Source organism: Antechinus flavipes, chromosome 3 (assembly GCF_016432865.1).
Source record: "Antechinus flavipes isolate AdamAnt ecotype Samford, QLD, Australia chromosome 3, AdamAnt_v2, whole genome shotgun sequence".
In the NCBI taxonomy this organism is placed as follows: domain Eukaryota; kingdom Metazoa; phylum Chordata; class Mammalia; order Dasyuromorphia; family Dasyuridae; genus Antechinus; species Antechinus flavipes.
The window spans coordinates 12,872,410-13,116,479 of record NC_067400.1 but is presented as its reverse complement, the minus strand read 5'-3'; the positions used below and the strand labels follow the sequence as shown (position 1 = coordinate 13,116,479).

At 38.2% G+C, this 244,070-nt stretch overlaps 2 protein-coding genes across 2 annotated transcripts; one reads left to right on the top strand and one right to left on the bottom strand.

Annotated features, from left to right (window-relative positions):
* Positions 1-11,005: 11,005 nt before the first annotated feature.
* On the top strand, positions 11,006-54,940 carry DHX36 (DEAH-box helicase 36). The gene is made up of 25 exons (XM_051991800.1): positions 11,006-11,345; positions 15,690-15,814; positions 16,590-16,842; positions 22,567-22,605; positions 25,402-25,572; positions 28,887-28,966; positions 30,089-30,163; positions 30,323-30,489; positions 32,331-32,412; positions 33,566-33,706; positions 34,555-34,657; positions 39,269-39,356; positions 41,616-41,671; positions 43,359-43,423; positions 43,954-44,097; positions 47,404-47,521; positions 48,032-48,130; positions 48,664-48,837; positions 48,973-49,059; positions 49,649-49,732; positions 50,918-51,017; positions 51,100-51,190; positions 52,796-52,916; positions 53,684-53,836; positions 54,249-54,940. Exons 1-25 carry the CDS (start codon positions 11,094-11,096, stop codon positions 54,432-54,434), a joined length of 3,054 nt encoding a protein of 1,017 aa, XP_051847760.1. The 5' UTR covers positions 11,006-11,093; the 3' UTR covers positions 54,435-54,940.
* A 4,647-nt stretch (positions 54,941-59,587) lies between these two features.
* Positions 59,588-193,784, bottom strand: ARHGEF26 (Rho guanine nucleotide exchange factor 26). The gene is made up of 15 exons (XM_051991799.1): positions 193,690-193,784; positions 192,084-193,316; positions 188,536-188,575; positions 183,333-183,478; positions 165,123-165,179; positions 162,334-162,494; positions 112,415-112,567; positions 107,868-107,997; positions 103,149-103,223; positions 98,148-98,237; positions 94,064-94,218; positions 68,448-68,657; positions 61,128-61,195; positions 60,725-60,829; positions 59,588-59,881 (listed from the first exon to the last, which is right to left on the bottom strand). The coding sequence occupies exons 2-15, from the start codon at positions 193,254-193,256 to the stop codon at positions 59,739-59,741; spliced, it is 2,706 nt and encodes a 901-aa protein (XP_051847759.1). The 5' UTR covers positions 193,257-193,316; positions 193,690-193,784; the 3' UTR covers positions 59,588-59,738.
* Positions 193,785-244,070: the final 50,286 nt, after the last annotated feature.

Below are 244,070 nucleotides of genomic sequence, written 5' to 3'. Positions count from 1 at the left end.
TTCACTTTTCTGGGAGTCCAAGTTATTCAATCAGGCAAGGTTAGTCACAAATGCTTTTTAAAAAGAAATCACAAACCTTTTATTAGACAATTATTTGTTCTTCTGAAAAAGGAGTAACCATTCAATTTTTGTTTTCCTTGGAAAAAAGGTATATTTATACATATATGTTCACTTAAGAACAAGGTCATCTCTGAAATCAGTCTAGAAGCCATTGTCCCAAAATGAAAAGAAAAAGAATTACTGAAGAAATTGGTAAGCAATAAATCAAACCAAACCAAACAAACAAAAAAACATGAAAGATCACAATAAAATAAATGTATTTTATGTACTAAGAAAACAGTGATTATATCCACAAGAAGAATCAAAGACAACAAAAAGATATCTGCAAGTGAAATTACATTTAGGGGGGAAAATCTTATGGATAGTATGCTTACCAAGAGAAAGCAAGACAGATTTGGTGGATTTTAAATCCCCAAGGGAGAGTTTAAAAAAAGAACATAAGACTCAAGAGTTATGAACATATAATGAGAAAATCCTAAAAAAAAAAAAAAAGTGGGTAGATTCCTTGAGGGGAAAAAAATTGTCCAAATGGAAGAGAGAATTTCATTGGGAAATTTTCTTGGGGGCAAGGGAATGGTGGTGTGGAACACATACCTAAACAAAAAATTTAAACAGCATAACTTCAAGATTTAAAATCCCTATAAGTGAAAGGAACATACTTGATGTGATGAGGCAATCTAATAATTATTCAGTCTCTCTTTGCAAAAACATGAAGAGACAAAGAGTTTGGGTATCCTACTTCCAGAAATCAGATGAGACTATCTTCCACGCTTATTGACAACAGAGGCTAAGTAAAACTCAGCAGAATTCTTGAGACACTGACTGAGGGAAATTTCATATTTAACTCACTCCAAAATAAAGTAGTCCAATTTCCACACACCAACAACAAAGAACAGTTCCTAGAAAATTGTCGATGTGAATATGCATAGATTTCTTTTCTTTTAATCAATGGTGAAAAGCAGGTCTCAGTTGTAGGTATGATTATGCCTACAGAATCATATGTTTTGGATTTACAAAAGTCTTTAGAAGTCATCTAGCTCAATCTCCTAAATTTATTGGTAATGTAACTGAAGTGATTTGTTGAAGTTCACATAAGTATTATATAGCAGTTCCAGAATCCTAAGCAAGAGAAAATGTTTCCAATTTTAATTTCTACTGCTCCAATAATTTTTCTAGTAGATTAGAATTTTTCTGTATCATCATAATATTATTCTCTTTAAAAACTCCTTGGTTCAAAGTAAATCATTCTACTTCTCTCTTGCTCATTATTTCATAGAATCATAAATCTTAGGCCTGACAGTAGACTGTCTTGAGAGGAAGACAGTAGAACTCACTGGGAAAGGGGATTCCATGATCTTTCCCTCGAGCTATTCCTAGCAGTGTGGAGTCATAAAGTGACTTCAGGATACAGGGTTTGAATCCTGGCACCAGCACTTAATAGCTACCTAGCCTCTAGCAGCTCTCAACTTTTCTCAACCTTTTGTTTCTTTATCTACAAAATGGGCTAAATACTTCTAATTCCTATCACAAAAGTATTGATAGGAAAGCATTTTGCAAATCTTAAAGTACTCCATAAATTCAACATATAAGTCATTGTTATTTTCTTTCTTTCTTTCTTTAATTTCAGCTGTGTAGGAACTCCCACAAGGAAACTTCAGCAACATAACTTGAACTCTCTGCTTTGAGTTTTAGTCTCAGAGAGTTCCTTCCTATCCTTTGCTTATTCAGAAATATTCTAATTATTAGATACCCACTAACACGAATAAAATATTTGTATGTAATTATCTATTTTAATCTTTTTCTTCTAGAGAAATAATAATTCTTTCAGAATTATAGAATTCTTAAAATAGTCATTTAAAGCATCAATTCTTTTTTTTTAATGGCTTTTTATTTACAAATTATATGTATGGGTAATTTTATAACATTGACAATTGCCAAACTTTTTGTTCCAATTTTCCCCCTCCTTCTCCCCACCCCCTCCCCTAGATGGCAGGATGACCAGTAGATGTTAAATATATTAAAGTATAAATTAGATACACAATAAGTATACATGACCAAACCGTTATTTTGTTGTACAAAAAGAATCGGATTCTGAAATATTGTACAATTAGCTTGTGAAGGAAATCCAAAATGCTGGCAGGCAAAAATATAGGGATTGGGAATTCAATGTAATGGTTCTTAGTCATCTCCCAGAGTTCTTTCTCTGGGTGTGGCTGGTTTGATTCATTACTGCTCCATTGGAACTGATTTGGTTCATCTCATTGCTGAGGATGGCCAGATCCATTAGAATTGATCATCATATAGTATTGTTGTTGAAGTATATAATGATCTCTTGGCCCTTAAAGCATCAATTCTTAAAGTATGGTCCTTAGACTTCGAGTGGTTCCTGAAAGTCATAACCTTAAGGATACCCTGAAAGAGTTTCAGAAAGAAAGCAAGAAAGGTTTTTTTCCATGATGATACTAAGATGTTTTCATCTCTAATACAGTAAAAATATTGATAGATATAAACTACATAAATAAAACTTTGGGACAGGGCTTGCTTTTATTAAATTATGTCTGTCATGTTTGACTCTTCATGACCCTATTTGCAGTTTTCTTGGCAAAGATACTGGAGGGATTTGTCATTTCCTTCTCCTCATTTTACTTACTCATTTCACAGATGAGGAAACTGAGGCAAACAGAATTAAGTGACTTGCTTAGGATCACACAACTCACAAGTGTCCAAAGCTTGATGTCAATTATCAGACTCATCATAGTCTTTACCTGTTTCCAGGCCCAGCACTCTATACATTGCACTATTTTAAAGAGTATAAAAAGGTCCTGAGATTTAAAAACAAAGTTTAAGAACTGTCTATCTAGTTTGACATGCTCATTTTGGAGGGGAATAAACTGAGGCTCAGAGCAATTGATGTCCAAACTTAAACAATGAATGAGTGGAAGAACTTAACATTGAAACACAAGATCTTTCTTCCACACCGTCTCTTTTCATAAGGCATTTATATTCTAACAGTTTTACTTAATTTTCAGGGATTCTATATATTTTGTCCACTTAGTTTTGTCAGAACAAAATGCAAGCCATTCTATGCAGTTAGCTTCCTAGTCATGTAGCCATCTTGCCATCTGCCCTATTCCTCACCACCTGGTCTAATGGACAAGTTCCCTTTGTACTACATGTACCTGAAAACAGTAGCTGTCCTTGGTCTGAAAACAGGTCTTAGGTAAAAATCTCAGTTTCATACCCATATCTCCTCTTCTGTTCCACTCTATTTCTCCACTTATTAATAGACTTTAGACACATTCCCCTATCTATCAATTAATCAGCAAACATTGATAAAGCACCTACTATGTACCTGCTAAGTGCTGGGGATGCAAAGAGGGTCTTGCCTCTTTTCTCTCAGGATATTTTTGTCTTTCACTCCTCACTATTCTAGTATATTATGGGTTCTGTTGAGATGTATGGGCAGACTAGGGAGGGCTAGCATCTCTACTGTGAGGGCTGCCTATCCACCTTTGGTACTCACCTATCACCCAACTCTCACTTGTGATTCCAAGAAGCTGTAGCATGTACAGTGGCCACACCCTGGTGAAATCATTTTAGCAGATGCGCTAACTTAGATTGAGAAAAACCAACAGGTTTCAAAACTGTCAGTGAGTTAGAATCATGTTTACTCCAAATGTGTGAAGACTATCCCTGAAGGAATGGGCAGATGAGAACAACTTGCTCTAATGTCCAGAGAGACAGCTGAAGCAGGTGCTGTGGAGTACTTGGGCTACCTACTGAATCTTGGGCCAGTTTTCCTGACTTCTTCATGCCATTGGACTTCTATGACCGGAAGAGAGAATGTGGCTGATAACTGTTGGAATCCTAGTGTTAACTCATAACTCTAGGGAGATGTTAGAATCCTAGTGTTAACTCAATGTAATTGATACAATGCTTGTTTTTACACCTTTACTTATTGGAATTCACAAGTATGGGAGATTCATAAAGTTAACCGTGTAACTTTGTGAATTCACACCTCCCTTGAAGCTCTTAGGGCCAGAGAGTACTCTGGGAAGAAACCCATAATCCCTATCTCTCATATCCCACAATTCTTCTCTCTCTCATATATAAGAAACAGACAGAGGCTCTCAAACAGAATTCAGCTGAATTACACGGGGAGTGGAACTGAATTTAGATTGAGAGTCAGGTGAATTCAGCCAGACGCCCTCTCTGAGTGAGGAGTTTTACTTCAGAATATTGATTGGGGTCAGAGAGGAGCACTCTAGGAGACTGAGAGCCAGAAGCCCTCTCTCAGAGGCAAGACAGATTCAACTTGGTGCTGGCTCTGGAGGCTGAAGAAAGCAGAGGCAGAAACAAAGGACAAAGCTGCAAGAGCTCTTAGAACCAAGGAGAGAGAGAAGCCTCTAAGCTAACCCGGCTATATTGGAGGCAATAAAAGATCTGAACTTTTATCACCTGGCTGCGTTTTGAGGTGATTATTACTTTCAATTGCAACTAAGGCTGCCTCCAGAAAACCTCCCCCGAGAAACCTACCTTCTCCCAGAGAAAATATATTATTTTAAAGAAGAACAAGAACTCCAACAGATAACTTTGTACAACTCTGCTTCACTAAAATCCAATTCATGTACAACTAAAGACATCACCCTATGATATCATTGATCCTTTAAAAAGGAAGGTCAAATAAATGAATCCTGATACAGTCCATACACATAGTCTCAGATCCTAGGGACCCCTGGGAAAATGTTCATATTTATCACACAGATAAAACAGTTAGATAAACCAAAGCCTTAACTCTGAAGGTACCTGCCCCTTCATAGTCTCACCTGGCTATTCTCTCTAGTCTTTATCATCCCAATTAGCAATGTTCCACAAATGCTTTCTTCACTGGTAAGTTGCAGCTACTGTTAGCAGGTCAGATTCAATTTGATTTTCAGCTGTCCTTTGCATCTCCAACTTTGCCCATGGTGGAGCTCCATGGCTGGTGCCCTCTGCCTCCACTCCTCCTCATTCTTCATTCTATATGGATTACATTCTCCCACCTTAAAGACATAGTCTTTCAAGAAGCTTAGAATTGTTTCTTAATTTTTTTTTACTCCCTCACCTTTCACGATGCATAATGTTCACAGAATAAGACATCATTCAACTACCTTGTATTGCTGACATTTAAACTATTTCATGTCATTTTAAAGACTTAATTTTAAGTCTTTTAAATTTTTTTTCTAATTTTAAAGACTTACATTTTAATGAGAGTCCAGAATGATAAGAATCATAAAGAAGTGTACTATAACAATGATGGGGTTTTCTCAATGTTCCATTGGCTAGAAAGCTCCTTTTGAACTTGAGTTTTGAACATACTGAGTGATGTGGCTGAGAGCAAGTCACAATTTCCCAGTGCTCTACATAGTTCTCTAAGATCATGAGGGGAAGAGAAAAGGTCCACCTCCATTGGTCAAGGAAGTTTCCTTATGTGGGAATTCCCAATATCACTGAAATCTGAAGTTCAATTCCTCTCTTGTCAACTAAGGATAATAAGCAACCATGTCAAAGAATGTTCTAATGGAAGTTTAGTATACCTAACTCAGTATCATGTTTGCAGCTTGTCTCTACCATTAGATTGGGAGTCTCTCTAGATCATGGATTGCTTTTTGCCATTCTTTGTATCCTTGGTTCCTAGAGGAGAGCCTTCTGTGTAGGAGATGCCTAATAAATGCCTGTTGATTGAGAGACAAATTGAAGTTAACAACTTAGGAGACGTGTTTTATTCATTTAACTGCTTGATTTCCCTCTACAAATTTCCCATAATTCTTTTGACCCTTGTAAACTAGGTGATTGTATGCTGGCTCTTTACTCCCTTCTCCCATTGTTAATCATTTGAAAGCAGGGCTTTTGTGGTGTCTACCTTTGTACTTTTAAGTAGTCTGGCCCCAGTAGTCTGGGTTTTTCTGTCTCTATTACTTACTAGTTCAGAGATCCTGAATAAGTTATTTTGATCTTTGGGATTCAGGCTCCTTATTTGTAAAATGGTAAGATGAAATGGATCTTAGAGGTCAGTGCTACACAAACAGATCATTTTCTAGATCAGCAAACTGAATCACAGAGCACTTATGTGACTTACTGTGATAACAAAAACAACAACATGATAATAATAATAATGATAACTAACATTTTATTTAGTGCTTTAAGATTTGCAAAGTACTTTTGACCTTCACAATAACCCTGGGAGATAAGCACTATTATTAATTTCATTTTATGAATGGTTAAGTCACTTAACCTATTTCTGCCTCAATTTTCTCAATTGTAAAATGGAAAAAAATAATAGCATATACTTTGTGATTATAAGCAAGATTATATTTGGAAAGATCTTTACAACCCCTAAAGCACTATATACATATATATGTATATATATATGTATTTATATATATATATATATATATATGCTAGCTATTTTTATTATATGACTTTCTCAGAATCTCACATTGCCAGTAAGTATTGGCAGCAAAATTTGAACTCAAGCTTTTCTGACTCCAATTCTAAACCATCTCAGCTTAGTCTTGCAACTAGAAATGATTCTCCAGAAAACAATATGCTTGGCAGATCTAAGTAAGTTGAGTGGGTTGCAACTTCTGTTGAACATAATTATTATCAAGGGCTGTGAATGTCTGTGCTTCAGTTGTGAAATCCTCAAAGATGAGGGTGTACATTCCTAATGATGTATGAAGCTTTGGTTTAGAGTGGAAAGTCAGTTATGCAGGCACAAGAGCAAAAGTTCTGGAATAATTTGGGAAGTTAAAGCATAAAGCTAAATCAATTCAATTTTAACCAAAAATCATCTTCCCAGAAAATCTGAGTATAATCTTTAGAGAGAAAATGGATATATAACGAAATAAAAGACTTTCAGTCTTGCTTGATGAAAAGACCAGAGCCAAATAGAAGATTTGACATTAAAGGAGACTCAAGAGAAGCATAAAAAGGTAAACATGAAAGAATAAAACAAGCGATTCAATGGAGTTCTTAAGTTGTTTATATTCCTGAATGGGAAGATGATAAATGAAACTCCATAGAACTTCATCATGATTAGATACTTAGAAAGAAGGCATGGATGTGGAGAGGATATGCTGGAATGATCTCCAAAACAATAATAATAATAATATAGGGAGAGAAAAGAAGGATGCACTGAGGAAAGTTTTTTTTTTTAACATAAAGTTGATGTACAAGAAAATGTTTTTAAAATGGAGGGGAAACAGGAGGAAAAGGCTATTCTTGAACCTCACTCTCATTGGAATTGGCTCAAAGAACAAAAAATATACTCCAATGAGTATGGAAATCTATCTTACTCAATAGATTATCCCCCTGTTATCCAATAGGGGAAAAGGATGATAGATAAAGTGTAGGAGAAAATGTTAAGAGGAATGGCAGACTGGGGGAAGCAGTGATTGGAAGCATAAGAGAGCAGAATAAAGAGAGAAAAAGAAGGATAAAAGAGGAAAATGGGATGGAGGGGAATGTGTGGTTGGTGATTCTAATTGAGAATGTGAATGGGATGAATGAACCCAAAGAAAGGAAGTGGCTAGCAGAGAGGATTGGACACCAGAATCCAACAATATGTTGTATACAAAAACACATTTGGGACAGAAAAGATGGAGTTGAAGTGAAAGGCTGGAATAGAGTCTATTAAGCTTCAGATGAAGCAAAGAAGGCAGGGGTGGTAATCATGATTTCAGAAAGGCAAAAGCAAAATTAGTGATAATTGAAAGAGATAATCAAGAAAATAACATTTTGATAGGAGTTCCTATAGACAATAAAGTATCATTTTTAAAAAAAGTTTCTCTGATAAGAAAGGCCTCATTTCTCAAATATATAAGGAAGTAAGTCAAATTTATAAACATAAAAACCATTTTCCAGTTGATAAATGATCAAACGCAATTTCCAGAAGAAATCAAAACTATTTATAGTTTAATGAAAAGATGTTCTGAATCACTATTTGTTTAGAGAAAAGTAAAGTAAAATAACTCTGAGGTATCACCTCATACTTATCAGAAAACCAGAAATGACAAATACTGAAGAGAATGAAGGAAAAGAGGTACATTAATAAATTGTTGGTAGAGTAGTGACTTTGACTAACCATTCTGGAGAACAATTTCTGTCTCTACCCTAAGGGCTACAAAACTGTATATATTTTTTAATCCAGCAATAGCCTCACTAGGTCTTTTCCATAGATGAGGAGAATTGCAAAGAAGGGAGCGAATCTGGAATTCAAATTTTTTAAATAATATTTAATATAAATAACATTAAAAAAGTTTATTGATTTTGTTTATGGATTGATATCAATATTGTGTATTTTCTTTTCTGTAGTCTTCTCCATCCCTTATTTGGTCATGAATTTTTCCCTTATTCATAGTTCTACTAGATTATTTGTTTCCTATTCCTTTAATTTACTTACCATGTATCTATTTACATCTGTCATGCATGCATTAAAAAAAAACAAACTATCCTAGCAAGTGATATGAAGATGTCAGCCTGTATCTAATTTCTATCAGAATGATGTACAGTTTTCGAAGAGATTTTTGTCTGATTATTGAGCCCTTAGACCAGTAGCAGGGCTCTTTGGATTTTTTAAAAACCTGATTACTAGGTTCATTTGTGTCTGTACATTATATCCCTAATATGTTCTATTTGTATTCCTTTTTTTAAACCAGTACCAAGATGTTTTGATAATTACTACTTTTTAATTTAAGATTTGCTATTTCTAGGCTCTTTTCATTCCCTTCTCCTCCATTATTTCTTTTAAAATTCATTCCGTTTTGTTCCTCTAGATGAATTTCATTGTTGTTTTCCTAGCTCTCTAAAGTAATTCTTTGATCTTTTGATTGGTATGGCATAGAAAAAATAAAATACTTTTGATAGTGCTGTCTTTATTTTTTATTCATTTGGGATATCTAGGAATATTATTTCTTCAAATATTTAAGCGTATCTTCATTTCTATTAAGAGTATTTTATAGTTATATTCCTATACATAGGAACATATGTGTAACTTGACAGGTAAACTCCCAAGCATTTTCATAAATTCTGTATATATTTTAAATGGAATTTTTATTTCCATTAAAATGGAATTTTTAATAATTTATTTAACAATGGATTTTGTTTCCAATAGAAATGCTAATCATTTCTGTGGATTTCTCAAAAACATCACAAACTCAAACTATCCAAAACTGAACTTAATATCTTTCCCTGGAAACTCATGTTTCCTCCTTAAATCCTCCCCCCCTTTTTTCCCCCTTTCTGTTGTTGCTGTTCCCTCCTATTGGGCTCTTGATGACCCACTTTGGGGTTTTCTTGGCAGAGATACTGAAGTGGTTCGCCCTTTCCTTCTCCAGCTCATTTTACACAGGAGGAAACAGAGGCAAACGGGGTTTGCCCAGGGTCACACAGCTGGTGTTCAGATCTTCCTGATGCCAGTGCTGGAGCGCTTTTCACTCCTGATTCTAGGAGTGTCGCCATTTTTTCCAGGCACCATTTTCAGAACCTAGAAATTAATCTGAATTTCCCCTTTTTCCCATTCCTAATTTCTATTAGTGGCCAAGTGTCTGTCATCCACTTCCCCTTCCCAGTCTCTTCCATCTGTCTCTATTCTCTCTCTTCACGGAGCCAGAATAATTCAAGCCCTCTCCTGCCCGAGCTTATCTAGGTCCCCCCAGCTTCTTCTGCCTTCCCTGCTAAGGTTAGCCTGGGTCTCATCCGTCCACATCTCCCATGTGGCCAGGAACCTCGGGGCTGTCTCCCTCATTAGACTCCAGTTCTTTGAGAGTAGGGTTGTCTTTGTATCCTCGCGCTTAGCTGAGTGCCTGGTACACAGTAAACTCTGGACTAACACGTGTTGGCTCATTAACTGACTTCCTAATTGTGCAGAATGGGTTTTAGAACATTAAAAAAAATGAATATAAATGGAGAACCAGCTCTCTGTTCTCTTTGGCGGTCAAGTAAGGTTTTTAGCTTTCTGCATTGCAGTCCCTGGGAATATCCAGTTTGTTTGTTTATTTATTTATTTATTACTGTTTAGAATTCCTGTTCCTTCTAATTAGGATTACATTACAATTGTCACATCTTGTTTTAGTTTTTGTTTATTTTTTTTTCCTCTAGGAGGCAAAAGCATTTGATGAACAATATAACTAATTCGTGGACTTCTAAGGGATTTTCTGTGTAGTGAGATATAGTTCTCAGCAATGAGCCAGTTCAGCACCATGCTCAGCGGTCGCTCGATGTCCCACTGTAGGGTCCTTCTTTTGGGAGAGGGGGAGGTACATTGGGTGCAGAGTCCAGTAGACAACCAAACTTGAAGACATCCTTTAATCATATTGCAATTAAAGGAAGACATTTAATTACTTTGTAGAATTGTAGAATTTGGATCTGCCCTTGGCACTTTTGGGGTTCTTCCTCTGAAAAGAGAGAAAGGACTGATGGAGGGCTCACAGGGTGACGTCACTTGATTGAGAGTCCTTTTAAAATAAACTCAATTTCACCCTGGACCCTACGGACCCTCCTTTAGAGAATGATTGAATTTGGAGATTAGAAAAGAAACATCTTTATTTCCACATAAATGTGTTTTGTTTTATGCACTTTGAGAAAAGGTGCATAGTCCTGTCCAACTTAATGCCCAAGAGGTCAGGGTACAAAAAATATATATTCAAGGCTCTCTCCGACACATTAAGTAGATTCGAACTCCCGATGTAGCATAGTTTGCAAGCGGAGAGCCTGGGCGTAGGGTGCGCGCGCAGCCCGCGCTGCGTTCCCGCCCCGCCCACGCTTACGCCCCTGGGCAGGCGCCGAAGGGCTCGCCCTAAGCCCCGCCTCCTCCCTTCCTCGTCGCCGCTGTTGCGTCACCGGAGACCGCTTCTTGTGACGCGACGTCGGCGCTCGCCTCGCGCTGGGCGCCGGAAGCGGAACGGAAGTGCACGCGAGACCTGCTTCCGGGCGCCGGCGCCATTTGTAGCCGTTGCCGGTCCCTGCCTGAGGGGCTTTTCTCTGTCTATACAATGAGCTACGAGCACCGCCAGAACTGGGGCCGCGATGGTGGCGGGCCCCGCGGCTCGAGCAACGGCGGGTACGGAGGAAACCGCGGCGGGGGCGGAAGCCGGGGCGGTGGCGGAGGCAGCGGCGGCGGAGGAGGCGGCGGCGGCGGCGGAGGAGGCCGGGGCCGGCATCCCGGACACCTGAAGGGCCGCGAAATAGGCCTTTGGTACGCAAGGAAGCAGGGCCAGAAGAGCAAGGACGCCGAGCGCCAGGAGGTGAGAGTCCCGGCCTCGTCCGGCCTGCTCCCGACGGCGTCTCCGCGGAGGGTCCTGCACTTTGGGACCTAGCCCATTGTCGAAGCACCCTTTCCCTTCCTTCAACTTTTCTCCGGACTGTCAGCCCCACGTAGGGGAAAGGGCACTGCACTTGGGACCCAGCCAGTGTAAAAACATCCCTCACACTCCACGGCACCTTCTTGGTAGTTCCTGTTGTAGAAACGCCCTCTTTTCCTGGTCAGCCTAGCCCTTCTCTTTACCATCCCCGGGGGGAGGGGCGGAAGGTTTCTACATTTGTGGCCAGGCCAGTGTGGAGCTCCCTTTACCTCCATCCAGACCATTTCTCCCCCCAGTTTTCATGCAGGCCCCAGTGTAGAAGCACCCCCAGTTTTCGCTCTGGAGAAGGGAGGTGTAGCCATGGAAGTAACTGGGGCACCGGGGGTTCCTCCTCCGCTTGTCCTATCATTCTTCTTCCCCCTCCCCTCGGACTAGGGAGAGTCCAGCCTTAGGGCTGAATTCACAGCTCCCTCTGGGCAGATCCCCCCTGCTGGCAGGGCCTGGTCATCTTAGCCTCTTGTCTCCCTGGTCCCTCTTCCAAGTTTAGACCTGGCGTTGGCCAGGATGGTAGAGGCCCCAAGGGAGATTGTCACCCAAGTCCTCCTCGCTGTCCCCTTGCGAGCCTCCCGACGCTGAGCACTCTCTGCCATCCTTCTCGGGGCGGCACCCTTGGGCACCTACATCCCCATCACTGATGGGCAGGCCTTGCAGAGGGTCCGGGTCGGGGCCTGTTTTTTGGAGAAGCCTGAAGCCCCCTGGATGCGGCTGAGCTCCCAAGTGCAGTCATGCCCCCCAGGGTCTGCCCTTCTGTGCCTGAGCACAGCGTGGGGTGTGCCTCCTGCAGGAGGTGGGACGGGATTTGTGTGTGCCAGGGAGCCGGACCTGAGGTGCCCAGAGGGGAACAATAGGGAGAGACTTTCAGTGCCATCCAAAGGTGTGTGTGTGTGACCTGAGCATTAATAAAGATGTTATTGATTAGCACAGTGATCTGGTTAAATCTGCCCCTTGGCAGTTGAGTGAGGGGAGACTGGATTGGATTGGGAAGAAGGTCAATCGTGGGTGCTTAGTATTTGAGAACAGTTCATAGAAAAGGAGAGGTTTTCTTGACACACAGTTGGAACTTAATACATGCTGATGAATTGACTGGTAGACTTTTTGTGGGTGGAGAAGTTCCTGAAGATCAAGGATAATAACATTAATAAAGCATTAGAAGTTGGAAAGCTTCAAAGATTTAGTCAGTTTTTATTATTAAAAGATTCTGCCTCTTCTCCCCAGTCTCCTTTGCTGGATCCTGTATAGCATTCTCTCATTGTGCCCGTAAGTTTTGAACTGGGCACTCTTCTCTGTACTCTTGCTCATCCTTTCCAATGGCACGAACTCATGGGCTGAATCCTCTTGATGCTCATGACTCCCAGATCTGTGTTTCTAGCTCTCTCACACTGAGATCCAGTCCTTCCAGAGCTCCCCATATTAGTGCTGGATTCAGGAAGTAGCCTTCTGCCACTTAGAACTGGAACCCAAGCGATTCACCAGCCTGCAGGGATGCCAGTTGTTCATCACCTTGCCTGCTTGCATGGTTTTTATGATGAAGTGATTTGGTATTATCTGCATAGGACCTTTTGTGATCCTAATATAGGACATGTTCAAGAAGTAGGAAGTAAGCAAGCAAAATGTCTGAGCAGACAGACAGATGGCACCAAGTCCATGCACTCCATCGTAGACATTGTATTCTTCTTGGGACAGCTCCTCAAGATAGTTTATTCTTATTTCATTAGAAAACTTGGTTCATGAATTTTCCAACCCAAAATAGATTAAAAACAGAAAATTAGGAAGTGCTTATTATACATGTGTATATATTTGTGTGTGACAGTTCTCAGGAGTAGTAATAAGAACAGCTGATAACAAGGTATGTCCCAGAGATCTGGGACCATTTAGTGTGGAGATAAGCAATTCTTAGCATCTCCATACAGCTTGAGAGCCTCATTGACATTTTGTTGTGATTAAAATTCATAATTACGAATCTGGTAATCAAAAAGACTGATCTATGGAATGTATTTAAGGAGTATTGTAAATCCAAATTGATGAAATTTCTTATAAAGTTGTGCTTAAAGCATCGTCTATTCAAAATGATTCATTCTCTCAAATAGATTAGGATTTTACTTTGTTGTGATTCATTTGTGTTACCTCAGTTGAACCTTAAGATGACTATAAAAGAATTATCAGCTAAAAAGCTTCTAGAATTCACCCACATTATCAGTGCAGTCTTCCCTGGAATATTTTCATTATGCAATTAATCTGACAGCCTAAGAATGTTAATTTTTCATGAGAATTAGTGGCTGGAAGGGATGTTGCAAACATGAAAAAGAAACCTAAGCCTTCAAAAACTTGAGCGAAGCCCCATTGCACGTCTTTCATTTAAGACAATAGGAAAAACTCCTAGTTACATAGGACTTGGAAGAGTTATAAAGTACTTGGCTCTTAACAGTTCTGGGGAGTATCATCATCACCATTTTGTAAATGAGGAAATAGCCTCTAAAAGGTTATGACTTGGCCACACTCAAAAATCTAGGTGTCCTGATTATAGTTGTACTGTTCTCAGAGTTTCAAGATGGGCAGGTCTGACCAGCCTATTCTTGTTCAGATTAGATATTGGAAGTTGCCCCTCTCCTTTCTTGCTGTGGAACAGTGATTCATGTGCGGTCTTGCCTCAAGGCTGACCGAAGTTGACCCTGCATGAGCAGACCTGGTCAAAGTCGATAGACCAGGAAGCTGCCTCAAGGGTAGTGCGGTTTGAGCCTTGCCTCCTTCTGAACCAATCACAGTAACAAAAACACAGTACCTCTTGAGCAAGAGGTAGAAGTGAAGTAGAGAGAGAGACCCTGCTAGATATTGATCCCTTCACATCGTCTTATCCAAACAATACACAAAACCAGTATTTACAATAACATACTTGACAAATAGTTTTCTGGCCTTTGTTCAGCAGGGAAAACCTCCCATCTCTGTAGACATCTAGCCTCTTGGCCTCATTGTCAGGAAATTTTTCCTGGCATTAAGGCAACATTGGCTTCTTTACAAATTCTGTGTTTTGCTTTTGGTTCTACCCTCATGGATCTATTCCATTTAAGTGAAAGCTCTTTAAATACTGGAAGATACCTATCATGTCCCTCTTTAAGTCTCTCAGGTTATAAAATGCCCAGTTACTTCAATTGATAACTCATGACATAGATTGAAAGCCCTTCATCTTCCTGTTGTATTCCTGGATATCTTGCTTATCAATATCAAATATGGCATCCTGAGATTTACAAGTTACTATGAGAGATCAGAGGAGAGAGTACTTTAAGCAAAAAGCAAGTGGATGTGAGGATCAGGGAATGCTTCCAAGAGGGACAAGGGATGCTGAACTGTTCTTTTGTTTCTAGAAGCAACAGTGTAACTTTTGTCTGCCTTTTCATACTGATTTTTTGCCTGTTGTCCTCACTCTATCTACATTATCATGAGTCAGTAATGCATTGTTGGTGGAATTGTGAACTGATGTAACCATTCTCGAAAGCAATTTGAAACTATGCCCAAAGGGCTGTCAAACCGCATACCCTTTGATCCTCCTGTGTCTGGATCCTACTTGCCAGATATTTTGATGTTTCTCAATCATCAGACATTTCTGCACTCTTGCACTCTATTCTGCCTTTCTTGATATTCTTCCTGAAGCTATTTCTTCCCCCTGCCCCTACCCCCAACTCCTACTTTTCCAGTTGTTTAGATATGCCACCTGTAGAGTTTCCAGTAGTACCAGATACAATTCCTTAACCGAAATTTTCTTTTCTCTGATACTCTATGACTGGATTGTTGGACTTTTCCAAGTTAGTTGAAAGGAAGTGAACTTTGCTATTCACTGACAATAAAGGTTTTTCCTTCAGTGAACCTTGGGAGAAAAGTGGTCTTTTAATTAATATTTTTGATGCTAGCCTGGGGAAATGATACTTCTCATTTTTGGACTTGGGTAAGGTCTCCTTATGCTTAGGAAAGGAGGAGAGATTTAATAAGATTTTTCTTTGTTTTTAATAGGCAAAATAAAGTAAATCTTATAAATTGACTTAATTATTGAGATTTGTGAAAATGTAAGATGGAAAAAAATAGTAGAAGGTGGGGAAAAGGGCTTTGGGGAGGGAGTGTATTATTTGTTTCAATTCATAACTATAATTGAAGAAAAAAAAGTATTGTCAGCGGTTGAAATTTGTTCATTTTGCATAAAAGTTGGTGACAAACTTTTTTTTTCCCCCGATAACAAAGAGAGCTGTAGTGCGTATGGATGAACGTCGAGAAGAACAAATTGTACAGCTGTTGAATTCTGTCCAAACTAAGAATGATAAAGATTCTCAGCCGCAGATATCCTGGTTTTCTCCTGAGGATCATGGGTAAAAAAATTATTCTTTTGAAAAATGGGTAGAAAACAACAGGTCTTTAGTAGCAGTGGCCTGACAAGAATTGCAGTTTAAAAGTGCTAGTTTTTATTATCACACATTATGGTTCAGCGAAGATAAATACTCCTTTTTCTTTCAAAGACCAGTACTTAACAGTGGTTAATCATTTTTCTTGCATAGGTCAGGGACTCTTATAGCATGTGAGAACTTTTCTTAATTTTTTAACAAATGATCTATATGTTTTGGGGTTTTTTAAGTATCTTTTTTATTTCAGAATTTTTCTGATGGAGTGTTCTTTGAACATTCCTAAGGACTTTTTAGACATACTCAGAGCATATAATCACCATATATACATATGAGAAAGAGAGTGTGAGTATGTAATGTAATAATTTGGCTTTGTTAATTATCTTTTCACAGTCCACAGAGAATATAGATTCATAATTCCATTACACTTTTCCATTCTTGCAACTTTTGGCCTGTATTCTACAATAAATACTCCAGAAAGGGCAACTTAAAAATATGCACTTTAATTTTAAGGAGGGCATTGCTATTCTTTGTGGATTGGATAGAGAGGGGGCAAAGAGCTATCAGTCTTCCTGACCAAGAATAAGTCATTTGATGTTCAAAATCCCCCTTGCTTTTGCATTTGATGTTGCAAAAATGCATGTCTCAATTGCGTTTTTAAAAAAGTTATAGTTTTTATTTGTTATTTTTTTTTCTCCCAAAGCTTAAATTGATTCATTGAACTATGCAATTTACCTTAAAACAGATATGGCACTGAAATTCCTGTCCAGAACAAACCACCTTCAGAAAAGAAATTTTTGGAAAAAGAAAAGAAACCTTTGGACCAAGAAAAGAAGTTTGTAGACCGAGGCAAGAAATTGACTGAAAGGGGAAAATCATTTGTAGATAGAGATTCTGAATATCTCTTGCAAGAGAATGAGCCAGATGTGGATTTAGACCAGCTACTTAAGGAAGATCTGAAAAGAAAGAAGTCTGATCCCCGCTATATTGAAATGCAGGTAATGGAAAATGTGACCTTTTTGTGTTTTTTAACCTTAAGTTTCCTTTTGTATAATATAGTCTTGACTCTCTTCTCCCTCCCTCCCTCTCTCCCTACCTACCTATCTACCTACCAGAACACTTTGTGATTAAGTTTGGCAGCAAGATATTTTGTAAAGAACTTGGAAACATTTTGAATGAGTGTCTTTATCTTAATGGATCTCCCAAGGCCTTTATCTCTCTGGGGGAGTTGAGATTTAGGGATAAGAATTCTTCCTCAAGTCTGTGCCACTAGGTAGGCAGGTGATATAGATGTGATAAAATGTTAAGGTGATATTTAATAACTCCCACACACAGTACACTTCGTTACTTGCACAGTAAAAGACAGGCTAGAATTTAGTGGCACTAGCAGTGATGGGTCAAAGGATTCAAATGTTAATAGTGAGCATTGGTTTTCTGGGAAGAATAATCTGTTAAGAAGAATCTGAAGAGCTCAGGAAGAAGATAGGAAAGAAATGGGTACAGCAAAGCTCTGGGGGGGAAATGGAAGCCAGGAGCTCCTTTGCCCGTCGAGCTGGAGCAAGTCAGGGCTTTGCTAAGAGCAGTTGACTTTTTTCCATAGACATCTTTTGGGGGGGGGGGGGGGGGGAGGAGAGGGAAGAACCCTATTGAGGCTGCTGAATCAGAGGGTAGAAGAGTGGTGAATCTTGAGCCCCAAACAGGAAAATCCATTGGTTTTTCCAGGAATATATAGGATTCTGGGTGAAAGAATTTAGCTGAGGAATTGGGTATGGGAACAGATTTGGCCTCAATCAGTGCTAGGAGAGGTCATGACAAAGACCAGGAGATAGTCAGTACCTAGATACCTTTAGAACAGGCAGACCAAATCAGTGGGGTTCTGTACATCGGGCTGGAGGCCTTAAGGTGGTAGAATTAGAGTTAGAAAGGACCTTGATCGTCCTCTCCTCCAACCCTTTATTTTACCAGTTAGGGAATTGATTCAGAGAGAGAGGTGAAGTAATTTGTCCCAGTTGGCAGATTGTGGTTTCTGTTTTACCTCAGTTCTGACTCCAAGTCTAGAATTCTTTAAAGTGACCAGAAGTAATCAAGGCCTCTTGTCTTGGAGACTAAGATTCATAGTTAAGGACTGAAAGGACTATGGGTAAAAGGCACAGAATCTCAGTCCTGGAGGAAGTACACAAGATAGGACCTTGGGCATGAAGGAGTCTAGACAACCAAAATAACAGCAAGACGTCAATCTTAGGGAAATAAGAAGAAAACTCATTTCCTAAAACCAGGATAGAAAGTCTTTCTTTTTTTAAGCTTTTTATTTTCAAAACATATGCACAGATAATTTTTCACCATTGACCTTTGCATAGCCTTATGTTTCAGATTTTTTTCCTTCTTCCCTCCACTCCCTCCTCTAGATGGCAAGCAATCCAATATATATTTTACATGTTAAAATATATGTAAAATCTAATATGTATAAATATGATTCTCATTTAACTTGGTGCTGAAGCAGCAAGCATAAGTTGAAAAGATAAGTTAGGGGCAACCAGGAGCACCAACCCTGAAGTCAAGAGGACCTGAGTTCAAATGTGGCCTCTGACACTTAACACTTCCTAGCTGTGGCAATTCAATTGCCTCAGCAAAAAGGAAAAAAAGAAAGAAAAGAAAAACCAAGCTAGAATTTAGTGGCATTGGCAATAATGGGTCAGAGGATCAAGACATAGAAACGAGCCCTGGGTTTGGAGAAAAGAGTGGAAGGGTTATTTCTAAGCTGGAGAATGAGAGATAATGGTGAGAAAACCAAAAAAAGAGATACTTAGTGGTTAGAGGAGAAATTTCCCCCATTTAGCTCGTATAGTGGTGGTAGAAAGTCTTTCTGTCATCAATGGATCCAGCTGGGAGAGCCTTCTAGAACAGCTCCTCCCCAGGAAAAGAGGCTTCAGCTTGCAAACCATCTACATCATTATTTCTTATTGAGGATACTCACGTGTAGCTGCTAGAGCTCAAATCAAAAGAGGTATTTGCGTAGGCTGGAAAAAGCTATTGGCCCTCAGTCATTTGAATCACACATGCATTTAATGTTAGATTTTAATATCACAGAATCAGAATTGAAAGGAGTTTCAGAAATTTAACTCAATCAGCCAATTAGCTAAGCTATAATTATTACCACAGTCTATTTAGCCAGTGAAGGAAGGATTTTTCTGATTTCTGACTCCATCTACTTTGGAATAGCTCTAATTGTTGTACAAGTTTTTCTTTCTTTAGTTTTGCCCGCAAAACAAGTCCTGGCCCTTCTTGTCCTTGGTAACAGCTATTATGTTACCTTTAAGTCTTTGATCATCCAGATGCATCTGCCTCCTTTTTCCATTGTAAAGCATGATGTGATCTCTCATCATTTTGATTAACCTGCCTTGAACATTGCCACTTATTAGTGACCTAATGTTTTGGCACTGAGAATGGACCATCCTTCTCCCACCATGGTCAGAAAAGGAGGACTAGAATCTGCTTATTCCTGGAATGAAGGCTCAGATCTCATTAGCTCTCCGTGTTATGTCAGTCAGCATTTAATGAACACCTATTATGTGTCTGGCACTGGAGATAGAAAGGATCTAGATCATATATTTCCAGATAAGACCCAGCTTTCCTTGTATTTGCCAGTCTGGAAGTTGTCAAAAAAAAAAAAAAAAGGAAGAAAGAAAAGAAAAAAAGAAAAGAAAACAGGTGAGCTATTTGTGATTTAGCTGGCTCTTGTCATTACTCCTCTCTTTAAATATTCACCAACTCTTTAATAATATATTTTAGAATTTTGCCAGTAACAGAAAACTGGCTCCCTGCCTTAAGATGAGCAGATTTGTTGGCTCCATACTTCCTCTTCTCCCCTCTTTTTTGGAAAACAGATGGCATTGTTCCATATAATCTTCTTGCACCTCTGCTGCTTTCCAGTTTTCAGAGTATTTTCCAGAAACCATGGTCAGTTGTTCAGCTGGCATCTCCCTGGTTTTTCAGTCCCCTTGAAGATACTTCATTTGGACCATTTGATTTAAGATCATCAAGCATTTCCAGAAACTCAGCTGCTATAGTCTTCCTTATTGGTAGCTTGTTATTTCTTCTCCAAAAATCATTCTGTTTGGCAGAGAGAATAAGCACAAACTCCGTTTTTCTCTCTGTAGTCTGTTACCATTATGCCTTATTTACTCCCTTCCTTTCTTTGGTCCTCCTCCAGTAAGTTAAAAAGAAACAAAACTCGTTTTTATCATTTGTTTCCTTCAAAGCCCTATTTTATTTGTAACTCAAGAATTCTTTCATTGTTCTTAAAGGATAATGCCATGTTTTCATATGTTTTGTAAATACTGAAGCTGGCTTTTTTGTGGGTTCTTGGTTTTTGTGTTCAGCTTCTTTCTTTTTTCATCAAAATTGGTTTTTTTGATCACAAAGTTTTTGAGAATTTCCTATTCTTCCTGAACTGATTTCAATATATTCTGTAGCATTTTGTTTATAGGTTCTCATCTGTCTTTTCTTCTGAACCCTTTGTAATTTCTTTTCACAAAATCTGAGGTGTATGTCAGACTAGTCTTAGTTTCCTTTTCCTTCCTTATCAAAAATTCCTGGATGGAGTGTGCATTCTTCCCCAAGACTACTGCATTTATTTTCTCCTCCAGTAGAGGTTTCATCTTGTTCTTGAGAATTGGATCCAATATGGAATTTCTATTGTTGATTCCTCTACTTCTTGAAGGATGAAATTATCAAATAAGTCATCATGGGCTTCTCTACATTTGGCAGAGAGTTTCAGAAGAGCCGTTTAAAAGGAGGTCCTTAGCTCTTTTGTGTCATTCCTAAGTCCTGTGTAATACATTTAGATCAGGGGTCCTCAAACTACGGCCTGCGGGACAGATGCAGCAGCTGAGAATGATTATCCCCCTCACCCAGGGCTATGAAGTTTCTTTATTTAAAGGCCCACAAAACAAAGTTTTTGTTTTTACTATAGTCCGGCTCTCCAACAGTCTGAGGGACAGTGAACTGGCCCCCTATTTTAAAAGTTTGAGGACCCCTGATTTAGATGATAATATTCTTCACATCCTTCATTGTGCCATATTCTTCCTTTCGGGCTGTCATGTTTCTTTACACATGTTTTATGTATAGATGATTCTCTACTCACCAATTTTCCTAATCTGTTTCTTTGGAGAAAAGTGTCTCTGCAAAGTCATCATTCAGTCACTGCTTTTATCCTCCCAAATCTCTTTGATTCCCAGGAGGTTGAATTTGTATGATTACGTGAGGCTCTCTAGTTTATCTTGTTTGTTACCCACGCTTGTGCATTTCTGTGTAGATCTATGAGACCGGAAAAGCTGTCATTGAGGGATTGGTAGTTATTTACTTTTTTCTTAGATATTATATTTTATGAATGGCTAAGTGTATTAGATATATGATTATTTCTACATTGCAGATATTCCCTATGGTACCCACTTTATATGCAATGTAAATGTAAATAGCCATCCCTCTCCTTTTTTACTTTAGCATTCTTGAATCAATTCTCACAGAATGGTTAGAAATTTCATTCTTTTAAGCCATGACTTAGATGTTCAAAGAACCATTTTCAGATATTTTGTCTAATTGCAGGCATTGGTGGTAAAAAACCACACAACCTAAGCCGTGTCATCCAAGGGCTGCCAAGGGAAGATGACTGTTGGACTATTCTGAAGCTGTCCCAGTTTATGGGAAACAACATGAGATTGTTTCTTGTTTTTTCCTATTAATAAAAGTAACAAAGTGTCATCAGAGCACAAAATGTTAGAGAGAGAAAAAGACCCTTAGAAATCATCTAGTTTAGCTTGTTCATTTTACAGATGAGGAAACTGAGGCCCAGAAAGGTATAGGATTTGCCCAAAGGCTCATAATTAATAAGTGCTAGAGTGGGGCCTACAACTCAATGTTCTAATTAGATACAATCTTCATGTATATGTATGCAGATTTGAAGATACACACAGATACCCCTATATGTAGCTGTATTTAAATAGTTATAGCTGTGTATATATGCATTTATACAAATATATGTACACGCACACACTTATATTAGCTACATAGTTAGAATTTTAAAAACTAGCTTGAGAACTGTGTGTGTGTGTGTGTGTTTGTATACACATGTAAATGCTTTTGAAAAATCTAACCATAGTGGTACTGATTATATGCCACTGTAGAGTGAGGGTTTGAGTCATAAATCATGTCCTAAAGTACATCTCAGAATTAGAACTTGATTATAGAATTATTGAGGATAATGGGTGACAGTTGGAGAGTAAATCAATAGAAAATGTTAAACCTAGATTTTTAGTTGGGGAGGGCATAAGAGCTCTTTTCATCCCACTGCCTCATTTAACAGGTGAAGAAATAGGTTCAAAGAGTTTAAAGGGCTTGGCCCAGGACACAAAGGCAGATTTGAGGTTCATGCCTATCAAACTGATTCAGATTCTGGGGTCTTTCCTTTGCACTGCAGTTAATTTAGGATGAAATAAAAACTATGGAGGGTGGATATGGTATTGAAAATACCTGGCCTCATCTTTGCCATACTGGCATGTACTAATGGTGACTATTCCTTGTTTAAATGAGTGCTTTTTTCATTAGGCACTACTATGTGAGACTTGGCCACTTATACAAAAGTTCTGCCATTTAAATTTTCTTTTATATTTAGGTTGCTCTGGTTGTCTTTTTAAAACTACATGTGTTTTATGTTTTCATTTCAGCATTTCCGGGAGAAGCTGCCCTCATATGGAATGCAAAAGGTAAATTATTTACTATACATTTAATTTGCAAAGTCTTTTTAAAAAATTGATAGCGATCCACAAGAATTGATAAAAGATTATGGAGCTTTTGTTAATAAGATTTCTAGGGATCTAGAATTCTTTTTCAGTAAATAAATTTATTTGTTAAAGTAATGTAAGTCCAAATACAGCTATTTAATTTGCTTTGAGTTCTATGTACATTCTTGTTTTATCCTAGATAATGAGATTTAACTACTGACTTTGTTATAAAATAGCAAAATATTCAATTCTAAATGGGCAATTATATTAGAGCCCGATAATTAACTTTTAACTATAATTATTTTGAGAGGGATTCCAAATCAGTAATGTGGAATCTTTCTCTCTGTCTCTCTCTGCTACTCAGCCTCCCTCTCCAAACCCTCCCTTCCCCTCTCTCTCTCTTTTTCTTTCTTTCTCTCTCTCTTCCTCTCTCCCCATCCCCCTTCCTCCCTCTCTCCTTCCCTTCCTCTCTCTCTCTCTCTCTTTCTCTCCTTCTCTCCCTCTTTCTCTCTCCCTTCCTCCCCACAATGTGAACTGCACTTATATTAAAATACAAATAAGAACATTTGTTTTTGTTTAGTATTGTATACAAAAGGGTTTGCCAGTGTCAAGTTGATAGATTTTGTGATAGCAATTCCAATCAACAAGGTAGATAAATTGGTTTTCAGCATTACGTGAGGCACTAGATTGATTTTAAATAAAGAATATAAACTTTAATTTGAAGACAGATAACATGAATGCTGAATAAAGGTATGGCTCAGAATCCATTAAAGGTTTAGCTAATGGGTCATTTAGCACTTGAAAACAAGCATTGGAAACACAGTGTTATCTGGAAAAAATTTATCAAAACATTTTCTCTTTCACATAAATAGTAGTTTTAGAAAAACAGAACACTCATCTCTCTAACATTGACTTTTTTCCTAAACAAATGTTTTGAAATACTGAAAACTGGTTGTCACTGAACAGAATTCCAGGGCCAGGAAGTCAGATAATGTTGAGAGGACAGCCAGTACCCAGATCCTACCCATGTGCAACAGCTCTGGGAGTAGAATGAACAGGATGTCAAAGGAATTATCAGGCAGGAACTATGCAGGTGGCAGCAACAACTTTTAGGAAATGTCCTGGGGTTTGGAGATGTTCTTCCAGACCCCAGGAAATAGCAGGAAGCTTCTCTCTCTGGCATTTTCCCCGATCCTTTGTGCCTCCATGTGTGCATTTGTGATTGTGTACATGCTCTCTTTTTTCCTTTGTCACAAACATACATGTAAAGAAAATAATCAGAGCAGCTGAGTGGTACAGTGAATAGAATGATAGATTAGACCAGAGTTCAAATTTGGCCTCAGATACTTTCTTGATGTGTGATTTTGGGCAAGCTACTTAACCCTGTTTGCCTCTGTTTCCTTACCTGTAAAATGGGCTAGAGAAGGAAATGGCAAAACCAATCCAGTGTCTTTGGTATGAAAACCCCAAATGGGACCACCAAGAGTTAGACATAACTGAGCAACAACACAGTAAAGAAAATGGTCACAGGTTATGAAAAGCACGAACCTTGCATGGTTAATGTGAGACTCTAATGAGATAATGCCTTGAAAGTGCTCAGTAGCAAGTGTGTAGCATATAACAGGTGCTTTATGAATGCTGGCTCTCCTTTGTAAAAGTGTGAGAGCAAAAGGGAGAAAGAGAGAGAGATAAACACATACACACACACACACGTACTCTGTCTTTCACACATTTATTTTAGGGAAACAAACACATTGATTCAGGTTTTCTAAATATCCTTCCTTTTTTTGGTTATTAATAAGACTATCATTTCTCCAAATCTTGGATTCCAATCTGTGTTCTGTTGTCTCCCCAGGGACAAATAGGAGCCTAAATGAATGATTCTTCTTACTTTACTTCTCCTGTAATGACTGTTATTCCATAATTATTGAATCTAGTCTTAAGGCTTTTTAACAAACTAATTTTCACAAATACTCTGAAAGCTATACTTTTATTTGACATTTGAACAGTTGATTATTAAGAGTGTGAAAAATTTGATGTATAAACAGTAAATTGTTTCAGGATCTTCTCTAGCCAATTTTTTACAGCAATTATTAAAGTTTATTAAGTAAATTTCCTATGTCAATTGTTCTAAGCATTTTTGAAAAACTTATTCTCTGAGGAAATTTTTCTAAATAAGAAGCCACTGAATATTCTTAAGCTTTCCTGGAGACGACCACTCTTATTGTACTTCACTATAATTCATTGATCTCCTGGAGAGGTAAGAAGGAGGGCTGCTTTCTCCTATATTGAAGTCCCCACGTTTTTTCATCTTTTGATGCTGAGTTTATGTTGTCTGGGTTTTCTGGATTTTCATTCATTTGCAGCCATCACTTCTTACCTCTGCCAGCCTGCCTGGCTTCTGCTAGCAAGCTTCCTTTTTAATTGATGACTTCTAATCTGTCATGTCTTGGGAGCCGAGTTCTCCATTGTGGGCATAGAGCAGGTGCTTCCAAAATGCTTTTTCACTGAGTGACCGAATGAAAGCTAGAGAAACTCTTATGACTTAGGACTCTCATACATGTGACTGCTCTGACCTTGCATCCTGTGTTGGGCTGGAGGAGACAGGAGAAGTTATCTTTGACAGAAGGGAAGCAGTTTTCCATATTTCTGTGCTAATGGTTCAACTAAAATTACATTAGCTTCAAATGATGATGGCATTTTAATTGCTGGATTGTGCTCTCTCTAAGAATGGAGGTCTTTACTGTTTTCTCTTTTTCCTACCTCTGTTTCAAATAGGAATTGGTAAATTTGATAAATAACAATCAGGTTACTGTCATAAGTGGTGAGACTGGTTGTGGGAAAACCACCCAAGTTACCCAGTTCATCCTAGATGACTATATCGAAAGAGGAAAAGGATCCGCCTGCCGGATAGTGTGTACACAGCCCAGAAGAATCAGTGCAATTTCGGTAAGTGATGTCCCATTTTAAAATATCTTACAGCAAGATACTTCTGTTCTTCTTGTGAAAAGGACTCCAAAAACACTTAGCTGAATGTGAGGTTAAGAAGATACCATGTGGTATAACGGGCAGAAAGCCACTTTCAGTCAAAATGCCTTGGGTGTAAGTCTTGGCTGATGCTTCTTAGTGATTAAGGCAGATCCTGAGATCAGAATGTGTGGAACAGACACTAATCTGTCGGGGCTAGCGATGAAGTCACAAACCTGGATCCTCTAATTACTCCCCAAACCCCCAAGAATGTGAACTTCATCCTCAGATTTTGCTGCCATAAAAACTAAGAGAGCAAGCATTTGGTGATAAAAACCACAAAAGAATCACTCTGCTTTAATATTTTGGAACAAAAGATAAATCTTTTTGTTTGTAAATAAGTAGCAGATAATTATTTATTAAATTTATGTGCCTGTTACAGTACATTTTGTGAAATTCAGCATAAACTACAAACAGCCCCTGCTTTTTGCTAGTGCTCCATTCAGTTGAAATTGTTTGTGTACTTGATAGTTGACTCACAAGCACCCCAATTAGTTGTAATGAAGAGTGATGTTGAGCAGCATGGTTTAGAATCCAAATTTTACATTTGGATGTATGCTCAGCAACTATCTGACCCAGTGCGTACCTAAAAAATTTTTCCTCCAACTACTGCACAAAGGGCTTTGCTTCTCTTCTAGGGCAGCTCATTCATTTTCTTTAGACATTGAGCCACATTTCCTCTTTGCAAATTCTGCCCATATCTAAACCATGATCCACATAGTGCTTTTGAAAAGGGGTCCTTACTAAAAACTTAACAAGAAATCTCTTTAAAAAAAAATTCTTTTTTTAAAAGACATTTCCAAGAGTTTTTTTAAAGAGAATGCAATCATTAATATTATTACTTCAATGGTTTATATATCTTATTATTATCCTCTTAGTTTTAGGCCAAATCACTTATAATTGGGCTGTATGTATATATATTTTATGTACCATAAATACGTTTGATACTATATTGGGACCTACTTTATAACTATAAGCTAAAAGGAGACCATATATTAGTGTGTATATGTACATAGAAGTTTTTTTTTTTTTAAGAGTTTTAGGATATTTTTCTTTCCTTTAGTTCATAGTTATGTATTTTTGCTTTAATGATATTTACCTAACTAATTATAGACTTGTAGTATTTTATTGTTGTTGAAAACAGTCTTAGAGACCATCTTATCCGCCTAATGTTCAGATTACAGAGCTAGAATCTAGAGATGTCAGGTGACATGTGAGGTCATACAACAAATGAAGAGCAGAGCCCAGATTGCCACCTGCCCTCTGCCTCCAAACCTGTCTGCTCTATTTGACTTTGGGACATTCTGCTCTAAGGTGTGTTTGTAGCAAAAATCAGAAATGCTATACTACAAGGCTAGAAGCAAAGTGATCATTTCCCCTCTTTAATAGATAATTAGATTTATGCAGATTAAAATAACAAAAAAACAAAATCTTGCATTTTCCATCCTCTTCCTTCCATAAAGTAATGAAAAAGTATTGTGGCCCCAGTGACTCAGGCCTTTTTGAGATTATCATGTTGAGCAGATCAGTGATGTGTGAAGTAGCAAAAGGAGAGGGAGGGAGGTTAATTACCCATGTATGTCCTGGGTTCCCTTCAAAGTGACTTTAAGTTTTAAACCCTGACTACTTCTATATTCTTGGGATATGACACATGCTTCATTTTGCTACTGATACTAATGTCAGGAGCAATCAAGTCTTTCTGTCAAATGATGAATAATTATATCACTTGGCCGTCTGCTAATTTCACCTTTTCACTCACCTGAGAATGGGAAAACAAATTGAGAATCCAAGTATCAGTATTTTGTCGTATCCAACTTGCGTATCTGGTGCCCATGAGAAGAGAGGGGCTGTTAGAGATTTGCCCACAAATAAGAGCAATAAAAATGTACATTTTAAAGTAAGAAGAGACAGAAAAGCTATAAAAGGAAAAGAACTCCAAAACCACAGCAATGTGGGTCCACTTTGCCAAGGAACATATATTCCTGCCTATCTCAGTAGATCCTGGCAGAATCTCCCAACTGTGTTACTGTTCTTGATTATGACCAATAGTCATCAAGAAATAGTTCATTTTTGGCTAGGGTACTTAATTTCAGACAGTGTGACTATATATAATCATTTTTGATAAGTTTTTTTGAAAATTGTTAAAAAGTCAGGCTTGACAACCATAAAAGGTAAGTCCTCGGCTAGCCTGACAGTGTGCCTTTCTAGAACAGCTCATGGCAGCCAAGGTTTTATTTAGCTTCTCTCGGCTGTTGTCCAACAGAGAACGAATCGGGGAAATGTCTGCTTGCCTGACCTATGGCTGACTGTCATGTTAGTCCTGGAGAGCAGAGGACCTTTCTTGGCTGGACAGCTCACTCTGTAGGCAACGTCCTGCTCCTCTTTGTCTCCAGAGAGAGTCAAGCAGACAGTCTCCAAGTCTCCTTTGAAAATAGACCTTCTTATTGGGGCAGCTTAGGGATCCCTCCGTGGGATATCATGTCTTTACAGCCATAAAACAAAAGCTATAAGATTACAAAGGAAACAAGTTATATTGAAATAAAAATATCACAATATTCTTTTAAAAACTTCAGATCCTGGATTCAGAACCTCTGTCTTACAGGATTTTCTGTTCTTATTTCCTTCACACACACCCATTTTATACACATATGTATATACATATGCGTGTATATAATTTTAAAAGTAGACCACCATTCACTACAAAAACTTATAATTTTTTAAACAAATTGCAGCATATCTATTGAAATTTGGGTTTCATTCTTCATCAAATCCATGAAGCTATCATGATGACTTGATGTGCGCAAGAACCCTTTCTCTAGGTAAATATGTTTTTAACCCTGATATTTGTTAATAGCGTTAGATTGGGGTTTCTTATCAACCCTATATTTTGTGGTTGTCCATGGAATACCTCGGAAAATTAGTGTGGGTTTGTAGACCAAGGGATGAAATTTTTTTCCAGATTTAAGAAATGAATTCATAGGCAAGTTTAGATTTTTCATAAAAATTAGCTTTTTGGCCTGTGATATTTGTATCCCCTAATGCCCATTGTCATCAGCTACGTTGATTGAAATGGGAAGTGTTCATGATAGCTTTGGGAAATTTTTGAGACTTGTTTTTAAAAATTCAGATTTATCTAGAAGTCTGACTCAATATGACTTTTCTGCCAAGTCCCAAATTGTCATTGACATCCTTCTAGAGGTCACTGTCTGTCACCAACATTTGTGTTTGGATTTAAGGTTGCAGAGAGAGTGGCCGCAGAGAGAGCCGAACCATGTGGCAGCGGCCATAGTACCGGGTACCAGATCCGCCTCCAGAGGTAAAGGGGCTTTCTTGTTTGATTTCCAGGGAAAGACCACTCGTGATCCCAGACATAGAGAGTATGCAGACTCTAAGAAGCTCCTTCACTCCAGTGGGGTGATGGGGAGGGGGAAAGGAGGAGGAGAAGGCTAGCTATGATACTGACCCCTACTGACACATAAACCTCAGGAAGCTCCAGGGCTTTTTCAAGCACACTCCTGAGCAGCCATTCTGTATTTTGTGCCTTGTCTAGCTCATGTTTTCATGCCAGCCTCTGCTTTCCAGGAGTAGCCCTTGCCCTTCTAGGAAGTAGTGTTGGATCCAAATAGCTTGTTTTCCCAGAAAGTGAAGACCACCACTCTTTTCATCTTGCTACACTGTCCCAAATGTAGAGAAAGCCCAGATTACCTTGTGTCAAACTCTGAAAATACTTGATATTTCAAGATTGGTCTCAGGTGACATGAAGAGTTTCACGTGTCACCATCCAGCCACTTAGCCCAGTAGCGTTTGTGTAATATGAGAGGGATCCTTTGTTATTGACATTCTATAGTTAATAAGCTAGACACCAAGGAAAGCCTTTTAAGTGTTGCTTCATGTTTCTTGGAAGTAATGTTAACCTTAATATGGTTGTGTTCACTTTGGTTATTAGAGAAGGAATAAGAGAAATTTTTAACTTCTGAAAGAAAAGGATTGTTTTGGTTTTGAACAATGTATGTAGCCAAAATGAACAAAAATAGTTCAGGTATTTGATGGATGTGGATGTAACCCTAAATAATACATGTATCTCCTTGAAAGAAATCAAAGAAATGTGTATTTGACAAAAATTGTGTTTAAAGATTTAGTTTTATGTATAGGACTGCTTGCCATCTGGGGGAGGGGGTGGAGGGAGGAAGGGAAAAAGTTGGAACAGGAGTGCAAGGGATAATGTTGTAAAAAAAATTACCCAGGCATTTGTTCTGTCAATAAAAAGTTATAATTATGAAAAAAAAATTAATTAAAAAAAAGATTTAGTTTTGCCATGGAAATATTCTGGCATTTATGTTCTGTTGCTTAGCCATCATGTACCTAGTACATGTACCTAGTACAGGTTGGAAGAGACAATTTGCAATGTCTAATGCGTCCCCCTTTCTCTCATTGCCAGCCGGTTGCCAAGGAAACAAGGCTCCATTTTGTACTGTACAACAGGAATCATTCTTCAGTGGCTCCAGTCAGATCCGTAAGTATGTTTCTCTTAAGACTGAGAAGTAACTGTTGTTTCTCAAAGACTTAATTATTGAATTGGGTAGTACTAATTATTGCACTTAATTTCCAGTGCCTATGTTGTTATAAAATGTTCTGTGGAAGATGAGTTATACACTTTGCGCTTCTGTTTTAGGCAATTATCCAGTGTTAGTCACATTGTACTTGATGAAATCCATGAAAGGAATCTGCAGTCAGATGTTTTAATGACTGTTATTAAAGATCTCCTAAACTTTCGACCTGACCTGAAAGTAATTCTGATGAGTGCAACTTTGAATGCTGAGAAGTTTTCGGAATATTTTGGTGGGTGTGATATTTCCAATTTATTTCTGTGGAAAGGGTTTAAAATGTTTAAAGGCTTATTTTCAATACTGCAATTTTTAGTTTTTTACTAACAGAGTTTGATTAAATGTTTTATTTTGCATAGACACAGCAGCAACATTGTGATTTTTTTCTTTTAAGTGGGGTTACTTCCAAAAGTGCTGGTTTTTCAAGGTTTAATTTTATTACGAGGTCTATAAGGTAGAAAGAAAAACATTTTCTCATTTAAACAACCTAGAAAACAAAGTTTTATAATTTGTTATTAATAATTAATAAAAGGATATTTAGAAACTCCTAGCGGAACCTTAGGGGAGGGGGGAGCCTGAAAAGGTTTTATATCATTGAACCCATGTCTGAATTTGAATTTTTTTAAATATGCTATCATCACCTTATCATGAAAGGGTTTTTCTAATATCCCGATGGAATAGAAATCTCCCATCCATCCTTTCTTCAATGCTTTCTCCCTTTAGATAGTTATACATGTGTATCATGTCAGTTCTGTCTCTTAGTACTTTGGGAAAGAAACTCACATAGGCATGGCAGATGCCATGATAGTTGTTCAGGAGGATCCATAGTAAAACTGGGGCAGATGTCCTCAAATTTAGAAGAGCTTATTCCAGAACATTCTGAAATGTGCTTCTGCCATGGTGAGGGCTCTCCTGCAACTCTGGGACATGTGCTCATGTGCCCAAGAGCATCATGGAGGAAAGCCTTGCTGGGCTACCCCTGCTGAAGGCCCCAGCTCAGAAGGGGTGCCTCTGCTTTAGGCTCCAGCCCTAGTTGGGGGGGGGGGGGGGAGGGTTCTCCCTGTGTCTCCTACAGCACAGTGCTGGGCACAGAGGCAGTGACCTCTTTGGGAGTGACCAAACGGTGATGGATTGTGTCATCCTAGCTTTGCTCTGTAGGTGGTGAAAAATGGGCCTCCCTCTGCCCAGGCCACAGGAGGTTCCCTAAGTGGATTCAGAAACACACCCACACCTGAGAACACTGGGTTCATTGATTCTCCCATTGCTGGTTCTTTTGTGTCACTGGCCAGGTTTGGGCTGCTCAGGAGCAAAGGGCATCTTGTGGGTAGAATTTTTCACCAAAGCATTGAACCTAATGTCTCTTGTGTCTTGTCATGGAAGATAATAGGGTTCAATGCTCTCAGGGGAGATGGGATTGGAAACACCTGGAAGCTTGTGAGGGAAAATCTTTGTTAGTTGTTGTTGTCCCAGTATTTTGTCTTACATGAAGAGATATAGGTTAAGATGACCTTAGTAGCAGTAAAGCAGTGTTTCAGCTCAGTTGCCAGGAGGTCAAATTCTTTACCTTCTGATACTTCCGAGTATTTCCTTCTGGAAGTAGGAAAGTGACAGCAAGATCATTGGGGGGAAATGTCTTCTGAAAGGCAGCTAAGTGGTACCACAGTGCACAGATCCCTGGGCCTGGAGTCCGAAAGAATGAGTTCAAATCCAGCCACAATCACTCAATAGCGGTGTGACCGCGGGCTAGTTCAGTTCACCTGTGTTTGCCTCAGTCCGCACTGTAGATTTCATTGTAAAATTCTGATAACAGAAGCAGCTCCTTCTCAGGACTGTTGTGAGGAAGGATCCAATGTGGGCTCTTGGTAGAACATGTATCCCAGTGCCTGGCACCCAGTAAGCACTATAGGAAGTGATAGTTATCAATAAAATATGATTGTTGCTCTTTTTCATTCTATCAGATGTGCCTTTGGAACATGAAAAAAGAATGAAGATCCTTTCATCTGTTTTTGTACCCCATTTATAATGTTTTTTTTTTTAATTCAGCATGTATTTTGTCATTTTTTTTTCCTTTAATAGATCATAGTCCAATGATTCACATACCTGGTTTCACATTCCCTGTTGCTGAATATCTTTTAGAAGATGTGATTGAAAAGATAAGGTGAGTAGATTTCAAGAAGGAGACCAAAGTAGTAGCAGATTTACTGCTTTTAGTTAAAAACTAAAACACTCCTTAAATATTCTGTGTTGTAAGTAAAGGTGGCAGGAGACGTGTGAGGGATGTTATTTGAAAAGATAAATAGGTGACAGATGAAAGAATTGTGTCTTGGAGTCTCCTGCCTGCCAAAAAAGAGAATATTCTTCCATTCTCTGCCCTCTCTACTTACTAAAATAAGTGACTTTACTAAACAGTTGTCAAGGCTGGGGAGTGAAGTTGGGAAAGAAGGAGTCTTAATATGATTCTAAAGGAAACAACAGCAGATGTTTTGTAAAAGATTCTCTCAATGCTCTGGTGCTGTGTGGGGAGAGGGGGGGAGTTGTTGAGTTTTTATTACCATCTATCTATACTAAGCATTTCATCTGGGAGAGATTCTAGCTTTAAATGGGATACTCTTTCATTATTATGAAAGCTACTTTCATGCTCTTCAGGGAACTTGTAAGAATGTGTCTAATGAGCATATCAGATGTTTGTATGTAAAATTAGCATTTGGGGAGCTTAGAAATGATAGCTTGTTTTTATTTTCTACTTAGACATTCAATAAAAATTATAATAATGTAATTTCAGTAGCCCTGTATAATTATGTATCTTTTTGTATCCTGTATATGAACCTTGAATATGAAACTTGAAATAAACCTCAGATTTTTATATTACTACTTTAAATTCACCATGGCAAAGCTCTGGTTTTGTCATTGTGGATAGCAGCTTTGCTGATGTTGGCCACTTGCTTGTCCACTGGCTCCTCATTTGGGCTGGCTTTTTGATGTACCATAGCGTCACAGATTGAGACCTAGAAAAAGGACATGAGACCATTGAGTCCAGCCCTCTCCTTTAAAAAATGAGGAAAGTAAGACCAAAGAAGTTAAATTAGCTTATAATTTAAGTCCCTGGAGTATGGGGTTTGAACCAAAGTAGATGACTGTTTTCTACACCAAACTAAGTGAGGCCTGTAGAACCAGACAGAGTTTGGCCTCCTTCAGCAAAGACTTCATGACCCAGGATCACTTGTGGGCCACTATTAGGCATTAAGGATGAAGCAATGCAAAAAGGAAAATTTTAAAATCTTACTATTTAAAATTTCTTGTTTATCTTTTAGGTATACACCAGAAAATACAGATCGCAAACCCCAGTTTAAAAGGGGTTTTATGCAAGGTCATGTAAATAGACCAGAAAAAGAAGAGAAAGAAGCAATTTATAAAGAACGCTGGCCAGACTATGTAAGGCAGCTGCGAGGAAGGTGAGTTTTACTCGTTGGTCATTTTACCGTGTCCCAGAGGAAGGATGGGTGTTTTCTGGTCCCCATTTCTGAGCAGGGACAGCAGTCCTGTTGTGTCTCAGCTGGTTCATAAATAGATTTGGCCATCTGGATCATCAGTCCTTGCAGGCTATGAAACTGTAGCCTTGACTGGTGGCTTAAGGGAAATGGAGGATTTGGGGCCTATGCATAATGTATGTAGAGATGGAACTACTCCCAGACATTTTGGTTGGTGGGGCTACATTGGTCTGCTTTGTTTCAGTTTCCCACAAAACCCAGAAATCCTAAGGAAGCCTTTAGGCTAGTAGTACATGAGGCAGAGACTTGGGAAGACCAGAAGGGGCCGCTTAACCCAAGGGAGAAATCAAACCTCCATAGGCCATTCTCCTAGGCCTTTCTGCTGATTTCTAGGGAAACTTGGCCAGCCTCTCCCTCTCCCTCTCCTTCTTCCTCTCCCTATTATATCCTTGAGGGGCTCCCTGCACAGTTTTCACATTCTCCTTATCTTAGTGGGGAAGAAGAGACCTTCAGGAGTCCTTTTTAGGACTTGGCTGGGCTTTCTCACAAGAAGCAAAGATGTATGAAGCCATGATTTGAACTGAATGCCTTTGATCCAGTTTTCATGACATCACGTCATGTTCCCTCAAAACCTACTTGTGTTTCCCAAACACTGTTGTACATGTAATGTACTAAGGTCCATGCTGGTGGAGTGGGAAAGTTATTCTGGTGATAAATTTTGTTTTTATGACAGTGACCCTTCAAATGTCATTGTAGTAGGAGTTTCTTTTGTGTGTTTCAAACAATTTAACATTCTTTTGAACACTAAACAGGTATTCAGCAAATACCATAGATGTTTTAGAAATGATGGATGATGATAAAGTTGATCTGAATTTAGTTGCTGCACTTATCCGACACATTGTTTTGGAAGAAGAGGTAAGTTTATTCTTTTGTAGCCTGATTCCAGCTTTGTTGCTTATTGATAAAGTTCTTGTGAAAATCCTCTTGGATTTGAAGTATTTCTAAAATGTACATCTAACTATGGAAAGAAGTAATTTTTAATCCAAGCATGTTTCCGTAAAAATGGAAAATATCAATAATATAAACTTTGGAAATTGAAGACTTGTTCAAATAAATGAAAAGTGTCTTTAGAAATCTAGAATATGAATGATTTTAAGTATACAATTAGAGCTGAGCTTTTCAAAGTTTTTACTATGTATGCCCAGACACATGGCTCCAAAATATGACAGATATCTACTTTAATGAAGAGATAAACAACCTTTTACTCAGCATATCATCATTATTTTAAATGTTACTAATACATTTTGTTTTGACATTTGTTTTCCAATGAGTTATTCTCTTAGTAGCTTCCTATTAAAATTAAAAAAAAAAAACATTTGTAATAGTGATTGTGACCAAACTTTTTACACTTTTATTAGTTTGCCATCTAGTTTAACCTGGTTCTCATGTTGTGTCTGAATCGTATCTTTGTCATGTTTTCAATTATTGTAGCACTGTGAAGTTTATTCTTTTGATTTTGCTTTCTTCTCTCTAAAGTTTCTAAAATGTTTCTTTTACTCACATATTGTTTCAATATTCCAAGAGATTTATATAGATATAACATCTATTCAGTACATACTGTATGCTGGGTATTGTATTAATTGCTGAAAATAGACACAAATAAAAAAAGACTATCTGTCCTCCACGAGTTTTCATTCTGATGGAGGAAGGCACCATGGACAAGGACACTATAGAGTTCCCAGGAGAGTTAGGGAAGGGGAAGTAGAGACTATTGTATGTGATTCTGGTGTAACTGAGAGGCTGTAGCAGTATGGGTAAGATCTGCTGCTGGCAGAGTGATGGATGTCAGATAACCTCTGCACCATGATGTCAGAAAATACAAGACTAAGTGAGTGAAGGTGATCTGTACATTACATGCTTTTGTGATTGTGGTCCAGGAAACTTGAATTTTTTAAGTAGTTTAAGAATTTTTCCTTTCTAATCTTATTTGAATGGCTCTTGTTTGGCAGACTCTGCAGAAATTGGTAACTTCAGGCTGGTTCCTTGCAAATTTAAAATGTGATAAATTTCTTGTGAGATTTTACGAGTGAATGGTTGAAGAAACATTTCTTAAATTCCTGTATTATATGGAACATTGAAGTTACAAATACTGTTGTGACATGGGAGCCATCTGACAGTGTCTGCTTGGAGATCCAACCCAGACCTGCAGAATGGATCTCCTCGTGTGAGAGGATAATGTAAGGAGACTGAAAGGCAGTTGCTGTTCTCTGACCTCTGACTGAGAGACCATTGCATTATCTGATCTCTCTCCTCTTTCCCTGCCTCCAATTTATCTCATTCCCAGTCCGCAACACCTGTGTCAGCTCCTTCAGATGCTATGATTCATAGCTGTGAAGGGTCTCGGAAAATTGACCTGCCCCTTAAAAAATAAAAAAGCAAAGACTAGTCTACTCTCAAGGGCTTTAATTTAATAGGAAGAAACTGTATGCAGAAACTGTAGAAAGGAAAGTAGTGATCAAGCAGGAGTACTTTGGTCTCGACAGTTAGTTAGGGTGGAATTGGCTTTAAGCCCTTTCCAGGACAAATGGGCAGAGTACTGCTCTGACCATGACTCTTGGTTTGAGGGCATTGGGGAGAGAGAGATAGAAAAAAAGTCACTTTGGATAAGGAAGAGGCAAGGACGGCAAAGTTCAGAGTTGAGCTCTCCTCCTGAAGCTGTCTTCTCGGAATGAGAGAAATGCTCCTAGCAGAACCTTGGCCTATCTGCTGTCATCTGTCTGAGAACCTTTTTTATAGAGGAACCTTTTTGCTAGTGCTGATAATGCTTAGAGATTATTTAGTGCAAACCATTTGTTTGATGAATAAGAAATTTCTAGGTTAACAAAAACCTCTTTGCGGGGAAGAGTTCTGTGATCAGTCAGATCCATGATTTTAGGGTTCCGTATATGCCCTTTGTTATTTACAATACAGCCACATCACTCTTGGGGTGATGAGCTTTTCCACATCTAACCAGGCTGACTTTTATAGAATAGACTCCTATCTGTCCTGTTGGCGCTTTCCTGCTTTTAGGCAGAATCTGTCAGGCCTAACAGTACCTTGGCCTAGCCTTTGAGAATCATGGAGCAGTTTTTCATCTCAACTTCTGAGTTGGATTTCAGGGGATGCCTTATTGGTGATGGTACTGCTGCTACCAAAGAGCCATCTGAAATATGCTGAAGATCCTTCTAATACATACACCACGCCTTTTTTTTTTTTTAATAACTTAATAAGTATACCAAAAATGGGAATATTACATGAGAATGTTTTGCCTGGATTAATATTGGTTTTTATAAATACTTATAAAGTAAATATTTTTAAAGTGACCTGGAAAGGGTATGTCATTCTATATGCTTAAATATTAAAATAATTATAAGGTACTTTGAAACGTAGAAACACTTATAAAATCGGTTAGTTTTTATAAATACTGATAAGGTACCTACTTTGTATATGTTGTTCATTGATTTTCATTATATAATGCTTATGATCTAGGGGATTGAACTGATTGTACAATAAGGAAAATGGGTTGGTCTTTTGATTTTTTTTCTTTTTAAAGAAATTCCTAGGGGCAGCTTAGTGGTGCAGTGGATAGAGTACCAGCCCTGAAATCAGGAGGACCTGAGATCAAATCTGGCCTCATACACTTAACACTTCCTAGCTGTGTGACCTTGGGCAGGTTACTTAACTCCAATTGTTTCAGCAAAAAAAAAGAAAAAGAAATTCTTGGTAGCTCATTTTGTTATCCAAGTATCCTGTTCACTGACAATACAAGCAGACAAAAGAGGGGGAGGAGAAGGAAGAGTAGAATGGGGGGAAGGGAAGAAAACATTTATGTATAAAAAGTAGAATTTTACATGAATCTAAATGTGTATGTGTGTGGATGTAGAGTATATATATATATATATATATATATATATATATATATATATATATAATATACACACTACATAGCTTGATCTTTTAAATGATAAAATTCAGTGTTACTTCTAGAGCTATCTTTTGCTTGTCTGCGTTTCCCTCTGAACTAGATGTGTTTAAGATGCTTCAATGAATCTCTTTGATTTCTCTCTTTTTTTTCCTCCCTAGTTGCTCATAAAGCTCTTTTCCCCTAAATTTGTGGGCAGGGAGAAAAGTTTGGTTAATTGGAGTTTGCAGCTAATCATGTTATTATATTCAGGTGCCAAGATTATAGAGCATTAGCTATCAAGACTGTGCTTTAATTAATTAGTTTGTTTTGTGTGTGAAAGGGATGCATTATGGGAAAGGGGAATAAGTAAATTAGAAGAACTGGTGATGGGGGCACGAGACCATGTGATGTGCTTCTAGGAAGTACAAGCTTCATCTGCAGGAATGAATTGATTTATGGGCAGCTGAACATTGTAACTTTTTTAAGTCATTTCTTACCGACTTAAATTTCTCCAATTGTAAAATACAAATACTTTTTTCTTCCTTAAAGAAATGTTTTAAAACTAGTTGTGATAATGTACATGAGGTTTTTTCCTCATTAGTATTTCTTTTCTCATACACATAAAGATAGTTTCAATACTCAAGTTAACACTCGTTAATATTTTGTGCATCTTAAAAGATGTAGAGAACTTTCATTAGCAGCCCTGTTTTTGCAGTTTCACTCTAACTTTTCTATTATAACTATCCTTTTGAAATTCATATTTCTTGAAATAATACTTGTGTTATGTTTAAGAGAGAAAGTTAATTACCAGAAAGTCATAGTTGCAGAGAATTTTTTAACTTGCTTGATTTCAGGTGTTAAGAAATGTAAAAATTCTGTCTCATTAGAAAGAACTTTTAGACAAAGTAAATTAGGAAAATCATGCTTCATCACTCCCTGATGTGTTAGTCTACATTAAGAGCTGATCTAAAGGAAGATCTTAGCACGGTCCAGGAAAGAGAGAAGGAAACATGATATAGTCAATTGAGAGTAAAGAAAGCTCAGGAAGAAATGATGCCAAAGTTTGAAGAGTTGTTTGGATTCAGTCCAAGGGAAAATATAATTGCCAAAGTTCCTCTTGTGTGTAAAGCTCCCAGAGACTTGGGAGGTAGCGGGAAAGGGACAAGTGGGGGAGAAAATCACCTTCCTCAGTAAAAATGCACCTTAGATCACTTGGAACTCAGAAGAGCTTTCCCTGATTTCAGTAGGAGGAGAGTTCAAGAAGTATCCAGCCCCTTTTCTTTGTGAGACTGGAAGGTGGTGACTTGTTAGTAAAAAACAAAGAAATTTCAACTGATCTCTTCACAGAGTCAGGAAACATTAAGCTCTGGGCCTACCTAGAAACTTGGTGCTGTTTAAATGTTAGATTGTACATTCCAATAAAGCAAATATTTGTTAGATATGCTACACTTATTGTAATATGTAATATTACATCCTTATCCTTATCTTTAAAGGCCTTATATTGCCATGAGAACATGTAGTAATCTAAGTTTGGTGTTTGTATTTTTGTCCCTTTTGTAATCAATTTGACCTTTTGTCTGCAGGATGGTGCGATCTTGGTATTCCTCCCAGGCTGGGACAACATCAGCACTTTGCATGACCTTTTGATGTCACAGGTCATGTTTAAATCAGGTATTATATTTTTGTTGTATTAGAGCTTGCAGACAATAGTATGTGAGTAGCATATTGACATCACCCACTTAACTGGAAATTTCACACTTCTGGGAAAAGAACGGGATGGAAGAATTGTCCTTTGTGCTAGAAAAGCAGTGAATGTGTTAGATATCTTTCTGAGAGACAGACAATGAGTGATGTCTTTGAGGCTTTTATAGGCTTGATATAGGGAAACTATAGATGGTGGCTTATACTCCAAAGTCAGAATTGTATGGGTCTATGTTTTTTTAAGAATTATGAGATCATTTTGCTTTTAAGTAGCCACTTAAAGAATATTCTTGAAACATTTTTTAGACCTATGAAAAAAGCTGAAAGTGACTTATTAGGTCGTTTTTTTTTTTTAAATACGGTACTTTCTATGGCTCAAATCTTAGGGAAAACTTACAGGAAAAGCACCAGAACTATTGTTTTAGCCTTTTTATTTCCCCTCAAAAATCTCTGTAAATCTTTTCTTCTGTTTTTAAAGAATTTGGAGAACATCCTTGATAATTTGCTTAGTGGTTTATCATCATCATAAAGGTCTGGGAGGCCCAGGAATGTGGCTTCCTCTTCAGAGAGTGTCCTTGAAAACATTTTCATAAATGCTCTCTTTGTACTCTTTGCTTTCTTTCTGCCACTTGTTCTAGATGTCACTGTATATGTGATTACAAAAAGACTTGAACAGTGTAACAGGTTAATCTTTCTGCAGATAGATTACAAGATTTCAAACAGATAAGAGTGTCCTTGGAAACATTTTCATAAATACTCTCTTTGTACCTTTTGCTTTCCTTCTGTCACTTGTTCTAGACGTCACTGTGTATGTGATTGCATAAAGACCTGAACAGTGTAACAGGTTGGCCTTTCTAGATAGATTCAGGATTTCAGACAGACAGAAGGGGCCACATTTTTTCTTAAATAAAATCGTTTTCATTCCCATTGGCATCTTTCAAACTTTTCAGCAGGATTTCAGTCATTCTTTTTTGGTAACATTCAGGGATGACATCAGCATCTACGCTTTGCCATGCAGTCATTGTCTCAGAGTTGTGGGAGACCTTGGAGAGGCTATGGTTGACTCTGGCAAGTCCAAGTTCCATTTTGGTGCTTTTGCCCTCTTTGATGGGGGAGATGCTATCCTTTTGTGTCCTTGAGCTAGGTTTGCTAATGGCATTTTGGCAACTTCCTGCAAGTGTTCTCTGTCTTTTCCTCTTGGAGGCTTTTTCGTTCACTTGTATATTCACAGTGAAGTCAAATACTTCAAGGTCTTTGATTTGTGGGTACTGAATAGTAAAAGTGGTTTTGCTCTACATAAGAGGCTTTTGTATACCTAAAAGGGCCATCTCATATGATGGTGACAATATCTTTTGCTGTTTACATCACAAATATTGGCTGGAGACATCCACAGTTAAATAACCCACAAAATTTTACAAGCTTGGTAGAAGAAAGGTTAAGATTGACATGAGCTGTCTTTTAAATTGAGAGTGACTTTTTCTCATGTACTAATAATCAGAGAGACAGCAAAGCAGGCTGCTTTGTATTTTAGCCTGGAGAGGTGCCCATCTGTCAGACCATATTATTCTGTAGTTTATGTAGAGTTTCTTATATTTTTAATAATATAAAATTGAGTTAAACTTTAAAAGATACTTTCCTGTGTAGCTTTCTGTAATAGGATTTGATCAGTACTACCTGTTTCCAAGAGTTTTTGTAGGAGATGACTTAACAAAGGATGTGAATATATTCGTATATTCTAATTTGGTCAACATATAATTAAAACAGTAGATATATTCAGAGGCCTGAGAATTGTTCTTTCAAATAAGAAAATTCAGACCTTCAAATACTATATAAATATCAGTTATTTTTGTTATTTAGAATTACATTTAGGTTATTAAAGTGTGGATTCTTCATTCTTTTAGTTTTTTGTCATATAGAAAAAAATATTTAATGTATCCTTGTACTTCTTATATGGATGTGATTTTTGTACAGCAAATTGAGTCTTAAAAAATTGGATATTCCAATCTTGGCATAAATTTTTTTATCTTAATATTTTCTTGATGACACTCATTCTTTATGATGGTTTGAGACAGTGGAAATGTTATTTACAATGTTATATTCCACAAATCCAGAATGTAGTCATGCACTTGTGTCTGAACCTTTTGAAAAGGGTCACTGCTTCTGATATGTCAGATCGAACTTCTGTGTGATCATTTTTCCTAATGTATATTTTTACTCTTTAATTTTCAGATAGGTTCATTATAATACCTTTGCACTCATTGATGCCTACTGTTAACCAGACACAGGTATGTTGTCAGATTTCTTTATTGTCTGCCCTTTACACCTTTAGTACTTCTTGGATCATATAGAGTTTGAAACACAATATGGAGTCAGACGATCTGACAAATGTGAATCTTTGTGAACTGGTCGTGGTGTCACACATTTTAGGTATAACCGAATAATCTTCGTCTATTGCTGAGACTAGATTTAAGGGATTTTCTAATAAAAAACAAGTGTCAAATCACAGTTACTATTACAGGTTTGAATTCCTTAGATTTAAGAAAATCAAAAGTAAATTTAATCTGCCTGGAATTATAAGGATATATGGCATCTCAGTGTGTGAAATCATGATTTTAAAATAGTAAATTTGGTAATTAAGCATTATTGACTTAGAGGTAAGAAATTTTCAGTCTCCTGATTTATCACTGATATATGTTTGAAGAGTGTCTAATTGGGCACAGCATGATACAAGTCCCTTACTTGCAGGGAATATAGTGCTTCTAAAAACAGTATATTCTTGTCTTGATTCGATAGTTACATATTTGTCTATAAGGCTAAGATAAAAGAATGAGGAGAGAGCAGCCTGGTTAGTGTACCTTTACTACATTTAACTTTGCTGAGAAATAGCAAAGATTTCTCTCCTTAGGCTCAGACCCATTTCCTGACAGCTTCTACTCTTGTGTCTTATAGGTATAATCGGTACTAGGGCTGGTAGGAGGGATCTCATTTGAGAAAGTGGAATATTTTGTGGGCAGGATCCTTGGAGTTTTGCCAGATGTAATCTGCTCATCAGGTAGATGGGACTTGATTCCCATTTTACAATAAAAGTTGACATTTACTTTATAGACAGCTTGTTATGTTTGCCTTTGCTTGTATCCTCAGGATTTAGTCCAGTGCCTGGCACGGAGTAAGCATTTAATTAATGCTTGTTAATTGAAAATATATATATATCTTCTTTCCTTGGGGAGGCAGGCTAGCATGGTGGAAAGAACACTTTAACTGGCATTTTAGTCACTGGTTCATGGAATTTTGAACTAGGAAAGACCTTAGAGATCATCTAGTACAGCTCCCATTGGGAAAGAGGAAAACTGAGGCCTAAAAAAAAAAAAAAAAATAGAAAGACATCTCTAAAAGTCCCACTGCTATCACCCAACAAAGCTGAACCTTGAACTCACAACCATATTGGGAGAATCATGAAAACTAGTATATATGGTTGAGGGAGCATTTGAACTCAACCTCAAAGAAAGGTAAATAATCTGAATGAAATGAAAGGACACTTCAAAACTCCTGGCAAATCCATGGATTTAGGAGATGTTTTATCATGTTCAGGGATATACTTCCTTAGGCATTAAATGTGAAAGAAAAGATCGTATCATTTGTTTAATTTTGTTTGTGATATGAAGAAACCATGTTGGATGATAGAAAGTACACTGGACTTGAAATCTGGAGACCTGTGTCCTTCATTGATGGCCCAACTAACAGACCCATTCCTAATCTAAAAGTCTGTGGCTATTGCAGCACTATTGAGAAATTGTAGAATCATTAAAAAATATACCTCTTCAATCATCACTTTAAAGAAGACATCTAAAAATATTGAATATAAACACAATACAAAAGTTTTTGGCTCTTATGAGAGTAAAAAGTAGTTTGATTGCAAGAATACTGTTTTTAAATAAATATTTCTTAGAACTTTTGATGAATGTATTCTTACAGGTATTTAAAAGGACCCCGCCTGGTGTTCGGAAAATAGTCATTGCTACGAATATTGCAGAAACAAGGTAAAGTTGTTCCAAATATTTTCTTGTATAAATTGTGAACCACCTTAAACTTTTTTGCTTCATTATTGTATGAATAATACAATTTTATGAAATTTATGATTTTCACACATTTTATGAAAATTTAGATGTGATTTCCAGTGGGCTTTTTAAAGAAAAAAATAACCTCATAACTTTTTCTCTAAAAGAGCTAGGGGTCTGACCTGTCCCCTTTATCTAGTATGGGATAATATGTCTAGCCCTCACTTGGAGGTGCTAGTACTATTAAAATGACTGAAATAGTCTTCATATCAACTGTGACAATGTGGGGGATCTCACAGATATCTGCAACCAAAGATGGTGATAGATCAGCTAAAAAGTTTGATGGTCAGCAAGTGTGAATGAAAATAGTGCTGACTTGTGCCTATCTGAGGAAATTAAGCAGCTGTAAATGAGTTTGGTCCAGTGTCATGAAGAAATAATTTCTTTGTGTTTTGCAATTTTTGAATAAATCATTGATTTATTTTAGTGTTTTCCACTTTCATCTCCAATAGTATCACCATAGATGATGTCGTTCATGTGATTGATGGTGGAAAAATAAAAGAAACCCATTTTGACACCCAGAATAACATCAGTACAATGGCAGCAGAGTGGGTTAGTAAGGCAAATGCCAAGCAGAGGAAAGGACGTGCTGGGAGGTAAGACAGGCTGTAATCACAAACCCTTTTACTGTCATTTTAGCATTTTGTTTGCAGGATCCTTTGCCTGCTTATTGACATTCAATAAATTATTTGAATTCTTGATTTTGGGTGATGATCTTTCAATTCCATGTAACTTGTCAAAGCTTTTTTCATGGGAAAATTGTTTTAACTAATTCTTTGAAATTATTCCTTTGTTTAAATTTGTTGGTCATTTCCCAGTTTTGATGAGATTTTCCATTGCAATTCTTCCTATGCTAATAATTTATTTTGAAAGATCTGTGATTTCAGCTATATAGATTCCCTGTCTTCTACTGATGTTGGTTATAATTCCTTCGTGATTTCTCAACATATTTAATTCTCATCTAAATTTTCCTCTCGTTCTCTAGTAGAATAACTACCTATGCTGTTAAAAAGCTTTTTCTGTTATTTCTAGTACCAAAAAGTCCCCTTGAGCCTCTCATCTGTTATTTTTTATTCTTGTTACATGACTAACTAGCTCATTTCTTTTCTAATCATCTATGTTCTTGATAATATCCTTTACATTTCTAGTACAAGGATCATAGTCTTTCCCTATTTAGTGCTTTTTGGGATTGTTTGTATTTTAAATTCTTCTGAGAAGGTGATGATGCAGGATTTGTAGCCAGATGATGACATCTGCAAAGTATTGTCACCAAATTATAACATACTTAAATGGGTATCCTTTGAAATTCATGTGTATCTTTTGGATAAGATAAAGAATGAAGTGGGCTAGAATTAAATAGAGAAATTGGCTGATGTTAATTTGATTAATTTTACAGTAGGTGATCAGACTTCAACCTGCATGATACCTCAAAAGCTCATCTTTGAAACTCAGTGCTCTTCTAATAATGCTCTGTGTCTAACTAATTAACTTAATTCCCTGAAAATGATATTATTTAATTGTTTTGTTTAGGTATTCATATAATTCCATCTTTTTAGGGAACTTATAAACTTGGCTTTCACCTTCTATTATTAGTTGCTAGGATCATCCATGAGGATACAGTGAGTTTACATCTTTCCTCCTTAATAGTATGTTGCTCACTTAGATGCAAAATGAAAAAAAAAATCATTATCTGATACTTTTAAAGATGGGAAGGTGATAACTTTCAGCGCTCAGTTCACTAGAAGGTAGGGAGACTTGATTCTTGTGGGGTGAGGCAAGAGTCTGAATACCTCTGTGGAAAACCTAACACTATTAAAAATAGTTTTGAAAGACTGCTAATAATGGGTCTGGGGATCTAGGGGACTCCATGGATAGAGAACTGGATCTAAAGTCAGGAAGATGAGTCTTTCTGATTCATATCCACCCTCAGATACTCACTAGCTCTGTGATCCTGGGTAAGTCTCTTAACCCTTTTTAACCTCAGTTTTCTCATCGATCATATGAACTAGAGAAGGAAATGGCAAAGCACTCTTGTATATTTGCTACAAAAATCCCAAATAGGGTCATGTAGAGTTGGACATGTTTGAAAAACTACTCTACAAAAATAATGGGCCTATAGTAACTTTAGATATAGATGGCATATCATTGTCTTGAGTTAAATTAACAAATCATGAAAACCTAGTGTTTAGTGGTGATTCGGGGTATAAATATTACTCTTAAGTGGCATTTTTGTGAGTGATATTGTTCTGACATAACCAGAGCCTATTTTACACCCTTCAAATAGAGTTTATAAACATTAATATTTCGTAGCTATACAAAGGAATTGGATTATATTGCCTGATAGCCACAACAGATACCCTGTCACTTTAAAGTTTGCCCTAGATTGTCAACACTCCAAGACTAGTCTGGAGAAGAAATAGATAAGATTATAATATTTCATTTGTACAGAAAATCAGCCCCCACATCCCCTCCAGCCCTGTGTCACAGTGGGAACAAGAATTCAGAGAAATGCCTAAACTCCATCCTAATCTAATTTAGAAACACATGCAGAAATCAGCATGGTGTGCCATCAGCACAAACCAGGACAGAGAACTTCATAGCCCGAGGGCTCTTCTTGCTAAGTTTAGTTCTGGTTCTGGCTCTAAAATGGGTACATCTTTTTTCTTCAAGGATTGTTTCAAGGTTTTTTCTTTCTTCTATATAGTCTTCACTGACATCACCATTAAAATCGTGCTCTTCATTTTTAGCTTTTTCTGGAAAACAAATTCTTTCTGTTCCTTTTAGTAAACTTTGAACTTTCTGTTCTCCTCACAGTGGATTATAAGCTCCTTAAGAATAGGCACTTTTCTTTCCTTAGTCCCAACACAGGACTTTATAAATAATAATAAACCCTTAATAAAGCTTAATGGAATCAAATCAGGTTAATTTTAATTCAATTGAATAATTTCAATTGCATGGCAATTTGTCATTTTGATTATGGGTATTTAAGATTACAGAATGTTCCATTTTTCCCCCAAAAGAGCTGATTTTATATACATGTGTGTTAACTAGAAGTCATAGGCTGTTTATGTTGAAGCGTGGTTTTATCACCTCAGGAATCCTGCATTTGAATGAGAAATCACTTATCTTTCAAAATTTCAAAACAAGAACCAATCAATAACAGAATGGGAGAGATTGGTTAAAGTTTCAAGACCTTGTGGTTCTGTGCTGTAATCTTATTCTGTCTTCAGAAACTCATAGCTATTTTGGTAGATAATGGCAATCCAATCACCTGAGAATTCTAGAAGCTAGAAAGTAGATGGGACCTCACAGGACAGCATGGCCAGCCAGGAACCCCCCACCTCTGCCAGAGACCTTCTAGCAGAGCTGATCTCACGTTAGAAATCAAAGAAAGTTCTTCACTGCTTTAGGATTGGATAGTACATAAGTCTTGCATAAACCATCAATGCATTGATTTTCAAAAGGCTTATTTTAAGTCTGTAAGTGTGTGAGATGTGTTTGTGAGTATATGAATGTGTGTGTGTGTGTATTCTGCCTTGAAATAGTTGGTTTTGATTTAATATTGGTATATTGCATTATAGGTCAGTTAATAAGATATTCATTCTGTCTCAGATTTTGTGCGTGCATGTGTGTGTGTATATATATATATATATATATATACGTGTGTGTGTGTGTACGTATGGATGGGAGGTAGAGAGGACAGAGCCCTTTTAAACAATGGTAGTAGAGACATGGAACATGGAGGTGAGCTAGAATTGGGGAAGGGCCCTTTGTGATCCTGGGAAACTAATGTGGTCAGGAGAATGGCATCTGCTATCTCCAAAGAACTCTCTCTACTTATTGCCCATTTCTAAGAAAATATTGTTCTATGTTTTTTTTTTTTTTTCAAATCTCTTTTTTAGAGTTCAACCAGGTCACTGCTATCATCTGTATAATGGTCTTCGAGCCAGCCTTCTGGACGACTATCAGTTACCAGAAATTTTGAGAACACCATTAGAAGAACTGTGTTTACAAATAAAGGTAAAAGTCTTATATGGAATGGTTTGTTTTCTTAAAGGGTAATAATTTTTGTTCTGAAATTAAAAAGAAAGTCATTTACTTATGCTATTTCTAAATATATGTGAAACAAAAAATACCACTGTATGCCTGCCTCTTAATAAAAAACAATTTCTTAGACATATCATTACAGGTTGGAGAAGCCAGTCATAAATGTTTACTAATCCAGTTTTAATAAAGTAAATCTTACATTTCTTCCTGAGTATTTATTAATTCATATTTTCAATATCTTTTTTTTGAGTACTTACATGTCCTTATACCATATTTAGTCATTGTAAATTATTTTATTTAAACATAGATAGTAGTACTTGTATTTGCTCATAACCATTTCTTCATGAAATAATAATTATGTTTCCAGTTAATTTTCCAAGATTTATGAGGGCTTAAAAATCTAGCTTAATTTTTAGCATTTTCTCATACTTAATGTTTAATATTTTACCTATTAATAATGTAATAATTTGTTCTTTTCTCTAGATTTTAAGGTTAGGCGGAATTGCTTATTTCCTAAGCAGGTTAATGGACCCACCATCTCATGATGCCGTTTTACTGTCTATAAATCATCTAATGGAATTGGTAAATTTGATACTTAAACAGCATTTTCTTGCTTTAATTTCTGTCATATAATAGAAACATTTGATTCATTTGGTAATCATAACTTAAATATCAATTATTAGGCAGTGATATGTTAAAAACTACTTAAAGTTGGGGTTTTTTCCTATATTTTGCATCTCATTTATGCATGAAAATTACAGACTTATCCTTATTAAATTATTTTTAAATTTTGTTCAACGGTTTATAACTTTTCATATATTTAATTCTTATATAAATTTATAAAAATAAGTCACCTAATTTGGGTGAGAATCCAAATTGTGGACTTGGTGGTATTTGGGCGTGGCTTTAATAAATTTGTATTGACCCTCCAAAATAGGATTTATCACCTCAAATGAGGAGATTAAAGCTCTTTTGGTCCAATGCATTTGGAGGAAAAAATCAGGAATAATTGGTTACCTCTAGATATATGTGTATATTTGAATGCCAAATAGTTTAATGTGTAATGACTGCTTTAAAGTTTGTTTTTGCTTTTTTTTTTCCTCCCCTCCAAACAGAATGCTTTGGATAAGCAAGAAGAATTGACCCCTCTTGGAGTCCATTTAGCACGATTGCCAGTTGAGCCACATATTGGGAAAATGATTCTCTTTGGAGCCCTTTTTTGCTGCTTAGACCCAGTCCTTACCATTGCAGCTAGTCTTAGCTTCAAAGATCCCTTTGTCATTCCACTGGTAAGAACTTTCATCCAGAATGTGTGATCACCTTCTCTGACGCATGACTTCTATGGCTGGAGAAGAGGGCTTTCCATCAGCCCTTGGGCAGCTGAGCTGTGAAAGCAGGTTCCATCTCCTTCTCTGTGGTTTTAGGGCAAAGAAAAAGTGGCCGATGCCAGGAGGAAGGAATTGTCAAAGAATACGAAAAGTGACCACTTGACAGTTGTGAATGCTTTCGAGGTAAACTCTGTGGAAAAAGTCACTTGTGCCCTCATGTTACAAAAGCCCCTGTTCTTAAGTTACCAAAATCTTACTGTGATTAAGAGTGGCAAAGAGATAAGGGGAGGTGCTGAATCTTGTGCCCAAGCCCTGTGTTTAAATCCCACCTCTGTCTATTGACCTTTCGAAAGCCATTGAACCTCTCAACCCTTGGTTTCTTTACTTATGAAATGAACACTTGGACCAGGTCACTTTTATTTCTAAATTTTTGGCCTGTAATCCTGTTACTTGAGGAATATTATGAATCTTTCCCAGAATTGAAGCTTGTTGGAACACCTCTACTATTTGAAACTGGTGTGTGCCAATTACCAATCACTTATTAACTTTATTCTCTTAATAGTTTCTGTAAAAGAATGGCCCTCATTTATTGAAGTATGATACATGTTGAATGATCTTTATCTAAAGATAGATGACTTTGTGGTTTTATATTGTTCACAGCAGTGCCTTAGACTGTCTCTGAGTAGAAATTAAACAGTTGTACCTCTTTGAAATTACACAATGCCCTGGATCCTTCTTCCCCCACCCCCTTTTTTTTCCCTCTTCTTCTCAGGGATGGGAAGAGGCGAGGAGACGTGGTTTCCGGTTTGAAAAGGATTATTGCTGGGAGTATTTTCTCTCTTCAAACACACTGCAGGTATTGAGGCCTATTTCAGCTTCTAGCCTTGATGTCCACTGTCCCGAGAACCCAAGTATGTGCTTGCCTGGAACTTACATCAGTTTTCTAACTTGCCATTTAACATGCAGCACTTGGAATCATCATGGAATGGAGTCCTACAGGTCTCCTTTTGTGAATGAACAAATCTTTTCTAATGCCCTTAACTTCTTGGTTTTATAAATTGATGTTTTAATAAAGTAGGGGTTTCTAAAGCCTTCAACTTTCAGAGTAGCAAGATTTTAATATTATACAGAGCACAGTATAGGGAGAATACACTCCAGATTGGGTAGGTTTTACCCTCAAAGTGAGTTTCTAAGTTAGTTACTAAGAATTGAGAAATGATATAATGTAAATAATTGTATTCAGGTGGTTGTTATAGGCCATAGTCACTCTCTCCTGAATTCCCCTTAGACCCTGTGCTTTTGCCCATGTTGCTTCCAACCCAGAATCCCATCTTCCCTCATATCACTGCTCCCTGCTTCTCTGAATCCTCCCATCTGGAAGGGATTCTTCCCTCTTCTGCCATTGAAACACTTTATGTGGTTTCTCTAGAGAGGGGCTTGATGTGTATAATGAAGGATAGGGTCTAGATTGTGTTGAAATTTGTCTATGTCTCTCTTGGTGCCCAACATGTTAATAATTGTTTACATCAGTGAGTTGATGGTACTGTAGTAAGTTTACTATCATAGAAGAACTTCCATTTATGGCAGTATTTTTGTAAGAAATTTTGTGTAGCATTCCAGTTTAATAGGAAGGGACCCAGTGCTTCCCTCCTGCTTAGTGTGTTCCTGGAAAAAATCCTTAGTTTTAAGCTTCACGTTGTAGTTTGTAACTTGGGCCAGGATTCTAGCGAGGCTGGGCTCACTACCTCATATTGCTTTTGAGATGATTCAAAGGTGGGTTTGGGAACATTCTGTTGTCTGTAACTTCAAGGAAATGGGAATAGAAATCTCAATAACCACAGCTGGGAAAGAAAAGCCTATTTCTGTGGCCACTGGGCCATCTGGTTTAGCCTTTCTTGTGCATCAGACTCAGCAAAGATTTATTTAACACATACTATGTGCCAGGCCCTATTCAAATCTCAGCCAGCACTGCTTTTAATTGATTACTCATGTGCTTGAAAGTAACTCTGCTCCTTCCATTTCTTGCTGCCACACCTCCCAGATGCTGCACAACATGAAGGGACAGTTTGCCGAGCACCTTCTTGCTGCTGGATTTGTGAGCAGCAAGAACCCAAAAGATCCCAAATCAAATATTAATTCGGGTAAGTATGAAGTCAAAACCTATAATAGCTTAGCAATATTTTCATCTATATCCCATTTATCTGTATTGTTTGTTTATTATAGATAATGAAAAGATAATCAAAGCGGTTATCTGCGCTGGCTTATATCCCAAAGTTGCTAAAATACGGCCAAGTTTTAGTAAAAAAAGGAAAATGTAAGTATTTTAAGATTAAGGCCTTTTAATCCTCTTTTGCTCTCCCCCTCCAATCCCCCCCCCCAAAAAAAAAAAAAAAAAAAAGCTTTATATTATGCAATGGGTCGCTTTTTGCTACCACTTGTTTTTCTGACAATGCCTTATCCCAACTATCTAATACTGTCACCCAATTCACAGAGAATACAATTTATCTTCTTTAATTTTTTTGTGGACAGACCGTCTACATCCTAATTTGTTCATAGCATATTTCAGGTTCTCTTTTGGCAGCTTTTTTGAGTATTTCCTTTTCTTGCTATCTTGGAGTCCACTCAAGGGCTTCTTTAGAAAAAGAAAAAGGGAAAAAAAAAAAAAAAAGAATTCCCTCCTCCATTTCTTGGAATTTTCCAGAGGGCAAGCTCATTAGAGTATATATTAATGCACCTCAGTAATAATAGGGGGCATTCTGCTAACTCCTGAGTAAAGATTTCATTGTCTTTCCATGTTTGGATTGAAATGTTATTATAAGTTCCTAGAACATCAGAGAAGCATGTATATGGGTATGACTACAAAGATTTCCTGTTGCATCTATAAATGATCTGTTGATTAGCCATATTTTTCTTCTTTAGTATGGAAGTTAACTTAGTTCTATAAGTATAGCTCATTAATATGAATTGAAAAAATAATTTTTGTAAATCAGTTTTGGAGGCAAAGCAAAAATGGATCCCAAAAGGAGGAAAAGAAAATGTAATAATTGAATTGGTTCAAAGGTTTTCCTATTCAGTAGTTATAGACAGGCACGTATTAAAGTTTTACGTTTCCTACAAATAATTAAAAGGAGATTAGTGAATTTCGAAAGAATTTGTTAATCCATCTAAAATTATTTCCTGTAAAAGTTGGAGGAAAAGAAAATGGAGTAACATTAAATTGATTCAAAGTTTTTCCTATTCAATAGTTGTAGACAGAGGCATATATTAAAGCTTTACATTTCCTAAAAATAATTAAGAGGAGATTGAGAGAATTTTGTGAGAATTTGTGAATCCATCTAAAATTATTTCCTGTAAAAATTGTGAGAGCTGACTACCCTTTGGAATATTGTTTAAAAAGAATTTCTTCATTGATTTCTATTAGAAATTTTCTGTCATAAATAATATTGAATATTATAGAAATTTATTCTTTTACTATTATTGTTCAGGAGGAATAAAGCAAACTTTTAGTTTGAATTCAAGCTTGGCTTTGTGGTGTGTTTTAATAGGCATTTATTTTAAATACCATTTAATTTTCCAATAAATTACAGGGACTTCAGTTAGCTTTAAAAAAGTAATAAGTGATTTGAGTAATTCTGGTTGCAAGTGGAGAAGTCGCTAGCAATATTGAAAGTTATCAGTTACTTTGGTGATTTCCAGAAAGTTGATCTGTTGTACCTGTTACTCATATAGATAAGTGCTCATTTTGTACCAGGATATATGGATATGGGAAAATGCAGATAGTTATAATGAAGTCTTTAAAAAGCTCTTTGGGCTTTCCCTAAGTTAAAAGGTAGGAAAGGCAGAAAGTCCCCATTAAAGGCACTTTTTTTGACAAGTTCGATCTAATTCCAAACTCCTCCCTCCCACCCCTTTTTTTAAGGGTGAAAGTTTGCACCAAAACTGATGGAACAGTTAACATTCATCCTAAATCTGTAAATGTTGAAGAGTCAGAGTTCCATTATAACTGGCTGATCTACCACCTGAAGATGAGAACAAGCAGCGTAAGTAAACTTGGAGGTTGTTCTAGACCCGCCTGTCCATGATGTGCTACATTTTATTATTATATGTTAGACTTAGGATCTCTTTAAAATTTCCAAACAAATGTGATGTGAAGTAAATAACTGTTTTTTCCTTGGAAAACCTCTTTCCTAATCATGTGTACGTCAGCCCTAATCTGCTTTTACCCTTTCGAATTAACCACAGTACTGATTTGGTTTCCGTAGCTGAACTTCTGGCAGGGCGATCTTTTTACAGATGCTAATAAGGGCTCAAGCTGTACAGTAATTATGGGAAACTCTTCCTAAGCGCCAACCCAACAGAACCTTTTGTCGATATACAATCAATGTGCATTTTAAATGTCAGTTTGAACTGATGGCATTTTTAAAGGCAGTGCTCTAAACTCTTTACTGAGCAATACTGTGGATTTTTCCCATGTGTTCCAGAACTCAAATTAACAACAAATACTTATTAAGAATTTAAATGTAAGGTACTTTTTTTTTTTTTTTATGTTCAGTGTTCATGTAGATAAGGATTCCCCCCACAAAAAAATACAAAGTGAATTTGTTTTCTTATTTGTTACATTCTTAATACCTAAATTATTTTCGACTTGGGTTAAAACAGTGACTGTAACATTGATGGAGAGGTAATAGTCCAAATGCTTTTCAGCTTTCTGGCACCTGATTATCCGTGAGAACAAAAACCTAGCAGAGCTGGTTGTTTTCTTGTCGGAAGGACTAAACAGTAAGTTTATTTTCTGATCTTATTGCAGATATATTTATATGACTGCACAGAGGTATCTCCCTACTGTCTCTTATTCTTTGGAGGTGATATTTCCATTCAGAAGGATAAAGATCAAGATACTATTGCTGTAGATGAATGGATTGTCTTCCAGTCTCCAGCAAGAATCGCCCATCTTGTTAAGGTAACTGGATCAATTCATGTTTTCTGCATGAATTTCAAAATAAGATTTTTTTCATAAACAATTCACAGTTGTGATTTTGTTCTGTTTCATCCTAGAAAATGCTGAATATTTCTTCTTGTATGTCATAAGATGGAATGTCAGTGATTGAGTGATAATATTTTCTGCTTTTATTTTTTCCGTGAGTTGTTAGAGCCAAATTATAAATTAAAGCTAATGCTAGCATTTGTGTCTTCATGATGCCTTCTTAATCATTAATTTTCCTCCTGTAACACTATATTTGGATACAATATTTAGATATTCAGTTTCTAAGATTCTTTTAACAGTATTCTTTCAGAAGGAAATTGCTTTTTGAATTCAAGTTTGAAGGTGCCTTCTGCCACTTCAGTGAGCTTTTATGATTTTTCAATCTTAGGAATTAAGAAAAGAACTTGACGCCCTTTTGCAAGAAAAGATTGAGAACCCTCATCCCGTGGATTGGAAAGAGACTCAGTCCCGAGATTGTGCTGTGCTGTCTGCTATCCTAGACTTGATCAAAACTCAGGAAAATGGGACACCCAGGAACTTTTCCCCACGATTCCAGGATGGATACTACAGTTGACAACTTTTTTGGGGCAGTCCAAAAGACCTTTTAACCATCTTTTCTCACTCTTAGTTTGATTTTTGACTAAGTGGTGAATATTGGGGCCTGACTAATTCCCATGCATCCTGTATGTAGATAGTGGTGATGACCTAGAGTGCATGACTTCTAATGTTAGCTGTAGCTTTTATAAATATCCCACGGAATGCAGTACGTTCTCTGATCACATCAATGTATGTGTGTTAGTTGTGTCTCAACTTCACTGGCATTCTCCTTAAAGGAAGACAGAGATCGTGTACTGCTGAAAAACGACATTTATATTCCCTGTACTGCCCGGCGCAAGGGCTCTTGTTAACCCTAAATGTGTATTGTGATCATAGAGCCAGTAGGATTCCAGTGGTTAGTCAGAAGCAAGGTCAGTGAACATTTGAACAGTGCTGCCTCTTTTTTACACAGCTTCCAACGGAAGGAATCGAATTCAAGTGTATTAGCACAGTATTTAATAAAGTGTACAGTGGCGTAAAGAAGATCTGTAGTGGTCCTTACTTGGCTGGGTTTTCACATTTTCCCCCCCTCACTTTAACTCCTGCTCCAAGGGGTCAAAGTATTCCCAAATCTTGCTTGTCTTTGCTTCCTTTGTGAGATTCATTGAATTCTTTACTCCTGGCTAAGTTCATACAGAACTAAGACTAAGTTTCTGCCAAGCAGATGTCTGTCTAAATTTTCACCCACTACAGGAATTCAGTTAAGGTAAGATCTTTTAACTAAGACAGTATTTGGCTGACTATTGATATTTAAGCCAAGAATTGCAGATATGAAAGAGAATTTCTTCTGATGTGGTTCTTTTAAGGTACAGTGAGTTTTATTCTATTGTTATTACCTACTTGGCCTTGGTGGAACAAGGCGAATCCCTTTGGAACCATCTTTATTTGCCCTGTCCTTCTGCCCCACCTAATCCACATCACAACATCTCTTTACAAAATTGCCTATATCTCTTCATTCCTTGGTCATGTGTAATATTTATAGCTAAATAGGATATAGAACTTTGATCTGAAAGGAAGAAACTGAATCTAAGAAGAGATTAACTGGAACAAAGCCTGTAGCTGTTAAGGACAGAGGGAGGATTCGATTCTGGGCCCTGGATCCAAAGTTCATCTTTCTATGCCTGAGCATTTGACTTCTAAATGTATCTAATGAGGATTAAAAAAAAAAAAAAAAAAAACTGCATTTACATTAAGCATTATAAAAGCAGAACTTAGAAATGATTTTGTTCCAAAAAACAAAAGCTAAACATTGAGAGAAACCTTTGGGAGACACCATAGCTTGATAGCTGGCAGTAAACCTGTAGATCTGCTGTAGATCATTCTGAGCTGTAGCCCACCAGCAAAGGAGTCTTCCCCCCAAGCAGAGGGGTAATGCCCAGCTGTAACTGGTCTGCTGGTGTGGCCTCTGCCAGAGGGGATGGGGGGGGGGGGGGGGGGGTTCCGTGTCCCTAGGTGTCTGCCTAGGTCCGTATCTTATGTCCATCTTACCACAAGTTCCCTTTGATGTAAACAGTGGAGAGGGCCCATGGGAGAAGAGTACTTTTCTTAAGCATTCATCCTTTTGGAGTTTGCCCAGTTGGAATTATGAAAATCTGTCCCCTTAACAATGGAGAGTGCTAGGCTGCCAAATAATTTGTTGGACTTTCTGAAATTTTATGTTTGTTTGGGTTAAAACATCTGCAGGAATTTGAGCTTGACTCGGTGCTTATCAATGTGACCATTTTCCCCTAAGTTGGCCACCGTGAAGAAACAAAAATTGGTTTCTGTAAGAGGATAGCACCAAGCCACTGCTTGGAAGTGTTGCATGGAGTACTGGTCGCCAACATGGTGGGAAGGAAAGGGACAGACAAGGACCTCTGGAGGACAGTGACCCTGTTGTGGGGGCTCCAGCCTGGGCCAAGATTGACCCGTCAACTTGGATCTGCTTGGACTCTAAGGATTTGGGTCTGGAGAATACTGAGGGGGGGAGGGGAATAAAGGCAGCCCTTTAAAGACTTAGAGGTCAGCTGTGTGGGGAAGAGCTAGGCCTCTGGTGAGTCAGTAGTTTTTGAAGTAATGGATACAACTCGAAGATGTGTTTATTTTTTAAATAGCATTTTTCTGATATGTTTCCCTTCCTCTCTCCCTATCCTCTCAGAGACAGATGGTCAGCCATGGTGGTACACAACTTTTATATCCTTCAGCTGGTGAGACTGAGGCTGCTGAATCTCCTAAGGTCAGAAGTTTTGAGCTATGGGGCACTAAGCCAATGAGGTCCACATGAAGCTGTTATTCCTCATTTTACACACGAGGAAGCTGTTAAGTAATAATGGTACCATGTATATAGTGCTTTAAGGTTTGCCAAGCACTGTTCATATGTTAATGCATTTGATCTGCCCTGTCTGCCCTATAACCTCATTCTTACAGGGACTGTTCTTCCAGTCTTTACAGATAAGGAAACCAAGGTATTAAAAAAAAAAAAAATGACAGTGGTTGAGGCAAGGTTCGAGCTAGGGTCCTGCTTGTGTGTGCATTGAACCACTTACCTGCCTTATTCAGACATTTGGGGACAATTTAGAGTTAAAGTCATTTACATTTACAAAGCAAGGTTCCAGGTAGAAGTGGATTAAGTTAATTTAAGTTTTAAGTCAATTAAATTAAATTTAGTCAAACGTATAAAGAAATGGCACTAAAAGTGCCTAAGGTCATTCACATTTGTAAAGCTCCAACAGACTGGCTGATGCACATGTGGAGAGTACATGGTCCAGTGAGAAGGTGCCAAGGGTTTGGATTCAGATTCTGCCTCTGGTGCTTCTGGGACCTCTCTAGGTCATCAAAGCTGGGCATGCTCATACTCATTAAGGGGGCCCCTGGCAATTTGAGAGGCAATGGAATTACGTCTCGATCCTCCTCAGTTCTCCACATTTAGTGATGCTACTCGGTTACCCTTTTATTCAGCCCCATTTCCAGTCTAGTTATGCTAAATCAGTTGTTCTCAGTATACTGTTAGACCAGGGCATATTAGGCCAGGTTGAATTTCTGTCTGAGCATCAGATTTGGAATCATGAAGAAGAGAGTTCAAATCCTGCCTCAGGTACGTCCTAGTTGTACTTGGAGGAGGAAGATGCTCAGATAATGCCATAGTAAACTCACTCTAGTTACTACATAAATTGTGCAGAATTCTACATAAATTATGTTAATAGTAAAGTGGTTCCCTCCATCCTAATATCCCATCTCTGCTGGTGTATTGAATTCTGCAAATTGGCCCATATGACAGTGCTGAGCTTGGAGCCAGGAGGCTTTGGATTCCAATCCTGCTTCAGACATTTATTAGTCCCGGGATCCTGGTCACGCTGCTCTCTAAAAACAGCAGTAATAACTAGTATTTCCATGTGGTGCCATAAGTTTTGCCAAGCACTTTCTACATATTAGCTATTTTTATCTTCACGGCAGTCATGGCAGGGAGTGCTATTATTTATATTTTACATAAGAGAAAAGCAAGATAGAAGTTGACTTACCCAGAATCACACCAGTATCAAAGGATGGAGTTGATCTTTTAATGCAGTCCTTTATCCATAGCACCACCTATAAAAGAGACTTTTTTTGTACAGCTCAGTGATAAATCAGAGGATGCACATTGCAAAATTTAGCAAGGGTTGAAAGAAATGCAATGGGATTATAGAAATAAAAACTACCGTATACATCAAATTAGATAATAAATTTACTCGTGTGTGTACACACATACACACACATACACACACATGCAAAGAACAAGAAAAAAAGTGAAATTGAATTGTCGGCATGATACTTTTCTCTAAGTCTGTATCTCTTTCCAGTGTAGGGGTTCTTTGAGGGCAGGAACATCTTCGCAGAGTGTAAGCTTATTGAGGACAGGGAAGGTCATGTATGTCTCCCCACTCAGAGTGGAAGCTCTTTGATGTAGACAGGGCTGTTTATGGTTTTACTTTTTTTTGGTCTCCCTAGAGCTTAGCCATAGTAAGTGCTTAATAGATGCTTGTTGATTAATTAAATGTTGGGAAATTGCAAAAAACAAACTTAACCCCAAAGCAGAGAGGTGAAAATATACTTCCTTTACTGATGTGAGGGCCTGTGGGCATGGAATTCTGCAAATATCAGACCCCCCATCCGTGCACATCTTTTTAATCTTTGTTATAAGGGATTGTTCTCTGGGATGGAGGAGAGAGGAGAAATATTAGAATATGTAGGTTTAAATAAAATTTATTTTTATATTTTTTATTTTAATTTAATTTATATTTTATACTTATTTTTTAGCAAAAAGACTTGCTAAAGTAAGAAAATGGTAGCTAATAAAAGCATTGACTTATTGTGGACTTCCATAACATTTGAATTAATTCCTAGAACCCCAAAGGCCACTTTGTGGTATCGAAAGACTATTTGCCAAGATGACCCAGGACCGCCAATTAACTAGTGCCATTCTGGTAAAGAGGTAGGTATAACTGGCTCCTGCTTCTCAGAAAATGCTAGCATGTCCTTACCCAAGATCCTCTTGTTGGCTAGACCATGTGATTGATATATCTTGCATTAGCCGACTTGTTACAGCCTCACCTTGGCTCAGTTCCTACATAATATATAATATTGATCTCACCATCCAAATGAGATAATAAGTATGTAGTGTTTGGCACATAGTAGGTGTTGTATAAAGAATGCTTATTATTATAACGATTCCCTTTCAAGCTCACTTTCAGAGGGGGTCTCACTACCAGATGCATCCTTGTCTCAGCTATAGGTGGACTGGAAACCTGAAGGTGCCTCCTTGCACCTTGAAACATAGATCTAGAAAGATCTATGAGGAGGGAGACTCCCTTTTCCTCAGACCCCAATTCTGAACTGAGATCAACAGAACAAGGCTAAAGTTGGCCAACTATCCTTTATGAATGATCAGTGGCCAAAGAGCCCTCCCTTCATCCTGTGGATAGCTGGCCAGAACCACTTCTGATGTGTCATCCTGATTCTCCTAAAACCAGGTTTCTCAAAGTGAAGAGATGCCATCCTGAGCATTCTGCCCACATACCAGACCCTGAAATGACACCAAAGGCCAAATCTGCTTTTGTGAACTAGATGGATTTGAGGGACAGTGTGCCTCTTAAGAAAGACCAGGAGATATACAGGTTTGAAGAAAAGTGATTTTTATTTTCATTTAACAAAATAGGCTGTGTTAAAAAATACAAATAAAATAATAAAACTAGCAAAAACCAGCCAGCCCACCATTAACATTTAGTGCAAATCCTGCCATCCCCAAAAAAGGGAGCCATCGGGGGAGCTAGACGTTAGTCTCGAGTCCAAGTAACCGACCCATTCTCTCCACATTCTTGTCTATGGTCGCCCGGCAGGTTATCTCCTTGGCACACTCCATAGGAAACCAGCCCCTTTCACCATCCCGCAGACGCTCACCTTCATACCAACCTGTGAGGAAAATTCGACAGTCAAGCTGTCAGGAGAGGGCCAGATCTGGCCTCCGACACTCCCTTAACCTGGTTTGCCTCAGTTTTCTTGTCTGTAAAAATGAGCTGGAGAAGGAATAGGCTATCAAGAAAACCTCAAATGAAGTCAAGAAAGTCAAATGGATGGAAATGACTAGACATACGCTCAGTACTTGTGTCCACTCTTCTCCATTTTGGATACTTGATTTATTGATGATCATAGATTTGGAGCTGAAAGTGATCTAGTACAAAAGCTTTTTACAGATCAGGAAACTGAGGCACAAAGGTTTCTACTGACTGCTCAGGGTCAGAGCCGTAGGAATGGCAGAGCTCAAGTATCACAGGCCTGGAGCCTGAGGGAGCTGGCCCCAGATCCCAAGGACCAGGTGGCAGAACCCCTTCAACCCAGTGTTAACCCTCCACTCAGCATGTGAACGCACTGCATGGTGCTCCTGACTAAAAATCAGTGTTTTCAGGGACAAAGATGCAGTTCGCTGGATTCATCAGCAAATCCCGTCCTGGACAAACCCATAAGAGTCCGGTCATTTAAAAGGTACAGTGCCGGGGTCCCCTAACTGGGTCAGCATGGCGGCTTCTCAGGGACAGATTTTCCCGGCTTTGGGGATTAATCAACCTTTGGTTAGAGCAGATCGCCCCCCCCCCCTTCACCCCAAGGTGGGCAAGAAGCACTCAGTAGACTGGCCATGGAGGACAGAGAGGCCTGTGGCCAACACCAGGAACCCCAGCTTGGGGTCTGAGACTCACTATTCTGTCCTGGCATGGGGTGCCCCTGAGGTTTGGGGCACATGGCAGTGGTCAGACTCACCGTCGCTGACCTTCTGGTACACCAGGACCACGTCGGACACCTGGAGAGAGAGCTCGTCGGGCTGCTTGGCCGTGAAGGTGCGTGTGATTTCCACTTGGGTCAGCGCTAAAGAGAAGAGGGGAGGCTCTCAGTGACCCCGGGGGAGGGAGACTTTGAATGAAAAGCAAATCTGCCCCGTCTGCTTGAGCTGGGAGAGGAGGATGGTGAGGGTCGAAGCCTGGCTAGGCCTGAACATGGCGCCCCATAGGGAACAAGCCAATTAGCCACGAGGGCACTGAGACGTGGTCTGGCCCCACGTGGATGGGAAGCTGGAAAGGCCACCCAAGGGATGGGGAGGAAGGACAGAGGGTGCTTCAGTGCTTCTCCAGCAGGGTCCACCAGGGGGCAGTGCTCTGCTACTTACTGGTCCTGTCCAAGCTCTGGTGCTCGCTGCTCTGCCCCAAGGCCGTTATCCAGCGCGCCCGCTCGCTCCTAGAAAGAAAAGCCGCCAGTCTCAGGAGAGCCGCCCGCCAGTCTAGACCCGGCTCGCTTCTGATGCCGCCTCTCAGAGCCCAGGACTCAGACTCTGGGAGATGCAATTTTGAATCCTGCCCTTGGGCAGGCCCCTTCCACCCTAGACCTCCACCTACTCCTGTGTAAAATGTGGGTGACGAGAGCACCCCGGCCCAGGGCTGGTGTAAAGTTCAAATCCCATGAATTGCACAAAGCATCAGACCCAACTCTTCGTAACCCGGTCCCTTCTTCCCTTCTTAGCCTTCATCTGCTGTTGAGGACACCTCTGAGCCTCCTGTCCTCCAGACCTCTCACCTTCTTATTGGCCAGTGTTGTCAGGGATTCCCTTCCTCCCTGCCTCCACCTCAGAGAAGCCTTGATTTTGAATTCCAGTCTTAGCTTCTGCAGAAGCCTTCCCACACCCTCTGCCTGCCCCTTGTACCTCCCCCCTGCCCTTCCCTCTGAGACCACCTTCCACTTAGACTGGGTGAGGTGACTGGGCACAGACTGGGCATCTCGCCAGTTGGACCTTTAAGACCTTGCTTTGGCTTTTCTTTGTACCTCTTGGCACAGCAAGGGCCACATGCAAGGCATTTAATTAGTGCTCTCTGCTTTTCCAGCCTTCCTCCCTCTCGAGCCCAGAGAACTGTCATCCTTGTTGCTTCTGCAACACAAATCCTGTATCCCGACTCCGTACTTCTGTGCCAGCCATGCCCTCTGTCTGAAAGGCTTTCCCCGCTCCCCTGCCTGCCCTTCTTCAGAAAGTCTTTCCAGATCCCCCAGTCACTAATTCCTTCCCATTTCAGATGGGTTTCCATCTCATTTACATAATGATGTGAGGTTGGCAAAGAGCTTTACAAATAGTATCTCATATCCTGACAACTCTGAGAGGTAGATATTTTATGCTGAGGAAATTGATGATGAGGAAATTGAGGCGAGCCTTGAACTCAGAACTCTCCCCCATCCACTGTGCCATCACTGCATCAATGAAGGTGATAAAAGTCAGAGGTTTTGATTAAACAAAGGTCCTAAACATAGTTAATGCCTTTTCTAAGGAGAGAGACAGAAACAGACAGAAAGAGAGATATAGACAGATGACAGATACACACACACGCAACTTTTTTTTTTTTTAAAGTCTCTAATATCTTAGTAAGGAGAAGGACCTCTGTTCAGAGAGGCCTGAAGGAGTCCGCTTGGTGCCTCTCAGCAGCTTAGGAAGCAGGTCCTTGAACATCGTTCCTCTGCACCTCTACGTGCGCTGAAGAGGCCACATGGCACAACGTGCCCTGAACAGGCATCACTGATGCGTCTTTCACGAAAACCGAGGTCTGTGACGAGCCATCTCCCCTTCTCCTCAGGGCTCTTTGCAGCTTTGGACAAGGACCCAAGCCACAAGCACTTGGAGCCAAGCCTGTGTCTGGTGCCTCGACGCCAACTTGTTGTGTGGCTGCAGTTTCCGCCAAGATAGTTCAGTCATTCTCTTTGCTGGAGGCAGCTAACAGCTTCCTGACACAACAGCCCCTCTCTGAGATTGGCGGAGGACAGACAGGACTTTTCTTGTTGTGGCTGTCGACTGTAGAACTGCTCTGGGGAGTCAGGTCCCCTCCTCCTCCTCCACATGTCCCCCAGGGTTCCAGAGAAACCTGCTAGAGTTTGTGCTCTGGAATATGGGGAGCACCACAGATAGCACCACCTGGATTTCCTGGGAGCTTTGTACTAAACAGGCAGTGGCTGAGAAGGAGCTCAGAAAATGAGAAAAATGAAACCCCCCAGATCTGAGACCAGATATAGTCTTACTTTCCCCATGTGAGCATCTGTGACACGGGGAGGACTTCTGGATTTAGGGACTTCAGCCCCAGCTCTATCTCAGGATTTGGCCCAAGCTCCAGGAGGCCCCTTTTAGGTCTGCTTTAGCTGAGGCTGGGAGTATGGCCTCCTTGTCTCCTCCCAAGAGTGGAAGGGCCAGGAAGGGGGAAATGCCATTTCACTAGAAGTATTAGTGAATTAATCATTTCTTGTGAGTAAGAAACCCTTACAGCTGCAGAACACATGCAGAACACACAAGAACACACAGACAGAGGATTTGTTGGGGTCTTTTTGCAGCCAGTAAGACAAAGACTCCACATTACAAGTCCAAGACGGAAGCGCCTTAACCTAGAGTTGGTGCAGGTGCACCCCAAGCCTACAGGCCAGCCAAGAAGCGGACGTGGGAAGTGGCGCGAGGAGACGAGAGTGCGGTCAGGGACGTGACTGCCCAACACTGTGCCAGGCATTTTGTTGGATCTCACAGCTCTGGCAGGTAGGTGCTGTTACCTGCATCTTACAGATGAGGAAACCGAGGCACCCAGAGTGAAGTCATTGGCCAGGTTCACACAGCGAGTATGTGTCAGAGGGAGGGTTTGAATTTAGGTCTTCCCAACTGGGACAACTGGGCAATGTAATGGATAGAGCCCTGGGCTGGGAATCAGGAGGGGAGGAAGGATGATGAGTTGTGTTTGAGAAAGGATGGCAAGAGCACTAGGCCCAGAGTCAGCCTGATTCATCTTCAGGAGTTTAAATTTGGCCTCAGACACTAACTAGCTTTGTGATCCTAGGTAAGTAATTTACCTTGTCTACCTCAGTCTTCTCATCTGTAAAATGAGCTACTAAAGGCAATGGCTGACCACTCTAGTACTCAGAAAACCCCAGGAGGGATCTCAGGACTCAACAGCAGCAGCACTTTCCTGACTCCAGACTCAGTGCTCTCTCCACTGGGCCACCATGTTTACGGCTCAGAAGTTGTGACTTGACCTGTGGACTCCAAGCTGATAAAAGCCAGCCACGGCTGGCTGTCCCAAGTCTTTCCCAGCTCCACATCATGACGGCCTTTCCACTGCCCCGAGTGAGGAGAGCTCAGGGGACTGGAAACTCCACAGGCTCCTCTGGATACCGCTTCTCCTCCGTTTTTCCAGTTTTCCCAGAGGCTGCTCTGTATCTTTGAGTTTGTCTGAACAAATCTGGCTTCTGAAAAGCACCTGTAGTTATAAGCTTTCTCTCTTCATCATCGGATGAACAACTTGCCTGAAAGAAGCCTTCACCTGGGGGTACATTATAGTCCAAAAGGGCCAAGTCTCCATACACAGATTCCTGAAAGTCAGCAGAACCCCACTTTGGGTCTTTTTCCAGCAACTAATTTATGCCCTTCTCATTCCCTTTATATGAGAGTTGTTCACTATATTGGGTTTGAACCTTCCCCACTAGAGTTATAACTCCATTAAAAAGGGAGTCATCTCTCATGGGATGGTGGGTAACATTAAAAAGGGCATGGGTACCCTAAGGGACTGGATAGCACAGAGAAAATAATGTTAAAAGGGTTCTGAAAAGCATTTTATAACTACATCATTATGATGATACTTATAATAGAAACAGCAGGGAAAAGAGGTCTGGATTTGGAGCCCAGAGTCTTGAGTTCAAATCCTGCCGACTCCCCTTTTGTGTGACCTTAAAGAAGTCACTGAACCATCATAGAAAAGTTTTCTCATCTGTAAACAAAAGGGTTGAACTCTGTGACCTCTATGGCCCCTCCGCCTTGCATTCTATCATCCACTAATCCTGCCCTCTTAAAATGAGTTCCACTGCCAATACACATGCAAACTTTTTCTTCCCAAATTTGTGGTTGAATTTTTAGGCCACCAACTCCATCCCACTATTTACAATTTTATGAGATGGCCATTTGCTTCCTGTTAATTAAATCATTAAGAGCAGCAGGAAACAAGCAGAAGAGCCCAGGCAGACAAAGGCCTTTTCTCTGAGGGGCCCAGGACCGAGTTCTTTGGACGGGTGACAACAAGCCTCCCTTTCATCGGTCTTCTGGTTCTCTTTGTTGGGAAAGATGATTTGGGTTGAGGGAGATGCTGGATCCGGGCTGAGAGGCCTGTGTTCCATCTGCAAAAAGCCTCAAGTGAAAGAGGCGCACGGTTCATTCTCCAGGGGCTCCCATCAATCTAAAGATCTGATCTGACTGACATGGAGCTCTGAATTCTACTGTAAACGCAGGAAGCCGCGACGGATTCCCTGTGCCAAAGGCCGCCATCTCTCTGCCAGCTGCAGCTGTTTGGGCTTCCCTTTAATGAGCCCAGACAAAGGAGGCCTCTGGCTCTTAACAGTCCTCCTGGAAGATGACAAGGGTGGGGAGGAGGACTAAGGAAGTGACCGTAGTAAAACATCCTCCCTTTAAAAAAAAGGCTGCCCTTCTGCACTTTCCACCAGATGATCCTATTGTCTTGTTCACAATAAAAGAGTAAACTCTACCCAATAAACAGAGACGGCGCACTATATTTGGATAAAACATTAGAAGTTTTTGTGTTTTTTTCGGTTAAGCAACAAAAGAAATTTAAAAGTAAGCAGAGGACACCGGAAGGTTACTTCATTGGTTATAGTGCAGAGAGAATGGCGGCAAAAACTGATGGGAATTAGGTGGGGTGACGTCCCTGAATATACAGCATGTGAAGGATGCTAGCCCAAGATGGCGGGGAAGATCCCTGCTGCCTCTTCAGTTATTAAAATCCACATGGGAGATCTAGCTGCCCAAAGCTGTGACCCCATCAAGGGTTCCAAGTCAGAAACAGAGTGTTATCAAGGAGATGCATTAACATGCGCCCTAAGGATCCTTATACCTTTCTATGTGATATACAACAGAAACATCTTGTATGTGTTGTCTATTAAAATATGAATCCTTGATATCAGCAAGGTCTTTTTTGTATCCTGCCTCTTAGGACAATACTTTGTAGGTAATAAACACTTAATATTTTTCTTCCTTTTCATTCATTTATCCATTTCTTGTATGTTTTGGTCAGTCCCTGGCATCAAGAAGGCACCTGAATTAATGACAAGTTTATTCCACTATCCAGAATGGAGAGGAGGAAGAAAAAGAGAAAACTGGGATGTTGTTCAGAGATCAGCTCCTCCAAGGATGGATTTTGGTTCTTTTAAAAAGCAATTTTTTGTTATGTGATGGGTGATCAACTCCGATGGGCGTGGCTCTTTTCAACATTGAGGCAATCCGAGACAGTTCCAATATTTTTGTGATGGAAAGAGCTAAGGAAACTGAATGTGGATCAAAGCATAGTATTTTCACCTTTTTTGTGTTGTTTTTTTCCTTATAATCTGATTTTTTTTTTTTTTTTGCTTAGCAAGACAAATATGGAAAAATAAAAATTGTACATATTTAACCTCTATTAGATGACTTGCTGTCAAGGGAGAGGAAAGAAGGAGAAAAAATTGAAATACAAAGTGTTGTGAAGGTGAATGTTAAAAACTATCTTTGCATGTATTTGGAAAAATAAAATATTAAAAATGATAAATTACCAAAATTAAAAAAAAAATTCTTTGTTTCATAAATGAGAATTTGGCAGAGCAGGAAAATTCTGGAGTCACTCCTTTAGCAGATTTATTGTTATTGTTATTGTGGGCAGGTGGGTGGCACAGTGGATAAAATATTGGGCCTGGGGTCAGAAAGATTCAAATCTGGACTGACTGACTAGCTGTATGACCCTGGCCAAGTCACTTAACTGTCATTTGCCTATGTTTCCTTAACTCAAAAAAAAAAAAAAAGTCATTAAGTTGCCATTTTCAAGTTATTAGCAACCATGAGAGATTAATTCATGAGGCCAAAAACATGAATGGGATTTGAATCTTCATAGTGAGATTTAGAGCTCAGATAGGTGGGTGATAGTCCTACCTCCGGCATCAGGTGGAGATCATTCAGAGAGATGTAGTCTGTCAACAAGCATTTATTAGGCACTTGCTACATGCCAGGCACTGTGCTAAGCGCTTAGGATCCCTGCCCTCAGAAATCTTATATTCTAATGGGTATAAGAACATAAAAGAACTGCAGGATGGATGGAGAAGTAGGCAGCACCTCTGCTGAGGTTCACCTTCAAGTTGAGAGTTAAAGGAAGTCAGTAAATGGGGACAAAGAGTAGAAAGGAAAGGAGATGGAAAACGTTCAAGGAACGGCAAATGGGCCAGTCTGGTTGGACTGCAGTGTGTCTGTAGGGGAGTGAAGTAGAACGTAGGAAAGGTGGGAAGGGTCCAGGTGGTGATGGGCTTTAAAGATCAAACAAAGGATTTTATATTTGACCTTGGAGGTAACAGTGATCCCGTAGGGTCGACCACTGGTGGATTGGTTAGCTCTTCCATTAGGTGAAATTAAATGGTTCATTTGGAGGAAAAGAGTGAAAATGTTTAGTCTGAATATGAAAAAAAAAAAAAAAAAACAGTTTGTGGGAGGGATGAAGGCAGGAAGATGATAGCTGCTGAGAAAGTTGTCATGGAAAAGAATGGGGAGCCTTGGACTTGTTGACCTCAAGGAGCAGGAGTCAGGGAAGGAAAATAAAAGATGAGTTTGGGTTGGATTTCAGGAAAATCTTCCAGTGAGAACTGGCTCAGATCAGACGGGACTCTTGGGAGCTGGTGGTGGCCTTTTTACTGGAGGGCTGCAGTCAACAGCTGGCTAAGCACCTGTCCAGAATATTGTAGGAGACGTTCTCTGTCAGGTGTAGGTCCGCTCTGATGACCTCTTAGTTCCTCACCAAATCTCAAATTCTGTATTTCGTTTGCTCAGTGCCATATGCTAGCCACTGCAAGGGTCACTAAGGTAAGAATTTAGTTCCTGACTTCAGAGTTTACAATATAGTGGCTGAGACAGGACAGAAATTCATGACAAACTGGAGCTGAAAATCATGGGATGGGGCCTGAATTCTCTTCCCAGTTGTGCCACAGGACCTGTGGGACTTTGGGTAATTAGCTCATTTCACTTCCATCCGTCAACAACCTCAAATGTGTGGATGATACTACTTCAAAGGCAGAAAGTGAAGAATGTTTAAGAAATTTAAAAGCTCATTTGAAAAAAGTGCCCTAAGATCCTAGTGACTAGTCCCATAACTACCTGGCAAATAGAGAAGAAATGGAAGGAGTATCAGATTTTATAATCTTGGACTCAAAGATCACTGCACATTGTAACTGTAGCCAGGAAATTGCAAGTCTAATTGCCTCAGCCCAAAAAAAAAAAAAAAAAAAAGAAAATGGTAACAGGCTGGTAGAACCAAGGATCATCCGCACCTCCCAACTCCCATGGAAGCACTGTGGTATGGAAAGAATCATAGACTCAGAACCAGAAGTCTTAGTGGCTACCAGGGAAGTCAGTTTATATCCACCCCACTCCCCCATCTTCTGTCCCCCAAGGACTTACTGAGTCTCGGCTCCTAGGAGCATTTCCACTTTTTCATTTGCGTGGTTACTGAGAACCGTCAGAGTAAACAGGTAACTGGCAGAGCTCTGTCTGGAGTAAAGCATGGTGGAGCTGTTCTTCAGGGGAGAAGAATTCATTTCTTCCTGGTCCCAAAGCTCCACCAATAATTGATCCCTCAAGGAATAGTCATTGACTGTATAACTTTCTTCACTATAAGAAAAAATAGAATAAAAACAAGAGAGATTCAGAACCCCAAATTCTACCCAGCAAAATAGGTTAAATCTTTTAAATCTTCAATTATACTTTATCTTACTGGTTTTTGTAACTTACACTATTTACTAACATATGATAGAAATGTGAATCAGGGTGCAAGTTTCACAATTAGAACATATCTTCTTTTTTGTTGTTTTAACATAAGGATTTAGAATAATTTTATATGAAATGGGGCATAGTCTTCTATATCATACTGTCATTCTTGAATGATATACATTGCCAATGAAACAAATAATTTCTCCTTTATTCCCTTCCCCTTTAAATAGAAATGGACTGATGCAGGAAAGCCAGTAGAAAGACATTTGAATTGTTTCATCCTTATACAAAGCGCACCAAATAATTAAAAAAAAAAAAGTCTTAGCTGACCCAAGATTTTCCGAAACTTCTCTTGCTACGTCTGTTTGTCCCCAAGAGGAAAATAGTTTTTTATAGAAAAAAGTGAATGTCTTTCCTATCCATTTTTGTCCTTTTAAGAAAGCAAAGCTAACAGTCTCTAATAAAATCAAGCCGTCCATCCATCTTCAGAGCTGAATTTGCTGTTGAGACCAAAATCTTTTTTTAAAGACATGATGCTTTTTAGTTCGTGGTGGTTCTCTCAGCAGGAGGTTAGTTAGGGGCAGCAAAGTGGCACAGTGGATAGAGCACCAGTCAGGAGGATCTCAGACACTTGACACTAGCTAACCATGTGATCCTGAGCAAGTCACTTAATCCCAGTTGCCTCACAGGAAAAAAAAAAAAAAGTTACTTTGGAGAAGGGTAGGTAAGTTAGGGGGGTGAAAGGTGGGGAAGGTAAGACTGAATAATTAATGTGTCCTGTCCCACATACATTGTTGATAAATGAATACAATCAATTTGAGATTATTTGTAATGTTATTCTGACACATCAAATACTAATACAGTCATAAACTATGGCGAGATATAGGAGATAAAAACAAATTTACATTTAGTTTCAGTGACTCTTTTTCCTTTGCTCACCTCCAAGTTTTTATGAAAAATTCTTTAGTTTAAAAGAAACTTGGTCAAATGACACAAGGACATTGTTCCTGGCCAACCTGTGCTTATTAGCTGAATCATACATGGCAGGGGAAAGGAAGGGGACTCAGTGTTCCTTCCACCAGAGTTTCAGGTTGCGCCTTGTAGACTGATGAGTGAACAAAGATCTCAGGCCAACCTACCACAGCTAAGGAAAAAGTCCCCAGTACATATGTGATCGAGAAAGAAACTTTATTTGAGGGAGGATTATTTGGGATCTCCCCTAAAACTGTGGAAGTGTCCCAAAGACACTAATATGAGCTGGTTTCACCTTCCAGGTAGTTAATTCGAGAAAGAAACTTAATTTGAGGGAAGACTATTTGGGATCTCCCCTAAAATGTAGAAGTGCCCCAAAGACTCCAGTATAAGATGGTTTTACCTTCCAGGTAGTTAATTCGAGAAAGAAACTTTATTTGAGGGAAGACTATTTGGGATCTCCCCTAAAATGTAGAAGTGCCCCAAAGACTCCAGTATAAGATGGTTTTACCTTCCAGGTAGTGATTCACAAGAGCATCAAAATAAGGTATGGCCATTTAAAGCTTCAAAAATGATACGTATGGAAATTCACACTCTTTTTCTATTTTTTCTCTTTAGTCAGAATACCAACTCAAATGTCTCTGAAATAATTCCAATCCAGTCCTTCACAGTATATAGAAATCAAATAAAATGTCTGACCCCCTAAAAAGAAAATACAAAATTGATTCAACGTTCTATCGGTATGTTTAGTAATAACTCACGTTTCGGTATATGGTGTTTCAGCCTTTAGAGAAGGCTTTGTGCCCAGCAGCCTGGTGAGGGAGGCAGTGAGAGCATTATTATCCCTATTTTACAGAAAAGGAAAACTTGATACAGGAATAGAATAGATTGGAGATTAGAAGTAGTCCGATTACTGCCTCTGACAGTTATTGGCTGTGGGACAAAACCTATCACTTGGCAGCAATGGCAGAGAAAGTGCTATCCCACACTGGGAGGGGGGTTTTTCCTCACCCAGACAATCCCCTACTACTAAAATACTAGATGCGGGCCTTGCTCCTTATTTAAAGAAAAGGAAACCAGACCTGGTTTTTTTAACTTAAAATATTACAATTTCTTAATGGTATCAAGTTAGTTCCCAAACCCTCAGTGGTCTACACAACCCTTGAAGATGCTATTTTGCTGACAAGGTGCTGACCTGCTGAGTAGGGGAAGTTCACTGACACGTCTAGTCACCATCCCCATCTCATCCCCATCTTTACAAAGTTGATAAGTCTCAGAGCTCAGATCTGAAGCTACCCCTTTCCCTACTTCACTAAAACAGGTCCAGCAAAACAATGACTTTTTGCCACAAGACATCACAGCCCAAACAAACAGCCTTTACTAAGAGACTTGATATCTAGGACCAGCAAGGTAAAAGAATTGCTGTTCTCCTCCTTCATTAAACTATGTTGTGTTCAGTTCTGGACAATTCATCTCAGGAAGGTGATCAGCAAGGTGGAAAGTGTCCAGCAGAGGACAATGAGGGAGCTCATGGAATGGGAGGATGGTTAAAGGAATTGGGTCTATTTATCTTGAAAGAAAGACTTAGGAAGAGAACATGATAGCTACCTTTGAGGGGCAATCAACTGGAAGAATTCGATTTGCTCTACTTGGTCTCCTGGGCCAGAATCGGGAGCACTGTGAAGTATCAAAGAGGCAGACATAGCCTTGATTCAGGGAAGATTTTCTAGTGATTAGGGGTGTCTAAAAATAGATTGGACTACTGGGAGCAAGGGGCAGTGGGATTCCCCTCTCTAAAGCTTTTCAGGCTGCCTGGATGGTTTTGTACTGGGTTATTGCAGATAGGAGGCTTATTAAGGTAATGTGATGTGCTAGGTAACCTCTGTGAGTCAATCAAACAGAAACTTGGCTTCTGTGGTCTTATTTCCAAAATAAAAAATGGTGACAAGAGTTTTCTTTTGTGATTCTACACTGATGACCCCAGAAAGTGATTTTACCATTGGAGGAATTATTCAGTCATCTAGGATCATATGTCAAACTAAAACCAGGTGAAAAGTTCACTTTCATTACAGAAGAAATAAAATAAATCTCTTTTATAACAGAATAGTAGTACAGTGATTACTTCTTTATCCTTATTGGCTATTGTTCAAATCTCATGAAGTAAAAAATGTGAAACCTTAGCTAATGCGCGCGCACACACACACACACACACACACACCCCCTTCGCCTTCATTCATTTACTCAATCACTCTCACAAATCCCAGGTACATAGTAATCAGTATGTCCTGCCTACCCAGCTACTAAGTAAATGAAAGACCAGCTTACAAAACAGTTTACAAGGCTTTACAAAAGGTGTAAGGAGGCCAGTCAGCACCTGCCACATCTCCCACCTTGGAATCCACAAATCGTATTGTACTTACACCTGGCAATTGATACCCAAGGGGACATGGAAGGGTAGTGGGGCCTCCACCCTGCTTGAGAATGCCTAAACAGCATTCCTGAATTCAAACCCTTTGCCACCATGATGGTTTTCCCCACTCTAGCCTGTCCATTCATGTCCAAATCCAGCAAGCTAGGTTGAATGGGAAGAGAGCTCTTTTTAGGGGGAAATTATTCATTAGACTTCCTCATCTTTACATTGTTGACCTTTCTTTATTGAAGTAGCAGATGGCGTACAGTCTCTGAAACAATTTGTGCCATGCAATTAGGAAATGGAATTGCTCAGAGAGAAAGAGACCAGTGGAAAAGTCCCTTTTCCCTTCAGCGAGGAGCTTATGTAGTAACTTCCTCTGATTGTCTCTCCCAGCCTCCAAGTTCACCAGCTGTCTGTCCACACCAGCTGCTTCAGAAAAGCAACTGACTGCTCTGGAGACAGCAGCATCGGATTTGTATAAATAAGCCCACCGCTGTCTCACTTAAGTAGACACGAGGTTTCCACTGAGACCAAACCAAGTGTTCTGTAATGGACAGCCTGGAGAACTGTCCCGATAGGGAATGACCACGGTCAAGGAAGATGATGGATGGTTCTGCACATGGCGGGTCTGAGGCAAACGGAAGCCACCACAGAGACCCCATCAACCTGAAGAAACAACATGGATATGCTATACATACAAAGCATGATCACGGCTCATAGAGGTGGAGCTGGGAGGAGCCAACTAGTCTGATCCCCTCAGTTCACAGGTGAGAAGACTGAGGACCAGAGGATTCTCTTACTTGTGACTGTGCAGCCTTTAGTATTTAGGAGTATAACAATCATTAGCATTAGAATAAGGTCATTAACACAACTCCCTTTTATAAAAAATATAAATTTATATAATATGTATTATATAGTTGTATTATATATAACTATAATAATACCCAATTATGATAAGAATTTTATCAAGGGTAAATTTTAAAGAAAAATGAAAATAAAAAAAAGTGAAAAAAGAAAAAGAAAATGGTTAAAAAAAAACCATTTAATTTTTAGTGTATAGCCTGAAGACTATAGTTTAATCAAATCTATTTCTCTTATATTTTAAATTTTTTTCACTCTACTAACTTTCCTTTGAAATACGAATAGGTTTCACTTATCCTGAATAAATATCCAGTGACCATTATTCTCTTGATGCAAACCATCTGATTTCTCTATTTCACTCCCAATGTTTTGAATGAGTAGACTTGCTTTTTTCCTTTCCTTTCACCTTAATTCTACTACCACATGCCCAAGTACTTTATTTCAGTGTCCCACTGTTGCCTAAACTAAATGAGAGAAAAAAAACATCTTTCCCCTTCTGCATAAATTTCCCAATTTCAGTGAGGAGGGGGGTACTTGTAACAATTTCCTCTGATAAAGGGAGGGGAAAATACATTTATTAAACACTTGCTGTGTGCTAGGAACTTTATAAATATTGTGTCATTTGATTAAGCTTTCTTCTCTAAGGTATATGAAAAGCTGATTCAAATTAATAAGAAAAAAAACTTTTCCTAATCAATAAATAGATGAAGGAAAAGATTAGGAGTTTTTAGAAGAAGAAATCCAATTCCTCAACAACCATATAAACATTCTAAATCGTGAATAAACAGGGAATTGCAAATTAAAACGACTCAAAGTTTCCAAATCACACACATTAGATCAGCAAAGGTTGTGGAAAATGGAAAATGAAAATTGTTGGAGAGGATGCAGGAAACAGGCACACCAATTCAGTGCTGATGGAGCTGAGAATTGCCCTCATCATTCTGCAAAGCAATTTGGTATATATCCAAAAATGTATTAAAATACTCTTTGAACTAGTGATATCACTATTGGCCTAGACCCCAAAGAAATGGAAGGAAAGGATCCATGTGAACAAAAATACTTATATCAATCCTTTTTTTTTTTTAAATCAAAGAATTAGAAACTAAAGGGTATCCAGAAATTAGTGAATGGCTGAATAAATTATGATACATTTATTACATATTATTTGCAAATAAATTTATTGCAAAACATGATGCAGAGAAGAATTTCAGAAAAACTTGAAAGTCTTCTATGAACTGAAGAAAAATGAAGTTGAATAGACCTAAGAGCACAATCTATACAATAGTAATAATATTGTAAAGAAAACAACTTTAAAAGATTTAAGTACTTTAATCAAAGCAATGACCAGCATCCTAGAGGGCCCATGATGAAGCATGCTGCTCATTTGCTGATAAAAGTGATGGACTTAGGGAACAGAAGACAACAAATATTGTTGACACTGTTAATGTGGACATTTGTTCAATTATGCATATTTTTCATAAGGGTTCTCTTTTTCATGGGGGGAGGTAAGAGGGAGAGGAAAATTGTGATTTGCAAATTGGCAAAAAAGAGGAAAAAGAAGAAAGCAATGAATGAATTTTTGCAAAATCCACAGAAAAGAAAGGACAGAAAGAAAGAGGTCAGCATAAGCCTTGAGAGTTATGCATTACATTTATTTTATACTTAAAAGGAAAAACATAAGATTCCCAATTTCAGTGCACAATCCTCTGTTCTAGGTAAATCATACTCATTTTGGGAGGAGAGGGCTTATGTTCAGAATTTTAAAAAAAATCTAAAATTTCCCAATTTCAGTTGATGAAAGCAAGCTAAACCAAAATTTCAAAACTGGACTTATCTCTACTTGTTTCCAATGACCATGTTAATTTGTAATTATTTTTTAATACCAGGCTTTGCTATTGTAACAAGAGTCTTCGCACTTTTATAATCTCTTTTTAAATTCTTTTTTTTAGCTAAATTTTGAAAATGATTCATGAATCCTTATTGCTTTACTATTTTCCCCTCAGTGTAGTACAATGGACAGAGCCCTAAGCACTGGAGCCAGAGAAGCTGCACAGTTCTCACCTCTGAGGCTTAATGAGTTAATTCAATAAACATGTATTTAGTGCTTACCATGTGCCAGGCACTGTTTTTATTGCCCATAGACCCTTTATCTCACTGGATCTCAGTTTCCTTATCTATGAAAAAAAAGGGGTTGGACTCTATGCTCTAAATCTGGTATCCCACCTCTCAGATCACAACTCCTACTTCTCTAGATAAACCTTTCATCCTTCAAAACTAAATCAGTACCAAATGAGCTGACCAAAGCTGATTTCCACCCCAAAGGTCTATATCTTATGTCCTTTTATGTCTCTGCTTACTGTTATTTCTCTCGATGACAATGCCTTCCCCACTTCCCAATTCCTGTGCTTAGCAGGAACCCTCACTACTCTATTAGGTTTTGCTGGACCACTTCAGCCCCTCAGTAGAACTGGCTACAGTGATTTATATGCTACTTATCATTCATTTTCTTGCATGTTGAGTCTGTTACCTATGACTTAATAAATCTCTGTCTTGGGAGATATATATATATATATATATATATATTTGCATATTGAACTAGTAAAGAAATCCAGATCTTCCTGATCTGGGCCACTCTCATTCAAAGATAAAATCCTAGATCCTTCACTTAACCATGTACATATTATTATTATTATTATTATTATTTATGTATTGATATTAGCTCCCACATCCACAACAGAACTTCCTGGAGATTAGAGATCTATTCACATGCTTCTCAACATTGCCCATAAGGAATATGCAAAGTGATTACTGAACAATTTCTTGTTGATTGATTATTGATCCAAAGTTTCTACATTTTCATTCCAGGTGTTCAAAATGATGGCCTCATTTTGCTCCAGAGTTCTTAATTCACTCAAAATAAATCCCAATTATATTCAATTTGGGGGTCAGTAGACAGAATAGCAGCAAAATGGCACTTTGGATAGTACTACATTTGGAATGAAGAACACCTCAGTCTTCTTCCTAGCTGTATGATATTGGCAAGTCACTTAATCCTGTTTACTTTGGTTTTCTCATTTGTGAATTGAGCTGGAGAAGGAAATGGCAGACTGCTCCAATACCTTGGCCAAAAAAAACCCCAGACAAACAAACCTCAAAAAAACAAACAAACAAACAAACTAATAGTGTCACAAAGAATTAGTTGTGACTGAAAAAAGACTAGACAACAATAAGCCAGGAAGATCAACAAATTGTAAAAATCAATTCCCTGACGATTTCAAAGTTCTTTTTGTTAGGAATAAAACTGTAACCCAACATTTATTGACCTTTTTGTTCAAAATATTGTTCAAAACGCTAAATTTAAAGTTTTCAGTTTCTTCTTAAAATTTTCATTCTCTTTTTGAACACATAAATGAAACCAACAAATAATGGTTAGAAAGAACTATGTGTATATACTCAAATGAAAGAAACCTAATTTCATCATCTACTGCTGATTTCTGAGATACAAATGACAAACAACTTTCAGCTCAGCTTTTGATATACAATTCCCAGTGCCTAGCATCATTCCTTATGCACAAAAGGAATTTAAATGCTGGAATCTTCCTGGGTTCAAAACCCAGGTTCTCTGATTTTAAATAAAGAATTTATTTTAAATCCTTCTTTTTTTTTTTCCCATTATATCACACATCAAGCTGGTCAGTTTCCCAAAACAAATGCAAAGTCCAGCCCCAAAGTCAGATGTGAATCATTCCCCACATCATATGAGGGAATCCTTTAAATAGTGACTGAAATCAGACCATTAGGGAGTCAGCCACCAGGCTTTGTAACGGGTGGCAACACAGTTCACAGAGTAGCACTCCTGGAGTCAGGAAGTATTGAGTTCAAATCCAGCCTTAGTCATTCTCTAGCATTGTGACCACCTACACTTAACCTTTATTTACCTCCCTTTCCTTATCTATAAAATGCAGATAATAATAGCACCTACTTCCTAGGAGGGTATGAGGATCAACTGAAATATTTGTAAAATGTGTAACACAGGGTCTGGCATATAATAAATGCTATTTAATTTTTAGCTATCATTAGCAATGAACTTATGTAGTTGATAGGATATAAAGTACTTTCCAATATTATTGAGAAATCAACTTGATAAAAGAAGCCACGCTCACAATTTATATTGATTCCCATGAATTCACTAAGTGACTAAAAGTAACCCACTTAGCTCACCATCTCTACTAGCTAGAACTAGAAACCAGACCATGCTCCTCCTTCACACACTTTCAAATTATTAGCCATCAGCCAGGCCCTCTTGAAATCTGTTTCCAACTCTGCATATCCCCTCATAGCTGGCCCATCTTCTCTTCCCATCTCTCGCTGGTTATAGACATCAATCAGCCCCATGTCCGTGGCTCCTCAGAGCTCAGTTGCTGAGGGCACAAGGCTTGAAGGAGTCAAGATCACCTTGTCCCAAGTCCTACCTTTGCTATTATCTGTATTACTTATCTGGCCAACATCTGTCTCGTTTTCCTCATCTGTCAAATGCTGGATTCAGTGATCTTAAAGTTCTCTTCCAAAAGCTGAGCTTTGGATCACCCCCTACTGCCATATGTATCATCTTCCCTTCCTGTAAGCTCTGAAGATCAATAATATGGATTTTTGCTTCAAATTCATGAGTATAAGACCAAGACCTCAGAATCTTTGATTTTTACCTAGGATTTGACTCATGTACCCAAAGTCATGCAAATCACTTGGGCTACCAGCCATTTCTCGAAACTCCAAGAGAATACCATGTACTTATAATGGACAGCATTTTACAAAAAGCAGAAAGGGGCAAAATACACAAAAAACAAATAATCAGAGTCAATTTAGGCCCTCGAATGGATTTTCTGTGAATTCAAACAGCCAAAGAACTTTGTCACAGTTCAAAGAAATCTTAGAGACACTTATTCCTCCAGCTTTCTCACTCTACAGAACCTCTCAATGGAAAAGACCCTCATGCTCATCTCTCATCTGTAGAAGGATCCCTCTTAACAATATAACTACCTGGTCATTCAGTTTTTTGCATGAAAAACTCCAAATATGGGGACCACACTAACCCAGAGGTAGCCCACTGAACTTTGGGGTCTGTGGTGTTTCTAGGAAACTTTCCTCACATAGAACCTAAATCTACTTTGTAACATACTCATGGCTCTGATTGACAGAAGTTTTCTAGGACCACATGGATTTCTAGTAAGAGAAATGATGATGAATAACCAGTTTTGAAGGGAAATTCAGAGTCCCTTCCCACCTTATTTTTCTTAAGTCCCTATTTCAAAATTTTAGTCTCGTGAAGGCCTTTGCTGATAATGAGATTGGACTGAGACTCTTCCCTGGGTAAGGTAATTATTGTGTTCTGCTCAACCTTAGATAGGGCATAAATTTTTTGAATAAATTGCCCAAGGCTGCAGGTCATCTGGGAAAAGGAATAATCTGCTTAAGGGTAACTGTGATTTCACCCTCAACCCTCTTTTTACCATAGCCCACCTCCCACTCTGTTATTTAATCAGACTTGATTGCCATCTCTCCGAAACACCTATTCTTCCAAGGGGATATAAACAGTGAGTCCACTGCCATGTCTGTCTTTGGTCTAAGAGAGAGACTACATGATCGTCCTTTTATTAATGACATGCCTTTGTAATAAAATGATTAAATTACCCAGAAATTAGATCTCTTGAACAATCATCACACTAGAGGGGGATTGCTGGAATACTGGTACATGCTACTGCAGGCTAACTATCCCTACTTTCTTCAACTGATTCTCATACAGCACGATATGGGGAACCTTTCACCCTCTTAGTTGACCTCCTTGGTTCATCCCTTCAATTTATCCATGTTCTTTCTAAAATATACGGTTAACAGGGCAGCTAGGTGGCACAGTGGATAGAGCACCAGCCCTGAAGTCAGGAGGTCTAAAATTCAAATTTGGTGTCAGACACTTAACACTTCCTGGCTGTGTGACCCTGAGCAACTCACTTAACCCCAATTGCCTCAGCTAAACAAACAAATAAATGAATAGATAGATAGATAGATGGATGGATAGATAGATGAATTGATAAACAGATAAATAAATGAATGAATAAATGAAATATATGGTTGACTAGGATGAGCGTATGGTGGCTAGAGAGCCTCCACAATCCCGGTCACACTTTTAACTCATATCTCCCCTGCCACTTTCAGGCAGTGCGGGCCCAGTGTTAGGAAAACCAGAATTCAAATTCAGCCTTACACATTTCCTAGCTTTGTCTAGATTATGGCCAAGCATTTAACCTCTGTCTACCTCAGTTGTAATCTACAATTATAAAATGGGGATAATAATAGTGCCTACTCACAAGGTTGTTGTAGAAATCAATTAAGATAATACTTAGAAATGCACTTAGCACAGTGCCAGGCAAATAGTAGGTGCTATATAAATGCTTTTTCCCCTCGTGTGTTGTCTTCCCTCATTAGAATGTGAGCTTCTTAAGGGCAGGGACTACTTACTTTTTGCTTGTTTTCATTTCCCCAGAGCTTACACAGTTACTGGCATAGAATAAGCACTTAATAAATGCTGATTGGCTTGTCCAATCTGCGATTTATGAAAATCTTAAATCAGATAATAAGCATTTATTAAGTACCTAATGTGTATTAGGTTCTGTGCTAAGAGCTGAGAAAATTAAATAAATAAATAAATAAAACTAATAAAAAATCCCAGTCTTTGTTCTCATGGAATTCACAATTTAAGGGGAAAGACACATAGAGGATAAACTTAAGATAATCACCAGAAGGAAAGCATTGGCATTAAGAGGGATCTGGAAAGGCTTCCTATAGAAGGAAGGATTTTAGTTGAGACTTGAAGGAAGCCAGGAGGGAAAGATAAGGAGATAAGGAGGGAGAGTGTTCTAGGCATAGGGGGACGGGCCAGTGAGAATGTCCCAAAGAGGATGACAAACGATGTGTTTTATGGGAAAATAATAAGTCCAATGTGACTGGATCCCGGAGTAAGTGGTGGGGCTGGGGGGAGGGGAGTAAGTTGTAAGAGACTGGAACAGTAGTGGACGGAGGGTCAGAAAGACTTTGAACCCCAAACACCGGACTTTACACCAGATCCTAGAGGTGATAGGGAGCTACTGGAGTTGTAATAAGGGAGTCTGTTGTCACCAAGCTGCCGTGTCTTTCCCATGTTGAATTTGTGAAGGCAGGGAAGACATTCCTCAGAATCCAATAGAAAGAACACTGTGTCCTTAAAAGTGGCCAATTCTGTATAAAGCACAATGGCGCATTCAGGGTGAATGAGTCAGAGAACAGTGAAGGAGATTTATCCGTATCCTAGGATCCAGGGAGTTTCTGATTCCTGATCCCATCATCTTATCTGTGACCCATCCCATCCATCTTTGCCTCTTCTCCAAACCCAAGAACTTCCATGTCTCCATCCCACCCCTAATCTTGGACTCCATCCCTGCAACATTAAGATTACATGAGCTTTCACTTTTTCTGGCCAACACTTAGGCTTCCTTGCTGGTCATCTTGATATTATGACTCCATTTGATTAGGTTCTTTAAGGCAGAGACTAGCACAGTGCTCTAGAAAAGTTCTTTCTAAATGCTAGCTCTTTTCCTCTCCATCTGATCTTCCATTTATCTTGTCTGCCTATCTATCTTTCTATCTATGTGTCTATCTAGCCATCCATCCTCCATTTTATTAGATCCTTTAAAGCAGAGACTAGAGCACAGGGCTTTAAAACAGTAAGTTCTTCTTAAATGCTGGCTCTTTTCCTCTCTGTCTGGTCTTCCATCTATCCTGTCTGCCTATGTATAACTATCTAGCCATCCATCTCTCCTCTCTTCCCCTCTCCTCTCTGTGTCTTTTTGCCTCTGTCTCTGTCTCTCCCTGTGTCTCTGTCATCTCCAAATCTGAAGAACATGAGATCTAAGCCTTAATGCAAATTATTGACTAAAAAATCAACACATATTCCTGTAGCATTCGGAGACCTCCTTTTGTGTCCAGTTACTTCCCCAGTACCAATTATACCTAATGAGATGAGGAAACCAATTGGCAATTGATAATGGCAAAATAGGAAAGGAATCCCCAATCTGCTGATTCTCAACCTAGTGTTCTTTCCTCTAAACCAAGCTAAATTAACCTCAGGAAGCATTAGTGGTAATGGGGTAGCTCTGGGTGTGAATGATAGTCTCTAGGAGTATATTTATAGGGGGAAGGGGAAATGGGGTATGAATATAAGCCCAGGGAAGAAAAAAAAAAAAGCCAGCAACAAAATGATCGACCTCATGTTGAATTTCATACGCTGTCATTTTCATTTAAGAGATTCTACGTAGTTTGGCATGGACAAACAAATATGTCTCATTTCAGACTTCCTTTCTTAGCAAAGAGAGAATGTCACATTATAAGAAATAAAACAAATACTGAATAAGACCCATTCATAGGGAAAGTGGTTCTTTGCGATCCATTTTGAGGAAAGAGATGTCTGACAGGAAATACATCTCTACAGAAACTCCTGAATCATGGGTTCAAATAGCTCCTGGCTGCTGCTCTCAGGCTCTATTCCAACCCAGTCCCAACCTCTTGCGATTACAGCTGCTTCTACCAGCCAACCACCCTCCTCGATAAGAGAGAGATAAACAGGAATTATGGGGGTGAGGGAGCTTTTAGAGAAACCTAATATTAGTTGTGAGTACCTCACTGAATTTTTCCTCAGATACATTCAGGGGAATAAAGAGAGTCCTTTCCAAGTCTACAGCAAAGTGGGCAGCTGCCAGAAACATTTTCTTGATGGAAAAATAATCATAGTTTGGTGTAGTAGAAAGAACATTAGATTTGGAATAAGATGGGTGAGATTCAAAACATCTCTCCCTTCTGTTCTCATCTCTGTGACCACCTATACGCCTTTTCCTAAAAGCACTAGTTTTATTTTTTTTTTATTTTCATTTATTTATTTACTAAGTAGTTTCTTTTCCCCAATTACCTGTAAAACTATTTTTTACATTTGTTTTTAAAACTTTGAGTTCCAGGTCCTCTTCCTTCCTTCCTCCCCAACCCCTACATCGAGAAGACACAGGGAAAGTTCTGTAAAAAATGTCCATTAAAGTCATATTGTGAAAGAAAAAAGACTTCCCCACTTCCACCAAAAAAACAAAACAAAACAAAACAAAAAACCCTCAAGAAAAATAAGATTAAAAAAATAAAAAGTAAAAGCACTCATTTTAGACTAAAGGTTTCTTAATCTGGGTACATGAAAGAGGTGTGTGTGTGTGTGTGTGTATGTGTGTGTGTGTGTGTGTGTGTGTGTGTGTGTGTATGTATGTGTGTGTGTGTTAATATTCAATACAATATTTCCTTTGTAATATTTTTAATACATTTAAAAACATGATTCTTAGAAAGCGCTTTATAGTATTATCATTCTGCCAAAGGCAGCCACAATGCAAAATATATATATAAAGAATCCTAAATCTGAGTGAAATTCTATCTCTGATATGCTGTATGACCTTTTGCAAGCAGCTTATCCATGCTGAGAAGACTCTGGGCCTTCATTTCCTTACCTGTAAAATGAAAGAATTAGATGATCTGACGTCTGAGTTCCCTCTGAACTCTAAAATATAAGGTTTTATGACAAATGCCAGCTTCAGTTATAAGATAATCCTTCTAGTGATCTCCATCTACAAGAAGCTAGAACCCTGGCCCTATGAAACTATTCTCTCAGGGGTCCTCAGACTTTTTAAATAGGGGGCCAGTTCACTGTCCCTCAGACTGTTGGAGGACCAGACTATAGTAAAAAGAAAAACTATGTTTTGTGGGCCTTTAAATAAACTTCCTAGCCCTGGGTGAGGGGGATAAACGTCCTCAGCTGTCGCATCTGGCCATGGCCATAGTTTGAGGACCCCTGCTCCAGATGATACAGAGGAGGGAGATAAAAAGGAGGGAAAGGAGGAAGCAAATAAGCATTTATTCTATACCTACTATGTGTCAGGCACTGTGCATTTTTTACAAACTCTTCATGACAACCCTAAGAGGCAGGTACTATTATTACTGCACCATTTTGCAGGTGAGGAAACTGAGGCAGATATAAGTTAGATGAATTGCCTGCAATCACATAGCTAGTAAGTGTGTGATGTAAAATTTAAACTCAGGATTTCTTGACTCCAGGCCCAGGACTTTGTCTACTGCATGTGGGGAAGACTGAGTCATGACAAATTCTCTCTCTCTCTCCTCTTCCCTCCACATTTATCTCTGTCTTTGATGCCCAATTATCTCATTTAGTAGCTGCCTCGAGAAACATTAACTTGGCTGTATCTTTCCTACCTGTCTGTTGTGAAGAAAGCTCTAAGTAAACTTGAAGCCCTAAAGAACTGTCAATTGGAGTTATCTTAATTGATGAGAACGGTTTACCATTTAAACCCATTTATCAACAATCATGCATCTCATTAAATGAGTCAGATTAACTTTGGAGTTTATTCATGTTTAACATTCAAATCTGCATTGTATATAATATTATGTATTTTCAATCTTCTTAAGAGCTCATATTTAATAGGATCTTTCTCATGATAAGGGTTTGAGAAATAGAGACTACTTTCCACATAATAAACTGGCCCCTGCCTCGCTTTCCCTTCATATCTCTTTTCTCTTATCCATGCTGAGTGAAATGAGCAGAACCAAGAGAATATTGTACATGGCAACAAGATTATGTGATGCTCGACTGTGATGGACTTGGCTCTTTTCAACAATGAGGTAACTCAAGGCAATTGGATGTTAATAGGAGTCACGATCAGCATTTTCATTTCTGCTCACAATAAGGAAAAATGGTCTAATCATTAATCTAATCTAATAATAATATTATTATATTACATATTATCAATATATCTTTACAGTGTTATATATCAATATATATTATTATATATCTACTTATATCTATTTATATATAATATATATGTATAAATGTTATGTTATATATCTAATAATAAGTCATTAAAACTGAATGAACTGTCTCAGGGAATAAGGTTAAGGAGCTCATTATTACTGAAGGTAATCAAGGAAGGGAATGGCTACATATTAGAGATGCTGGAGACAACATTGGACTAATTAGGTGACAGAGTTGATAGAGGAATGGACTCAGATTTAAGTTTCTGAGTTCAGATCCTACCTCAGACTCTTTGAAGCTGTTACCCTGAAGCAAGTGATTTAACCTTGTTCTTACTCTCAGCTTCCTCTTCTGTAAAATGGTGGTGTTGGGGAGGGGAGAAAGACTTCTGGTCCTACTACTTCCAAGTGCCAATTCTGCAATCCTGTAAAGATCATGGCTGAGAATCTCTTTATGAGATCATTTTTAAATGAATACTTTTATCACATTTATTAATACTTCCTGCTCAGCATCGGGCACAAGCCTCTTGCCTTTCTGTGTCTATATAACGTTTGGCAAAGTTGCTCCAGCTTTGCCCCCAGACAATAAAAACCACAATGAATCAGAGAATTGGAAGCCAAACCACTCTGCACATTGACCACTTTCAGTTCGGCCAAAGAGACTAAAACCCAAAGACGTGAACAGGGGGATGAGTGGCTGGATTAGGAATGGACGTAGGGGTCTTGGCTTCTAGCCCAAGTGTTCCACACCAAGAACCTTTCATCACTTTTGACCAATTTTAAGTTATGTTCTTGAAACTTCTAATGTTGTGTCTTAGTGAGGGGCAGGTATAAATAAGAAAATATACTTTAAACTTGGAAGGCTGCCGTGTCATCCGTCTCAAGTCAGCCCCCTATTTGTCTAATATTGATGGCCTACCAGTTGTCAGGAAGTGAAAAGTTTTCTTAGATTTCTGCAGGAAGGAAACTTCACAAAATAGAATTTAATGGCTTCCCTATCCTCCCAAGTGGAGGCCAAATATAGATTTGTAAATGCTTAGTAGCAGTTTCTAATTTTCTCTTATAGATAAAAACAACTTGCAAAACCTTAGTACGAATAACTGAATATTCATATGCTAAATAACTGCACTTGTAAGCGTATTTCTTGCTAAAAGTGAACATTTCATGATCATATTCTAAGGTTGGTCAGACCCTGGAAAGAATTCTGGAGAAATCGGAGTCCTATGCACTCCCAGAGACATAACTAGCATAGGGTGAAAGAGGCTTTGCTTCAGGGTGCTGATACCTGGTGTGAGTACTGAGAGGATGACACTGATTTTCCCACTTCTTTATTTTGACAACCACTATCCCAGGGTCTCACCTCTCTGTATTTTGGGGCTCTAGGAAAACCAGTCGGCCATTTACAGCACAACTCCACTTTCTTTTCGTTTTGTTTGATTAACAACTTTTAACATTAAATTGTCCTCCTCTCCACTAAAGTTCTTTCTCTCTACTGAGATCCTGGTCCACTGGATTTTCCCCAAAGACCCGAGGCTGTCCTCCATCAATCAACCAGGCACTCATTTAGCTAGTTAGAGATCTGTCTGTGTCCTCTGGAAGGTAATTCTGCTTCTGTGGTCCTGGCTTCTGATTGGTGAGATTTGCCATTTGGAGGAAATACTTAGCCCAAATCCATGCTCACTCCTTCTCTCCCTTTTTATTCTGTTATTCTTGAAGCCTTATGCACTAAGTGGAGAGTTTCTTTCCATCCCCTTTCTCTGTGATTTTTTCACCATTAAAATATAAACTCATTGAGGGTAGGGACTTTTTTGCTTATGTTTGTATTCCCAATGCTTAGTACAGCAAACACTTAAATAATAAATGACACAATGGGTAGAGTGCTGGGCTGGGAGTAAGAAAGACTTAAATTCAAATTCACCCAGACACTTCCTAGCTGTGGGATATTGGGCAAGTCACCTAACCTCATCTGCCTTATTTTCCTCCCTTGTAAAATGAGTTGGGGAAAGAAATAATCTCTGTCAAGATAACTCCAAAGTCTGCCACAACCGAACAACAAAAAAACCATTTAAATGCTCCTTGATTTGACTTCATTCTCTCATTTACTAACAAAGAAATCATGTCTATAGCATTTTTTTTTTCCTTTTGCATCAGAGTGGAAAGGGGATAGGGATATAATAAATAAAATTAAACAAAAACAACCTCCCCCAAACAAACAACAATTAAAATCACAACAACCTATCTATACTTAAAGCATTTTCTTTCTAAATTATTATTATATCTAATTAACATGATGTACTTCGAAATTTGGTTACGTTTTTGTATCCATTTCATTATTATGTAGAAAAGACACAGCTAACTATCTCCCCACCATTATAAATACAGGAAGGTTTAGGACCCTCTAACATGGTAGGACAAAAAAATCATGTGGAATTGGGTTATACCTTCTCTGCTTTGAAGGTCAGGTTGGCTTAATGAAGGGAACAATTTATCAAAGTCTAAGTTTCTGAAAGTCAGATTTCAAATACCAACTGGCCCATTCATCACTCTCGTACACAGTCCACTGGACCTTATAAAGTCTTTCTTTCCCAACAATTTGGTACTATGAATGGTGAGAATTTCACAGGATTATAGAGGGAAAACTTGAAGCATGATCCAGCAAGTCCAACCCTCTCATTTTTCAAATAGGAAAAACTGAGGCCCAGAGAAGAAACATTGTTCAGGGTTTCCCAATTAAGATGAATCAGAAGTGAGATTTGGGTGACAAATCTGTGTCCCTACCACTGACCTACATGGCCAATGTTACATAAAAGAAAATGGTATCTGAGAGTGGGTAAGTCTTTGGTCCCCAATCATGGAGTTAAGCTTCAGGTCTGAGATTTGGAGCAATTTTTTCCCCCAACTTTCAGATCATACTGCATTTTTTCCAATTATAAAAAAACTTTTTTATTTAAACTTTTGCATTACAAGTTCTTTCCCCTTCCCTCCCTCTTACTCTCGAGATGATAAATAATCAGATATAACCTATACATGTGCAATTATGTAAGATATTTTCACATAAATTATTTGTACCAAAAAAAAACTTGAAAAAAGAAAAAGCAAGAAAAGGAATAAAAAAGGAAGGAAGGAGGTAGGGAGGGAGGGAAAAATAGCATGCTTCAGTCTATATTCAATTAATATCAGTTCTTTCTCTGGAAGCAGATAGAATTCTTCATCATTAGTCCCTTGGAATTGCCTTGGATCATTTCACTGTTAAGAATAGCTAAGCTATATATTCCAATGAGATCTTAAAGAAGAGAAAGGGACCTGTATGTGCACGAATGTCTGTGGCAGCCCTCTTTGTAGTGGCCAGAAACTGGAAACTGAGTGGACGCCCATCAATTGGAGAATGGCTGAATAAACTGTGGTATATGAATGTTATGGAATGATTGTTCTGTAAGAAATGACCAGCAGGATGATTTCAGAAAGGCCTGGAGAGACTTACATGAACTGATGCTGAGTGAAATGAGCAGGACCAGGAGATCATTATATATTTCAATAACAATACTGTATGATGAGCAATTCTGATGGACGTGCAGCTCTTCAACAATGAGATGTAACAAATCAGTTCCAATAGAGCAGGAATGAACTGAACCAGCTACACCCAGTAAAAGAACTCTGGGAGATGACTATGAACCATTACATAGAATTCCCAATCCCTCTATTTTTATCCACTTATATTTTTGATTTCCTTCACAGACTAATTGTATACTATTTCAAAGTCCGATTCTTCTTGTGCAGCAAAACAAATGTATGGACATGTACACTTATTTTGTATTTAACTTATACTTTAACATATTTAACATGTACTGGTCAATCTACCATCTGGGGGAAGGGGTGGGGGGAAGGAGGGGAAAAGTTGGAACAAAAAGTTTTGCAGTTGTCAATGCTGAAAAATTACCTATGCATATAATTTGTAAATAGAAAGCTAAAAAAAAAAAAAATTAGCTAAGCCATTCACAATTCTTCACTGAACAATATTGCTATTACTATGTAAAACATTCCCTTGGTAAAAACACATCACTCAGAATCAGTTCATGTACATCTTTCCAGGATTTTTTCTGAAATCAACCTGCTCATCATTTCTTAAAGCACAATAATATCCCATTACAATCATTCACAAAAGCTTGTTTAATCATTCCCCAATTGATGGGCATCCCTTCAATTTCCAACTTTTAGACACACAAAAAAGAGCTGCTATAAATATTTTTGTACAATTAGGTCATTTTCCTCTTTTTGGGGATGTCTCTGAGACATACTGCATTTTAAGGGACTATAATAGTATTATGAAATCTGGGTCCAATTAAGTTCTGATAAATAAGGCCTTTATACAGGATATTATCTGCCTCTGACTCAGGGATGCAGCTTGTTCTCCAGACTCTCTCATATAGACCTAGAATTCACACTTCTATAACCATTTAATGTTTATTTTTCACTTGGCAACACTAGAGATGATTCCTTAGCCCAGGTAGCCACACACCAGTTCAATGTCTCTTTCAGGAAGGCCTTTGTCACTGAAACATTCACTCTTTTTGGCAGAGAGCTAGTTTTTCTCCAAGAAACTCTTCCCAGGAGTCATAAAAATCTCCCTGACGGTTGGAAACTATTGAAGACACATGGTGGCTGAATTACTCGACTAAAGCCTGGAATTATGTTCAGGCAGTGGGTGGCGGAAGCTGGGAGAGCTGGCATTCGCTTGTGAGGGGCAGAGCAGGCAGAGAGAGGGAAAAAAGCAGAGTGGAAAAGGCAGGAGGGAGGCTGAAAGATCAGGGCTTCAATGCATTCCCATAGGTAAGATTTATCCAGTCAGCACCAATCACTCAGGAGCCCTGATGAAGCTTCCACTACATAAAAAGCTGTCTGGTAGCCCCAAAAGGAGTTACAAAGAATGGCAAGCAGATAATACTTTCATAAAAATAATAAAGCAGCAGAAATGACTGGATATAAAAACAAGGGTGACAATACAAAGTATATTCTCTTTCTTTCCTCCCCCCCCCCCTTTTCTCCCTCTCTCTGTTCTTTCCTTCCTTTTTCTAGTATGTTTTTGGGTTCTTTTATTTATTCTTCCCCTTTCTTTCTGTTTCTCTTCACTTTCACCCCTTTCTTACTCCCTCCTTCTCTTACTACTTCCTTCCTTCCTGTCTCTCTCCATTCCATCTTTCCTTCCTTCCTTCCTTGTTTCTTTTTTCCCCATTATATCTATGGGTCAGTTCTTTCTCCATCCCTTCCTTCCTTCCTTCCTTCCTTGTTTGTTTCTTTTTTTTCTTTTTCTCAGTATGTCTATGGATCATTTTTTTTCTTCTTTCTTTCTTTCTTTCTTAATGACAGCACCTCCCTTCCAGGGAGATGAGATGCTTAGCACAGTACCTGACACATAGTAGACACTTTAAAAATGTTGGCCATTACTGATATATATCTATATCTATCTATCTAGATATCTAGATAGATATCTATACAGATATCTATATGTATATATAGATGTTATTATAGTATATCTTATCTATCTATATCTATAGGTATTATAGTATCTCTCTCTATTTATATATATAGGTATTATAGTATATCTATCTATATATATGTATTATATTGTAGTGTACATATATACATATACTATATATATGCATTATATCTATCTATCTATTCTATAATAACATCAATATTTATTCTCTGGGGATAGGGGAGGGGCAGGAACTGCATTTAACAAATACTTATGGATCCTCCATTGCCTTTTTGCAGACCTCAAAGTGTCTGGGGTTTGAGCCCCCACGTGGACAGCAGCGTGCCAGAACACTGACTCACACATTTCTCCTTGCCCCTTTCAGCTTCCCTTCATGGTCAAAGTCACCCCAGGTATCTCAAAGGCTGTTATCTCTTTCAATGGTGTTTAAGGCACGCAAAGCATTTGTTAATGCCTTCCTAAGGGCTCAGGTAAACACCATTAAGAATATTGCACATTTTTCTGGCCCTTCTTCTTATCTGCATGGGCCAGGCTTCTTTCACCGCCAGCACACATCCAAGCCTTCAACAACTCTGGTCTCCAAAGACTCAGCTGAGAAATATGGCAAAGTAGTCATCGAAAGTCAGCAAATTCCCATTCTAGCTTAAAACAAAAGGGGCCGGTTATGGGATCTTTGTGATCCAACCGGAAGTCTCCCAATTCAAATAAATTAAATCTTTTGGTCTGAGCCCCAGATCGTTAAATGTGCAATTGTAGATACACGGAGATAACATCGCTTAAAGAACAATGCAGGTTGGCAAAACATAACAGGATACCTCAAGTCTAAACAGAAAGAAAATGTCAAAATAACTTAAATATGGGACATTTCTGTCTAATTTTTAGTGAATGATTTAAACCTTTTAGCGAGTCAGTTAACAAACACTTCTTAAGCTCCTATTATGTGCCAGAGACTGTAGCAAGTGGTGGAGGTACAAAAGGAGGTAAAAGATAATCACTGTTCGTGGAGAAGAGTTAGGTACAAGAAGGTGGAAGGGGAAAGGTTCTGAGGGGCTTTGAATGCCAAACAGAATTTTGCATTTGATCCTGGAGGTGATAGGGAGCCATTGGAGATTACTAAATAGGTGAGGGTGGATCACAGTGCTGGATAGTGATATGGTCTTGACTTCCCACCATTCATTGAGTCACAGCATTGACATTATAGCAGCTCCTGGTCTATGACAGTCCCTCTCTATACCCTGCACATCTTTTCCTATCTGTACCTCATTCTGAAATGTTCTCCCTCCTCTCTTCTGCTTCCTGGACATTGTCTCCTCCATTTGAGTAAGTATCCCCAAATTTCCAGTGCTTATTCAGCACAGCACTTGGTAAGGATTTAATAAATATCTGGGGATCGATGGATAACTTGTCATTTCCTAATTGTCAATACTCCATCTATCAACAAAGTTATCAACTTTTCTTTAAGTTAGTAGACCAATGAAGGTATTTGTAAAGAACATCCTATTTGTGTTAACCACCAACTGAAGAGTCTATTTTTATAGAAAACTTAGTACCAATAGAAAAGTAAGATCGTCCCTGTTCTCCAGGAGCTCATGTTCCAAGTGAAAGATGATGCATTTTGGCTATGAGCCAGATGGAAAGGCCCCAAGGCCATTAGGGTGCAGCAGCAAAGCAAAAGGCAATCTCTCTTCATTCCTATTGTTTTTGTAAATAAAATCACCTCTCTATTTGATGACAAGAGCTCTCTTTTCTGAGTCTTCAATAGATATGTGTGTAATCCCCTTTAGAAGCAAGTCCAGGTTGCATCTCTTTATAGGACTTGTTTCCTAAGATAGTGACTGAGGACACAGGTTTGGAAGTTGGGGTATTCCCAAGGTTTATGGACTCAAGGTTCTGTTCTGTCTCCTTCAAGGTCAAGCAGTATTTGCCTAGTAAAACCTACTAGAACTTGTTCATCACAAGTCCAGATTTAGAAAACTCTTCTTTATCCCCATACGATAGGTAGGACAAGATAATCCATATTATCTGTTTGTTAAAACCCTATAGTTGTGCTATAAATTTAAGTTTTTAGACTAAAAATAATTTTTTAAACTAAAAAAAAATTTAAACTAACTTTTCTCCTTGAGTTCCAATCTAGCCTCTGATGCTTGCTAACTATATGACTTTGAACAAGTCACTTAACCCTATTTACCTCAGTTTCCTCATCTGTAAAATGAGCTAGAGGAGGAAATGGCGAATCCCTCCAATATCTCTGACAAAAAAACCCCAAATGGGGTCACAGAGAGTTGGACACGACTGAAATGAATGAAAAACAAAACTAACTTGCCTCTTTGGGACACAACCAAAATTTTAACAGTTTAACAGCTGGAACACATCAGGAGTGGAGAACTCTGACTTTTAGCTAGACATATAATTACATCCTCTCCCTTACTCCCCTCCCCCAGTCCCTGAATAAATACTTCTTACAGAGCCAGGGAATCACTGCATCTCATAGGAAACCAACAAATAACACAGAAGCATAATGTGTATCATTCTTTTCCAATCTTTATTTATAACTTTTACTTAGATACTAAAGCTATTTAAAATCCCTTGATAAAAGAAATAATGTCTCCTTGGAGATAGTACAGTTACATTTTCTTAAGTAAGAAAAAAATAATTACCAGTGCTTTCAGTGTTTATCATCGTCACATTGGGATATTTTGGAGCAGAACAAATTTAATTTAATATTTTTGTTTCTCTTTTTTAAATTCCAAAGGGGCAGTCAACTATCTAAAATTATTTTCTAGTATTACTTCATGGAGAAGACAATAGAAAAATTCTAAATAATTTTTGTTGCTTTCAATCTAGAAAGACATAGCAATGAAGATGCAAAATGTCATTTACAGAGAGATTTGATGATAAGATGATGCATTAAAGTATTTAGTTAAGATATACCATATTGGCCCATAAAGCCTGGGGCTTAGAAAGAGCCATGAATTTAGTCGCAGCTTTTATCAACTCTACCATCCTGTGTCACCTCAGACAGGTCACCTGTCTAAATCCCAGTTTCTTCTTCTGACTCTCAGAGGTGTCTTACATCTCTGGATCTATAGTCCTATGATGCTCTGGGTCTTACATTCAGGAAAAAGAACCTTACATTCAGGAGTTCCCACCAGGAAGACACATGTAAGAGAAGATCTTCCTTTTCTCAAGTACTTTAGGACCTTAAACAAGGATATCTCATCTCAATAGACTTATTTCCTTGATTATTAAATTAGATATTTGAACTAGATGACCTTTAATATTCCTTTCTAGATCTTAGATTCTGAGATTTCATACTCTGACTTTCTCATCTTTGGTAAGTTCAGATGACACCTCTTCCATGAAGCCTTCCCTGAAAACTCCACATTGTGACCCAATTGTTAATACTCTTTCTCTCCCCAGGCTACCTCTTATCTCCCTAGTAGAATGTAAACTCCTTGACCACAATTATTATTTTAATTTCTTATCCTCAGCCCCCAGCATGACTTTGTAAACACCAGGTACTTAATAAATGAATTTAATTAAATTTGTTCACATGTAAATGAGAATGATGTGCACATATCACATGATCCTTCCATAATATCACATTGAGGGCTGGATAATTGAAAAGTCAATAAAGATACTATACCTCCTGCCTCTAGCACCAAAAAACATGTGATATGTCAGCTCAGCTGGACCTTTCATGGGGCCGCATCCTTTTGTAGAGTTTTCAAGGCAAGGTGATGCACAAAGCCCACCTACATCTCTACAGAGGTGTGAGGTAGTATACCCTAACAGGGGTCCTCAAACTTTTTAAATAGGGGACCAGTTCACTGTCCCTCAGACTGTTGGAGGGCCGGACTAGACAAAAACTTTGTTTTGTGAGCCTTTAAATAAAAAAACTTCATAGCCCTGGGTGAAGGGGATAAACACCCTTAACTGTTGCATCTGGCCCGCGGGCCATAGTTTGAGGACCCCTGCGCCTAGACCATGAAATGGGTAGTACTGAACCAATGGAGGAATGGATAGGTGTGAAACTTTTTATGTTGGGTCTGATCTACTCATCCAGGGTAATGTCCCCATCCCTGGAACCCTGAGTATTCACAGAACTCAAATAGGGAGCTAGAAATATAACTACTTGGTAAGTCTTATTGATTCCTCTTCCTTCCATCCACAAGAATCATTGATATTAGATCCAAAATCAGAAGGAGAAATTTGGGTTCGAACAATATCACCATTGGTTTGAATTGGGGGTTGATATAGTGTTACTTCAAATTTTAAAAATGTTTAAATTTGAAAAAAGAAAGATGAAGTTCAAAAGTTAGTGTTAGAAGTTACTTTTTGAAATTCTATAAAGAAAGAAAAAAGAAAGGAAGGAAAGGGGAAAAAAGGAAGGAAAAAGGAAAAGGAAAGAAAAAGAAGAAAAAGGAAGGAAGAGGAAGGAAGGGAGGAGGGGAGGAAGAGAAGGAGATTGCCTTAGGATTGAACCTAGAAGTAGCATATTAAACCCAAATTTCATGGCTTGACACTTTTAAAGCCAGAAAATTAAATTTTAAAACTTTATTTCTCTTTGAAATTACAGAAAAACCACAAGAATAGAACTAGTGGTGTGGTAGCCAATCAGTCGCCAAGTGTTTCTGAACTGCCTGTTGGAAAAGTGAACTTTATGCCCAAAATATAATCCCTTACCTCTTCTTCTTTGTGATAATGAGAACATCATTGAAGAGGAAGAAGTAGACCTGCTGTTTGGACGTCCTTCGGGAGAAAAGTACCGTGTCTTCCACATAGGCCGTCAGTTCTCCCCTTTTTACCAGCCAGCGAGAGGAAGATACTAAAGGGAATGGCTAAGAGAGAAAAAGAACAAGAACGCCGGCATGTGAGTCATATCTCAGTGCCATCAACTAGGTGACTTCAATCGAAGTCTATCCAAAGATGCTTATTAAGATTAAGAGAAGAATGTTCTCCGGTAAGTCTGTGCTACACAAATGTTTCGGGAAGGGGATTGCGATGACAACAGAGCAATAAAATGCAGCCAGCATAGTTCTAAAGAGGAAGAAAAATAGCACAAGCTATTCTGCATTTGCCAGTGTGAGCAAGGGCCACTGAGAACATGTTAGAGTCCTCTCAATGGTGATCCTACTATAGATAGGGAACAAGTCTAAAAGACCAAGTCTCCTAATCCACCCTTGTGGCCATTCTAGTGATCAAATTCTAATTAATTCTAAAAGAAATGTGAACATCTCCAATCACACACACTGTGGGGGAGGGAGAAATAAATTAATTAGTAATAGAATTGATACATCAAAATTAGAATAGGGATTCTTGAGTTCCATAAACTTAAATTAAGTCTGTCAATATTACAGAATTACATTACTGTAATTTTACAGATTTTATCTAATGCATTGAAAAATGTAATTCTGAGAATTCTACAATCTTTCATATTCTCCGGCAGATTGCCAAAGGCAGCCATGGCACAAACCACGGCAAGAGTCGCTAAGTTAAAATGACAGTCTGCTGTTATTTTGTATGCTGAAAAGATAAACACAATTCTTTTTATTAATGAAAAATATAAAAGAATACCTTGTTTTCTATTCTGCCTATGACACATCTATTTGGTTACATTATGGGAACACCTGTTTTTAAAATTTAATGGCAGTTTTCTCTATGGAGGTTCAATTTTTTAATCCATGCCCTCTCCCAGAAGCATAGGCTAAACTTTCCTCCCCACCCCCTTGGATAAACCAATCTATTCATATAAGATAGGCCAGAGCCAAGAGCTCTGATAATTCAAAATACTGATAATTCAAAAAATTGGAAAACTCTCAAACCGCAGCAAAATTCCAGCCACTGAGAGCTCATTTCTTAAGACATATAAGGTACACTGCCAAATAACTGATGGGAAGGAAAAGAGAAAAAAAATAACAATTTTCTTTAAACGAGCAAGAACTTTTAGACAAAATATGTATTATCTTAGAAGCTTATGTCACTTTTCAGAGATGCTTGGAAGATGGTTAATGGAGTGGAAACTGGCATAAGAAGGAAAGTTAGAAGAATTGTAACTGTTTAGCTTAGAAAAGAAAGATTGAGGGAAGATTAAGGTTAAGACAAAGTATATGAAAAGTTTTGACAAGAGGGTAAGTAGTCAGTTACATTCTAAGATTTGTGAAGGACTGGATATGAAGAGATTTCCACTGACTGTTAAGAAGTTTTATGGGAAAAAAAAAAGAATTATGGGAGTCACAAGGAGATAAACTCCTGCGATTGGCTCCCAAGGATGCGACCGACTACCTTTCTGGGGTGACTTTGACATTCTCTCTAAGGGCAAGGAGAAGAATCAGATAATCTTAAAGTTTCCACTAGCTAATGTAAACCAAGCCTAAGGCAGAACTTTTGATCCAGTTTAGACCTGTTCAGAGCAGCAAATTACTAGAAGGGCTCCATGATAGCTGTCTTATCTGCAAGAAGCCCAGAGCATGCATCCCAAGGAGCGTTTGGAGGGCATACAAAACAAGCAAACAAAAATGTTTTAATCTGAAAATGTTCTCCATTTACAAAAAAAAAAGTATTTTAATGTACAAACCAATACATTTTAATGTATAAAGAGAAAGAAGAGGCATCATCATTTCTCTACTATTATTTGGAGGGGAATCCCTACTTGATTATAAATAACTTTCCTTAAAATCTGCTAATGTAGAGATGAAATTTAACAACCCAGATAGTGAGAAGATAGCTTCAAAATAATAAAAAAAAAAAAAGGAAATACAAGATTTTATTATCTCAAACACAAAACATAACTTTGATGTATAAAAAAGTTGAAAAATTAAAAGCATGCATTAAATGTTATTATTTATCAAGCAATAAATATAGATACATAAAAGATTAATAATAAAACTAATCAGCTTTAGTGGCCAGTTACAACTGAAATAAATTATTGAGAGTTGGAGAGAGAGAGAGAGAGAGAAGGGGGGAGGGGGTGGAAGGTGGGAAAGGGGAGGGAGGGAGAGAGAGAACCCTGTATTTAGAGAAAATGATAAAAGGAAAACAAAGCTCAAAGAGTTCAAGGAAAAGAAAGAGAAGACGTGAGGGGACAGTTTTGAATAGCTTAATTTATGAGGTATTATCCAGTCCAGGTCCCCCTACCCCATCCCATCCCATTTTGCAGTTGAGTCAGAGGCCGGATATGACATATTCCGGGTCACCTACCTAGTTTGTGGAGGAGCTATAACTAGACCCTAGAAATTTTGGTTCATTGGGTCTTTTCAAGTGTGAGCAAAGAAATGTATGAATTAAAACCATATTAAATAACTCCATTTGGAATGAGGAAAGGGGTCTAATAGTAACAACACCTTTTTTCAAATGCTTTTCTTTCCTGTTTATTTTGCATGCTAAAGAAGCAATCTAGACAGGAAATAACTCATTTCATGAGAGAGTGAAATAAGGTGGGATATTCAACTGTAATAAAGAAAGATCCAAAGTTGTCCTAAACCTAAAAATGCCTTCTGTTGCTTTTTAAGTAAAGCCCAAACAATTATAACATCTCCACTGAGAACCTTTCCCAGAAACTCTGAAGTGATGCTCTGACCCAAAGGTAGTTAATTTCTTAAAATTAAGGAAAAATAGGGCAGTCTTTCCGAATTGCCATTATTCTATAATTGAGTTCCGAGTCCTATAAAAGAAGCTGGTGGAATCCAAGTGGATTTGGGTTTTAGGAAAGAGGGAGTGAAGGGATTGCAGCTGATTATTCTGAAAGGGAAGAGAGTAAGAAATACTTGATTTTGAAATTATTTTCTTTTAAAAAACACCAATAAGGGGCTAATTGGTGCAGTGGATAGAACACCAGTCCTGAATTCAGGAGGACCCGAGTTCAAATCTAGCCCTCAGATAACAACATTTCCTAGTTGTGTGACCCTGGGCAAATCACTTAACCCCAATTGCCTCAGCAAGACAAAAACAAAAACAACAACAACAAAATTAATTAATTAATTAATTGAGCACCAATATGTCTGATAGAAGATAAACAGCATATAGGCATAAATTAATCAAAAGTGGGGAGGTCTTGTCCAAATGGGAAAGGTTGTTTGCTTGTTTTTATCTGAAATACCAAAAAAAAAAAAAAAAAAAAATACCCTTTATACTGAAAAATGTTTTATTTAGAATTTTTTAAATGTTCCCAATGGGGTAAGAAACAGTAGAAAAAGATGGTTGTGATTACTGGAAAGAGCAGTAAGGGATAGGCAGATGGCTCCAGATCTAGCCTCAGCGCCGCCACACATTAGCTGAAAGCTCTTGGACAAGTCACACATGAGTCTCTGTTTTCTCATCTACAAAATGAAAACTTGAATGAGATGATCTCATAGGTTATTTTCAGTTCTAGAATTTCAGCATCTCCCTTCTGGGCCTCAAACTTAGTACCTTTCCTGTGGAGGGGGAAAAAAAAAAAAAAACCTTTCTGGAAATACTCTCTTTTCTCTCCATTTCCTGAGCGAAGATCCTGGGGCTGAGTTGGCAATGGGCAGAAGTTATCACATCATAACTTCCCAGTTGATTTCCTGGTAATCATTTATAGCCTTTCTCTGGAAAAGTAGATTTTCCATTCCTTGGATGCTATCAATGTCAACATCTCACTATTTCAGTCGCCTTCTGTGAACCCTGTGCATTTCCACAGCTCATCAGTACTAAGAAAATTGTCGGTACAAGTATTATCGGTACAAAGAAAAAAGCAAAGCCCATTTTCCCTCATCTGCCATAAACTTCCCCCTAGTAATGAGGTTACCTTTATTTTGAATTCCAGCTGGGAATTAATCGTATACATCATTTCAGTTCGTTCCATTTTCCGTGCCCCTTCGTTACACAAACGAACCAACTAGAGAAAAGAGGAAGAAATCAGTCATTATTAGCCATCAACAAAGGTCATTTTCCCTTTTCTATACAAACTGCTTTTTGGAAATGCTCACTTCATGGAACTTCCATGAGATTCCTTCTCACTATACAGAAGACTATCCATTGACCATGTATAATCTAGTTAGATATGGCTCTCAGGGATACTTTTACTCATGAGACCAAAAGGAGAACTTTTTTTTTTCTTCTTACCTCTCCTCTACAAATGCTCAATCACATGGGCACATACACATGTAGAAACACACACACATACACGCACTTAGTTCTACCATTTCAATTTCTTTATCAGATCCCTGTCCAACCCCCCAAACACCTCAATAATTCCCATTTTTGGACCTTTGAAGTTTTTGTTCAATAATCACCGTTCAATATTTACCATAATTCCCAATTCCAATTAGTCAATGAATTAATCAAATAAACAAACATTTATCATGGACTTACAAGGGATTAGGAAATACGTTCAGCCTGTGGACACAGACAAAAATCAAATTGTCTTGCCCTCGAGGAGTTAAAAATTCTACGGAGAAAACAATGTCCTACTGCTCAGACCCAAGTGGTGCCCAAGGGCAAACAGAACTAGCTAGACATATCAGGGAACTGAGCTCTTGCTCTGTCCCTTTTGCAGTGCTTCTGTCCAACAAGCTCCTGAGGGTACAATGGGAAACATATCCCAGAGAGCCTTTCACCTAATCTTCCTTTCTGAAGCAGCTTGGTGGACCGTGGATGTTGAGCTGTACCTGCTTGAGTTCAAATACAGCCTAACTGACCTAGGCAAGTCTGCCTCAGTTTCTTCAAAACTGTAAAATGGATGTAACATCATCTACCTCCCAAGGCTGTTAAGTGGATACAATGCTTTGTAAACTGTACTCCATAAATGCTAGTTGTAATGTTATTGTTGTCATCCCTTAATTACAATACAAGGTTCTTAAAAGCACGGACTGTCTCACTTTTCTATTTATATCCTAAGCACTTAATACAGTACTCAATACATAATGTTTTCTTGATTTACACATGCATGCAGATATATCTATATATCTATAAGGCCCATGGGATTCTGGGATGATTATTTTCTTCTTCTTAAGAGTGATTACCACATAGGAAACACAAGCACTTTGCAAGCTAAAGATGTAATTACAAGAAAGTAAAAATCGGCAACAGAAAATGCACCAACTTTTCAAGGCTGTGTCCAGATTGACCAGTGAATGGAAACCTGCCTATTTGGGGACAGTCAAGTCATGTCATCCAGCCCCCTTATTAAATATTCAGATGGGCCAGGCAACATGTTAAGAGATGGAGCAAAGTCATTTGCTTCAACAGATGGCTCTGAAATGGTCCCGTCCATGTGCTCGATACCAGTCTAAGGTGAGCACAAATATCTACTGCCTAGCAATTAATCGACAATATTACAGCTTAATTGTGCACAAGCCATGAAGGTTTCTGAGGCACTTTTCTCATGCTAGCCCATTTCTTATAATACTTAATTTTCTACAGGAGGAAACTGAGGCACAAGCAGGTTAAAAAAGAACTGCTCAAGGTCACACAGTTCAAAGTAGCCGAGCCAGTGTTCAAAATTCAGATTATCTGACTTCAAATCCAAAACCTGATCATTTCTCATTTTTTAGTGAGAAAGCTCCCCCTTCCATGTTAGATAATTAGGACAAGAGTTTAGTAATTAGGATAATGACAACTAAAATGGGAAGGGCTGCCTGATAGGCCAAGAAGTGATATCCTGGTTTAAAGCAGGCATTCTGCAATGTATAGAGATGGTTAACGATCTCAGGAAGACTTATCCTGGCAATTTGATGCTACGGAACTAAAGTGAAAAAAAAAAATTAAACATGATACTGAGATCTATTTAAAAGGAACATGCAAGGGCCAGAAAGAAATTTGACCACTACATACCAGAACTCATTTGCCTACGAGAATGCTATATTTGGGAGTGTGTTTAGGGATTGGGGGGAGGGGGGCGTCCACTTGGCCCCATAAACGTGCCCTTATACCCAACATGTCTAGGGCTTCCCTTTAAAATTGCTCTCATGGTTACTCCAAAATCACAGACTCAGAAAAGAAAGTTTTTCCTTTGCCTTAAAGTCCTACCAATTATTGATCCAAAATGATATGACAGAAGAGAACTTTGTAATTAATGCTCCATCACCCAGACCCGACTCCAAATGAACTTGGTCTGTGGGCAAAGATCAAATGTGTTCTCATGATATTAAGAGAAATGAGTCACCACTGAGGGTATTTGACCTTAACTTGGACTTTAAATAATTTCCGTCCCTCACTTTTCCCTTTCCTGTTCTATCTTATCTTCTTTCATTAGACTGTATCCCCTGGACAGAGAGGATTGTCTTTCTTTTTCTAGTATTTGTATTTAACAGAATGCCTGGCATACGGTAAGAGCCTAAAAAATGATTATTTCCTTCCTTTGTTCCCATTAAAATACTTTTTTATAAAAAGGAACCGTTAGACATCAAAGAGATCCCCAGGAAGTGTGATTCATACCCCAGTATTTGCTGTCTATCAAAGCAGAACGTAAGCTCCTGGAAGCCAAGGACTGATTTTCTGGATCTCCAGGGCACCGTGCCTGGCACTTAGTAGGTGCTTAATAAATATTTGTTTGTGATCAAAACACAAGAACAATGCTAGCAAGTAGAATAAAACTATGACAAGTACTTCTCCTAACTGGCACTTTAAAATTCAACAACCAGCATCTTTTGCTTCCATCGTACCATGCTTTCTATTGGACCTAAAGAACAGAATTAGGAGCACTGGGTATGAGCTTCAGAAAGGCAGATTTACCCTTGATGTAAGGAAAGATGTCCTAGAAGCAGCTACACCCAAGGAAAGAACACTGAGAAATGAATATAAACTGTTTGCATTTTGTTTTTCTTCCCGGGTTATTTCTACCTTCTGAATCCAATTCTCCCTGTGCAACAAGAGAACTGTTCGGTTCTGCACACAGATATTGTACCTAGGATATACTGTAACCTATTCAACATGTAAAGGATTGCTTACCATCTGGGGGAGGGGGTGGAGGGAGGGAGGGAAAAAAATCGGAACAGAAGTGAGTGCAAGGGATAATGCTGTAAAAAATTACCCTGGCATGGGTTCTGTCAATAAAAAGTTATTAAAAAAAAAAAAAAAAAAGGAAAGATGTCTTGAGAATTCCAGCTTCCCTAAAGAGAAAGGGGCTATGTGGGAAATGCTGGGCTCCTCCTTCCCAGAGATGCCCAAGCAAGGGTGAGATGCCCACTCTGGGGAGATACTGAAGGGGGGGCAGTCCTAGGCCACTCCAGGGTGGTACTGCTACCCTCTGAGATTGCTTCCAAGGCTGTCTCCAAAACTCCTTTCAGGCAGAGAAAACACTAAATTGTGGCTACTAGAATAGCGAGGAGTCTCTGGAATGCCTCTAAAAAGAGACAGACAGCAAATTTCTGTCCTAGAGGGTTTGGCTATTCATCTGACAGAAGACAGTTGGCCAGATCAATCGGCCTCTCCCAGACCCTCCAGCCTCACAAATCTGGACTCCTAATGTTCTAATGGAATGCTAAGATTCCTTAGAAATTAGCCTTTTTTCCCCTCCTACTTCAATCATGGCTTAAAAACAAAAACAAAAAAAAAACAACCCTACAGAATAAAACCTTTTAAAATTGATTTCTAATAGATACCAAAAAAAATCTTTTAAAAAAATTTAATTATTATTTACTTATTTTTTCTTATTGCGTCTTATTTTTTTAATTAAACAAAATCTTATTTTATTTCTCCTGCAGGTTTTCTGGCTTAAATAAATACCAGACTATGTAATGAAATCAAGAGAACTGGCATTGGATCATTCCTGTTAGTGCCTCAGTGACCTCTCCTGAATTAACTTCTATTTAATTTGTCTACATTTGTGTTTCTTTATACATAAACATGCTATTTCCTTCAATAGAACATAAGTTCTCTCTTTGTATCTTCTGCTCTTAGCATAGGGCCTAGTACAAAGTAAGTGTTTACTAAATGCTTGTTAATCTGAAGATTGAAGGAATTGAAGGGAAGGAAGGAGAAAAAAGAAAAGACATTCTCCCAGAATGAGTAGTCAGATTCCAATGATCCATCAGTGAGGGCTTGGGTTAGCATCTAGAGGTAAGAGCTAACCAGCCATCGTAGTCGGCTTTTGGGCATAGAACGCTTGATTCATTGGATTTGGGCAACCTGGATGTGCTCTGAGATCAGCCCCCACTGAAATGGCTGCCATCCCTGAGGTTACACGGAAAGCAAGCTGTATGTAATGATAATAATACTGTTAATGCCAGTAGCTGATGTTTGCCAACAGATTTTAGATCTGGGAATTAATTCGTATCCATTATTTCACGGCCGTCTCCCATGATTGAAATGTCTTCCTTCTTTCCTCCCACTTCTACACCCCCTGGCTTCCTTCAAGATTTAGTTCAAATCCTTCCTTTCACAGGAGGTCTCTCCTAAGCCCACAAGCTACTAGAAGGTCCCTCTTACCACCTTCCCTCCACCATAACCATCTATCTATTCTGCTTAGGTCATTCATTAAAATAATTTAGCTATATATTATACACACATCTTTATGTACTTTGGTCCCCAACAGAATGAAAGCTCCTTGAGAGCAAGGATTATTGAATTTCTAAATGTTCGTGTAGTGATGGCACCTCAGAGCAGCGTCGGGAGATTTCCTAAACAAAGAAAACAATTGCAGGCAGCAAAGTAACCACATCAATCACTGCACAAATGAGAAAACAGGTGTAAACCCCTTAGCATAGTGCCGGGCACATGGAGGCACTGAATCAAGGGCTCATCCCTTTCCTTCTTATTAAAGTACTTGAACCATGGACCACTTGGTAAAAGTTTTTCAACATCTTACCTTGCTCACTTCTTTTAGAGCTCGTTTGCAAACTTCATATTTTGGTGAATCTTTAGGTGTTTTCTGACAGATAGTCTGGAATGAATTAAAAATAAATACTGTTCATTGGTTTTAAATCATTAAATAGCAGCAAAGGCAATTTAGAAGAAACCCTCAATGTCAAAGTTGATTCTTCCGGATGTCCCCTCTTCACTTTGTGCTGCTCTTCTCTAGTAGAGTACCATGAATCCCTTTTGAGTAATCATTGAGTTGATGTTTTTAATCTTTTCTTTTCCAGCATCATTTTAAAAAAGAAATTTCCTTTCTTTTAATGAACAGAAACTGATTTTCCCTCACTTCCCCCCAACATTAAAAATAAAAATAAAAAACTCTTTTTGGAAATATATGAAAAAAAAGAAATTTCTATATTGTTCATATCTCAAAAAAAATAGGTTTCATAATAAATAGTGAATCTATCTCTTTTCTAGCAGGATGATGTAGACCACGTTCTTTCCCCTTCCCCCTTTATCATTTTCATTTCCTGGTGATTCTTCCCTACACTAGACTATTCAACAAATAATGTCAGTCAAGCACAATGACTCAATATGATGGCCATGTCCATAAACTAAATTTCATTCTGCACTTGGAGGAAGAAGTCGCATTTTGTACCATTAGTCTTAAGTAGTCAAGGCTGGGCCCTTTCCAAAGTGCTTGATTTGTGTATTACTATGGATTACAGTTATCAGTATTTGGGTCTCATCATAGCTGCTGTAGTTTTCCCAGCTTTTTGATCTCCTTTCCTTCCCTTTGCTCCTCCCTCCCTCTCCCCATCCCATCCCATCCTCTCAGCTCTGTGCACAGAAGGGGCAAGATATCCATTGACTCAAGTAGTCTTAAAGTGGTTACAGAAATTAGAAAATGACATTTCCACTAAAAGCTAGTCAGTATTTTGAATATCCTTAAGCACAGCTTGTAAGTAAAGGTAACAGTATATGTGATGAAAAGGAAAATTTGGAGAGAAAGCAGGTTTGATGGAACATTCGTGCCGCACCCCATGACTGGCACTTTTAAGATGAATTTCAAAGGGATTGGTTCAGATCAAGGAGACTAGACCTCATATACTTGTAAAGACAGACCAAAAAATCCAAGTCAAACACAAACCGCTAATATAATTGAACCACGATAATACATATTTTAACCTTATTTAGCAATCTGAACTAAATTTGTAAACTGAATAAAAGTAGAGTGACTTCCCTAGTGTTTAATTTGTTTGTTCAGTTATTTAGTCACGTCCAACTCTTTTGAGACCCCATGGACCAGACTAGCCTTAGGGTTTCCTTGGCAAAAATAATGGAGTGGTTTGCCATTTCCTTCTCCAAGGGATTAAAAAACCAGAGGTTGGATGACTTGTCCAGAGTCACACAAATAGTGAGTGTCCGAGGCCAGATTTGTACTTACTGATTCCAGGCCCAGAGCTCTATCCCAGGATATCTCTCTGTCTCATTAATGTTGCCAAATTTCTAAGGGAAGCCATCAGGTTGGGCAGCAGATACCTCAGGGACAAAGTGAGCTGTCATGCAAGAAAGGGAATCAAGACAGGACTGATTTCATGGACGATGAACTGACATCAGAATTTCTCATCTGAGCTAAGAATTCAGGTGTAAGGTTCCCAGATTGTGGGAATAGGGATGTGCATTATGGGAAAAAAAATCTGTCTTCTAATTCTTTATACAAATATGGTGACTTTCCATATAACAATAGCTCTTTCTAGGACACAATGCTGACCTTCTCCCAAAAGGCGGTCCCTAAGACTAAGGTTTGCTCCAATATTTCCTGGATCAGAAATAAGGAGATAGGAGCTGGAGAAAGCATGAGCCAGATGTGGACCAGCTAGGTATTCCCCTCCCTTCCCTTCCCTTCTCTGGCATAGTCTTCACCAAACACTACTTTGAGCTGTTCCAAGGCAAGGGAAGAAATGCAGACTAAGTTTTATAGTTATAGAAGTCTTTTAATATTTGGATAACTATTTCAATATTTCCTTTGTAGGACTATGTATTTTATTTTATGCATTTAAAAAGATTATCCTGAGAAGGCTTTGTCAGACTGCCCCTTTTGGGGTCTGTGAGACAAATAAAAACTAAGAGCTACAGGTTTAAAGAGTTGGGCCTCCTTTTTCTCATCTGCCCTAGATGGATAGAATCTCTAGTCCTTTTCAACTTGTAAACTCCAAGAAGCCATAATTTTACTGCTAGTTCAGTCACAGGATAGTTAAACTCCAAAAACATGGGGTTAAAGAGCAAAGTTTTACCTTGGAAAACACATTCACTAAAAATCATTGATGAACAAGATAGAACGTTACACAGGGAGTTTTGCTTTCTTTGTTCTGGTATTTCTAGTATCCAATCTAGTGCATAGCACACAATAGATTTTTAATAAATGCTTACTGAAAGGTTGACTGGTATTATTCAAAAGTGTGACAATAAGGAAAAAGGCAAATAGGTCTAAATTTGTGATTGAAGAATAGGAGAAATTCTAAAAAATGAAAATATAACGATATGTCAATAGAAAGTCATTTTGTAAGAGTTCAAAACCAATATTTTGAATTAATCTATTCTTTGTAGAGTACATATTTTCTTTTCATGGAATCTCAGAGTCAATGGGACCTTAGTGGCCATTTAATCTAATCTACACTGAACTTGGGTTCTTCTATGATAGTTTGGGCAAGTCTAGCCTTGTTGGGGAAACCTTCAACTCTAGGAAGCCCAATGTAACCCAAGGCATTTCCATTGAATTTTTGGATAGATGTAACCACTAGCATAATAGATAGTGATAAGTTTTGAAGCCATGAAGATGGGAATTCCAGTTTTGTTTTTCACACATAATCCTTTAAAATACTAGAGAACTCCCAAGTTTGTAAGTTTAAGAGAAAACAACAACCAACATTTGATTCTCTAATTCCTAATTCTAAAGAAGGCTCGGGTTTAATCCTATTTCTCAGCTTTTTTCTTCCATTAAACTCAGATGTATCTCTTAACGATCCCTACCTACAACACTGCCTTTCAAAGACTTCAAAGATTTCACCTCCAACTTTAGCTTTTACGATTCATTTCTCTTTGAAAGAAATCTTAACTGACAACAGAAATCAAACATTTACGACCCTCCATAGTACTCGGCACTCTGCTTCACACATAATAGGGACTCAACAAATGTTCGCTGGATGCATGTCAGGGCGGATGGTCCGTGGGAAAGCAGGGTTCATTTTAGAGCCAACTCTGGTGGAATAGATACATTGCCTAAAGCAAGGAATATCTGTACTTCAATATTTTCTGTAAAATTCTGTGTGCCAGATCACTTTAAAAAGTGAATATGCCTTAAATGTTCTTTGCTTACTGTGGGAATATACCATCAAGATGAATTATGAAGAGCAATAAATTATTTCACTTGGGAAAACAAGAATAATTAACAAGAAGCAAACTAGCTTCTAGCTCTACTCTGGTCTGGACCAGCCTTCCCTAGCCTTACTTGCTCTGTTCATTTCTCTGGCAATTTCTGACCCCATAAGGCAAACCAGTGCTGATCCATCTCCTGATTCATCCATCTATTTTTACTACATTACAATGTTTTCTTTATTCAAAAGGCAGTTTCATACCCATGTTTTCCAAGAAGTGCCTAAAGAATGGTATTCCTTTTACCTTTGCTTCTGATTTTACACATTTATCTCAGCCCTTATGGTTTTACATTTTAGCCTTTAATATCTATTTTTTCTACACTGGAGGAATAATCAATTATTCTATATATTGTACTCTCAGTACCAGAGTGCCCAGTACTGGCCCTTAGAAGCAAAGAATATTTGAATTGGACAAGTCCTTAAAGATTATCTAAGCCATTCTTCTTTTCAAGATAATCTAAGTCATGTTTCTCTTTTTACTGATGAAAAAACAAAACCTTAAAGAAGAAGTGTTGTAAACAAGGTCTCACAGTTTGATTGTGCGAGAGCCAAGATTTAAATCCAATGTTTCTGACTCTAAGGCCACTCTCCTTTCTAACTGGGAGAATAGATGATGCTTTGTACCTAAGAAATCCTTAGGTATTTCTTGGAGATAGAAATTGAATGAATATGGCAGTAGTTGAATGAATGAATGAAAGTTCCCAGAAAGAACTCTGATTCTATATATTTATATATAAGTCAGTATGAGTCTGAGGAAATAAAACTGGAAGGAGCAGGTAGAGTTAGTTATAATCATGTTTATAGATAGTTGTCTTCAAGTATTTGAAGGGTTGTAATAATACAAAGGAGAGAGTGAGCTTGGTCCATTTGGTCCCAGAGAGCAGTAGCAAGAACAAGGGGCTGAAGTATCAAAAAGGTGAATTGACACTCCATGTCAGGGACAGCTTTCCCATCTTTAAAGTAATCCCCAAATGGAATGGGCAGCCCAGGAAGGTTACCCCTCCTTGGAGTTCTTTAAGCAGAGTGGGTGACCATATGTCAGGAGTGTTAGAGATTCAAGTCCCTTCCAACTCTTAAAGTCCATGATTTCATGATATTACTTGCACAGAAGATTTCTAGAGAAAACCCAAGAGAGGTCTAAAATTACTCTTCCATCCAGTAGCTTTTTACTGAATAAGGACAAGTGTCTCATCATTTTCACAGATGTGTCAAAGAAGTACACCCCAAATACAAACAGTAAAGTCTCCATCATAATACAAAAAGTGAAATTAAAAAAATAATAAATTGCTTACATCCATCAGCAAGGGAAGACGTGTAACCCTCTGCATGGGGAGAATAAGGAAAGAGATCATGGGTAAATTCCTACACTCTTCTTGGGATTCAATCCGAGATAATACTTCTTTAAAAGATGGATTAGTTGCTCTGAGAAGGGGGAAAACAAAACAAAACAAAACATTTCAAAAGATTAGTTGCTACCCATTTTGACTTTATCTCCTTAAATAAATAGCCAAATAGGAATATATTCATGTCAAAGTGAAACAGTTTTTCATTCACAATGATTTTTAAATATAAAATCCAACAATCCCCTAATTAGCTAATTATTGTTAAGATTTGCAAAATGAAATAACATAAAACCTAATGTTATGGAAGCTTTCATGAGTTACAAATCTAGGGAGCTCCAAAGATGACCACAAAATGTAAATTGTCAGCAAAGGGGTACCTTTAAAGATATCCGTGGGTATCCACGAAGATATTCATGGGTTGGGATTTTATACTTTAAAATCCCAACAATCCCATAATTAGTTAATTTTTAAGACTTTCAAAATCAAACAACACAAAACATGATTTTACAGAAGCTTTCATAGGTTACAAATCTAGGGAACTCCAAAGACGACCACAAAATGTAAACAGCAAAATGGTACCTTTGAAGATACCCATGAAGATTACCATAGTTGTAAATGTAAACAGATCCCCCTCCCCCACTTATTCTAAATTAGCACCCATCAGGCCCATTTCCTAACTGTTCTCCACCTACATGTGAATTCCATTTACAAATGGGAAGAATGACTTTTAAAGCAACCCCTCCCAAATTTGACTCTGCATTACTAGAATAGTTCAAACTAAGTTTTGCTCCAGAGCCCAGCTTCTTAAACTATGGATCATATGGGATCTTGTAGCTAAATGTGGGGAGTCACAAAATTATGATTTACTATCAGTAAATTTTGATTTGTATACCTATTTTATATACCTATATGCCCAGGATCACATAAACATTTCTTGGGCAAAAAGGGGTCATGAGTAGAAAAAGTTTAAGAAGCCATGGTCTAGAAAATTAATATTTGTTAAGAAAGAAACTGGCCCGATAGATTCCCAACATAAGGTACAAGTGTTTCAACCAGCAGCTGGTTTCTCAATCTCCTACCATCCCCATGACAACATTGAAAAGATTGGGATGTTCTCAGAGGTCTTTCTTCTAAATTTTTGTATACCCAGAGCTACTCTCAGTGCCTAGTACACAGTAGGTGCTGAATAAATGTTCATTAACTGGCTGCCAGATCTGTCCTATAACTAGGGAAAGAAATCAGGAGAAAAACAGGTGCTAAAACCTATAGTCATGCTTATCAGACTATAAGCTACTTGAAGGCACAGATTCATGCCTTACTTATGTTTGTAGAAATGTTTAGTAATAATGACTCATGCTTTAGAACTTCTCAACATACTCTCTATTCTTTGATCCCCACAACAGCTGTTAGATGCTATTATTATCCCAGTTTTACAAAAAGGGAAACTGAGGTCAAAAGAAAGCAAGCTTTGAAAAGGAAGCATCGAATAATTGCTATTGAATTTGGACATTTATAGTTGTGTGGTCTTCTGAGCAAGTCACTTTAATTTCCTGGACCTCAGTTTCCTCCTCTGTAAAATGAGGTGGTTGGATCTAATGACCTCCAAGTTCTCTTCCAATCCTCTGTCTCTAAATCTGTGATCCCTTAAGTGGATCTAATGACTCATAGGATTCTTATAAAATAGCAGAGTAGTTAATTCTCTTGTGATGACCAGGTGAGGATGGTGGGGTGAGCTGGAAAGTGAGGGTATTGCTGATTATGAGAATTAAAAAAAAAAAAAATCAACCACGATATACCTCATTAAAAAGTGGCAAATGTCTAGAGAAGTAGATTTAAAAAATACAAAATGCACAGATCCAAATAAAAACTTTCTGGTTATAACACTAAAGCTAAGCCCTAAAGCAAAGAAAAGAAAATGCATCTGCCCCCTGCTCATGTAGACTAAGAAGTAGAACACTGCATATTCTGTCACAGTTGGTTCATGAATTTTCCTAAACTTGCCTTCCCTCCCCTCTCATCCCTTTTATTTCTTATTCTTATAAGGCATGGCTCTCTCAGAACAGAAGAACAGACAGATATACTGTGAAATAAAGGTGATTCTTAAAAAATGCTACCATTATTATTATTATTATTATTCTTTTAGGAAAGTAAAATTTCATTTTATTTGCTTAGCCTGGAAGTAGAAAAATGACATAAAAAGAAACCAACAAGTCTCTCTGTGAGGTTAAAAAAAATCATTTTTAAAAAGCACCATTTCTAATATTTTTAAAAGGATTTTTAAAGATAAACCATATTCAGCAGAAGTAAAGAGACAATGGTATAGTGAAAGAAAACATTGTTCAGAAGACTTATAATGGTTTCCAAAATCTTGCTCTGACAGTTAGAAATAATAATTTCCCCTCAAATTTCTAATCAATCTATATGATTTTAAGCTCTCTCTTCTGCACCATCTTCAACAAAACATGGTAGAGGGAGGAGGCTGGGAAGGGGAGGGACACTTTGACTAGTCATTAGGAATAAGGTCAAGAAATATAGCAATTGATTTTCTATGGAGAGCTTTTCCATTCTTTTAGGAGACTCTCCTTCGAGTCTGGTGATGGATTGGGGCAGACTCCAGCCTTCCACCTCCCCAAGGACAGCTTTCTGCACATGAAGGGCCCAAGCCAGCCCTCCTGACCAAAAGGGGCTCCTTTATCTCCACGGAGGGCCCCAGGAAGATAATCCTCACACCCACCCACCCCACACACCTGGTCTGCATGGAAGCTTGCCAGAGCCCTGTGCTGTGGGAATCAAACGCCCAGGATCCTGGGAGAGAGCTGCAGACAGATTAGTCCTGGCAGGGCTCTCCCCAAAATGGGGCTGGAGGCATGTGCGTGCACCTAAGATGCAAGTCAAGGGACAGAAGCCAAGCTGTGCAATCAGCAGCAGGCTCCCGAGAATAACACATCAAACACTTTCCTACAGAACGGCAAGAGAGACTTGGAGAGGGTGCAAAGGCAGAGCTCGCCTTAGCTGCACTGGGGGAGTCATCTGTTTACGTCTGTAAAAATGCATGATTGAATCAGAGGTGGAACTTCCTTGGGAATACAGAATTTTTTAAATCAAGAAGTGATTTATTTTTCCCCATTTCTTCCCATCCAAGTCAAATGTAGTGAAACAGTATTTTCCCCTAAGCCAGTGTAACTGAATATGATCTATTGGAAGGGAGGTGACTGATCTGTTCTTCTTGGCCCTAGAAGGTAGAAATTGAGCAATAGGTACAAGAGACAGACGGTATGATGGAATGGGGGTGGGGGGGAGTAATATATATATACACATATACACAATGATCAGAGACCCTAATTCAAATTCTGGCTCAGCCACTTGCCTTTGTGTGACATTGGGCAAGTCACTAAGCATATCTGGTTCAGGTTTCCTCCTCTGTAAAATGATCTTAATGATTTCTTAAGATCCCTTCCAGGTATAATCTAATATTGAAGAGGGAGCAACTTGAACTGACCATCAGTAATAATTTGGGAAAAATAAAAATGATCTAAAAATGGCCTGGATTGCCTTGAGAGGTAATAAATAAATGGGCTCCCCCTTACTTAAGCAAAGGCTCATGGAGAAGTTGCAGAAAGGAATGAGTTAAACTAGGTGGCCCCAAGGTCCCACAGTAGAAAGAAAAAGAGCCAGGATTCAGGACATCAGGGTGGTGGTCTTTGCTCCTATTAGTTAAAATTGTTTCCCTCCACCCCTGTGGTCTTCATTTTCCATTTACAGAATGAGAAGGGTGGTTTGAATGATTTCCAAGTGTTCTAAATTCGGTGATTCCATGATATATTACCAAAAGCTCTTCTCTCCTTATTCTCTAGATCTCCCACTGAGCTACTTTCTCCTTATTCTCTTGCCATTTAACAACTACCTTCCTTCTCTAGAGAAACTTCTATTCTAGAGTCATGCTCATCTGATTAGCAAATCCCTCTCTCAAACCAATATATCAGGAGGAGTTCCAACCACACGTCCATCATTTGTGACACTGGCCATCTCCTCTTCCTTTGCCTTCATGGAGGTACCTTTTCTTCTCTATCCTGTTCCCCCTCCCCCCAAGTTCTGGAACCATGAACCATGACAAATCAGCTTCATTGTTCCTAGATGGAATGTGTTAATTAACTCCCCACTCCCCCCCAGCCCCATTCCCCATTCCTATAACTTTCCAGACAAAAGAGTCTCTTCCAATTACTGTGCTTTGTTCCCCCAGGACAATATAAACTCCTAAATCACAGGCACTCTTTTTACTTTTGGTACTGTGTTCCTAGTATTTAGCACAACCTCTGGAACATAAGGATTTAATCACTGTGTTTTCATTCATTCACTCATTCATATTTCACACCAGTGGGTTTATTCTAAAATAGACAATTCTAAAACCATTTTAATCAATTAATCAACATAATCCCACTCACTTTAGGTTTTTAAAACTAAATTGGTGTTTTGCAAATGCAACAAATATTACTTACAGTAATTTTTGTAGCGTCCTTTGCTGGTAGACTTCATTTGTACAATATTTTATATATGGATCAAACGTAGACGTTGTATGCTTTTCTACAATGTCACTTATATCATCTAGGAAGATATTATTTTGGTGTCTTTCTTCCAATTCTTTAAAAAATCTGTGGAAAAAATAGAAGTATTTACATTTTGTGTTTTCTTTTTTTAACTTGGTACATTTAACAATGAAAATGTGGTACTGGTCAACTTGCCATCTGGGGGAGGGGTGGGGGGAAGGAGGGGAAAAATTGGAACAAAAGGTTTGGCAATTGTCAATGCTGTAAAATTACCCATGCATAGAACTTGTAAATAAAAAGCTATAAAAAAATAAAAAGAATGAAAATGTGTATTTCACACAAGCTGAAAGTTTATTCCTCTGCTATCTTGGGTGTATTTGAAAAAAAATGTATAAGGCAAGGGAAGATTCTGAAAAGTGAGTTCACAGAGACAATATACAATTTCTGACTGGTATTAAAAATATAGAATTTAGGACATTTTCAAAAATAAACGACTAATTCTAGGCCTATAGCATGAGGAAATCAAGGAAAGAAGAAATGCCATATGCCATACCAGCCCTGTTTATCATGGAAGTGAAGAATTAAAAAGGATGCAAGTGCCCTTGACTGGGGCTAAATCAAGTCTGGTACATGAATATAATATTATGAAAGTATATTAATTATAATATTAAATAATATCAATTATTAATACTTAATTATATTTATTGTGTATTTAATATTAATTGATAAATATATTAAAATATCATTATGATTATAATATTAAGAAATTATGAGGGGCAACTAGATGGCACAGTGGATAGAGAACCAATCCTGAAGTCAGGAGGAACTGAGTTCAAATCTGGTCTCAGACACTTAACACTTCCTAGCTGTTTGACCCTGAGCAAGTCACTTAACCCCAATTGCCTCAGCAAAAAAGAAATTATGAATATGAAGAATTCAGAGAAAAGTGTATGAGAAAATTGGCATAAACTGGTGCTGAGTGATATAAACAAAAGCAGGAAAACAATATACACAATGACTGTAGCCACGCAAATGGAAAGATCAAAAGAAGCCATATTGAATATTGCCACGTTCAGCCCGGGAGATGGAAACAATGCCCTCCCCTCCCTTCTTGGCAAGAGTGGAAGTGGAGTACGGGAATAGGTGAGATTTTCCATTAGTGAAAATCCTATGCTTCGATCTGCATTCAGTCTCCCGCGTTCTCAATCTGGATACAGATGGCCTTTTCTACTCCAAGTCTACTGGAATGTTTTGGATCACAGCATTGATGAGAAGAGCCAAGTCTACTCTAGTTATACTCTAACCTGGAGAAAACTTCAAGGGGAACTCTCAGGAGAAAAGGAGAGAACTCAGGGAAAGTAAAAGGCAAAAAGTGAGAAGGAACGGCATTCCAGGCTTGGAGGATATCCACCACAAAGACACAGAAGGAAAGTGGAATGTTTGAAGAATAGTGTATCCCCAAAGCCAGGCCAGCCTGCCGCTCATTATGGCACATTTATTATATATACGGATAGATTATTATATTATTATTATATATTTTATATATATATATACACATATATATATTATTATATATATGGATATGGATATTTCATTACATATAAGAAATCTTATTCATCAGTCACCTTAATCTTATGTACAAATTGATAGGTAATGATAGGGTCAAATAAAAATGCATTGCTTGGTGTTCAAAGCCCTTTATAACCTGTTCCTCTCCTACCTGTCCAGCCTTCTTAAACCCTGTTCCTATATGACATGTGTTGTGACCTTGACCTCCTGGCCATCCCATAAATAAGAATCTCTGTCTCTTAGCTGTGGGTATTTTCTCTGGCTGCCCCCCATCCCTGGAAAGCTTTTTCTTCTTCCCTCTGACTAGTGACCTCCCTCTTTCCTCGCTTCCTTTATATCCCAACTAAAATTGTACCTTCTCCAGGAAACCTTCCTCAATCCCTGTTAGTCCCAATACTTTATTTCTATTGTTTCCCGTTTTATATACACACAGACACAAACATATGCACATATATAGTTTTATGTATATATTTGTTTCCATATTGTCTTAAACTAAAACTAATCTATAGTTATAGATGATAACTTTATAGTTATAATTAGATTATAACTAATTATATATTATAACTAATTATGTATAATTAGATTATAACTTTCTTGAGAGCAGGGACCATCTTTTTACCTCTTTTCATAATTTCAGAACTCAGAGGAGTATCTGGCATATAATACGTGCTTAATAAATATCTACTGACTGATGGGATGCGATATACCTATGCATCTATCATTACTGGGGTTTGTTTATGCTAAACTAAAACCTCTAATGACTGTCATGACAGTGTCGTGATTCATATTAATTGCCATTGATGTTGAATCAGTATCTTTGGAGTAATTTGTTTTCCTATCAAAACTATCAGGGGTTGGCCCACTATGGCCTGTAGACCAAATTCATTCTGCTACCTGTCTTTCAATAGTCTGCAGGCTAAAAATAATCTTTATATTTTAAAATAAAGTATCAAAAGTAAATAATAGACAAAATGTTAAAATGTAAAAATCTTTCTTAGCTTTGGCCCCCATAAGTCATAGTTTGCTGGCCTTTTTTCTAAATCAGAAGCCTTTAGAACGGACCTGATGGCACACTTCGGTTGTCTCCATTTTCAAAACTGAACTATTCAAAGCGATGGACAGTGGTCTCTACCCAATGGAGATCTAGCCATCTTTGTCTTAAGACCCAGGTTAAGTTTGTGGTGTTGGTGGTCACTCAACGATCTGGTTCTCAAATCAAATCAAATATGCTCACGCTCAAGGTTAACCTTGAGTCAAAAAAGAGCTACCTTGTCATCCCAAGCTCTTATCAGCTTATTCTACCCGCTGCCTGTTTCAAAGAGGCTCTCTGCTAAGGATGATCTAGGATACGTGGTCAGACATAGGGTACCAGCTAATGAACAGAAGGCTTCATTTTCGACTTAAAAAAAAGAATCAAGCATCTTATCTCTTCAACTCTAGTCTTCTCGTTCCAAACGATGAATCCAACTTTTACACTTCGTGACTGTCCACACAAAATCAACCCTTGTTTACTTCTGGTTTCCTCCACACCTGTGTCTACTCCCAACTGAAGTCTGTCACTTGTGTCAACATTCCCCCACTCCCTCTGCTAAACACTAGCTGTGACAGGGGGACAGAGGCAGACAGAAATAGGCCCCCGTGCTATTGATCACACATGACATTCTGTCTCTTGAATCCATTCCTCTATAGAAGCTCTCACTCATGACTGGATTGTGTTCATTCCTTATCTTAAACTCTCACAAAACCTAGTTTCCTACAAAACTTAGCTCAAATGGCCTCTCCTTGAAGCCTTTATTGATCTGATGAACTGTTGGTACCTTCCACCCCCCAATTAACTTGCCTTCATTTATACATTTTGTACATATTGATGATACATAAATATAATGTTTTCCCCTAACTTTAAACTCCTCAGGGGGAGAAACTGTTTCAATGACATCTCTGTGTCCCAGATGTTTAGCAAAAGGCCTGGCACACAATAAGTGTGTTTGATTATGCAGATTCTGTTCCCTGATGCGAGGGAGGATATTTACAGAAGATAGGAAGCAAAAGATTGACGTTTGCTTTGGAACAGATAACCCTTTCCCAGAAATCACCCTAGAATTACTCTGTACTGATTTTTTTTGTTGTTGTTTACTCAGTAAAGATATGGGTTTATAAATATAAACCAGAAAAGACCTATATGATGCCAGTAGAAAAAAATATTCTCTGTTGGTTTGAGGATGTCTTTACCATAGGGTTAGCTTCCATCAGCAACAAAATGGAAGCCCCAGCCCATGCTTCCCAACCAGGTACCAGAGATCTCTGGCAGTGTTTCTTGTTGCCGTGGACAATTCTCACATCCTTACACATCTCTTACATGGTAAGTATCTCGTGATCCTAAGGAACAAACTCATTTTGATTCTTTTGGTTTTCAGCTATATGCAGGATAGCTAGAAACTTTATTATTAAGGTTCATGTGGTTTTAAAGTTAAATCCTTAGGAAAATGAAATACCAGATAATTATTTAGTCATCGACTGTTTTTATATGTAAAATTTTCAGTTACAAATATTACAAATACGTATTTTAGTAAAGGAATTTTAAATACTCGTCTCTAGCTCACTAGTAATAACCAGAAAGAATGCAGCTACAACACCAAAAACAACAGAAACTTGGCTTTTCTCTGCGTAAAAGGAAATTTCATTTACTAGTACAAAAGGTTTGCCAAAGTATGAAATAGAAACCAGGCATCAATGAAATAAGTATTTTCTGCTACTTATCTAATTAAAACATAAACCAAACCAATCGTATTCTATTTCATTTGAAACACAGCAATGAAAAAAAAAATTGATGTCGAAAATCTCGAGACACGTTGGCAAATTCTTAGTACCACGTGACCTGTAGGATGACAGCTTAAAGAGTATCGCTGGCAAGGATGAGGTATTATTTTGGAAACCAGGAATGGTGGAGATTCAAGCCAGAATCTATTATCCAGGCACTTGAAGAAATAGAGGCCTGCCGATAAAAATCTAAACAAATTTGTAAAAAACAAAACAAAACAAAACAAAAGTTGGTTTTTCGGAAAAAACAAGCAAAAAATTCCCAACCAACCAATAACTACAGAATGACTCTCCTCCACATGTAAAGAATATGGCTATGAAACTTCATAAAACAGATCTATGTAGGAACAACTAACAATCACTCCTATGGTAGTCTGGTGGATTTCCTGTCCCTGTGTCTATAAATTCATTAATTTGTTTTTCTGATATTTCAATATTCAAGAACTTTCAATATCTTGGGGCAGGAAGGAAGCCTTCAGTTTTCAAAAACTTGGGTGGAGAAGCATAAGACCTCATGGATCCTATCATTCCAGAGAAAATGATGGCATGGGTGCAATAATGGACAACATGTCTGAGAAATGACTAGCAAAGTTCCAAGAGCATCATTTTAAAGTTGTTCACAGGGCTCTGGACTCTGACATGAACAGCACTGAATTGAATGAAATACATAGATTATGGTGAGGGAATGGGGGATTTGTAATCTGGATCAGTGTCCACACTGCAAAAATCAGGAACATTAGTAGTTAGTTATCTTGTATATACTTCTCTGTGGACTTACACAGGTCTTTTATGATCTCCTTCAGAAGACTGTAAGCTTTTTGAAAGCAGGAAATATTTGATTTTTCTGTTTGTACCCTTAGAGTCTAGCACAGTGCACTAGCTCCCACCATTCAGAAAGCTTTGAAAAAACACTGATTGGCTAGTTTATCTGCCATTTTATATGTAATTTATGTCTAATAGTTTGAGTAAGAATATTGTTGTATGGGATTAGCAATTTTATCTCTTCTTCTTCTACCAAAATAACAAAAATACCACAACTCCCTATATCACCTTTGAAATTTTATTTCCATTTTATTCCCATTAATAAGCCCTGAAAAGGCACCTATGGAGGGGAGTCAAGAGTGTTTACTTTGTTTTATATTTGAATGGAATACCAAGTTGTGCAGAGTAAATTTGTAATTTCATGTGCAATTATCTTTTTATTTTACTGTTTTGAGCATGTTTGTTCTATTTCACAAGTTAAAGATAATTTTTTTAAAAAGAAATTTTGTATTTTCTTGTATTTTGGTTATTGGGAATTTCCTCAAAGAAATGATGACCACCCCAAAATTAGATATCAGAATTGTCTTCACTTCCTCCCCATAGAAATCTTGGACTTCCCTTCCTCCCTAACACCCAGAGCTCTGCAGGGCTTGTTGTTAAACATTTACCAGCACATGCTTGGGCAGAGGCCTGTTAATGGGCAATAGCTATTGCAGGGCATACTTTTAAACTCAATACACATTATTAACTTTTTCTCCATCACTTCCTTACATCAAAACAATAGGAAAAAAAACCCTTAATCTAGGTGTAAATGTTCACAATAATTTAGCAATCTGTTGGACAGTTGAGGCAAGTTGGTTCCAGCACACTGCTATTTATCTATCTACTCACCCATACTTTCTTCCTTCTTTCTTTTATTTTGCATATAATTATAGGTCTACGTTGTTTAGAGAGAAGGTAAGCTCCCTTAAAGCAGGGTCTGTTTTACTTTGTCCCCAGTGCTTAACATCTGATACATAGTAGGGGGTTAATAACTGCTTGCCAATGGATTAAATAGGCCTATGTTCCTATTTAGTGCCTTCTTCCAGTTACCATATAACATCTAGACTTCTAGATATCTGATTAGTTAAGGGTGTTCAATGTCTTGTTTTATTGCTATAATTATCTTAAAGGTAGCACAGGTGTGTAAAAGACTTTGGAGTGAACTAGCACATTGTAAATTAGTTAATATATTTATATCTGGCTATGTAAGGTCAATGTTGAAAAATTATCCATTTATGTTTTGCAAATAAAAACTTAAAAAAAAAAGATTTGTAAAGTGCTTTAGTAAAGACCTTTAAATATATATATATATATATTTGTCTTAGAACCAAATATGTAAATTATTCAATGTCTATCCTTCATTAGATTGCTCCCTTTCGATAGAATGAAAATCAAACCATAACAGTTTCCATGTTTCTTCCAGCAATTACCTGTAAAATTTGCATAGATAAGACATTCTCTTACAGATCAAAACAAAACAAGTCTAACTCCAGCTGATCTGCAAATGTTCCAGTATCAACACACCAGCCCACTCAAGGAGTCTCCTGATTATGTAATTTACAGTTATTTCAGAAATGAATTTCCCTACCAATATCCAAATGGAATTCCCAACTAATTCCATGTCTAGTCATAATCCAATATGTAACCTTCCCAATGCCTGATACGCAGGAGGCGCTCAAAGAATGCTTTCTTGATTTATTGATTGAGTGGGGACAGGGAGGAGAACAGTGAATTCTGCTTTGGTAAGAAAACAAACAGCTTTAATTAGCTAACCAAAGAAAGAGAAAAGAAAAAAATTCTAACCAGTGAGCATCTGTTATTGGTCTACCCAACCCAACTCTTCATGACCCCATTTGGGGTTTCTTGGCAAAGACACTAGATTGGTTTGCCATTTCCTTGTCCTGCCCATTTTACAGATGAAGAATTAAGGCAAACAGAAAAAAGTGACTTCCCAGGTATGGTCCCATAGCAGGTGTCTGAGGCAGGATTTGAACTCGGGAAGATGGGAACTCAGGACTGTCTATGCTCTATGGCTCCACCTAGCTGCCCTGTGTGTACTGTGTGCTTTCCAAAGGGAAAGCTGTCCAGAAGGTTGGACCTCACTCAACCCAGGAGCCAACCAAAACTTGGAACAGAAAAGAGGATTTTAGCAACCAAATTAAACCTACTTGAAAGCAAACAGCCAGAGAAAATAGGAGCTTTTGAAGGACAGTTAAAGAAAATAGCAAGGTTTCCCAAGAGCACCTAAGTGTGAAGATCCCTCCGTGAGTTTAGAAGTATCTTGGGTTTGACATTACTTGAAGAAGCATGAGAAAGGGGCTTAACTTTAAGGAGAAAAGTACCTTTAAATTTTTAGGTGATAAGGTCTGTTTTGGGGAAGTGATTGGTTGTCATTCTGCATCCATTTCGCTTTTCTCGGAGGGGATATTCGGCCAATCTCCTCCGAAGCGTCATTTTCATTGAAGGGGCTCTTTATTTTTCTACTATTTCATAATGCCTTCAACACAACGTCTTTCCCAAATAAAAGACACCTGGATAGTCTCAGCAGTTCCGGGTAATTTACATTGGAACTTTGCCTGGGTCATCTTCTGTGACAGTAAAGAATACAAATAAATGTCTCCCTGATTTTTCTGATAATCAAAGATCACTATATATATATATATAATTATATTATTGTAGTTTTATCTCTTAAGGAATATTGTCTCATCCTACCATAGGTTTGGAAGGTGTTCTTTAGAAGAACTTTTTAGACCATGTTTGTTGGACTACATAAAATGTTTTGTTTTGTTTTGTTTCACAATCAACAGAGAAATAACAAACAGTGGGATTTAGTATCTTCTGTATCTTTCAGATTGATAAGAGCTCGGAATCATTTGCAAATGTTTCTCATATTTTCCTCTAGTGAGGTAAGTATAATTGCCTTCCCCATTTTACAGATTAGGGAATTGAGACTGAGAAGAGGTAAATGGCTTGTCCAGACTCATCCGATCTTTAACAAATGAGGCACAATATGGCCTATTTTTTAGAAGTTCAGGTAAATTCTTTATTACATCCATTACATCATGCTGCCACATAGCCACATTACAGCGATCTTTTATATTGTTTTGGAGTTCTACCCTTTGACATGAATTGAAAATAAATTCCTCAGAATAGTCTTAAAATGGTATAGATGTGCAGAGAAAGATGAGGAATAGCTATTTCACAATTTGTGACACAGTTTGTGACAATTCCAGTGAAGACATTTACCTTGGAGATGAAAAACATAGGGAGCGTCCAAGGCAAGATTTAAAGTCAGACCATCCAGTAATTTATTCACTCTTCCATGTTGTTCTTGTTAAGTCGTCCAAAAAATGGACGACTTAACATGTCTGTTTCTTTATGACCCTGTATGGAGTTTTCTTGGCAAAAACACTGGGGTTGTTTGCCATTTTCTTCCTCAAGCGGCCTTAAGAGACTTGCCCAGGGTCACAGAGCTGTTATCTGAAAATAAGTCTTCTTGACTCCAAAGCCAGTGCTTTATCTACTGTACCATCCACATATTTTACAGACAGACAGGTATAGACATATAGGTGCATGTAGATATATATCTATATCTATATCTATATAGATATATATAGATATAGATATATATATAGTATGTATAAGAATATATACATGTACATATATTCTTAAGTTTCAACAATAATAAGCATCCTAGGTAGACTTTGAATCTAGAAACTCTGCCATCCCCATATAAAAACTGTCATATAGACGACAAACAATGAATGGTTCCCAAGCAATAATGGAGGCTGTATTGAACGCTCCGTACTGTATTGAGCCAGGCTTTGAGCAACATGGAGAGAGATGAGCCGCCTCCTGCCCCCAAGGCCCTCGCCATGTCAGCCAGCCATGTTCAAGAAGCAGAGGGAGTGCCAGCTGCATTGTCTGCAGAACCAGTTGGTCCAGCCCGACCCGCATCCTCCCAGAGGCAGATCGTGGGCCCCGAGCTCAGCTTCCACAATAAGAGAATCAGGGCTCTGGTTATAATCAACACTGGGCAGAACCAGTCCCAGCGGCACCTTTTCCAAGAGCAGCCCGCCTCCCCCATGTCACAGTATTTCTCCTTCATTAATACCCATCTGTCTAAAGCAAAAACTAGACCATTTTTGGATTTCTTCCTAACTCAGATGAACTGCCAATCCAAGTGGTTAGGGATTCCTGCCAGAGCAGGTCATGTACGTTCACTTAGGTAAGAACCACTGAGCCCAGCCAGCTAGAGTTTCAAATGTCTTCATTGCTATTGTAAAATAAATTATATCTTTAATAAACAAAGGAATATTTCAGATAAGCACCCATAAACTATGTGCCACTCAGGGGGAAAATACTTTCCTATGAGCACACTAAAGAAAGGGACATTCTGTTCTCTACCAAAATGAGTTCCAGTCCACCAAGGGTGGATTCTAATTTTTTTTTTAAATAGTTACACTGGCACTGAAGAATGGCATCCATTTTTTTTAAAGCCAATAGATGCAAGTTAACGTGAAACAGATTTGCACAAAAAAATATTTTATGGCTTTTTGGTACCTAGAATCCGCAGCACCAAAACTTAACAAAAAATTTATTGGCTTTCTACCCACCCTAACCCCCAGCTCAACCCCTTTCAAATTCTCTGTTTTAGCTTTAATTTTTTTCTTTATTTGATGTTTTGGCTATTGAGACTGTCATAGATCTTAGAAGGAAAAGAGAAGAAACAAGGAAACTCCTGGAAAGCAGTCACTTCCAGGCAACTGGAAGGGTCATGGTTATATATATTATATATTAGCCTCCCATGTGTCCTAAACTTTTGTACCTATCATGCTTCTAAGTATTCATTCATATTCTAATTATTCCCTGATAGAATAAGACTGAAAGACTAATTGAAAACATCTTTCCCCAGGCTTGGGGGGGAGCAAAGGAGAAAGGCGTTAGAGCTAGATAATAAAGAGAAATAAATGTAGATGATTTAAAGGAATAGGGACAAATGGAGTAGATCAGAATTTAAATTTAGGAAAATTTGGAGAAGCATCTGGTTCAGACACTGATTCAGATTTTGTCTAGTTAAGAGAAGGACAAAACAATTGAGAAGGATATAAAGGGGTCCTAGAATTAGGGCGTAGTCTCTGGAAAGAGGATAGTTGGCAAGACAAGGCAAAGTAAGAAAGGTAAATAAAAGAAAAACAGAGAAAAGGGATTGGTGGAAGAAACCCAAGAATGAAACAGAGAGGAGGATGCAGGTTAAAGGGGAGGGATCTGGACTGCAGAACTTCAGGGGAGATTAAGGAAAAGAAGATAAATGATCACCATGTTCTTAAAATGTGAAAATGACTTTTAACCAGGTGCTTAAAGACTGAGATGATCACCTCAGATAAGCAGTTCAAAAAACAAATCCCGAACCCCAAACCAAGACTTTAGAACAGTTGACCTTGGCAAAGAAAAAGATCATTTCCTCTTGGTATTGCAGAAAGTTTGAGGAGAAAGAAGATGATGTTTGGGATAATTCTACATTTTGGGAAAATCTGACAAAAAGTCAACCAGCAACAGCCCCTTCCCTCTATGACCTTCTCTTGCAGTCATTGGCTGATTATTGGGTAATCAAAATCATTCATTCTTCAGCATCTTGGTAGCCTAGTTCTAATCCACCACTAGTGACTTTCTTCAAGATGATTGTCTTTTAAGGCTGAATTCAGCATTTGACCCAACCTTTTAAAATGGAGAAATAAGATTTAAAATGTAGCCTGGGATGCCCCATTAAGGTCAGAATAGAACCCCAAGAAAAACTCGTTTTACCCAATGTTTCCTGTCTGCAGCTTTACCTACCAACACATATTAACGACTATATAGAAAAGCGTAAGCTAAAAAGTAACTTGGAAAATTACCAGAGAAGGCAAATAACCATTGAAGTCACTGACAAAATTGATGGCGAGGAGTGGGATGGGACATATGGAGCTAAACCAAAGGCTATTTGTTCTGACCACCTTTAAGATGTTAAGAGAGAATTTTCTTAATGTAGGGGTGAATTTGAAAAATGCCCTAATAATCTCTGGGAAAGTGTTTCTATTTCTCCAGATCAGATAAATCCATTTTCAAGTTCCTGTGGTTATGGAAGCTGACTTCTTTGTTTTCCTTCAAGATCCCAGCCCTTGGTTATTTTTGTTGAAATCGCTTTGGGATAAGACACATTTCTACCTTATTATGAGCCTTTGTTTTGGTTCTATTTGCTAAGGAAAAACAAAAAAGGTATAAGTCAAATTAACGACGTGTAAGCCTCATTACTTATTTGGAAAAGATCTTGAAATAATGTTAGAAGAGATTCTTCTCCCTTGTGCTCATTTTGTCAACAAGTTAACTCCGAACTCAGATAAAAAGATTTAGGATAAAAAGATTCCACCTTGTGGGAGTCTGGCTGGAAGGGAATAAAGCATCAGGCTTAGAATGGAAAGACTCATCTTCATGAGTTTAAATCAAGCCTCAGATGTTTATTAGCGGTATGAACCTGGGCCAGTCACTTCATCCTTCTATTAGCTGGAGAAGGAAATGGCCAACCCCTCCAGTACCCAAAAATTCCCAAATGGAGTCTTAAAGATGAACAACTACTTTCTTCTGCCCCCATACATTCTTAGGTCTCAGAATCAAAGGTTTAAAGCTAGAATGATGCTTGGAGATTTAGCTTTAACATTGTACAAAGCAAAAATTGTACAAATAAGGAAACCAATGCGCCATATTTAATGGATCTACTACATTGGTTAGCAAAAAAACTAACCAATGTGTGAGATTTGAACACAGGTCCTCTTTCTCCATCCACTTGAATATTTTGTTTTAATATTTTTCCTGGCTTCGACACTGCTGAACTTAGATTTAAGCTATTGTCCAGTCAGTGGCCAACTCCTGTTGAGAGGCAAAGCCCAGAGCTGAGGGCCTCCCTGAATTACTGCTCACTTCTCTATTCATCCATTGTTAGCTGAGTTCTTCCCCTTTCCCCCCTGCCCTGCTCCTGCCATTCTAAGGAGACCGTGTTTGAATGTTTTATTACAAATTCTTACCACCTAATTTAGAGTACAGGATGTTCCTCCTCCTCTTTTATTCTCTTTAGATAATGACCATATAAAAGTGGGGGAGAGAAAATGGGGGCAGGGTGACCAATGGGCATTTAATCTCTGACACATTTGATGAGATATTTGTGAGAAATTAAACACTCCTTCTTGAAGTCAGTCTAGTCTCACTGTAAACAATAAAATCACTGATAACCATTCGATATATTCCCCTGAAGTGGAACTTTATAGATGGGGAAACTGAGGCAGAGATTAAAGAACTTGTGAGAAGCTTCCCTCATATTAAGCCCCCAGGCCATTTCCACTCACTTATTGGGCAAGTGACAATGTCTCAGTCTGGCTCTTCTCCTTCCTCCTCCTCTTTCTTCTTCTCACATATGACCTTCATGGGTCCATAAATTTAGTGTCACCCACAAGTCCAATCCCCCCCATTTTACAGACAAGGATCTGGGACCCCCAGTTGCCCATCCAGGCTCACACAGCTAGTAGATGCCTGAGGCAGATTTCAAACCCTGCTCTTCTTGACTTCGAATCCAGCTCTTGGTCTACATGGAGCCATCTCCTCTGCCCATTTTACAGAGAAGCTGCAACTTGTCAGATTTCTCAGAGGCAGAGGAGGCACAGAAGCTTCACTGACAATCCAGGGTGTCTCCTACTGGCCACACTGCCCTCCTCCAGGCGACGACCCGGGGCTTTCTTTGCTTATTTATTCTAAAATACAAAGTTCAACAGCTATATTCTGAGTTCTCAGGAGGAAACTGAGTAACCCTGAAGCCAAACACCGTCCCATAAACCTGGTGCTGTGAGACCCCACTGCCCAGAGAATCCTGCTGAAAATCTGACACAGAAAGCACATTTGCACTTTGTAATGGATTTTTAATCAGAGTAACTCCCAGTTTCTACCTGCCAAAAATGAGAGACCTGCCACCATGGGGCCTGAAGCCCCAATCCTGCACAAGGAGAAAGCCAAATTAAGAATTGTTTCAATAGTGAGAGCATGGAGACGTTTTTAAAATGCAAAACTGTTCCTGGCACCGTGCGCCTGATTGCAATAAGGAAAAAGGCTTGTCTCAGTTCACTGGCCAAAAGCCAGGAAAATGAGGTACTCGCTTGAGGCGAGAACTGTTTGCAGAGCCTCTCCTTCCTGCTCCCCCTGCTCTCTTCATCTAGCACCCAACAGTCTCATGCTGGTCCCCAGGGGTCCAGTCTTCTAAGGTGGGAAAATCTCAGGCAGAAAGTTCCAGGAATCAAACCCAGGGATTCCAGGCTCTGATACTTACTCCCTGTATGATCCTGGGCAAGTCCCTTTATCTCTAAAGGTCTCAGTTTCCACATTTGTGAGGGACATGAACTGGATGTCCTCTAAGGGGCTTTTTATTCATTTGCTCTAGAAGTACCTGTTCTTATGGATACTTATCCTGGATTGTCCTGTTACCTCCAAGGTGTCGGCCTTCTCCCCCTGGAGGATTCCTCCACTCAGGGACCCTCCATAGTCCAACTCACTTGGTACAGTCCAACTCCAGTGCTTAAAATTCAATTCTATTCCACTTATTTATTTATCCTATGATTAATTAATTGTATTATATTTTACTTATTATTTATTATAATTAATCATATATTAATATAACTATAATATATTATTAATTAATAACAATCATTTATTAATGCAATTAAATTAATACTAAATGTTAATTGTTTTATCAATATATTTATAAAATTTTGTTAATTTTGCGTTAATTTTATTAATCTTTTTAATTTATTAAATTACTTATTTATTCATTTCTTTATTGAATGCCTATTTTGTGCAATTCATAGTGTCATCAAGCAAGTGCCCTCAATTTTTATGTGTGCGCTCCTCTTTAAAATGAGGCGCCGAATAGTGTGTATGTATCTTTTACTTCCTATTGTTTTATCTCTCTTAAGGAAATCTGTATCTTAATAAAATGCCTTCATCCTTTGCTATTCAAAAAGTTCTCAGATAACTGTTCTATTGAAACAAAACTCCTAATTTTTTTTATTTTTAAAAATCTGAAGCAGCTTTGGTTGCATGAAAGGATCAGCTAGACGAGCATACTGAAATGTTTTAAAAAACAGGATCACATAAATGAATTTCTTTTTAGTGGAAATAAATAAATGGGTGAATGAATAAATTAAAAAAATGAATGAATGAATAAATAAAATGAGTAAATAAGTAAATGAATGAATGAGTAAATAGATAAAATGAATAAATGAATAAATAAAATGAGGTGCTGGTTTAGATATTCCCAGTAATGTTTTCTAGCTCTGAATCAATGATCCTATAAACCAAGGAGACAAAGTTTAAAAGCATTCAGAAATATTCTTTGCCATAGCTAAGCCTTTCTGTTCCTGGCCATGAGCAGAGAATGCATCTGCCTTAGCTGTTACTCTTATCCTAACCCAAACAAACTCAGGCAGTCTTTCAGCTCTTACAAAAGTAACAAACAGACTTCTGAAAGCGTTCAGCCTGTTCTTGTCAAATAAATTCATGCATTATTTATTAAATACATAATCACACAATTTTGTAGGCATCCTTTTCCAGATGGGCAACAATTTCCAAACATGAACTGTCAAATCTCCTAGAACATTTTGCCGACCTGGCCCTTCTCGTATGTCTGGGCGAAGCAAGTCCTGGAACAAACTTTTATTAGGGCCACGCATATTGAACTAATATGGTCCTTCATGGGCATTCGGGGGATGTTCTTTCTCAGTCGTGCCTGGATTGAGCCCTCTCTCCTTTGGCCTGGACCTTTTAAAGAACCACACCAACGTGAATTACTATTACTGCCTTTTCAAAGGGAATAAAGAAATGGAAGGATATACTTAATACAGGGCCAGGAAAGGAGGTCATTTTCCTCGACAATTCTGCTCATGGAATTTCTCTGAGGGCTTAAGCTGAGGCAGCTGCTGTGATTGAGGGAGACAAGCCCCGGCTGCACCTGCGCCAACATGTCCCCTCGGTGACTTCCAAAGGGACATGTTCTCATTCAGCCACTTTGAGGTCTTTCCCACAGGTTTTTCCTGGGGTGAGAGGCTAATTACAACAGTATCTTAGTAAACAGATTCCTTTGCTTTACTTTGTTTTTTTTTTTTTCCTTATTTAAAAAAAAAAAAAACATAATAAGCCATACAGATGCTTTCTTTGGCAACTGGGCACAGTGCTATAATTCAATTTAATTCAGCCAATATTTATTAAAAGCCTACTTTGTGCAAGTTACAGTGGACTCGTTCCAAGAAAAGTCCTCTTTATGACAAAGATGTCATTTCAGAATTCTTTATTACTCAGTGTTGAGTAACATAAATTAGGGGAATTATAACAAAGGATTAAAATAATGTCAGGGTCTAATGAGAGCTGATGAGCCAGGAGAACATATTGAATCAAAAACAAATTTTGCAGTTTTTACTTAAGACCAAGTTACCTTCAACAATCGTCAGATATTAAGACTAGCTGAACAACTCCTGAGCAGAATTCTAACATTTTGTATTTTTATGTGCTTCCAAGTTTCTGAGAAAACACTTTTCCTCCCAAAACCATTTTTGTCATGGTTTCTGAAAAGGTTGACTTTCAAGATAGACCATAAGACGAAACCTTGCCCAGCTTAGGTGTACTGATATGGAAAATAAATGTACATAAGAAACCCAGGCTACAAATCACTGCCAATCCTCTCTTCTTCCTCCTCCAAATAACAGTAGATTAAGTACCAGTGATGGGAGATGGCGATGTTGGCTAATGGAAACAGTCTGCTTCACTTGGAATGGGTCAGAATTCTGGTCTGATGCTGGGAGTCACTCTGGTCACCTGTGAGTCACCTCGTTTCCGAGGATCACAGATGGGAACTCCATTTTACAGATGGGAAAGTAGACCCAGAATGACTGAGGCACGTTCCCATTGCCAAAAGCTGACAATGTCAGAGGCAGGATTTGAACCCAAGTTATCTGACCCCATGACTGTTTACATAGCATGTTAAAGGCTTAGTTGCACATTTGTGGATATTAATTAGATTAGTTTATAGTTAATAGTTATGTTATATAAGAGTATTTATATAGATATAGTTAATAGTGTTTATAGTTAATTAGATTATTTTATAGTTAATAATTATAGTCAATATAATATAGTTAATGTAATAATGGAAAAAAGTATATAATATATCATGTCAAAGTATTTATATAGTTGAGTGTTTTCAGTTAATTAGGTAAGTTTGAAATATTTTTTAGAGTGGAATTAGATGTATACAATATGTTATATAAAATTATCTATATATGTATATGCAGTTAATAGTGTTTATAGTTAATTAGACAAGTTTATGGTTGATAATATCATAGAGAATGGTATTACATGTATATAATGTTATATCACAAAAAGATATTTATATAGTTAGTAGTATTTTCAGTTAATTAGATAAGGTTAAAGTATCATAGAGCAGTATTAGATGTACATAATATGTTTATGTAAAATTATATATATAATTAATAGTGGTATTCTATGAATATAATATGCACTATATAATAGAAAGGTGTGTTTGGATTTGTGTTTTCTACAATCTCACATGTAGGCTCATTCTACACATATAAATTCTACACTCTTATCCACGCTCTCACAAAAAGCCAAAGAACTTAACAGAGAAAGCAAAAGCCAGGAGTATTGAAAGGCAAGCAGGAAAGTTGTGGAGAAGAAAGCTCCACAAGTTGGAGAGATTTTTAGAGCTTTGCTTGGATGGAAAAACCTATCCTTTATTTTCGCCAACACTTAAAAGTGTAGCATTCTTAGACACCTTCCTATTCTAGGTGTCCCTGGCTTTTTAACCACAGGATTTCCTGGTTTCCTTCCTTCTGCCTCCAACTCAGTAGCTAAAAACATCTTATTTGGGGGATCTTGAAGATGGCACCATCTTGTGAAAGGATCACAGAAAGCAATCACTGTTCATTTCTCTAGATGGTTGCAGTATTTCTCATTGTTTATAAATATGGAAACTTGTTTGTAAATCTTCCCCATCCTCCAGGACCTGACCAAGCTCTCCCCTCCCACAAACTCTACTCCACCTACCCCGACGTCCATCTCTGCCTTACAGGATTGCTTACACAATCAATCTCTGATCATTTTCTGTGATGGCTCTGGGAGAAGCAGCTGGGAGAGCTGATAATAGAATAATCTCTCTGGACTCAAAGGGTCTGCATTCAAATCTTGTTTTTACAGATGAAGAAACTAACTTGTCCATGGTAACCCAACTGCTAGTAAGTAAGTGGGGTTTGAACTCCTATTTTCCCAAATCCAACATCTCAAGGGCAGTGTCTCTAATTTATATTTACTTACTTAATTAATTAATACAGTCCCATAACTCTTAAAATATAGTCAGTATTTGATTGGGTCTCCACCCAGCGGCTGACTCCACCGACTATAGGCTTTATAGAAGGTTTCAGAGAGAAGACCCATCAATCAATTGGGCCACGTCAACTCAGACAAAAAGCTGAAACCAGCTGTGTACAGACCCTGTCTGTGGGTGACAGATTATAAGCCTCTTACAGCAGTCAAGAAATACCAGTGTCAGAATGCAGCACCCCAGAAGACATTCTCCGAATGCTCGGTGCAGTTGGAAGCGGTCGTTTCCACACCGACCCGCGGAAGGTTAGGAAATGGTTTGCCAGTTTTCTTCTTGCCACAGATTTATTTACACAACCAACCTAGTGGAATCCAGGCTGGAATGTGAAAAGCATTAGAAGCAAATTAAATAATTAGAGCCTTGAAACATTCCAATATTTCTGCTTCCATATGTCAGGGACTTGCTTACCCACAACTCCAGAATGAACTCCAGAAGAACATTAAGTTTTAGCAAAATGGAGCATCCCATTTTTGTTCGATTCACAAGCAAAGCAACAAGCTGATCAATAGCTAAGTTTAATAAATGTGAGAAACTTACTCCCTCTTTTCCATTCTAAGTCTCTTGGGTAAATTTCCATAATTTATATATAATGAATATTTGCATATATTGAATATATAATGAATATATAATGAACCAGTGCAAGGCTTTCCTTCCTTTGATCAGCAAATTACCCTATCCCTTTGAGCCCCATTTTTTCCTATCTCATCTCTGCCATTTACTATACATGTGAACTTGGAAAACCAAGTAAATCTCCTTGGACCTCAGTTTCCTTATTTGTAAAAGGAAGGAGTTAGATGAGGTCGCCATCAAGTCCCCTTCTAGTTTGTAAAATAAGAGGGCTGAAAGAGATAATGGATCCCCATTCTAAGTCTCTTGGGTAAATTTTCCATAATTTCAAATAATGAACTAGTAGTACAAGGCTTTCCTTCCTTTGATCATTTTACCTTAAAATGTTTATAAGCTATGAACTGAAACATTTCTATTACAATTTGATAGATGTGTAAACGGATATAGACAAGATGCATTTCTCCTTTCAAGGCAAAACCTTCTGACTTTGAAGATAACAATGACTGATTAATCCACAAGTTCTTCAATTAATTGGGAAAATATGGTACATAAGTAATGGAATAAATTAAATGGAAGGAATCTACACAGCCAGCTTTTCATCACCTTTAAGTAATCACGCTGGATTGAGATCAATAAAAAAAATCTTGTCAACATGCCTTCACAAACTCTGCAGGTAAGCCGCTCGAATACGGTGACTTCCAGCACTTTGGCAAAAATTCAAAGTGATGTCGTAATGATAAAGGGGGAGAAAGAGAGGGGTATCTATGACAATCTGGCTACTGAATTCTCCCTCGCAAAGGTATTTTTGAGATAGTAAAGAGATAAGCTAGTCCCCAACTGAAGACAGTGTTATTCCAAGGCATGTAGACTCCTACTCTCGTGGTCTGAAAACTCTTATCTTAGACGAAGCCCAAACTGTTAAAGTGTAGGAATCACATCTAAGTCTGCAGAGAAGGCTCTTAAAAACCAGTAGCTTGGCTCTATAGATGGGTGTGTCATGCTTGAAAAAAACAGATGTATTACTAAAATATATATTTATATGAGATAACATCATTTCACATACCTAGAACCCTAAAAATAATTAATTTTTTAAAAGACAATTTTTATGATTGCACATGTACTGATAAAAATCTATCTTTATAAGTTTGGATTCAGCAAGTTAGACTCTTCTAGACCACCTAGATTCTGAAAATCACAGTTCCTGGGATGAAGAAGTTTTTCTGTCATCTTGTTATAATACACTTGATTTTTCGTCTTGTGGTCTTTCCTCTATTTGAAATGAGGTAGCAAAGCCCAAGATTATTTCCTGGGCATGTGGGTGATAGAAGCAATGCTTCCAAAACCTGTGATTTTCACAAGTATGGTGATTATGTTACTAAGCCACTTATTAATTGGCAAATGGGCCAGAATAAATGATGTTTAAAGTAAAAATAATTACAATGATCAAATCGCTATTTATAAATGATTTATAGCTCAAATAATCCAACATGCCAATTTTCTTTCTTTAAACAGTAAAAACTGATAGACATGTTAGCAAATTACCCTCTCCTTTTGAGCCCCATCTTTTTTTTATCTCATCTCTGCCATTTACTACCTGTATGAACTTGGGAAACCAAGTGATCTCTTTGGGCCTCAGTTTCCTTATTTGTAAAAGGAAGGAGTTAGACGAGATGGCCATCAAGTCCCCTTCTAGTTTGTAAAATGAGAGGGCTGGCTGAGATAATGGATCATCTCTGAACTATCTTCCAGGTACAATAGTCTATGATGCAAGGACTCTATGGTGACAGCTCATCTGTAAGTTCTTGGTTCCTGGAGTTGAGTCAAATCTCTAGAATTTGGCACTAGCACTTAATACTAATAATGATTTTTACCTTGGTATATTCTTGCTTGAAGAAAGAGTGGGCAACTGTATTCCAAGGGCAGAAGCTTTTAACAGCATAAGGAATTGGACTGGTTTGCTAAATCTTAAAGTACAGGAATTAATTATAAGGGAGCCAATCTAAGCTCTGTTGTAATTAACTCCAGGCATTTAAGAGAATGGATTCTAACCAAAGTTAACCAGACTATAGGAGATGTACTATATAAAATTCACATAATCATTCATACAAAATAGATATGATAATGAACCTAAACCACACTGACCTGCAGAAACTCTGAACATAGCCAAACCAGAGAATCAAATTAAGCCTTGCTATTGTCATCTCCCCGCCCTCCACTCTCCTTCCCTCCCCCCCCCCCATATAGTTTCTCCACCCGGTGGCACACACAATAAAGGAGGAAATCCCAGAAGTCACTTTTTCCTAAAAGTTTATACTTTCTCTGCTTCCCATTAGTAACTGGACAATGTCAAACTGCTAGTAACTTCATAGGTATCTCAATAGAATACATTTATGTTAAAAATTAAAAGAATAAGTCAAGAGTATCTAAAAGTAAAAGTTAAACATAATGCATAATGAAAAAACACTGAAAACTTTCTTGATGAGATGAGAGTTAATGCAAAGGTGTCTACTGACTTCAGTTATAATCTACAGACTTTCAACTAAAAATGATAACAGAGAAAGGGCAGCAACTTGCTTTTGCTCTCCCAAAGACCCCTCTGAACACCTGTAAATAATTCCATTAAATCATTCTTGGAGCAGCAGAACCCACAAAAGGATGGGGCAAAATAATTTGCCAAAGACAACTTAGAAGATTAGCAGGAGAAGATGGCAGAGAGCAGACTCCACTTTCTATGACCTCCTCTGACCTTCTCAAACACCAACAGCAGATTAAGCCTCTGAACTGGTTCTGGAGTCAAAGAATCCACAAATATCTGGAGTATAACACATTCCCAGAAGAAGATACCTTGGAAGAACTTCAGAACAGGCCTGTTTCAAATGGTTAGGGGGACATTCTTCTGAGCCCAGACCACAGCACAGAGAGACTGAGGCAAGAAACTGGGGTGGGGAGCCGGAGTGTTGCAGCCTCCACATACCTGGGAATCTTCTGTGAGTCTCTTAGGCTACTCAGTCCTAGTTGCATCAGGTAGTTTGGCAGATTTGCTACAAAAGGCAAATTGTAATATACCAAAACCCAGGAAGTCATTCAGCAGAACTGCCCCAGGGCAAATTAAAGCAGCTGTTATTACTTTGCATTGAGCAGATCTCAAGCCTTAAAAAAATGATGAAAAAACAAAAAGAACTCTCACCATAGACAGCTTTTTTAGAAAGAGAAGAAGAGACCTCAAATCCTGAGGTTCCTTTAAAGGCAAAGGAAATTAAATAATCTAATCCTAAAAAATGAATAGGTGAAACAACAAATCACAGACACAATCAACAACTTCATCCCAAGAGAATGACAATAATAAGACAGTATACCAAAATTTGTGGGATGCAGCCAAAGTGGTTATAAAGGGAAATTTTATCTCTCTAGGTGCTTACTTGCACAAAATAGAAATAGACAAGATAAATAAATTGGACTTACAACTAAAAAAGCTAGAAAAAGAACAAACTGAAAACTCTCGATTAAATACCAAATTTGAAATTCTGAAAATAAAAGGGAAGATTAATAAAATTGAAAATAGGAAAACTATTAAATTAATAAATAAAACTAAGAGTTGTTTCTATGAAAAAAAAGATAAACCTTTAGTTAATTTGATTAGAAAAAGGAAAGAAGAAAATCAAATCATTATGCATTTTAACATATTTAACATGTATTGGACAACCTACCAGCTAGGGGAGGGAGTGAGGAGGAGGGGAAAATTTAGAACAAAAGGTTTTGCAAGGGTCAGTGTTGAAAAAAATTACCCATGCATATGTTTTGTAAATAAAAAAAACTTTAGTAAAAAAAAGAAAGAAAAAGAAAAGGAAAAAAAAATTGTTAGTCTCAGAAACAAAAAGGGAGAACTTTCCACTAATGAAGAGGAAATTAGAGCAATAATTAGCAGTTATTTTGCCCAACTATATGCCAATAAATTTGATAATTTAAATGAAATGGAGGAATATCTACAAAAATATAGATTGCCCAGGTTAACAGAAGAGGAAATAAATTATTTAAATAGTCCCATTTTAGAAAAAAGAAATAGAATTAATCAACTCCCTAAGAAAAAAAATCTCCAGGGCCAGATGGAGTTACATGTGAATAATACCAAACATTCAAAGAACAATTAATTTCAATACTATGTAAACTATTTTTAAAAAAGGGAAAGAAGGAGTCCTACTAAATTCCTTTTATGACATAGATATGATGCTGATAGCTAAACCAGGCAAGGTGAAAACAGAGAAAGAAAATTATAGACCAATTTCCCTAATGAATATTGATGTAAAAATCTTAAATAAAATATTAACAACAAGATGACAGAAAATCATCCCCAGGATAATAACCTATGACCAAGTGTAGGATTTATATCAGGAATACAGGGCTGGTTTTATATTAGGAAAACTATTAGTATAATCAACTATATCTATAACCAAACTAACAGAAATTATCTCAATATGATTATTTCAATAGACACAGAAAAGCATCTGATAAAATCCAACACCCATTCCTATTAAAAACAGTAGACAGTATGGGGATAAATGGACTTTTCCTTAAAATGATCAATAGCATCTATTTAAAACCACCAACAAACAGCATATGTAATGGGGACCAACCAGAATCATTCCCAATAAGATCAGGAATGAAACAAGGAAGCCCACTATAACCATTACTATTCAATATTATATTAAAAATATTAGCTTTGGCAATAAGAAAAGAAAAAGAGATTAAAGGAATTGGAGTAGGTCACGAAGAAACCAAATTATTACTCTTTGCAGATGATATGATTCTATATCTAGTTATCCATGCATGTGTTTTGAAAATAAAAAAGCTTTTTAAAAAAAATTAAAAAGAATGAATGATGAAAACTATGTTTGTATGTATTTGAAGGAATAAAATAATATTTAAAAAATTAAAAAGAAAAAAAATTTTTAAAAAAATAATAAAATTAATAAAATTTTTTAAAATTTAAAAAGAAAAAAATTAGCAGGAAAAGTTTGTCACACACAGCAGACCCAGCCCCAATAAATCAGAAGCTGACTTTGAGAACCATTGAATGAGCAGTGGTAACATTGATTAGAAGGAGATTACAGGGCTCTTTTAGCTAGCACTGAGATGGGACTCTGTTGTTTTGCCAAAAGTGGATCTGAGTCAGTTCTTAGTAATCCCAAGGGAAGGAGGAGCACTAGCACACCAGAGCTTGGGATTACAGTGCATTGGGGACCCTTGTCACAGTTCTAGGGAAGAAAAGAGTGTTTGTGGTCATTCAGACCAGAGCATAGGCTAGGAAAATAGTAAACACACCTGTCATATCGCCATGTAAGAACTGACAACTTACAGATTCATAGAGGTAATTTTGAAAACAACTGCACAAACACCCTGAAGCTTGGGACAGTGAACCCTCCACCTTGGAAGCCCATCCATACTTTAACAAAAAGTTAAAAGTCAAGAAATATTCTGGGAAAATGAAGTAACATTAGGAAAAAAAATAATCACAGAAAGTTACTATGATAACAAGGAAGCTTAAAATACACATTCATTAAAAAAAACAAAAAATCAAAGCTCCTGTATCTAAAGCCTCCAAGAAAAATATGAATTGGCATGAGGACATGGGAAAGCTCACAACTTTTGAAAATCAAGTAAAAGAGGAAAAGGAAAGGTTGGGAAGAGAAATGAAAATGATGCAAGAAAATCACGAAAAAAAAGTCAAAAGTTTGGTAAATAATTTAAAAAATAGAATAGGCCAAATGGTAAAAAGAGGTACAAAAAGCCAATGAAGAGAACAATGTCTTAAAAAGCAGAATTCGCCAAATGGAAAGATAGGCACAAAAATTTACTGAAGAAAAAAAAAATTCCTTAAAAAATAGAATTGGCCAAACAAAAAGTTTATTGAAGGAAAAAAAAAATCCTTAAAAATTAGAATTCAGCAAATGGAAATGAATGACTTTGAGAAATCAAGAAACAATAAAATAAAACAAAAATTATGAAGTTATAAAATGTTGTGAGATATCTGTCATTACAAAAACAATTGACCTGGAAATTAAATCCAGGAGATATAATTTAAAAATTAGTGGACTATCCGAAGCTATATCAAAAATAAAAGCCTAGTCATCATCATTCAAGAAATTATCAAGGAAAACTGCAATGATTTTCTAAAACCAGAGGGTAAAATATAAATTGAAAGAATCTACCAATCAACTCCTGGAAAAAAAAAAAAAAAAAAAAAGGTCCTAAATGAAAACTCCTAGAAATATTACAGGCAAATTTCAGAGCTCCAAGGCAAGAAAACATTGCAAGCATCCAGAAAGAAACTATTCAAGTATAGTGGAGCCACAGTCAGGATTGAGTAGCTTCTACATTAAAGGGTCAGATGGTGCTTGGAATATGCTATTCCAGTGAGCAAAGGAGCTAGGATTATAGCCAAAAATCACCTACCCAGTGAAACCAAGTATAATTGTTCAGGGGTGGGGAGTAGGGGAGGACACTTTTTTTTACTTTACTTTTCTTGAGGGCTTTTTTTTTTTTTTTTTTTTTTTGGAGTACAGGGATCTATCTTTTCTTTCACTACATGACAAATATGGAAAGGTATTGTATGACTACACATGCATAACCTATATCAAATTGCTTTCCTTCTCAAAGAGGTTGGGGTAGGGAAGGAAGAAGCAAGAAAAATGAAATTCAAAGTTTTTAAAATAAATGTTAAAAAATTATTTTTGCATGTGACTAGTCCCCAAAATGATAGCTATAGCAATAAAACAAGAACAAAATCAAGAGAATAAGTACATAAAAAGAGTAGGCAAAAATATTTCAGTTTGAAGATCATATGATAGTTTAAACATCCTGAAGGGAACAACAAAAGAACTGATCTAGACAATAACTTCAGTAGATGGCAATGAAAAATAAATCCAGGGAAATCATCGATTTTTGATTATATTGTTAAAAATTGACAGATGAGACAGGAAGAGAAATTCTAGTTAAGAACATAATAAAATACATTAAATATCTGAAAATCAATTACTTTTAAAAATGGGAGACCTGTTCAATGGCCATGATTGGGCTATGCCAATATTTTAAAAATGAGATTGCTATCTACATTATAGGTTTAATCTCATGCTCAGTTATCACAGTGATTGTTTATAGAATTTGACAGAACAATAATGATTTCATTTGAGGCAAAGTTTAAAAATATAAAAGACTATATATAATGAAAAGAAATCAGTTAGAACAGGATTTGTGCTATCAGATCTCAAAAGATGTAAGAAAATAGTAATCATCAAAACTTTCTGCTAGTAGATAGAAATGGATCATTGGAACAATGTAAAAACAAAAAACAAACAAACAACAATGGAACACAGGAGTATGCTATCCAATAAACCCAACACACAAATTAACAGGAAGTTATCATATTCCACAAGATTTACTGGGAAACCTTGAAAGCCACTGGTTGGAAAAAAAATGTTTTCTCACTACCTGTCATGAAGTACAATAAATTCCAACTGATAAATTAATAAAAATATGAATAAAATGGAATTTATGTCTGTATCTTTCAGAATTATAGATATTGGAAAAATTTGTAACCAAAGAAAGCTAAAAGGGAACATAACAAACAAAATAGATTATCTTGATGATATAAAATGTAAAACCTTTTACACAATCTGAAATTAAATACAGAACAAAAGATACAGATTAGAAAAATAACTTTGCATTAAAAATCTGGTACAAGCATGACATCCAAAATGTTGTAAGTTCATCCAAAAGTATAAAGTAATTTCTTAATAAGCAATTGGTAAAGACTTAGAAAAGAATCAGTGACCAAACATTTTGCTATGTGCTAGAGACACAAACAAAAAAATGAACCAGTCTTTGACCTCAATAAGTTTATATTCTATTGATGGAGATGCTATTTCTGCATGAAGGAATTCAGAAATGAAAGAAAAAGTAGTATTAAGCACTCTGTATATGCTTATACCAACTTCTCTCCATTTTTGGATGTGATTAGGAGTAACTAGGTGGTGCAATGTAGGATTTAGAGTTGGAAGGTTCACTTTCTCTGTCCAAATCTAGCCTTAGGTACTTACTAGCTGTGTAATAGTTGGCAAGTCATTTAAACCTGTCTGTCTCAGTTTTCTCATCTGTAAAATGAGCTAGAGAAGGAAATGGCAAACCACTTCAGTACTGCTGCCAAGAAAATCCCAAATGGGGTCACAGAGTCAGACCAAAATAACTGACCAAAATATGTTATACATTGTGTTAAGCAGAAGGGATACAAATACAAAATGAGAAATGATCCCTAATATGGGTTGCCAAAGAAAAGAGTTTAAAAGGTGAAGAAGATCATGGGGATATTATTGCGCTTTAGGACAGAAAATTAGTTGATACAGCCTTTCTAGAAGCAATGATACTATTGACAAATAATGGGCATAGAGCTAAGGGTGGAAGCAAGTGTATGATGCCCACACTGGCAGGCAGATGACAAGGTAATTAGGATAGCAAGAGAATGAGGCTTGAAAGTGAAACATCTCTGAATATCGAGAGACGCTCCATAGATATTGCTAAGTAGGCTAGTTTACATTTGTTCAGTTATCAATTAATTGGCCAGGGTCCTCAGGCAGGAACTCTGAAGATGAATGGCTTGACTTCTCCGGGGATTGGGGACATGAATCTTGGAGAGATCCTGGAAGTCCACATCTAGTGTTGAGGGTGCTAGTCGAGGTATGGGAAAACTGGGCAGCACGAGTGTGGATGGATGGATGGATGGATAGATGGATAAAGATACAAATACAGAATGAATACAAGGGAATCTGTAAAGAGTGGGGAAAGATATTAGCATCTCGGGATTGGGATTAGGAAAGGATTTAAATTGAAAGGTATATATGAGCTGAGTTTTAAAAGAAACTAGAATTCGAAGTGTTCATGAAAAGGGGAAAATGCCCTCTGAGCATGGACACATAGATATGGAGTCAGAAGATGAAATGAAACCATATTCAGTGCTATACCTGCTTATTTCTAGATTGAATTAAATATCTGAATTTATATCATCTAAAATCTCCTATCAAAGGGCATTATGCTTCTACAAATTCTAGGCAATCAAAGGAGAAAGAGAAAGAAGAAAAAGTAGGAATTTTATTAGATTTTTGGGCTACATCAATGGAAGAGAATGTGCTTTCCCTGAAATCTTACACAGAAAGATCTGATTACAGATCTTTAATCAAATTCTAACTTTTATACTATGGAAATTTCCTGTGGAAAATAAATCCTGTAAAGTAAGTGGAATCATTCATCTAATTACTGACTTGGAGGAAACCTGTAAAGGAAGCCCTCCCTTACTGAGGGGAGGGAAGAGTAGGAGGAGAAGGCCCCACTCTTTGCTCATCTATGTTCTTGGCAATTTGAAAGGTTAAAAGGAAACTAAAGAGCGCTTCTAACGGATTCATGGGTTGGAGCAAAGGAGCTCACTTCCTTGAGGAAGGAAAAGTCAATGAATGAGCCCCGTGGCAGAGAGACAAACACCTGCCCATGGGCAAGGACAAGAGTTCATACATATCAAGAGGAAATCTTGCTGAATCAAACTGTAGCTTATTTGGGAAGGGGTCAAAGATGGCATCCAGACCAGCTTCAGTTCTGTTAACAAAAACATAAAAGTTGAGAAAATCTTATGTCAACTTCTCTTGGCCCTTCTAGTTCCCCACCAGTGATACACTGATATGAAACTATGACCAGAATGAGGGAAATGGCAGCACCATGCACTGGGAGCCTCCTGCCTCCATCTGTTCTTCATAACAAGAGCATTTGACTTCAGACACAATCCAGATCTGGTGTTAAGTGATGTGCCCAACAGAACAAGGGAACTCTGAAGAAACAAACATTTGTCAGGCAAGAAGACATGCCTTCACTTCTTTACTTTGTAAGGCTAGGGAAAGAAAGAAGGTAAAATTGCAGTATTTGGAACTATTTGTTCCAGGATTATCAGTTGAAAGAGGGCTGGGGCTGGAGTCAGTGAGAGATGAATTCAAGTCGAACCTCAGACATTTACTAGCTGGGCGATTCTCAGCAAGTCATTTAATCTGTTTTAGTTTCCTCATTTTGCCCCATGGGGAATATAACATATTTACCTCTTAAGGTTATCACGGATATATATCCATACATAAAAGTGGTTCACAAACCTTAAAGGTCCACTTAAATGCAGACTATCATCATCATCATCTTATCAAACATTTATTATAGGCACTAGGGGAACAGACAGAAGTGAAAATAATAATAATAAAAGTTAAGATTTAAATGGTGCTTTAAAGTTTGCAAAATCTTTTTATATATTATCTCATTTTATCCTTACAACAACTTTGTCAAGTAGGTGCTATTTTACTGTCTGTTTTACAGATCAAGGGGAACTGAAGCAAAGATTACATGACTTTTTGAGGATCATATGCTAAGGTGTCTGAGGCAGGACTTGTCCTCAGGGAGCTTCTGTTACATTGGGAGAAATTGCAAGTATTTGTAAGTACATACTCCTTAAAGACAAAGAAAGATTGTGGAGGGGAGGGTACTGTAGCTGGAGAAGGGGTGATTAGAAAAGAGTGGGATTTAATTATTGTTCTGTAAGAAATGACCTGCAGGATGAATACAGAGAGGACTGGTGAGACTTACATGAACTGATGCTAAGTGAAATGAGCAGAACCAGGAGATCATTATATACCTCAACAATGATACTGTTTGAGGATGTATTCTGATGGAAGTAGATCTCTTCGACAAAGAGATCTAACTCAGTTTCAATTGATCAAGGATGGACAGAAGCAGCTACACCCAAAGAAAGAACACTGGGAAATGAATATAAACTTCTTGCATTTTTGTTTTTCTTCCCAGGTTATTTATACCTTCTGAATCTAATTCTTCCTGTGCAACAAGAGAACTGTTAGGTTACAGTATATCCTAGATACAATATATGTGTGCAGAACCGATTTAACATGTAAAGGACTGCTTGCCATCCTGGGGAAAGGGGTGGAGGGAGGGAGGGGAAAAATCGGAACAGAAGTGAGTGCAAGAGATAATGCTGTAAAAAATTACCCTGGCATGGGTTCTGTCAATAAAAAGTTATGGAAAGAAGGAAAGAAAGAAAGAAAGAAAGGAAAGAAAGGAAAGAAAGGAAAGAAAGGAAAGAAAGGAAAGAAAGGAAAGAAAGGAAAATAATGGGATTTTGTATTCCCAGTATGGGGAAAGTGGGGCTTGAGCTTGAAAGTGAGGAAAAAGGGACTCTCAGAAACAGCCCTTTTCTTCCATTATGCCTCAGCTTATGCTCATCCTATTTCAATCAAAGAAATCTTTTAAATAACAAAGAATGTCAATACTATGAAAAGCAGATGGAGAGTAATTTTCTCACATGATTTTACACAATGATAGCAGATAGAGTTGATGTGTTCAAAAGGAAAAGAAATTGCTAAATATAAGGAAAAGATTGGCTAGATCCAAACCTCATGGCTCCTAACCTATCAGAATTCTCTCTCTCTCTCTCTCTCTCTCTCTCTCTCTCTCTCTCTCTCTCTCTCTGTCACACACACACACACACACACACACACACACACACACACACACACATACACACACACACACACACACCCCAGATAGGCGACCGCAGGAATCCTTCCTTCACCAGCTTACATAAGCCAGATGCTGATAACTCTGATGAAATTAAAGGTCCCTCCCCACCTGTCACTGGAAACCTACAATGAAATCAACGAATCACCAAGCGTCAATCAACAAGTACCTGTTATGTGACCGATGCTGCTGGGCACTGGGCGTTCCAGATGCCCCATTCCAAGAGCTGACTTCCCATCAGTAGAAACACCACAATGTACATAGAAACAAAATACACAAAGTAACTAGAAAGTTATTCCATGGTGGAAGGAGGTTTTAGCAGCTAAGAAGAAGAAGAATAAGAAAATCGAATGAATACGTCAAGAGAACGTTTCTTAAGACAACTATATTATTAACAAAATAACAATAGCTCTTGTTCTTGAGCTCTTTAAGGTTTGCAAAGCTTTAAAAATAATAATTCTCAATCTATGTATGTTACATATACAACACATAATAATTTAAATATTATCACATTTCCATAGTGCTTACTATGTGCCAAGTATTGATTGTGCTAAGCTCTTTACAAATATTATCTCATTTTCCTCTAAATACTCCAGGAAGTATAGATGCTATTGTAATCCTTCCCCCCATCCTACTCACATTTTTTTTTTTTTTACAAATGAGCAAACTGAGTCAAGCAGAAGTAAAGTGACTAGCTCAGAATCACATAGCTAGGATACGTTAGAACCCAGATATTTCTGATTCCAGGCATAGAGGTCTATCCACCTGATTTCCACTACTGAAGGCAACTGAATTCTTCTCACAAAGATGGGAAATATTGAGCCTTAAGCTTAAAACAATTTCTGAGACAGTTTTTTTTTTCTTTTCTGATTTTTAGGCTTAATAAGTTTAGATATAATGGTGCTTTAAAGTTTGCAAAACCTTTTCAAATATTATCTTATTTTATCCTTACAACAACCTTGTCAAGTAGGTGCTATTTTAATGTCTATTTTACAGATCGGGGAAACAGAGGCGAAGATTACGTGACTTTTTGAGGATCATATGTTAAGGTGTCTGAGGCAGGACTTGAAATCAGATCTTTCTACTCAAAGTCCAGGATTTTAGCCACTTTATTATCTAGATGTCTATAGCTTTATGCTATTTGGGGAAGAAAGATCAGCTATTTTCATAGGAAAAAATGAATCTGTTCCCTGTGCCTCCCAATGTCTAGCATAGCACCTAATAATGTATAGTAGAAGCTTAATCAAGAATTCACTAATTCACTCCATTAATTTATATAAATTTTTGAGGGCAATTATCACATTCAAAGAATCTGTACATAGCACTTACCCAAAGAGACTTCCACCTGAATTCATAAACTATTATAAACAGCTGATACGGCAGCTGTGTGTGAGACAGAGGCAATACAAAAGAAAGGCCAGTTGGTGGGAGCTACGTGATAAAAACGACTTCAGCAGATAAACACAAACACTCATATTGTACCCAGCTCTGGTTATTCATCTCCCTCTCCTCTGCTGGAAAAGGAATTCCAATGAACTCCCAATACAGAGTCGGTTTTTTGTGTCTGTGTTCTACCAATTACAAAGGGAGCTTTGTTTGGATACCCCACGGAACGGCAAGGTCATTCCTACCCAATCTTGACATTGCTTCAGAACCTTTCCATCACTTTTTCCTCTCAATGTTCAAAATACTTCTCTAAACCTTGTTGACACTCAGAGAAAATGCCATGTGGATAAATTATCTGTTAAATTCTTTGGCAAATACCATTCATTCTATACATTGGGTCTGTGCATTTTTCTCAAGTTACATTTCTCCAAATGCAGCCAGTGGCAGTTCTCAATTGCTAAGAATCACATAATAGCTACCAAAGCCCTCACAGAGCTGCCTTTCTGTCCAGAGGTGAGGGAGCCGGGCAGTGCCAAACTCTGTAATTCAAAACTAGTCTCACCTCCTCCTAGGCATACCACAAAATGTAACCGTAGAAAGGTTAATTCTGCAAATTATGTTTTGAGGGCTTGATGGAAGAGCTGGTACTTCTAAAAGAGTTAGGTTTCACTTTGGCTTAACAGAAATGAAGAATTCTTTCATTCGCATCTTAGCAAAGGGCTTATAAACATTTTATCATTTGGGTTTTCCTGACCAAGAAATAGAAAACTATCATTTAAATTCAGTACTGTTCTTCTTCCCCCTTTTCTAAAAAGGTTGTGATCATAATTTAAGACCATCTGAAAAGAAATAGTTTGAGTTGTTAAATATTGGGAACCAGTTAGACACAAGAGTCTCTATGCCAGGAACCTGAAATGGTCTAGCATCAACTTAGCTCATCCCTGGTCTTCCTTGAACTTCATTGTTTCCTACATCTAGATTTTGCTTGGCAAAAATCAATATTTACATTTGAGATCTTTCCCAATTGGGAAAATCAGTGTGGTCCTGCTCTTCCTATCAGAGCTGGCAATGGCTAAGAGTGGTTTCAAAGCCCAACTTGGAGACTAAACAAAAAGAGCAATTTAAAATTGGTTGTTATTTTTGTTGACATCATCCTGGTCTGAGATGGATAAAGATGAATGGCTGAGCCAGGTATGGTTTGGTCCTTCAGACCTCGTGTTATTACCCAAATGGGAACTGGTATGTGGTGAGCCATATAATCATAGAAGCAAAGGTAATGCAGTCAGTTTGTAGATGGAGGCCAATCTCATGCTATCTTGAATGATTTACCAAAAGGTCCTTAATTGAGCTCTGCCATAATGGGGAGGTTCTTATGGCTTGTAAATTTATATTTCCAATACAGTGCCTAGCACACAGGACTTAAGAATGTTTGTTGCCTGCCTTTTCCATCATGTATTTCCTTTCAATAAACATTTATTGAATTCAAAGCATTTTTTATTTTAGTAATAAACAAAAAAAAAAAATGAAATTTATTCTGCTTCTTACAGTTGTATAACTATAGAGATGTAACCAGCTACAGAAAAACATCTGTGAAGGTCTACTTGCTCCCACTACACATCAGAATGGCTGAATGCGTTGCTTAATTCTCACAGCATCATAGATTTATATTTGGAAGGGATCCCAGAAATCATTGAGTTCAATTCTCAGATAAGGAAATTGAGGGACAGAGGGATCGTCACCTCCCCTAGATCACAGAGCTAGTAAATTCCTAAGATGAAATTTGGATTCATGTCTTCCTGTTTCCAACTTGAGACCTTCAATCCTTTCTCCATTCTGCTTCTCACTAATTTTTGTTGTTGTTCACAAGGAATGGCTCCCAAGGGACAGAGGAAGGGACATATTTAGCAGTGGAGGTAACATAAAAACAGAAGATGCCAATTTTTAAGAATCTACTTATTACCTTTCTATATTTTATCTAAAAATACTTTCAGTCTGGGAACAGATCAATTTCATAATATCTTTACAAAAAACAGAGCTAAGAAATAATAAACAAAATGATTACAATGATATAAATAGAAAAGCAACTACATGTCTACACATACACAAACACACATCAAGGGAATGTGACAAAATCATAAAGAACAAAGTTGACTTAAAGACAAGATGTGAGAGGATAGCCCCAAGCTAATTCTCCACCAGCTTGGGGGGTCTTCAAATGTTACAAATCACAGATATTTCATACTTTTTCAAAGCATTGATTGTGTTGATTATTTCCTCTTCATTTTCTTTTTTGTGGTTTTGTTTTTAAAAATTCTATTTGGTTGTCTGGAAGAGAGAGAGGAAAGTGGGAATTTGGGGTAAACTATAATGGTGTAAAAAAAACGAAGATATCAAATGAAACGTTTTTTAAGCTTTACAGAGATGAGAAAGTGCTCATATGCTCTAGTAATTACTGATGGATTCCTTCTAGTCATCTTTTAAAATGGGAGTTCTGCTATCGCTGCTGATGAGAAGGTGTCACTGTAGAAATACCAACAAATTGCTTATTTTAAACTTCTTCCAGTTCCATCTAAAAATACTCCTAAGAAGACAGGGTTGAAAAAGTCTTTTTTAGAGTCTCAGGCTTCCTTTCTCCCCCAAGGTGTTTCTTCACAATCATAAAATTCTTCTCAATTTTCACACACACACACACACACACACACACACACACACACACACGCACGAGTTTTATTTATTTATTTTTTGCTTTTAGTAATATCATTCATTTTCCTCTATCATCTTCTTTCATAAGGTTTTGCAAATGAGTTTCTAATGTTAAACCTCAGTTGTCATATGACTCTGTTTGGCAAGGAGATCCAAGCTTCCACGGCCTAGACAACTCAGGGATTGCTGTTGCCTCCTTGCTACAGTTCAACTTCTCTGGGTAATGGGATTCTGTTATTTTCATCTACTTTTGTACAGATCCATTTTGAAGTCAGTCATTTTTTCAGGCCAGACTGTTACCACTGAAGCCACATAAAGTCTCTTCTTATCCTAGTCCTTTCTCCTAATTTTTGATCTTGAACTTTATTTTACCCAATCAATGGTTTTATATACAGAGAATAGATTTTGAAATGATACCCACATCCATAACTCCATTGTTTCTGCCTTTATGGGGAGAAGGGAAGGAAGCATGGTTTGACAACTCCATCTAAAGCGTCCTGAGCCTCCTTAAAGAAAACATTTGTAGGGACAGTTCCGTAGTGTAGTGGATAGAACACCAGCCCTGAAATCAGGAGGACCCAAGTTCATATTTGACCTCAGACGTTTAACACTTTCTAGCTTAACCCTAATTGCCTCAGCAAAAAGAATTAGTGCATAAATATGCATTTATGAGTAGTCTACAAGTCTTTGACCTCTTCTATTTCTTAGTTCTGAATCATATTTATCCTTTTTTTTTTTTTTTTTTTTTTTTGCATTTATCCCTATTCCTTCTTTTGCAGTGAAGCTACTACCTACCAAAGTACATGTTGGCTTGTTTTGGAAGACCTGTGCATATGCATGTAAGCAATTGGCTTCCTTATGGCCTGGATGGGCACAGGGAGAGAGAGAAGTCAGACAAAGACCCCTTGAAACGGGCACCTAGACGTGCCTTGTTGGGTTTGTATGTACAATGAAATCAGTTTCTTTTATTTTTCTTCCACCCTCCCCACTCCTGCAGTGCCCAGTCAATGAGTCCTTCCTTTAGTTGTAGTTTTAGGTGTGTTTGTTTTCTGGTTTTATTTAGAGGAAGAATAACAATACAAATATTGATTAGTAAACAGATGTTTTCAATACCTAAGTGCTCAAAATAAAGGAAAAGAGTAACCCCTGCCCACAAGGCATTCACATTCCAATGGGGAAAGGAGCACATACTTAAAGCCAGCACAGATAAGATAAAAATAGAATTGAGAGGATGTAACCTTTGAAGAGAAAGCCTCAAAAGTGGAAGAACCAAGAAAGAGAGGGTGCTTGATTTATATGCTAAAGGAAGGTAGGGATTCTAAGAGTCAATTCCTGCATTATGTATTGACTGGTCATTGGACAAAAATCATGAAATTAAACTTTTTGTAGATGGTCTTAGGAAAAAATAAGTGAGTTTTAACTCTCTCTGTCCCCTATTTGTTCTCTTATCCTTAGTACAATTCTTTGTACTTTGAAGGCCAATCAATTTGATGATTTGATTTGATTTCTCATTATTTTCTATGAATTTAAAACTAAAAAGCAGAGAAAAAGTAAGAGGCGGTCCTGAGGGAAAATAGTGAAGCACCACACTTGGGAAGCAACCATCCCTGACCTATACTACAGTCTGATTGTGAGCAGTCCTAGCACTTCTCAGCATTCTCTGGGCAACTCTCTAAGACTGGAAGGTTCTTTACATCAAAAGAGAAAGCCTCCTCATCTATAAGATCCCTCCTTGTATGATCCAAATCTCTCTCATAATTAGAGAATTTTCCAAAACAACACCTTCCAACTTTGAATGAATCTAATCATTTTAGATTTCTTTCTAATGTGAAATCTGCTTTCCTGCAATATCTATGCAATAGCACTAGTTTTACCTTCTGAATTTGATTTAATAGAACTTATTTTGTCAATTATTTATTTGACAAACAAAAAAATAAATGCATTCTCTCTTCAACATGATGACATTTTCCTTGTTTAAACATGATGTCATGTCATCTAGAGATAGTCTGATGCTGGGGAAAGGCCTTAGAAATGGGTCCCACTGGGACCCTGGATAAGTCATTTAAGTTCTAATTGACCCCAGCAAAGCTCTAAGACGTTAAATTGTAGATCTACAATGAGAGAATGGGAGAACCTACAGAGGTTCATTGAAGCAGTAAAATCAAAGGTGTAGTTTTAAAAAAAAAATTCATATCCTCCCTAACCGTCTGGTCATTTCCTTTCCCTTTAATTGTCCCTCCTAGGAAGCAGTTTTCAGACCACCACTTTGCACTTCTAATTGGTCAATTTTCTCAGTATGTTAAACAGAACTGCATATGAACTAGATTCTAACCATGGACTAATCAGTTCAAAGAATAATGGAACCACTGACCTCCTAACCCCTCTGTACCTGGATAGAAACCATCCAATCCTAACTATACACATCTTTCCCAACTTACATGGCATTATGTACAATCTCCATTGTTTTTACTTGTATTTATTTTCTTATTAATGATCTGGAAAAATTTTTATGTGAGCATTTATAGACATACATACACACATACACACATGTATGTATGTGTGTGCATATATATAATTTTTTAAAAACTGTGTTGGGGTAGCAGTGGATACAGCAGTTCAAATCTGGCCTCAGACACTTGTGACCCTTGGCAAATCACTTAACTCCAATTGCCTCAGCAAAACAAAAACAAACAAACAAACAAAATGGTTTCATGTATAATCTAGATCAGATTGCTTGTTCTCTTAGGGAAGGAAAGAATGATAGAATCTGGAACTCAAAACTTTTTTTAAAATGTGAAAAATTGTTTTTACAAAACTCGGTGCTCCTATCTTGGAATCACTCAGCTTTTTAAGAATGGCTCAGCGTTCTATATTGTGTCAATTTCCTATATATGCTATGATTGTCAGACTTCGAAATGTCATGCAATTTTTTTCTTTTGCATTCTGTTGTTTCTCTTCCATGTTCTTTGGATTATTTGTACAAGTTTTTTTTTTTTTTTTTTTTTAATTACATGCATTCAAAATTGTCCGTTTTATCTTTTAGGATCTCTACTTTTCCTTTTATAGTAGTTATACCCTACCACAAAACAAACCGAGTTGGTGGTCAACTGACACATCCATTCCTTTTTCAGTCTAGCCAGTCTTCCATGCTGTTGCTATCAAGTTACTTGAATCCAGCCAATTCTTGAGCCAAACTACTATTTAAAAGGAACTCTGCCTCTTCCTAGAACTAATTATTTTTCTCTCTCTTATTTTTTTATTTTAAAACGGAACATTATGAGATTTCCCCCCACAATACACTGAAACTGGAAATTGTTACATGGGATAGAGGAAAAACTGATCGTTGGTTACAGACCTTAAACATCAATATTGTTTGTTTTACTTGCTCATACCTTCTCATCTTTTATTTATTCGCTTGTTTGTTTGTCCATTTATTTGTTTATTCACCCAATAAATAATTTATTTATTTTGCTTTGCATCTGAGGACAATCGAGAAAACAAAATGGTTAACCAACCGAAAGGGATAGTAATATAGCAAAGATTTATTTCCCTGTCTAATTTCAGTATACCAGGATCCCTTTGAAACTTGAGAGAAGAAACCTTGGAATACATGAAAGAAAGTATTACACCCAGCAAGGAGTAATTTAAGGATACTTGCTACCCCTAAGAGACATCCAAAGCCCTCTATCATCTGCATCTACATTACTTATCCCACTGGAGAAACTTGCAAGCCTGGAGTCGTCATGGAGCCGGAGACACTGCTTGACACAATCAGACATCTGAGTCTTTAGGAAATATTTTCTCTTATAATGACGTAGCTGATACTGCTCTGACTCTTGGATACTGATCTGAGGCTGAGCCAGAGAGGAAGCTAGCATTCATTTAGATCCCCAAAATCCTATTGTAACACCTCTTCATGGCTTGGAGGCAATGAGTACTCCAAGGCTACTCCGGCACAGCACAAGTAATAGGACATCGTGCTAAATTGTCATGACTTCAAAAACAGTGTAAACCATGGGGGAAAAAATCTGTCATCTGAAAGTTAGCCTGGCTAAGTTCAAAAAGGCTCATGAACCAGAAAGATGACCAAGAGTGATCATTTCTTCTTAGCCACAGCAACTAATGAGGGCCACATATTAAAGCAGAGCAGAGATTGTGTCCTACTGCAAGGAAGGGAATGTCAATGAAATAACCAGTCTTGGAAATATGGATATGCTGCTTACTAAGACATGCGAGTCCATGGATACCGTGGTCAGCTGTCAAGTCAGAACACTAGGCTGGAATATCAAGGGGGTTAGTTGAGAGCAGTTCTCATATGAAGATATCACTATAATTTCAAGAAAGCGACAAGATTTTCACATGCTTTCAATTGACCAGTAACAGAATTGCCTTAGGGGTAAACTAGGTTAAGCAGAATGGTACTAGGCAAAAGGAACATGGAAAGACTCCCCTCCCCTTGCCCCCCTCAAAAAAAAAAAAAAAAAAAAGGTAATTCCCAGTCACAAAATTGAGGTTGAGGCAAAGCACCTCATACAGGAACTGGTCTTTTATTTCCACCCCTTGGGGGTCACTTTCAAGGATCCTCTGGGGCTTAGTGCAGTGGGAGGCAAGGGGTGAAAAGATAAACAGAGGAGCAATTCCTTGCCCCTAAGGAACTAACAAACAGCATAATAGAGGAGATTTAAATGTATGTAAATAAGTAAATTTCAAAGCAGAATGTAGGAAGAAAGATATGAACCCAAGGGAAAACAAGGAAGACCTTGGGAAGTGAGGAGTCTTTGAAAGACTCTTCTCTTGCTTTCTATCTTTCAAGTCAATTACCGGGTACCAATGGAATTAGAGCAAGGACATTACATTATCTTGTTCAATGTACGTTTCCTTTATGAAAAAACTCACTAATTTAAATGAATTGCAATATCCTTTATTGATCACAGACTACAAGTCTCATTGTTGTTCAGTCACATCCAACTCTTTGTGACCCTACCAGGCCCTTTTATCCTCCACCATCTCTCCAGATCTAGCCAAGCTCATGTTCACTGTTTCCATGACACCATCTATCCATCTCACCCTCATCCCCCTTTCCTTCTGCCTCAACGTTACCCAACATCAGGCTTTTCCAATGAGTCCCATCTTCTCAGAAGGTGACCAAAACATTTAAGCTTCAGTTTCACTAATTTACAAGATAAATTAACAAATGTACAAAGAAATCCAAATAGTCCCTAAATGTCAATGCCTCTAAATCAAAGTCTCGGAACAGCTTCATATTAATAAAAATTATTGTGGATCCTCCCCACCAAGACCTTTAACACATATGACATATCTATTGATATTCGTTGTATTAGAAGTGAAAGAATTTTAATACAATATTGATAAGAGTCTGGTCTTTACAAGTCTCCCAAAAGAGTTTTAGAGATTCCCAGGGATCCCTGACCCTCATTTTCAGAGAGCTGCTACTTACAAGAAAGTGTTTAGCCATTAGAAAAAATAAAACTAGACTATTAGGGAGGGGAAAAAATGTTACTAGTTTATTGACCAACAATTCTAATAAAGATAGAATGCTATATTTTGTATATATAAAATTATAAGAAAAAATAATATGTTAAATGAAAACTCCAGCATGAACAATCAGCTTTGACCTAAAGTTCAACACTTTCTGTCATTGTGAGACTTTGGTTCTCTCTTGCCAAGCTGAGTGGAAAAACAAATATTAAAAAAAAAAAAAAACTGGGTTGTGGGGTTTTCTAAAGGTAATTAAAAAAAAAATTCTCACAAAGAATAAAATAACAACGCCGATACTTGAAACCTTTCAAGTGTTTAGTTTGATAGGCCAAAAGGTACATTAACAGAAATTTCACAATGTGTACTATTATAATTGTGAAGAAATATCCATTCCTTTATTATATGACTATCTTTAAAAAGTCAAGAAATTTTCCAAATAAGTGATTTTCCTTTAAAAAACAAAACAACATTAATCCCATAAGATTTTAATTGTAAGAGGATCTGATCATCTGGAAAGAGGAATGCTTGGTAAACAGACTATAGCATGTTTACTATTAGTGCAGTTTGCTCTGCTACATAAAGCAGGAAGGAGGGGAGTTGGCATTAGCTGCTCATTTTATGTTGGGCACCAGTTCAGCTCCTTGGGACACAAAAGCATATTTTAGTGATGGACATTTTTTTCTACCCAGCAAAATGAGAAGACGCACATAGTTTGGGATTCAAACTGCTTCCCAAATGAAGCAGCCAGTATTTTTGCTCAGTAAGGTGGTTTTTCTTTAGAGTCTCTATTTATTATGAATATATATGTATATATATGTAATATATATAATGAATCTATATATAAAGAAGAATCTATTTTTTATTTTTTCTCTTTTTTCTGTTTTCTTTTTTTTTTAATAATATACTTTTTTTTTTTATTATAGCTTTTTATTGACAAGTTATATGCATGGGTAATTTTACAGCATTGACAATTGCCAAACCTTTTGTTCCAATTTTTTCCCCTCCGTCCCCCCAATCCCCTCCCCCAGATGGTAGGTCAACCAATACATGTTAAATATGTTAAAGTATAAATTAAATACAATATAAGTATACATATCCAAACAGTTATTTTGATGTACAAAAAGAATCGAAGAGTCTCTACTTATTATGAATTTTATTTATTAAAAGCTAACAGCAGTGGATGTAGTGTGGTGGAATGGACACTGGCTTGGGAACTGGGGGCCTGTTCCTATCTGAACTCTACTCTATTATAGAATACACTAATGGTATATTCCGTTATGGGAGGAAGAGGGGAATCCATGAATAAGATACAAAACCGGCCAAATTCTGGTCTCCCTACCTCACAGATTTAGGTCTGGAAAAGCCATCAGAAGCCAAGTCCAACCCCCCAACTGAGCCCCAGAAATATTAACTTGTCCAATATCATTTTCTAGAAAGTGTCAACTCAAGTAAAATACTTACTAAATAATACATCCAGCACTGAAAGGGATATTGGACCACTGAATCTAAAGCCCACATTTTCCAAGATTGCACAGGGGGGAAAGAAAAGCGAAGCAGAATAATTAAAGTCCCATAGCTAATTAACTTCCAGCATTAAGACTTCAGAAAATCATAGATCGTAGCTCGAGGAGGGCTCTTGGAAGTTACATTGTCAGATTTTCATCTCAATATAAAGAAGCCAAAATTTTGGGACATCAGATCATTTGTCAAAAAGTACACACGTAGTAAGTTTTAAAAGTGAGATTTATACTTGGGTCCCATCTCCGGAACTGGCACTCTACCCACCACACCATACTATCTACTGGGTTTATTTCTTTATCCTAAGGTACAGCCACAATGGAGCCCTGGATATTCCTCACACCCACTGCTCCATTTTTTGTTTCTATCTCCATGGGCTTTTTCTTCCCCTTATGCCTAGAAGATTTTCTCTTCTCACTTCCATAGCTTCTGGTAAACTTTAACAACCTCTTCTAGAACCCAGAAGCTCTTAAACTGTATACCACAATCTCATATGTGGGATCCCATAACAATGTGGAGGTCATGGGATTATGATCTATTATCAATAAATATTTGATTTATATATCTATTTTATATATCCATAGACTAGGAATTACATATAAATCTCTCAGGTGAAAAGGTTCATAAGTGGAAAAAGTTTAAGAATTCCTGTTCCAGAGGAAGAAATCCTCCCAGATGTTAATGCTATCTTCCATCTATTCTATATTTGTCATGTCTGTGTCAATTAATATTTTATATATACATATATATATATATATACATATACACACACACACACACACACACACACACACACATATATATATCCATTGGATATATGTATATCTATATGTATCTCTCTCCAAAACATGGACTGATTTTCCTCATACTTTATTATTTCCCAGTGCTTAACTCAGTCCTGGTCTGGAGTAAGTAATTAGTGCTAATTGATCAAAATACTCAATTTTAAGAAAATAGCCTTCTGAGTCCACTATCTGCTAGCTTTCTAACCCTGGCCATACATTAATAGACATTCATTGAGAAGAAAATTAAAAATAAATGACAACACATTTATAGACAGCTAATGAAAATCAATTTGGCAGGGAAGGGGCAGGAGGAGGGGGAGGTAATGCCTTCAAGGAATTTTCCACTAAAACTTCCATGTCGCTTAAGATGAAAACATAATATATATGTATTGTGGAATTATGAAGGTCGAGCCAAGAGAATTTAAATGTTTTACTATTCATGCTAGGCTAGGATACACATTAAATTAAATCAAACTCTTTTCTAAGAGGATGAGTATCCAACTTTTTATTATTTTTTAAAGCTTCAATTCAACAAATACTTATGGGAAACTTGTATGGCTGCTATAACAATAATAGCTAGCATTTATATAATGTTTGATGTTTTATAAAGCACATTATAAATATGATCTCATTTTATTTTCTTTGCAAGGAAAACAAGCATTTTTCATGAGTTATTATGTGCCCGAAATTGTGTTGAGTGCTTTACAAGTATTTTCTCATTTGATCTTCTTAACAATCCTGGGAAGTAAATGCTATGATTATCTTGATTTTATTGTTGGGGAAACTGAGGCAGACAGGTTAAGTGACTTGGTCAGTGTCACATAGACAATAAGTTTCTGAGGCTAGGTTTGAATTCAAATTTTTCTGACTCTAGCATATCACTCTATACTATACATTACACCACCTCCTGCTTGAACACATAGGAGGGCTCAGCTGTAGGACAAAAGGGATGTCTATTCTTAAGATTCACCTGCAGGGTGATATCTATACCCCGCTACGAATACAGAACAACCTGTCAGAAAGTAGCTCAACTCTCAGTTTTTATCAGAACAATGGACTTCTGGGAAATCCGTAAAACCAAGTAGAGAAGGAAAATTTGAACCAAATCTGGATTTTCACAATGGGGAAATGCAAAGGAGCATCCTAGCATGGTCAAGCAGAAGGAACTGCTAGAAGAAGATCCCCTAGCGTTGAGCTCTTGGTGGGCTTCACAGATTAGAGGAAAGACTTGTTTTTAAAAAGGCAATTTGACTATAAACCACGAAAAGTCCTGAGAAGGAGGTCAAAGAGCTCCATCAAGGACAAAACCAACTTTTCCGAGGAAGCTTAGGGGCAGCACCCTGAATGTACTTGGATGCAAAAGAAAGAGAAAGAAGATATAGAAAGTCACCAAGAAGTGGTAACAGCATGGAAGGCAGGAAAGGCAGGTTCAGGGAATTGGAAAGAGCTAATAGGACCTGGGATGACTCTGGCAGTGATCAGAGAGCAGATTATATATAAAATTCTGAGCAGGAAGAGAAAGTCATCTCATCGCTCAATTCATCTGTAAAAAGGATAGCAACATGATATGGAATAGTTTTGGATCCAGAGTCTGGGACAAAGGGACAATTGCTATCTGCAATTATCCCTCATGTCTCCCAAGCAACCACCCTCCTTCAAACCCTCATCATCTCTCCCTTGGGCCATTGTAATACCCTTCCATTTATCAGCTTCTGCTCTATCTCTTCTCTGATCTGTTTCTCAAGGAGCTGAAAAATAAATCTCCCTAAGGTACAGATCTGACTGTCATTCCCTTACTCAATCTCCCCCTTCTCCCCCACTCCCCATTATATTTGTTGTATTTAGGATAAATCAAACTCCTTAGCTTTCCTGGCTCTGATCCCCTTTTGTATTCTCAGGTACTGTTAGTACTCTTCAATAACTCTATAGCCCATTTATCAGACCTGTTGTATCCTCCCTCCATGAATTCTTACAAGTTCTTTTCCCCACCCTACCCCCCCAAGCTTAAAATGCACTTGCTACCAGTCTACCTTTCAACACCCTTCAAGGCTCAACTCAAAGCCCATTTCCTTTCTTCTCAAAGCCTCCCTGGCTTCCTCATCCCCAATCATCAGGATTCTTTCCTTCCTCAAATATCCTTGGTGATTTTTTGCCTTCTAGTGTTCAGTCACGGATTATATTTCTCGGGATATTCCCATGATCATTCTGACAGAATGGAAACACAGCGAGGGCAAGTACTGTTTCAATTTTGCCTTACATCCAAGATGCAATTCAGTACCCAGAACACAGGGTAAGTTGAACAAATATTTATTGACTAGAACAAATTGTCTTTTTTTCTTTTTATTGATTTATGGCCAGATTGAGTAGGGAATGGGGAGGGAAAGATGAGGTGCTGACATTAAATTATTCTACAAACATTTACTAAATGCTTATAACTAAGCACAAGTATGATGCTAGGTATCAGACACACAAAGACAAAAAGGAAATAGTCTCTATCCTCAAGTAGCTTATATTCTATTGACGAGAGGTAGACACATATGGGAACATATATATTATACGTTATAAATGCAAGGTAATTAAATTTGGTGAGATATTAGCAGCTAAGGGAGACAGATCAAGTGAGCCAGACTTGGAAGGAAATTAGGGATTCTAAGAGGCAGAGGTAAACATGGAGTGCACTCCAACTTTTGTAAAGTCATGGAGACTGGAAATGTGGTGTTATTAGTGAAGAACAGTCAATCTAGCTAGAATGAAGAAAGCATGAAGGGAAGTAATATATGAGTAGTTGGGAAAAGTAAATTGGAGTTAGGTTGGGAAGAATAAAAAGCAGGAATTGCTCTAGGTTTCTTCTACAGGGAATAAAGAACCATTAGAATTTATTAGGCAAGTCAATGACTTTCCACTCAACTGCAAAAGTTCTCTTCCTAAAGCAGAAATCTCATCATGCTATTCAATGAACTCCAGTGGCTCCCAATTACCTCCAAGATTAAATTGGCTGTTAAATTCTTCACGAGCTGGCTCCTCCAGACATACCTAATTTTCCAGACTTCTCATACTTTACTCCCCTCCACAAATTCTTTCCCGACTCAAACCTTCTGACTCTTCCTCCACCAAGGTCCTTCATCTCTTGACTTCAAACTTTTTGACTGACTGTCTCCTTTTTCCTGGAACGTTCTCCTATGTTCCTTTCTTGCTGCCATCTTCTCTGACTTCCTTCAAGATCCAGATCCATCCTACTTTCTGGAAGAAGTATTTTTCCAAAGTTTCTTTCCCCACTCACCACCCCATGCTTTGTCCCTGAGATTATCTCCACTTGACCCTGTATAGACTATTCTGCAGTTATTGGGATGCTTTTTCTGTCATTAAATCATAAGCTTGTTTTGTCTTTCTTTTAATTGCTAGTACTTACTTGTATACAGTAAACATTTAAGAAATGCTTACTGACTGGAGTTTTGTAGAACTGAGAGCGTATAAGTCCCTTGAAAATGTTAGATATTAGGAGAAGCTAGATGGCACAGTGGATAGAGCACCAGCCCTAAGTTCAAATCTGGCCTCAGACACTTAATACTGTCTAGCTGTGTGACCCTGGGCAAGTCACTTAACTCTAACTGCCTCACCAAAATCACCCCAATTATGGGGGAAGGGGGGGGGAGTTAGATATTAAAAAGAAAAACTAATATATATATATTTAAATTTTGTAAAGCAGATCCATGACTAAGGACAAGAAGACAGTTGGTCATCTCAGGGAGAGAGGGATGGAGGGATAGATGCAATGACATTGAGAAACACTTTTAAAAAATCCTTTCATTGCCTAAGAGAAGACTCCGAGTCTGCTTCCAATTTCTGTCTGGCCCATATTGGACAACATTATTTCCAGAAAAAGCATAACCAGTAGATATTCTATCTCAGAAATAAACTAGGATGGTGGATTTTGTATGAGAAGAAAACCTAAAAACACACATGTATTGAACAAATGTTAACAATTGCAAATAACTGACCATAATTACAATGTCTTTTGTTCTTATCTATCTCTCTTTTAAAGAACTCTACCAGAGCCACTCTCGTAATTCATAAAGTAACTGTCCATCCAAGGACAGTTGGCATGGCAATGTATTTGAACAAAAATAATGCCAAGTGCCTGAAGGAATCGAAGGCAGGCAAATCACCAGCCTAGATCATTAAAATGTGCACCAAGGGCTGGTTAGCAGCAACAAATCATGCTTCTTTTGTAGCCTTGGCAGCCAGAAGCTAAAGCACCATTCATTTGGGGGTCACCATTTTCCATTAGCTAAAAAAAAACCATGGAAGATAATCCTAAATCACTTTAAAACCCACTTTTCTTAATTTGCACGGTCCAACTCCGATGTTGATAATTTGTATCCCTCCAAAGCTTCCACGTAAAATATTGAATTCTGAGAAACTCAACAAGGAGGTATTTTGTAGTAAAATGGACTTTAAAGTGAAATTTTTTTCACTTTTTATTTATATACTTATAAAGAGCTACCAGTTTAAAAAAAGAACTAAAGTAAATAAACTTTCAAGATGAATAGACATGATGTTTTTTAAAAATATTGTAAAAATGATAATTATGTACAAAAATGTAAAATTGTTTAGTAAAATAAAAGTTCTTTTTTTCATGAACCATATATAACAAATCAAGTATCCTTTGAGCAATTACTCAAATCTAAAGCATTGAAAGGCAAATAAAAGATAAGAAAAAAAAGGAAAACTATTTTAGTTTTTTTAGAAGGAAAGAAGGAAGAAAAGAAAGAGAGGGGGATGAGAGGGAGAAAACAGGAGACAGAAGGAATGAAGGAGAGAGAGAAAAGAAGGAAGGAAGGAATGAAGGGAGTGAGGAAGGAAGAAAAGAAAAAAGGAAGGAAAGAAGGGAGGGCAGAAGAAAGGGAAAGGAGGGAGAAAGAAGAAAAGTAAGAAAAATAAATTTGAAAAAATCTGCTTTGATCTGCATCTTTGAATTCATCAAATATTGTTCCCCTGAAGCATTTCCTAGCTTCAAAGGACTTCCTTTTGTCTTAAATAAGATGGCAATCTTTAATTGTAGCTGCCCCAAATTTGATAGTGTAGGCCATTGCACTCTTTCATTGTTTGTGGTCTCTCATCACTTTCCTTCCTCCTTCTTCCTTCTCAAGACTAAAATTTCTGGGGTTTTTTTGGTTTTACTTCCATCCTTCAGCTAAGGAACACTGATTTCAAAAAGCAAAAGACTTCAAATAATTTTTGCCCCAGTCTTGAATTACATAAAAGTTGGACAAATAAAACCAAAGCTTACTTTTTGATCTGCTCTAGATGCTCCACATTTTGATAGCTTTGGGACTTTTTGGATGTGGGCTCTCTTTCCAATAACAACTATGTGCCAGGTACTGAGTAGGATCAGTGGATACAATGACCAAAACAAAGCATCCTCCACATTCAAGGAATGTTCTATTGAAGGAAAAACACCTTCCCAAAAATTATCTACAAAATAGATACAAACTCATTGCTTCAAGGGGGAGGATTATGGGGTGGCAGAATATAGGATTAGTGAGTGAGGGGAATCAAAATAGGAAGCTATATCTGCTAGGTGAGGTAGAAGTAAAGGGGGAAAGCATTCCCAGAGATGGCAGATGACTAATACAAAGAATGTAGAAAAGAGATGGACTACCCTATACCGATATAAAATATGCCTATATCATGACCAAGGAACAGAGAGGAGGCCAGAAAGATTGGATCACGAAGTTCCTGATGGGGAGCAATGACAATTAGGCTGGAATGATAGATTGGGGTCGGATTGTGAAGAGCTTTAAATGCTACACATAGAAGATTATATTTTATACTTGAGGAACTAGGAAGCCACTGGAATTAACTGAGCAGGGGAGCTGCATATTGAGATTAGTGCTTCAGGAAGATCATTTTGGCATCTAAAGTGGGATCTGGGAATGGGAGTAGAGCCGTATCTCCAGCTGAGGCAGGGAGACCAATTAGGAGGCTGCTGCAACAATCTAAGTCAGGGGTCTTCAAACTTTTTAAATAGGGGGCCAGTTCACTGTCCCTCAGACTGTTGGAGGGCCGGACTATAGTAAAGACAAAAACTTTGTTTTGTGGGCCTTTAAATAAAGAAACTTCACAGCCCTGGGTGAGGGGGATAAACATCCTCAGCTGCCACATCTGGCCCACGTGCCGTAGTTTGAGGAATCCTGATAGGTAATAAGTGATGAAAGAACGAACTAAATTAGGAGTTGCTTGAGTAAAGATAAGAAGTCAGATCTGAGTGATGTTGTAAAGGTACAAATGGTATATGATTCAAGTGCTGGTGGCTTAGAATGAGAGAGTAGGAGTTAGGGTCCCAAACCAGGGACCCTGGAAGGATGTTACGCCCTGGGCAGAAATAAGAAAATTTGGAAGAGGGGAAGGTGTAGGCCATGGTTGGTATAATAGTGGATTGCATTGAGAAGATTTTGTAGAATTCTGGAGGTTAATGAAATTGGGACAATGTCATCGACAAGAAAACAAAACAAAACAAAACTTCACCATTCAAAGGAAATCCTTTTTTTGTTTGTTCCTCACACAGGCAATTTTCAATGACCCTGGTAAATGTACTCAGCAAACAGCAGTCTCCCTGGGAGACACTTCATTAGTATCACCATTCAAAGGACTATTAATCAGTAATCTCTGTAGGTGAGCCTGTCGTAAAGGCTTATATGATAACATGGGTGTGAGAGTTCTCAAAGGTCAGAAGATTCCTCCCCACAGAAACTCTCCTTTTCTAGATGACATGTGTCAGGATCTCCAATCTCCCTCCCTCCACATCTCCCATCCTCCAACATTTGGAGAAGCAGAAAGCCTTTATTAAGTGCTTCCTCTCTGCCAAACCCTGTGTTAGATCCTGGGGATGTAATCATAAATGGACCAGTCCCTTCAAGAAGTTTACCTTTCACTGGGGGAGATGTAACGTGTTCATAAGCAAAGGTCAAAGAAATGGAAGGTGATTGAAGAAGGCAAACAACTGGGGGAATTTAGGCAAAGAAAGGCTCCAAGCTGAGCCACCCACCAGATAGCCAGAGGTTCGAGGAAGATGAGAAAGAGCATTCTAAATAAGGACAAAAGCTCAGAGGCAGGAAATCAGTGCAGAACATTAAGGAGGTTGGCTGGAACATATTTTGGGTGAGGAGGAACAAAGCATAAGCAACTTGGAAAGAGAAATGAGTGAAAAAGAAAACTGAATCTGAAGTCTCACTGCCCTAGAGATACGACAAATGACCACGGTGACATCTCTATCTCAGTTCACATGGCTCACACTACCCTATACCTATATAAAAATACAGTCTTGCCTTTAAAGCAAAACCACACAAAATGTATTTGCTCATCAAGACACTTACTCCAGAGGTATCACACAATGAAAAGGGGGAGGAGGGGAGTTAACTTAATCGTACAAAAAGATGCCTACTAAACAGCAATTAACTTAGAAAACCACAAAGTCACATTATCTATGTTTTGTTGTGTTTTTTATTTAATTTGTGAAATATTTCCTAGTTATGTTTTAATCTAATTTTGACTGTATTCAGAACTGTTGCCAACATTACCCAGAGATCATTTGTTTCGACACCTCTGCTCTACCCACTTCTTCGATATTCTCAAAAATGGGATTACAAGGTAGGCAGAAATCCAACTCCTGGATAGGCGGTAGAAAAGGACATTACTCTAATCATCACCCCAGGTCCTGCCTCCAACAGGTTTGGAATTCTAGCAAAAAAGCAGCGAGCCTTCATTGAACAATCACACACTCCCAGGAATCATTGCAGCGTGCCATATTTGAGCTGGTCCTATCACATAGCTTTAGAACTTACTGACACAATGCTAGAAGCAGAGAAAAAAAGGATCATTCCCATGTCCCATATCTAATTCTCCTCTCCTTCAGTGTTGACCCAAGCAGACACTCATAAACATATGCAGCCCAACATAAGGTAAGAAGATAGATAAGTATTATCGATGTTGTTAAACAGCTTTACATACCACCCTCGGTGACAGGAAGACTTTAGAACAGACAATCCACTATCGTGATTTTTTTTCAAGATAATACACATAACAGACCCAGGTGCGGGGGACCATTTAGCTTCCCGGTTGAACCCAGAAGCACCTCCTGGGGTCCACACACTCACTTTTTGCTGGCTTCACAGACATCAGCGATGTTGGAGAAAAGATGATGGCTCTCAGTTTTGGTCATTGTATCACTCAGTTCTTTCGAATTTTTAAACATCCGTATGAGGATCTCCAAGCTGAGCAAGTAGGAGTGTTCAGAGGAAATGACTTCAAACATAGCCTAGGAGCAAGAAAGGTTTGTTGTTAAACTTTTCAAATATGTATTATGAAATACGGGGCAAAAGTATTCTGGCATGAAGGAGCTTAATAAATGCTTACTGGTTGACTGACATGGGAATGTGACGGCAGCGATTTGGAGGAAGGGTAACAATGCGTATGGATTCTAAGGACATACCCCTGAAAAAAGTGGGAGGAATGCTGGGATAAACCAAAGCAGCTTAATGTAAACAGAAAAGAACCAGAATTGGAGTCGGAGGAACTGTTTTCAGAGCAGTAACTCTGGCTTCTGACCACCTGTGATTTGAAGCAAATCATTTCCCATTCTCTGGGTCTCAGTTTTCTAATCTGTAAAATGAGTATGGCTGAGATGTCATCTGATTATAGCATATTCTTTCAGTGCCGGAATGTGTTCTTCACAGTGACTTCAAAGGGAATTGTCCTCACCTAGAGACAGATATCTTACCTCCTCCTAAACTATCAGTGCCCCTGTTTCTTCACAAGCAACAATAACTCTCTTCCTAATTGATGCAACTTAGCTGTGGACCAAACACTAGAGACCCACGGCACATTCCATGGCACATCAGACAGTGAGGATTTCTTAAGTACCTACTAAGTGCTGGAAAAGGCACTGGTCAAGACACGGTCCCTGCCTTCAAAGAGCTCAATATCCAGTGGGGGAAGTAGATTTTCTTGGCAGGTAATTCTATCCATTCTATAAGTACTTCCAATTCCTCTCGTCAAGACTTTCCAAAGATTATGAAGATGTTTTAGCAACTCCCAGAGATGCTGTGTAGCATGAGAGCACATGACCCCATGAGATTGTAAACTCCTTAAGGACAGTCCCTGTCCTGTGCCTGTTTTGATATACCTTAGCACAGTGCCTGGAACACACAGGCACTCCATAAATCTTTAGTGACTGATGGCTTGTTCATGTGTATACAAGTGCGTGCCCACACGCACACACACATACACACACACACACTCTTCAAAAAATTGTTAATAAGGATGAAACAACTTTGTTTATAGGAGTAAGACAACATACTCCCAGTAATCCAAACAATGTCCTGTCTAACCTAGAGTGCTTGCTAACTGAAATAACACTTCACAGCAAGGAAGGGAAAAGTCTACTTTACCAATAGAACATATACCCAGAAAATTTAAACTTGAGGGAAAACATCTTTCTTTTCCCAAAACCTTATTTAATGTTTCTGGTGGGCGTTGACCTTCAAATACAGCATCTTCAAAATGATTTTCAAAAAGCAAGAACCAATGTCTTTTGTAACCAAACTTCCCCAAATGAATATTATGTATGATTGTAGCTTTAGAGCATGAGACAACCTTTAAAAAAGGAGACTCTCTGCTTCTTTATTTTATAGAGAAAAAAAAAAAACAGAAATCCAGAAAAGGAATGGTGAGGATCAGAGAGCCAGTAAGTGGCAAGGATGAGCTTGGAAGCCCTCTTCTGACTTAGACTGCAACACTGCTTGCATAATATCCCCCTGCCTGGAACATATAAATGATGACAGAGGATAAATACCATATGAATGGTGGATAATTGATTAAAAGTTCAGATTTGATGGAATCATCCCTAATTGTTAGAAAGCAAGAAAAAGGACTTGAAAACTTATTAAGACTTATATTGTATTTAATTTATACTTTAACATATTTAACATGTATTGGTCAACCTGCCACCTGGGAGAGGAGGTGGGGGAAAGGAGGGGAAGAATTGGAACAAAAGGTTTGGCAATTGTCAATGCTGTAAAATTACCCATGCATATAACTTGTAAATAAAAAGCTATTAAAAAATAAAAAATAAAAAACTTATTAAGAAGGCTTAATATATGAGGAGCAAAAGGAGAAAGACATCACCTTCAAAGGGAAGAAAAATAGAGCACAATAGAATATAAAAAGATCTGGGCCTGATTTGAATTATATATTCACATTCCAAAAACTATTATTCAGTAGAAAGAAATAGATTATAATCTATTTATATTCAGACCTATTAAGAGAAAAACAGACATTGTCATGAGATCCTATATATACCTAAGTGAGACTCTAATTGTAAAACATTAAGAGAGCAACTAGGAGACATAGTGGATAGAGCGCCAACCCTGAAGTCAGGAGGATCTGAGTTCAAATCTGGCCTCAGACACTTAATACTTCCTAGCTGTGTGACCCGGGGCAAGTCACTTAACCCCAATTGCCTCAACAAAAAAACAAAAACATTAGGAATTTGAAAATTTTTGCTATAGTATCAATAATTTCAAATTTTTCTTTTGGTAATTTAAGGAAATTATAAATAATTGGTTTGATACCTTTAAGATGTTTCATTAAAAAAATATTAATAGTTAATTATATATATATATATATATATAAAATTAATAGCTACACTGTGCTTTATGGTTTGCAAAGAAACTGTTAATGTTTTTGAGTTACAACATCCTATGAGTTATTCAACTGATTCAAGTTGGTTTTGTTTCAGAAATCTCAGGATGTAATGGTAGCCTGACAGATGGGTGCAGATACCTATGGTTGAATCTCACTAAACTGGGACAAAGCTAAAAAATAAGAAATATACAACACACACAATTTATTGTTATTAAACAACATTCCTTCATCAAAAACATACCTCTTGTCTCTTTCTTTCCTCTTGGCTAATAGTTTGAGATAATCCATTTCTTTTCACCTAAATGGAAAATAAAAAATGAAATTCAGTACATCCATTCTTTGGATAACAATATCCTTATTCAGAGAGATGGAAGCCTGCAAGCCTTTCCAACAAAGTGATGAATGAAAGGAAATTATTTAAAAAAAAAAAAAAAACACTATCTACATGTCTCTCCTATTTAACAGATGCCTATCCCACCAGAAAATGAGCCCAAGATTCAGCATACCTGATCCAAATGAAAACAACTTCTATGGAGAGTTGTTACAAAAATGTCCATGGTTAGCACTTAATACATTCTTGGTGACTTGATTTGAAATGGCAGAAAACAGATATCTCCCATTCCATTCTAGGTTTAAAGTATTATTAACACATTAACTTAATTTCTCTTGTTGGAGATCCAAAAAACATTAATAATAAAAAAGTGATATACATCAACAAGACTGAAAAGTAAAGCAAAAAAAAAAAAAAAAGGAACAATGGTATAACTTTGCTAAATTTATTTTTCAGGTTCATGTTATCGCCAAACTGAAAAAAGAACATTAAATGTGGATTCTGTAAAAAATACCCAATAAAAACCTTAGAGTTTTTTCAAATGTCCTAAAGACCAAAACAATTCCCCAAAACAAACCCAAATAGAATCCTTTTCAGTGGACGAGAAGTTGACAAGTGGACATGGTGCCCAGAAATTACCTTAAGAAATCATTAAATGAGAGGAAAAAAAAACTAACTTGGACATTTTCCTTTGAGCTACATTTTCATTTGTATTATTGTCATTTGATTCCATTACAACACATTTTTATCTGTTAGATTCATTTCACATTCTACTCAACTGGATTTCTGAACAAAAGGCTGGAGGCCTTTTAAAACAATTGCTATTAGAACATATTTACCCTTGGTTTGGATAATAAGGCCACAGCTAGTAAATGGATGATATTGGCCATCATAAACTTCTAATGGAACGTCTGAGATGGGGGACACAGAACACAACAAAATCTACTATTAACATGGAGGACGTGCGATAAAAGCTTGTCTACAATAAAGATCATTTTAATATTGAGAACTTTTTTATTTTTGTTTTAAACAAATACAGCCATTGTGGGGCCTAGCTGGAGCTATTCATACATTGGAATCAATTTATGATGGAGTAAACTGATGGGATAAATGATACCTTTTAGTCAGGAAATAAATGCAGGATACAAAGCCACTCAAGCAAGCCTTGCAGATGAAGGGTGGCAAGAAGAGCAGGAATCAATCTGGCCAGATTTATGGTGTGAGTGACAAAAGGTAAGAGAATTTTGAAATTTTGCTTCAAAGATTTAGTATTTATACTTTTTCTATGACAGAGATGGGATTTCTGATGAATTATTTTACAAAGGATAAACAACAACCGCGCCATGTCCAAGGCATCATTTTTACCCAATAGTCACAAATGCTATAAGCAATTTTATAATAGTTTCTTTTTTGTTACATGATTGCTGAGGATTTAGGAGGAGAAAAGGGAAGAAGGCAAAGAAAACAATCCAGAAATATACTGGTTTATCAGCAGAATAAAGCCAAATAACAATGAGTAAACTCTTCAACTCTCCTGACTTTATTTCCTAAGGATCAACGGCCTTGCCACCTGCCCCGCAGGGGTAGTCTCCTGTATTTCTCAAGTCCTGAATCTGTTTTGGATCTCTTTGAAAGGCTAATAAAGAAGGCTATTCACCCCTACTCAGAAGAATGTTTTTAAATGCTTAAAATTAGACAAGAAACCAGCTATGCTGAAATATTTTTTGCAATATTGTTGGCATCCAGATTTACAGAATCCTCCCCATGAAATCTAGCAGTCCATTGTTAAAAATCCCCACTATTTATGTTGTATGCCATCTCCCATAGAATGTCAATTCCTTGAGGTGAAGATAGTTTTACTTTTTTTTTTGTATATCCAGTGCTTAGCATGCAGTAGTTGTTTAATCAATGTTTCATTCCATTTTTCTATATATTCTATCAACATTAGAAGCAACAGAAGGGTCGCGCTATATATATATGCCATTTAGAAGCAGTACATGACCTATGCTGGAACAGGGAAGGCTATTTCGGGTTTCATCCCAGGTTGGCCATTTGGTACCATGTCAACCATCTTGGGGAAATCACTTCACTGAGTCTCAGTCCTCCTCTATAAAGTGAGAGAGTTGAAATAGCTGACCTTTAAGGTTTCTTTCCATTCTAAATCTACGAGTCCATGTTTATGCAATCAGTCTTAGTTTTCAAAAAGTTGCTAGTATAAATTCAAACTATTACAAAGCCAGATTCAGAGAGAAATAACATAAACATGGATTAAACTCTTCTTCTCAAGGATATGGAACTTTCTCTAACTGAGAATCAGTTGGGACTTTTTTCATCACTAATCTATTCCACTCAACCCACCATTTCTTAAGTTGTTAGTTTATGTGAGAAACTGTACTAAATATAGGGGACAAGAAGAAAAAAGAAAACAAAAAATCTTCTTCAAATAATGTGCCTCTTCCTATTCCCTAAGAGCTTATGTCTTACTGGGGATGGGGAAAATCAATAATAAAAGGAAAACAGGAGGAAAAGAACAATAATAAATAGGGGGAATGAATGAGGATCAAAAGAGACCAATTATCCTTTAGCTTGTAAGGCAGGGAAACGAATAGCATAGTGGTCGGTAATTATTCCTTTGCTAGGCTGTTCTCAAGGCACAACTTCCTTTCTCCAATAAAACTCTGCGCACAACACATAATTAAAAGGTTAGCATAATTGAATTTCCATCTCTCACCTTTCCTCCCTTATCCCTGAAAAACTTTCTTCCCCTTACTTAAAGTTATTGGCAGTGATTATTTGATGATTGTAACAATAGCTGACATCTATAATACATGTCTATTTCTTGATGTGATATCTCACAAAAACACTGAAATATAAGCATTATCGGTAATATGACCTCCATTTTGGAGATGAGAAACTCAGGCATTAAGCAGTTTAAAAAGTGGGGCTCTTTCCTTTTCATCACAGAGTCTTGGGTTGGGAAGGCTAAGAAGGGATTCTTCCAGAACTACTTATCTAAGGGTAGAGAATTCCTTTGGGTATTTTGATTGGTAAGAAGTCTTTCTTGGCCAAGGAATATAGGAGACCTATAACTCAAAGAATCTGGGAGATTTAACTAACAGCTGAAAGCATTGAGATTTTTTTAATTTGAAATTTAACAAATATTCTTAAGAAACACACATATAATAATTTTTCTTAAGTACAACAGAAAAAAAAAGAGATTCTCTTTTTTCATCCAACATGTGACTTTCAAAGCTATCCTGCTTGTTTGTGTTTCCCTCAGTTCTCATACACTGAAAACAAAACAAAACAAATTCCTCAATTACTCCTTTATTTACCTTTTTTTTTTTTCTGGAAGAAGTAGTCACAATCTCCTCACTTTCCTCTTCTCGTCCTAACCAAACCCCAATAAAGAAAAATACAGTCTTTGTAGAAAATACACCAAACCAAGCAAATCAAACTTACATACTGGCCAAATACAAAAACGCACATCACATTCTACATCTTGGATCCGGGAGATGAGTACCATTCCACTGATCAGTTATTGCACCTTGTATTCATTGAATTTTACACTTTCTAGGTATCTAAATCCAAAATACCTGGTGAATTCAACTCTACAAATTTTTATTGGGAGTAAAAAATGAAATCTTTTAAGGTTACTAGGAAGTTAATTTGCTAGGGAACAACACCATTTATGTCATTCTTCGAGATAGGTAAAATGTGCTCCCTAACAACAATCCTATTAGGAAGATTGTATTAAGTATTGTGATTTTCATTTTACAGATGTGGAAACAGATTCAGAGATAATATTTGCTTCAGATCACACAGCTAGTGGCGGAACTAGTGTCCAAATCCAAGATTCACTCAATTTATAAACACTTATTAAGCACCTGCTACATGCCAGTCACTCGTGCTAAGTGCAAAGAATATATAAAGAGGCAAGAGCTGCCTCTCTTCCCAAGGAGCTTACAATCTAATGGGGGAACAACAAACAAACAAATTTATACAAAGTAAGCTTATATAGGATAAAAATAATCAATAGAGGGAAGGCATGAGAATTAAAGGGATGAGGAAGGCTTCCATAAAAGAGATTTTAATTGGGAATTAAAGGAAGCTAAGGAGGTCGATAGACGAATACAGGAAGGGGAGCTTTCCAGATATGGAAGACAGCCAAGGAATATATCTGGAGTGTATTGTTCATGGAAAAGTCAAGAGACCAGTGGCACTTGATCAAAAAGTATAAGGAGGGGAGTGAAGTATAAGATGTGGTATTTTTACCTTGTTGGTTTGTTTTTTTTCTTTTTTGTAGGTTTTTTTCCCCTTTTGGTCTGATTTTTCTTGCACACCATGACAAATGTGGAAATGTGTTTGAAAGGATTGTACACATTTAACCTACTTCAGATTGTTTGCTGTCTTGGGAGGAAAGGGTAAGGAAAGGGAGAGAGGGAAAAAATTGGAATACAAAGTCTTACAAAAATGAATGTTAAAAACTTATCTTTATATGTATTTGGAAAAAAATAAATCACTACTAAGAAAAATTCTTAAATCCCTCTCCTTCTATCACATTTCCTCTTATAAAATCATATCCCTTTCTGATACCAAACCAGTAAAGAGTACAAGCAATGGGACATGCTTTTCTGGGGCTTTGGAGGTTAAAGTTATAGTCCCTGCTGTGCCAGCTGTCAGGTTACATCCCACAGGGTTGCTTCTCAGGATTATGGCCAAGGGCAATAGACTGGAAGTATTACTATTTCTCAAGCTCTTGGGTTCAGATCCTAGCTGTCTCCATCAGGATGGTGGTGAAAGTCGTGTTGGATTTTTGCCCTACTGGAAACATGCTGGCTTCCATTTCCCTCAGGCTGCCTTACTGTTTAAGCTAGGCCGGCCTGCCCTGTGAGTGGCCCTTGGGAGTGGCAGGTGGTGAGGAAGGCTGGCTCCTTTTCCAGAGGACTTACCCTCCTGGATGATAGCTCTAACAGTTGGTTTGGAGGTAGAACTAGTGATCTGGAGGGTGTCCACTTTCTGGATTCTTGGGCTATCTGCCTGTCAGTGGCATTTAATCAGTAATTGTTGCCGGTGACAATGGGGAAGATGGACTCTATCTTCATAATGATTTCTCCCCTCAACAAACTCCATAATGAATCTGAAGTCCATTAACAGAAAGAAATAGGCTCCTCACAACTTTGTATGAAAAGCCCCTTTAAAAAGTCACCTCAATGAGACGACTGATTCCAGTTTCAATGATCTTGTGATGAAGAGAGCCATCTACACCCAGAGATAGGGCCGTGGGAACTGAATGTGGATCACAACATAACATTCTCACTCTTTGATGTTCGCTTGCATTTTGTTTTCTTACTCACTTTCTTTTTTGATCTGATTCTTCTTGTGCAGCAGAGAATTGTATAAATATGTTTATGCATATTGAATTTAACCTATATAACATATATTGAAATGCTTGTCATCTAGGGGAGGGGATGGATGGAAAATTTGAAACACAAGATTAGGCAAGGGTCAATGTTGTCAAATTATTCATGTTTTAAAAATAAAAAGCTTTATTTTTAAAAAATCACCTCAAACTTGACCACAGACACATGAGAAGGAATTTCCCTCTTTTCCCCCCCTTCCTACCTCCCCACCCAGAGATTGAGAGTTTTGGATTGTGGAACTTCACACATGCTGTCCAACAACTGAGAATTGGTTAATTTAGCTGAATTGCATTTTTACCCTCTTTCTTTTTTATCCTTTCTTATCAGCCATGATATCATGGGCAAGGGAAGAGGAAAGAAAGAGAAATGAGGGTATTTTTTTTTAAGAAAATATCTATCAATACACTTGAAAATCTAAAAACAATCTCATCAATTAGAAATAAAGTTATGTGCAGTAAGCACTCCTCCCTGTCCCTCACCCCATCACATACATACAAGGCTTTCCTGGCTTTCAAATAATTCCAGGAAGCACACGTGGATAATTATGACAAAGATTCAAAATATGGGGCATAGGGGATCTTAAAGGTCCAGACTTAAGAGCTAAGGCAAACAAGTTCATTGTAGCTGGCCGCCAAGCCCTGACTTTCCTACAGTCCTGTCCTCCCACGTGCTGTTCTCCCCCTTTACAGCATACCTCATACCTCAGCTCTGCCACACCCCAAAAGAGTGAAGGCTCAGTCTCAAGATTTCATTTGTGTGCAGGAAAGAATGACTGAATCGTGCAGAAAGGAACCTGCTATTTTGTCCAGGGAGATGCAGCACGTTGATGTTAGGCTGGGAGAGAAACTTGAGTGATATGGAAGAAAGCTTAGATTTACTTGCTTTGCCAAGAAAAAAAAAATTAAGAGTGATGGAGGGATGGGAGGCAGATTCAAATTGTAAGAGATGGAAAAATTCCCTGGCAATGAAAAAGGCAGAGGGCTTGATTGGGAAGAGCGGAGTTTGTCCCTTCTTAGGAGTCTTCGAGCAGAGGTCGGATGACCACGATTTGACGATTCTGTGGTCAGCTCCAAAGCGCCAGTCTAGATGGCCACTCCAAGTCTCTTAGAACTCTCAAAGTCTGGAACAGTCACATTTAAACTCTATCAAAGTTAGAGTAGGATATGACAGATTGCCTTAGTTTCCCCCTGTGTAAATGAAAAGGAGGGTACTAGAAGATCACTCAGGTCCCTAATATCCCTTAACAAGTATGAGCTAATGAGCTGGAATTAGAAAGGGTTGGGGAAAACTGAACATGTTAAGAACCCCAGAATCATGATTGGAGATGGAAATGAGATGTTTATGAAACAGAAGAAAAATCTCAAGAAACACAAAAGGAAGGAAGATGACTGAAAAAAGGAGACAGAAATGAAATTCAAAGTAAAAAGGAGAACAAAATCAAAGGCAGCCAGCGAATCAAAGAGAAAGAATAGAGAGCATAGGCTAACTCTGAATGATGTCCATGAGCCTTTGGGACCCTTTGGGATTTTTTGCTTTAAAATTAGTCAAGTGATCAATAAATCTAAACAAAACCCAGCTTGGCCTCCAGGCATCCCAAAGCCCTTGGTTAACAAGTAACCAGCCCTTACACATGTGCCCACGTTCACCATCATGGGCCAGGGAGGGGACATTCTTTTTGTGTACAGATTTCTTGGGAAGAACTAAAAAAAAATTCAACAGATCAATTACAAGGTCTACCTTTACCCTCTGAAGAAATAGAACCTCAGAAACCTCTTAGTTTGCTACTCTTCTCTCTAGAAATTATGGAAATCCGAATTCACTAAAAATAAAGGAAATTCAAAATCAAAGTCGTATGTTTTGTTAGCACCATGGCTACCATATTGAGTGCTGGAAACTCTGGGGCCAGCATGCAGACACTGACAAAGAGCAGACCAAAGTATATGTTGATATACCCATGAAACTCTGTACCCTGAACTCCCACACCTTCCTACTCCCTGCCTGGTTACATCATGACACAGTAACATTTCATAAGCAGAATGACCTGCAGAAGAAATGCAAGCACAGATCTCAAGCGCTGTGTGTGTCCAGTGCTAGTGCTTCTGGATACTCAGCCACATAGGGGCATAGGAAACTACCGAGAGGGCCAAGTATATGAACAGAGCAAAGACAAATGAATCAAATGAGAACAGTTTGTATATAACTACAATATCAACATGAGAAGCAACAACTCTTAATTTAAAACCTCAGCACTCTCTAAACCCATGATCCTGATAATAAAATTTATTTCCTGCATCTTGAGGGAGACCCAGTGATTTTTATTTTCAGAAGAAAGATCAAAGCAAACCCTTATACACCCACACAATTATCTCTATCTCACTTATACTTTCTTACAGGAAAAAAAAAAGTGTGTGTGTGTGTGTGTGTGTGTGTGTGTGTGTGTGTATTTTTTGGAAACAGCCAGATGGCCGAGCGGATAGACCCGAGTACAAATCAGGTCTCAGAAATTATTAGTGGTGTAACCCTAGGCTCTTAAATTCTGTTTGCCTTAATCCACCGTAGAAGGAAATGGCAAATCATTCTGCTACCTTGGTCAGGAAAATCTCATGGACAATACAGTCTATGGGGTCATGAAAAGTTGAATACAATTGAACAAGAACAACATTTCTGCTACTAGGTAAAGTGCTTTACTTGGACTAAGTGTGGGGATATTGTGGACTATTGGGATGTGGTAGATAGAACCACTAATATTACTATTACTACTATATTACTACCAGCATCACCACTGCTACTACTACTAGTAGAAGTATTATTACTGCTGCTGCTACTCCTCCTCCAATTCCTCCTTCCTCTCCTTCCTCCTCTTCTTCCCCTTCCCCTCCCCTCCTCTCACCACCATTACCACTACTGCTACTATAAGTATATTTATATCATGCTTTAAAGTCTGCAAAAGTTTGCTTCACAAACACTATCTCATATGATCCTCAGTTAAGCAATGTTAATTGTGATACATGAAATATTTATAATGTAACAGTACTCTACTACGTACCACAAATATGTACTATGCAATTATTTTATATAATAATCTGATACGATTAATAGATTGCTTTAAAATCCTATAACAGAACTTTCCAGCTATTTATACAATCCTTTTGTTGTTGTTGTTGTTTACATATTAAAATTTTGGGGTTTGTTAAAGATTATGTTCATTACAAAAAAGATAAAGCTAAAAATTTTTAAATAAAAAAAAAATTAAGTTCCCTGGTTCTTGTACCATTCCTGAAACTAGGCTCAATACTAAAAGTTCAAGGCAATGTAAGAATCAAATATAGCAATAAAAAGTTTAAAAGCCACTTAAAAAATAAATTTAAAAGATAAAATATATCAAAAATGCTTAAATGTATAGCCTTAATTTGAGGTAGAAGCGGTGATGTGGCCCAGAGGATAGAGTACGAGGTCTGGCAACAGGAAGACCTGAATTCAAATCCATTATCAGATACTAGCTGTGTGAACCTAAAGAAGTCACTTAACTTTTTTTCCCTCAGTTTCCTGCTCTGTAAAATGAACTGGTCAAGGAAACCCCAAATGGGGTTACAGAGGTGTAAATGACTGAAACAACTAATAAATAATAGCATTTAAACTAAAAAACCAAAACCAAAACCAAAAAAAAAAAAAAAACTTACTTTACCTGATGGATTTTTAATTTTGTGTTGTTTTATATCCCAAAACAAGGAACTGAACAGAGATTTTTTTTATTCTTCATTTCATCTTTTTAAAATTTATTTTATTAAAAAAAACAGAATAAGGAAAAAAAAAAACATAAAATACAAAACAAAATTTAAAAATAAAAACAGAAGAGAACATTGTCATGTGCCAGAAGAACATGATGGGGGTGAATATAAAGATTTTGAAATAACACGGTACTAATAGAAGGAGAACTAGACTGGAATAGATCTAAACCAAAATCAAAAACCACCATCAAGTTCCCAACCAAAGTGCTGTCCTCAGATCTTCTCCTCTCACTTGAGCACATGATCAAACAATGTCAATTCATATTTCTCAACTATATCCCTTTCTCTCTATTCTCTCTACACCCTAGTTCAAGCCTTCAATTCTCATCTAGAGCATTGTAATATCATCCTGATTGGTTTCCTGACAAATCCCTCCCCACTCAAATCCATTATCCAGAAGATTTTCCTTAAGCTCACATCTAATCATATTATGCCTACAGTTGATAAATTGCTATGGCTCCCTATGGCTCTAATTTCAGATATCATTTCATCCTTTTCAAATATTTATTTTTAATTCAAGTTTTTAAATGACATTGATTATTAGTAGAGCAGTATATTATATACTTTACAAATAATGTAAACATATTGGTGGTTCATGACAAAAAAATATTTTTTTTTTGAAAATAGGCAATTGAGAGCAAAAGAATTTGGAGAGCCTTGCTCCAAATATCTTTAAGTTTGGAGGCCTGGATTCTCGGTAGCTCAAAACCATTCTGTTCTCTTTAGAGTCAAATTTTTAATTTATCTTTTTGAATTTGAGTCTATAATTCTATTCAATTTTTTAAAAACATGAATAAGGGAATTTGTAATGTAAAAGTTGAAAGAATGGGGAGAAAACTAAAGTGAATGAAAGCGCTGAGAACAATGATATGGAATTATTTAATAAGGTAAGATAAATTTTAAACCTTTAATAATAATATAAATTAATAATAATTATGAATAAATTGATAATTAATAACAATTTAAACCTTTAATAAGATAAGATTCTTTTAAAATGGGTTCTTGGAATGGCTTAAATTTAGCATGGACACCTCTACTCCAAGACACACTTGAGAAGGTGAATTTGGCAGTGGTTGAGAAGAGACAGAAGGTAAAGCAAAAGTTCAGACAACAAGCATTTTTAAAGTTTCTATTATGTGCGAAATACCGTGCTAAAGCCTGGAATGGATGATAACGATCATTTCAGTCAAGCCTTCGTGGAGGCAAAGGTTTTCTTCGGTATTGCCAAGTGGGAGGCAGTGACAGGAAGATTTGTATTTATGAAAGATAAGGGAGGAGGAGAAAAATCAGGGTCACCATGACATCATTCACAGAAACCAAAGATATGAGTCAAGAACAGGATCAGAAAATGAAACAGGTTTAAGGTACTTCGGTTGCCCAAGAGAAACGCACCTGTTAATAAAATTGACAACAATATTACAGGTTGTTTTTGTATTATTCTATAAAGCCTGAGTGGATAAGCAGGTTGGTATTAAAAGATCAAATAAAATAATAGACAAGAAACACTTTGTACCAGGTGGGGTGGGACACGCTTGCAATCCCTGCTCCCGGGGAGGCAGAGGCTGCCGATCACTTCGCTCCAGGTATTCAAAGCTGCAGTGGGCTAGCCTGATTAGGTGTCTACATGAAATCCAGCACCAATAGGATATGCTGTGAGAACAGGTCCACCAGGCTGCCTAATGGTAGGTGAATCAGCTGTGATCATAAATGGAGCAGATCAAACTCCCATGTTGATCAGCAATAGAGATTAAGCCCATATTTACCCATAAGCCCATATCAAATGTAGGCGCTGGTGAGAAAGGGAGATTCAGTCTCTAAAAGGTTTTTTCACTTGCCACAAAACATAAAGTGGCAGTGACAGTGTGTGCAATCTTCCCTTAGAGATGTGCAGCTACTAGACCTGAATTTAAATCCCAAGTATGATTGATGTTTTTCCACTCAAATATATATATAAAGGCTTAGAAATATATTCAATTCCCAATCCTCTTTCTATCAATCCTGCTCTTTCCTATCTCTGTCTCTGATCTCCCCTACTTCCAATTTTCCTTGCTCCCCTCTTGTCTTCCCTTCTTCCAAGGCTCGACTCAGGCAATAACAGCAGCTCATGAGATTTCAAAGTTGGAAATGTGCTTCCTTCACAACCCTGTCATATAGGTAATATAAACAGGAATCCTATTTTACAGGAAGGAAACTCATGACCAGAAAAACAGACATGGCTTGATCAGCCATATAACTCATAAGTGGCAATGTCAGGAACTCAGATCTCTTGACTTCCAATCTAGTGTCCCATTAACTGGGTCAGACAAACAAAACCTCCTCCATTAGTCTCCTTTGCACTATCCAGGCCACACTAATTGTAGGTAATCTTCAGAGGAGAAGCAATCTTTATCCTTTGATAAATGATCAACTCTGGTAATCAGTCATATCATGTACTACCTGATATGATCATTTAAATTACCCTAGCATGTCTTAGGACATCTATCTTTTCTTGGTTTTAAAGCAATCAGATACCAGAGTTGTCAGTCAATAAACATTTATTAAGCACCTCCTGTTTCCTAAGAACTCTGCAAAGCACTGGGATATAAAGAAGAGTAAATGGGAGTCTCCAACTTCAGGAAATCACAATCTAATGGAAGAGACAACACATAACTACAGACAGGCAAATCACTATGACTTCTGGCACTCTCATCTTCCCTGCTTTCCCAGTTTCACTTAACAGGAATATTTACTGAAGTCCCTTTCCATGAAGGCAAGGCTAGTTCATTTCTTTAAAAGATTTTAATTTTTAAAAGATTTCACCCTCAAGATTAACTGTCTCAGAGGACCAATGGCTCAGACTGTGGACATTAATTTCTGGTTGCCTGATTATAAAAGATCTTGGAGTGCTCCAATTCCTCTCTGATGCATAACTGGAAGATCACCATGGACAACTCCAAAGCAAGGTTGATTGTTCCACTGAATTTGCACAATTCCAAGTGATTATCCTTCCCTGCTATGACTTCAGGAAATCTTTTGTTTAACCCCAAGACACACCATGAGCATCTCATTTCATTTCAGTCTCAAACATGATCTACCTAGAGACTGATCTGGTCACTCTTGGTCTGAAACACAATCCATTTCCCTTACTCTAGTCTAATTTTCCTCCCTTTGCAATCTTGTCGCTGTAGTTATCAAGTTCAGCTTTATGCTAGCTTCCATTCTCAGATTCCTTGAGCCTTAATCCCGTTTTACAGTTTATTCCTTTCCAAACTCCTATTCTGGGTTACCATCCTCATTTACCTACTCCACTTCTTTTTTCATGCATCTGAACAATACTTAAACAAAGTTATCACCACCCCGACTGGATCCACAACAGATTTATTTTATCTAAACTCAGCTGGGAAGTCACTGCCATCAATCCTTTTACCCTTCCCCAGATCAGTTCTTCAGTGTATTCCCCCATTCTTTCCATTCAAAATCAATCAATCAAGTACTTAACTATATATCAAACATATAATGAGGGAGTGCGGAGTTCAGTGGGAAAACAAATACAAAGAATAAAGCAGTCTTTTCATGCAATGTTCTAGCTACCTATGACATCATTCCTTTCCTTAAAGCAAGAGGACATCAACTCATCCTTTACATCAATTAACTGGGCCATCCATCATGAACATTCTCTACAATGCTCTCTCTCAAATTTCCTCTATATTATGTCTCATTCTCTCCTCCCTCACTCTAGGCTCTGGTGCATGAAAATGATTTTCCTATGGAATAAAGAGTAGAAGTATATTTTTCTATCCAAGGAATGAGAACATGGTGGACTAGAAAGAATACTAGACTTAAAATTCAAAAGATCCGAGTTGACATCTCCAATGCTTCTTAGCGATATGTAGCAATTCTTTAGAGTTTAACTAATTCATAATTTGCATCAGCCGAGGGAATTCCAGCAACAAAAGACCTTAACACAGACAAAATGCTACAAAAATTCTAGCAATCGTACTCCAACAGCTCTAACCGGGTTGGATTCCAATCCGAGTCCTTTTGGGTCACGGTCAGCCAGCTAATGCACATAACTAATTTGGATTCAATTCCAAAAAGACTCAGAATTATAGAAGTACATAAAATTCCAGGGGCAAGTTTAGGAGACGCATTCTCCTAAATCCTAAGGTTAAGAACAGAAAGTTCCACAACCTAACATTTCCACTCTTTCTATTATTGTTTGCTTGCATTTTTGTTTTTCTTCCCAGGTTATTTTTACCTTCTTTCTAAATCATTTTTCTTGTATAGCAAGACAACTGTATAAATATGTATACATATATTGTATTTAACATACTTTAACATATTTAATCTGTATGGGACTATCTGCCATCTAGGGGAGGGAGTGGGGGGAAAGAGGGGAAAAGTTGGAACAGAAGTTTTTGCAAGGGTCAACGTTGAAAAATTACCCATGCATATGTTTTGTCAATAAAAAGCTATTAAAAAAAAAAAAAAAGAAGAAGAACAGAAAGTACATTATGTTGATTTCTGCAGTGTGTCCCAGCACAGAAAAATCTTTATGCATCTGATCTGGACTTCTCAGTACCTGGGAGCTTAAAAGGGTAGGAGGGAAAGTGATAAAAAGCTTCTCAGTCTAGGTTTAGGAGAAGATAATGGTAAACGATAATCTGAAGCCAAAATGAAAAGCTGCAAGAATCCTATGTCTCTCCAAAGAACTCATTTCCATTCACCAGAGAGGTGAATCTTTTTCTGATCCCAGAATCTCATCAAAAGGACTCTGAGGGACTATTAAATCTCAGTAGGAGAATCCTTTCTACATGGTATTTTTTTTTTAAGGTGTCCACAATCCTACTTTTGGATGATTTTTGCTTTATTAGAGTTGGGAAGTTTTTACTTCTAACAAATTTCTAATTATGCTCCTTTTTGTTGCTTTTACCTATTGTTTCTGATTCTGTCTTGTAGGACCAAGAAGACTAAATTAATTTCTTTTTCATGACTACTTAAAGACAGCCATCATGTATTCCACTCTCTAGTCACAGAAATCCCCTCAACAAGAGTCCAGCTATGCAAGAGAACTCCTCAGACATGACCCTCCTGTAACTCCAAACCAAATCAAGCCAATTCAAAATATGACCATCTTCTAACCATCCCAGTCTCTTGCACTAGACCTTTCTTCTTACCAATCCTAAGTCCCAACCCTGGGACAAAGCATTCCAACTGGGCATGTAAAAAGTTGATTATGTGGCTACAATGACTAAGTTCTCTGGCTTGTCACTTAGTGGCCTTTATTAAGCCCTCACCACAAAGAGAGGACTTTGAAAAGATTCTTGAAGAAGGAAGGAACACATCTTGAAGTCTTATCTAGGTAAATAGTTATGAAAAAAACACATAAATGCAAGCCCAGCTCAGTTTCCAAACAGCAAACTCCTTGTTTTGTTTTGAAATCACTGAGCAGCTTTCAGCTGCCATTATCCATAAATCTTGATACGACCCTGGTCATGATCTTTCCTTTTCCCTTCTCCAGATTAATTCCCCTGATCTCCAATGCCGTATGCAATATAACTCACGCACAACCAGCCCTGTAAATATATGGGGGATCCAGGGACACAATCATTCATTGAAACATTTTTATAAAGTCCTAACCTTATGGGTGATCATAAGTATTATTTAATTATCCCATTTTAATGTGACGATGCTTAATATAGAAATCAGGCTTTTTAGAGTCGTCTCTAGCTCTATTTCCAAATGTTCCAAGGGACATTTTACCTTCTGTGGGATTCTGGAGAAACTTTGCTGTGGTTCATATGGTTCCTAAGAATATTGTTCCTATTCTCGTGGTCTTAGGTCCATCTCTCTGGCTCCTCACTTAAATGATAATCCTTGAACCATCTTGAATTATTTCATAGAGTTTTTCCTCGTGTCCAAAGCCTTTTGTGTTAAGGGAGCCACTTGCTAGTGGCTGCAGGGGATCTAATTCTGACCAGCAGAACAGATCCCTTCATGTGAGAGGATGATAACGATACAAGGAGACTGAGAAGCAGTAACGTTCTCTGACCTCTTCCCTCTTGCCTCCAATTTATTTCATTCCCAAACCACAAACAACATCTGCACAGCAGGCTGATTTGCAATTCCTTCAGGGGTGTTATGATTCACAGCTGTGGGGGCTTTCGGAGAACTCATCTGCCCCTTCACATTTAGGTGTGGTCCTTAACATCTTTTGACTTAGGGATTCCAATGCTAGAGATCTCTGTTCTCCCAGCTACCAAGAAAGTCAGTGAAAAAAGGAGGGACTCATAGACCAATATAGACCTATATATATGAATTTATATGTGTGTGTGTGTGTGTGTGTGAAACTTCTCGTGGTAGCAACAAATTAAAAATAAAAAATGACTACCGTGCTAGTCTTCCTTATCAGTAAACTATCCTTTATCAGTAAATCTTTGTTACTTTCAGAATCAAATATCAACCCTTTGCTTGTCTATTAAAGCTCTTTAGAAGCCTCTTCTTATCCACTCAGTCTTCTTATGCCTCATTCCCCTCCATCTGCCACCTGAAATCCAATTACACAGTCACCTCTTGCTGTTATTTCCCTTTTTTCCCCTCCTTGAGGCAATTGGGCTTAAGTGACTTGCCCAGGGTCATGCAGCTAGGAAGTCTTAAGGGTCTGAGGCCAGATTTGAACTCGGGTCCTCCTGACTTCAGGGCTGGTGCTCTATTCACTCTATCAACTAGTGTGTCCCACTTGCTGTTATTTCCAAAAGAAAATCCATCTCCCAACTCCAGGCATTTTCACCAGCTGGCCCCCATGACTGGGATGCTTCCCTTCTTATCTCCACCTCCTGTCTTATTTGGCTAAATAGGGTCAGCTAAAGCTCCATCTTCTGGAGACCTTTCCCAGTCACCCCACTGAAACCACTCCCATTTTTATCCAATATGTGTCTTTGTTCTCATGTCTCACACACACACAGCCCTGAAATCAGGCTGTAAACTCTTTGAGAACAGGGACCTGTGGGGGGCCTTTGTTTCTATCCCCCAAATCTTAGCCCAGTGCTTAATAAATGCTAGTTAATTGATTGGCTAGCTAAACAAAAAACGCTACATGATCCTTATGCAATGTCACCGTGTGGTAAGAAATGACAAGTGACAAATTGAGAAGTACAGGAAGACTTAGAAGAACTGATTCAAAGTGAAGTGAAAAAGACCCAGAAAAAGCCATGACTACACTAAGGTAAATGGAAGTACAGCAAAACAAATGAAACCAAATGTTGTGAGATTATAATGAGTAAGTTTAGCACCAAAGACAAGGTGGAGCACCTTGGGTGTGGAATACTACAAGTAATGTCAAACAATTTTGATGTATTAGTTCTCCCCCACCTTTTTTATTCTTTGATATAAGAGATAATTTTCTGGGAGGGAGAACATGGAGAGATACATTGGAATATATAGGCAATGTTTTTAAAAAAGATGTTAATGACAAGTTTTAGTCATTTTACATTTCATTGTTAAAATTATTATTTTATATTAAAACTTTTTTAAATATAAGTTTGCTTACAGTAGATTTCCCTTTGTCATTTCTTTTTTTCTCATTCCTAAATTTACCTGAAGCTGTCCAAAAATGGATTATGTACCAAAATCAAAGGTTTGTTTTGCTAATTGACGACTTGTCTTAAGATCATTACTTTGAGTGGGAAAGAGCAAGAAGTCATTTAATTCAATTTATTTTACAGATAAATAAAGAGAGAGGGACTTTCCCTCTCTTTCCCAAAATTATACAGGTAGATAGTGATAAACGTAGGATTCAAATCCAGATCTGAGGTTTTCTGAATCCAAATATCATAAAATTTCCACTGAATCACTGCTTCCCTGGAGTGTAAGAGGCCATTTTATGCACATAGGAAAAGGATCAAACTGTCTTAAGTAATGGTCCCTGATTAAGGAACGCAAAACCTTTTGGATGAAAAGGAAACCAGTCACACAAATGCCAGAATATCACCCCAGGCCCTCCCCCACAAGCAACAAAGTCCACAAATGACTTCCACGGACAAGGAAATTAGAAGGAAAGGGTAATAAGGAAACAAGCTCAGACAAAGGAGACTCTGTGCAGAACATTTAAACACATTACATTGTATAACAGCTATAAATTACTTCAAATTACTCCGGTTCAAAAGCTCCTTAGGCTTCTTCTTATCTACTGATAAAACAAGTCCCATCAACCTCTGAGGCGGCAGGGATTAGCAAAGCAATGATAAAATGCTCTTGGGAAACATGAAAATTAAGCTGAAAAAACACACACACATACACACAAATACAACTGTCATACACAAACTCATACAAAAACACACACACACAACACAACCATACACATACAGAATTTACACACTCAAACATATTCTGACACTCATATCACATATATGTACAAAAATAATACACAACTTCACTCACATATACATACTCAGAGATACATACACATACACATACACATTCATATATACAAACATACATATATTCATATACATATACTCACTTAGATCTATACTCCCATACACTTATAAACACATACACATTCATACACACATTTCACACACACATAAATACACCTACCCCCACTTGCAGATACAACACAGTCATATACACACACTCAAACAGAATTTCACATACAGAATCTCACACACTCACATACACTCTTACGCTCATACCATACATATGCACATACTCATGCATTTCACACACATATACATACTCAAACACACTCTTACATATATATAGATCATTCATATCCTCATACACATATATCACAATCACTCAATTACACCTACTCTTACACACTCATAAACACACACACACACACAATTCCTATATTTACTTTTTTTTAATACCTTTTTATTGACAGACTTTTTTTTAATTGGAGAGAGACAAAACCGATCAATACTCACTGCAGAAAGCTGGCTCCACGTGGACCTCAGTGGCTTGTAGTGAATTACGATGATTTCATCTGGCTTTTGCTCTTTCGGCTCTGAATCTTCATCAGAGTCAATATCGAGAGCTTTTTCTTTGTAGTTCTGGTACAATACAGCATTTTCTACAATAAGAAAAAAGCCACAAATTTGTAATGAATTGTCCCCAAACTGTACACTTATTTACAAATAGAGGCAGGAAGATATCATGGAAGCCAGGAGGACTGGGTTCCGTTCTTCCCTCTGACCCTACTGAAGGGCGACCTCAGGCAAGTTAGCTTCTCAACGTTCTAGACATATACTCTAGACTGTAAAGTGCAGGGAATATGTCCATCTGCACTGGTGGAGGAGTTTCCTCCCATCATTGAAATAGCAAATCTGGTTCTTTTCTCCATTTGTTTCCAAAGAAGCTCTAGATACATCTCCTTGGTTCACCAAAGGAGAGATGAAAAACAGACACTATCTAGTCCAACTCATTTTTGGCCAAGAATGGCTGACCTACTCAACAGATTCTCATTCAGTTTTCACATGAAATCCCCAAGGAGGACAAATCCACTCTCATTCAAGGCTGTCCATTTCATTTTGGGAACCATTAATTGCTAGGGATTGCTTCCTTTCAATCAGTGTGAAATTGGCTTTTTGTATCTTCTACCTCTCCCTCTAAATTCTAGCCTCTAGGTCTAAGCAGACCAAGTCCAATTTCTCTTCCAAGTAACACCTTCAAACACCTGAAGACAGTTCTCATGTCTTCTCTTCTCCCCACTAAATACTACCACTTCCTGAATTGTTCTTCACATGTCACGAACTGGGTCACTGAAGCTCTGGTTACACTCTCCAGTTCTCCAACGTCCTTCCAAAAAGATGGCACCTAGAACCAGATATATATAATATTCTGGAAGTGGTCTGACCACAGGATCATCTCCTGATTGCTATGTCTCTCTTATTGAAGTATAAAGTTATGTTAGCTTTCTTTTCATTCATTCTTTTAAGCAATATCAAGTCTCAAAGGCATCCTTTATAAATAAGAGACAAATGGACCTGGGATTTGAGTGGTATATAAAATCTCCTTTTTTATCTGAATATTTTTCTAACAGAATAAAAAAAAAAAAAAAGACTTCTTTTTTAATCACCTGAATTATTAGATTTCATTGATTAAGCACATTTATACTTGTTAAAAACAAATTGTTTAATTTCCTTTCCTCCACCCATGAGAGAGTCAGTTCAAGAAAACATCTGTTTTTATGTGAATTGATTCCTATCCTTTACACTTTTTCCCTACTATTATTACACATTGATTTCTCCTTTGCAGAATTCTCCTAAGTGCCTAATATTTTATATCACCCAACTTGACACTTTATTCCATGATGTTTTGCATCTTTATAACTCAGTTCAATTCTACTTGACATTTATTAACTGCCTATTATGTTCAGTGTACAACGAGAGTCAAAGAAAATGGAAACAAATAATCGGTGAAGTACATGTAAGTACATCAATAAGTCTTAAACGATGCACATAGTAACTTCAAGAGGACAAGGCATTAATAATTGTGGGATAAAGAAAAAGAATCATGGAGGGGCTGATCCTCAGAGCTGTGCTCACTCTCCCACCATCATTCTTCTTTAACATCATCATCATCATCATCATCATCATCACTAGCATTTCTTTTGGGCTTTAAAGTTTGCAAAATGCTTTGCAAATATTATCTTGTTTTAGCTTCATAGCAACGTTGGGAGGTAGGTACTGGTATTACTACCCCCTTTTTACAATTGAGGAAACTGAGGTAGAGAGAGGTTAAAGGAACCAGAAGAGGGTCACATAGCTATTAAAAGGGCAATTAACAAGATCAACTGGAAGAGAGGGAGCAGGCTGGAAAAATACAAAGATATAAGACTGGGAAGTCAATTGGGATTGAGGCAGAGGGAGATTCAAATGAATTCTAGCCACTGAAATGTTTTTGAGTGAGATGGGGAAGGAGGCGGGGAATGAATGAGCCTGTGACACAGTCAGCTGGTGTTTGAAGCTTATCAACCAGATAGAAATCTGGCCTCAGAGCCAGAGGGATGTAGGTTTAAGTCCCAGCTCAGTTAGCAGCTGTCTAGATGTTATGGAGCAGATTTCTTAGCCCCCAAGTTAACCTCAGTGGATTGCTTGCAGTTTCTTTAATGGCTTCCATAGGTGGAAGGAAGGCTCACACTGGGATGTACGATATCAAGGAAACTCACATCCAGATATTTTCTCTTCCTAACCCAAGAGCAGGCCCATTTCTAGCACACTGCTGGGCACAGAGCAGATGCTGAGCATATTCATTAGCTTTGAATTGGGATTAATCGTGGCATTTAAAATACCAGGAAATGGGAGAAGTTTTTTTCTGCTTCATGTAAAGGAGAAATCCTTCTGTTTCCATTGACTGGGCTTGGGTCAAGGCCAAGATTACATACCAGAGTAATAACTCATATTTATATATTGCTTTAAAGTTGGCAAATAGGGTTTTCTTACAAACCTTTTTACAAAGCTTTTTTAGAAAGAAAGCCCTCTTCATTTTTTTCCTTGGCCCTCCCACCTAAAGCCCCTAGGATGTCCTGGAAGGATAGGGATGAAACAGAAGCCAAAGATTATCAGAAATGATAGGAGATGGGAATGGATGGACACCCAGAAGCGGCTCTTTGAAAGTGAGCTAGTTTGTAACCTGTGCCAAAGGTGAGGATTCCATCCTTAAAAAAAAAAAAAAAAAAAAAAAAAAAAAAGTTTTTCAACCTTTGAGGAAGAGTTTCCAGGAGGTTTTCTGAAGACTAGAATCCTAGGGTGGTGACAATAGTAGTAGAAATCAGGAGATAAGACTCTCATCCTGGCCTTCTAGCACAAGCAGATCTCAGCCACTTCACAAAGGCTCTTGGAGCTTCTCCCCTCAGCCATAATAAACTAGGAGGGCTGAACTACATGACTTCGGAGCTTCCTGCTAGGACCAAGGATCTGTAAAATCACTGAAGACACAAATCACCCTCCAAAAAGCCCCATGAGACAATGGAAAAAACCTCAACCTGGGAGTAAGAACAGCTGCTTTGGAATCCAGGCTCAGTAGTACTCCAAGGTTGCATACCCTGGGGCGTCACTGAGCACTTTACCTTACTCTCCTTATCTGTCAAATGAGATTTTAAAAACTACTTGCCTCTGACAAATACACTTGATAAACTTCAAATGTCTCTTGAACATGAGTTATGTTAACTATGTCAATACTTCAAGTACCCATGATCCTATAATCTCGAGGGTTTACTCTCCCACCACAGATCATAACTCTTCTTTGACATCATCATTATCATCATCATCATCATCATCATCATCATCATCATCACCAGCATTTCTATAGGGCTTTGAGGTTTGCGAAGTGTTTTACAAATATCTCATTTTAGCTTCCTAGTGACCCTGGGAGGGAGGTATTGGTATTATTACCCCCTTTTTAACAATTAAGGAAACTGAAGTAGGGAGAGGTCAAAGGGACCCAGATCAGGATCAAACAGCTAGTAAGTATATGAAACCTGGTTTGAACCTGGGTCTTCCTTGATTTGGGTCCAAAACTATCCACTGCACAATCAGCAGAGCTGATTGTCTATAAGAGTTCTTGGGATGAAAAAAATCCATCACCCTGTGATGAATCTAGGTATGTAGGTGGACAGTGTCCACTGGCAGAGTCTCCAAGAACTCTGAGTCAGGGTCAGAGGTAGCAGAGGAGGATGGAAGGGAAGGATTGTCATTGCACACATGACGCAATGGTTTGGGGCACCTCCCTCAGCACAGACTTTCTTAAGAGCGCAAAAATTCAGTTTTCAACAACTAAAACTTGGGCTCAATGCAACACTAACATGGAATCATTTCAAGTGTTTTGGGCTAGAAGCTTCTGGTAAAACAAATCATCATTCCTTTTACATCTGTCCCATCAGTTTGGATTCCATGTGTCAGGGCAGGTGTGCTTAGATAGAGCTAGCTCTGTGTTCAATGGAAAGAACAGGACTGATACCCTGTTTAGTCTTAGGTTCCATAGGGGCTCATTTTTTTTTACTTGTAAAAATGATGGTGGGGGATTAGATGGTCTCTGAATTCTACATACTGTAAATTATAAAAGCTGAGATGGGCCTCAGTTTCCCCATCCATGAAAATGAGAGAGTCTCTGCAGTTTTTTCCCACTTTCTTAAATTTTTTTTTTTTAAACTAGAAAATCATTTAATTACTCAATGTTGCCATGAAGACTTCTAAGCTTGTAAATCCCAGAGTATGTGCCAATTTCTGTTGGTAGTTTCCTCACTGATCAATCTTTGAAATCATAAGTCTGATTTTTTTTTTTTTTAAACGAATATCAGGTACTTGTTTTCCATGCTGACCCTGACTTTTCCTCTGGGGCAGCAGCTGCTACAAGTCAAGTATTTTTTTTTTTTTTTGAGGGACCAGATTCTTGGTCAAAGTTCATTAATTTGATTAGTGAGTAACTGGCAAGGCTGCCCTTAGTGCAGGTGAAGGTCATAGAAACAGTGTCAGAACCCTAAACTGAAGAACGAGTATTCATTGCCTCATCCTGGATGCACTTTTCCCCAATCACAGAATCTAAAATGAGAGATGATAATTGCAATGGGGAAAAAGCCAATGAAAATCTCTGAAAACAATTTTAAAGAACTTTATTTTTCCATACTGAAAAGACAGATGTAATAGGAAGGTCTATTCATTTTTGATAGAATAAATGTCCTACTATGAATAGAAATGAAACACAGGTGAAATCTTAGGGTCATTTATACCAAGAGCCAAAGAGCCCTTACAGGTAATCTCTCATATTTCAAAAGAAGAGGGTGAGTGATTTGTTCAGGGTCACACAAAGAATTATTAGCAGGGCTAGATTTTTGAACTTGGACCCTCTGGATCCAGTCCCATGTTCCATCCATCCATGACATCCTATTGTTTCCTCCACAGTGGCTTCTAGTATTAGCTAATATTTAAACTCAGAACTTTGAAATACTTAATATGGTAAAAGGGGTGATGTTTTAGTCATTTAAAAAAATCAATTTTGGTTGTTTCTTTAGTTGAAATCCTTGCCCTCAGGGTGCTTATATTCTGTAATTTTTCTCACGTTCTTGTAATTTTTTTCATATTGAAAAAAACAGAAAAGAAATTGGACTGTCTGAGAGAAACATATGCTCACCTTCCCCATCAAACGTTCCTTGTCCTTTCAGCATTTTCTTCTATGAAACATGAAAAGCAAAAAGAGAGCAAATCACATAGGAGCCAATGGGACCAAGCACAAATCTACATAATGTACAGACTGATTTATGTCTTTTAAAAATTCTGAACAGTTATCTCTACTAAGGATGGGCCATTCATACAATTGGGAGGATGCTCTACAGGTAGTGAGAACCAAGGCCCACCCACCAAAGTAACAGCCTTCCACCTATCAGCGTTTCTGTTCCAGCAACATCACAACATGAATGCTCAACTAAACTTGTTTCTGCTATGAGAATTCTTTTTTTTTTTTATGACAAAATTTTATGTAAGCTCCTTTCTGCAAGACCATAACCCTCTAAAATAAAACAGACTCGTGTGCATTAAATACATGACATTTATATAGACGAGTTACAGTTCTCTAATTAATCAAGAAAAGATGTGGCTGCCAAAAAATGTTAACTGTATGCAAGCTAAAGTAAGTTCCTGATCTATTGTAGAGATTGTCTCATTTCTAGAAAAAGTGGATTCACTCACACATCTAATTTCCTTTTTTCCTCTTTTCTCCCTTTTCTCCCTCCTTCTTTCCCTCCCTTTTTTCCTTTCCTTCTCTTCTTCCTTCCCCTCTTTTTTTCCTTTTCTCTTCCTCCCTTTTATTTCCTTCCTTTCTTCCCATCTTCTTTCTTTCCTTCTTTCCCTCCCTCCTTCCTTTTTTCCTTCCTTCCTTCTTTCCTTCCTCCCCACCCCCCCCCTTTCTTCTTTCACCAAGGTTCCATTTATTAACATTTAAATAAATGGGTGACATTTACTTGAGCTTTAAGTCTTGTGGAGCATTTTACTTCCATTATCTCATTTGATTTTCATAATACCCCTGGGGAGATATTACACATTTTATTACTCCTAATTTATAGATGAGGTAAATTGAGGATCTACGTTAAATGCCTTCCTATTGTCACACAGATAAGTGTCAGAGATGAGATGAAAAACTAGGAAAATTAACAAAAATAAGCAAATGTAGCAGCAGTCGTCGTCAAAACATTTGAGATCGATCCTTGGAGAGACTGGAACTGTTGTTCACATTTTATTTAGGAGAAATGAAGTGAATAATTTTTGAATGATAATCATTCAGTAATTAAAAAAGACAATGAAAAGCAGGCAGAAGGAAGTCACTACAGAACTGAGTTAGTATTTCCCTAGGGGTGGGACTGTGAATACTGCTTGGCCACTGACTTGGCCAAGTCAGGAAAACTTGGAATTGTGCACATGCGTGCACGCATCCAACTTTCCAGTGGCCTGGGACAAATACTGTAGTCAATGAAACAACAAGGATGTACTAAGGTGTTACCAGGCACTGAGTGTGCAAAATGAAGAATGAAACAGGGCCTGCCCACAAGAAACTTATATTCTATAGAAAAGATGGCTTATATAAAAGTAGGCACATAGAAAACAAATAGACATGAACTTGGTGGGAAGCAGAGTGAAGGCAGCGGGGAGGGGAGAGGAGGAAAGGAGATGGTATTTTTTTGTAGGAAAGGGTATTTGAACTAAAGTTAGAGATTCTAAGAGGCAGAGGTGAGAACAATGTATTTCAGAAGGCTGGGTATCCTACGGAACCCGAGGCTATCTAAATTGCAAATGTTCTGGCTTTTTAGGCTTCATTCTTTCATAATTTTTCCTTCTCCTGGCAGATCTAGTCCCCCTCTCCCCCAACACCTCAAGACACTGCTTCTCCTTGGCTGATTGCCATTCCCACTTTGCCAAAGCTCAGCTCTGGATCCATCCCATCCCCTTTTCTCTTAGCTTTTTTCAAGATTCTACTCAAGTCCCCACTTTCTGCAGGAGGTCCTTTCACTGATACTGATGAGTGCCTTCCCCTCTAAAAGAAATGATCACACATCTAACTTTACATCACCAGCTGGTTCTCTATTAGGATGCAAACACTAACAGAGAGAAGCTGTTTCTGCATTTCTGGGCGCCATCCCTAACCCTGAGCACAATTCCCGACAAGCTTTTATAAGCAGCAGCTAAGTCCCACCAGCCATTCTAGGAGCATAAAAATAGAGGAGAGGAAGAAAAAAGAAATTATAGACCCAGAAAGATATAAAAATAAATACAAGGTAATTGGGGGAAGGTCGTGAGGGAAAGCCTTGGGCAGCATGTGGTGTTAGAGCTGATCTGTAAAGGAAACCAGGAGTGGGGTCAGAGAGCAGTGAGGGGAGTATGGCCAGGTAAAGACAGGAAGATATGAATGGCAAGCACACGGAACCCTAAGAAGGCCAGTTTGAGGGAGGGCCGGAGCCCACCGGGAGGGGTGTAAAGGCCAAATGGAGGAGTCCGCATTCAGGGAGCACTAGCACTGATTGGGAGAAGGATGATAGGGGCAAGCTTTGGCTTTGGGAAGTCCACACCTGAAGCTGGAAGAGCCCTACTCTGCCCATGAGCTCCAGAATGGAGTTAGACAAGGATTTGCAACACTCTGCTCCAAAGTATTCTTTCTCTGTTGCTGCCAGTCTGGGCTGCAGTGGGCAGGAGGGTGTGTGGCTGGGGGTGGAGAAGGGGGGGCAGGGTCCAGGCACTCTGAGTCCAGCCCAACATCATCTGCTGAACCAGAAAAGCTGACAGTGTTTTATCACATCCTCCACGTAAACATACATACGTACAAATATGCACACATCACCACACACCAAACACACACATATACACCCCCGTAAATACATACACACACCACACAAAAACACACATACACACAGAAACGCATATCATACAAATACTTGCATACATCAGCACACCAAACACACATATACACCCCCGTAAATACATACACACACCACACAAAAACACACATACACACAGACACGCATATCATACAAATACATGCACACATCACCACACACCAAACACACATATACACCCCTGTAAATACATACACACACCACACAAAAACACACATACACACAGACACGCATATCATACAAATACATGCATACATCACCACACACCAAACACACACATATACACCCCTGTAAATACATACACACACCACACAAAAACACACATACACACAGACATGCATATCATACAAATACATGCATACATCACCACACACCAAACACATACATATACACACCCCGTAAATACCTAGACATACCACACAAAAACACACATACACACATACAGCATACACACAGAAACACATATCAGACAAATATAAACATGCACCACATAGAAACATACACATATCATATGCACACAAACACACATCACAAACACATACATGCACCACACACATACCTTGCATGTATCACAAACACACATACAGGCACACCAAACGCACACTACATGTGCACATACCAAAAACATACAACACAAATACAAACACCACATATATACGCACATACACTATAAACAAACACATTCACACCTATCCATAAACAAACACACACCTCAGAACCGCACACACATATCCGCACACCACAAACACACACACACACAGTCTTTGGGCATGTGGTCAGTTCCTCCTCATTCACTCACCTTAATCCTCCCCAAGCTGGAGATTTTCTCCCGGTCCTCCATGACCACTTTGAGGACCGGCTGGGACATTCGGTTCTTCTTCTTGGAGTTGGCAGGGCTGTCAAAGTCGAAGCCGCTCACCACGGCCCTGCGGTAGGACGTGGACCTCAGGGCTCTCCGCAGGGACCCGGGGCTGTCTAAGTCGCTGTCGGCTTCCCCCTCGGCGTCGCCGGCGGGGACCAGCGGGGTGCTGAGGGGGTCCAGCAGGCTGCGCACCTTCAAGAGCCTCTTGTGGGGCTCGGAGCTGGGAGCGCTGGCTTTGCTGATCTTAATGTCCGAGGCCAAGCCCTTGGGGATGATCTGGTGCTTCCCCACTTTGAGGGCGGCCGGGCTGTTGGTGCTCAGAATCACCACGGGCTTTTCGGGGCTGGAAGGCAGACGCTGGAGAGCCACTTTGGGCTCGGGGGGAGTCCTCGGGGGGCAGGGCGAGAGCTTCCCGGGCGCCCTCTCCGGCTCCCTGGCAGGCTGGCTGGGTGGCAATCGGGAGAGGGCAGGCTGGCTGGGTGAGGAGCGGCAGAGGGCAGGCTGGCTGGGTGAGGAGCGGCAGAGGACGGGCTGGCTGGGTGAGGAGCGGCAGAGAGCGGGCACCGAGGCGCTGAGCGAAGCCCCCGTGCTGGCGCTCAGGGCCCCCAGCTCGTCGCCAGGGCTCCTCGGGATGGAGGTACTGGCACTCCTCTGGGGGTGCTTGGCCTGAGCGTCTGGGGGTGCGCCCGGTCCCGGGCAGCTCAGGGAAGGGCCGGCCCCCCTCTGATAGAGGGGGGCTGACTTCTCGTCCCGCAGCCTCGGGGACACGGCTCTGAAATCCAGAGAGTGAGCCTTCCCGTTGGCCACAGGCCCCCTGTTCGGGCACCACAGCAAGGGGCTCCTCGGGAGCATCCTGCGGTCCGGAGATGGGGATGGAGAAGGGGAAGCCGAAGAGATGCTCCCCGTGTGGGAAGGCTCCTTCCCTGTGAACGCCCCCCTGTCGTCCACGGGGAAATCGGTGATGAGCAGCCCAGTGGGGTTCTGGTAGGACTGGGGTCGGGGCTTGTTCCGGACCAGCAGCTGGGGCTGCGGGGTGGATCGCCTCCTCCATAAAGGGGTAACGCCGCTGTGGCTTGAAAAGTCCACTTCGCTCTCACCGCCGCGCTCCATCACGGACCCCCGGGGCTCGGGAGGGGGACACCGCAATCAGCCGGGCCCGGCGTTCGTCTCCTAAGGGGAAGGCAGAAGTGAGCGAGGTAGCCCGAGAGTGGGGGCAGCAGCCCAGCCCCCACCCCCTTTTTCCGGGGAGGAGGACAGAGGGAGGGAGAGCTGCTTCGGGCTGCTGAAGGGGGAGCGGCGGCCGCCCAGGGAGCTGAGGGGCGGGGGCGAGCAGGGAAGCAGCTCCGCAGCCCCCTCCTCCCTCGCCCCCTTCCTTAAGCGCTGAGAGGGGGAGGGGACGCCGAGGACCCACCCCAGGAGCGGATCTCACTCTTCCCGGGGAAATGTTCCCAAGTAGGAGTGCTCACTCCTACTCCTTCCCGGGACGACCACCCGTCCTCCCCCTCCTCCTCCAGAAGTACTTCGCAGAAGCGATCGCACCTACCTTCCAAGAGGCTTCCGAGCCCCGGCGAGCCAGTCTGCCCGGTGGGTGGCCCGGGTCCCGGACTACAGCCCAGGCGGAGGCTGAGGCGACGGCGGGAGCCAAGAGCCGCCCCGGAGCCCCAGCCCGGCCCCCGTGCAGCGGGCCCGCCCTCCCCCCGCCCCCGAGGGCCGGACCCCGCCCCGGGCCCGCCCCCTGTCCCGGCCAGCCGGGCCTGGCTCCAGCTCGGGGGAGGGGGCTTTCATTCCGCCCGGAGGACAAGTGAGCAGCCGGGGCGGGAGGGGAGGCTGGCCCTGAGGTCAGGCCGGCCCGGTGGCAAGGGCACGGGGAAAGCGCGGCGATCCCCAGGAGGCCGGGCCAGGCAAGCCAGAGACCCTCGGACCGTCCAGGGGAGGCCTGGGTGTGGCCGCCCTGTCGGGGAGAGGGGGTCCCCCGGTGCCCGCTTCGGTGCCTCGGGATCCCTTGAAAGGGTCCGGGATAGGGCTGGCCTGAGCGGAGGGGGTGGGGAGGGGAGGGGAGAGGGAGGAGGGAGACGGAGACCGAGAGATAAGAGAGGGAGAGACCCGACCGAGAACCGGAGAGACAGAGAGACGGGAAGAAACTGAGGGAGCCCTTTGCGGATTAGGCGCAGGAGTAACTGGGTTTCGGCTCCCGAAAAGAGCTCGTTCTGGGAGACTTCAGCTGCCTGGGCTGGATGGCTCGGAGCCGGGGGTTGCCGAGGGGCAGCCTTCCCTCCCGCGCCTCGGGGCTGAGTGCTTCCTCGATTTCCCCTTCCAGTCACTGATGGAGAGCTGGAAGGGACAGCTAACCCGAACCCTGGTCTTATAAATGGGGAAACTGAGTCCCAGTGAATAGAAGTGAGCTCGATGGGGAACTTCGGAATCCTAACTTAGACAGGAGACGGCGTGGAAGAGAAAAGGCTTCCTTCCAACACGTGACCAAGAAGTGTGTGTGTGTGTGTGTGTGTGTGTGTGTGTGTGTGTGTGTGTGTGTGTGTGTAGTGTGACCTGTGTAGGTGTGTGAGCCACCGGTTATGGGCCATTTACCGAAATCTTAAGGAAGCTTTTCCCCCTCCATTTCTCAAACGTCCGGCTTGGTTGTGATGCAGGGATGGAATGGGATATTGCCCCAGGCCAGTGGCTTGGGAATTGGCAGGGCCTTCACAATCCGGCCTCTCCAACTCTCCATAAATTGTGACCAGCCCAGTGTTAAATACAAATCTGGAATTTGGGTTTTCCGATTTTAAGACCGTTCCTCTCTTGATCTGGATTTTTAAAATTTCTTTATAGTTTCATTATAATTCATGTAATTCTAATCCTACGAATTGTATTTATTTTTAAACATTCTAAGAAGAGATCCATCAGCTTCCCCCGCCTGCCAAAAGGATCCAGATCTCACACACACACACCAAGAAAAAGCTGACCTAAAGAGAAGGGGGTTGGGTGTGGGGGAAAGGCTCACACAAGACAAGTGGACTTTCCAACGTTTCCCTCTCTCTGATGAAGGCGGGTCAGGAAGATTGCAGTTAAGGTTCATAACCTTCATCTCCACACCTCCTTCTTCCTTCTCCCCCACATACTCAATCAGTTGTCAGCTCTCATCGATTCTCCCTCCTAGAATCTCTTGCACCTTTCTGCCCCCTTCTGTCCAAATATCTCAAGAGTTCACCTCCATCCCTCATTGCTTTTATCATGGCCACATCAATGGCCCTGCTTCGAATCCTTAACTCGAGCCTCTCTTCTCTCCGGTGAATCTTTAAGCCAACTTGACTCCTAAAGCTCCCTGACCCAAGACAGTCCAATGGATCTCTATCACCTCTAACTCTTCTTTTTACAGCCTGACTTCAACTTACCTTTCCATCCTTACAAATTCTTCCTACCCATTCATACACCCTTCTGTCCACCAGATTTGTCTTTGGGCTGTTCCTCTGCCCCATTTGTTTTTATGAGTCTCTGTTCCTTTGCAGGTATTGTCCCTAAGTCTGGAATTCACCTTCACCTGTGCCTCAGAAAAACCCCAATTTTCTTCCAAATTCAGTTCAGACATTACCTTTGAGTAGCTAGGAAATGTTTATACTAGTAATAAAAATAAATTCTGTTACATGCTCTCAGGCTTCTAGAGAAATCAGAAATCAGTGCCACAGAACATAATCCTATCTTCAGGTTTTCTTCTGTACATATCAGGTGGATGTAAACAATAAGTAACAATAGATAGTTTTTTCAGGGCTCGTCTGTGTTATTTTTAAAATTTTGAAAAGAAAAACATCCATTTATTATTGTTTTAAGCCTTCAACAACCTTGTGAAGTTTGCGGCCCAGCTGTGATCCCTTTCTATAGATAACAAAACAAATTGGAATGGGAGAAGGTATTCAATGAATTATTTAAGGTCATATAGCCAGAAAGTGTCAGAGGAGAGGTTTGAACCTTTCTTACTCCATGTCTCATGCCTGCTGCCTTGACAATTTGCCTCCCCCACGTTAGGTTTGTATGTACAGGACTTTTCCAAGTCGGTGATCACTTGTTTTGTGTGGTCTCGTGCTGGTCTTGCAGTTGGCTAGAAAAGATAATGTTCCTGTTATAATTTGGACTGAGATTTGCCCCAAATTTCCCCAAAGGTGCATACATATATATATATATATTATATATAAAGAATTAAACTTTGCCCCCGTGAGTTTGAGCTAACTACCAAACTACACCATCCGATACAGTAGTAATCCACTTTAGAAAATGCTTTCCCAGGTTGAGAACAGATACCTAGCAACCACTTTAACATGCTCAAGATTCACTAACGGGCTAAAAAAAAGCTGAAGGCCCAAAGGCCGGTGGGATGTTGTACTAGGCATCTGCTACAGCTTCTGAATGAGTGATTAGTACATTGTTCTCAGGGAAAAGACCCAGAAATTCTGTGAGTTGTTTAACTTTTACTGGAAAGCTGGCAAAGAGGAAGGAAGAAAGAAAAACACCAAACTGTTTTCAAATTGCCTTGGAGAAGAGCAGCAAAAATCTCCAATGTTTAAATTGTTTGTAGAGAAATATGGATCACAGGAGGCTAATTTAAACTTAATTAGGATCAAAATTCTTTGGCTGGATCCCCCATCAAAATGAGAATCTGGCATAGTACGGTTCAATTGTTGACTTACTTGTTTCGGTGTGACTCATTAAATAAGAAATCAACTGTACTTTTAAGCAAAAACTCATTAAGTGGTTGGAAAGTGACTGTTCTATATTGTCTAGAAGCTCCAACCAACCATTTAGTTCGCCATATAAAAACTTTTCAATTGAACTCAATTATTGTTTATTACAATGTAAAATATCATTGACAGGAGATTACAAAATAAATTGTCAATTATATTAACATCAATAATATCGCTGAGCCAAAAACAAAGGCTTAGGTCTTCTATGTTCTAGAAAGTCATATTTATGCCATGTGTGTCTATAAAAACTCAAAACTGAAGATTTATATGGGCCTTTTAAAATAGAAAAAAAAATCAATCCTTTATTTCCTGATGGAGGAAGAATAATATATATTCATTTTTAAATCTTTTTTTTTAATTAAAGCTTTTTATTTACAAAACATATGCATGGGTGGTTTTTCAACATTGACCCTTGCAAAACTTTGTTCCAAATTTTTCCCTCCTTTTCCCCACCCTTTGCCCCAGATGGCAGGTAGTCCAATACATGTTAAATATGTTAAAATATATGTTAAATCCAATCATATATTCATTTTAAAACAAATATTACCATTTATTATCATGATATTGTTAAAAGATTTTATGTGACCAAAGTGAATCCATTAAACTTTCCTATGATGTAGAATGGTATTATGTTGCCATAATTCAAGTGGCAATACTGAGAGATCATGTGATCACTCAGGTTTTTTTTTGTTTTTTAATAAGCCAGGGATTCATTTTTCCAATGAATACTTCTATGGACCACTCTTTGGGTAATATCAGACAAGCACAAAGTGACTAAGTTAAGCCTTCAAGGAGCTTGCAGCAGATTGGAGAACTAAGATACATATATGGAAAAGATAAGGAATATTATTAAGATAAGCTCTGGAGATGAAATAAAGATTTCACTAATGAGATGGAACTTGAATTGGATATTGAATGAAAGGTCTCTCTTATGGAACAGGGCTTAGCCTTGTTCCATTTGACATCAGATGGTAGAATCACAAGCAATGTCTATGAAATTGAAAAGTGATTGATTAAGCAACAAAGTCAAGAAAAAAAAATTTTTTTTTCTAACAATTAGTGCCTTCCCAAATTGGGATGGCTGCTTTCAGGAGGTGGTGGGATGATTTGTCTTAGGGTGGAATGGAGAAGGTGGTTCTACTGGATTATGTGATCTTCTAGGTTTTAATGGGATTTCTTTTTTTGGTGTCTGGGTTGAATGAGGTGGCCACTAAGCATCTCCTCCAGTTCTGAAATTCTGTGATTTCACTTCTGTGAAAGGCAGTTGGGGTGGGGAACATTCCAAGGAGCAGATACAGCCTAGAGGTACAGAGGTCGGGATAACTGAGGGGTGCTAATAAAAGAGTGAGTCATTGATTCTGGCTCGAGTAAAGAGTTCACATGGGGTCTTGGAGATAAGGTTTTTTTTTTTTTGGGGGGGGGGAATGTTGTGATCAGATTGTTAAGGTCCTTAAGGTGTGGTTGTTATGAGATTTTGAAAAGGACACTCTTCTAATGGTATGCAAAGAGTAGGGACATGAAAGCAGTGATTAAGAGAATTGTGGCTGGTAGAGGTGTGGAATAAAGAGAGGAAGATGAGCCCAAGAGAAGAGTTAGACATGTAATACTCTGCTCATTTTAAGCTCTTAATTAGCTCATTTTAAGCCTAGGGATCATTGTGATAGTTCCCAGGTCTTCAGCTTCAGAGAGTTTATTTTAGATGAAATGTTCTGAGATCTGTCAAAATTGCCCTTAGCCCCCAATAAGGAAAATTCTGAACCTCTAGACATAGAAAGGACTCTCTGGCTAGCCTTACATTTATATCTAGTGAACCTCTGATTTCTTTGTCATTAAAGCAAAATACATTTATTGAAAATGGGTAATAAAATAGCAGGTTATGTATAGTGTCTGTAGCTAGACAAGAATCAGGAGGAGAAATTGGGGGAAAATAAGATTGTTTTTCTCTTGGAACTTCCCTCAATCTGGATGTTCTGCTCTAAGATGCCTGCATCAGTCTCTATAGAGTGAGTGACTGCTACCTCCTTCACAGTCACAGTTCCATTCTCCTTTGCTTCTCAGAGGCATGCTGGGAATGTTAACGCTGACGTCCCAAATCCAGAAGTTGAAAGTCTCTCCCTCTGGTTCGGGAACAACTTCTGCCAATTATTTAGTGACCGAGTCTCTCATACTATGCATTTATTCAATTCCAGGAAGTATCTAGACTTTTCACACACCCTTCTGATTCTCTTTGATTTCCTTGAAAAGGGTTCTCACCTTGTCAAGGCATCAGAGACAAAATGCATTGAAAGCTATCAGCCCCATCGTTTTTGGACTATCATAATAACATAAATGAGAATCCTGTTTTCAATTATTGTTACTTTAGTCATAGATCCTATGAAGAAGCAGATGTCGATTGAAGTAAATGAAGGCAGGGAAGAGCAATCCAATCAGAACATCTATGCATGTGTGTGTGTGTCTGTCTGTCTCTGTCTTTCTGTCTCTTTGCCTATCTGTCTCTGACTCTCTTTCTTTCTCTCTGTCCCTCTTTGTCTCTCTCTGTTTTTGTCTCTCTCTTTCTCTGTCTCTATCTCTGTTTTCAGAGCATTCAAGGAGAGTCTCAATATAACTGAAAGAAGGGGAGATACCAAACCATTAGGAAAAATCCCCCAAAACACTAAGAGCATGAAAAAATCCATCTCACTGTCTCATTTCTACAGAATCTTAATAACAAAATTTTCCCATTTTAATGGGGATATGCTTAATGAGAATATGAGATCACATCTTTATACAAATACGTGGAAATGTACCTTTTTCTTCTTTCTTCTACTTTCCGACTTCCCTAGACACCTTCAAAATCGTTATTTTCCATCACTTTCCTCAAGTGCTCCCTCCTTAGGGCCTTCCTCTGAGATTCTTTTATTTACATGATATATACATACACACACACACACACATATCGTATATATATATACTTGTGTGATCATAATTATTTGCATATTCTCTCCTCCACTTAATTGGGAGTGCCTTATGGGAAGCAAATGGGTTTTTATTTTTTTTGTATTTCAAGCACTTAACATATGTGCATGAAACATAGTAAGTATTTATTTAATAAATGTTTGAAGACTGATTAATATAACTGATTAAAACACAAGATCCCACCCTATTTGCTATTTATTGGTTAGTAAATAGGATTTCATTTGGAAGAGCTGAGGGCAATCTTAAGGACTGTCCTGTAACAAGATGAATCTCATGTCTTTACTATAATTCTATGAGCTCCCTTAACCAATGGAACAACAGAGAAAACTTTGTTTGATGACTATAATTATGAATATCAAGTAAAGCCTAAATCATAGCAACTTGTTTCCCTAAACATTTATTTTTCTCATATTCACTTTGCTCTCTATCAGCGTTGAGGTCTTTCCAATTTCTTCTGAAATTATTCATTTCATTATTCCTTAGGTATACAAATATTCTATTACATTTTGTTTAATCGTTCCCTCTTAGAAAGACATAATCTTCATTTCCAGCTTTTAGTTACCATGAAAAAAAAAACTACTTCAAATATTCTTGAGCATATAGATCCTTTCCAGAAGAATTATTATATCATTTTGATGTTGATCCTCACAGCATCTTTATTATTACTCCCATTTTACAGTTGAGAAAACTGAAGCAAATAGGATTAAGTGACTTTCTCAGAGTCACACAGCTAGGGAGTGTCTGAGGTGGGATTTAGGCCCAGAAGTGAAATGGCTAACTGAATGGATACATACATTTTCAGTAACTTCCTGTACATGGTTCATAATTTTTTTTCCAGAATGACTAAACCAATTCTCAACCCCACCAAAAGTGCACTAATATAATTTTCCCCCTTTCAGCTCCTCCCGTATTTGCCTTGTCATGTTTGCTGAGAGGTAGGTATGAGGAGGAACCTTAAAAGTTGTTTTAATTTGCACCTCTGTAATTAGTAATTATATTTAGGGACAACTGACACCTCTGGCTTGAGGACTTGTTGAGCCCTTTTCAGGGTTGCTCATCCACTTTTGGAGTCCACTTTTCATCTGATTCTCACCTGTGGCTCCAAGAAGCTATGGCATACATAGCAGCCATACCTTGGTAAAACTGTCTTGACAGGCAGGCTAAACCAGACTGAAAGGAATCAATAGGCCTCAAACCCATTGGTGAGGTAGAGGGATGGCTACTCCAAAGAACATTTCCTCTCCACAATATGATAGATGAGAACAGTTTGTTCCAATGGCCATGGGGGTGGCTAAAGCAGGCAGTGGCGTGCATAGAGCTTGGTCAGGCCTGAAGATGCTGAGGTCATCCAAGGCATCCTGGGCCAGTACTAGTCATTTTGAGCTTTGTCTTGCCATTGCACTTTGATAACTGGCAGAGAGAGTGAGGTTGATGACTGTGACCCTGCCTCATCCACTGATACCATTGGTTTTCTTTAAAAACAGACAACAACAATGCTTTATAACATTTTTATATGGTTCTGAGTAGCTTAATTTTTTCCTTTTGAAAACTATCTGTTCATAACTTTTGACCATTTATCTATTATAAAATGGCTCTTTAGGTTAGAAATTTGAATAGTTTTTTTTTAATACATCTTGAATATGAGACTCCCAACTTATTCTTTTTTCATCTGAGTTTTGTTGTATTTGATTTATTTGTTTAAAACCTTTAAAATAGTATCTAACTAAAATTTTTCATTTTACTTGTGTGGTTTTCTCTAGTTTTTAGATAATTGTGAACTTCTAGATCTGAAAAGTTCTTTGCTCTCCAATTTGTTTATGATGTGACCTTTCATGTTTACGCTTTGTGTCCATCTGGACTTTGTGAGATGTTGGCCTAAACCTAATTTCTGCCAAATTACTGTTTAGTTTTTCCAACAGTCTTTCTCAATCAATATCTGATTCTTAGTTACCAAAAGTTTTAATTTTATTGAACATTATGAACTCTCTCCTTCTCTCTCTTTCTGTGCATGTATGTGTATGTCTGTCTCTGTTTCCCTATCTTTGTCTGTCTCTATCTGTTTATCTCTTTCTGTCTCCCTATCTTTGTCTCTCTTTCTATCTCTATCTCTATCTCTTTCTGTCTCTGTCTCTGTATCTCTGTATCTCTGTCTGTCTGTCTCTGTCTCTGTCTGTCTGTCTGTCTCTCTCTCTCTCTTTCTCTCTCTCCTTCCACCAGTATCAATTAACCAGTTATTTTAATGATTACTGCTTTGTAGTACAGTTCAAGATTTAATACTGAAGTAACTCCTTATTTCCTCCTTTTTTCATTATTACATTTGAGATTCTTGATCTTTTTCCCTCCGTACAAATTTAGAATTTTTTCTAGCTATACAAAATATTCCTTTGAAAATTTGGAATATCACTGTATAAGGAAATCAATATATCTAGTATTGTCAATTTTTAAAGTTATATTGACTTTATCTACCCATGAGCAATTATTTAAATCTATTTCTGCAAAGAGTATGATAGAGCCCCTAGGTGAAATCTTGATAGATATACTCCCAATGGATATTTGAATTTGAGTTCTAAATCATTACAATTTGCTAGCCTTTTGATTATTGTAGGTAATTCACTTCTCCTATCTAAACCTCAGTTTCCTAATCTATAATCTGTAATGATACAACAATTACTACCTTACAGTGAAAGTAAACACTTTGTAAATATTAAGGGAATAAAGAATAGACTTTTGATTTCACTAATAAAGGGAACTTGTGGGTGAGAAAACTGAGGTCCATACCCATTCAACTCGAGTCCCCACACAATGTGCCCTGGAACTGAGCAAAAGAAGAAATGGTTAAAGCAATGGTCAGATACCTTGGTACTGCCTACCTGGAGATGCCCTCATTTTTTTATTCCCGCTTTCCCCTTCTTACTTGAGACCAGAAAACCCCCTCTTTCCAGGCAGAAGAAGGAAGTAGTGTGTCCAAATCTCAATATTCCAAATTCTCTTTTAAATTCTAGGCCTGATAAATTATCCAGATTCCTTCCTGGTGAATTTCTGCCTGCCAAACCCGTCATGGGAGGCTGCTTCCTATTTCACTAGCTCCTCAATCTTGATCATCCAGTTTTTCCACCTTATGTATAAATTGTATGCCTATATTACCTCCTCCCAAATACTTACCCCATTTAAAAAAAAAGTGTTATGGATGACCTTTTCTCTTTATCTCTAGTCATTTACCCAGAGATTAATGGGTAGAACACTCCCTTGTAATAAAGAAAATTAAGATAGCCAAGACAACCTTAAAGTCACCGTGTCCGACAGCACATAAATAAATGTGTATGTGCATAAATATTGTGTGTGCATGCATATATGTACACATATATATATATGTATTCATTTGTATGTATATATCTATGCACATTCCAAACTGTTGGTCTACCTCCTTTTTCCTAAGAGGTTCATTGTCTGTTTTGTTGTTGTTCAGTCAGATCTAACTCTTCAGATTCTATTTGAGGTTTTCCTGGCAGAGATGCTAAAATGGTTTGCCATTTCCTTCTCCAATTTATTTTACAGATGAGGAAAATGAGGCAAGCAGGATTAAGTGACTTGCCTGAAGTCTCATAGCTTTGAATTCAGGCATTCCTGACTCCAGGTTCGGCACTCTAGCCACTGAAACACCTAAGCTACCCTTCATCATCTATTCTCTAGAGCAAAGCCCATCATTGCCTTTAATCTGAGTTTTGGTACTGTTTTCATTTGCATTATGGAAGTCTTTGTGGATGTAATTTTCCAGATTCTGCTTTTTTTTAAAATCTCATTTCTCTGAGTTCTTTATAGTCTTTTCACTCGATAATGTTCTTTTACATTCACATAGTATAGTTATTTTTTCCCTTCTGCAAATCTCTAATCATTTGGCACCATTTTATTTGGCACATGGTTGTTGTTCAGTCATGCAGTCATGTCTGACTCTTTGTGACCCCATAACGTCTACGGGGTTTTCTTGGCAGATACTGCAGTGGTTTGCCATTTCCTTCTTCATTAGATTAAAACAAACAGAATTAAGTGACTTGCTCATGATCACCCAGCTAATAAATGTCTGAGACCAGATTTGAACTCCAGGCTCAGGGCCTTGTCATTCTCTGAGTCATTTTACTTGGTACATAGTAGATGCTTAATAAATGCTTGTTCACGTCTCTGGCTCTACCTCCAGTCCCATTTTACTGTGACTTTTCCATTGTCAGTAAACTCTCCAAACCCCTCAAATTTTTCAATTAACACCATTCCCATTGCCTCATGTTTTCCCCAAAGCTGCTGCTCTGCCATTCTTGGAGTGGAGGCCACCATTTTGCTTGATACCATCATCCTCCAGGATGTTTGATTTTTCTAAGATTCAATCAATTCATGAATGCTACCATTTCTCTATTTTTGTTGCAATTACCTTCTGGGCTAATTTTGGGATTACAAAGTTTGGAGACAGAGACAGAGAAAGATACATTCAGACAAATTCAGAGAGACAAAGAAAGAGGGAAAAGAAGAGTAAGAGTGAGAGCTAGAAAGAGAGAGAGGAAGAAAGAGTGAGGAGAGAGTCAGAAAGAGTGAGGAGAAAGAGAAAGAGAGAAAGAAAGAGAGAGAGAGAGAGAAAGAAAGAGAGAGAGAGAGAGATATTAAGGGTTTATGGAAGCTGTCTCATGGCTTTTAATTCATTCTTATTTTTCATAGGAACATGATTGATCATATCGATTACTTTTCTAAAAACCTGATCTCTTAATCTTCCTTAATTTTCTCAGGTCCAACAACTGCAAGGGGGATAGTGAAAAGATGCGTTTTTGGTCAAAAAAACCTAGTCAAACCTTGGCTTCAGTGGAGTTAGTATCTGTGAACTCAAACAAGTCACATAATTCATCTAGACCTCAATTTTCCCACTTATAAAATTAAGGAACTGGATGATCTGTTCCTCAAGATGTATTGTAAAGAGTGAATGAGTCAGGTGCAGGTGACTTAGTTTCAAATTTCATCTATGACACTCACTTGCTATGTGACCAAGGGCAGATCATGCAGCACATCAATCTTTTCATCTGTAAAATGGAATTAAGGGACTTAATCTTTGCCTCATAGGATTGTTCTGAGAAAAGGATTTGTAAACCTCATCGTTTACTATCTATGGAATTGGGATGCTCTTGCTTTTGTTATCCAAGTTCTAACAGCATCTGATTCCATGTTCACTGGGTTAAAAGATCAAGCACTTGTATGTGTTCTCCAGGAAGGGAGGAGTCAATCTTTAATCTTGGTTAGCCTGGGGTTTATAAGCATGGTTAAGTGGAAGCATCTGGCTGAAGTAGACTGGGAGAGGTTATAGCAGGAAAGCACACATTTGATCATAGATTTAGAGCAGAAAATTGACCTTAAAACTCATATGCTTCAACTCCCTAATTTTGCAGATGTGGAAACTGAGGCCCAGAGCCATTCAATGGCTTGCCCAAAGGATCACAAGTAGTACCAGCAGAACCAGAATTCAGAGCTGGATCCTTTGACCCCAGATCTTACACTTTTGAAGACATCGATTTCTTTCTTACATGATGACTTTTCACAATAATATATATAAAATGAGATGATATCTATAAAGTATCCTGCACATAATTGGTACTTTTAAAAATGCTTATTCCCTCCCCCATGCCAAGTCTACCCCACCTTTTCTACTAACTTAGAAGCCTTTTCAAGCCAGCTTTGTGCCTTGCTTTGCTTTGTTATCTCCTATAGTGCCTAGCACGGGGCTGTATAGATTAGGTGTTCAATATATTCATTGGAATGGACAAAATAATTATGTTAAGGACTTTAATCACCCATGACAACTGTTCTTGGGTGTAACCTGGAACACACATTTCCCAAACCTTTTCAAAGGCTTTTTTGTACATTTTTGATTGTTGATTGCTTCACAGACATATCTGTCCCTCCCCTTTTCCCCAGTAACACTTCAATCCATCCAAGATCATTAATATAAAAAAGCAAACAGAACAGAATATCTATGTGGGAAAATTTTAAGAATCATGATTTCAAAAAACAAGAGCAGATAGTACTTTACAGCTTCATGGGTGACGGGGACAGCCCATCAAAGAAAAGAGACGATTCTTTAAAGCTGATTCCTATGAAAAAGAATCTGAAGATTAAAAAAAAAAAAAAAGTATCAGGAAGGAAACCTCTGTGCTGATGACTGATGCTTGTCAGGAGAAACAAAGGTAGAGTTTCCCAGACTGAGAGGCAGTCTTAATATGAATGGGGCTCCAAAGTAGACAAGACACACCACATTTCCTTTCTTAAAGAAGTTGTCATATCTTATATAGTGCTTTAATTTGTGTGGTGTGGGAAATTGGAAAGTTTTAATAAGATTTAAAACCCCAAATGATAAGGTTGTCTGAGTGCTGACAGATGCTGATCTCAATACCCTCTAAAGAAATAAAATATTTGAACTTCTTGGGAATGAATATACAGAGGACATTGTTTCAAGCATGAAATAATTTTTCTACTGAATTGATTTCAGACATGGGAGTCTTTTTGTATAAACATTCAAGAATAACTCAGCTATGCCCTCTAGTGATTATGTCATCCTGATATTCTAATTAAAGGTCTAAGGACACCTAGACAACATTTATTTGATACTCCATCACATTTTTTTTTTCCTTTTCTTTCTTTTTCTTTACTTCTCTGTATCTCTCTCTCTCTCTCTCTCTCTCTCTCTCTCTCTCTCTCTCTCTCTCTCTCTCTCTCTCTCTCTCTCTCTCATCCAGACTGAAAGTATGGTTTGCTCCTCCTTTGAGGGAAACTATTGGCTTCTCTATTCTCAGAGGCTCATTATTAGTTCTGAGCTGATGCCCAAGCTCTATGTGCTATCCTCAACTCCCCAAGATTCCCCAGCTTCAGTCTTCCCAGAAGAAGGGACCACAGCGCTTCTAACTATCAACAGAGAAGTAGAACCTGCCAAGTGATATCATTTATCACATAGTAGTAGGAATGAGGGAAATATTTTAAAAATAATTCCCCTTAGTACTCAACTACACTAAATAGGACATATGTCAAGCTTTTTTTTTTTTTTATCCAATGAATTTTGTTGTCAGTAAATCATATTGAAATGTGGTTTTACTTTTTTCCCCTTCTCTTTTTAAAAAGAAAGGTGGTGTGGATTAATAGGTAGAGCGATGGCTTTAGAAGCCTGAAAGCCTGGGCACAAATTCAGCCTCTGACTTATAAAGACTTTGTGAAGTTGGCCAAGTCACTTCCTGTCTTGGTGGTCTAAAAATCTCTAAGACCACCAAGTTTCTGACAAGAATTGGCAGACAACTTTCTTCATTTGGGAGTTCTCTATGCACTGGAGCAGTGAAGCCTTGGTATAATGTTTCTCCTAATAAGTTTTATTGATGAAAGCTTCTCCTGTGCCTTTGGGCAGCTAGATGGTACTGTGGATATAGTGCTGGGTGTGGAGTCAAAAAAACTCATCTTTTCCAGTTCATGTCTGGCCTCTGATACTTATACTTGTACTAGGGGGTAATTACTTAACCCCATTTGCCTCAGTTTCCTTATCTGTAAAATGAACTGCAGAAGGAAATGGCAAACTATTCCAATAAATTTGCTAAGAATACCCCAAAGGGGGTGACAAAAATTTGGACACAATTCAACAAACAGAATTTATTTTGTTTTGTTTTTCCATGTAGTATATGTAGATGCTGGAATTTTTCTCTCAATCCTGGCTCATTGTTGTAGTTGAGTCTCCAGAGCTCAGCTGGTTACTCCTCCACAGAGTTATAGGGGCTGAGGATATTTTTCTCTACTACAGCTCTATGGCCACATCCAATGCGATCCCGTTAATTTCATCCCTCCACTTGCTCTCTCTCTGAGAGCAAATTTTACCACTTACTGCTCCCTTTGCCCCATCAACTGTCAGTTTATTTTTAATTTGGATCAGTTAACTCAGTGATTACTGCCCCATTATTAGTTAACAAATGAACACCTCCTCATTATTAGTGATAATCCTTGAACATTAAATATTTTTTGCAGTGAGATTTTTACTAAGAATATATCATAAAATGCAAAATATAAAACTTCCCAGGCTGGGAGTTCTCTCTTCCCTACTGCATTTGTCCTCGAAGTGAGGGTCTTAAATATAAATTGGCTGCTACTAAATATTCATTTTCACCAAGTTCAGTTCTAGGCACAGCAGCCTAGGCCATCGTCAAGTCATTTCTTTGCTTGTAGCATATGGTGTTTTGGCTGCTATCATTATTGAGTTTTGGAATGGATCAAGCAGGCCATTCATTCTTCAGGCTTTCTCATTAAATGTGGCTGCTGGGCAGAATCCATATCCCCCTTATCTCCTCTGACTCTGATACCATTTGGGTTAGACCTTCATTTCAAACTCTACTGCAGAGAGTGCAACTCCATTAGGTCATCCACATTGTTCAAATGCCAAATGTATGCTTGGCAAAAGACTATTTTATGGAGATCTCAGACAGGCAAGTGTTCAGATGATGGGCAGAAAAAAGCAATACAAGGACACTCTCAATTAGAGTTGATTGTATGATATGGGAGACACTGGGACAGGACCACAGCATGACTGCTCTCCTCAAAGAAGGTACTATGCTTTGAGCAAGGCAGAATTGAAGTAGTTCCATGAGTAGGATGAGGTAATACAATAAAAATGACAGTTCTCCCTAAATGAGTCTACTTATTGCTAAAAAAACAAAAAACAAAAAAACCTATTTTATAGAGCTATAAAAAATTCAATAACAAAATTTGTCTGAAAGAACAAAAGGTCAAGAATATCAAGGGAATTGTTTTGTTTTGTTTTTTATGCAAAAAAGGTAGTCTAGCAAAGACATAAAACTGTATTATGAAGTATTAATCATCAAAACCATTTGTTACTAGCTAAGAAAGAGTGGTGGATCAGTGAACTAGATTAGGCACACAAGACACAATAGTCAATAATTATGGTTATACTATTTGTTAAACCAAAACATTCCAGTTTCTGGAATAAGAACTTACTATTTGATAAATACTGCTGGGAAAACTGGAAAATAGTATGGCACAGACTAACATCTCACACCCTATACCAAGATAAAGTTGAAATGGGTTCATGATTTAGACATGAAGAATATTATTATAAGCAAATTAGAAGAGCAAGGAGTAGTTTGCCTGTCAGATCTTTGGAGAAGGGAGGAATTTATGGCCAGAAGGAGAGAACATTATTAAATAAAAAATGGAAAATTTGGATTACCTTAAATTAAAAAGATTGTGCACAAACAAAACAAATGCAACCAAAATTAGAAGAGAAGCAAAAAGCTGGGAAACAATTTTTACAGCCAGTGTTTCTGATAAAAATCTAATTTGTAAAACATAGAGAAATGAGTCAAATTTTTAAGAATACAAGATATTCCTCAATTGATAAGTGGTCAATAGATTTAAACACAATTTTCAGATGATGAAATTAAAGCCATCTATAGTGATCTATAATAAAAAAATGCTCTAAATCACTATTGATTAGAGGGGCACCACCTCACACCAATTGGATTGGCTAAGATTATGGCAAAAAGTAATGATAAATGTTAGAGGAGATATGGTAACACTGGGACATTAATACATTGCTAATGGAGTTGTGAACTGATTCAACCATTCTGGAGAGCAATTTGGTGCTATTCCCATGGCTATAAAACATGCATACCCTTTGACTCAGCAGTGTTCCTACTGGGCTTATATCCCAAAGAGATCATAAAGGAAGGGAAAGGATCCACATATGCAAAAATGGGGCAGCAAGAAATTAGAAATTGAGTGGATGCCTATGAATTGGGGAGTGACTGGACAAGTTTATGGTATACGAATGTAATGGAATACAATTGTTCTATAAGAAATGGAGAACAATGTGATTTTAGAAAAGTCTGGAAAGACTTATAAGAACTGAGGCTGAGTGAAGTAAGTAGAACCGGGAGAATATTGTACACTGTAACAACAAGATTGTGTGATGAGCTACTAAGACAGACTTGGGTCTTCTCAGAAATATAGTGATCCAATATCGAATATACTTGGGATGGGAAAATGCCATTTTCTTATTTTTTCTTTTCTTTTTTTTTTAAATAACTTTTTATTGACAGAACTCATGCCAGGGTAATTTTTTACAACATTTCCCCTTGCACTCACTTCTGTTCCGATTTTTCCCCTCCCTCCCTCCACTCCCTCCCCCAGATGGCAAGCAGTCCTATACATGTTAAATAGGTTACAGTATATCCTAGATACAATATATGTGTGCAGAACCGAACAGTTCTCTTGTTGCACAGGGAGAATTGGATTCAGAAGGTATAAATAACGCGGGAAGAAAAACAAAAATACAAGCAGTTTACATTCATTTCCTAGTCTTCTTTCTTTGGGTGTCACTGCTTCTGTCCATCCTTGATCAATTGAAACTGAGTTAGCTCTCTTTGTCGAAGAAATTCACTTCCATCAGAATACATCCTCATACAGTATCGTTGTTGAGGTATATAATGATCTCCTGGTTCTGCTCATTTCACTTAGCATCAGTTCATGTAAGTTGCCATTTTCATGTAGAGAAAAAACCATGAGGACTGAATGTGGATTGAAGCACTCTATTTTCACCTCTTTTGGTTTGGTTTTGCTTTGTTCTTTCTCGTGGCTTTTCACTTTTGTTCTGATTTTTCTTTCCCAATATGACCAATATGGAAATATGCTTAAAATGATTGTATGTGTATAATTTATGTGAGATTATTTGCTTTCTTGGGGAGGTAAGAGAGGGAGGGAGAAAAAAATTGGAACTAAGAGTTACACTTCTGTTTAAGAATATTCTTCAAACAAATAAATGAATCATTAAATAAAAAGAAAAAAAAACAGAATTGAAGTGGCTCAAAAGAAATGCAAGATGCACAAATTTAGAGAATCCATCCTAAATGTTTACATGGACTATTTTTGCCTGACCTATGGTAAAGCATTCCAAAATCACTTTCAGAGCAAGGTAATTGTAACTCAACTTTGTTATAATGTTGATCTTCTTCAAGAATAAAAGCAATAATTTGGAACTATGCTCAAAAAGTTATCAAACTGTGCATACCTTTTGATCCAGCAGTGTTTCTATACCCCAAAGAGATACTAAAGGGAAAGGGACCTGTATGTGCCAAAATGTTTGTGGCAGCCCTGTTTGTAGTGGCTAGAAGCTGAAAAATGAATGGATGCCCATCCATTGGAGAATGGTTGAGTAAATTGTGGTATATGAACCTTATGGAATATTATTGTTCTGTAAGAAATGACCAGCAGGATGAATACAGAGAGGACTGGCGAGACTTACATGAACTAATGCTGAATGGAGTGAGCAGAACCAGGAGATCATTATATACCTCAACAATGATACTGTTTGACATATATAGGACTGCTTGCCATCTTGGGGGGGGGGTGGAGGGAGGGAGGGGAAAAAACGAAACATAAGCGAGTGCAAGGGATAATGTTGTAAAAAATTACCCTGGCATGGATTCTGTCAATACAAAGTTATTATTAAATAAAATAAAATTAAAATTAAAAACAAACAAACAAACAAAAAAACAGTTTGATACTGTTTGAGGATGTATTCTGATGGAAGTGGATCTCTTCGATAAAGAGAGCTAATTCAGTTTCAATTGATCAAAGATGGACAGAAGCAGCTACACCCAAAGAAAGAACACTGGGAGATGAATATAAACTGCTTGCATTTTTGTTTTTCTTCCCGGATTATTTCTACCTTCTGAATTCAATTCTCCCCGTGCAACAAGAAAACTGTTCGGTTCTGCACACGTATATTGTATCCAAGATATACTATAACCTATTCAACATGTAAAGGATTGCCTGCCATCTGGGGGAGGGGGTGGAAAGAGGGAGGGGAAAAATCAGAACAGAAGTGAATGCAAGGGATAATGCTGAAAAAAATTACCCTGGCATGAGTTCTATCAATAAAAAGTTATTTAAAAAAAGAATAAATGCAATATCCAACCAATCAACCAACTTAGATTATTGCAATTACCTGCCAGTTCGTCTTGCTACCTTAAGTCTGTCTTCACTCCAGTCCATCCTACACTCATCTCTCAAATTAATTTTCCTGAAGTGGAAATCTGACCATGTCATTCCTCTATGCATGGAACACTAGTGGCTCTGTATTACCTCCAGGATCAAATATCAAATCCTCTATTGGTATCCAAAGCCCTTAACCATCCATCCCCTCCTCTCTTTCCAGTCTTTTAATACCTTACTTCCCCCCATTCTGATATTCTGGGATTTGTAATACCAACTTTTTTTTACTGTCTTTGAAACAGGATCTTCTGAGTCTGGACAATTTCTCCTGGCTACCTCCTATCCTTGAAGCACTCTTTCCTCATCTTTGCTTCCTGCCTTCCTTAGCTTTCTTCAAATCCAATTAAAATTCCATCTTCTTGGGAATTTTTTCCCCTAATCTCATACGTTCTCCTAGTGCCTTCTCTCTGTCAGTTATCTCCAATTTAGTTTGTGCAGATCTTGTTTGTATATAATTGTTGTCGTGTTGTCCCCCATTCAGTTGTGAGTTTTTTGAGCTTAGTTTTCCACTTTCTTTGTATCTCCAGTGCCTAGTACTGCCCCTGGCATACAGAAAGCAGCTAATAAATACTTATTGACTGAGACTACTCACCTGTTGCTGGACCTCTGATGTTTCTGCTGACTTTTTGAAGTTCACAAATGTAATTTATCTCCACTACTTACTTATCCAGGATCAAGGGAGAATAAATACAACAAAGTCAAAAGAAATGAGGTTTTCTTGACAAAGATACTGGAATGGTTTGTCAAATAGGGTTAAGTGGGTTGCCTAGGGTCACACAGCTAGTGGACGTCTAAGACTGGATTTGAAGTCAGGTCTTCTTGATTTCAAGGCTAGTTCCAATATACCATCAAGCTGTCTTTTGAACTTAATAGAATGTGTTTCACATAATAGGCACTTACTAGATATTGATGGAATGAATGATATTGCCTGCTTACTTCCATCCCAGAAAATACATGCCCCTGGATCATTATATAATTTAAGAGCCTAGAAAGAGCTATAAAATATGCAACCATTTAATATATTTATCAAAGGATGATGGTGATCATTATCTACAATTTTCTACTTACAAAGTACTCTGCCATACCAACTCTGTGAGAAAGTTAACAAAAGTATTAGAATCCCTAATTTATAGATGAGGAAATTGTGGCTCAGGAGAGATTAACTGCTTAAGTTAACCTTTCGTGAGTTCTCTTGTTGTCTTGATCTCAAGCCCAATACTCTTTATTTCTTCAGGTGAAAAGAGATTCTCATCAACTTCTTAATATTTTCCTCCTAATCTTCCTTCCCTAGAGTGTTCGTGGAACCCATGGAGCACTCCAGATGAGGAGCCTTTGAATAACTGCTACATAGTTATTAAATTGCTTCTGAAAGGTGAATGGACTGAGAGCCCATCCAGCATTTGCTGAAACAATCTGTCAACCGATTTGGTTCTACTTAACCCTCGAGACCCGACTCTGCCAGCACTGGTATGTAGGTCTTATCTTACATTTGGCCCTCGACCCTGCTTCTTCCTCTCTCTTATTTTAACCTCCTGGTAATGTATTATTTCCTAGTTGATCTCAGGTTTCTTGAGATATGATACTGCTAAGCAAGTGTTTTTTATTTTTGTTTTTGTTTTGCTTTATTTATTTACTTCTTTTACTCATCTTTGCTGATCCATGCCCAGTCCCATTCCCCAGTCTCCTTCCTTTTGATTCACACTATTGTATCTTCCTTGGTGTGGGTGTGTGTGTGTGTGTGTGTGTGTGTGTGTGCACGTGTGCTGCCTTTCTGGCTTGGATGAATTTTTTTCTATGTCTGAACCTCTCCCTAAGTCCCAGTATCCTGTATCTTTTGGCTGCTTCTGGCTCTCATCTTGCTGAGTGGTCATTATCATCACTACCCTACATGTATGACCCCATTAATTTTTTGTGTCACAGCACCACGTGCTTAGAACCAAACCTTTCCTTCTGGCTGTGTTTCTCTCCTACTCCCTACTCCTCTTTAGCTTTATACCATTCTTTTTTTTTCTTCTTGCTGTTCCTCATTTCCCAGCTTCTGTCTCTCTTAATCATATCACTGTCCCTTAATTAGAATCATGAAGCCATAAATTGAGCTCTAGAAGGGACCTTCAAGGTTGAGTCCAGCCCCTTTAGTTTGCAGATGGGGAAAGACAAAGTTAGAGAGGTTAATTGGCTTGCCTAGTTTTGTAGGCTAGTAGGTGTCTGAGCTAATAGATGGCACTGATTGTGTGTGTGTGTGTGTGTGTGTGTGTGTGTGTGTGTGTATGTGTGTTCCTATTCAACAGAATTGAAAGCTTAAGAAGTATTTGTTTAATAAAAGGGAACATATCTTTCCCCCCTCCAGCTAATTTAAATGCACTTTCCAATCAGTACATTTTGTAACTAGCATGTTGTGACTGAAACATTTTTCTTAGGAGATAAGATAATCCTCCGGTGTAGATTAGGATAGGGGGAAAAAAAGGCTAATTTATTATCTAGTTAAGACTGTTGCACTGTACGAATGGTTCTGGTTTTCCTCCATTTTCCCATCATCAGTTCCTTGTATACAAACCCATTTGGCCATGGACTTTATTGACATGAAATTGACTTCAAAGAAAATTAAACATTTATAAAGTGTTAAGTAATGGAAGCTGGAAGCATTACATGAGTAATGGAATGCAATTAAGTGTTCTAATCAAAAATCGTGTTACATGGAGATAAGTGTTTCATACTGATACATTTTCTAAAGATAAGATCTTTCAGTTTCAAACACTTCTTAGTTGTATACTTGCTAAATCACCCAGCCTTTCCAAACCTCAATTTCATATCTGTAAAATGGGCATAATAATACTTAGCTTATCTTCCTCACAGAATTGTGGGGAAAGCATTACAGAAATTAATGCTATTCATCTAGCAATCATTTTATTAAGAGCCTATTATGTGCGACGCATTGTATCAAACTCATTTAGACTGAACAATTTAAAAATTATCTAATCTGGACAAGTTACCACAGAACACTTTCACTTTTAAGTGGATTTTGCTCTTGCAGTATTTGCTCTTTGCCTTCATTCGCCATTTCCAGTCCCCTCATCTCTAAATTCAGCTTTTTCTCAATGTAATTTAATCAGCACTTATTAAGGACCTAAAGCATGTCCACCGAGGGCGAGATGCTGGAGATACAAAACCGAAACATGGCAATCCCAGCCCTCAAGCAGTTTACAGTCTTAGTAGGAGATGTAGACATGGATGTAAATGTGTTTAATACAAAGTAGAATATGAGAGGAATAAACAAGCCCAATAAATTGAGCTAGCCCATCTGAAGAGGGAGAGCTCTATTACGGCTCTTAGATGGTATCTGTGAGGTGAGATTGCATGGAAATTTTGGTTGGTAATATACTGTAGCTTAGGCAGTCTTAGAAATCATCTCCTTGACCATTATAGCTTCAACAACAATACTATATGATGATCAATTCTGATGGACGTGGCCCTCTTCAACAATGAGATGAACCAAATCAGTTCCAATAGAGCAGTGATGAACTGAACCAGCTACACCCGGCAAAAGAACTCTGGGAGATGACTAAGAACCATTACATTGAATTCCCAATCTCTATATTTTTGCCTGCCTGCATTTTGGATTTCCTTCATACACTATTTCAAATTCCGATTCTTTTTGTACAACAAAATAATTGTATGGACATATATACTTATATTGTATTTAACATATATTGGTCAACCTGCCATTTGAGGGAAGGGGTTGGGGAAAGGAAGGGAAAAGTTGCAATGCTGAAAAATTACCCATGCATATATCTTGTAAATAAAAAGCTATTTAAAAAAAAAAGAAAGAAAGAAAGAAATCATCTCCTTACTCCAACTGCTTCCCATTAGCAAAGTAATAGTCTTACTTTTAGTGAAGTAAACTTTGGAGATAAATGCTAAATGAAGCATTGAATTTACATTTTTTTTTAAATTGTGAATTACTTAGAATTGCAAGTCATAGCTTCCTCCTTGACTGTCTCCTTTTTTTCCTTTAAAATGCAGCTCAAGCAACATTTTTTTTTTTTTACAGGAAGTCTTTCCTGTTTCCCCCCTCAGCTCAACTGCTAATGACATCTCTTCAAACTGCCTGATGTATACAGCACTAGGCAGCATCAGAAAGAAATGGTTTTATATTCAACCTTAGATACTTGCTAATTATGTGACCCCGGGCAACTTACTTCACTTCTATTGGCCTCAGTTTCCTCATCTATAAAATGGGAAGAATAATAGCCTTTACTTTCCAGAGTTGTTATGGGGATCAAATGAGATAATAATTGTAAAGCAGCTAGCACTGTACTTGGCACATAGTAGGTACTATATAAAGACTAGGATTATTATTATTGTTATTGTTGTTTGTTTTTATTAACTTTATGCTATATATATTTTACATATCCTTGTTGTAATGCTCATCAGGAGGTAAGTTTGTTGAAAGAAACTATTCTTTCATTATTTGTATTTATAACTCTACTGCTCAGCACAATACCTGGCACATATTTGTCACTTAATAAACATGTATTTGGAGGCAACTGGTGGCTCAGCAGATAGACTGCTGGTCCTGCAGCTGGAATTAGGAAGATCTGAGTTCAAATCCATCTTCAGACATTGTCTAATTATGTGACCCTGAGCAAGTCACTTAATCTTGATACAGTTTCATAAAATAGATCCACTGGAGAAGGAAATGACAAATCACTCTAGAATCTTTGCGAAGAAAACCTCAAATCGGATCCTTTAGTTAGTCATGACTGAATAACAAAACAAAAAAATTATTGATTAATTTTTAGCATATGAATGGATATTAATAGTACTTATAACTTATTCATTATAATCACATTATGAGATTTGTTAGAGATGTTTAATAAGTTATTTTAACCAACACAATAAATCCTAAATTTAAAAAAAATGAATATTTAAATATAGAACCTAGATGTTTATAAATTGATTTCCTGTCCACCTAAACTATATTAAAGGCTATAATTTTATGGCAATATGTCATATCATATTTTGTATCTGTATACACAAACACATACACACATTCCTCTTTGGTTTGGTATGAAACAAACAAACAAATGGACATGTTATCCCTTTTGATTCACCAGCTGCCAGGTTCTCTATTGAAAATGAAGGGTAGAAAATCATCTTTTTTGCAGGAAAAGAACTCAGGCCCCTATCAAAGAATTGATCTGCACTGCAGAATGGAGCCACCATAATCCCCACACAGTCTAATAACCCATCTCCAAAGCAGCATTCTTGTCAACAAAACTTCAGTCTGGTATTATGGAAATAAAGGAAAACCCAGAAAGTGATAATGAGGGCTTTGTTTTGTTTTTACTTTCTGGCTGGGCCTTTGAAATCAGAGCATACATTTTCAAGGATGTAGAGTTGTCAGATTCTGTAGTTTGGATGTCTTGATGGAAATAAAAACATGATGAAGTAAGGGGTGGGGAGGGAGTCAGTCAGAAATAGGAATGGCATTATAATCCTAGCTATCTTAAGGCTGGCAGATCTCTCCAAGATATGAACTACCCCAGATTAAAAAAAAAAGAAACAAACAAAAAAAGAAAACAGCCATTCAATGATTGTTCTATAAGAAATGAGGAGCAGGCTGATTTCAGAAAGACTGGCGAGACTTACATGAACTGATTCTAAGTAAAGTGAGTCGAACCAAGAGAATACTATACATAATAACAACAAGATTATGTAATTATCAGTTCTCATGGACATGGCTCTTTTCAACAATGAGGTGATTCAAGGCCATTTCCAATAGACTTGTGATGGAGAGAGTCATCTGCCTCCAGAGAGAGGACTGTGGGGACTGAGTGTGGACCACAACCGGGTATTTCACCTTTTTTATTGTTTGCTTGCTTTTTCCCCTTTTTTGCTCATTTTTTTATTCTTTTCAATCTGATTTTTCTCACGCAACATGACAAGTGTAGAAATAGGTTTAGAAGAATTGTACATGTTTAATATATATCCAAATTACTTGCCACCTTAGGGGAGAGGTGGAGGGAAGGGAAGGAGAAAATTTATAACTCAGAGTTTTGCAAGGGTGAATGCTGAAAACTATCTTTGCATACATTTTGAAAATTAAAAGCTATTATATATATAAGCAAAAGCAAAAACAAAAACACCAATAAAAAAACAACCATTCAAAGCCCCCAAGCCCATGGTGGAACCAAGCCAGAAGTAGCATCTGCATTTCCAGCCTGGCTGAGATAAGGAGATCCAGACTCAAAAAAAAGCAATTAGGCAGCAGAGTGAATAGAGAGCTGGATCTGCAGTCAAGAAGACTTGAGTTCAAATCCAGCCTCAGGAGCTTGCTAGTTGTGTGATTGTGGGTAAATCTTTTTACCTCTGTTTTATTCAGTTTCCTCACTTGAAAAATGTGGATATTAGTAGCTATATTAGTAGCACCTACATGTTATGAGGATTAGATGAGATATTTGTAAAGTGCTTAAAGCATCACAGAAATGCTTGCTAAATTTTTTTTTTTTAAATTTAAAGTGAAAACAATCGAACAATTGTTGCTATAGGGGGCAGGGAGGGACGCCACTTGACGTTTTCTTGGCAAGGATACTGGAGTACTTTGCCATTTCCTTCTCCTTGCTACTTTATTTAAATAAATAAATCAGTGAAGAAATAGCTAAACAAGCAAAGCAAAGCTTTTGAGTTTTCCTTAGGGTTGCTTCTGTACTTGAATGAACTTATGACTATTTTAAAATTTTTTAATATAATAGTATTTGATTTTCCTCCAAGATACACGATAAGAACATTTTTAGCTATAATTAAAAAAATAATTTATTTAACATTTTGATTTTCCCCAGTTTTATTTAAAACATTTTTATATTTGTTTTTAAAACTTTAAGTTCTAGATTCTCTCCCTTCTTCCCACCCTGATCCCCTATTAAGAAAGCACATGTGAAGTTATGCAAAACATTTCCATAAAAATCATGTTGTGAAAAAAAAAGATCTATATTTCCCCCCTTAAAAAAAACAAACAAACCTTAAAAGAGGAAGAAAGAAGGGAAAGAGAAAGAAAAGACAGAAACACCAACACTCAGAGAGACAGAGACAGAAAGAAAGACAGAGACAGAGACAGAAAGAGAGACAGAGACACACAGAGTCAGAGAGAAAGAGACAGAAAGAAACAGAGAGATAATGCTTCATTCTGTAGTCAGACACAATCAGTTCCTTCTCTGGGTATGAATAGGATTTTTCATAAGTCCTTCAGAGTAGTGATGGATCATTGTATTGCTGAGAATAGCAAAGTCATTCTCAGTTGATCATCCCAGAACATTTTAGCATTCATTTTTATAAAGATTTTGAGTTCTCAAGTTTTTTTCTGTCCTTCCCTGCCTCCCTCCCTCCCTTCCCTACCCTCTTCTGAAGAAGAACTAGGCATTTTGATCTAGTTCAGAATGTGCTACCATAGTTGAACCTATGACTTTATCAGTATCGATGTTGCCTCCAAGTCACATTTGGCAGCTCATATGCTCCTTTTTATCTTGTGCGACTCTTGTCTGAGACACAACAACCTTTTCTCTATTGGGCCCTAAACAAGTTACTGGAGCTCATTTTACTTACTTTAAAATGTGGACTACAAGATCCAACTTTAATTTATAAAACCTTTGTAGTTCAAAAGATTGGTGAGACGAAGCATTTACATAATATCTACTATTCATTTATTCAGCTTTGTGTTATGAAAAAAAAGAAACTCAATACATTTCCATTCAAAGTTAAAGCAGAGAAATGTTGTTTGCTAAGTTATGAAACATTTTGTTTTTCTTAAGAGATAACCATCATATCTGACAGCAAAAGCTATTTGACAGAAACAGTGATGCTAGCTCAGCAGCCACTAAATGAAATTCAAAGTGTGTTCTCTCATTAGTTTCCCAGTCCTTGAAAATGGTGTCAAGATTACATCTATTTTTGATAAACGTGCAGATTTTGATCACTTGGAGACAATAGTTTAACGTGAACATGTCAACGGTGAGATCATGCTTGCCCCTTAAGAAATGAACAAGCTTGTGTGTTCCATTCGGAAAATCTAACCATTTCATGAAGGGAACTCTCTCTGAAAATGCTTAGTTGCAGGGGTTCCTTGAATATAACTCAGCATAATAAGGGTCCATTAAGTACCTACCCAATGCACTAGATGCTACAATGAATATAAAGATGAATGAGTCTCGGTTGTTGTGTTTAGGGAACTTGTGATCTATTGGGAAGAACAAGACAGACATACAGATAATTATTTCAGTCTTCCCTTATACTTATTGCCCTCCTACAACCTATATCCAATCAGACATTACATCTTTTTGAAGGTAATTCTCTAAGTCTCTTATATCTGATTATCTGCTTACTCTTTTAATGAATGATTAATAATATGGTCACATATTGACCATATTATTGATGCTACAAGAGATGGGAAGAGGACCAGGAGTCAGCAAAGGAGAGAGAAGATTGGTTATGGTAATTTTCCAAGTTTCTTATATCAAATTATCTTTTCATGTTCCTTCCACCGCCAACCCACTAATTCAGTTACCTAGCCAATGCCAATAGTTTATAATTGGTCTTTTGGCCTCTGATCTCTCTATTTCACCAATCCTGCCAGAGTGATTTCCCTGGCACACATATTGACCCTATTATTAATGCTAAAAGAGATTGGGAAGAGGACCAGAAGCCAGAAAAGGAAAGAAGATTGGTTATGGTAATTCTGCAAGTCTCTTATATCTGATTACTCTTTTAATGAATAATTAATAATATGGTCATATATTGACCATATTATTGATGCTAAAAGAGATGGGAAGAGGACCAAGAGCCAACAAAGGAGAGAAAGAAGATTGCTTATAGTAATTCTGCAAATCTCTTATATCTGATTACTCTTTTCAATTTCCTTCCAATTTTGTCAGCTGTACTAATTCAATTATCTAGACAATGTCAATAGTTTCATAATTGGTCTTTTGGCCTCTGATCTCTGTATTTCACCAATCCTGCCAGAGTGATTTCCCTGGCACATGTATTGACCATATTATTCATGCTAAAAGATATGGGAAGAGGACCAGAAACCAGAAAAGGAAAGAGAAGATTGGTTATTGCAATTCTGCAAGTCTCTTATATCTGATTACTCTTTTAATGAATAATTAATATTATGGTCATATATTGACCATATTAATAATGCTAAAAGAATTGGGAAGAGGACCAGGAGCCAGCAAAGGAGAGAGAAGATTGGTTAGAAAGTAGAAAGAAATCTACCAGCTTCTTTAGTTTCTTGATGTTTCCTGAATCTAAAAACAAGTCATTATGTTGACATTAAAGGACTTCCATTTTGGGGCTCTATTTCCAATTGTATTAAACTCTCCACACACACCCAATCAAATGGGACAACTCAGCATTTCCCCAGTTTGTTCTTCCTGTTTTTGTCTCCTTGCCTCTGCACACTATCCTTCTCTCCATCCTTATGCCTGAAATGGTCTCTATGAACATATCTATCAGTTAGAAATTCTACCCTTCCCTTCCTTCATTTCTTTCTCCTCTAAGGAGTGATTCTAGACTTCCTCAGATCCTACTTCCCAAGATCTTAGACTCCTAATCCTGTTGCTGGAAGGGATGCTAATGAGCCAACTAGGTGAGCCCCTTCATTTTACAGGTGAGAAGAGTTAGGCTCATAGGATTCATGATTTATCCAAGAATAAAGGATGGTGGTGGCTTCCTTTTGGAATTTCTTACTCTGCTCAAATCGACCTGTTCAATGAATGAACAAACGAATGGAAGGCCTTTACCAAGAACTTACACTGTGCCTAGCAATGGAAATAAAGGTTACAAAAGTGAGACCGCCTCTGATCTGATGATTTTTGTATGGACCTTGCGCTTGTTCTAAATAGGGGAGGCAGTATACATTCAAGAGCGATGGTCAGAGAAGGCAGTTAGGGTCTGAGGAGTCACAGATAAGGGATACAATATGGCATTCAAGAGACATGTCTTTTCTGGATGCAATGGGTGATATATTTTGATGCCCTCTTATTATTTGTAGTTCTACCAGCCTATAAATTCCCAAGGACAGGAGTGTTTAGCACAAATTAAGCGCTAAATAGAAGTTGATTCAAAAGAATTTACTTAAAAGTAAATCAAGTTGCATTTGAGATGGGCACAAAAGGATGAGGAAAATGAAAATGAGGAGAATGGTATTCCAAGCAAGGGCATAAGATAAAGGACAGCTAGATGGAAACAGAATGAATGTACAGGAAGCAAAGAAGCAAAAAGTGTGAAGAGCTTGAAGGCAGAACTGTGGCGTCTGGGATAGTGTTCGGAGTAATATCCAGCCCTATGGGAAGTGATGGCTATGCATCCGCTAAGGATCCCATCTTGGACCTCAGTGGTTGTTTATAGGGTTGAGAATGGGAGAGCTGATAACAAGGAGCTTCCAATGACTTTGAGGAAGTTAATAAAAGATGACTCCAAGGGTGGTTGGATCATACTGAGAACTCAGATCAAAAAAGATAGTGTCAATGGCTAATGAGGGCAATCTACTGGTTTCATGTTTTCCCTTAGTGAATCATCCATAAGGCAGACAATAAAGGCAATACAAAGTCTGGAATTGGTGGAAAGCAAAAGAAATAGAATTCAGGTGACGTAGGTCATGGAGATCTGATGGTGTTTTGTGTATGTGTGTGTGTGTGTGTGTGTGTGTGTGTGTGTGTGTGTGTGTGTGTATGTGAATTGCAATGGGATTCTTGTATTTCATTTACCCTTTTCTCAGTTATCAGCCAATAGCAGGAGAAGTAAGATCATGTCAGGAAGGACTTAGCTCTGTGTGCTTGACAAGATGCATTCACTTTAAGATGGGGATGGGGGGTCATCTTCCCTCACTTACATTTTACAGCTCTTTCCAAATCTCCATTTGTGTGAGTTTTGTGCCTTCTTCTGGGTTACTTGTTCTGGTTCTGGTGAGAGGAAAGGAAAGATCTTCCAGTGGTAACCATCTGTCAGAATGCATCCAGAAGAAAGGAGTTAAAGGCAGGACAAATGGGATTCTGCAGATTTCTTCAGCCTGGCTCTTCCTTAATTTGGATTCTACCCCATAGCACCAACACACAGCACATTAGATACACTGTGGGAGGAAGTAGTTTCCTCATCGTTGCAGCAGGACTGCTGAAATATTCAGAGGTCTTAGCTAGTGCGACAGCAAGCCCATTTTTTAAAGGACTGGCTATTGGATTGAGATTTAGTGGGAAAGAAAGTGATCTCAGAGAATGGGATGATGATGTGGAAGAGAAGAAAGGGAATAAAGCCTTGTAAATCACAACCACAATGGATAGCTCATGGTCCAGAGGAAGGATTTTGTCCAGTTCCTTAATTAATTGAAATGGAAGCCATTGAGTTTTTCCAAACAGATAAGGACACATTGACCTAGCAAGCTCTTTCAAGGGCTAATGGACTACTCAACGCAATACATAAGAAAGCAATCCATAATTTTTGTTTGTTTCCAAGCTTGACATTTTAAAAGGGAATTCTTAATTAGCTGATTTTATCTTAATAGAAAGATTGGATTTAAATGGCCAGGAAACTGGCTAAGTATCATCTCTTTCAGTCGTTCAGGCATTAAAAGCTCATTAGGTCTACCTCTCATCAAGGTGTAATTTGTGATTATTCATCAGAGGTGAAATAGGATTTTTTGCTCTTTAAAGAAAATTCTAAGCCTATTAATGGTACAAACAAGATTGCTGATGGAATGATTCAATGACCAAAGAAGCACATTATTCCCCAAGTATTTTAGAGGTAACATTTGTGGCCCTCATGAACTCTGGGGAACCTTGTCTTAACCCATGTCCAATATTCCTTTATCCATGAGCAGTAAAGAACAAAGCCCAAGAGACCGTGATCAGAATGATCGTGTACTCAGGACCACGGGTGGGCTTCAGTGTGGAGACTGGCAGCTGACAGCAGGAGACTGCTGCCACTACTGGGACTTGGTGGCACCCAGAAGCTTAGGACAGGCAGGCAGCTGGTCGGCAAACATTTGTTAAGTGCCTTCTCTGTGCCAGGGCCTGCACTAAGCCCGGTTCTAGTCACATTCATCACCGTGAGAAAGAGAAAGAGGGAATGAATGAACTGTTCAATGCTTATTGCATACACTCCTTCAGTTCTGACTCAGTAACCAATGAAAGACCTTTTTCTTCACTTCCTAGTAAGCAAATAGGAAACATTTAAAGGATGTGTGCATATGTGCTAAGTGAAAAGTGAGGATCCTCTATTCTGCAGCAGCAGGCCCCTCCAGAACCAGGATCCCCAAAGGCACATGCTCCCAGGCCTGAACTCATTACACATTTGTTTGAGTGAATAAGCAGTTTAAAAATCTATTCCTCAAAAGCCATCCATCCAAAGAGAGAATTATGGGAATTAAATTTGGATAGAAGTATATAGTATTTTCACTTTTTTTGTTTATTGTTTTTTTATTTTGTGTTCTAATTTTTCTTCCACAGCATGCTGATTATGGAAATATGTTTAAAAGAATTGCACTTCTTTAACCTACATCAGATTACTTACTGTCTTGGGGTAAGGGGAGGTCAAGGAGAGAAGGAAAAAAAAAATGGAACCCAAAGTCTTAGAAAGATGAATCTTGAAAACTATCTTTATATGTATTTGGAATAAGAAAAGAAAAGAAAAAAAAATCTACTTTTCAAAGTGGCTCCCTTAACTATCTTTACTAACAGAAGTTAAACTTGCTTTTATGCATCTGAGAATACTGACTGCATTTATTTTTAAAAGCCCAATTTATATTCGATTAAATAATCTGCTTTGGTCACAGTTTTGTCTATCAGCATTTTTATTCTTGTAATTTACTTGGAAGGAAGTTTTTCAGACTTTTCTCTTTTTTATAATATTTGCTTTCTTCTTAAATGTAACCTAAAAAGATGGGGTATTTTGGAAGAAATTTTGGAATAAGAATAAGAAAATGGAGGGAATTGAGAGGATTAGGACAGCGAGTAGTTAATTGTGGGAATTGAGTGAACTCCCTCCCTCTTGTGACATTTCTGGAGTAAGCTCAGTTGCTTTTCTATTCAGTTATGGGTCTAGTCCAAATTCTTTCTTGTGAGAAAAGTTTATTCAATTGTGGGAATTGGGAGAAAACCTTATTGAATTGTTTGAACCTAGCTCTGCGTGACTGGAAAAATGGACCACCTGTTGTTTAGAGACACTTAAGTAAGGAGCATGGTTGTGGGGACCAGAAACTCAGTCACATCCAAAAATCGATGGAAGGAGTATTCTCCCATTTATACATCTCACGTAAACTACATATCTTATTGGATAACTGGCCCTGAACTAGTCAATAAGTGACTGTTTCTATATTCCTTTGATTTTCACAGACACCTTTGGAAGGAGTGGGATGGGACCTTACCTTTTCTGATTTTAGGGAATTGTACCTGTTTACTTTCCCCTTCCCAGCTTGGAAAGTTCTTTATATTTTATACAATTAGAATTTAGATTGCTTAATGCTATATCATTTTCTTTTAATTAATTGGCTTTATTTGATTATTTTTTTTAATTATAAAAGTCTATCCCATCCTATATTTGGGGTCTGGGCCTAAACTGAAAAGGTCTGGTCCCATTTTGTCAGGCACTTGACAAGCATTGCTTAATAAATCAATATATTCAGAAGATTGAACCCTTGTTTCCTCAGTCATTTCAACTTTCACTCGCCAGGAATAGAATCCTGGTTTTTCCAGTTTATTAATCTTACCTTGACCAAGTAATTTAACTTTTCTGGGACTCAGTTTCCTCATCTGTAAAATAAGAGAGTGTATATGATGACCTTTAAACTCACTTCCAGTTTAATTTATATTTATATTTACAAATATACATATATGCACACATCCTTATATTTGTAATCAGGACCAATGTATTCCAGTGGAAATAAATCTTCAACTTTATGGTGTATCAAAAAGAAAAATAAATTAACTAAAGAATCATTTTATAGACATCCTATTTTCTGTAAAGTGAAATGAGTCTAATTTTGTGTTCTGATTGCAAGACACAAAAACATGGGAAGAGATATTATTATTTGTGTAGCATTTTATCCATCAATCTAGTCATATGAGCATTAAATAATACATGGATAAGAAAACACTACCTGGTTCCTTGCTTATAAAAAGAAAGTTTTCTAGGGATCCAAAGCCTCTTGTGAAATGAAACTATATATTTTGCTATGGCTGGAGGTTAATAGCTGGGAAGAAAGGCTTCTCCTTATCTCTGTTCTAGGAAAAGGAGTGATGCAACTTTTGTGTGGCTGATAAAGTTGCAGCTTCTCTTTAAACATTGAACATGTTAGAGAGCCTGAATTTGTCCCAGGAAGGCAGCTGCTGGACAAAGGAGTTTATTAGGGACATCAAAGCAGTTGGAGCGCATGTGCACCGGGAATAGGACATAAGCAGCTGTAAGTACTCCAGGGACTGTTTCATTTCATCCTTGGCATATGGCCACTTCTTAAAGTTGTTTTAAATGCTATGTGTACAATGTACTTTATCCTTATAATGATTATTTCATACCTTAATAATATCTTTTTTTTAAAAGAATGCAAAATATATTCTTCCAGGGTCTCATAAGCTGAAGAAAATAATTTAAGAGGTAAATACTTTTGCAATAGAGTTAACCCATGTTCCTTAGCTCCTTTGATGTAATAGCTTTGTGCATTTCTTCATCCAGCTCTATAAAACAATTTTATCCACTGCTTCTCTTTCTATTAGGCACTTCCAAGATCCGTAGTCAAATAATAAGAGCTTCAAAGAGTTTTTATTTACATACAACATCTGGGATGTGTGTCTTCACATTGGCAACTAAGGCAGCTACATTGATTTTCATTTGACACCCATATAAGGTATTCTTAGATGTAAAATTTGGATGGACAAATTTAAGCTTTTATGGTTATGTCTAAGTGAACAATGAAAAATGTAATCATTGTATCTGGCACAAAGCAGATACTTGCTAAATGTTTGTTGACTGATTAATCAGTCCTAATTTTGCCTACATGAGGCCAAATGATAGTTTTGACTGCTTTTCTACCTTTTGGATTCATCACCATTTTTATCATGCACATACACCCAAAAAACATATGGATATTTACAAAATGGACAAGGCAGAGAATCTTGCATGCTGGGCTAAGCAGTATGTGTTTTATCCAAGAAGCAGAGGAGGGCCAGAGAGGCTTTCCAAGAAGGAAGGATTGTAGTCAAACCATGGTTTCCTAGATTTATTTTGATGACTGGGGGGAGAAGATGTATTGGATAAGGAAATTGTGATCAATTAGAATGTTGTTATAATCTGTTCAAAAGGATATAAGTGCCTGAACTAGGATCATGGCCATTTTGGAAAGAAAAGAAAAAATAGATATCATGGAGGTAGAATTGTCAGGTGATAATCAACTGGGCTATTGGGAAGTAGAATTATAGAAATGGACAGGAATCAAAGATGATCCCAGGATTCTGAAGTGGGGTAAATGGGAGGATAAGAGCTTTAAGAAATAGGGAAGTTTGAAAGACAGATTTAGGGGAGAAGATGATGATTTCCATTTTTGGAAATGTTCAGTTTCCATTCGATGAGATGATGTAACCTCTAGGGAGAGATGGCCTGTAGGCAGTTAACCATGCATGAGTAGTATTCAAGAGTGCCATTGGGGATGACTACCTAAACCAGGGACATATAAATCTGTGTAGAGTTGATAATTAAACCCATGGGAACTAATAAGTTCACCATAGGAAAGAACAGGGGGGTAGAAGTGGGATGAGCTTGGAAATCAGGATGCAGTTGGCAGGACCAAAGAGTCTCACCCTTCCTAAGTTGCTCCACTGTGCTAAGACTAGGAAACAGTGCCTTTGAAGGATCACAGTTGTCTGCCTCTATTCCAAGTTTTAACGACTTGGCTGATGGGGCTCTTAAGTAAGATTCAAGGAAAAGGGGATCTAGTCCTTGCTCTGATAATAATTCTGGGTATTGTTTCCTCCTCTGTCAAATAAGGGGCTGGTAAAAAGTGATTTCTAAGATTCTTTTCGGCTTTAACATGAGATTTTGGGAGTTAGAAAAAATACAATCTACATATACAGATGTGTGTATATATCTATGTACGTGTGTATATTTGTATACACACATATGTATTATCTATCCATCAATCCTATCTATCATCTATCTGTCTACCTACCTATTATCAATCAATCATCTATCTATCTATCTATCTATCTATCTATCTATCTATCTATCCATCCATCTATCTATCTATCTATCTATCCATCCATCCATCCATCTAGCCAGCCAGCCATCTATCTATCTATCTATCTATCTATCTATCTATCCATCTATCCATCTATCTACAGCTACTTGCTAAGACTTCATGTTTCTTCATATTTGCTATGTAAAAGCTTGATCACCAGAAGTGTGGTGTGCCTTTAAGGAACTCATACTCTAATTAACACAGTTTAAACTATGCATTATCTCTATCTACAACATACACATGTACATATATACACAGCACATAAATCTATAAATGTACAGACACATACACATATGCACATGTCCTGTTCCAATATAGTAGAGAAAAATACACATTATGATATCACATGTCTATTAATACCATATCACATGTGTACATAATATATCATAATTGCACATATATGTGATATAATGTATAACCTATTATATGCTATGTATAATATATATAGTATGTATGTGTCTGGAGTTGCTATTTCATGACTGTAGAGAATTCTGTGAGGAAGCTCCCTTTACCAATGGAGATCTGTAAGTCTTCTGCATATTAGAGTGTCAGAGTTGCCCAGGACGCTGAGAGCTTCAGTGATTTGTCTAAGGTTACCAAAAAAAAAAAAAAAAAAAAAAAAGAACTTAAAAGGAAAACTACCAAAGAATCCATTTCCTCGGGATGGCTGATGAGCGGCTTCTGTCCAGCAGCCTCCAGTGACATGGTATGTTTTAGGTCTTGTTTCTGCTCTCAACCTCAACGGAAGCTGATTTTCAAATGGTGTGATGCATTTGATCTTGACAGAGACTTTCCTAGGGAAGACTCAGCTAGATAGTAGAATAGGGGGATGAGGAGTGGCCTGTATGTATGTATGTACAAATGTATTGTGTATATGTGCACATAAGTGTGCATGAATGTACATAAGCATATGTCTGTGCAGTATGCATGTGTATGTGATGCACACATGTATGTGTCTATGCATTTAGGTATATGTGTATATTTAGGCATGTGTATAGACATGTACATGTTTATATGGGTATATGCACATAGGTATATGGGTACTAGTAAGTATATGGGGTGGGCAATGCCGAAAAGGGCTGATGGGCATCAGGGACCTGCTTTAGACCTGATGCTCAGATGAAAATGAAGGGACTGCTGTGCTCTGGCTCTTTGCTTATAATAAGTCTGTGATTGTGTATAATGAGGGTTTGGGCTGTAAAGGTTAAGGCGTTGCAGCATTCCGGGTCTGCTATCATCCCAGGTGTTTCTGGAGCCTGCTTCTGGGGATACATGATGGAGGGGCCCTGACTCCAGTTCAGAGCATAAACGGGTACCCTTTTACCTTATTGAGTGGTGATGAAAAGCTTCTAATCAGCTGCCAAACACAAATGAGTGTGTGTGTGTACAAAGTACTCAAAGAGACAAAAATCTCTCTGTTGATGTGGTGGAGTGTAAGGCAAGAATAACGCTAAGCCTGGAGGTGGGGAAAGGGGGAGCAGGGGCTACCTTATCTCCCCAGCCTCAAACTCCTGGCTTTTTTTTGGGGGGGGGGTTCTTTTGTCTCAGTTGTATCTGTTGCTTTCTGATTCTAGATGAATGAGTATCAAGAGATAGATCCAACTTGATTTCCATCATTTCATAAGCTTTGAAGGGCACGAGAGCCAGCAGAAATCAAGCAGCAGGATTTCATGGCCCTTTGTTGAAAAGTAATAAGAAGTGAGCTGCCAGCCCTGAAGCCTGCTGGGGGGAACCTGGTAACTGAGGCACCGTGTCCTAAAAGTGAGGGGATTATTCATCCACTGACAATGGCCTACAGTGAGCTTGGCCTTGTTGTAGCTATCTGAAGTTTGAACCCACTCTCCCAAGAACTGAGTAGGGATAAAGAAAGGGCAGTTTGAAGGGTGGCTTCTGGAAGTCTGTCTTTGAGACGTATTTCCCCAGTAAATATTCCCCTGTAGAAGTCAACTGAAATTAATCAGCTAAAAGATCCAGATCTTTTGGTAGATTAATCTATTGGTAGATTAGCTGTACTATATATGGATATATACACAATATACATGTACTGCATATGCATACAGACACAACGTACATGTATGTGCTCACACATATATAAAATAGATTTATGAAAGCGAGATACTGTGGTAGAGTGGACTTTTCACAAGTTTTGACTTTAGAAAAGCCTGGATTCAAACTTTGCCTCTGAGACACACATACACATATATGTAAATGTCTACAAGTATATATATCCTAATGTACACTTCAAAAACTTTTCTTAAAGATCTAACTTTGAACTCCCTTCCTCATGGTCAAAGACAAAGTAGTTAGCACTGCATCTCTCCTCTCATTCATACAAAGACCTCCCTTAATATTCTTTTCAACCTTTTTTGTCACATCCCTCCATCTTTCCATTTCCAAGGCTGCTGGCGATTTTTATTTTAACCTGTATTAAAAATGCTGACATGAGTCAGCTGAGGAGAAGGAGGGGAGGGAGATGGGAGGACCACAATGTTGTTTTTCTCTTATTCCAATTTCCCTGAGTGTGACCTCGGAATCTTCAGTCCTTAGGGATGGCCCTCCCAATACTCAGAGCCTCAAGATAGTCGATATCCAAACCAGCACAGATTTTCCAGAAGCTTGTATCGATAGAATCTGGAAATGATGTATTCTTGGTATGGTGCTGCCCTCCCCTGGTATCTTGAAAAATTCTGTGTTTCCATGGGCCCATTAAACAACAAAGATTACTTGCTTAAAACTAGAGATAACATGCCAAAGAAATCCGTTTTTATTAAATACTATCTAAAGTACAGAACAATTATACTAAGGATTAGGGATGGGGAGAGATATTTAGAAAGTGAAAATCCATCCTTGACTTTAATATGCTTCGATTTAATTCAGCTGGAATTTGCTGAACATCTATGTGTCTTTACACATTCAACAAAGTACTGGGAATTCAAGGGCAAAATTGAAAGAAGTCCTGCCCTCAAGGGACTTAGATACTTCTAGGGGGGAGGAATTTGTACACAGATACCCATATGAATAGTACTCTTCTAAGTAATTCTAGTGAGAGAGGGAGTCCTGAAAAGTGGAAGACAGAGAGTTGCCAAGTAGGTAGAAATTGTACTTTTGCTGATATCTGAGGGGAACTTTAGTTTGCAAGAGACAACAATAAGCAGGAAGGGCATTTAAAACATGGAAGAAAGATTGTAAAATGAACCTAATTTGGAGATATTGAATTTCATGGATGGAGAAAAATAAGTAAATCCATTAGAATGAAACAAAGTGTATAGTAAGCTACTCATCTAGAAGGACTGATGAAGGGAGTTGGTAAAGGGCTTTTAGTGCCAAACAGCAGAGTTTGTATTTGATTCTAGGACCTATAAGAAGTGTCAGGAAATGGAAATGATGGTTCTGTACTTTAGGAGAGCTATTTTGACAGCTCTAAGGAGAATGGATTGGAGAGAAAAGAGACCGGAAGCAGGGAGTCGATTGAAGGGACTCTTGCTACAGCCAGGAGATGAGAAGATGACTACCTCAGTGAGAATAGAAGCCAAATGAGTGAGGGGAAGGGAAGGACGTGAGAAATGTGAATGTAGTATTGTTAAAACTTTGATAAGGGAGGAATGGTGAAGGAAAATGAAGAGCAGAGGATGTTGGCAAGGCTATGAATGTGAATGGATGGAAAGTCTCTCAGAGGGGAGGCTGGGTTTGGGGGAAGATAATGAATTCTTTTTTGTTTGTGCTAAGGATGAGATGATCATAGATATGTAGATGAAACATCCAGCAAGCGAAATGGGAGGGGAGTTCCTGAGAGACATGGAGGTACTATATGTAAATAGGATAGTGATCTCTATCTCTTATCTATCTATCTATAGAGAAAGAGACAATAATTCAATCCATTAATGAGATCTGAGATCTAAGGGAATAAGATATCTGCAAGCCCCAGGATGAGCATGGGTATTTTAGGGTGACATTCAGCATGTCCTTCTTTGTGGGATGTCACTTTTATGATTTACTCCTTTTCTAATTATTTGATAAAATTCTTCTACATGAGCTTCTTTCTTTCATTTCAAAAGGGCACAGTGGTTTTTGTTTGTTTATTTGCTTTTGTTGGTTTTTTTTTGCCAGTGACCCAGAGTAAACTCTAGGTATCTCTATCATCTCTCTATCATCTCTATCATTCCATTCATCTATCGATCGTCTTTCTCTATTATTTTCAATCTATAACATATATCTATCACCTGCCTCTATCATTTCTTTTATCTCCAATATCTATCTCTGCTTACCCATAATCTCCCTCTCTACCATCTATTCACCCATCGATCTATTTATTTACTATCTATCTCTCTATCATCTCTATGTGTCTCTCTTTATTTTATATATTTATTCAATCTGGTTGTTTGAACAATCAAAAGCCTTAATATTTTAAATTGTTAAAGGAGGAGGGAATAAACATTTATATAGTGCCTACTATGTGCTAGGCTCTGTATTAAGTACTTTTCCCATATACTTTTTCATTTGATCCTCACAGCAATTATGTGAAGAAAATACTATTATCATCCCAATTTTTAGTTACTGAAACTGAGATAAAGAGGATTTCAATGTGTTATCCAGAGTCAAGAAGTTAATAAGTGTCTGAGATTGTATTTGAACTTAGTTCTTCCTGACTCCAGACGTTGTATTCTATCACATCAGCTGCCTCTGAATGGGACAACAAACTTGCTTTGGATTATATCATGGCAGTGTTTCATTTCCTTAACCCTTTAATGGAATATTATTCTGAATTTCCCCCCTCATTTTGGCTCAGAAGAACCACATTTAAGCCATGACAACTTATCCTGCAAATCTCACTCCTAGCATTCGATATCTCACTCCCACCAAGCCAAGCAGAATGAGGAACCACTGGGGTAGACAAGAAAAAAAAGTTCTGGCAAAACTTCAGTTTCTAAATAGCTTCTTGGCTTTTTTCACCAAGGGAAAAATGGAAATATATTAACAGGAAGAGAGATAAAGCACGTGCGATTTAATTAAGTAACCGAACAGAAAAGGCAGAATGAGGGAGGAACCCTGCTGGTTGTCCAGGGTGCATTCTCCAGTTGCTAATGGAAACAGTTTAGTAACCTGGAAAGTCCAGTCTGAAGTTCCCCATTGCTATACAATTGGGAGAAGTCATTTTCTGGGACTGCCTTTTCTTTCCCTCAATCTTTGTATGCATGGGGTGCACAGTCTCTCTATACAAGAGGCGGCTGAAGATGGCCGCATTATGGTGGCAAGGCCTGAAAGAAGCTCATTGTTATTCCATTAAGGTTCCCAGTGTTTTAAGGAAACATTAAATATGGTTGGGGGTGGCGAAGGAAACCGATCTAGACCTGTTGGCAAAGCTTACATTTAGTCTCTCTTTTGACAAGAAAAAACAACCACTGATTTCTATCTCGGGAGGCACCATTTGTGCTGATAATTCTATCCCTCACCCTGCCTAGGATGCCAGATGTGAGCCTGGGAGCTCCCCAGACTTTCTGAACCAGGAGTTTTCTTTCCAGTGGATCCCATAAGTCAAAGAGGAGTCCAGAGCCAAAGGCAGAAGAGGGGGGGGACAAGTTTGAGGCTGAAGCTCATTTCCAAATTGTATTTGTCTATGTCTGAGGTTAAGAGATGCTATGGAGCACTTCTCTTTAATGGATCATTCTGCTCTTTTGAGCCCATCGACTGTTTACCTGGCACATTTTGGAAGCAGGGGGGAAAAGGGTGCAGTCAGTGATTTAATCTTTGTCAAGATGTAAAGTGAGTTTCCTCTGAAACTAGAATACTTAGCAACATCAAGACAGTCAAACCAGTTTGACTGCTCCCTTTCCCCCCTCACCCCCTCATACCTGCATTTGTGATCCTGGAGCCCATGCTAAGTCACGGAGTCTGACTGACAGCGAAGGCAAATGCCATAAGAATAGGGCTTTGTAAAGGAACAGATCTTGTTTTAGTTCAAATTCAAGCATCTTTAAATACTGATGATGATTCTGAGGTACTCAGGCTGCTCTTCTTTATTCTACATACCTCCCCAAAGTCTGGAAGGGGGGCAGAATTCCAGACTGGAACACCATCAGAAGAGCAAGTCAGGACTGCAGAGTCCCACTCTATTGCCTCATTAATCAAAAGGAGTTTGCTCCCCAATATCTGCAGTCCTCTGCAAGACTTCATGGCTTCTCAATAACTAGCTCAGTGGACATGGTTCTTCTCAACAATGAGATAATTCAGGCCAGTTCCAATGCTCTTTTGATGATGAGAGTCATTTGCAGCCAGAGAGGACTGTGGGAACTGAGTGGGGATCACAACAGAGCATTTTCACTTCTTTTGTTGTTGTTTGCTTGTATTTTATTTTCCTTCTCATTTTTTCCCTTTTTGATTTGATTTTTCTTGTGCAGCATGATAATTATATAAATATATATGCATGTTAGATTTAACACGTTTTTTAAAAAGCTTTTTATCTTCAAAACATCTGCAAGGATAAATTTTCAACATTGACCCTTGCATAGCCCTGTGTTTCAGATTTTCCTCCCTTGGGAAGAAATAAAAAATAAATTATATCAGTACAGAACAAGTTTTGGTAGATCTTAGGGTGCTGGAAAGGTTTCAGAGATGCCCCTGGTGATGGCCAGTTGGCAGAGGATCTGCCTAGCTAAGTCTCAGGAAATCATCACCAGTTTGCTTTCAAGTGATGCATTTTTAGTCCAGGAAGAACTGAGTTCAAATACAACCAGATAGTTGCCAACTGGATGATTCTGGACAAGTCATATACCTTCTGTTTATCTCAGTTTCCTTTTCTGAAAAATGGGGGTGATTATAACACTTACCACTCAGAGTTGTGGTAGAGATCAAATGAGGTGATGTTTATAAAGTATCGTGCAAACCTCAGAGAATCATATAAATACTAGCTATTCTTAGCATTAGCTCTGAGGTTTACGACCTATAGGCAAGTGGTGGGAGAGTTCTACCCTCTGCTATTTGACTATACTTCTAGATTTAGAGCCGAAACAAGAGAACTGTATGGTTCTGCACACATACATTGTATCTAGGATATACTATAACATATTTAACATGTATAAGACTGCTTGCCATATAGGGGAGGGGGTGGAAGGAGGGAAGGGAAAAGTCCGGACAGAAGTGAGTGCAAAGGATCATGTAAAAAATTACCCATGCATATGTTCCGTCAATAAAAAGTTACAATATAAAAAAAAAGATTTAGAGCTGATTCCCTTTTTGAGGGATCATACCTTTGTGTTTGTTGTATAGTCTTGATTGGTTAAGTTATACTTCCCAAACTCCTTGTGGTGTCTTGGGAAGATGACTGACCAGAAACAAGATTATACCATTTGTTCCTTGGAACCAAATCCATCTTCAAGTTAGTCTCTTCATGTGAAATGGATCTATTCAAGCCAGGGCTTTCTAAGATATGGAATGCCTCTCCTAATCCATCCCGAGCTGAGAGCTCTTTCCCTCTACATTTAATGTCTATTTAATTTTAGTGTCTCAATTTTGCAAATCTAGAGAGTGCAGACTATTACACAGGTATCCCCCTCGTCTCTGGAACCACATGTTACTGGGATTCACCCATGGGGAGAAGTAAGGCTCAAGCTCGCGCCCAGTGCTTACTGTAGCAAGTAGTCACCACATGCCATTTAGCAAAGCATTTAATTAGAAAAATCATATTATCATTTTAAGGTTTGGAAAGTGTTTTACATAGATTATCTCATTTGATCCTCACAATAGCTTAATGAAGCAGCTGCTCCATTTTTAGAGGAAGAATTGCAAAATAAAGAGGAAACACTCAGAAATATGAGCATTCTTATGGCAGAAATGTATTAAGAAATACAAAAAAAAAAGAGACTTATTCCTGTGCAAAATAGATCAGCTGCTCTTAGTGGAGGCTAAGAGGTGAGAGTTTCCATGCTGTCTCATTTGTATGGCTTCTGGGAAAATCTTGGCTCTTTGAATTCTCTAAGCATCATCTCCCTGATCCTGACTATTTTGAAGCTGCTGTTGGTAGCATCTCCTGTAACTCTAGCTCTCTCTTGTCTTGCTGCCTGATTCTTCCTCAGTGGCTCTCATCTGCTGGTACTCTCTTCCCCCTCAGCTGCTATTCTCCACCTCTGAAGCTGCTTCCTCTTCACTTTCATTGTCCCCAGCTCCTATCTCACCGTTGCATTCTAAAGGGCATCCTGTCTTAGAGCTAGTTAACACATTTTGAGTTTTATAATCAGACTCACAGCTTTATCCCAGTTTCAGCACAACCCTCCCCAACAGAAAGTCTCCCTCTCACACCTGTAAGTGGAAGGTTCCTAGTCCTCTGAGTTAAGGAGAATGAATTTCTTTCACCTCTTCTCTGTCTTCGGGTACATGTAGATTCTACTTACTTCCCACATTCACCACCTCTTACTGAATCTTGCTGAATTTAAAAACAAATGCAGGTACCACTTTTCAGTCACCATCATTCCCTCTGGTTACTCAATGGTCTTGCCAATTGCCTTCAAGCTTTGATAAGTGTCAAGAAGGTAAGGTACTAAAAACAGGAAAGCTGTACAAAGCAAAGTTCTTATCTCCTTATAGAAGATGAGGTCAGGTTTTAGGATATTGTGACACTGGGGAAATGTCTTTTTGAAGCCTTCCCTATCCTGTGGCCCATTTCTACTGTTCCTTTCTCATCTGCTGGTTACCACTTCCACCACCACCATCTTCATCATAAGAAAAAGTTCTGTCCATTGTCAGACTTTTTTTTTTTTTTTTTTTTTAATGATAGATTCCCCCTGATTAGCTCTAGGGGTGGAATCTCTGCCTTCCTGCCACAGTGAGACAATGATAGACTATGGTAATGATGCTTTCTTATAAATCTAATTATGTTTAAAATAGTATTCATAGGACCAATTGTATAGGGTAGGCAATGAGACCTTACAGGAAACTCCCATTTAAGGCCAGCAGGGAAAGGTAATCCAGTTGGCTATAGCAGAGAAAGGAGCCCATCAGCCCTTGGCTAGTGAACACTATCCATCATGCTCTTGTGCTAGTGAGAATGGATTGTCTAATCCGGGAGCCTCTACTTGGTCAGCTCTATTATTTCCTGGGCTGTAATTAGTGTGAAGAGGGAGGACAGGGAGAAGTGATTAACATTGCCTGTGGTCTTCTCTACGATTGTTTGGTCAGCCTTCTTGATTACACGGTAGGTTCATAGAAATATTGGGTTTTTTTTTTTAACTTCCTTTTCACCTGCTCCATATTCTCTCCCTGTCAGTTTTACTTGTGACCTCTGTTTACACAGAAGGTGAAGCTAATATTTACAGAATTCCCAAATTTCAGGAAGAATGGAACTCAGAGGTCATTCAGTCTAATAAGGACAGAACTAAGAATATTCTTTCCAACACACAGAAAACGGCCACCCAGTCTTTACTGGATCTCCAGGAAAGAGAAATCACCTATTTTTCGAAGCATCAGATTCCACTTTTCTATTGTCCTTCCTGGATTCTTCACTGATCCTTAGGGTTGGATTTTTTTATATTGCTTTGGGAAAGATGCAGGCCTGTTTCAGTCATGGAATTATGAACTTGATCACGTAGATTCTTTCTTTGTTCATGGATGGGATGTGTCAATTTACTTACTCCTCTGTAACTCCACTCAACATTTCTCTATGTTTCCCCTATTTATGACTCCCTATGTGGATTCTCTCCCCCATTAGAACAGAAGCTTTTTGAGGGCAAGGACGGTGTTTGCTTTGTCTCCCTATCCTTAGTGTTTAGTCAGAGCTTGACATAAGTTGTTGGTCCTTCATTCTTGGAAGAGGACCATGACAATAGGGAAGTGATGCCATGTAAATCTTAATAAATATTCATTCATTCATTCATTCATTCCTCTGAGAAGTGACTACCAAGAAAAGAGAGTCCTCCTTGCCATATCTTGAGATTTCTATGCTATTTAATGAATGCTGCAGAAAGATTTGAAGGATATGGGATGAAGGTTTAGTAAGATAAGAGGCAGAGAAAGCATTTCCTAGAATGATCCTCTTAGTGTGCTTAAAATGTAAAATTTCAGTGCCCTCTTTGTTTAGCTTTAGTTACCATTTTTTTTTTTTTTTTTTTTTTTTTTACCATTTTTCCTTTGTCAAACCAAAAATGATCATGGAAACAATATAAAAAGGGGTTCCAAGATGGTAGAATACAATGGAGTCCAAGAATGTAAACATCAAACAAGCTTTAAACATAACTATCACCAAAAGCAATCTGAACCCATAAAGTAAGAATTTGATAGAGTTGAGAATGGGAAAGTTAAAAAGACATTTGACAATATGCAAGAAACATGGAAACTAGGTCAAGACCAAGTTGTGTGGAATGTTGACTGAAGTCATTATGAAGTTCCAGGATCAGAGACAATTTTTCTATGAGGAGGGTCTGAGGAAGAGGAGACCCACTTTCCAACATTGTCTTATAGTGGAAGATTTTTGACTCAAGCATAGATAAAGAGGAGGTTAGAGGTGAGTGAGCAGACCACAGTCAAAAACAGTGAGGTTTGGGGCTGGAGAGGGACTTTCTGAAAAGGGAAAAGAAGAACAAAGATTAAGATCAGGGAGGTGAAAATTCTTTGGAATAGTAAAAATGTGCAAATGGGTCTGGAGACCTGGCCAGATGGTGAAAGGAATCTGAGGAAATTTGGAAGGAGAAATAACAAAGGGAAAAACAATAGCAGTGTTGGTGAATTGTACTTGTAAAAAATGTTGCTATCATTGGCAATTCTGATTTTTCCTCTTTTTTGGGGGAGCATTATGAAGATTCTTTGAAATTATCTTGTTTGAATTTTTTTTAAATCATGTCAACCCTAGAAAGGGCAAAGAAAATGTAGGTAAAATCATTAAAAATGCTTTTCCCCATGAGTAGTTCTCACTAATAAACTCTATGGTTTTATTTTCTGGCTTTTGGATGTTCAGACAGTTAGGTTCATGTCAAAGGCACAACTCCCACGTAGACATTTGGCTTTCAATGGGTTGTTTTACTCATCTATTTTAAGATATCTCCTTTTGTATGCTGTCTATTCTGAGTTTGAGTTTGCTTACTGAAATAAAAATGTTGTCAAAAATCTGAAGACCTTGCCAGTAATTAGCTGGAGTTACATGCTGGGATGTTGGCTGGGAGGGATTCACTATAAATCTAGGGTGTCAGCTCTGAAAACTGAAAAGCCTGATTTATTAGATTTCCACAGCACAGTTACTTCTTAATATGAAGGGCAATAAATATGTAGCAAATAAGTGATCCAATGGGCTGTTCCTCCATGGATATAGTAAAATATAGTTTTATAGTAATGAAAGAAGAACAACTATTTCTATTTAGAATAAAGGATTGGATTTCAAGTATCACAGAATGCTAGAGCTAGAAGAGACTTCAGAAGCCATCTAGCTCTATCTGAGAAATCCAATTGTCTTTTCTCTATTTTATTCTTCTCGACCTCCCTGTAGCATTTGGTACAATTGACCTCCCTCTTCTCCCGGACACTTCTTCTGGTTTGAATTTTTGTGACTACTTTGTCTTAAAATACTTTCTTTTTTTTTATTAAAGCTTTTAATTTTCAAAACATACACATGGATAATTTTTAATATTAGCCCTTACAAATTCTTGTGTTCCAATTTGCCCCTTTCCTCCACCCTCTTCCCTAGATGGCAAGTAAACATGATAGAAATATATGTTAAATGCAATATATTCATATGCATTTATAGAGAAATCAAATCAAATAAGAAAGAAAATAAAATGCAAGCAAACAACAACAAAAAAGTGAGAATGTTATGTTGTGATCTACCCTCAGTTACCACAGTTTTATCTGTGGGTGCAGATGGCTCTCTTCATCACAAGATCATTGGAACTGGCCTGAATCACCTCAATGTTGAAAAGAGCCACGTCCGTCAGAATTGATCATCATATAATATTGATATTGTCGTGTACAATGATCTAGTTCTGCTCACTTCACTTAACATCAGTTCATGTAATTCTCTCCAGGCTTCTCTGAAATCATCCTGCTGATCATTTCTTATAGAACAATAATATTCCTTTTTTTTTCCTGAGGCAATTGGAGTTAAGTGATATGCTCAGGGTCACACAGCTAGGAAGTGTTAAGTGTCTGAGATCAGATTAGAACTCAGGTCCTCCTGACTTCAGGGCTGGCGCTCTATCCACTGAGCCACCTAGCTGCCCCTGAACAATAATATTCTATAATATTCATATACCATAACCTATTCAGCCATTCTCCAACTGATGGGCATCCACTCAGTTTCCAGTTTGAAAATACTTCCAATTGAATTTTTGTGACTACTTTTTCTTTCTGACTGCATTCTATTATTTTCCCTTGTATTATTATCTATATTCTGTACTCTGTGTAGTTATGGCCGATGGTTTTATGTTATGTTCTCCACACTCTTCATGTCTCTCCTTACTTTTCTCATCAGCTCTTATGGGTTTAAGCATCATCGTTAGATAGATGTGCACATCTAGCTTTGTTCCCTCTCCTGAGCACCAATCCTGCATCGCAACCTGTCTATTGGACATTTTAAATCAGGTGTCTCATAACTATCTCAAACCAACCATGTCCAAAACAGAACTCACCATCTTTCCCCCCAGACCCACTCCTCTTCCAGACTTTCCTATTTCTATGGAGGCCATCATCCTTCCAGTTATCCGAAATATTAATCTTAATATAATTACTTACTCACTCTCTCACTCCATATCCAATCAATTGTTAAATTTTGCTATTTTAATTTTTGTGACATCTCTAGCATCTGCCCTCATTCTTTCTATAGACACAGTCACCAACTTCATTCAGTCCCTCTCACCTGCTGTCTACACTGCAGCTCCTAAGACTGGTGCCAGGATATGGTTCTCCACTTAGTAAGAGAGCTCTGTAGGGCTATGACATCTTGCATATGATTTAAATTGACATTAGCTTAAAGGTGCATGAAATCAAATCTTTGATTTTAGAGGTTCACAGAGAGGATCCCAAGTCACACCAAAGGCTAATAGCTGATCTCAAATGGTAATTAATCTCCATTTCTCCTCAATATCCAGGATTCCTTGGCCAGATCAACTCACCACTGATAAATGTTCTGAGGAAAACTATTTCCTGAGGATTTTCAGGCATTTTCTTGGAAGAGTGACTTCATGATTGCTCATTTTACATCCCACACTGGCCCTTTGAAGACAACCAGGAGCAATCAGGAAGTGTTAGTGACCTTAGAAATCCTCCAATCCAACTCACTCATTTTAGAGTTGAGGAAATTGAAGTCCACACAAGGCCAAGAAATTGAGGCCGAAGTATTCGCTTCAGGTCACTCAGCTGACTTTGCATTTCTAGTTTTTGACTTTAATGCCAGGACTTTGGTCATTATGCTGCAGAGACCCCCATTTTTGTCTTAGGAGGGGTGAGTGGGGGTACCATTCCATTAAAGGCATGTTCTGACTTAGGATCAGTAACAGCAAGTCACCTGAGCCCCAGTCCTATTATTTTAAACCCTCTTAGGCTAATTCTCTAGTTACTTATGGTAAACAGAAGATGCCTATCTATGAATATTAGCTTCCTTTCCAGAAATCTAGTGATTTCCTGTTAAGGAACCTTTTACCTTCTGTCTATCCCTCTTTTTAACATAATCCTTTCCCTTCTTCCCAGAAATATTACCTTGATACCTACAGGTAAGAAGCTCTGTCTAACAACATCACCAGATTTGTAGGATGAGCCATCGTTCACCAACAGTTTAACTATATGGGCGACGCTGGGCTAGCTGCTGGGGTGTACTGATATAAATGAATCCACTTCTGTCCTCCAGACTCTTGCATTCTGTTACAGAAAAAAGAGGAGGCAAAGACGAATAACTCTAAACTGTGAACCTCCCCCTATCTAACCCCATTTTGCCTGAGTATATATGGTACACTCATTCTGCTGCACAAGGAATCAAGTTCATTTTTGTGTCTGCCTCATGAAAAGAATTATACAAATGAACAAGTTCACTCTTTGGCTCCATTCAACAGGCCTTCACTCTTTTATCTCAGTTTTGTGGGAAACAGATTTGTCAGCTCTTTGAGAAATTGCATAAGCTTTGCAACTAACTAGACCCAAGTCAACATCCAGCGGGATGAAATTTTGTGATTTTGCTCCAAAGCAATTTTGGGTATTGTTTATATCAAGGAGGCTCTACGTCTAATGTATCTTCTTCATGTTCTGAGTTGGCCAAAGAAAATCAGAGGTTCAGAGTCCTGTTTATCAAACCATTGGCAAACATTTATTTAGTGATTATAATTTCCCCAATATCCATTTGCATGTATTTTATATTTATTCCTCTCTATTTTGTTCTCTCTTCCCAAGAAAGTATAAGCCAGTTGAAGGTAGGGCTTGTTTCACATTGGCTTTTTTGTCTCTAGCTCCCAGCATAACTTTTTTTAATTAAAGCTTTTTATTTTCAAAATATATGCATACATAATTTTCAACATTCATCCTTGCAAAATTTTGTGTTCCAATTTTTTCCCTCCCTTCCCTGCATCCTTTCCCCTAGATGGCAAGCAATCCGATATACCACGTAACTTTGTGGATATTTCTTTCATTATTGAACTGAACATCAGATAGATCAGGTGGAGTTCCAGCCTTAATTTCATCAGGGATATAAAGTTATATGGGTGAATTCATATTTATTTTTCTGTGGAGAAAGTTATTTTGTGGACAATGATTATACTCAAACTGATTTAAAATTCACACAATTTGAAAAAGGACACATGATTTTCAGTATTTTAAATACAGCTTAGCTAGTGGGAAAAAATAAAGGCTCTGAGTTCTGTCTTTCAATAGGTTTTCGAAATAAAATGAATCCTTTTCTTCCTAAGCTGGGTAAAATGTCTGCATGGAAATACCTCATACTTTCAAATCCTACTATGCTTTTCTGAAGCAGAAAGACAGAAAGGGCAGCAGTGACATCTCCCTACATTCATAAAAGCCCTTGGCAACATAAAAGAAAAATCTCACAGCGTGACGTCAGATGCGGCCTGAAGAGCTTTTAAGGCTATGTGAAAGGAAGGAAAGCAAAGGCCATTTCTTTCTCTTTCTTTCTCTCCCTCCCTCCTTCCCTGGCTTCCTCCTCCTTCTCTCTCTCTCTCTCTCTCTCTCTCTCTCTCTCTCTCTCTCTCTCTCTCTGTCTGTCTCTGTCTGTCTCTCTGTCTCTGTCTGTCTCTGTCTCTCTCTCTCTGTCTCTCTCTTTTTGTCTCTGTGTTTCTGTCAATCTCTGTCTTTGTCTGTCTGTCTCTGTCCCTCTGTCTCTGTCTTTCTATCTCTGTTTTTCTCTCCATATGTATGTAGGTATATACATATACATATAACAAATTCAAAAGTAGATTATGAAATCCATATATATGTAAATATATATGCCACAGATGGACTCACTATTGTCATTTGAATTTGCTTTCAAAAAAGCCTCAACATTTTCCTTTAAAAGCTATTTTTATTCTTCAAGGCTACAGACACATTTGTTCTTCACATTTGGACCAGGCTATTCAACTGCCTGTTTCCAAGAGTGTGAATGTAAGGTCTTCTCACATAGAAAATCCTATCTGAATTTAAAAACAAACAAACAAAAAAGCCATTGAAGAATTCAGAAAATTGCATTTGCAGTAAGTGGTTTGTCTCAAATCATTTTTTTTTAATTATGGAAAAGCTACTGCCATCATGGCCATTGAGATTCCTTTAATTGTCAGATAGAAAATGATTTTGTGAAGTGGCAGGTGCATGTGTATGTGTGTGTGTGGGGGTGGGAGGGTGTGGATGTGGGTATCCAGGCTATGAAGTCAAGGATTCATACAAAATTAACCATCTGTGTCTTTCACAAACTTGTGCATCAAAAATAGTATGTCCTTTTGGGGA

Excerpts from the sequence above, each read along its gene's own strand:
- DHX36 (XM_051991800.1), top strand. The coding sequence starts at position 11,094 with ATGAGCTACGAGCACCGCCAGAACTGGGGCCGCGATGGTGGCGGGCCC. Across the intron at positions 15,815-16,589 it reads TTTTCTCCTGAGGATCATGG|ATATGGCACTGAAATTCCTG; the intron begins GTAAAAAAATTA and ends ACCTTAAAACAG. Across the intron at positions 48,838-48,972 it reads ATCCCTTTGTCATTCCACTG|GGCAAAGAAAAAGTGGCCGA; the intron begins GTAAGAACTTTC and ends CTGTGGTTTTAG.
- ARHGEF26 (XM_051991799.1), bottom strand. The coding sequence starts at position 193,256 with ATGGAGCGCGGCGGTGAGAGCGAAGTGGACTTTTCAAGCCACAGCGGC. Across the intron at positions 103,224-107,867 it reads GTCTTCCCTTGCTGATGGAT|ACTATCTGTCAGAAAACACC; the intron begins GTAAGCAATTTA and ends AATTCATTCCAG. Across the intron at positions 68,658-94,063 it reads ATTATCACAAAGAAGAAGAG|TGAAGAAAGTTATACAGTCA; the intron begins GTAAGGGATTAT and ends TTTTTCTTATAG.